This window comes from Zonotrichia leucophrys, chromosome 2, assembly GCF_028769735.1.
Source record: "Zonotrichia leucophrys gambelii isolate GWCS_2022_RI chromosome 2, RI_Zleu_2.0, whole genome shotgun sequence".
Lineage (NCBI taxonomy): Eukaryota > Metazoa > Chordata > Aves > Passeriformes > Passerellidae > Zonotrichia > Zonotrichia leucophrys.
In genome coordinates this window covers 59,623,266-59,842,215 of record NC_088171.1, presented here as the reverse complement: position 1 = coordinate 59,842,215, position 218,950 = coordinate 59,623,266, and the positions used below count along the sequence as shown (strand labels likewise).

Below are 218,950 nucleotides of genomic sequence, written 5' to 3'. Positions count from 1 at the left end.
CCAATATATCCGGCAGTGGTTCTTCTGCCCTGCCTGAATCAGGTGTACCTTCCTCCTCGAACGCGATTACATCCATAACTCCCGTTTCTGTGTCAAATGCTCCTAACAGTGCTTCGCAGCCCCAGAACGCTTCGACTCCACCTTCAATAGGACATGGAAGCCTCACCTCAGTATCCAGCCTGCCAAACCCACTTCTACCTCAGACTTCATCAAATAGCGTGATCTTCCCCAACCCGCTGGTTAGCATCGCAGCAACTGCTAACGCGCTCGATCCTTTGTCCGCCCTTATGAAGCACCGCAAAGGAAAGCCACCAAATGTGTCAGTGTTTGAACCCAAGTCAAGCTCCGAGGATCCCTTTTTTAAACATAAATGCCGATTTTGTGCCAAGGTCTTTGGAAGTGACAGTGCTTTACAGATTCACCTCCGCTCGCATACAGGCGAAAGACCTTTTAAGTGTAACATATGTGGAAATCGCTTTTCCACAAAGGGCAACCTGAAAGTTCATTTTCAGAGGCATAAAGAGAAATACCCTCATATTCAGATGAACCCTTATCCTGTTCCAGAATACCTCGACAATGTGCCCACTTGCTCTGGAATCCCGTATGGGATGTCGCTGCCCCCTGAGAAGCCGGTCACAACGTGGTTAGATAGTAAACCTGTTTTACCAACTGTCCCGACTTCCATCGGGCTCCAGCTGCCCCCCACTATTCCTGGTGTGAACAGTTACGGAGACTCTCCAAGTATCACTCCTATGAGCAGGTCACCCCAGAGGCCTTCTCCCGCCTCCAGTGAATGCACTTCTCTATCCCCCAGCCTCAACACTTCTGAGTCGGGTGTTCCAGCATCTGCTGAATCCCCGCAGCCCGTTCAGAGTGGCTCATCTCTGACCAAGGCAGAACCTGTCACTCTGCCGCCCACAAGCACACGGCTTGGGGACCTTTCTGCAGGTGGGCAAGTTTCTGCAGCTGCCACATCTTCAATTCCTACAGTGGTTACAGACAGCACTGTTGCAACAAGCCTCCCAAACCCTGTGCTTCCAGCAGTGTCTGATCAGTTTAAGGCAAAGTTTCCATTTGGTGGTCTGCTAGACTCTATGCAAACATCAGAAACCTCAAAACTACAACAGCTAGTGGAGAACATTGATAAGAAGATGACAGATCCGAATCAATGTGTCATTTGTCACCGTGTGCTTAGTTGTCAGAGCGCTCTCAAGATGCATTACAGAACACATACTGGAGAAAGACCATTTAAATGCAAAATTTGTGGACGTGCCTTTACTACAAAAGGCAATTTAAAAACACATTTTGGAGTTCATCGAGCAAAGCCACCACTTAGAGTACAGCACTCGTGTCCCATTTGTCAGAAGAAATTTACAAACGCGGTTGTTCTTCAGCAGCACATTCGTATGCATATGGGTGGGCAAATTCCGAACACGCCACTACCAGAGGGCTTCCAGGATGCCATGGACTCAGAGCTTTCCTATGACGAGAAGAATGTTGACACACTGAGCAACTTCGATGATGACATTGATGAAAATTCTATGGAAGAGGACCCGGAACTAAAGGACACGGCAAGTGATTCATCCAAACCCCTCATCTCTTACTCTGGGTCATGTCCTTCTTCACCACCTTCTGTGATCTCCAGTATTGCTGCTTTGGAGAATCAAATGAAAATGATTGATTCTGTCATGAACTGTCAGCAGCTGACCAGTTTAAAATCCATAGAAAATGGATCAGGGGAAAGTGACCATTTGAGCAATGACTCCTCATCAGCCGTTGGTGATCTTGAAAGCCAGAGTGCAGGCAGCCCTGCAATGTCAGAGTCTTCTTCCTCCATGCAAGCTTTGTCTCCTGTGAATAGCAATAGTGAAAGTTTCAGATCAAAGTCCCCCGGTCTCAGTAACCAGGAAGAGCCTCAAGAAATACAATTAAAGACAGAAAAGCCAGACAGTCCACCACCCACAACTGAAAATGGAGGCGCATTAGACCTGACATCCACCAACCCAGGAAGACCGGTCATCAAAGAGGAGGCTCCTTTTAGTCTGCTGTTCCTGAACAGAGAACGTGGTAAGTTTAAAAGTACTGTTTGTAATATCTGTGGCAAGCCTTTTGCTTGTAAGAGTGCATTGGAAATTCACTACCGCAGCCATACTAAAGAACGTCCATTTGTTTGTACAGTCTGCAGTCGTGGGTGTTCCACTATGGGTAATTTAAAACAGCACTTACTGACGCACAAATTAAAAGAGCTGCCTTCTCAGTTATTTGAACCCAACTTTACTCTAGGTCCCAGCCAAAGTACTCCTAGCCTGGTCACCAGTACAGCACCTACCATGATCAAAATGGAAGTGAATGGTCACAGCAAGCCGATCTCTTTGGGTGAGGTTCCCTCGCTTCCAGCTGGAATCCAGGTTCCTGCTGCACCACAGACAGTGATGAGTCCGGGGATCACCCCTATGCTGGCACCCCCCCCTCGCCGGACTCCCAAGCAGCACAACTGTCAGTCATGCGGGAAGACCTTCTCCTCAGCAAGTGCACTGCAGATACACGAGCGCACCCATACCGGTGAAAAACCGTTTGGTTGCACAATCTGTGGTAGAGCTTTTACCACAAAGGGGAATCTTAAGGTAAGAGGCCACATGAAACTGTAAAGGCTTGGGGAGGGGGGAAATAAAGAGCACTGCTCTTGAATTCAGCAAGTTTTAGTGCTAAGTGTTTATCCCAAAGACAGGTGAGAAGGGACCTTCAAGGAAATGCTTGCTGTACGGTGGTGGTCGTTAAACTTTCACTGTGTAGAAGATAAGGACTGGAAAGTGGCTGTGCAATGATGTGAACTTTAAAACTGGTTCCAACTGTACATGCAGGCATGTTGTAGTTCTGACTGATGTGATGGCACACCCAGTCAGCTGGTGGACATGTTCCGAGAGTTCTTATGGACCATCAATGCAAAATAATCTTGCTATGAACCAGGAACACAGGGCTTGCTCAGCTCCTTGGGTGCCTCCCCAATTTCTATTTTCTATTCCACTTTGCAGCTGTTGCAGAGCAGAAAGCTGTTTCTCACAGATTTACAATGGGTTACTACAGGACTGGTCGCTCCTATTCCTGTCGTTTGGTTAACCATCAGGACTCAGCCTGGGGAAGACATTTTAAATGCCCTTTTAAAAAATACTAGATTTAGCAAATTAATCAGTGCTTCTGTGATGAGATAAAACATGAAAACAGACAGGATGAAAAAAGGAAAAGGGGAAAACCACCCTTCTCCTGGTATGAGTAATGCCCTTGGTAATCTTCAGCATGTGAGGACTTCTAGCTTGCATGTGAAATTCTCTAACCCAAGAGAGTATGTACCCTTAAATCTTGCAGCGCTGTTTATTTTCACTGAGAAGAAGCAGATGCACATTGAAAAACAACAATGGACCTGAGTTTTCTTTGTGTGGGCTGACTGGAACTTAGAACTGTGTCCTTACTGAAATTATTTTTTTTTTCAATGTGAATTAAAGGGCATTTTTTTTAAATAGCAAGCACTACTCTAAGTAACAGCATTTCAGGCTAGACTCCTCACCAGAACATGCTAACTTGGGGGTGCTTCTCTTCCCTGTTCATTCTGCAGGTTCACATGGGGACTCATATGTGGAATAACGCCCCTGCACGCCGTGGCCGACGCCTCTCCGTGGAAAACCCCATGGCTTTGCTTGGTGGCGACGCTCTCAAGTTCTCCGAGATGTTCCAGAAGGATTTGGCAGCTCGGGCCATGAATGTTGACCCCAGTTTTTGGAACCAATATGCTGCAGCTATCACTAACGGACTTGCTATGAAGAACAATGAGATTTCTGTCATACAGAACGGAGGCATTCCTCAGCTCCCAGTAAGTCTAGGCGGAGGCGCCATCCCACCTCTAAGTAACCTTACCGGTGGCATGGACAAAGCTCGCACGGGCAGCAGCCCTCCCATTGTCAGTCTGGACAAAGCAAGTTCTGAGACGGGAGCCAGTCGTCCATTCACCAGATTTATTGAGGATAATAAAGAGATTGGCATAAATTAAAAGCATTCATTCCGAATAACTGTTGGACCTCTACTCGACACAACACTTGTCCTGTTCCATGTACAGCTTTTGAAGCTAAGCATTAGTTTCCTGACCTAAATGCATAGGTTCCCTTTAAAATTTTACCCATAGCAGAAATACATAACTTTTTGTGGCTGCTGAAAAGTTGTCTTGCAAGATCTGCATGGTACTTCTTTCAACAGTGAGTTTGACTGTTACTGAGGACTTTGAAACCTTTTAATTTAACAGAAAACAAGGAAACAAACCAGTTATGGGATAACTTCACTAGAAACAGAAAGAGGCTAGTCTACATTCACTTTGCTTCTTACAAAACTTACTATCACCTGAGAAAGGGGGGCTTCATTACAGCATTCTGTCACACTTATTTGCTGGTTTTTGTTCAAATTAGTTAGCAACTTGGACTATGTTTTTAGGAATCTTAATATTAAATAAGTGATTTAGTACCCCAATGCTGTGTATTATTACAGTATCCTTGTCTGTAGTATTTATAATGTTAAGATTATGCGGGTAACAGACAATATACTAGCCCCAAACTTAAATGAAGCTTTTGTACTGCAAAATACATCTGGCTATGTGATTTTTCTTTTTTCTTTTTCCTTTTGTCCTTTTTATTTTAAGCAAGTTTTGTTTTACTATGAAAAGTGGTTTCTTTCAATGCAGGCAAATTTGTGAAGTTTTATTGGGAAAGATAGCATGCTTTTCATGTGCAAGTACCTGTCAGTAACAAACCTTTTTTTATTTAAATATTTGTAGCTGCTATGTGGACAGTTGTTCTATTAAATGAAAAAAAAATGTAGTGTGGATTTTAGCTCAATGATTGGAAAACAAGTTACAGACAAACCTTAGCACCATAAATTATTCACAACATTATAAACAGTTGTGAGTAAATACTCCGTGTTATCCAAGCTGCACAATAAAAAGGTAATGTTTGTATAACGTGGTTGCAAACTCTTAATTTATACTATTGCACTTTTAGTATTTTGTATTAGGGAGGTTTGTCTATAATTTGAAACTGAACAAAGATGTCAACTATTTTATAAATAGTACTTTGACTTAAGGAGTAAGGAGGAGGACCCTGTTGCAGTTTCTTGTTTTGTTTTAAGCTCAAACAATGAGAGATCTCTATCAACTAAGCAGAAAATTGCAGAGAACTGTCAGATCCTTAGGAAATATGGGGACTGCTTTTTCTTAAATGGAAACGATTCATTTAACTTTTCTATAATGCCCACTTAAAAGCGTGACCACCCCTGACAGAATTCTGATACATTTATCTTAGGAGTGTGATATTAATACAAGTCTAAGATAGAGGAAGGAGAACATTATGTAGGTTTAATTTTCCTGTAATCTGTTCTGTCTCTTTCACACATAACCATAAGAAAGATGCTGACTGCCTAATAATAGTGGGAACAAAAGAAGAACTTTTGGGCAGCATGAGCAGTAGTAACACACAAATGCTCTGTATTTATTTCCAACTGTCTGATTATCTTTTCAGATTGCTCCAAAGCACAATGTACTCTGATTAATCGAATATAATTTTACGTTGATTGCATTGTTGGAATTACACTGAGTAAACAAAGGGATTGGTTCCACTCATAAGTTAAGCGGGGAATGCTGAGGAGACTGGGGCTTAATCAAAACTTGAACAGAAAATGTTTTGTGTACTACCTCATTTTTGTGCGTTACAAGCATGGTGGAGTTGACACTCTGAACTTCCGTCCAGCAGAATTGCTTGAGGGACATTATGGGTAGCTGGGAAACAGCGCAAGGAGTTTCATGCCCCTGAAGAACGAATCAGACAGTGAGGTCTTCTCAGTTAAGACTGAAAAATAGGACAATCTTTCTTATAAAACAGAAACTGTTACTGTAAGAGGATGGACAATTTCTGCCATCATGTAGTGGAGTGAAAAGAGCTTCAAACACTTATTAGCTGTTTGTTTCTATTAGAAATGAACAATGAACTCTACAGCTCCATTTTCTACAATGATGAGATAGAGATATATAGATATAAAGATATATCTATATCTGAGCAAAATTATATATCTGTAACACCTCTACAATATGATATAATTTTTTGCCACAGTGTGTGGGTGGTTAGGGGTGTTTCCAAGCATTAAAGAAAAAGAAAACTGAGGTGGCTTAATGTTGCTGTATTTCAGCAATTGAATGTTTTTATTTATCTGTGTAATTTTTGGTGTGACTTTTTTTTTGGTTAGTATTTGGTACCATGTAGTGTTATCTCTATTCCCTAAAGGATGTGTATAATTAAAAAAAAAAGCAGAAAAAAATAAAAAAGAAGGAAAAATAGAGAAGAAAAAATGAAAAAGGAAAAAGAGAAAAAATATGTATAATGTTGTAAATAAGATGGTTGATGATGGTACAGTAAGACTGACCCCATTTTGTATTCAGGGTTAGGCCATTCCTCTCTGCATGGTGAAGAGAGACACTATTTTTATACTGTGATACCATGTAGGGCGAGGAGCCTCCCTGGAACAGCTGGGAATTGTTACCTAGATCCAATATTTTTTATTATTAAATCTTGTTGGCTTGACACATCTACTGATTGAAATGGATGTCTTAGTCTAGGTTACTATTTTTGTCATATGGAATTGAATAAAATGCAGGATGTAATATTATTTCTGAATTGCGTTCCTTGATTACTCTAATAACAGAACAAGATATGAGACTGAGGTCACTTGTGGTAGATTGGTGTCAATGACTTCTAATCATTGCATCTGGAAATCAGAGTAAGGTCGACACCGTATATTCAAATGTTTTTCTAATTTATATTAATAGTCCAAAGGGATAGAATTATTAAAATATCTTTTCCAATGAAAATAAATTTTAAGAGCATTTATCCCAAGGTAGTAGAACTAAAAAAGACACCAAAAAGAAAATTTTGGAGCGGGGAAAACAGATTTTGGAACGACTACTGTTTCAAACTGACTGCTTTCTGAACACTTATCCTGTACTGTCTAATGAAAAAGCCTCCTTTTCAGGATGTTTAAACATCTGCCTAATATTCATGATACACCGCATGATAAAATTTGTGAACAAATTTATCAGGAGCAGTTCAAATTCTAAAATACAAAAAGGAAAAAAATTGACAGCTCGCATCCATTCATTCCAAATGACATAACCTATAGGTTTAAACCCATGGTTTTATTTTGTCTTTTTTTCCAATATCCTCAATTATCAAAGCATGTCTAACTTTAACAAAATTATTTTTTCATATTGATTTAAATAAAAGTATTTACATTCTTAAGGTTAGGCATGTGGTTACGTATCTCCTGCAAAAAAGCTGTATGTTTGAGTAAACTCCAAGCTGTTATATTCCGATGGTGAATGCCTGCTGCATTTAAAACCGACAAAAGATAAATAAAAGAGAAAAATCTGTATCAATCATTTTTCAGTGGCCTTGTTATGCAGATACTGTGTTTTATAAGACAAACCCAAAGAAGGTATGAGTTTCCTCAGGTTACTCAATAACAATGACAGATTTGTGCTTTTCTTCCTCCATGCACGTCCCTGAGTCTTGCTGAGAGAAAACATGATATGCAAAAGAGAAGAAAAGCAAAGGAGAGCTGATAGCTATGTTTCTGTTCAAAACACAAGAGGAAAATTACCTGCTTTCCCCTCCTCCCCCCCAAAAAAGGATGAAAGCAGAATGGTATCTATTTTTAAATATGTATGGGTTATTTTTTTTATCATACGAAGACATTAAATAATAAAATATGCTACACAGATTAAAATGGCCAAAGTCTGTTGAATTACAGATGTTTAAAAGGACAGCCATGTAGGAACTCTACATATGATCAGAAAAACTGCCTGTTATGATTTTTTAAAGGGCAGTGTTCCAGAAAGGCTTTCAAAGTTTTCACTTCCATTTTCCCATGAGTTATTAGACAGCATTTATGAAATTATTGAAATAACTTAATTTTTTACCCAAATCTTTTTATCTATCTATTCATTTTGTATCTATTAGCCGTCAATATATTACCTGCTCCTTTGCCTGTTTTTTCCTTTCTCTTTTGGTAAAAGCTTTGTTTTTCTAAAGCTGCATTTGTGCTGTTTTTCTGTTGCCTTTGATTTACTTCTCTGCATGTACTCTGTCATTTGGAAGATACTGTGGTTTATTTTTTCCCTTTTTCTCTAATTCTGCAGAGGTCAAAAGAGCTGCCTGTTTTTTACGTCTATGTGTAACACTAGCATAATGAGTGATGGAGTCTTCAGTGATGTGATCAGGTATGTGCATAGCTCACAGGATTTGCTGGCAAACATGCCACTCACACTCCCTCCTGCAGATGAAGGCATGAAGCTCGTTAGTGCTGCTGGTAGAGGGCAGCCACAGACGGGCAGGAGGATGGAAGTCCTGATCCTGACTCCACTCTGCCTGCTTTTACACCACTGAAACTCCACGGCCTTCAGTGGAAATGCTCCGGGTTTATTCTGGTGCTTGAGGGACTGCTTCCACTTTCAGATGTCTTGCTTTTCTTTATGCATCTTCAAAACAATGGCTAGCTATACAGTATTTTAAAGTATGTCTAAGCAAAAGCATTCCAGACTTTATTTTTAAAAAGAGGGAAAAGAGAATACATATATTTTAGTACATTCCACAGGATTATCCCAGTTTTAAAGGAGGTCCTGAAAGTTGAATCTAAAAATATATATGGCTGTGCCCCTTAATATATAACTTGATGCCATCATACAACAATTCACATAAATGAATATTCACATAAATGAGTAAAAGAAACTGTAATTTTTATGCATGTAAGTAAAAGAATGGGAGACTCTTGCTACAGCTCTGCTGCACAAGGTATGCATTCACAGGTAAATGCCTTCCCTTTGCAGATATGAAACATACCAGCAGACTTACGAAAAGAAAAATACATTTTTGTGCATGTCACAGGACCAACACATAGTACCTTATTTTTTCAAAGGGAGAATGTCTCAATCAATTGACAAAGTGACAAATATGAAAGCCAACAGATTTGGGCTGTGCCACTGACGTTTTTAAGGATGTGGGCAAGTTCTTAATTAGACTAATATTTTGCTGAAGAACAACATGCTTCTGGGGCCTCTGGGAATCAGGAACTCAGGCCTCTGGGAATCCCCTTGCAGCATCAGCTAGCACCTTGTAGTATTGGGATGAGTTGCCCCATCAGTAAGACGGGGTAACACTTTCATACCTACCTCACAGGGGTGTTGTGAGGAATAGTTTTATGTTTGTATAGTGTTTCAAAGATGGAAAATGCTTGGTATTATCACTGAGTTTAGAGACTTTACAGTACATGTACTATTATTTATTATTTGTACTCCAGTAGTACCTATGAGCTCCAGTCAGGACTGAGAGGCCTTATCCTAAATGTTGTACACTCACCTAGCTGGGACTGATACAAAATTTTACTCAGTAACGTTTTTCAAAGGAGATATTTCATTATCAAATGCCTATTTGATTACTATAGGGTTTAATTCAATTATTTAGGTATTTAAATTGATTATTGGTTTTAGGCTATGGCAGAGAATTATCTGGTATCACATTTTGTTTTGAGCTTATATTGATTTTCAGAAAAAGTGCACCAATTTTCTATGGATACTCTACAATCAAATCTTGCCATCAGTGGAATTCTACTGTACTTTTTGCTATTAAAGATAAATATTAAAAAACATGTGTGTGTATACATTATTATACACCAATATACAATATATATACCTTAAAACATGTATGTTTTAAATTTCTTTAGCTACTTAGATTAATTTCAAACTGTGTGTGGCATATTTTGCTCAAGAATTGCCCATTTCAGATGCAACTTAAACATCGTTAAATGGTGTTGGCTCTCAACAAAAGACATATTGTTGCTATCATATTTATGAAGGCTTGTAAGGAAAGTGTCTAAGTCTCAATGTATTAAAAAACCTTCAGTAAGTCATAGAAGTCTACTTAGATTATGTTGAAATAAACTACTACATCAGAATAAGATCACTGTATATAAATATGTTAAAATTAATAAATAATTCCAAAGGTAATGCTTGCTATCATTTGGATGTTGAACAGAAAGTAATTTGTTTCCCAGACTGGCAAACTATAGTTAATATGTTTTTACAGGTATCTGATTTACAAGACTGTGTTAAGCAGCCTCTTAACATCTGGTTATGTGCTAAATATATTGGCTCAATTAATTCTATTGATAGTCTTGGCTTTTTTATTGATTTGAAGGAAAGTTTTTGGTTCAGTTTTGATTGAATTGTCATCATCAGTGATGTTAGTCTCACTGATTTCACTCAGGCACATCATGGAGTAAACATAATAGCAAGAGTGGGTGAATCTAGTCTAAAGAATGGCTCTTTCTTTTCCTTCTGGGTATTACTGACATCTCTCCATCACCCCATCCCATGCTGGTCACCAGCAAACACACCATAGGTTGTCTTCCTTGTGTATTTATTAGCACTCACAGCTCAGTCTATTTTGTTGGACACTTGGCACTTGTTTCTGCTACGATGCACACTTCATATGGGACCCATAGATACACTAACATAAATATCATATTTAAGACATGGAGTGGAGTGAGTGAACACCTCTGCTGGAAGTTGCACATCATTACCTGTTGTGTGTGGCAAATAAAATGGGCACATAAAAGGATGTGGTCATCAGGAGGTTTCTGTCACTTTATACTCTCAATAATGTGCTTGAAATAGGAGTATTGGTTTGGATTTTGCTTTTTTAAACAATTGTTGTAAGAGCAGTTATAAGAAGATACCTTAAAAAGGTGAATATATATTTTCAGGTAGGAGTTTTGCAGGCAGAATTTGATTGGGACCTTCCTTTTTGCTGCCCATTTTCTATTAAATGACTCTTCCCAACATAATCTTCTAGATAACTTCACAGTCAGAATTTAGTCCTTCATCTAGGTTTTAGTGCCACTATCCCATTCCAAACAGGCTTACTAAAACCAAAGGGCTTTATACTAAGACATTAGCTAATACATCTAATGGGTAATAGAATCTACTTCCCTGTGCACTTTTGAAATTTTCTAAAAAAAAAATTCAGTTAGATCTTCAAAGAGTTTTTCATGTATCTTGTGTCATTGAATGTGATATCTATTCCAATATTTGGCAACAGTCTGGGCCACTCTGCAGTACTTTCCCTTAGACTGTGTTGCCCAGTTCTCCACAGTTTGCCGTAAGTAATGCAATGACACGTGCCAACCAGTATTAGTCATTAAATGGATTTTTTTTTCAATGTGTTATCATTGAAAGTAAGTTATTACAATAGCTGCAATTCCAGGCTCACAGAAGGCAGAGTAAATGAGCCTGGTAGTCTCTGCTGCCTGCATAATCCCTCTTCTCCAAGCCCTACTATCTTTTTGAAGTAGTTTGCCAGTGTTTCCTCTGTGATAATGTGTCTTCTGATTCTTTTCAACAAAGTAGTGCTATATTCATTTCTTTGGTGTCATTGTCTTTCTGTACATGACCATGTTCTTCACATGTTTTCTTTTAAGGTTGTGTTATATTTGCCCAGTACACGCATCTGTCCTTGTATCATGTTGAGATTAATTTCTTTTTTGATTTTGGGGCCAGGCCATATTGTCCCCACTTGTATCTCCACCTAATTCCAATTAATTGCTTTTGCTATGAGTAGAAGATACTGCATAATGAAGCAAAATTCATCACTGTGAAACTTTGAAGGATTTTTAAATGTTTGTCCAGCTGGTATTACTGCACACCCACATGTTGAACACTTGAGTTTATCAACTTCAGCTCTTGGGCCTGTAATACATACAACTAGTTCCACTCTTAGTTCCTTTGTGTCTGGAAACTCTTTCATGCTGACCCTAATTTTACATACTTTTTAAAATAGCAGGATACTACTTTTCCCAAAAAATTGTATCAAAACCCCAGTCATTTAGTGGCTAATGTTTTCTATGCAACAAACAAATTGCAACAAGGAGTAATCAAATTTTGCTGTTATTTCAATGGAACAACTCCCATATAATGCTGAGATGGAAGTAAAGCTCAGATAAAGGCTCAGTAAAGGCTACAATAAGAAGCCTTTACTTCACAAGTATCTTTATAAGTAGCTTTATCTGTATATCCCTACTGCTAAATTGAAGAAAAAGAGATCACAGACTGCATGATTAGCAACCAACATGGAGATCATGGCAATAGCAGTGTTAAGCACAAACACGGGCACAGTATCAGAATGAAACACAATAGAAAACACAAGAATGTAAGATACTAGCTTTTAACAATATACATCATAAGGAAACAGAACCATACATTTATGCAATTAACAATCATGAGCTTTATTTTTTTAACAAGGATTGACTTACCTGAAGTCAAGAGCATCTAAGGGAAGCCAAGCAGCACGTCCCTGGGTTCAGCTTCTTGTTAGACTCAGGAAACACTTTTTCAAGTTCAGTTGTTAAGGCTGGGGAGCTCCTGAAACCAGAAATGTCCTCTAGTTTATGTTAGTGTGTATGAATGTTTCAAGCAGATTTTCAGCTTACCCCTACTCCACAGTCTTAGAAAAAAGCTGAATATATTGTTACTTCTAAAGCTTACCATAGGGCTCCAAAAGAGGAATGAATATGGCCCTTAGCACATCCTGATAAGTGAAGCTATAAAAGGACTCATCTTTCTTCTGGGCACAGATATTTTAATTTCAACAGAATCACTCCTGATTTGCCCACTGGTATGGGCAAAATCAAAAGGCTGTAGTGACTGTGTCATCCCTTTTCAATCAGAGCAAGACACTTCTCTCTTTTCTTAAACCAAAAGTTTTTCCGTGCGCTCTTTGTGGTATAAATCACAGTACACTCTGGAACAAGCATGGGATAACCAAAGTATATTCTATACTTCTGTTCCTGCCCTAGAGGCCACCTGTCCTAGCAGAAGTTGCATCCATATAATTTCAAATTCTTTCACTCTCTTGGAAGAGGACAGTTACATCCAAAGGGAATATTGAGATTGGCCCTTGCCCCCCCAGGTCCCTCTTGGATATTGAATGGGAGTCTGTCTGCCCGCCAGTGTCAAAGCTTCCTGTGAATATATTGCAGTCTGGTAGGGCAATTCCTGGCTGCCTGCCCTGGTCCTGGTCAGCTCAAAGAGATCCTTAAAGCCTATGAGGACAAACATCTCTTCCCTGAGAAGCAAAACAAGCTTTAAGGTGGAGTCATCTTCTATTCTGCTTTTATTTAGCTGTACTTTGGAAGTAGCTGGAATGGCCTCTATCAAACCACTCTGTTCAGCATCTTTCTCCCTTGCCATGAGGGATTTGACTCATGGTATGTGATTTCATAGGTCACATCTCATGCTCGTGGGAAGCTGGGCTTCTTCCGCCAGCTGTAATGTGCAAAAAGCGAATCACTCCTTGCAGGTTTTCCGATTCAGTGAAGCTGCCAGAGCATCTTTTAGCACCTGTTTATTCATTATTTTATCTAGGCATATTATCTAGCCCACTCTTATTCCAGCATAAGGATGTTATTCATGGTTATTCAGGAATAACATTTCCTGAATACTTGTATAGACAGAGTAGTCCCTTAAGTAATGAGTTCAATTAGGCTAAGATACACTATGCAGCAATTCAATAACAAAAGTCCTGGGAGGTAGAGGGAGGAGAGGGCTTGCCAATTGCTTACACACAGTATGCTGGATGACAACTGAAGACTCCGTGCTGTGGCATATTTGGCACATGCTGGCCTTCAGTTATGCCTAGCAACTCCCATGGTTTGAGCAGTTCCTTACTAAGGTTTTAATCAAAGAAAAAAGTAGCATGGTGTGCAAATTAGTAAGACAACAGGCTCCATTTGAAATCTCTTTGGGGATGTTCACTCTTGCAGAATACCAGCATCCAAGAAAATCAATTTATCTTCCATTTTTTCCTTAAAAAATGTCAATAGACAGTTTATTTAGCAATTCACTACCCTGAGCACAGAGTATTGGATTCAGAACTGTAACATTAGAAAAACGCTCTCAAAACTCAAAATGCACAAAATTTGACAGATTTGAATTAGGAATTACAATGGATTCAGTATTTGGTCAGCATTTCTCATTTCCATTGTTAAAACATTTAAATATTTATTCTAAAAAGATCAGTTAGCTGCATTTTAAATGGGCTAAACATTCTACCATGTACTTGAAAAAACATACCTTCATTATATATTCTTTTGCGAGAATAATACATTGCAAAACTGCCTGATCTTCTTTAGCTCTGCTTGTAGTCTAGTGAGATTAGTCTTCCCAGTTTCCATTTCAAGCTCCTTTTGAGGAGCCTGCCCTGTAAAGTCTTGCTCATTTTTTGAGAAAATTCCTGCAACATTTAAAACCTACTTCAAGTCATTATGATGACTATTCAAATGAAAACAATACCCAGAACCTAGCAACACTACATGAAAATAATATAGAATTAAAGTATTCTTATGCCAATACCTCTGAGTCATCTGCTTTTCAAGCTGCTGGTTTTGTGATACCAGTGGGATTCTGTCTGCCAGAGCATTAAGCATTCTTCTCCAGCTTCTGAGGAGGTGACTGCCAGTCAAACCTCTTGACTGCTGCTGGGGCTAAGTCTTCAGAGGCTTGAAATATTGACAGAGATTTCTTAGCATTGATTTTTATGGATAATGTTAAAATGTAAAGTTTCAATCAAATGCTTTAAACGAATAACATTATTATAGTAGTCAAGCCACAGACGCAAAGGAAAACTTCGGGTAATTAAATAAGAGCCATAAGCAGATTTCAGCTGCTGAAGTCATGCCATAGCTTTAGAATCTGTGCTGAGGGGCCATCCATGGTCTACAAAGTTTAGAACTTCCCTGCTGGGTTAGGATTTTTGAGCCATACCTGATTGCTCATTGACCCAGCAAAAGCAAGACCCTAACAGGGTATTGGAAAACAGAAAAAAAGCCACTGTTTCTCCATGGCAAGACAGAGATTTGATTGCTCTCCTGAGCACTTAAAGTTGATGTACTATAGTTTTCATTATTAGAGCATTACAGTAGAGCTGAAACTCTGCCAGGGATTTCAATATGGATTTTTTGTGCTTTGTTTTTAACTCATCTATATGCCAGTTCATTAACTTGAGGTAAGCTTTTCTCAGCTTGTATTTGACTTCTACTATCATTACTCTTATAATTGGCTTCTGTCCATGCTATTTTGTACACTGACAAGTTGTACTGTTCTGTTCACAGGATGTATTACTCAATAACTAGTTGTAATGTAACTGAAAGCATTCAGAGAAATCACAAATACCCATCGCATTGCTGCTTTTATTTATTAATATGTCAGATACTGTACTCTAAATTCTTACCTTAGATTTGTCTCCATTTTTTTTCTTTCCATGTACACCTATAAGAAGGGCACAGCCACTAAAATGACCATGTACTTGGTAGCTGATTCTCTGTTCTAAAATCAAACCCTCACTAGCTTGTGCCTGAAGTCTGTATTTCTCCCAGAGTGGTATAACCACATTATATAGTCTCCATCAGTTATTTTGTGGTTTATATGTAGGAACAGGAACAACAGGTTTTTTCTTCTTAGAATGATTCAGAGATTTTAGTAACTTATTAAAACATTGCTACCACCATGACCAGAAATGGTTGGTTTGAGTTGCAGCAAAAGCTGAAGGCAATAACTGGCATAAAGTGATGCAGGAAGCCTTACTACAGCACAGAAATAACGAAGCAGGAGACAAGAAATTTGCTTGGGGGAAGGAGGGAGGGAGGGAGGGAGGAAGAGAGGAAGGAAGGAAGGAAGGAAGGAAGGAAGGAAGGAAGGAAGGAAGGAAGGAAGGAAGGAAGGAAGGAAGGAAGGAAGGAAGGAAGGAAGGAAGGAAGGAAGGAAGGAAGGAAGAAGGAAGGAAGGAAGGAAGGAAGGAAGGAAGGAAGGAAGGAAAGGAAGGAAGGAAGGAAGGAGAAGGAAGGAAGGAAGGAAGGAAGAAGGAAGGAAGAAGGAAGGAAGGAAGGAAGGAAGGAAGGAAGGAAGGAAGGAAGGAAGGAAGGAAGGAAGGAAGGAAGGAAGGAAGGAAGGAAGGAAGGAAGGAAGGTGAAGAGTGACAGAGCTAATTGAACTGTTGTGTGTTTAGGAAAAAATCTCTTTGTATACAATGTCTTCAAAGAATACAAGACAAAGGTAATACACAGTGCATCTATATTTTGTGCAAACTGCAGGCTTTTCATTAACAGTTTTATTTTGCTTATATGCTTTCAGATAAACCTTATCTATAATTTATTCCTTGTCTTCAGTATTTCGCACTCTGAAAATTAGTAATTTTTAACTATCAGCTCTGGTTTTGCATCAACATGAAACATTAAAGCTCTGATTGCTCCATTGGCTGCTATAAATGTTGTCCTATTGCAAGTTGCAGTAGTACAGTAACAAATTCCATATATCCAAGTCTGAATATAGAAAATGTATCTCAGCTAAATAAAGCTCTTATAGGATCATCACCAGCACTTCAGGACTCGTTGCCTGTGTTCTGATACCATAAAATTGGCCTTTCAGCCCTACTGGAGGCTCAACTGTTGCTGTTTATGGATGTGCTGTAATTTGGCTTTATTTTCCTTGAAGAAGCTGGGTTGACTTACTGAAGAAAATTTTTGAAACACGGTTGAACAGATTCAGGGCAGACCACTGGAGTCCAGCAGAGCCATTGCAGATCTGTCCAGTTTGTACCTTTCACAAGCCAAAAGGTTGAATGAAAGGCTTGGAAGCAGACAGCCACACTTGAGGGGTGATGGAAAAAATATCATAGGGGTGTGGGAAACTCAGCAGACTTTTCTGCTTCTCAATTAGTGAACCAGGATGATGGTCACACCTGAAATGCTGCTGTAGGCAGGGAATTGAACGTAACACAGATGATTTTGCCCTATCTATCTCCTCTAAGGGTATTTTTCTACTTAAAATTTGTCATTCAAATAAAAGCTTTTATTCAAATAAAAATTAGCTTCCCTGAGCTGGGGTAGGGAAGCAGAGGAAGCAGGTCTGCACCAAAGCTGCAGTTGAACCAGAGCCTCATGGCTTTGTATGTTCAACCTGGTGGCTTCCTTAGGCCACCACCAGCTCTAATAAATGTTCTCTTCCCTCATCCATTCAGCCAGCGTACAAACACAGCCAGAACCTTCTTCTGAACTGTTCTGCATTTCCAAGTATCTGCACATGTAGGGTGAGAAGATGATGGGCAAGGCTTGCATCTGTCCTGGAGAGCAGGGTGGTAAAGGAGATCTGAGGTAGTGAAGCAAATGGTAAGGGATATCTATCCCCATTAGCTGGCATGGCCCATGCTTGGACAAGAGGTGAAGGCATTTCTTCCAACACACAGCTCATTGCAGTTAACTGCCTCCAGGCTGATTTCTGACTTTCTGAAATTGTGTGAAACTAATCAGGAACTATCACTGATAGACAGCAAGGCTTTTCACTCCTATAGATCTTTTCCCCACGCAGAATGGACTGTAACTAAGCTTGTAGTTGCATTTGCTTTTATATGGCAGCAAACACAATTTAAAATAGTGATCACATACATAGCTGACAACGGGGAAGCGGGATGTTGGGAGAAGCTCATACATGTCACCTCTAAGTCTCCCTGGGTCTGGATTATTTTCTTTGGAGGCATGATTCACATTGCTGTTACTCCCTGCAGGATGAAGTAGTGGGAATTTTAAAAAGTTTGCAATTGGATTAAATGAAAATATTCATTCTGGACAGAAGGAATGGATTTACATTGATCAACCCTGTTCTTGCACATGTGCAATCATATTTTGTACCTGTATTCAAATCACAACGATAGATTTTTAAAAATGTATTTAAAGAAAGAGCAAATAACTGTTTAACTGCCCCATTTCTGAAGCACCTGTGTTCTCTACAATGATGGCCTATTTTTCCTATGCCACTAACATCTGAATTCACCTGTCTGGGTTTTGCTTTCTTCTGTATCCCTCGCTTATGCCACTTTCAGGATCTGCCTATCTAATGCAACTGAGCTCCTGAATATGTGCACATTTTCAAGTCTCCTCCCCCACACTTTTTTCCCCCTTCAGTTACTTCCACAGCTTGTGAGCCATTATAACTCCACTTCTGCTGGTTTAATTAAATTTACCTATGGAAAACAAAGACATGAGATCTGGCAGTCAGGGAGCTCAGGGACACAAGGTGGTCTGTTACTGAATAAAGTGATGCTTGAGAGGTGCTATTCTTTATGCATCATCATGATCATCAGATAAGGAAGAATCATATGACACATTGCAAGAATGCTTTGAGGAAAGTGAAATTCTAATCCTTTCCCAACATAATCATAATGATGTAAATGTATCTCTTTATGTGGTGTAAAATTGATTTTTCCTTCCTGTTAACAACTGTACAATTTCTGTTCTGCACACATTTTTCTTCAAAACTGCCTGGCTCCCTCTGAGTACACTGTTGTTCTTTCCCTCATCCCTTCCTTAAACTCATTCATTTTTTATTTATTTTATTTGCCATCCTGACCCTTGGTAAGGTTAAAATGATTATTCAGCAGTTGTGCACTGTTGAATTACCTGTCTTTTGTTCCACTGTCTATTTTGTTGTTAGTGTATTCCATAGACGCCTTTGACTCAATTATCGCTGATATTGTTAATCTCTGGGCTACTCCAGATGAATTCCCAAACTGTATAAAGATGACATTGGCCTATTCTATTCTTAAAAGACTAATTCTTTTGACAGAAATCCAGGAAACTTCAATCTGTGAATGAATAAGGTAAAAAGGACAGAGCAATGATGTGATACTTTTTATCACACTGACATTGTAACTTGATTCTATTATAACTCCTCTTAGGAATCTGATATCCTTGTCCAATAAAAAGTATGGCAGCCTTTATTTTATGTAACAAAAATCTAGCTTGTTCATGTACACTGCTGGACCTTAGCTGTCAGAATGTGGTCAAAGGAGTGCAAAAGCCTGTGCTCTGTTCTCAGAAATAACTTGTGTGCTTAGAAACATAAGGAGTCCCAGAGATGTCCCACGATACGAGGAAATTTTACTGATTTACTATCTTGATAGAGGAGGGGCAAACTATTGTGCTGCTGAGTTCTCACGGGAAGGCAGGAGTGCTGAAATAGGTGTCTCACAAAATCACTGGACTTTTGCAGGTCTAAAGCCTAAGGTTTGCTTTAGAGGCACAGTGAAAGGCCTCGACATACATTTGGACAAGGGTGCTTGGATCCAAAATGCCAAGAGCAGCACCCATTAGGACCTCAGAGGAGGTGATCACCCATAAGTATCACCTGCTTAAAGCACTGAATGCACTCTAATAATTTAACACTATAAAGCTAAAGCACATGAAAATTAGGTAAAAGAAGGATTTTTCCATTTAGTCTCCAATCTCCTTGTGGATTTAATACCATAATTTTAATGCTAATGAGAATGTTAATAGTTTAGGCCCTCCTCCACTTTTCTCCTGCTTTTCTGGCATTCTTCTCCTCAACCTCCCCTTAGATATGATTCTTGTCTATTCTGTGTTTACCTGCCACATCTCTCCCTAATCCCTGTCTGCCAATCCCCCTAAACTCGGACATTATATTCAAACTTCACACCTGCTTTGATTCTGGAGTATCCCATTCCCTTGGCTCCACTCACACTAGTCCGGGAGAAGTCAGTTCCTTAGACCAAGATCCATTCCAGTTGCAGAGCTTCCCACTGGATCTTCTGAGTGAACTGGTTATGCCTTTAGCCTGATTAGGTGGCTCGGACAGGACTTAGATACATGGCATGAGGAAGATTATTCAAAAAGGAGGATTAGACAGGTGACAGCTAAATTGGCAGGGAAGCTAATCCCATGCATGTGCAAGAGGGACAACTAGCTATCAAGGGACTTTTCCCTCCCTCATCTGGGTGGTGCTGGGATAGGACAGGTGGAGAGGTGGGAGCAAGGCAAGGTGGGCGTGTGGAAACAAATGGAGTTTAGGTGTAGCTCCAACACTTCTGAGTCCCACTGTGGGCCTTCACAGCGCTCCTAAATGGGAGTGAGCCTAACCATTGAGAGAAGGATACAGCTCCTGGACTAAGAGCCATCAGACAACTTTCAGGATTCAAAAAATAGATTGGTATGTAACATAGACATGTGCCCATATGACCTTACAAGATATTTTATGTCTGTACAGCTGCTCATCTGTCTGAAACAATTTTACTGGGCTACTATAAAATATTTTTTGTTTTTGTTTTTGTTTTCACTTTTGGGGTTTTTTTTGTTTGTTTCTTTGTTTATTTTAAAGACTTTTCACCTCTCTGTCTTTGACCATAGCCTCTATTTATTTAGTGTGAATTCTTTACCAGCTGTTCTGGCAGGGTGCTGATCAGTGAAGATTTTATTTGTCTAATACTCTTCATTTGTAGTTTTAGGAATTAACATGATTTAGTTCTCATAATTCAATCTTGATCTTAGTCCTCTTTTTCTCAAGTTATTTTTTCTTTTCAAAGGATGAAGTGTCTTTTGTTTTGCAATATTCTCTGCATTATTCAATTCTATTTACCTTCAAATATTCCTAAACTACCACACAAATTTTTTTTTGTTTGTTTTTTTTTTTGGTTTTTTTTTTGTCTTTGGCTATTAACTAACTTGCAAGTGGAGATGTCTCAGGTATCAGCTGCAGTAGCTGTGGTATTTTCTTTTTTTTTGGCAATTCTTTTTGCTTTTCATATAGCTGACCATTTTACATAAGCAGAGAAGAGCTAAGAAACCTGACATTTAACTCTAAATTTTTAGTTTATTCTCACTGAAACAATATGTGCAGTTTTAATTTACACATTTCCATATAAGAAGATTTCAGAAATCCAGAAAAAAATAATGTTTAAATAATTTCTATATATTTTTACTATTATTCATTTCAGGGCAAGTAATCTAATTCAGAGTATTTTAACATTTCAGCTGGCTTGAAATTAAGTTTCTCTTTCCAAACTCATTCCCCACATCAAAACTTCACCTTTAACTTGCAAGGCCTTGCACAGTTTGACTACATGCAGACTTGGTGAGATAACCAGTTGCACTGGGAATGCAATAATGAAGTGAGATATATTTATGCACTGTTTACAGCACTAAATGGTGCTATTTGCAGTTAAACTGGGGTTTTGAATTTTTAATACCTGGAAGAAGGATCAAAACCAAGATCTTCAGAGAGAGACAGAGATTTGTGATCCAGACACATGCTCATAAGTTGGCACTGAACTGCCTCAGCCAAAAGATCCATGACTAAAGTCCACTACAGTAACAGCATTACTTTTCATGCATTTGAGCGTAAAGATATAATTGCATCAAAAAGTATAATTGAGCTCAGTTACAAGAAAGCCAGCAAGGACTAGGACCCTATGTTAAGCAAGGTTGTCATCTCAGAACTCTGAGCTGCTTGGTTTACCCTATGAAAATGGCTCACTGTCTCTCTTTCAGCTTACTTGTGGCCTTACTTTTCTGTTGTCTTCAAGGGAAGTCAACAACTTGATAAATCATCAGAACTTTTCATATATCACCTTTTCTTGTGTCCCAATCAGGTTGAATTCTCTTTAAATTGTGACAGAACTGCAAACTGGAGTGAGATCCTTGCATAGAGATAGTTCTTAAAAAGTAAACATTATGGTTTCAAATTTAAAATATGTGCCAAATGAAGCACATTAGGTTGCAGTCCTTATGAGTCTCATTTACTTTGCCATTTTTTCTAAATTACAAGGTCTTTGCTCATTCAAGAAATAAATACATCTAATTATTGTGATGTGGAGAAAAGAGCTTCCATTTTTGAAGTTATCCTGACTGACAATAAAACAGCAGTTCTACACAGAGAAAATAGCCAAAAGCATTGTAATTATTCTGCTATTGCATTTTCTATGTGCTTGGTTTTGAACTGTAATTATTTACTTCGTTTTTAGACTTGCCTATATTTACCCATGGTCAGACTTTTCTGCTTTTGTTTGACTCACATTACATCTAAACATAACAGAAAATATAAACACAACTGTGCTTCAATTACTATTTTCCTTCTTCCCTAATCAGGCTTTTTTCGTCCTTATTTTTGTGGCTATTATTGGCTCTCCTTTACCTACTCTAGACTGTTTCAGTATTTCCTCTTTGTCTCCATGCAGCCCTGTCTCACTCTTTTTTTGCTGTGTCCACTTCCACATAACTGTGGGCTGCCAAACAGTCTTCCTTCACTTCCTCCTACTTTTGTCTTAGAGCCACTGAGCTGGCAAAATCACAGGAGCCCACCCATTGACTGCAGAGAGAAGCAGGTCAGCTCTCTCCACTCTCCATGCTTTGATCCTGTGTGAGAGGAAAGAAGGGAAAAAAGCTCCAATGAGTTCCTTCTTTGTGTGTCTTCTGTGTCCTGGGTCCTCTGTCTGCCTCAGTTTTGCAGCCTCCTTCAAGTATAGCTTTGTTTGGGTCATTGAGAGAGGAAAAATACTGTTTTCAATGTATTCACACATTTCAGTGAGACCATTAGTCTTGGAGTGGGATGTTTTGGGATTTTTCCCTGCTGTTTCTAAACCAGTATTTAAGTTATACAGTATGAGGGAAGTTAGAGACTTTATTACTACTCAAAAAGCTTAAGGCATTCCCATCCACATAGAAAAACATGAAACTTGCAGTTCTTCTATCAAAAGCCAGAGATGCATCTATGCTGGTGCTGAACAAGTCAGCCCAAGGGAGGAAAAGATTAATCAATAAATTGTTCAAAACTGACTGAACTCCACAGGGTACAGGATTGAAATTAAAAATATTTTCTGATCTCCATACTCTCTATACAGGAGATAAAGCAAGAAGGAAGAGCAGTTTTGAAAGATAATAAGGCTTTGGGGGAGAAAAAAATGAATGAACTAATACACTTAAGACACACATGAAGTGTTGGGGTAGTTGGTATGCCTGAAAATGCTTAGGGCATAGCTGAGGGCTTAGACCCAGAAGCATTTTTTATGAGCTGGCTGAAAGAGTTATTGAAACAAGCCAATTTAGCTGCCCCAGTTGTGCTGGCATCTGTCAGGAGCCTTCTTGCTAAATAAACTTCTCCCTTCCTGTGTACTGCGCCGGTGGGTTGTGTTATTGTTTTTGTAATAAAGAGGCTCCTTAAAACATCAAGAATTGCTTCTAATCTGAATTACCAAAGTTCTACTCTGGGAATAGATATCCAGATTACACTATGTTACTTTTGAAGAGGAGACAGATGTTCATGGCTGTGAAACAGATCTTTCAATATATTGGTTTTCTCCTTGTGCAGTTCACTACTCAGCCAGACTTTGGGTACAAGGCAAGAGACATATGGACAGATTTTAAATCCTGATGAAGCAAGTATGTTTACACAGGATCATGGAAAGTGAGATTTCTGTATTTTCAGGAATGCAGAAATTAATAAATAAAAAAGATCCTCTTAGAAAACTTCATGATGGAGCAGCAAAATGTGGAATTAAAACATCCTATAACACAGTGATTATATTTCTTCATGTGATAACTTTATTTAATTCCTAAGGTAAGGTTCAAAGGAAAAATGCATACCATCATTCAAGGATGAAAACAAGGAAAAAAATACATTCTCTGGAAATCACTTCTCATATCATCATGTTATGGCTGAATTTTAGTTACCTAAGACAGACTGCAACAAGCAAATTAAGAAGCAAGACCTCTTTAACCATGTATTCTAATAATAATTGCTGTGTGCAGTCTTTTTTTTTTCTTTTTTTTTTTTTTTTTAATTGGATATGCTTATGTGGACATGGAAATATATATGTAGTGACTACAGGCTTGACTACACAATTGACTACAGGCTTTTTACACATGAATATATTTATATTAGGGATATGCAAACCTTCTGAGGTACCTGCTAAAGGAATTAGCACAGGGACAAGGCCAGTCATCTTAACTCTTTTCTTTTTATTTCGTAGAGTGTCTCCTCAATCTTGTACTGCAGTTTAGTAATGAGGAGTAACTGACTGCTAGGATTTACACTGTAATGATATTATGATAATTGTATCATGTCACCTCTTATTCATCTGCCTCATAAACAGACCTAACCTCTTCCCATGTGGAATTATTTCCTGGCATCTGATCACTTGCCTGTAAGTCCTTCAAGTTTATTGTATTTTTGCCCAATTTTGTGAGAAGTGCTGACAGACAGTAAGCAGGATCAAAACTGAAGGGCAGCTATTAATTTGTAGGATCATATGATAAATGCCTTCTAGAAAGTATCTTCTATTCCATCTCTTAATACTTCCTAAAACACTGTGGTTTTGTTTGTGGTGGTTTTATGTTCATTTTTAACTTATGGCTGCATATTGAGCAGATGGCTTCATTTGAGCCCAGCACAAGGTTGTCAAGGTCTTTTTCCTGAATGTTTACAGTTAGTTTAGAAAAGCCCAAAACTTCCACTGAAGTCAATGGGGAAAAACTGCTGAGGAAGGCTCAGAGGCTGTCAGGATGTTACAATCTAACAATCTTCAGTATAATTTGGAAACATAAAAAGAAGGCAGATTCTTTTTCTGATATACAAACTTATTAAATGATAATGCTAATAGCTTTCTTTTGGTAAAACTGGATGTATGTGAAGTAGTTATCCATTTCTTGTAAGAGGGATGACGTAGTTAGAGAATTAAGCATTATAAATAGGTCACAAAATTGTTTCCTCACTCCACAGACCAGAATGATGTAGGACAAAACTTCCACAGCTGGATGTTTCAGCATTCTTCTGGAGGCACATGGAGCTATTGGTGTTCAGCATAACTGAGAATCACACTTTATTTCGGTGAGTCAGCATGGAATCAGGATCCATTTTAGTTATTTAGATTTTGAGCTGAATAACTTTTTGTTTTCCCCTGGGTATAATGGTAATTCTGCTAAGGGTAATGACTCTTTCACACAAACCAAGGAAAAATGACAGCAGTAGGAGCAGGATGGTGAATTGGGCTGTTCCTATTACTTGTCTCCTTCTCCAGAAAACCACACAGGGAAGATGTACAGCAGCACAGGACATATTTCATATTTTAAATCTAGAAGTACAGGGTGTAAACAGCTATAGGTTAGCTCAGCTTCAGTAGTGGGAAACAGGTACTAATTTGGTGCAAAAGCTGATGTTTGGCATCTCTGTGGTTCTTGGCTTAACTAGATGAACAAAGGCATCCACAATAGGGGACTTTACAATCCTGCCCTGAGTTAATAAATGACCAACAGTGTGTGAGGAGCTCTAGATATATGCATGTTTTTGGCATTTCTGGCCACATAGGTAGCTGAAACTCCTGTTAGAGGTCAGTAATATTTCAGTAGCTCATGCAGTTCTTATGGAAACTCCCTTTAGCATTTTAATAGTTCTCTATCAAACTCTATTTTTATTCTTGTATCCTGGTGTTTGGTCCCTACATTTCAGTGCATTTCTCAAGAACTATTTCTTTCTGTAATGCTTTTCCATGGCAATATAAATCTATTCAAAGTGGTAAGTGTAATCTGCATGAACCTAAATTTTTGTGAAATTTATATTGTCTATGCAGTTAAAATATTACTTTCATGGATTATTGCAGTTTTTGTTGTGCAGGTAAAAACTGAAGTTTTTTGTTGGAAATAATTTGGTATTGCAAAAAAGTCCTATTCTTTCTTTAGCTACCTTAGAAGTAATTTATGCAGATTGCTTAAATAACAACTACTTATATGCATTATATGCTAAAACACATCTTTTCTTTAAAGTCCATTAGGGAATTAGAGAAAACAATTTCAGTTACCGATTCTGTTCTATGAGTTGAATAATTTGATGGTTTTCTTCTTGCAAGCTTATATGTTCATAGATAACCATTCATCTCTAGTGTGGGTATTTTTTACTGGCAAAATGTTTCTTTTGCAATGGGAAATTTATTTAGGGAAAAATGGGGAATTCCATGTCCAGCTATCATATGTCAGTAAACACTTAAAGAAAAGAAAACATTTCTGTGAGGCTTTTAGTTTCTTATATTGACACGGCTAGATTGGGAGAATCTTATTATGGGTAAGAAAAAAACCCAATATGTCAATCTTTCAGATCAAAGAAATTCCATCAATAATTAAAACATATATGAACCAACAGTAGCTCAGTGACAAACTGCAGCTGCATGATACAGCTGGGTTCCAAATGATCAGATTATTGAGAAAGATTTTGTCTAGTTCCTGTGGTCGTCTCTTGAGTAAGAGTCTCACTCTTAGTAGTCTGTCCATTCCCTTAGACATAGTAGTGCTGTCTAAACTAAGAAGAACAAGAAGTGTCAATAAATGTTAAATAATGGATTGAAGTCATGATAACTTTTTTTTGAATGGTGGCACCTAAAGAAACCAGATGGAAAAATCTAATCTGGCAGTGGTCAGCCACAGAGATAGTGAACATGCTTGTTTTGATTCATATTTCTGGACAAGATGCCAAGAAGTGACATTTTACTGGGACATAAGAGGCTTGATCCTGTCTCCTGTACATATGTATTCTTGCCATCCGAGATTCCCTCAGATATCCCACCTGATGCCCCTGGCCCACCACTGCAGCTGGGTTAGGAGCTCTTCTAGTCCTATATCACGTTTGCTGGGTCCATGCAGAGGTCTTAGGCACTACTTCTCTGGTTTTAGGAAAGTGAACTGTACACAAGGTGATGGCTGGAGCATCTCTTTCCTCATCCAGTACTACATATAGATGAACTACGTGCAGGTTTTGGTATGGGTGCATTTTGCAGTGTGTTTTATGCAAAGGACTGAAGGTGAGATGTATCTGAGGAAAGTGCTGGATGAAAATAAACTAAACCACCACAGCTGGTTTTGCAGTGAAGAATTCAGAACTTTTGCTGCTTAGGAAGGTGGAAGTGGTGGGGGTTTTCATGGGGTTTTTAAAATTGTTTTAAAGAACTATTGGATAGCAATAGCTTAGACCATTACACAATAACAATGCTGCAACACACAAACATTGTTTTTAACAAGGGATCAAGGTATAAATTTTTAATTAGGGAAGACAAAGGTTAACAGTTTACAGTACTCCTATGTGTTCTTCATTTGGCTAGCCCCTTAGTTAATTATAAATCTAGGGAAAAAACAATATCCCCTCATACAAAGACCATACCATTATCACTAATTATTCACATATTTTATAATATCTACATTCAGGAGGAAATAGAGGACTAAACTGAAACACGGATTCAGTACAAACAAGTATTAGCTTTATTTAAAGAGACAATATTCTCCAAAGGCTAGGCTCAATCCTATTGACTACTTCCTGAGTTTCAGTCAAAATTCTCATGTCTCATGAATCTCAAGCTTTAGCTTCTAGTCAAGGTATTAATTAAGCCAGATTGACTTCAAATGTCTATTGAATACAAATTTCATCTGCCTCATGTAATGGCTTTGAAAGGACTGGTCCTGTGATCCTCTATCTTCATCCGTTCTTTGGACCTATGACTTGTTCAGAAAAGTGTACAAAACTTAGAAGGCACCAGTGAATGCTTGTGTAATGGTGTTGATTGGTGTCCCATTTGCCAGGACTCTGCTTCCTGACAACTCCTCCAGCACAGGTGCTTCCTGATCTATGCTGCTGATGGTCAGGCTGGGCAGGTGATTGCTGCTTGGCATTTTTGAACTCCTAATTCTGGGTATTCTTTTTTCTTTTTCTTCTTCTTTGGTGGTTTTTTTTTGTTTGTTTGGTTTTTTTTTTTTTGCCTCCAACAGTCTTGCTCTGTATCTAAATGTTTGCTATCTAATCATCTGATTTTTGGCCAGGACTTCAATGGTTCCTTGCTGACAATTTCCAAGGCTGCAGAAAGTTGCCAAGGGGGTCATTAGCACAAATCCATAAACATCTGCTGTGAGAGGGAGTTTTTTTGCCAAAGATAGTAAAATTGGGAAGGAAGTAAAGCTGTCCCAAAGAAGTCAAGGGAAGCAGCACTTCATCTGTAAATGAAATCAAGCTCTTTTGGGAACAAGGATTTATCCTTCTGTGCTCAGACTGATGGTTCAGCAGTCTGGTGCCTGAGCAATCTCCTGGAAACTGGAGCTGAAGTAGGAGGGAAGTGCTTCTGGAAGAAAAAAGATGGGAACTTAATATCCCTTCAGCAAGATGTTGAAGGAAGTACAAGGCCATACATACATACATACATACTTTACATACCAGTTAGGGTGCAGTCATTTATATATGTTGAGGTTTATACAGCTCATCTGCCCATTACATGCTGCCAAATGTCTGGTGATGATAGCACATAAATATTCTGGTAGAGTGAATTTGATATCCTTCCTTTTCCTCTTTCTCTCTTACCTGATAAATCTGTGTTAAATGTACACAGATGCTTGTGTCTAATCCATGAACTATGTGCTAGGGAAGGAAAGGATCAGACTGATTTCTAAGTGACTGGGATGTCATGCAACTGAGTACCAGATCAGTGCTCAAGTCAACTACCCCAGGTGAAAGACAAAACTTTTTATCCACCCATGTAGCACCCAGTGACTTACTGGGAAAGGAATGAATTTGGAGAAAATTCTCTGCAGGTTAAGAATATTCTGTTATAGACGAAGCACAAAACTAAAGATCATGGACATCTGAACATGTCTGATGCCCCTCAAATCCTACTCAGATCCTACTCACTGCCAGAAACACAAACACCACAGAGGACATGAGAGAGGATGAGATAAAAACATCTATGATGGACTGCTTTGCAGGCACACTGAACAATGGCCTCATTCAGTACATGTCGATGTAAATTCAAGCACAAACTAATGAGCAAATTAAGTGATGTGATCTAGGGGAAAGTTAGCTGACTACTAATTTTTTAAAAAACCTTTTTTCAGAAAACAGCATATTAAAATATTTATCTTTATGGATTACCATTGCTGCTGTTTCCTTTCTGTGTAAATAAGGATGATAGGAAAGCTAGAAAACAGCATCACCTATTTAAAAATATTTCCAATACTTACAGCTGGAATTCCCCATGAAAGATCACTATACTGAAATGTAGGATGGCCCAAATCAAACTTTCCACTCACCTCCAAGAGACATATCAAATAAGTCTTTTGGACTCCTGTGTAATTTTTTGCCAAAGATTGTATAGGATTATCTATGGATAATTCTATTATCTATAGGATATAATTATATAAGCAAAATTTTTTTTGATTCTATAATTATATGAAATACAGAATAATAAATAAGAATAATTGGTCCCTAAGAAATTATGAGAATATTATGGAATATTCTTTTAGCTAGTCTCTAATGAGAGATGGTCTCACTCTGTGGTGTAAAGACACTACTATCAGTTGTGCACAATTTTCCTGAACATTTAATCAAAGATTTACATCATGAAGAATTGTGAGGAGGTGGTATTCTTTTGTTTTCTCACTGCAAAAATATTTCTCTTGCTTCTAAAAATGAGTTTAGGGAAAACACATCACTTTGCCCATATTAACTGTGAGTAGGATTCTTTCACTAAGATGTCCTTATGCTCCCATGGCTGGGGACAGAGATTTGAGGCTTGATGTGGCATTGCAACATTTTCTTTTAGGGATGTTTCTTTTGTCATTATTGCACATTAACTGCCCAGATAAGCCCCCATTACATGTCTTTAGAAAACGTCCATCTTCATAGGCTCTCCACAGAGTTGTCAGGCTGGTTGCTGCCTTTGTGAAAGGGCGTGTTTACAGTGAATGTGCTCTAGTTTTTTTTACAGCTGTTCTGGCTGGGTCCTTTGGTACCAAAAATGAGATCAGGCACATACCCTCTTGCCCTTTTCATGCTCTTCTCATGTACAAAGGAATAAAATGCCTGAGTGGAATAAAAGGGAGAACAAACAAGTCATAGACTAGAAGGGTAAAGATGAAATAGGGTAAGGATCTAAAAGGTTGGACTGTCAGCCTTGGGGAAGACTGACTGAGAGAGTAGGGGAGTCTGGCATTCAGACTGAGGGCAGAAAGGATGCCTGAGACTCAATAACAAATTCAGAGGCAGGACAGAGGAGGGCATTACCCCCACATAACCTTGGAGACTCAAATTAGCATGTCAGAGGTGAAGGTTAGCATAGGAAGAAGAGGTGTGGAGAGTCTAATAGAGTTGCCTGACATTAGCTAAGGCAGGAGATTTAAGAAAAAATAGTCTGTGTTCAGTGTAACTAAATGGCCTCATAAATTGTATAGAGCTGCATTGAGACTGTGGGAATTTGGAAGTCAAACGATGATGCCATTTTTGTCTTGCTTTATTAGACTAATAGAGAAAGGCCGAGATTTTGGTTGGTTTGTTTGGTTTTTCCTTTGTGCAACTTTGAAAGGGAATTAATCCTTTTTTTTTTTCTCTGACAAGCATAAAAAGAATTCTGTTCCTCAAAGTGCAAGCATTTATGAGGACTCAGTGAAAGCAAGAGCCTGAAAAGCCTAGGAACACTTACAGTGCTTGCCTTGGAGCATGTGTTACACCCTGCATGATACTAACCACCTAGAGGACTGGTGTACCACAGCACATGCAGTGATACCCTGCAGTGTGGTCGCTTCTGATATTTATACAGCCTAGAAAACACAGAGACTCAAGGGAGAAATGATCTCACAATAGAAATACTTTCTGGTAGAATAAGGAGCAATGGCCTGAAACTAAGAGAGGAAACATTTAGACTTGCTATTAGAAAAATGTCCTTAATGGTGAGAGCAATTGGGCAGAAGAACAGATTACAATGAGAAGAGATCAAGGAACTGCTGCTATTTTAGATTACATTAGACTGAGAATAATACCAAAAGCCAACAATACCTGTGGAAGTTCACTTTAAGTGTTTCATACTTATAAAAGGTAGAACTTTTAAATAACAATATATAGTCCTTATGGATTCTTTTTCTTCTGATTGTTTTTCAAAGCAGTGGATACAATACATAATGATTGCAACTAAAGAAAATGGATTAGGAGAAAACCATGGGAAACTGAAAAAATGCCTGATGGGATTTTGAAATTTCTTCACCAGAATGAAGATACATACACTCATGGTATTTCTTGGTTACCACTTCTGGAAAACTTAGAACAATGCTGAGTATCATGAACTGAACTACCTGCAAGAGCTAAGCCAGGTAGTGACAGAAGGGATGTGCTCAGCTGTAGCCAAATCACGGGCAACCTCACTTTTCCACCAGGGTGAAGCTTTGCAGCTCTGAAACCTGACTGATCCGTCATGGTGGATGCCTGGAGGAGAGGTCATATGGGGGGAAAAAATACTACATGTGTTGTAGCACCCAAGAATGTGTTCAGCAACTTTGCCATTTGCGGAAGGTAGACCTCAAAAACCTTTGCAATGCTAATAGGTTTTCTTCTGTTTGTGTGCAGTTTATTGCCTCTTGTAAATGCCTTTGTGTTGAGTCAGAATCTCAGTCATGCACAGACTCTAAATTATGATGGTAGTAATAATAAAAAAACCTACATTGTTATTACAGTTTTGGCTTAATACTTGATCTAAGAGAACAAATTACATTTTTTGAAAAAAAGAGAGGCAAGCATAATAGCCAGTGCAAGATGTTGTAGAAATAAAATTATAACCTCATAATGTTGTTTTGTTTCTGATTTTTAATAGCAGGCAACATCTGGAATAAGTAAATGTTATCTAGTCTCATGAAGAATCGGAAAGGCTACATACCAAACCCTTTTATAATTGAAAATAATGAATGCCTGTGGAAATATTTTTGTGTTATGACAGAAAGGAAATTTTTATTGTTCTTAGCTACTCATTTTCACCATTGATATTAGAATTGAAACCATCTTAGCACAAAGTCTCTGAACCAGAATTAAATAATCACTGGCTGAGATAGCGAGATACCTGATTGAATGTAACACCTGATAATGGTATTGAGATGCTGAAAAGCCCCAGCAGATATTATGGCTCAAAGAGGACGTTCATAAAAATATGAATCTATATATCCTTTAGCAAAGTATTTGTATCTTTAGGCAGTAAATTAAATCAATTAATATCAATTAATATTCTCTACAAGAATTATGAGGTAAAAGTAATTGCAGAAGCTAATAAGCTGCAAAAGTACTTCTTGACCTCAGAATGTATTTTTCAAGACTAATGTTTCACTGCAGATGTGGTGATCCATAGTGTCTCATCTTTTTTTTACATGAAATATATGATGGCACTGGCACTTCAACTGTTAGTCACACCAAGCACAGGAGACTATCATTGAACATTCACTATCCATTGATTACCTGCCATACATTCTGTGGCATGAGCTGACTTATTTGTTTTTATAGTTTAAAAATATACTTAGGACATACATTTTAAAAAAGATTTTGTTATTGTTAAGACTTTATGCTTAACTACTCAAACACAAGTGTTATAAAAAACCCAGTGAGGATTTCAGCATCACCACACAAAAATAAACCTACTTGTGTCACGTAGTCTTGGAAGATTAATTGATAAAGAGGCAAAATTAGCTTATTCTTATCTAGGCTGTCCATATTTTTATTTTGAAGAGTAGGGGGTTTTCAATGGCATTTAAAAGATCTGCTCCATTACACTGTGGCTTTGCAATAAAAACTCAGTGTGGGACAGAGGAACAGCTGTGCTATCTCAGAAGCATCTTAGTGAATCTAAAATTGCCTCACACAATTTTTTTCCCTTTGTCAGAAACTTGGATAATGTGGCTGAAGTAAGTTTGAGTTTTCTTTTATTTTTTTAAAGCTCTTAGAAAAATACATAATCTCTTTCCTTTTATCTGTGGATGAACATTTCAAAATATGTATTTACGTATCTAATTCTCCATCAAAACAGTTATCTGTATGTTTTTGATAAACCTAGCTTAGAACCACAAACCATCATATTTTCCATGGTCCAGTAGGGGACTAAGGTAGTTTTTCCATTCGCAGGGGCAGAACTCAGCTAACAAGGAATCAAACCTTTCTTTCAGCTTCTCCCTTCTTGCATTTTCTTTGTAACTAGGAATCTGTATGCAAGACTGGTCTGTGAAAGAAGTAAAATACTTTGGTTTGTGGCCTTGCAAATAAAGCATATGAAGAAAATGGTCAATCAGCACCTTCTCTTTTGATTCCTACTTCATAAAGAAGCACCTTTACCCTTCAAAGACAACATCACAAATGTAGATAAAAGATGGGTGAGAATTCTCTCTGGCTCATTTACTGGAGCCAAATGCAGTTCTCAGAAGAAGCTGGTAAGGATCATATTTTCAAAGTAAATACATCCACAGAATGTGCCAAAGCACAGGGCAGGTTTTGGGGATAGATAAGAGGGCACAGATTAGGTAATATCTGCCTTAACTCTTGAATGTGAGTGACAGAAGTAGTTGAAATACTGGCAATGGTCCGTCAGTTACATGCACTGAATCCTATGGGCTCTGCTTAACCTACAGAATTCAAGGAGGGGTGTTTTGGCTACATATCTGAGAAGGGTGGAAGGGTGTAACCTTGTGCTCTATAGAGTTGTGTACAGCATAAAATTGAATTATGATAACATAAACCATAAGAACAAACAGTTCTAGCAAAATACTGAGTGTCTTCAGGATGGCAGGACTGCAACTCCAACAAGACGGGTACAGTCCACAGTGGTTTGTGAATGTTACATGGACTTAATCTAAAACAAGACATTTTTAAAATCTTTCCTTGCATAATGGATATGTCATTTTAAACAAGTTCATTCACAGGGAAAATTTAAGAGTAATATGAGCAAATGTCTGCTTATGTTATTATATTACTATATTATTAATATTATATATTAAAATTCAATAATAATATAAGCAAATATCTGTACACTGAAAATACATCTAAAAATAATAATAGTACAAAATTCAGCACTGCAAAGCTCTTTCTCGCCTTCTGGTACCCAGACACTGGAGAACCACTGATTGCCAGATCTGTGCAGAACATGATGAGACTGGTGCTTTGGGGCTACATCTCTTTGCTGAACTGCATTAAAAAGAGCAAGGGGGTTATTTTGGCCTTTTAGAGCAATTATTGTTTTTGTCATGCAGCTTTATAAGATTAATAAGATCTTATGTTCAAGATTAACACTTATAGAGAATATATGTGTGTCCATTATTACCATCATAACAAAAGGGTTTCTATAATATGCAGTTGAAAAACCTCTTTTTTGATTATTTGTGATATTTTTGCATTAGTTTTGAAAAACCCACTCTTGTAAAAATAAGAATTTAGTTTACAAAAGAAGATGTTTGCACATCATGGAAGAAATCTGCTTTAAACATCCTCAATCATTTTATTGGTGACAAGGAGAAGCCATATTCTTTGAGCAAATTAAATGCAAGAGGTGATGGCTGCTCAGAGCAGCCTAAATTTGCAAGAACAATAATCTTTGTCTTTAGTTTCTTAAATCCTTGAGGAAGACATCAGCACTGTCCTGAAAAAGACAATAATGCAATATGATTGGGTTCTTTCTACTTTTTCTTATTTATTTAATACAAAATCATCAGTTTATGGGAATCTGTTGTTAAGAGATGGGATTGCACGAATGAAAGCCTAGAATCCTTGGGTCCTCTCTCCCTTCTCAAGAGGGTGCAGCCCTGCAGGATTAGAATCTATGGATGGGGTCCCATTTGCCCTGAATGCACAGCCCACTTGCTCCAGAGCACGGTTTCAAGACTCCATGTCTTTTGGGCAAACAGTAGTGGAGCATTTCTAGTCTTGTGGCTGACTGGACAAGACAAATCATTTGAGTTTATCTCAGCTTTAATTATTTGTTGAGAGAAGGAACTATGGATAATTTTCCCTGTTTGCTACTTCTACTTCTTCAATGCAGTACAGAATAGGCATTACCTATGTCAATGTGCTCCATGAATCTGAGGCAGGAAAGAAATGAAAATACCATAATCATCCTTTTGGAAATGCAGGAAGATTTAGACAGAATAATTACTGAAGCTGGAATTTAGCCAGAATGCTGAGTCTGAACACATTTTCTGTTCCAAATACTACTGTGGATCCTTTCCTGACTGCATGTGGCCAGAATCTGATTTTTTGCATATGTTATAGCAAGCTGCCATCTCCTTTCATCCTCATCCCAAATTAAGAATGACATATTACATCCAAATCATAGATCTGCATTATCAACAGCTCATAGAACAGTCTTCAACATAATCAGTGTAAGTAATTTACCAGATAAAAGAATGTTAATAGCAAGTACAGTATAATTTATGTGGACACAAATTGTACCTATCTTTCAGAAGAAGAAAGGCACTGCTGTGTACAAAGAGTGGATCAAGAGCAAGGTCAAGTGTAAGCACTTCTGTTTAACATGCACAGCCTGAAAACAGCAGGAAGAGCTTTCAAAGACAGATGGAAATTATACCAATAAAGTTATTATAAATAATTGCTGTTTTTATGCTCCTAATGGGTTTGATATGAGAGGCAGTTATAAATGGAAGACCTATTGTTTAGAAGGCATTTGATGAAGACCTCGTTTCATCAAAAGGGTTGAAAGTTTACAACTTGTAATACTAGAGGGAAACGGTCATTTTAGTTAGCTAAGTTTCTTAGCTAGTGTGTGTAGATATATATGAACACTGGAACAGGAGATTTTGTTCACAGTTCTTGCATCTCAGTTATATGTGTCTTAAAAGCAAACACAAGCGAACCTTTGCCTTTGGATTTATGGACCATCTTTTCTTTCTTTAATTACCAGTGCCTAAAATGTACTAGGAATGGACTAGACTGTGAAAATTAAGTATTTTCTCGATGTGTACCAAGGCTTGGGGCTTGTTAGTTGCACAAAAGATCCCGTTTTGCCTATATTTTTTTTCTCTCTCCTCTTTATAACTCTGTTTAATAGGATTAAAGGAAAACACTCAGAACTGTCACACTGTATCTTCATAGTATCTAATAACAAAGCTTCCACTTCTCAGGGAACCTGCTCTTTACATCATAGGTGTTTCCCAAATGCACTCCTTCAGCAAAGGAAGAAACCTCAGGCTCTTCCCTCTCGTGGTAGAACATGGACTTTCTGAAGCACAGGAGAAAAAGCCACTTTACTAACTGGCTTTCAGAAGGTTGCTTAGGTGAGACACAGTTTGTAATTGATGCAATATGAGGAATGGTTATTACGAGTTGAAATTACACTCTGTATGGCATGGAGATCACCCCAAAAATGTGTTGGCTACCATTCTGAAAACCTTCATGCTTCAGAGATCAGCTATCCAATCTGGTAGATGGGAGTAGATTTCTGTCTAATGAAGATCCACATTTTTCAGCAAGGCAATTAACCTGGAATAAGCTGGCAGACAGACAACTTTCTGGACAAGATACTAGACTAGGACTGAGGTAAAAGTGAATTTTTCTTTGGATTTTCCATACCCTTTTTTATTTCATTACTGCTTAGTTCTGGTCCTATGTTTTTATGCTATGAAAAAAAGAATTCCATCTCCATCCCCAAATTTACTTGGGAAAAGTAGGGAATCAGTGAGGCCAGACATGCCACATTTGATAGTACCTTGTCAGCACATATCAGCACATTTGCTTCTGGGTATCTGCTAATTTTCACCCCATTTTCTTCACCTTCCTGAGTCAGCCCTGTGTCCAAAGACCTGTGTCTCAGGCTTGTGCTTTGGGAGCTTTGCACAGCTGATAACATAACTCATCTGGTCAATTCTCCTAAGTCTATCCAGATTTTTAGTCATGCTCTGACCAACAGTGAGGGCAAAGTGATTTTAACTGGTAGGTGAACAATGAGATATGTCAGCACTCAGCAGCATTTCTGATCCCAGAAACAATGTTGGTGATACAGGGACAATTTAGCTGATGTCTTTTTCTTGAATTACATGCCATGGAGGGTAACAAAGGCAGACTTTCCAAACTTCAGAGACAGAAGAGGAATCTCAGTCACAGTCTATGTCCATATGTCTATGGATATACACACACATATACACACACTCACATCTATACTGAACAAAGGTAACTGAATGAAAGTCAGATATCCACAAAGTTCCCTTGTACTTAGATTATGTTTTCCACTGCCCTCAGTTGTGTTCTCGCCTGAGCTCACTGCCAAAAACCTTTCATGCTGTACCCACGGCAAGGAAGCAAAGAAGACAGCAGAAAGGCTCCTTGCTGTAAAGACACAAGAGGTGACTGAGGAGAAATTGAATTTCAAATACTCACACGCACCCCATTCACCTCACAATGATTCTCTGGCTCTATGAAGCCTAAGGTTACAGGCCCATTCTAAACTCCACCTTTTATGTACCACTGCACCCACATTGTTCAAGTTTCAGAAAGGGCACAAGGATACATTTCTCCTCTCTATCAGTGATGCTTCCATCTCAGCAAAGTCTTCAAATAAGAATCCTGTAATGAAATCCATTCTTTCTTCTTAGAGACCATGTTGTACATTATTAGTACAAAGGGATATGCAGTGTAAAACATTCATTTCTATTTTCCAGAAGAAACATCTTTGATTTTAAAACAAAGTTACATTTAGTTTCTTGAAAATATCATTTAATATTTGCAGGGTAGCCTCTGTCTTTTTTTGTTTTTAACTGATCAACTTGCGTCTTTCCAGAAAGCAAACTGGATGCAACTTGAGACTACACATACATGCTAGAAGATCAATATTTAATAGTAATGTGTATAATAATCCATAAATTTCATAGAGAAAAAGGAATAGGCTTGTGATCTTGGCAGGACGGTATGACGCAGTCCTAATCCCAACTGAATCTGTTTGTGAGCAAATAGTTTTATTCTGTATCGCCATACTGCACCAGAGGTCTGTTAAATTATTTTCAAGCACCTCTCTCATTGCTTTCAAACTGATCACTCAGATCTTTCCTTGTTTTAAATGAAAAAAAAAAAAAAATAAAGCCACAAAAAAACCCCAATAGGATAGGGAAAAAAGAGCATATAATCCCTCCCAAAAAGTCTATTTTCAGCAACAGGAGAAAATATCCTGTCTTGTGACATTGATAGAATTCACAGAAGTGAGTATGGCTTTTCTTCTTTTTTAAACAGGAAATGTATGGGAGAAGAACAATTCCCTAGGATTCCCACTTTTCTGAAGAGCTTCTTTCTTTACTCTTACCTTGCTTTCCTCTTGTCAACAGCCTTCTAACTCAAAGGTGCAATGCACATCTCTCTCTCCCTCTTTCATTTCTTTTTAGCCTTCAAAAATGAATTAATTCAATTTCCCTGAACTCTATACAAGATGTGGACTCCTTTAGATTCCTTTCACAGAAAATTTACTTGGGGGTTAGAAAAATCTTTCTTTTTTTTCAGAAGACTGAAAAATGGCAAGCCACAGCTGACTGTCCTGGCATCCTTACAGTTGTACATACAATCTGCAAAAGAATTTAATGCTGCTCATTCCCTTAGCTGCTTGTTCCAATCAGGTTTTGTCTGTTGGGTTGTTGCACCTATAATTTTTGTTATATAATTATTTTCACTAACATCATGGGTTATGACTCCACACCTCTGTAATCCAAGAAATTAAATCCTGGCAACTTCAATCTAAGTGTATTTCAGACCTTAGGTATTATTTTTAAACAATGGACTAACAATTTATATAGTTACAGTCAATTTTTGTGGATAACCTATTTACTCTGCTATATGAAGTAAATATTTATTTTCAGCTTAAAGCCACTTCACAGCAATGTTATCTACTTTCAAAAACCACTGTGTTTGGCTACCAGTTCTCCCAGATTTAGATAAGTTAAAATCAGATAAGGATATTGGAAGTTGCAGGTAACTAACATTTGTAGAGTGATTGGTCTTTATCCTAGTACTTTGGAGACAAAAATTGATTTTCTTTATTCAGTATTATTGAGGGCAACCCTGGTTTCAGTTTGCTTTGTAGAAGGAAGCTGACCCTTCTTAGTTCTGAAAAGAAGCAATGAGGGGTTTTGTTTTGATTTATGGGAAATTCCCCGGGGAATGGAAGAAAATGTTTGCAAATTATAGTAGACAAAACCCACTGGAATTATTTGATGATTGTAATGGGAAGCAATCTCTCAGTGACAAATAATGAGTTGACTGGGTACAGATTGCTGCTCAGGGCAGTACTGGGGAAGAAGGTAGAGGAAGGATATGGCAGGGCCACACCTCAAATCCTGTGTCCAGTTCTGGGCCTCTCGCTGCAAGAAGGACATTGAAGTGCTGGAGCGTGTCCAGAGAAGGGCAATGGAGCTCAGAAAGGCTCTGGAGCACATCCTATAAGGAGTGCCTGGGGGAGCTGGGGGTGCTAAGCCTGGAGAAAAGGAGGCTCAGGGGAGACCTCCTCACTCTCTACAACTGCCTGGAAGGAGGCTGTAGTGAAGTGGGGCTTGGCCTCTTCTGCCATGTCTTATGTGAAAGGACAAGAGGAAATGTCCCTTAGTTGTGCCAGGGGAAGCTCAGATTAGATATCAGAAAAAAAAGGTTTCACTGAAAGTGTGTTTAGGTTCTGGAATAATTTGCCCAGGGAGGTGGTGGAGTCACTGTCTCTGGAAGTGCTCAAGAGCTGTCTGGATGTAGCACCTGGAAATATGAATTAGGAGTGACTATAGTGGTGTTGGGCTGACAGTCAGACTAGATGATCTTGAAGGTCTCTTCCAACCTTGATGACTCTCTGATTCTGTGAAAATAATGTTTCCTATATGGATAAGAGATACAAGAAAAATCTGTAAGGTTCAGTTTGCTGCTTGGAGTGAAATCAGTATACAAAGAGAAGATGTTTAGGTTTTAGCAGAAAACAGATCTGACCAGCTAAAATATCTGAGGAAAAACTCGTTAGTACCTGGTCTGAGGCAAATAAAATTTCTTTTTTTACTATTAGCCTGAGCTGATGGCTGAGAAAGACATAGGGAGATATCAGAGAAAGAGGAGATTTCAAGCAATTTCAGACTTTTGAAGGATACGCTTTACAAGGCACTAAGTATTTTTTCACTAAGCATCTGGGAACTTTTTCTTCATCTACTTCTGTAGAGCTCACAGAACAAAGACTCCTAACCCCATGTGAAGCTTTTGGTCACTATTGTATCACAAACTGCAAAAGGAAATCAGATCCCAGCAAGTCTGATACTAGCAATCACAACTGGATACTTGAGTTTACACTTGGGCCTTATTTGTCCTTCCATGACCTTTTCAGAAAGCTCTGAAACAACACAAAATTTGTAATTAACCCATGGGTGTATTTTCTTTCAGTTTCAAGAAGTAGTTAAAACAGTTATATTTACTTATTTGAAATATCAACAGCATGGAATTTGAAGAAATAAACCTACTGAGAAAACTCAAAAAGAAAAAAGGGTCCTTTGAAAGTACTGATGGTGTGCTTTGCTGTAATTTTGCACAGCAGATAATGGGAATATTTTATCGGATATTCTCTCATTTTAAGAGAAGATCTGAAGTTGGTAATACAGATCAAGACTTTTGAGTCCATAGGGCTTTTTATTCTCCAATTAGAAACAGAAATCTAGCACTGAACTTACATACAATAAGAGCATTAGAAAGAATACCTCAGAAGCTAACTAGAAATTCAAAGGCATGGGATTTGAAATGTATATTACAGCAATGTTTAAGTTAGAGTTTAACTTAACAGAAGAGATACTGAGCAAAATTACTAGATGGTTGTCAGTGACGGGTCATTGTGAAAATGCAGTAAAATAATGAACATTGTATCACAAGTTTCTCCTTTTGTTTATTCACAATAAACATTTAACATCTTAGGTGAAAGCATGACTGATATTTATATCAGAAATCACCACAGTTTATCTGTTTTTAAACCAATTTTATTTCTAGGATTTGCACTTTTCCTGCCTCAAGTGTTGCCAAGCAAATTGGAGAAAATGCCCTATCAGCCTGGCTTGTTACTGTCTAGAAGACGTATCTCTAGTAAAATCCAAAATACAGCATATACCTTATTTTTCTTATGTAATTAGAGAAGATATTGCTGGAATTTTATTCTGAATGTCTGACTTGGTGGAATACAGGTGAGGGTGACACAGGACTGAAGCCAATGCTGAGGGATGCATAGTTTGGTAAGGATGGACTACAAAAGGAGGAATAGAGATTTGGCAGTCTATAAATCCTGCAGGGCTGCAGAGTGTTGGAATTTACCTAAGAAAATACGTTGAAAGAAGGTGTGAAAGAAATGTAACAACTGGGAGTGCAATTAATTGACAAACACTTAATGTTGTGAATATTAAAAATAAAATGTGTAGAAATAGAATTTTCTTCCAGCTATGTAGACAATAATATTTTTTAATATGTGAGTAGCATTTTGTTTTCAGAATTTTCATAGTATAGTAATATTTTAAATTATTATTTTTACTTCTTTTTTCTGTTTTTAAACTCATTTACTTTGGCATATAAGTGAATTGCATGAGGCTTCATTGTCTGAAGAGGTCTTTTAAAACAAGGATCCTTTCAGAGAAAAGTGTCTCCCCTTTTGTTCTCTCCCAGAGCAAGATAATATTTTGTTACATCCTACAGTAATATATTGAAGATGCAAAGGCACAGCTATTAGCATTATTAAAACTGATAACTGCAACTGGTTTAGCTCCTGCTATTTAGTATATGCTTTGCTCCCTTTCTCTGACAGTGTAAGAATTTACTTGGTGTAGCATTGCCCTTAGCTCTTCCTATAAACAAAACTGTATTCTTTCTGTGTTGGTGTGCTTAGGTCTTGCTAGTGATTTTTTTTTTAAGCCACCAGGTGTTTTGGACCAATTTACACTTTGATGAAAATTTGAGCATAAATACCAGGCTGGTTCACCACTGATGAAAAAAGTTACACAATCTAAAGAGAAATACATGGATGTTTGAAGGATAAGGTGAAAAAATACCTAGTATATAAGTAATGTAAATTTTGTACCTGTAACATTACATGAGGCTTACTGAAATTTTTTCTTTTGTTTTATATCCAAGGATTTTTGTATCATTTCCACAGAGTTACTCCAGTATAAATGATTTTATAATTTGGCTTTGAGAAGGATAGCAAAGAATGAATTAGCTTCAAACTGCCTTTCATTTCCCCTGTTACCCTAGCCCAGACTGGATACATAATCAGGATTAGAAGGGAGGGAGCAGTTAACCTTGAACATTTACAGCAGAAGTAGAATGGCAACAGAAGTATAAATTATTATGAAATGCCCTCTGGGGATATCAGGCAGAACTCGTTACAGATAGGTTCTGCACCTGTAGCAGATACATGCAACAAATGCAAAACAGCTTCCATGCCAGCTCATTCCTAGTCAAACCAAGAGTTCCCAAGATCCATAAATCATAGGTTCTGGATCTCTGCCACTTCTTAGAAATGCAAAAGTTGTGCAAAAAAGAAGCACAGAAAGAATGATACAGAAAGCTTATTTCAGGGTGGTGCTATGTTTGCTTGTTATCACAAATGTATGATATCATGATATTTAAGTGACAAGCATTACTTAGCCAAGTATTGAAATAAATATTATAATATTAATATTGAAATTAATTCCTAAAATGAAACGATTTTTTTAATTAAAAAAAAAAAACATCTGCCTGAAACACCTGAATACCAAAATCTGGATCAAAAGCAAGTTTATTCTATGACCTTTAGTATTGCTAAATAAGAAAAGAAATATATTTTCAAAATGCAGGGACATTTTCTAAAGGCAACTTGAAAAGTTATCGCACATCATATGCCAAATTGTCAATTCTGCATGGTGAAAACTTTTATATAAATGTTTAGAATTTTCTTTAAAAAAAAAGACAAGATCACAGCAAAACCTAGAGGCAAAACTGAATAATAACACATGCCAAAAAAATCAAAGATCCTGCACTTAAGAGCTTCTACCATTTTATGAAAATAGTGATGCAAAAAGGCAATTGAGTGATCAAGAAGTTGAAATCATGATAGATTTCCAGCAACTGTCTTAACAAGTTTTAAACATATATTTGAAATAATCAAAACAGCATGTATTTAAAATTATTTTGTCACTCTCTTGGCCATTGGCATACTAAAAAACTAATTTTGCTCTTCTTAGAAGGCTTTCTGGTCAAACTCTTCTCTGTACACAGGCAATAGAGAAGTATTTCTTTCTTGAAACCTTAAAGTAATAATAAATAAAATAATGCTTTATGGGCTACATGAGACTCGGTAAGAAATGAAGACTCTGAAGGTATTTATGATCCCTAATGATTGTCTCATGTTGGGGCCTTTACAAGTCTGACAAGAATAAACCTTTCCTTACACATCCTCAATAACTTATTTGTCTCTGCATATGGAATTTACAAACACATGCACATAATTGACTAACATCAGAGATTAGTTACAGGCCAAACAACCTGCTAAATATCCAGAAATATAACCGAATAGCCAGAACCAAAGTTCTGCACAGACAAGATGATTAATCTTAGGCCACTAACTTGTGAATGAAGTGCTTTCTGTTCAGTTCAAAAATTGCTTTGCCATGGGCTAGAATCAATTAATAAACTGGAAGCAATAGCTTAAATTCTCCTGGCCTCAGTGATCTGCAGTAACTTACTTAGCCATGTGAGAATTCTGAATATATAGTTATTAATATTAATGCTTAACATTTTAAAGCTGTGAAATGTGCAGAACTGCAGTAACAACAGCCATTAAAGCACCTAGGACAGGCATAATTGTTACCCTGAAAGATTTGCAGGCTGTGTTTGCTTATTTCCAGCATGTACATCATGGCAGAGCAGGCAGGAGACAGGCAGTACCACACACACCCAATAAACTGCCATAAACATAAAATATATAAACATAAACACATAAATCGTGGATGCAACAGCAACGTACCCTTGAGCAGAGTCATCCAGCCACACCCTGGGCACTATTACTAACTGTGCAGCCAGCACCTACAAGAGGGAAGTGACCCTTCTCTTCTGTCTGGTACTTGTAGGACCTTATCTGGGTTATCATGTCCAGTTTTGGTCTTCTCATTATACTAGCTCATTGTCATTCTGAAGTGAGTCCATGAGAAAAGCTGACTAAGATGGCCAAGGGGCTGGAGAACATGATATGTTGAAAGCTCAGCCTGCACAGCTTAGAGTAGAAAAAGTTAAGAAGAAACTTTGTGGTTGAGTAAGACTACTTAATGGCACAATACCAAGAAGATGGTGTGACAGGGTTCTTGGATGAGGGGAGAGACGAGAATGTTGACTCCATGTTCAGAAGGCTTGATTTATTATTTTATGATATATATATATATATTAGATTAAAACTAACTAAAAAGAACAGAAGGAAAGGTTTCCTCAGAAGGCTAGCTAAGAATAGAATGGAATGTATAACAAAGGTTTGTGGCTTGGACAGAGAGTCTAAGTTATCTGGTCTGTGCTTGGCCATTAATTGTAAACATTCAAGATGGCCCAATCACAGACACACCTGATGCATTCTACAGCAGCAGATAACCATTGTTTACATCTTGTTTCTGAGGCCTCAGCTCCTCAGAAGGGAAAAAATCCTAAGAAAGGATTTTCAGTGAAAAGATGTCTGTGATAGATGGTGGCCAGACTTTTCTCAGAGATGAATGGTTTTGGCTGATCGTGTGTTTCCCAAGTTGGAACACGGGAAGTTTTGGGTACTTATTAGCAATTTGTTTATCACAAGATAAAGATTGTGACAGGTAGCCCAGAGAAGTTATGGAAACACTGTGCTGTCCTTGGAGGTGTTCAATACTCCACTGCACATGGCCATGAACAATCTGATATTAAATGTAAGGTCTTGGTCTAGGTGATGTCTAGACATCTCTTTCAATATAAATTACAATTCTGTGATTCTACGGGGGAACTGATTCTTATTCTAAGACCAAGAACATTATAAGGATTAACAGAGTTAGAAAGCTAAATAAATAACTTTCCCCTTTCTGGCATTTCCACATGTGACCCTTTGAATACCCTGCAAAGTCCTGTCACATGCCCAGCATATTTTTCCCCTTCTATTCCTATAGAAGCCTTGTGCTTTCTGTGCAACTGTTGTTCCCATCTCCTGGTTCAACTTCAAGAGTTCTGTCAGAATCCAGATAGTACACTTAAAGTCAAAATTCTGCTCAGAAATTTGCACTTGGAAAGCACTGCCAGTGCTCCGCAACCTTCACTCCAGCAGATAGGAGCATCCTTCATTGTAAACTGTGTGTTGTGGTGCCTCCACAATGACCATCTTCCCTTGGGTGAAGGTACAGCTCAGGGAACAGCAAAACTTCAGTCCGAAGTGCCTGGGTCATAGAAACAAACTTCATTTAGCAACAGGCATTGAGGAAAAAAAGAAAATAACTGTCTTTCTCCTGCTGTGGAAAGTCTTCTGTATTTGTAATGGTGCTAGGCCTTTTGCTCCCCCACAGCATCTAATTTCAGAGGAATACCAAGAGATAACATTCTACAGTAGGTCTATGAACACGCATATCTTCCAAACCAGCTTTTGCTGGTGATGACTTGTCTATCAACCCTGTGAGGTAACACAGACTGGTTCATTACCCCTGACATACAGAACGTCCACTTCCAGGTGGCAATACTTGTCTCCGTTTAATGGCAGGAAAGCATCACTGGCAGGCTTGGAACCTCAGAAGCTGAATAATCACGGAATCACAGAACAGCTCAGGTTGGAAGGGACCACAGTATCCAACCTCCCTGTCCAAGCAGGGCCGCCCAGGGCACAGCACTGCGTCCAGAGGGTGCTTCAGTATCTCCATCACGGGAGACTCCACAGCCTGTCTGAGCAACCGCACAGGAAAGAAGTTCTTCCTCGTGTTCAGGTGGAGCTTCCTGTGCACCAGCCGTGTCCTACAACCCAGCAGCAGGAGCAGAGCGCGGCTCTCGCCCGCCGTTCCCGCACTGCGACTCCCCGAGGGCTCGGCGCCCCCTGAGGGCTCGCGCGCCGCCCGCCCCGTGTTTACCTCGAGCCCCCGCCCTCCCCGCCCCTCACGTCACCGGCGTGGCCGTGACGTCAGAAGGGCCGGGGCGGCGCCCGGCTGGGCGGCGGGGGGCGCCCCCAAGATGGCGGACCAGATCCCGCTGCGCCCGGTGCCGCGCAGCGCCCAGCGCAGGGCGGCCTATTACAGCAGCGCCGCCGCGGCGCAGCGGCACAGCAGGTACGGGAGGCGCCGGCGCGGCGGCCGCTGCTCCCCGCTTCCCCTCTCCTTCCCCTGTCCCCAGCTGCGGGCGGGGCGGCGTGCGCCCCTCGCCCAGTCCCGCTGCCCGGCGGGATCCGGGACCGCCCGCCCGCTCCGCGGGGAGGGCGGGAAGGGGCGGCGGCCCCGCCGCGGATGGCGGAGGGGGGTGTTGGCAGTCGATGGCTCTCGCAGGCCTCCGCGGCGGTGGCCGCCTCTCCTGGGCCGCCGTTCCCGTGTCCCGGCGGCGGGGCCGGGGCCGGGACGGGCTGCGGTGGCGGCGGGAGGATGCTCAGGGCGCCCTCGGGCCGCTGCTCCCGACGCAAGCCCCGCGCCCGCGGGTGCGGCCTTCGCTCGCCCGGCCCCGCCGCCCGCAACTCCGCGCAAGTCGGGTCCCTTGGCAGGAGTTCGCCGAGGAGAGGGATGCTCGCGGCGTCCTTGGTAAATGTGCTGCGAGCTAGTTGTTGGGGCTAGCACGGACACCATTCCTGAGTGGCCAATAAAATGGTTTCAAATTCCTTCAAAGATACTCTATTGGGCTTAAACAATTTAGAGAAGACGGTTTAAAGATCTGCCATCAAATTGTTTCCAGGCAGAAATTGAGCGTTGCTTTGCTTCCCATTATTCTGAATAATTTCTAGGTATGCTCTTGTGAGCATGGAAAAACTCTGCTCCATAATTTTGGTGTCTCCATTGGATAGCACTCTTACAGTGGATTATGTGATTCTATTTACTAATTACATGTTTCTTTCCTGTTTTGGTTCTTGTAGAGCATTGTTTGTGGGTAGAAGGACTGGAGAGAGCAGTTGTAGGATCTGAAGCAAATGGACTTGCTAAGAACAGATAGTTGGTGCTCTTTTTCTAGTTCAAATACAGTGATAAATCTGTTTCATAATGAATAAAATGTGATAAATCTGTTTCATAATGAATTAAATGTATTTACTTCTTTGTCTGGATGCGATAACCAAAAAGAAGGTAGTTTAAAGCTGTGCAAAATAGGTTAGGCTTTCGTTATGTTGTCTTGATTCTTAAACTAGATAAAGGGTTTTTTTAATGAACATTCACAAATTTGTAGGACTGTCTGCCATAGTGTTAACCTTCCCCATCTCACTAATAGTTGAATGTCCGACAACTTGTTGTAGGTTTGTCCTCTGTCTTGAGGTAGGGCAGTGTCATCATCATTAACCCTTTGCCTTAGAGAATTGAATCAGAGAATGCTCTTACTGAAATTTGCTTATCAGTAGGTGTTTGGCTTGGGAATAAAGAGGAGGATTTGGTAGGCAAAAGTTTAGTCCAGACTATCAAAGGTACTGGGACTTCTGTAGGTTAACCAGGAGTGTTCTGGTGATGCCGTAGATGGGATGGCTTGAGTCCATAAGTCAGATGGTTACACAGTTAATTGAAGGTGTGTGTGCAGGTGTCATTGTGGTTCTTTAGACAAACTGTTTGATTGTGGCTCTTTATAAGCAGATTTGGCAAACTGTAGGAACTAGCAAGGAACTACCAACTCATTACAGATTTGCTTCTTGCCCTCTGTATTTGATCAACATTGCCCTCCAAAGATTGTGGATTATATTCCTTCCAGTTTAGATGACATCTTTCAGAGTTAGGGTCTTTTATAATCTGTGTATTTAACATATTGATCCTCCATAAAAGTGATTATCTGTGTTTTTAGTTACTTTTGTGCAGCTTCTTGTAGGTATATAAAAGCTTTAAAAATTGACAGGCTCATTTATTGTGTTTCTTCATATTTGATCGCTTGATTAATGAATTGCTTATCTGAGCTCTGAGAATCAGAATACTTACACCAGCCTCTTCATTCACTTTATTGGTTTTATTTTTCTTGATGTGGATTGAGTAAGTTGGTCATTCTCCTTCAAGAATACCTTACCTTGGATTTGTGAGAGCACCTCTGGAAGGTGTCCTATGGACCTGCAATAAAAACATGGCAATGCTTGTGTGGAGTCTACCACAGCTGTCTTGTGTAGAGTCAAAGGGGAAATAGAGCAGTGCAAATAGTGGAATTACAACTTGTAAGTCTTGTGGCTCTAAGCTTGTAATTGAACTACAGCTTCTATGTCTTTATGAATGATTCATCCTGCTTTTCTAATCTTTATCTTCAGCACAGACTCTGAAGAAGCCTTGCATTCCTGTGGAAACTGCAGCAAAGGTCCTGATGTCAGATACTTATGAGAGTGTTGAAGTGAAGTCACTGAGGTCTCTGATATGCAGAAACCTATCATGTGCATGTATGCTTGAGGATTTTGCCTAAAAGGGTGTAATAAATATCTCTGAAGATGTCTAGAAACAAACACCTATTAAAACATACTGGAGCTGGCATGTTGGGTTTAATCCAGTGCTGTTGTTTCTGGACCTTCAAGACTTTTTGACTTGGTGTGATTTATTTTTTCAGTGAAGAATTTACAGTATTTTGGAAGTCATACACACATCCTTAACTTTAGTGTGGTAGTGTTTTTAGCTCCAGTGCTGCTGTGCAACCTCAGTTAGTACAACTCAACAGTTGCCAACCCTTATTGGCCTTGCAGCTAATTTGTAGAATGTCTTCTTTTGCTTGAGCTAAGCAGTCTGTAGGACTCTGCCAGTGTTTGTGTAGCTCACTTTGCAGTGAGGACAAAGATTATCATACTCATTGTTTGTCACACTCACTGTTTGTCTGTAGTGCACGTTGTGCTTTTGGGATTTATTTAGACACACCGATAGTGCATATTTTAAAGCTGGAATACATTTTCCTATACATACCTAAAGAAACTCCAATAATATGCACACTTCTGTATAAAATTGTAGCCAGCTAAGAATCATTAAATGTCCTGCAATGTACTTTTATATATAAATAAACATGAGAAGATTATGTATTTTTATATATTCATACTTTATGTGTTAAGGCCTGTTAAAATATATTAAAATACATATTAAATATTACCTATGGTTCAATGAACACATGCATCTTGTTCTGCTTTTATTTCTGATGTTTAAGCACAACTTATTACTTTTGCAGTAGAAATTCAGTTTTTACATTTTCTCTCATCTTTCTCTACCTCAGATGGACGGAGAACTATTCATGTGTTGCTATCAACAATCAGGGAAATCTGTCTTGGAGGAAAAAGTTGTTCACCTTAAAATGAATTTGAAAAATCCTTGCTATTGTTTAGTATATTCAATTTGCGTAGTTGAAAAAGGCTTGGGGGAAAAAACTGATTGGTTCAGCACTTGTTTCAGCACCTTGTCCTTCAGCTTGAAGGTTGTTATCTACAGGAAAATAATTGCTGCCTTTTGTTTACATGGTGAGGGAGAGAGAGGAGCAGAGAACATTCAGGTTCACCTTAAATGTGCAGTGAGGCTTATTCTCATCTGTTTGACTTGTGTTTGTCATCATCAACCACAGAGTAATCAACTGCTGACCACAGGAAGGAAGTTGACTGTGCTGTCATGTGAGGTGGGTGGCAGGAAAAGAGGCCTGGTGGAATTTTGAAGCTGATAAGGAGCTAAACAGTAGTCAACTATCATTTATCCATAAACAATATACCTGGTTTATTCAGGTGTTCTATGCTTGCTGCTGTCAGTGCATGATCGTATTTGGCCTACTGAGCTGAGGCAAGAGGTATTGGGACTCCTGGGCTGGTACCAGACCATCACATCCTTCCAGCTCTCCCTTATGTGACATAAATTCACTTGCACTCCAGATATTCATAAAAGAAATCTGTCCTTGTTCATGATGTGGGCCACAGTAGTGTATTTATGGATACACAGCTGGATATATTAAGTGGTTGTTGTAGGGCAAGTTGTAGAACAGGTCAACTGCTTTTGCTTGTCTCTGCAGTTTGCCACTGATGGACCAAGTCTGTTTTGAGGCAACTGACTATTCTGCTATTTGGGAATTCTTTTATGTCATTAGCAAATTAGAAGCTTGCACACGAAGGAAAAATGAACCAAGTAATAGGATAATGTGTCTTTTGTGCAGGTAAATGTAGAATACTTGTTGCTTAACAATTTGTGAACTGTAGCTTATTTAATGTGAAGTACATATAACAGAAAAAAATGAAATCTGTTCCTGACAAAAGGGAATGGAAGTCTGCAGAACTTGAAATTCAATGAAAATTCACGATTCCCTGATACTTACAAATTTCAAAACTTCATTTTTTGTAGTACACAAAAAATAAGATTATTTAATGTAGTAATACTGTTCTAGTGCTTTTGATTTGAATGAAAGCAGTTCCCAGCAATCTTGTAGTCCTTATGGTTATGATTTCTCAGAATGTTTGGCTAGGTTCCACATTGAACCACCAAAAAAGAGATAAAAATGTCAATAGATATTAGTCAAGGCAGGTACTGTAATGCTGTGGAATTTTTAATTTCTGACAGTCTGATATGAACGCGGTTAAAATACCTTTATTTTCCTGCTGCCTTTCAGTTGTTTGTTAGAATTGTGTCCTAATTCTAAATGGCAACGTGGTTTTCGCAGTCTAGATGTTATTCTTTGTAGTCCAGTAGATTTTGATATTTCATGTATAATAACTAAGAATAATGTCTCCAAATCACAAAAAATATTATTTGGTAAGACCATGTAACAATCAGAGCTTTTAGGACCTAACATCTCCTGTAGAATGCTGTTCCCAGAAAGCTCATGACTTATATTGCTATAAGTGCAGGTCTGGAAATCCTTTCAAAATGTCCATAATTGTTCAAACCTCCCAAGTATTAATACATATTAGTGGAGTTTACCCATTGAATGGGCTATATGCAGTGATATTTGGTACTTTGTACAGTTTTGTGAAATGCTGCTAGTTTCTATGAATCTCCTTCCCTGGGTATTTCTGAATGTTTAGAGCAAAAGTTCTTACAGTATCTGGCCAGAGTTATACAGGTTTCAATTTCATCTTCTCCCCAAAACACCTGTTAATTGAATGGCTCTACATATTTTATCCTGAAAATGAACTTGAAAATGATGGATGAGGCTGAATGGCTGACAATATTGGCATTAATTTGAATTTTAATATAGTTTCTGTGATAAAAAATTCCAAAGATGAAACTGAATTTACTTTTGAACATCTGTGTTTTAAAACTGCTTTTGCAAACTTCTTCCAACATCTGTTGTTTGACCAGAAGCAGTAACTTGTTAAATGCAGAAACTATAAATATCTATGGTTTTGCTGGAGTTTTTTATTTGGTTTGTTTTGGTGTTTGTTTGTTTGGTTTTGGTTTTGGGGGTTTTTTTGTAGAAATAGCATTGTTAATGCTATTCATTCTGCTACTCTGGACATGATCAATGAAACTCCTGGAAGTTAAGCAGCTGTGGGAGTGTGTGGGAGTGGGTCCTGCTTATTAATTCTCCATATGTGTACTGGCACGCCTGCACTTCCTTGTGGATAAAACTCCTAACTCATCCTGGTTCCTGTGGTGTTTCCTTTACTCTGTGACAAGCAAACAGAAATGGCAGCAAAATGGATGCACCATTACAGATGATTCTTCTGTCTCTGTAGGACAGAAATCTTTGCTGGAGGTAGCAACTCAAAGTGAGATGTATCAGTAGTTACTGTGACGCCAAAAGCTGCAAATGTTGCAGGTTGCTCTGATATTTGCTAGAAACATCATGAACCTTGAACAGCTAAATATGTTATTCCTGGGAAATGTTTCAGGCTGCAGGTGCTGATATGTAGATGTTTTAGTGTATTGGGAATGAGAACACATTAAATTACACAGCTGTATGTTATGCTGATGTATTTGAATATATATGTTCATTACAATACACCTCTGTCTTCTGTTTCAGCATAAGGAGGAAAGGATCAAATGCTGTACAAAGAAGTCTCTCTAGAATAGTCCTTAGGAGAGTTGTCTGCACTTTCATGCATTCTTGCAAAGTGGATCAATCATGTATGTCCTTTGTTCTTTTCCAGGAGAACTCTTACCCCTCCCTTTTTTATAGACTTGACCTGAAATTCAAAGTGTTTGTCTCTTTTTCATTTAAAAAAAATTCAACATTGATGTACTGTCTTGCAGGACATACTGCTCTTTGTTTATTAGCCTTTCCTAGATTGTGATTTTGGACAGAGGTTCATCCCTGTTATTTTTAACTATGTCACTCAGTGACTTTTAGACTTAGTCTTAGATCTCATCTCTGAATTCTGATTCTTCCAACAAGGTTGTTTGTGTGGCAGCTTTGTACTTGGGATGCTGTATTTGTGTAACAGTGGTTGAGTTGGGTCTGTTTTCAAGATCTCAAGTTATGGAGAAACTAATTCTCTAGTTTTTAGAAAAAAGCAGTAGTTCATGTATTCCCATTCCTGGACTTTTTTGGTTTTTTTTTTTTTTGGAGGGTTTTTTTGTTTGTTTGTTTGGATTTTTTAGTGTGGGTTTTTTTTTTTTTCCTTCTGCTAAAAACTGTGTTTATAGGTTAATCATGCTGGTTGGAACTGACACCTTATTTAGGATAGCTGCAGGTTCTGAAACTTCTGCCTGGAACAAAGGTCCAAGGAGTTTGATATATAAGTCTTGAAAAATAGTCTTGCCGTATGTGAATATTTTCAGACCTTTTATGCAGTGTGTGTTGTCATTGCTAGGTTCTGGGGCTTTTACTTTTCAAAGCAAAGTTTAATGATTTAATGATGCAGGTAACCATATGGCATGCATATCAAGTTGTTGATGTTAGCAACTGTAAAATAATTTTACGAACAATAAGATTTTCATTGGCACCATACTTGAGAAGCAGTTTGTCATATTTTATCTGCAGACACAAATTAAGATGACGTACAAACCTTAGGTGATTTTGGTAAAAAAGTGATTTTTAATTCAGTTCTTTAATTTGATATTATGTAAACTGTGCATTTGGAAAATGTTGTCTTTATGTTTTTCTGTTCACTAGTAATGGTCTTTCATACCAAGATAGGTTTACAGAAGGTCATAATTTTTGGCACAGTTATTCTTACAGTAACTATCCTGATCTGAAGTGTTTGAATCATTGGGCAGAAAAAAAGTTGGAGAACTTCAAATAACTATTGTAGGTGTTACTATTGTTTGCAGAAGCACAAGTGACTGCATGTTAAGCTATTATTTTTGATGCCTTCCTGATTTGTACCTATAGTATCTAAATACAGTGATTTGTATTGCTTGGGCAGGCATTTGGATTGCTAAGAAGAGGGAGGGAAAACAATTGATTGGGCTACAATGTCAATAACAATACCCAGTGACAGTGATAAAATGGCCCTGTTGTTCTGATCAATGACATACCCTACTAATTAAAAAAGGGTTCTGCTGAATGTAGATGATGTTTCCTGAGGTCCTACTGTGTACTTAGGTATTTCTGGTATCTATTTGTTAAATACAAGAGACTCACTCATCTTGTCATGGGTTGAAAAAGATCTTGTGTTAAGGTATGCATAGCGCTTTGTAAGGTGAGCAAGGGGTAATAAGGATGGGTGGCTTTTATCATGGAGGCTCCATTACATGTCTTCTCAATTTGCTTCTTCTCTATCTTGTTCTAGTAAGAAAGTGTGATGTAGGAGAAAGAGAAGGCAAATAGCATTCAGAATATTTGATTTTTCTCTGGTGGAACCTGTTGTTTTAGTATCTGTTTTAAAAGCTACTGATGAAAGGGAGCTGCTGTGGTAATAAGTTTCTATTATGCTTGTAGACCTTTATCTGAACAGATGTAAGGGAGTTTCCCTTAGTTCTGCAAGGCTGAAGATACCAGCTTTTTGTTTGTTTGGAGTTTTTTGTTTGTTTAGCTTGTTTTTTTTGTTTGTTTGGTTTTGTGGTGGGGGTTTTTTGTTGTTGTTTCTGGGTTGGTTGGTTGTTGCTGTTTAATTTTATTATAGTAGTAGTAGTTCAACAATGCTGCCTTGTGGTTTTCCGTATTATCTCTCTGTATCATTTGGGGCAGGGAGGCAATGATTCATTTGGACTTATTGCAGAGTTTGGTCTTACTCATCTCAGTGACACAGTGATAAACTTGCCTGCATGCAGTAGAAGTACTTTTTCCTTATATTTTGTTGTTCAGTGGATAAACATGCACTATGGCAAGAATATTGTACTGTTTTTAAAAGAGCCTCGATGTAAATGTTCTGCTGTAGAAATATCCAGCATCCTTAAAAGCTGTTAGTATTAACTGTGGTTACTCCATAAAAATTTGTAATAGCAGTATTTTGTGTGTCTGATTCTTTTTTTTCAGGTCAGGACCTGTGTTCAGACACTTCCCAAGAAACACTGATTAGGGTGTTATACTTGCATTAGAGGCACAGCTGAAGCTGAATATAAACAACAGCAAGTTCTGATCAATTGTAAAAACTTTAGAAATACCTTTTCTGTGTTTTTTGGGAAGAGGTTGAAGAAAAATCTTTAAATTTCATGTATTTAGCTGTAGAAGATTTTTCCATTTTCAACTCCTCTTTTAATCTAGGAACAGCATGATTGCTTCGTAGATTAACAGAATTTACTGCTATGTGAAGCATAGAGGTGTTTGAAATTAGAGGAAAAATGTAATTTTTAATTCTTAGAAATGCAGGGTAATATTTGAGGGAAGTAATTATTTGTAACTTGATTTTTCTTGGGTAAGTTTGTAGCAAAGCAATTTGTTTTATGGATACAGTGGTTATTTGTTTAAGAAGAGTTACACAAAACTACATTGTTTAGTTATAAACATGGTTATGAATGAATGTGCCTTGCTAAATAAAATCTATGCAGCTGCAGTTTCCTGGGAATTTTTTCTTCATTAGAGGATGTGATCTGGACAGTTTTGTCAGTGATACAGGCAGTCTACAGCAGTTGTTGATTTGGTGGTTCATCCTTTAAGAAACAATTTTGCCCTTCATATGGAAATGCCTGTCACTTTCTTAATTTTTTTCTACTGATGCTTCTCTACAATTTGGCAGATTCCTCCTTTATCCTCAGACTGGGAAAGTGTTCACATAGGTTGGAGGTAGAGCAGGATAGGGTATGAGTGGGACAGATTGCACAGGTCACTCTGTCCTGTGCCCATGATGGGAAGCAGAGGGAGTCCTGTGGCAGCCACTCAGCCAAACCACCAGCTCTCAGCAGGATGTAACATGGTCACAGCATTGGGTGGCAGCAGCTCAGCTAGTGTTTCTCAGCTTTTTTGCTCAAGACTTTCTGCTGCAGCCTCTCTTCCATGATACTCTGCATCCCACAGCCATCTCCTGGTTCCAATTCATGCATAGACTCATGACCATGCATTCCTTTTTCCTCCCTCACTAGGTTTGAGAAATACTGCTTTAAAGCATCAGCTTTGTTTTCCTTCTTGTGGATGATCATCTATAGCAAAACTGATAGGTGATGAGGAACAAATATTTATGCAGGATCTGACACAGTGCTTATATTCCTGCCTGGGTCTTTTGATCAAGCAGATAAAACAACCCTCTTCATAAATACTGCTTCTGCATTTGTTGAGTGAGTAAAACCAGAAGAGCATGCAGTCACAATTGCCCTGTGTCTTGCACCTTCCTGCTGCACCCTTGGATATTGCTCCTTTAGAGTAATGGGAAGCTAGAAAAAAAAGGCAGAAAACATAGAAATAATTATGGACCTGAATAGGTAACCAAGGTAGATTTAAATAACTTAAAATGTCTTTCATTACCCGTTATGGTACCTATGAAACTCTGCATCTGCATCTCCTCTGGCAAACAGCCCTTAAAGTGGAATGACGTCAGTACATGTGACTTGAGGCATCATTTTCACAGTAGATATTTATATCAAAATTTCACTTAAAAGTATTTATTGTACATGACTTTGTTTATCTGTTCAATGAGATTCCTAATAGTAGTCAGATTTTGTGGAAAGTTGTTTAATATTAATGTTCCTTTTTTCTTAGGAAACTGTATTTTGTCAAGATAGTTTTCTTCATACCTGATTTAGTAGCAGTCGTGCTGAGAGTTTTGATGTCTCCACTCTGGCTTCTTTATTCATGTTGCTTTCAGTGCTTCCCTGTTTTAATACAAGTTTCTAGGATTATACTTAATTGATTTGTCACTCAAGGAAAATCAGCACTTCAAGCAATTAAGTGCAGCAAAATACTAGATAACAAAGACACAAAGATTTTTGTTCTCATCCTAGTTATGAAAAATCCATTATTCATTATCTTACTGTTTTTAAATACTGAAGTACAATTTTCCAACACAATAGCAAAATTGCTTTTGAAACAGAATAAATTGCTTGCCAGTTCGCAGGCTGTATTTTGAAGTCAGGCTTACCAAACACGATGATGCTTATGCTCATTATCTTCACTACTTGGTGAAGCTCCATATTTGAAAGTGCAAATGTGGATACCAATTGTAGGAAAAAAAAACAACCCTTGCCTTGTCTTTAATATAATGGTAAACAAATATTAAAGAAATTATGATTAGAAGATCAATGTATTCCGCAAATATTACCACATTAACAAAATAGATTTTAACATTAGGCATATCTATGAATTTTTCTCCATCAAATCTCTCCCATGATTCTCTTGCATTAATGTGTTTGTTCATGAAAGATTTTACTCTGTTTACTGTGTTACTGTTGTTTATAAGAGATACTATTTTCCAAATCAGACACTTGTTAACTTTGTAGGAAGTAAAAGGGATGTGTTACTTTGTGATATCTTGTACTCTCAATTTCAGCTGTCAGACTGTGATCACACTGGGTGGTGTTAAAATACATCATTAATTAGTTGTCCGAGAGCAATACACAATGCTACATAAAGCTCTCTATTAAAACCATGATAATGTAATTTACAAATTTAATTAGAAAAGATTGTAAAAGCATTGGACAGGAGTATGTTTAAACACAGGCCTGTCTTATTGGAAGTCTAAGAATAAAGTAATGTCTTGTGTTTTTACTACGCAATGGTTTTATTACCAAGTGTTGATCTAGTCTGAGAGAAATCAATGTAATTTGGTATAATATGGATCTTAACCTGTAATAACTGCTGTGTTTTGTGAAGAGATTATTTTGTATAATGTTTTTTCTTAATGTCCATTAATAATAATAATAAGATAAAATATATTTCTAGATTGTCATACTAAACTAAATAACAGATAAAGATTTTTGCAAACATCATTGTGAAGACCAAGTTTTCTCATGTTTGTTTTAAACTTTTTTTTTTTACGTGCATGCTTTTAACAATAATTTGGAAAGCATTTTCCATGCTGTATTATCACATAACTTTCTGGAAACTCCTGACTTTTAATATTAGCACAGTTTATTTTATTGTGAAACTTTGGTTAGGTTTTCTGCAGTGTGGCAGTGCTTTTACACCATTTTAAACATTGATGAAGATTTCTTGTCATAAAGCCTAATGTACTAAAGGCTCCAATACTCACTTGACTTGCAATGGTGTACAGGAGATGTTTGTTTATTATTACTCCTAGTTATGCAGTATTTTCTAATGTGGTCTGAACACATCCCTTAATGGTGTTCCATGCCAAGTGATTCCAAGGCAGTGCAGAAATCTGGGCATCACCTGCCAAAGAAAAGAGGGAGTGTCTAACTAAAGACTTGTTACACAGTAGTGGGTTTAGGGCTTTTTATTCCCTTTCCCTATTAGAGTTTACTTCTTAACTGTATTGATACCAATTTATTGTATAGCCAGTGTAAAGTGTGTGGTGTACCTTTCCAATAGAAATCTAATATTCAGTCTCTTGCTTCCCTCCCTCCCTTTCCTGGCATCCAAAAAAGTTAGGAACTGCTTTAATATATATTCTTGTATACAATAAGGCTCAACATAGAAAATCTAAGAGGAATAGAAATGGTTTCAGGTTTTTGTATTAAATATATAGTGAGTTGAAAAAATGTAAGCCTTCTAATGCTTACCCCTTGTGTTTGTAATTTTGCTTTTTTTAAAAAAAATACTGTATTTGACTGAATACTGTTCAGGGTGTTGCTCTGCCAGCAGAACTCCCTCCTGCTTAAGCATGGCCACCTACAGCTGCTTGCTCAGGATCACGTCCAGACAGGTTTTAAATGTCTCAAAGGGTGGAGATGCCACAATCTTCCTGGACAGCTCATGCCTATGCTCAGTCATCCTCAAGTTAAAAGTGTTTCCTGATGTTGAGGTGGCACCTTCTGTGTTTCAGTTTGAGCCCATTACCTCTAGTCCTGTGACTGGGCACCACTGAAGACAGCCTGGCTCATTCATCTTTGCAACCTCCCTTCAGGTTCATAGACATTAATAAGATCCTGCTTGTACCTTGTCTTCTCCAGGCTGAGCAGTCCCACCTATCTCATTCTTTCCTTGTAGGAGAGATACTTCAGTCCCTTCATCATCCTCATGGCCCTTCATTGGACTCTATTCAGCATGGCCATGTCTCTCTTGCACTGGACACACTGCTCCAGGTGTGGCCTCCCAGTGCTGAGGGAGGGGAAGAATCTCCTCCCTTGACGTGCTGGCAGCACTTTGCCTGATGCAGCCCAGTACCTGTCTTTGCAGCGAAGGCACAGCGCTGCTGTCCGCCAGGATCCCCAAATTCTTTGCTGCCAGGCTACTTCCCTGGAGTGGCCCCCAACATGTAGTGATGAGTGAGGTTGTTCAGGTGAAGAACTTAGTAATTCTTCTTGCTGAGCTTCCTGAGGTTCTAATCAATCTGTTTCTCCAGCCACTCAAATTTGCACTGGACAGTGGCATGTTCATCTGGCCTGTTGTCATTCCTTCCAGTTTTGTGTCATCTGCAAACTTGCTGAGGAAATATTTTTCCCCATCTTCCACATCATCAATGAAGATGTTAAACAAGACTAAGCCAGTATGGATCTCTGGGGTACACTGACCTAGTATACTGACGTCCAGCTAGACTTTGTGCCACTGACCACCCTCTGAACCTGGCCATTACAACAGAATTCAGTTCATCTCACTGTTTGCTCATCCAGCTACTGCAGCAGCGGCTTGCCTACAGAGTTTTATAGGAGACAGTGTCTAAGACCTTACTGAAGTCCAAGCAGACACTATCCACTGCTCTTCCCTCATCTACCAGGTCGGCTATTCAATCTTAGTAGTTTATCAGGTTGGTCAAGTAGGACATCCCTTTGGTGAAGCCATGCTTGACTACTTCTCATAATTTTCTTGTCCTTTTTTGGAAAAGATTTCTAAAGATGAACCACTCTTCCAGGGACTGTGATGAGACTGAAAGCTAAGGGCAGGTTCCCTGGGTCCTCCTTCTTGGAAAGGAGGAAAGCCATTTGATTTCCTCAAATCTTTATTCACTTACCCAATTGCCGTGATTTATCCAAGATTATTGGAAGTGACTTTGCAATGACATCTGACAGGTTCCTCAGCACTTGTGGATGCATCCTGTCAGGGCCCAAAAGCTTTTTTATATTTTTACATGCAAATATATATATAATAGAATATTACCAATATATAATACATATTTTATTACCTATTATAATTACTTTATTATATATGCAATATTACACTATATGAAATATATATATATATATATATATATATATATATATATATATATATATATATATTTATATAAATAAGTATTTGGTTTGCTTAAGTGTTTCCTCACTCATCTTCCTTGCTTTAGGCTTTTTTCCTGTTCTCTGAGACCTGGGACTCCTGAAAGTCAGTGTTGCTAATCAAGACTGAAGCAAAGGCATCCAGCACCTCAGCCTTTTCCATGTCCTGTGTAACTATATCCCCTGTGTTATTCAATGAGACCCCATTTTCCCTTGTCTTCCTTATCTCGCCTATGTACTTAAAACTTCTTGTCTCTGACTTCCCTGGCTGGATTCAATTACATTTGGCTGTAGCTGTCCTAGCTTTGTCCTTGGAAGCTTGGACAATGTTTTTGTATTTCCCCAGGTTACCTGTCTTTTTTCTACCCTCTGTGCACTTCTGTTTTGTGCCCGAGTTTGAACAGCTCCTTGTTTGTCCAGTCAGAGCCATCCCATTGGATGGGAATCTCTTGAATTTGGAGTAGGTGATCCTTGAGTACTAGCCAGCTTTTTTGGGTCCCTCTTCTCCCCAAGACCTTATTCCATGGGACTCTTTCAAGCACTTCTTGAAGTGGCTGAATCCATTCTGAATTCCAGGGTTATGAGCTGCTTGCTACCTTCCCCCCTGCTCTCAGGGCCTTGAACTTCACCATCTTATGGTTACTGCAGTCAAGGCTGTGTTGACCTTCCCATCCCCAGTGAGCTCCTCCTTGCTTGGTGAGTATGAGGTTTAGCAGAGCATCTTGTGTCATGGGCTTCCTCCAGAGTAATTAGAGGAGGAAGCTGTTATCAAAGTGCTGCAGGTCCCTCCAGGATTGCCTATGTCCTTTTGTGTTGCTCCTCCAGCAGATACCAGGGTGGCAGAGGTTCACCAGGAAGACCAGGGCTTGAGAATGTGAAGCTGCATCTTTCTGTGTGCATTTCCTGTTCAGGTGGTCTCTAGAAGACACCTACTAAAATGTTGTCTTTACCTGTTCTGTCTTTGTTCTTAATCCAGAAGCTCTCAGTTGCCTCCTCATCCATCCCTAGGCAGAGCATCATGCGCTCCATCTGCTCAGTCACATACAGGGAATGAATTTCTAGTTTTGTTAATTACTATTTTTAAATGGTTTGGGATTAGCTTGCTGGGGAGAAAATGAGACAGTCCCAGGATTCACCTTGTAAGAGATGACTTTAAATGCAGTTTCATAAAAATTAAACTTCCTAATTCTGAGTAACAGTGCATCTTCTTTCAATCATCCTCCCTAAGGTATAAAAGTATGAAAGGAGTAAGTTAGTCAGTTTACATGCACTTAGAGGAATTTTCTTATTGAATATTCCAGTGTTTTGCCTTAGCTTAAAAAGCATTCCACATGTGTAAAATTGAGATAATGGATAATAGTTTCTGGGAAGGAGAGGACTATTGTTAGTCCAATGTTTACATGGGTCTGATGCCTTAAGTTTTACCTGCCATATGTTCCAGATTCTGTGCTGCATTAGTATATAACTCTGAATTTCATATAAAGTGTTAGCAAGTTCTCTTCACAGTTTAGTTAGACAAAAGAATCCTTTTCCAGCCCAAGAAGCAAGGATGCCACTGCAGCTGAAGGCACAAAAAGTGTAAACAACAGCGAATTGAGGAGCGTGGGAGGATGGGACTTCATAACCTGAAGCTGTAACTGGGCAATTAACCCCAGTATGTAAATGGGCCAAAACTTCTAAAAGTGTGAGAACATGTGACCTGTCATCAATGGGTGTAGCCTTGGCTAGGCTCTTGTACTGCCCAAGGTGTACCCTTTGAAGGCCTTTTTAATAAATACCTCCTTTATTCATTTAACACTGCCTAGCCTCTGTTCTAGGTAGCTTCTCAAGGCATCAGGTCCCACAGGCAAATCTTCTTGGCTCACTGAATGTTTTTGTGTAGAATTGTAAGAATTAAACTATAATGTTTTCATAATTAAAACCAAGATACTGATGAGTGGTGTAGAAAGTGAGGCTCAAAGGCCTGCACACACAAGAAAATACGTCAGGAAAGCAGGTTGAAAAAGCACAGTGGAAATATAAAGTCGGTACTTCGGTCAAAACTCAGTCACTTGTGCCTGCTATAAGCTTTGCAAAGTGACTTCTACCTAACAAAATCTTACAAAGAATCCTTTGAAAAGTAGGAAGTTGCAATTTTGTATGCACATATTATATAAAAATTAAGAATTTCCCTAGAATTATTATACTATGATTGACAATGATTGCAGGCTTTCTGCTGTATTACAAAATTTTTACTAAAATCTTAATAATGTGTTAACAAAAATGCAGGAGATACTTAGATGAAAATATCTCCCTAATGAAATTCCATAAGGCAAAAAATTAACTTGGTTAGTTTAGGAAATTCTCAGTAAGAAAAAGTGATGTACTCACTATTTATGTAGTGCTTTTATCTCATTTTGCCAGGTACCAAGCAGAAGATGAGTCCTCTCATTTGGATGAAATGCCACTTATGATGTCAGAAGAAGGCTTTGAAAATGATGAGAGTGATTACCATACTTTACCAAGAGCCAGAATTTCTCAGAGAAGAAGAGGCTTAGAATGGTTTATCTGTGGCGGCTGGAAGTTCCTTTGCACTAGGTTTGTCATACACTACCTCTTCTAATTAAAGTTTAAAAAAAATTAAATAAATGCTAACTTTGTATTGTGTGATATGCGCAGAGTACAGAACACAGAATAATATGCTTGTCGTGGATATTTTATTTATTTATTTGCCTGCATTTTTCTTACTATGACACTGCCAGCTGTTAAAAGCAATTCTGAAGGGCTGATGCTGTTTGTTGTGCTTCTGTCTGCCTTGCTGCCTTGCAAGAGGGATCATGAGCTAAATTTGTATTAATCTGAGGTCCATAATTTAGCATGTAATCCTGTTTCTCACTTCACTCAAAGCTACATTAGGGTAGAGGGGTTAAATTTTTTACTTTTTCAGATATTAGTGCATTAAGTTTACAATATATATAAATTTATTGATGTTACTGTAAGGAAAAAGCAAATTCATCAACTAATGATTAGTCAACCCTTCAACTTTAATGGTTAAAATATAAATTTAACTGATGGTCTTGGAGTGAGTTACAACTGGAATTAGCTCTTGTGATTTGGTTCTTTCTTAAAAACTTTCTGTGCCAAACTCTACTGTATGCAAATACCTTGGAATATTAATTTTCCAACGAATTTTTAACAAAACTTCTAAGTAGTGAAACTGCTGTTAGGATTATTAAGGATCTTCCTTTTTCTCTAATTTGGAGTGATAAAATCTGACAATGAGTAAAGTGAAGTGAGTGAAGCATTTTTAGTGAATTTAAAATGCAAATGCTTTCTTTGGCATATGTTTTTAAAACAGATTTAGATAGAAGTCTTCACAGCTGATTTTCATGGTGCATTAAGAGGCCTGTTGTTTTACCTAAGAAAAGTTGTGTTTGTACACCTTCAGTTTTTAAAAATAATTGTTAGAAAGCTTTAAAAAACATGATCTGTGTTGATTCCTGTTTTATATAATGATTTAACAAAACCTCATGGTTTATTAATTTTATTATAGATGTTAAGTGTTTGGAAGGTAGAAGGAATGAAGGTAGAAAAGTTTACAGAAGTAGTGTTTGTATATTTTAATGGGTTTTGGAAGCAGTGTTTCTGGTACAGGCCTACATTTTAGCTGTTAAAAAACATTTATAAGTATTTAAAGAAGTTAATCTTTTGGACATGTCTTAAAGTTTAGATACCTTTCAAACAATATACTTTTATGTGAGTTCAGTTCTGTCAGTATTAGTGATTATTAGTTACTGTGGTTATATTGCTGTAAGTTTGATGAAGACAGGTGAATCAGTAAAGACTGCACCCTGGCATGGAATTTACAGTGTTTGGATAGAGACAGGCAATTGCAAGGTGAGTTTATATTGGAATTAATTAAAAATTGTAAGAGAATGTCACAAGAAATGGTCATTAGTGCTGAAGATTGCAAAATGTCATGTTCCTGCTTGCTTTTTAAAATTGAGAGGTACATCTTAGCTTTCAAGCCTAGAAACATTCAAACCTGTTCTTTAAATTACTTGAGTCATATTTATGATGGATTTTTGATAAGAAAAAGAGAAAGGAAATTGCACTATGGATTCTTTTTTCTGGTTTGTTTTTTTGGGGGTTTTTTTGTTTTGTTTTTTCCTGTGCTCTATACATACTTTGCTGCTAATATAGGTGTGTGAAAAGGAAAGTCTTCACTAAGAAAGAAGCTTTAGGGGAGTATGACTTCTGCTTTGCTGATTTCCTCAACTAAATTTGGACACAGTAAAGAGTCCATTTGGTCTTGCATTTATACTTGCAGGCACACACTAGTGTTCTCTAAAATAGAGTATCATAGCAGATAATTTTCCTTTTTCATGGAAAAAATAATGAAAAAATGAGCATCAGATTCTAGCAGAAGATTGAAATTTCAGTTGGATATTAGGAGACAGAGGATACTCCCATAGGAAAACTGCAGATGCCTGCTTAGATGAAGTAGGGAAAAAGATGTGGAAGGGAGGTGAATCCTGTGGTATCTTACCTACTGGTCCAGTTAGGATGGATAGAAACCTCCTCTTGGGTGAGAATTTCTGAGTGTGTAAATACCTGTCATTATAGCAGGGAGATTTCATCTGGGCAGAGAGCATTGTTGAGGCTTTGTAATTGATAAAAATCAGGGATGTGCAGTTGGTGTAAGTTACTCTTTCTAATGGTTTCTCATTATAATAGCACTTTGCAAATTTTTACTGGGGCCCACAAAATAGTTGAGTTTTTGAAATGCCAATTTGCAGTTCATAAAATTACCTAGAATCATACAAAAAATCATGCAGGAAACTTGGAGGCTACTGTGTTGTCACACGTGCAGTATTTACTTACTCTGTGTAGTAGAATTAGTTACAGTGTTTTTATGTGGTCTGAAGTGTTGGTTTGAGATACAATTGTGTGTCCATGCCTTCACTCTTGAAATGGAGAAGATCATGTTAGGAAACAATTTTTGTGTGTGTTAGTGTATTCATGTTAAAGGAACAAATGAAACTTTTTTCCAGAAGACAAACAGGGTTATTTTAAGTGTAATGTATGATTAAAGCAGTCTGACACCTGTTTGGTTAAACAGAATTTAAATTTTCACCCTATTTTTATGGAAATCAGTACTTCATACCTGCATCTGGGTGAGGGTGAAATCTCTGCTTCAACATCTAGAATTTCTTTTTATGCTTTAAATGAAATTGTAAATTTTTCAAAGCTGTGTCACAAAGACGAACACAATAAAAGACTAGGCATTATTCTGGAGCCAAGCTCAGGGGGCCCCTGATTTCTTTTGGATTCTCAGCGAGTCTTGTGTTTGTGTCCAAAATCACTTTACATGTTGCAAACAAACAAAAACCCCCATACTCAGTAGGGGTTTTGGTCTGTCTTGCATTGTGAGGATTAATCTCATTTTTGTGAGAGGAAGTTTTCCATCTCTTACTTTGCAGCTTTAGAATTTTATGTTCTATAGATTTTTGTTGCTATATCACAAACTGTTACTCTTTTAGTCTAAAAAGTTCCACCTGCTTTGCAGAAGCAAATATGGAAGGTTTGACAAAGTTCTGTGTACTTGAAAAAATTTTTTATACAGCTTTTAACTTCAGTTAAAAGCTGTATAAACTACAGTTTAGACAATGGACTTGTTGGTCAGATCTGAATGGTGTGAACTTTATTTGCAAATCATCAGCTCTTTAAAGAGTTTTTCCATTTGCAAGAAAAACATCATAATTAAATAAAATGTTGTCTTTGATTTTGAACAAACTGAAGAATTAATTCAACCGATATAACTTTTAACTTCAGAAACTGCTTATTTCTTGCTTTCATAGCACAGTTAAAAGAAAAACTTTGTGATATAGCAGCTGTTTTGTGGTTGTAATCATTTCCCCTTTAACTTACAAATTCTCTTCAAGCTTGTGAAATTATAATGCACATAGATCAATACTCTGGAGTTCTTTGGGCTGGATTGATTTCTTTCTCATGAGATTTACATTCCACTTGTTATCAAAAAACACTTTGTCCCTATGAAAATGGTGCCATTGAATGGCATTTCCATATGAAGTGAAGGGGATATCAAATGCTCGGATTAATTTGGGCTCTAAGATGGCCTGTACGCTTTCAATTAATCTGCAACGCATTTGTTATGCAGAAGCATGGGAAAATGCTGATCTTTTGAGAATGACATGACCACTGTGTTGCTTTTGGCCTGATTACTGAAGCTACCTGTTGAGTACAATAATTACAGTATGTTTTCTTTGCAGAACTAGTTTCTGCTACTTAAAACCTAATAAGGAAAAGCTGACCCTTGCAGACAATGTAGAGCTTTTATATTATCTTTCCATTCTGATGAAAATGCTGTTTTGTGAAAGATACTGGCAGTTAAGCTTGTAGGATAAAAGTAATGAAAAGAGAGAGAAAAAAAAAGCCTTTATTATTAGAGCTGCAGAGTCAGTTGAGACTTTTACTTTAGCTTTTGACTTGTAGAGGTACGCTCTATTTATGAAAAAGTTAAGGGTTCTTATTTAACAATTACTTCAGGTTTTGGTTTGTTGGTAGTGAGTTTTTTGGTTGGTGGGGTTTTGTTGCTATTTTTAGTTTTAATATGGTATTGGTTATTAAATGAAGACAGTGGTTGTTGTTCCTCCACATTAAAATAATACATTAGAAAGCAGGTTAGTAAAATTCTATTTTGTAGATATGCCTTGAAGTTCTTTTATAAATTTGGTTATTTTTCATACATATAGTCTGTTATGTTGATACAGACAACACAGCTTGCAACTAGCTTGAGGAAAAGACTTTCTGTGCATATGTTGAATTTTCTAGGCAAGGCCATTTGAAATATGGATTTAAATGTGTAAATAAAGATGCACTTTATATTTTTTTATTGCTGAATCCCTAGCATTATATGTGGTTTTACATAAGAGTTCAGAAAAATCTGAAGTGTGTGTTGATCATGCTGCATGTTATGTTATGTTTCTAGGCTATTTGAAGCTCCGGGAATGCTACTCTCGTTTATCATACAAATTTACTGGGTACAGAAAGCCCTTGAAAGGGTCTGTACCCTTGCTCAAAAAAATGGTCTGTATTGGAGAATGTTAATTCAAGAACATATTAGAAATGTGCTGAATGGTGATAATCTGAGTTACAAAAATTTTGGGTAGACTTCATAGGTGTTAAATTTTTTAAATTAATATAAATTGATTAGGATTTCTGAGGCCAGCATGTCCACCTTGTATTCTTTCTGTGATAAAGCAGTAATTGCTGCTGAGACTGTAAATAGCAGAATCTAACTTATTTCTATGGTAGTAAAGCTCATCTGAACCATGACAATATTGATTTAGGCATAACCTGTAATATTTTCATCGTCTGTGACTTCTCACATCTGAAAACTTGACTGTTAGCTCTGTGTCAGTCAAACCTTTTATCAAAGGTATTGCAGTTGTTTCCCAGTCAGATGTGACTCTTGTGTTTGTACTTTTTGGCATTTGCTAAACTGTTGGTCATGATGGTGTCTGTTGGTCCGTAACAAAATAAGTAGTTTCAAGGAGGGGAGACTCTGTGGCAAGGAAGGCAGCGTAATTATGTTGTTTTAGGTGAATGTTTAATTTTAGCAGTAGAGAAGTCCTTAGTGTCTGAGGAAATGATTCTACAAAAGAGACTGTGCCTAATCAAATATTCCATCTGTTTGCAGTTCAAATTCAAAAACTGATTGAACAATGCTGGATTTCAAAGATTGTCAGGGAATTTCTGTCTACAGGACTGTAGGCAGATCTGTGATGCTAGCTCACTTTCTTCAGAAAAAAAGTTGCTTTCCTTGAAACTTTTTTCCTATAGATCTGTCCTTACACTTCTCACTATATAACTAACCTGTGTCTTCTGTCTCCACATCCCTGCCCTGGAAAATAACAAGTTTAAAGCTTTAATGCCATGAGCAGTTTTATCAAGTTGACACTGAGTGAAAGCATTCTGCCTTCTGCTGCAAACATATCACCTGCATTGTTTCAACTATTTTTACAGTTTTTTAGATTTTTAAAGATTGGGGATGGATATAACTGAAAATAATCCTCTTTTATTCTGCATTAGTTTACAGCTGGATTGATTTGCAGGCCTAGATTTCCCATGCAGTTACATGAATATTTGTGCCAGCACAAGAGAAGGAGCAAGAATCCACACCTTTGTTTTGGGGGGGAGGGAGGTAGTGGACATTTTGGCAGCAGTAGGATCTGTTCACAGCCATTAAGCTGATTGTGGAATCATGAAAAGGAAAGACTGCTATTTATTTTGCTTTGAGGACAAGTTTAAGTAATAATATTTCTCATTTGTATGTTACTAAATAACAGGGCTAAATTTTGAAAGTTGAATTAACACTGTTACAATTTTTGTGATAGAATAATTCTTTGTCACTATTTTAAAGTGACTGGGAGAAGCTGATGAAAGGACATTTAATTTTTGTAGCAAAAATAAAATGCATGTTTATGTCTATCCCATAGTGGGAGTTTTGGGGAGAAAATCTTAAGAATCCAGGAGAAAATCTTAAGAGTCCAGCATTTAAAATTGAAGTATTTTAAAGGTCAGCTTGTGAGTATTGATGTAGTGGTATTTACATAGCAAAGTTATTGATGCTATGAATAACTTTGCTATTGGCATATCCTTTAATTTTCCTTAAAAAGAATCAAAAACTTCGAATTGCATTCTTTGGCACAATTAATTTGTAATAAGCATGGGATTCTGTAGACTACACACAAGAACACTTTAAAAGGCATTGTGGCAACATAAGCTGTCAGCCATCTTTCCCTGCAGTATTTGTGTGTTTCATGATTCTGTAATTTTGAATAAATACTATAGGAAGGGACCTTAGGAGGTTTCCAGCTGATTCCTTGCCTGTACAGAATGAATTTTATCTACCACTGATGTTTGATCTAGCCACATCTTAGAGATCTGCAGAAATTCCATCCTCCTTAAGTGTGTCCTCCACCCCTCTCGTTAAAAGAGTTTACTCAATATCTGTCCATGTTGTGCCCACTCTGCTTATTGATTTGCTAACAGTTGAGGCTCTGTCATTAGTAAATGGTGGTGCGCCTAGAGAATAATGGTCCCTTTCCTCTTTGCAGCAGGTTCTTACATACTTGAAACTGTATTAGGTCCACACTCAGCCTTCTGTGAACAGCTCTGTTTCGTTGGTGTGTCTAATAGTCAGCTGTCCCTGCTTTCTAGACCTGTAATTGTTTTCTTGCTCTTGTGTGTGGTCTCTGTTTTCCCAGTAGGCCTGTTGAAATTTGGTATTCAGAATGGTCCTGTAAGCCAACTGAGATCCTGCTAGCACAACTGAGAGAAAGGAATACATTCATTACTTGCTACAAACATTCTTGTCCACACTGAACAGATTTGCACGTGTATAACATTCTCATGCAGTAACTGAGCTACCACCTGGTTTTGGAGCATTTCCTGGTTCTGTGTTTGTGTAGTTGGCTATTTCTCTGTAAATTGTGTTGCACTTGTACCTGTTCAACTGCATTCTGTTCTTCCAGATAGTTTTTTAGTTTTTTTAATCTGTCAAGACAGCCTTGAACTCTGATCTGCTCTTTGCATCTAGCCCTCTCTCTTCTAGTTTTTTTGTGGTCTGAGAAATGAAATATTCAACAGTCAATTACCCAGTAAGTTCTAAATAAAGCTTTAGAGATCTTCACTGAAATTACTTTGGTTTTATGTAAGCTACTCTGCAATTATGATTTTTCCAACTGCATCAGTTCCAAGAATATGTTCCTTTACTTTTCTTATGCTAAATCTCTTGGGAGTTAAATTTTATTAGAGACATAGAATCATAGAATGATGTCAGTTGAAAGGAACCTTTAAAGATCATCTAATCCAGTCTCCCTGGCATGGGCATCTCCCACTGGATGAGGGTGCTCAAGGCCCCAGGAGTCCATGCACTCAAGCAGTAGTGCAATTGCTTCTTAGAGTGAAATCAGTTCAATTTTAGAGATTGTTCTTGACATGTCATTGTTGGTTGTGACTTCTGTTTTCTTACAGGTGTGTACAAATACAAATGAGTAAGTTGACTATAAGAATGAATCCAGTAAACAGTGCTGAGGTGATTGGATTTTAAATTCCTCTTTTGTTCTCAGCCAAATTCTTCCTGTTGGTGTGAATAAAATTTGTAAGAATTTCCTAACATTTGTTTTCTTTTTGCTGCATCAAAAATATTGCCAGTATGTTCAAAAACCTCACTAGAAATTGTTTCTCATGTCAACATCACTAGCTGATGTAGCCGAAATCTGCTGTTATCAGCTCAGTCAACTGCAGTAGGTGAAGAGCACAGAAGGCCTGTCTGCTCAGTATTCCTGATTCACTTGCCTAAAACAGACTCTCAGCATGACTGAGGCACCTCCTCACTGTATTAACAAGTAAATACAGATAAATTCTCCTTTAATATATGAGACCGTACATCAAGAATATGCGATGTACAGCAAACCTGCTTTTCTTTGCAAATGGTCTCTGGATAGTCTTTCTGCCTCTGTAGATAGCACTAGCAAGTACTTAAGCTTATTGCATTATGTGAGTTGAGTCACTTCCATGTTTGTTCCTTGTTTTACGACTGTTAGTAAATATTCTGTTGAGCCTCAGAGGCATCATTCCATTTGCCAGCTTCTGTTCCTCCTTCCCACCATTCCTGTATCCTTGTCCAAAATGCAATTGTTTAAATGTCGCTGTGAGCATTTCTCTATCTCACTGCTCATGGTTTAAACTTCTTCACTCTATTTGTAAACTGGTTAGGCAAGGATGCTGTTCCTTTCTTCTGTGAACTGAAGTTCCTCCATTGCAGATCATTGTGCAATCTGCATTTATGTAGTGGGCTTGTTTTGAATGGTTTTCTGGTTTTGTTTGTTGGGTTTGGTTAGGATTTTTTTGTTTGTATTTTTTTTTTTTTTAATATTTGATAGTATGGCATTAGCAGTGGTATGGAGGAAACTGAAGATTTGCAAATTATGTGGTAATTGTATCCAAAGCTGCTGAAATCTTTTGAATTGTATGAAACAGAAGCCTTATTTCCTGTTCAATCATTAGCATAATCTGAATGTTGGTAATCCAAGATAAAGAGTTTAGCCAAAGGACTAAAAGGCATGATGCAGAATCTTATTAACTAGAATTTTTTGAACCTGTATCAGGGTATTGTGTAGTGAAACTTCTCATTAGTGTATTGGGATTTTCTGCAAAGAATGTGTGTTTATATATGTGTATGTCTGGGTGAGTTCAGTACTCTGAAATGCCCTAAATATTAGAAACTAACATCATGCTTGCTTATATAGATGTGGCAAACATTTTTTTATCCTGTTTTTCTTAGGTATGTGCCTTCAGGAGCTCCAGGTTTAGAAATTGAGATCTTGTATAGTACATTTTTAGTTTTAAAATAAACAATTGTCTTTCTTTTCAGTTGTTCTGATTGGCTCATAAACATTTGTCGAAGAAAGAAAGACCTGAAGGCTCGCACAGTGTGGCTTGGGTGTCCTGAAAAGTGTGAAGAAAAATACCCCAAAAATGCTATAAAAAATCAAAAGTACAACATCTTTACCTTTATACCTGGGGTAAGGCCACTAAACATTTTCTGATGTTGTACTGACTCTATGTTCTGTAGTGTTTTTTGACTATTCCACAAAAAGATAATTTTATTTGCCCAAGTTCTTCTTTTTCTTTCTGTATTTGTCTGAATGATTTCAATGAAAGTTAACATTTGAGAGCAAGGTTGCATTTTTGTTAAATTGTTTGGTTTTTGAAGGGATATGTTCTTAATTACAGTTTCAGTGGTTGGAATTCGGTGAAGCTTTTGAAATTTGAGATGAGTTTCTTTGCACTTCTATTCAGCATTAGAAATTTGTAATCCTTTTTAAAAAAGAAACAGTTCTGCATGCAAAGGATTGACTTCAATTGAGAAGTAAATGGCTGAAAATTTCAATTTATTCCCATGGATCTTTTCTCATACTCCTTGCCATTGAAAGTATAATAAATAATGAATTCCAAAATGGACAGGTCTTAAAGGACAAAAACAACTAACATCTTCTATTTGTATTGCAAATAGGGCTAATTTAATACTTTTCAGAGTTGCATGTGTTATTGCAGTCTTTTTGTGGGTATTTTTGACTTTGAGTGCAGTTCTTCAGCAAATACTTTTGTTGTGGAATGAAAATTTGTTTTGTCACTTTTTTCCTACAAAGCCATATTGTGCTTTAATATCAGTTTTTGGCTTGTACTATATACCATGTATATGAAGATAAAAGAGACATTACAATTTTGTCTAGTTTTTAAAAAAGTGTTGTTATAATGAAATGTAGCAACAGAGAAACAATTTTTGAAACTTAAGCAGTTACATCTAAAAATGTTTTCTAGTGTGATATGATAAATTTTAGTATTACACTTTTAGTCATATTTTTACAAATACCATCCAAGAGTCCTGTGTCCCATAGCAAAAATTGTGTTTGAACACATTGAATTCTTTGTCTTAAATTTTTTATTTAAGTGATCATGCTGATTTATAAGAGTATTGATTCTATTCTTCTGGCCTCTTTAGTCCAAAGACTGGCAGGTGTTTGGTAATGCATTTCCTTATTAAAACAACAAAAAAATTAATGGCCTTGTAATTAAGACTGATCTCCTGTCAGAAAAATAAAATGTCACTTATCACATGTGGATAAAATATTCTCATAATTATTGGACAAAGTAAATGTTTTCTTCCATAGTTTAAATTATTAAATACACTGAAATTGGTTAAGCCACATATGCTTTCCTAAAGGTCACAAAATTCATTAAGCATATAGTAAGCCATTGATTATTGCAACTCGAAATGTGCAGTGTGGATTACAAGTTGTGAACCAGATTCACATTCCTTATAGACGTAGTTTGCAATTCCTTATTATGAGAGAGAATGTTTCTTCTTTTCTTTTAGAAATCTTCGTTTTATCCAATAGGTCAAGTCAGATTTTTAATTTGTTGCTAGTATTTGAAAACAATAGTTACTTCAAAATGAAGTGAGATCCTAAATGTAAGACCCAATAGTTGGTGAAACTGAAATGTTTTCAAATTTTAATTTTAGATATAAAGTAAGAATTTTCATTTATTAAAGTATTGTGTAGCTATCTTTTTTTTATGCTGCTTTACTGGAAGTAAATTGTAGGGAACATCGCTGTGTTGGTTCCAAATCCATAAATATTGACTCCAGTGGTCGTCTCTGGTTGAAATTTTCATCATGTGAAATTTTGTATTCTTTTCTATGGTTTTTTAAACATTGAGGCTGGCAATGGGTAATATTCAATGATTTCATACCTAAATACAAACTTAAAATAATGCTTAGATTAACAGAATTTTCCTTGCTGGCTAAAAGAGCTGTGACATTTCCAAAATATCACCTAATTTCTGAACATGACATGAAATACGTGCTTCTTCTCCCTTTATACCAGTCTGTTCAATTTCTGTTTACAGTTTCACATACATCATGATGCAGCTGCTTAGGAATTTTGCATGAGTTTCCATAAAACATATCTTCTGTGATGGCTGGGTTTTGAAGATACCTCTCCTGAACTTCAAGGCAGTAGTTTCATTAGTTTTATGTAGTTGGAGACTTTTCAATTTGCTTAACTGGACTGAAGTGCTTAGCTTTGTATTGAATGAACTGTCAGTGGTCTGCCAGGATTCAAAAGATTTGTAGGAAGCTGTTTTTTAACTTCCACCTTCTCCTACAAGATCTGCGCCTCCTGAAGTACTGTCAGGACTTTTCTTTGAGTGTATCAAGTTTTTGTAAATAGTTAAACACACTAGCAGAAATGAGTATATGAACTTCATCAGGATCAATATAAGGCACAGGTTCAGCCTGAAATACTTTCATTTTGGAAGAAGGCTCTGACCTTTCTGACAACTTTTGATTTCAATTTTTTATCTTTACAATTTTATTGGTAAGTCTGAAATAGCATTCCGTGCTCTGAAAAAAATTGTTATGTTTGGAGGCTGTTAAGGTAGTCTCTAGCTGAACTGGCAGCTGTGAGGTACCAGTACTGCATTGTCCCTGCCAGAATGACACTTTGAACTTTCCTGAATATTTTTTCCTAGCACCAAGGGTTTTACATAATTAAGTGCTAATGTTGGACTGGTAAGAGGAATAAATACGAGTCAAATAACTTTAATTTTTATGCAGAAGTCATTGTAATATTAACTGAATTTTAAGATTAGAAGATGGAGACATCTCTGAATGTGGCTTTTTGATCTGTTTTGAAAGTTCTGTCTTTTAGATAATTGGTTGTTTGTTTTCTTAAGTGTTCCAAGCTCAGTAGCTGCTTCTCTTAATGCTGCTGGAGGTGCCATATTACCCTGGCTTACGGAGGAAATATGTGAAGACTTTGAAAATTCTATACAATGAGTAATGTTCTTAGCATTGTAATTACAACCAAAGCAATCTTGAGAATGTGTGCTTGCTGAAGTGGTGCTTTTAATTTACCAAAGGAATCTCTGCATCTGACATTGCTTTGGAGTATGAGAACAATGTGTTCTGTGATAAGTCTACTGTGGCTTCACTTAAAAGTTGGATAATTAGCTCTGAGTTTAAACCAAATCTTTGATTTAGTAGTAAGTATATCTTAATACCTATATTTAAATCTTTCCACAGCGATCTTGATACATAGTCCGGTTTTCAAAATATCTCAAATTTAGTAAATTGGTTTTTTAGAGTGAAAAGAGGCAATACTATCAATGGATTTTTATCAACAGAAATAGCAGTATAAAAATAGCAGTGTAATATTAAATTAATGTAGTAGTGTGTGATGATATATAATATATTGTGCTATATAAGTATGGTAATAATGCCGTCTATAACAGTATGACATTCAATGCTTTTATGCCTCCTATCATGAAAAAGTATACTTTATGTATATTATGAATGGAAATTTTAAGACATTTATCTACTTTCTTTTTCATTTTAGGTTTTATATGAACAGTTCAAGTTTTTCTTGAATCTCTATTTTCTCATCGTGTCCTGCTCACAGTTTGTACCAGCACTGAAAATAGGCTACCTGTACACGTACTGGGCTCCTCTGGTAAACAGAAAAATATTATTAACTAGAAATTTGGGGGTTTTAATGTCAATGAAAGGTTCATGTCTATGTACATTGCATAAACCTGCAGCTGGTAAACTGCAGTGGTCAAAGAACATAACAGAAGTAAAATGCTTATTTGAAAGCTGTTGTTTGACAGCCTTCCCTTCCATTTGCCTGCTATGCCTCTGCCCCACAGGCGAGGTCATTTTTATTAACCAGCTAGTGTCAGTGTGTAATGCTCCATTCTGCCTGCTGACTTGAGAGTTTAACAAAACCAGCCAGCAAAAAAATCTCCAGCTACTAAAGAAACTTACAGGGTAACATAGGTGATTTGTATTTTAAATATCTTTCCATTTATTGTAATTTGGTGACTATTCTGTGTTTTCAGACAAGGTCAGAATTGTAAGCATAATTTTTTTGCATTCCTTCTGTATCAGTTTTGATCACAACCTTTTCTCACAAAAATTGAGATCAAATATTTTAAGCCATGGGTAAATCAGGAGGAAATTGTGCCTTGAAAATAAGTTATTACTTAAACATACTTCTCCTAATTGATCATCCTGCCAGTTGCACTGGCTTTCTTTTGATATGTCTTTTATTATTGAGGTCTCTGCAGTATTTTCTTGGGAAACTGTTCAAACCACTTGCTTCTGACTCAGATTTCCTATGGTTTGCAAACTGAATTCTCTTCAGAGGAGGCCCTTTTGGTAGTCTGCCAGCTGTATTGCCATGATTTGGAATTATTTTCTTATTTGTAATCAGATGATTACCTTTTCTTTCATCTTCTTCCCAGTCCCTTCACGCTAGGTTTAAAGGCAGGAAGAGCTAATGCCTAATGTTTTAAACTTTTTTTTTAATTGGTATTTTTCAGTAGCATTTATTCTCAGTAGTATTCAAGAGGAACTGTGACATGCTGACTGCTTGAGTAAAGGTCGTTCTTAACGAGTCAATAGAGTAAATATTCTGGATTGATTTCATTGTTTTAATTGTTGTAACATGTGTCCTTCTAACTATGGATAAATGGAGAGACCATCCTGGATGTTCTTCCCACCTCTCTTCCCAGAATTTTGCTTCTTCTGCAACAAAAAAACACTTTTAAGACAGAAAGCTTGTTCAAAAGTGGGATTTTAAATGGATATTTACAAATCTTTGTCACTGACACAGTAAGAAAAGACAGAAGTCAGCCTTGTCTGGAAGTTGCTCTGTTCACCATGCTGTGCTGTCTGGAGCACTATACATTTGTGGGATAGTAAGGAAAAAAACCCCGTAAACCCTTAGCATCTCAGCTTATTTCTATCCTGCTCAAAGAAGGTGTATTTTGTGAACACCAGTGCCCTGTTCTGTATAAATGTTTGTCTTAGTCAAAGGTATTTTGAATTATGCATTCCAGTTTTCACATATAGCTTGAAAATACTAGTACCTAGTATGGGTTTTTTTGCTGAACTCACTTGTTTCTACTTTAATAACTTTTCCGCCAATAATCAACCTCCAGGTAAAAGGCAACAATTGAATGTTGAACAAAGCTAAGCATCTATGAGGAAAATAGAAAACATTTAATTCTGATCCACTGGTCTGCTTTTGCTGCTTAACAGATAAGTTTAGGTTTTTTTGAAGGGTGGGTAACTACTGATAAATCTTCAGTAATAATCAGAGAAATAGCTATGACTTGTATTTTCTCTTAAAATTTTAAAGGAAATTGTTTGCCCTGATACATAAATCCAAATGACTAGAAGCTGATTATTGCTAGAACTGTTTTGGGGGATTTTTGATGGTGTGTGTGGATTTTGTGGATTGCTTTGTTTAGGATTTTTTTTTGCCTTTCGTTTACTTCAACAGATTTTTACAACACAGATACAGTTATATCAAGCCCCAAAGTTCTTAAAACAAGACTATTTTGGTAATTTGTTTTCAACTGCTTTAGGGAATGGACTTCTCATTTCCACTCCAGCATACAAAAGGTTTTAAAGCATACAGGTTTGATCGTAGGCAGTACATGAAAGATACTTACCTGCTTACAGTTAAAGAAAGATGACAGGTTCCCTTGTTAAACTGGCTTCACAATTTCAGCTCTCCTTTGAAGGAATATCGGCGCCCTTTGAGCAAATGAGTAGAAAGACAAATGTCTTTCTTAAATTGCTCCTCATAGTCATGGTCAGCTGTACTCAGCTGCTCAGCAAGAGGCTGCTAAAAGAAATTCTTGCAAGTAGCACCTTGCATTCTTTGTCTTGAGTGCTGTCTAGTAGCAATGTGTGTGCAAATGAGAAATATGTTTCAAAGTGCTTTAGGAGTGCCCTTTTTTATGCAGCTGAAATATTTTGTTCTATGTAGTTCCACTATAATTGTAGCCAATGTAAACTTGAACAAATAAGTAGTGCTTAACTATAAGGTCACAGCTGGATAAGCCTTGGCACTTGGGTCTGGAACTGCAAAACATTGATAAAATCTGTAGTCAACACTTTTAGGAATACTCTACACCTTCACTCCTTTCATATTTCTGGGATATTGGGGGAAGTTTGGCAAACCGTGGACTTGTGCAAGAGAAGTCTAATGGCATAAATTTTCTTCTATAAAGTAGCGGTGGCTGTCTGAAGCTAGATAGATAATGTAGAATCTTATTTGTTGCTGGATTTGAATTTTGTGTCCACCTTATTCATAATAATGAAAGGTCCTTTTACTGGTAAAAATTTTCTTTCTCTTTCATTGATGGTGAAAAACACAAGTGCTGGGTCTAAGCCAGAAGATCTGATCTGAGGAGGTTTAGATAGGTAGAGAGAAAATGTATGTGCTTATCCCTGAATTGTTGTGTTTTTTAGCTTACCACCCTTTCTAGCCAGAGATCATCACAGCTGAGTGAAGCACCTCTGTGCACTTCCAGTAGAAGCTGCAGCAGCATTGTCTGTGAAAGGAGCAGCCAAAGCATTTAAACACTTAGTTTTTCAGAACAAATCCCCTTTTCCTTTGTCCACATTTGTAATGTGTTGCTAAATAGCAACATTTAAATGTAAAATTATAGAACTGGCCATCCATTTATCTTTTTCTGTGTATTAGGAAAAAGGCAATTTTTCAGCATTAGAATTGGAGGCTTTTTAAATGTTTTTGGTAAAGCCTCAAAGTTTGTGGATGATAAGGAAATAAACTTATTGAAACTATAAAGGCTGTCTTTAAGTAATCCAAAGCATCTTCCTTTTTTTGTATTTCAAAATGCTGTTTAAATTATGTGTATTTGAACAGATAATTACTCTAATTATATTTGTACAATGTGCAAGTATGATTTTGTTTTTCCTGGACTAAACCAAGATACTATTGAATATAACTTATTGAATAAAATACTCAAATCCAAATCAAAAAAAAAAAAGTAAATGTTCTAAACACATGTTCTTACTCTGTGTAGTGTTGCTACTTGTCTATTTCTATTCTTGCACTGAGAATTCTGAACTGCATAATTGTATCTTTAATAGGGATTTGTTTTGACGGTCACAGTGGTACGGGAAGCTGTTGATGAATTTCGACGTTACAAGAGAGACAAAGAAATGAACTCACAGTTGTACAGCAAGCTGACAGTACGAGGTTAGCAACACCATTTTATAAATCCTTAAAATATTTCATCTTTTTATTATAGATACATTTGCAGGTTTTCAGTTCAAAGAAATAACTGATAATTTCAAGCTGTAATGCTCAGTATGAAACTTATATTCAACTAAATAAAGTGATTTTCCTTAGACAAATATGATTGTTAAATTTGGTCTGTTTAGGAATTTTAATAAATATTTGGTTGTTTGTCAAAGAAAGGTGTATATATATAAGTGTATATATTTTTTAAAAATTCTGCTGTTTAGTACCCTGACTTCAAAGTGCAGTTTACCTCTGAAATTGATGGTGAACAGTAATTCAACAACATTGTCAACTATGTATCAAGCATATATAGGAAATAAGGGAGTAGTGAATAATGAAACTAATTAAAATACCCTGGAGGTTTTCAAATTTGGTGGATATATTTGTGCCTGAGAAAAGGAAGGCGTATTGAGAGTCAGCTTCGATATTAAAAATATTAATTTGAATTTTTGCATGTAATTTGAAATGTTTGATTATGCAATGTGGAGCAGTCAGTTTTCTTTAACGAAAGGAGAAATCAGTTATGACTTCTTTTGCAATCAACACTTTTAGTAGGTTTTCATGAAGACTTTTAAGGAAGTGAAGCACTTCAGGTGTGAAATGACAATTATATTTTGTAGGATATTGTAAATTTTAGACATGAGCAGAAGAGAGAATTGTGCATTGCTCTTTACTTTTATGTGCTTATCTAACTTTTTACTGTTAGATTCAGAACAGAGTGACGCATAGAAAGGTGCCAAAAAATATTATCAAATCCAAATAATAACTTTACATTATGACCTCCCTATTACCATCAAAAGGTCTTTTTTCTTTGTTAATGATTTTCCTTGGCATAAAAATTGTAAAAGGGGGAAGTTAAGGGAATTTGAGGTTGCACCTCAAACAGTTAGAGTATTTGGCGGACATTGTGCCAAATGGAAACTCTTTACTTCTTCCTAACATACATTTCAGTGCACTCTTTAGTATATCTTGGTGAATATTTTCTGAAAGTCAATGGGAAGAGTAGCATCACCAGGTCTGGGAATCTTGATTAGGAACTAAACTCTTGGACTAGCTCCGGATAATATTCTCTCCAGAAAATAAATGGATGAAAAGCTTGTAATGTAACACAAGTATGTTCTGTATGTTCCCATTTTTTGATTAATTGGAAGGTAAACAAACAGTCAACAGTCTCGTTAGTGATGGCATAACCTACCAGCTGAGAGGCATTCATGCTGCTCCCTTGCCATGTGTATTCTTGCATTGTTTTCTGGAGTTTCCATCCTGAAGGGAACAACTGTAGGGAATAGTCTCATGTTCTTTCTTTCCATGTCAGTCTGAGATAGTGCTATCAACATTTAGAGGTACAGCTGTTCAAATTTGGCATATGGGACAATTGGCATAGCTATAATTTGTTTAACACAAGGGTTTCGCTGCTGGCATCCAGATCTTTTTTACAGTCATTAATACAGTCTGCTAGGAAGTGAACTCTTAATGGCTTTTGTTTCAAAGTTGTAATTTAAACTGCTAGTTGGCCTATTCATTTTTTAGATCTATTATGGTAGGCCACTGAAAACTCACCTTCAAACAGATAGTACATTCCTACCCTATTCAGCACCAGTGTCAGTAATCTGAAATTCTTAATTCAGGAAACATATGCACATTTTATAGTTACCTTTGTGATTTACATGTTAAGACTGACATTTTCGCTTTTAAGAGCAAATTTTGGTACCTTTCGTCCTTCTCTTTTTTAAACATATGTTAGACATTTAAGCAGCATTTAAGTAGAAGTTTTGGAATTGCAATTTCCTCTTTCCCTACTCATGAAATATTTTGTGAGGGTATATGTATTTGAAAAACCGTTAATTTTGTGGGTTCTAGAAATAAGAAAGTTGTCAATGAAAATTGGGTTTGGTCACCATAAAGATGTAGAAGTAGTATACAGTAGTGTATAGGTAAAGCCCAGCAGTTATATCAGGAACTGACACATAGAGAGAAGGGACTTATTTAAAAGAGGCTTTAAAAATGCCCCTTAAAAAGAAAAAAGGGATATCAGCTTTTAACCTACAAGAGTGTTTGTCATTTTGACTTTCAGACTTTGGTGTCAATGCCATCATGAATTCATACTTGAATGTTGTTCTATTTTGTGTTTTTTGAAGACTGGTCTTCTACAGAAGTAAAGATTCAAAAACTCTGCTTACAATGAACTCTGAATCCTGTGTTGACAATTATGTGTGATCATTGAATTAACAGTCTTTTGAGCAATAACTAATTTTAAGAGTGAAAGCATACTGGAGTCACCACTCAGAATTGTACTACATATTGCTACAAACCCATGTATAAAATCATAAGTAGTGATAAATTTCACTTTTTTTCCTAATATAGGGTTCTTTCATAATGAGGTATTCTAAAAAGGAGAGATGTAATTTTGATACAAAAAAATGGGATTTCATCCCATCATAATATTAGACCAAAATTCTTTACATGTTTAAAAAAGATGTAGGTTTATCTTATTTATCTGTGTAAATTAATAAAATCAAGTACTATGCTTCCATAGACTATTTTTAAAAGTAACTTTCAATATAATTACCTAATTTTTTCATATTGACAGTATTCTTCAAGTGGAAAAATTTAGTTAGGCCTACTATACTAAAGTACAGGCTAATGGTTTGGAGAAAGAAGGCTTTGTTTCTTGTGAATGAACAAACTTGATACTGATTTAATTAAAAGCCTGAAAACCGATGCCACTCTTAAGAGTCACTTTTCAGAGTGGAACTGCACTTCATACTGCTCTAGCATTTTTTTTCTAATGATTTTATGACTTGTGCTAGTTTTACAATCTTCTATTTGAAATATTTATTTTTTTCCATCTTAAAGTGAGAGAAACTGACATAGAGATGTCAAGCAGGTTGCCCCTGCTCAAACTAGACAGTAGAAAAAGTTAAAATTAACAAGGCTCAGTGTTCAGTTTTGGTTGATAAAAATGAAAATTTAATGAAAATAATGTCTAGCTAGTTGTTTTCCAAATTATGTGTTTACTAAAGGAAAATAAACGTATTTGTTGCAATAGAAGTTATTGGGATCCAAGTTGTGATTAATTACTTCCATAAAAATATTGTGGGTTGGCTGATTTGTATAAACTAATTTTTTTTTATACAGTGCTGCAGAAAATTAAAATTGGAGAGTCTGTGACTATCTATCAGGCTTAACTTTCCATTGGAGTCTTCCTTAGTCTTGGGGAATCCTAAACATGTAAAACACGTGAATGCTGTCTTATGACTTGCATGTTGCTAGTGTAACAACTACCAACTTTTGAGGTTAAGAGTATTCATACTAGTAACTGTTGAAGACTTAGAATTTCTTTCTACTAATTCAAAATCTTGAAGATGTATTTATTGTAATCAGCTTTTTTAAATAATTATGAGCTGTTCAGAGCAGGAAATCAAGGGGGAATGGGGCATCTCCTTTAAGTGTTACTTATTTGTAGTTGGACAGGTTAACATCCATAGGCTAATTCTGATTCATGAGATATCCAGTGATATGCAGTTCCCTATTTGACATGTAACATGGAAAAGCTCACTATGTTACATGGTCACCCCTTGTTGAATTTGCAGTGTGTAACTTTGCACTTTGTGAGCTGGTGAACCTGCTAACCGTAAAGTTTGAATTGTTTCTATTTTTTGAACCCTTCATGGCAAGTGATGAAATATGCAAATCAGTAAATGCATTGAAGATTTAAGTTAGCAAGTCAATTAAGTGTACCTGTCTCGTGTCTGTCATGTGATTCTTTTCCTTTGTTTACTTGATGCTTGATTATTGTATTGAATATATTACGTTGTTCAGTGTATGAACAATTCTGCTGTCCTAATCTTATCAAGATGTTTGCTGCAAAATCTGCTTTGCTGCATATGAAAGTCTGCAGATCCTTAATAGACAGTTTTCAGTCAGCATTCAATTTTAAGTTGGAAAGAGGAATTTCTGTTTCAGAGCAGTTCACCTGCATATCTTTTTCTAGAGTAGAAAACTGCAATGAGAAAAAATTTAAACCTAGGCATGCAGGTTTGGGAGGTCTTCTGTTTTTCTTACCTGAAGGACAATTATACTTTTGACACAGGCTTATATACAGTATACAGTAGTGTATAGGCTTTACCTATACACTACTGTACACTACTTTATTCTCTTGTGCACTTACGCATGCCCAGTTAAGTGCCTATAAAAGACTGCTATTCTGAAGCAGAATCATCTCAAGTTTATAAACAGGGCATTATCTATTTCATTAGCCTGTTAAAAGCCAATTGGATAATAAAATTGTAAAGCAATTTTAACTCTTCTTTTCTCCCTTTCCATTCTTGAAGTTAGCAGTTCTGAACCTTTGCTAGTGAGGTTTGTCTGTGCAGTGTTACTGAAGTTTCCAATAAAAAAAAAATCAAGAAGAAAATAACTTACTATAATAGTCACAATTACAAGTAGCAGAAGAGTCCTGCATCTGTCATTTTATCTCATAATGTTTAACATGTTGCAGAACTCTCACTTTGCAACCTGCAAAGCAAAAGAAAAATTGAATGTCAGGAGAGAAAAGTTCAATGAAATCATTCCATACAGGATTCAGGTGTGAAAGCTTAGGTCTTGGCTGTATCCTTAAAAGCTATTAAGGAATGTAATGGTGTTGAAAACATACATTTAAAATTGTGTGAAATTAGGAAAATATCAATAACCACTAATTATTATACAAGAGGAAAAAGTATGAAAGCTAGTATGTTTCTTTTGGAGACCCAAAGTGATATCAATTTTTTTTTTGTTAGAATTTCAGCTCTTCAAGAACAGGTTGTGTCTCTGCTTTGAAAAGCCAATTCATTAAGAAACTACACTATATCCGAATCTAGAGGTACAACATTTTAGGTCATTATTGCTTGTAACATTTCAGACCTACTGATGATTTTATTCCTGATACTCAGATCATTTGCAACAGACAAGTTTTAAAAAAATTACATAAATTTTGTCTGATTAGAGAATCAGTGCTATCAACAGAAACAGAATTTGAAATTTTAATGTAAGAGAGAATTTTAAACAGAGCCAGAAGAGAGCAAAAATCAAGGGGACTATTATTCCACTTTTTTGCAGCATTGAGGAGGTTGGATAAGGAAGAATTTTACCCAAGAGTAGACAGGACACATAGGAGACAAGCTAGGAAGCTTTTTTGTAGAGTTTTACAATTGGTGGTTAAAGACTAACCTTACTTCACTATATAAGATGGAGTTTGAAAGAACAACCTGCAAACAACACTTGCTCTGAAAGATCAGTATCCTCTTCTTGGACTCAATGGTACTTTTCCTCTGCTGCCTGCCTGCTGTGTTGTCCTCCAACTTCCTGCTATGTTATGTGTACTCTAATTATGCTGCCAGTTCAGGCTAATAGATATCAGGAAGAGCTTTCAAAGGACTACACTGCCATCAGTCAAAAGAGTTTTGTATGTATGGGTTAGAGACAGGCGCCATTACTAACTCCACAAACAGTACTTCAGACAGTATTAAAGGTACCACAGGTAAGGTGTAATAGCAACTTTAAAAGAATTTGAAAATGCTGTTTTCAGAAGTGTCTGTTCTTTCAAGAGTGGCAGTCAGGTGATGGAGACACTTTTTAATAAAATGAAGCATTGTTTATACCCACATTTTGTTTACTTCATTTCCTATTTTTTTGCGTGAAGTACTTGTTAGCACATATGAGATATTTATTAGTTTTTCAAATCATTGCAGTTCATTTAAACTGGCTTTATCTTGGGAGTAAAATGACTTACTACAGACACATTTCAGTGTTCCTATTCTGCATAATTTTATACATCGCTTTAGGCGAAAGCCTTGCGCCTTGGTGGACTATAAAGTCTGGATGCGCAGCCACTTCTGACAGCTTTGGACTTTTTATTGGTAATTACACAGATGGTGAAGTGTGTTTTGCTATGGAGATGTTTTTAGAGAAAAAATAGTTTGCAAAAATAATTTATGCAGTGAATAACATTGTGTCTTTTTTTTCCTAAATGCATCTTCACTAAGATGTAGTGTTGCATTATTTTAATGTTCTCTGAAACGATATCTAATGAGTCTCATTTTTGCTAGCATGAAAGAAAGCTTTATGTTGACTTTCCAGAATTTTAAGTTACTTTTTTAATTACTGCCACATTTTGTAATTTTAATATATCCTGCCATTCAAATTTATTGTAGAATTGTCCTGTATGTATGAAAGGCCTTCTCCTTATGTGCGAGGATGTACAGGATGATCCAACAAGACATGTTAGTGTCTAATGAAGACAGCATTCTCTATTATACTAAGCCACCTAGAAAACAGTCTGATGAGGAAACTTTTCAATTAATTAACAGAAATTCCTGGAGTTGCTAGATGACGTACAAACACAGGTGCAGTGTGTGTTCTTCTTGGTGTACTTGGCACCAAACATCTTTGCTTTATATCTGCCCTACATCATGTTGCACATGAACATTCTACCTTCTCTTGGTTTTCAGGCTTAATGTCTTTTGATCTTTACTGTAGGTGCAGTTATGGCCTGACTGTGGAAAATCTGATTGTTTAAGCTGATAAAATTGCCAGTAGTTACATTTGGTTAGTACCTCTAAATAGTTTTACTCATCCATGACTGTATAGGTAGTGTAGATCTGAGACTTGACGTAGCTCATACTAGAATTTTTGTGGCTGTTACTGCTATAATCCAGTGATTGACTGATAAATTTATGAAAATTGTTAGCAGAAAAATGGAAAACAATATAGGTAATGCTATTCTTTTGATAAACCAGCAAATTTAGAAAGCAAAGTAATGTTACAATGTTTCCTCTGGTGTATTCTATTCACTTCTGGTCAAAACTTCCAAATTTTAAAGGAGAATTCTCAGGTTTGTGCAGGTAAGCAGGTGAAATATGTTGATTTTATGTCAGACTGTTCTTTTAGTGGTTGAGCTTTAGTTACTTTAAATTTAAAAAAAAATTTGAAGCACTGACACTAATTTAATATCCATAGGTGTCTTGAAATTCTTGTAGAGAATTGCTGATGTTCTTGCTACAGCTTTTTATACTTTCAGCAGTCTTCTCTTACTTCCTCTCACCTCACAAATTTATCTGTTGAACATAACATTTGTCTTATATTTGAGAGCAGAGGACAGAAAGTGCTTATGGCAAGTGAAAAATTGAACTAGTGTAAAAGGTCTCTATCAGTAGCAAAGTCTGGCTCTCAGAAGTAACTTTGCAGACGGGCCAAAGAAAAATTGTGATTTTTCCTGACATTGCACATTTTTGAAGTGCTATTTTAATGGAAAATGTATTAAATATTAGCTGTATGTTGCAGGAATACATGGATTATTGACTGAATTAGACATAAAACAGTTGCTGCTTTTGCATGAAATTTTAAAGAGCAAGTACTCAAAATAATTACTCATAATGTGAATCTTACTGCCTTTTACTAAATGTAAATATAAGTATAAGGAATTGTGGTCTTTCTTTACTGAGAGTTGTAATGAGAAGGGTCTCATGGATTTGCATCCTACCCTAGTTTTCTTTGCTATACTTAGTATAAATGAGATGTGACTGTACATTGACAAATCTGGTACTCATAGTATTTTTGACTGAACTTCAAACTTTTTGCTGCTCATTCTGTGCTTTTGTGTGTCTTCTCTTCTGATTCATTCCACTTGTCATTTAGAACTCTAACACCTTGCCATGTTTTGACATGCTTTCCATCTTATGCCTGCTGCTTGGAATCGTGGTAGTATTTCTGTTGAGGGAAGATCATACTTACAGGGGCTCAGGAGGCTATTCAAATATGTGTGTGTGTTTATATCCTCAGGGGATTTTGGGTTTTGGTTTGTTTTTAACTTAGGGAAGCCACTTTATTTTGGAGTTGTAGACCTGGGACTAGAACTCCTGAATTCTAATAACTCAATATCAATATTCAATATATATTCAATATTTAAGATTAATAATACCATCTTTTGGGCAATAGCTTAACAACTCTGTCTCAGTTTTTCAGTCCATCAAATAAGAATGTTAAAACTTAAGAGTCTTACTAATAATAATACCCTACAGAATGTATGGAAATTAAACAGGAAAATGTATTGTATATATTTTTGAGTGAGTTGTTCATGGCAGTTACTGAATGGGCAGCTTTAGAGAATGAAAAACTTCTATTTCAGCTTTTGATATTTTACTTTTCTAGAATTAAATCTTTAGTCATTTCTTTGACTTCAGAGAGTTTTAAGTCTTTTCTGCTATAATTGCCAACATTATCAGACAGTGCCAACAATTACATCAGGAACTTTAGTGGTCAAGCAAAGGTACCTGTTGGTAACTGTGCTGTGAAAAACAACTCATATGTGCAAGACTGCTCCATGACTATAAACCTAACAATTCTTCTCAGACACAGAAGTTCTGCCTAGTAGATGTGAAAACTTTTTTTTCCAATTTTGCAACTCTATTACAGATACTGTAGATCAGACTTGAGCATCTGCCATAAGTATTTTTCCTCTAATACTTCTACAGTGGCTAACTGGTTACAAAAGTGGAATTTTTTAAACCACTGGGTTATTTATTCAAATAGATGAAATGTATTTATCAATGTATTCAGCAGAGATCTGTTTTGTATCAATTAGTAGCATCTATAAATAACACTTGCATTCTGGGATTTATATTCTTGTTATTCTTTATTAATGTTGATTACATTTCTTCTTTTTTTTTTTAAGGTAAAGTGCAAGTTAAGAGTTCAGACATACAAGTTGGAGACCTCATCATAGTGGAAAAGGTTGATACTTTTAAAATATATTTTAGAGACTAAAGATTATTAACATGCTAATTATCTTCTGAAGAAAAGTGTATCAAGGTACTTATCTGTGAAGTCCTAACTAGCTAGTATTTTAGTTCAAGTCCTATTTTAGAATCTCCAAGGAAGTCTATTATAGAATTAATTATATTTTAATTGAATTTATATATTTATATGTTATGATTAGTTACATGGTTAAATCAATCTTGTGAAGGGAATGCAACTACCAGATTAAATTCCCTGAAATGTGCTCTGCTTAATGTTTTAAGATGTCTCCTTACTTACCTTCCTTCTGATGTTGAATCGGTGTTTCCCTGTCTGAAACTTTCAAGGATCATCTTTATTTATACGTGTGTGTGTGTGTATATTTATATATTTGTGTAATTTTAATATAATATGTATCTAACTATATATAATTAAGTAATAAGAAAGTTTATATGTTTTTTAATGGACAGAAAGCTTTCCAGTTTGTTTGCAGATGGTGAGTGAAAGCTGTGAATTCTTCCTTCATCTAATTACAACATTATAAACGTTATAATAAAGATTGTTGCTTATTTCAGTTGCCTTTCTGGGCTACTAAGGAATTATTGTGATCTTAGAAGTCAGCTTAAATTTGTTTTCAGAGGTAACTATTTTTGCTTAAAATGATTCTGTAAAAGTGACTCACTTTCTGGGTGCCTGCAACTAATTCCCATCACACTTTGTATCAGAGAGCTGATTCATTGAGATACTGGAAGGAGGCACCTCAAGTTGAAGCTTGTATCTACTTCTGCTTGCTTTGGAAAACTTCTGTTTCCTTCCTTTCTATTTCTTATAGTTCAAAGAAAAAAACAATACACCCAGATCTCATTTGGCTTGCTGCTCTCAGCTTAAAATAGATATATTTTCATGTATTTTTTACCATTTCTTGCCTTTTTCCTGTTCTTTTTTGTCTGCTCTGTGTACCTTATATCTTTTTGGGCCCTTCTGAGCAGCAAGTACTGGGCTGTACAAGAAAGGCACTGGTATGTCTGGCCTTCACATCTGTTTTGCTTTATACCTTGTTACTTCAAAGTGCAGGTGGAATTGGCTTGCACGTGCTTGCTTCTGCCTATTCCAGAACTTCTAGGAGACTGAGATATTTGCTTTGATTTTATTAGGAAAGTTTTTTTCCCTTCTTGAACCCTAAACCTGGAATTAATTATTATAGAGTGCAGGGAAGACTCTGATGGCTACTTAGATAATCTGCCTTTCCTGAAATTCACTGTGATCCATCTGTCTGTGGGATTATAGTAGAATTTGGAAAACTGGAGTTACTTTGGGGATCATTCTGTCATGCATGAAGTTGCTATTTTAGCAGTATTTGCAGTAGCTTAGATCTTGTATGTTGTGAGTACCTGAAGTTTCTAATGAAAAAAGTAATGTTTAAGGATTTAGAGAAATAATGATTAATGGGCTTTTTGAGGAAGATTTGAGTCAGGTATTGTCAGTAAGATGCATATAATGGTTTGAATGTAGTATTTCAGCTTCAAGCTCCCCACTGCCCCAGCAGAGCTGTCTTTTTTCCTTTTGACCTAGCTGGGGGTGCTTTCAGGCTAATGAAATTAAATGTTTTCTGGTTCTGTTGAGGAGTGTATTTTGTTGGAGCAAGCAGTTTTCAATTTCAGAGTATGACTCTTAAGCCAGAGAACCAGTCAGGAGTGAAATGTTCAATTGCTCACTCTAATGGCAGAGAAACAAGTTAACATCGTATTTGACTGGTAGATGCATCAACAGCATCTGCAGTGAAATTAATGACTCACTTGAGCTGAAGATCCATATGTTAACTAGTGACTGCATCACAAATACTAACAACTTAGGTGAAAGACTCTTCTAGATTTAAACTTTTAATATCCTGTGATCATCTTTTTTTTTAATAGTCCTAATTAATTTCAAAGTATTTCTTAAGCGACTGTAATATGCTTAAAATAGTTTACGGTAATAAATCTATTGTTCCAATTGAAAATTTCATATTGCACTATTAGTAGGCAGGGTGAAGCCTGAACAGATAAAAACATTGCCTAATTTTAAAAGCTCAAAGACATTCATATCTGTTAGTTGAACAATGCCTTGAGCAGTCATGCTACTTCTGGATATTCTCCTTGGCTTGTGTTAATATACACATTTTAGTTTCCAGTGGAAGCACAGATGTGCATAGTGTTCCTGAATAAGATAAATGAAAGGATGAGTTGTTGAGTTCAGATATTGTTATTTAGACACTCTACCTTATTGACTGGAATACATTTTGGAGATGTGAGGAGGCCATAAAACTCAACAACATGTTTAATTAATAACTACAGATTTATGAGACAACATTTAACAATAACAATACATAATAGTGATTTAAAGCATGAGAAGAGCTTTTTCTTCAAACCTTGAGAGCTTTTCTTGGAGTGGTAAAGGTACACAATTTTTACTTTAATCTTGTGTGCAAAGTGAAATTAGTCCAGTATTTGCCAAGGATTGCAGCTAATGCTAACATGCAGTATTTCACAGCATGCAGATCCAGGAAGACAACTGGTGGGAAGTGCCTGTTCTATTTATAACTCAGAGCAAGTGGGAGTATTTTAGTTAATGATAGAAGTACATGGTCCATTGCATGCACAATTGAGGAGAATTGGAAGACTGACTAAGGAACAGGAAAAGTTTATGTAAATAACAATTTCTTGATAATAACATGAGAAAAACATAAAATTAATTTGAAAGCTATGAGAAGAATATTTTTAAGTGAATATTGTAGTCTGTGTTGCAAAGTATCAATGTCTTTATGGGTTTCTTGTTTACCAGTCTGGCTGGTATTCCTGGTTGGCATAGTTACTTATGGGAACCCTAGACCTGGGGAAGCACTTGCCTTGTATTGACCATTGGCTGGCTGTAGTTAGATCTCTAGGACTGAATCTAGAAGTCTGTAAACACTGAGATAAATGGAGCCTTCCTTCTCTGGATCTCTAATTCTGCCCAGATTCAAGAAAAACAATGTATTCAGTAATTTTAATTACTTATATATTCCAATTTCAGTATATTTTAATAAGCATTTCTGGTATAATCTCCACGGTAATTGAGATTATGTAGTTTTTTCATGGGTTTCTGAATGCTTGAAGTTGTATCTGTTGTCATTTTAACTTGTTCTACTTTGATAAATATGACATGAGAGGGCTAACGTGATTGACATACTGCTGCTGTTTGACTGTGACAATGTTCAACAGAATTTAATTTTCTCCATAATGAGATGTTAAAGATTTTTGTAGCATACTTGCCATCTGTTTCTATGTAGTCACACTTTTATAGTGACTAGGTATGTATCTGCAGGGCTATCTTTGCTCTCCAGAGTCTGCAATAATAGTGACAATGTTTTTGGTGCCTAGTAGTCCTGTAGTGTCTTTCTGCCCACTTCCAAATTATGAAAAATCTGATATTAAAACAGGATGTCAATTTAAAATACTTTAAAGACTAGTCAGTCTCTAGCCTTCCCTACATGGTAGGATACATTCAGGTACATTTATGCAGAAAAGGTTTCATTATTTTACAGGAAAGAAAAATGAGCAAGAGCGAACACAAAAGAAGGCAAAATCAATATCTAGTTTTTGTATTAAAATGAGAAATATTCACATGACTAATTTGATCACAGTCTATAACTTTCTTATTGGGGGCAGAGGGGGAGGAGTTGCTGATCACCCTCTGGTGATCAGCATCAGGACACAAGGAAATGGAATCAAAACGGTATGCAGTGACAGTACAAGGAGTGATGGCTTCAAATTAAAAAAGGGTGGATACAGATTAGATAGTAGCCAGAAATTCTTCACTGTGATGGTGATGAGACACTGAAACAGACTGCTCAGAGAAGCTGTGTATTCCCTGTCCCTAGAAGTGTTAAAGGTCAGGCTGGATGGGGCTTTGAGCAACCTGGTCTGGTGAAAGGTGTTCCTGCCCATGGCAGAGGGTTGGAACAAGATGATATTTAAGGTCCCTTCCAACCCAAACCATTCTATGATTCTGTGAATGAAGCTGTGTTAGGGAAAGTTCTGGGAAAAGGCTAGTCACTGGAACAGGATTCCCAGAGAAGTGATCGTGGCACCAAACCTGTTTGAGTTCAAAGACTGTCTGGATACTGCTCTTAGTCAAATGACTCAGTCATAGATAGTCCTTAAAGCAACAGGGAGTTTGACTCTGTGATCCTTATGGGTCCCTTCCAACTTCAGATGTGCTATGATTCTGCCCAGTTTTGTCAGGCATAAAGTGTCTGAATATTGGATACTCTGTGCCAAGTTAATGTTTCATTCAGTCAATGTGAAATGAAATGTGTCCTCAGCAGAAATTGGTAGTGACTTGTAGGTGCCTCCTTTGTATTACCAGAACTTCTATTTAATTCAGTATTAGATCATTTGACAGTTATTTTTGCAAAATTTTTGGGCATTAGTGAAGTGTTTTAGTTTGTTTACAAGTAACTGGAAGTTTGTAGGCATGAAGTCAGTAACCTGAAACTCATGTAATGAATTTATGTCAGAGCTGGCAGGGGAGCTGCAAAAATGTATAGCTAATCTATATTAAGACTGGATATCTGTTTAATTGTTATTGTCATTTAAGGACAGAATTATTTAATTTTGAAGTTGCCTTTTCCTTTTCCTCTTTTTTCTTTCTAAGAGGTGCAAAATAATATAGTTTAAGGTTAATATTTTTTCTGCTTTTTTTTCCAAATTTGAACAAGATATCCCTACTTGAATCTGGGCTCACGGTGGATAATAAATTTCACTACAACCTTAATTATTAGCTCTTATAAGACAAGATTCAAAGAAATGCTGTACTAGTTACAGACGAACAGCCTCTTCAAGGTGAATAGTGTTGGATTACAAGCAAGTGAACTTCGTAAAAGCATAAAGAGTTAAAAGGGATATGATGCAGATTAGGAAATACTAATGGATGAAAATGCGTCATTTTAAGTTATGCAGATGGCTTTTTGCAACCCATGTAGAATTTTCAGGTAGACTAAAAAATGCATATATGTTTTCATGTTTTCCAATTTCCTCATTTTTCAAGCATCATCTTTGCTTATGATAGTAGCCCTCTCTGTAGCCCTTTATGGCCCCTCTTTATGGAACTTCCCATAGAGAATACAGTTACAATTGCTTCCAATTGAGTTGTTGAGAGTATGTTACAAGGAGTGGTGTGAAGTACTGGTGTCCCAGAAATTCAGAGAGTTTGCATCATGATATTTTGGAAGCTAAGCCCATATAACACATAGTCTGGCAGTTGACTCTGGCAGATCTCTTCAGATTACACTTTTCCAAATGGCACTGTTGTGGTGGCTTGCTGATTTTGGGAAGGTTTCTGTGGATTAATGGAAAACCTTTTTTTTTTCCTTTCCAGTCCTGTGTCTTGCAAAGTTTGGTATGATGGTTATTTTTGCTTTCTTTGGTGTTTCTTTCCTGAACCCTGTGTTGGCCATGTGTAACTGGTGCTGGTAGATGCCTTGGGAACAAGTGGAAAGGGAGCTGAGGGTTTGGGTAGTCATGTAGCAGATACCATGTGTGTGGGAGGCTGGTATTGTGCATCTTGTTTAACCTGCAAAAGCTTAGAAAGCCTTTCTGTGAGGAACAAATAATTGAAAACTTGATACAGACAATTCTGTGCTGGAAGGGGAAATGACATAACAGGTACATCTGACTGTGCATGTGATTCTGTGTCTTAGTGAGGAAGAAATTTTGTTCATTTTACATATGTGGAATAGGAAAATGCTGTTTCCTAATTTGCTATTTCCCCTGTGTGTGTTTGTGTGTATTGGAAGAGAGAAGAATGCTCGGTATACATAACATTTGCAACTTGAGTGCCAAGACAGATATTTTAAATTTACCTTCTTTTTTTTTTTATTATGTATGCTAACTGAAGTCAGAGTTTTGCTCAGTGAAACTATGTTTTAAAATATTTTGATTACATATTTATATACTTGAAGTACTGTTTTCAGTTAAGAAAATGTTAATCTGTTCTTCAGGTATTTATGATTCACTTATAAAGAACATCTGAAAGGATTAGCTGTTGTTTGCTTATGGTATAATTTTTTGAAAATATTGATTTCTGAATTGCAAATGCTGAATGTAAAGTACTGCGAGAAATCCTATTTTAATTGAGTTTCAATCCAAGTGTGACCTTTTGGTGATAGATCTTACTGGACTTTTGATTGGAATTCACTTTTTTCGTACTTAGAAAAAATATACCTTTTTTCTTTCTTCTTCTCTCAGAATCAACGAATCCCATCTGACATGGTGTTTCTGAGAACCTCGGAAAAAACGGGTATGTTTTCACAATTCACATTGGTTACATGATAATGTAACCACAATTCTTATTGATTACATGGTTGGTGGTTTTGGTAGAATTTTAGATTGTACATTGTGGCCAATTTGAAATGGTGAAATAGATTGATGGAGCTCTTCCTTCATTAGGTTAATGGGAGAGAGTCCATATGTGACAAACATGTTATGCTTGGACTATAAACCAGAGGTAATCTTACTGCCAACATGAGACTTCTGTAGATATGTTTCTCTACATGAGTGCTTTTATGAGCTGTTTTAACAAAAGCTTTAAATATGAAAAATGCTAAAAATATTTAGCAAATAGATTTATAAGACTGCATTTGATTAGCATGATTTGTCATTATTTTCACTTTTTGACATGATTTACAACTGATCATTGTCTTGCAACATACCTTTAAATGTCATCTGATTGTGTTTCTGTTACTAAATTTGCAAGAACTCGAATCTGAACCTCCTAATATATGTTTAAAATAACCATTTTTGGAAAAATTTATTACAATGATCTGAACTCCCGAAATAACTTTTTTGGGTTCTTTTACTTCAAAATAATACTGCCTTTTTAGTCAGTCAAAAAAAAAAAAGCTAAAAACCCAGGAATTTTCTTGCATGAGAGAAAGAAAAGTGCTGCTTGTTAGCTCCATTTCTCTTCACATGGTGATAGGGGACTACTCTTAATCTTTGAGAAACAAATATTTCCTTTATAGGAACCCTATAAATTATAGCTGTTTTGTAAACTTTAGAAATTACTACTGGATGCCCCTGTGTATAACTCAAATGAGTTTTCCTCCTTTATATTACCATTTCTCTTCAGATCCTGAAGAACTGTCTGGTATTTGTCAGACAGCACTAAATTTCACAAAGCTAATAGCTGTGATATTGGTAAGCTCCATATTAGTGGCACATAGTATTTCACTGTGGCACTGAAGTTCTATCATATATTTCAGATAAAAGCCTAAATTTGTAGAGATCTTTTGAAAGAGAAGACAAAAATACTTCTGATAGCCTACGGAACTCCAGGAGAGCTATATATTTGCTAAAAGAATAAATTTCTGTGTAGTTACTGTGTCTTGTTGATGCTGATTACATGCAGTGGACATCTATAACTGGCCTGGAGTGACAAAGTCTTCTAGTGGTCTTATATAAGCTCCAATTTTGTTAACCATCCTCTGGTTCAGGATACAGGGATTTTATTTTTATTCCCTCCCAGAACCCCAGTCTATTAAAATGCCTAATTTTCTGTTTACAAGCATCAGGTTAACCAGTTTAATTGGTGCTGCACTTCTTTAAAAACAAAAAAAAGAAAGCAAAACCACGCAAAAATAATTTCCTAAACTTCAAGCATATGGCAGTAATTGGTTTTTGACTAAAGAGTGAACACTTACATCTGTAATTGTTTCTTCCTGATGTTGCAGTTTTGACTGATTTATGCTTTAATTTATAGTTGAAACTTGTAAGTACTCTGTGAAATAGTTTTTGCATGGTTTTATCTATATGTAATTTTATCTCCTGTGTAATAAAGCAGTTTAACTATAGCTTCTTACTATAAATCTCTAAAGAGTAATGAACTCTTTAGAGAGTTTGAACTAATCTCAAAATCCAAACCTCCCTGTAAGCTTCTTTTGGGGTAAAGTACAATTTCCCAGCTTCAATATTTACATTACATATTAATGCAGTCTGCAGCACTGCAGTATCCTATATCATCACTCAAAAGAAGAAGCAATTTGAGTTATAAATAGACAGCTTACAAAGTTCATCCAGAGACTTATCCCCCCCCATTGCATTTTTACAGTTTTCTAGGATATTTTTAACTGTGCATAGCAGAAGCTGCATTCTGGGGTATCAAGCTTATTTTGATAAAACTAATTTCTTATTAGGTATATTTTTCCTTTATCAAATGCATTGTCTTTTAAGTAGAATGATCTCTTCAAAGATCGGCTATAATAACTCGATGTCAATTGTCTGCCTGTATCTAATTTCTAAGTTTCCTATGTTTATTAATCAGACTTTACAGAAGTTATAATCCAAAGGCTCATATCGGTGGCACTTTCTTTGGTATTCATGTGGCAGTCTGTAACATTCGTATTCCTTTCCTTCATGGATGGAGGCAGCTAGATGGCTGTTCGTGTTTTCAGTCAGGATTACTTCCCAGGGGGATGGAGCAGGTGGAAATCATTCCTCACATGTGAATTCTTTGCTGCTGTCTGGCTCCCTGCATAACAGAGGTTTCCAAAAAATTTTCATTGACTTCCAAAATAAAGAGAAACAATTTATAAAAATTAGGCATGAAAAGCTTGTGGAGCAATATGTTGGAGTTGTATGTATTTGAAAAGGTAGGAGGGGATTATCTATGGCTTATTCATTATATATGGCAGGGGATTATTCATTATATATGGCAGAAGTGACAAGCAATTTGGATGATTTGTCCCATTTATCAGCCTTCCACCAAATAAAAGGAAATGTTCATGCTGAGCTGGCTGCACAAGATGGTTTAAAGGTTATTTTCATTTTCTGTATAAGCAGGCAGCATGCCAGAATCAACTGACTACCTTAGAGTAAAGCTGTTATGCAAGTGTAGGCAAGATCTCTGTTACACCAACACAAAACTCCCTTGCTGAAATTAAACTACATCTTAAGTGGCCCTTAACAAAACTTTCAGGATAATTTTTAATTTGTTTGGCATGTTCTCTGCATTTCATTTGTCTATATGCCATCTCAAGCAAAAATCAAAGGCTAGACAGGGCATTCCAGAGATCATCATATACCTTTATATTTGTCCCCAGAAACTGCCAGCTGAAGCGTGTGTTAATAACTTCATTATGGGAGCGAGCATCAGATACTGTGTGTGTAAAGCACAAGAAAAATTTCAAAGATAAACTCTTTTCTTCTGTGAGCTACAATCCTTACACTCTTCATTGGCTGTGCCTTGGTGCAGTGTCTGGCTTCTGATCCAGCTCAGGTATCCCTATGGTAACATGTGCTCTGAGCATGGGACTGGTCCTGCCAGAAAATCTGGTGCATGTGACTGTAAGACTCAGTGTTTCTGGAATTTGTGCTCTTTCTACTTTCAAATGTGAAATTTTGAGAGGAACACAAACTTTATAGGGTGACTACAAAGTGTCAAAAAAGAATTAATTAAGCTTATTTTTTTTCCAGACAAGCTTTTTATTTACATGCCTCTTATAATTCCAGATTCTTATTATTCATGGTGAAAAGCTGACAAATGTAGTGGCAAGTTCTGAGCTAAGCAAAGGTTGATTTTAGCTATCAAATTTTGCTAGGTCCTGGAACAGATAACTGTTGGGAGTTACCAGCTTGGCTTTTCTTTTATTCATATGGCTCTTTCATTCTCTCTTGTTTCACAAAAACTCAGGGAACTTCCTAGTTTTGAGTCCACTGTGCTGCCATACTAGGTTGAAATTGGCCAGAAGTCAAAAGTTGCTGGTAGAAAAATGGCATGGCAGAATAGCATTGTACATGGAGTTACAGCTGAAGGAACTAATTGTGTACATCTGCAGCTGGAATAGCCAAGGAGTAAAAAGTTTTAAGTCTTGTGATATGCTCCATGGACACTAGGACTGCAGAAGATTGTTTCTGTATTACTGCTAACTACTTAGGCCTATGACAGACTAAGCACAGTGCTGGAAGGGTAGAGACTTTCCTTAGTTACTTTTTACAGGAGTAGAATTGCTTAATCTTAGTCAAACTCCTCCTTGTCACAGATAGTGCTTTGTGATGATATGAAAAGTAGAGCTGCATTTTCTCTTTAGCCTTTTCTGGTGAAACTGAATTTCCAAAGGGTGAACAGGAAGTGGTTTTCCTGGTCTGCTTCAGCTTTCCTGCCCATAGTCTTCTTTCCTAGCACAAGTCTTCTGCATAGAGTTAAATTTTTTGGTAGACATTTGATTTCATGTAGAGTAACAGCCACTACTTCTGGAAAAGTAGTATTTTTTTTTCAAGAGCGAGAGTACTGCATTAAAATATTTCTCTTTTAACAAACTTGTAAAAGTTCATAAAAAAGATGTATATGTAGATGTCTGGTAAAATAAAGTCACAAATCGGTTTTCGTTTTGTTTTGTTGTTTTTTTTTTTTTTGATCATAGAGGTGATACTCTGGAGAGAGCAACTCCCAGTGGCTGATCAGTTCCACTGCTGTCGTGCATACTCTCATGCAAACGTTTTTATCACAAACCAGTTTTGGACTGTTTGTCCTTAAATCCAGTACATAATAACTTAGTGATGTGGACATTGCAAAACACTGTCCTCACTAGAACTGTGCAATGCAAGCAGTAGGGAAATGGAAAATCATTTAAAAATTTTTACAGTCCTTTGTGAAGAACATTTAACTCTTTCCAAAGTAATGCAAGTTGCACAGTTGCTGCATGCAGGATTTTTCAGGCCACTCTTACATTGTTCTGGTGCTTGCTCGTCAGCCCATTTCTCCAGCTTGTCAAGGTCCCCATGGACATTTCCCATTACATAGATCAGTGTTTTGTATTCCACTTATGAAATTATTTAAAAATGGTATTTTTGCTCAGGCATAAAATACTAGTTGCAAGCATCTTTGTACTTTTTAGAATTGTAGCAAAAAGAGTCATCTCCCTTGCATTAAAATTTGTAGTTAAGTTTTCAAGATTCTTTACTTGTAATTACTTTAACAACAATGGTATAAGGAAAATGGGGAATAAAAGAGGAAAATAATTTTTATTTTGAGGCTTTGTAGCAATTCATTTCTGTAGCAATATAACTCTCAGATGCGATTTTTATTTAAAATGCAAACCATTTAACTGGCATAAACTCTGCAATGCAAGTACAGGCTTAAATAATCATTCATGCAAGTTGATTTTCTGTTGGAAGGAGCTGTGAGTTAACCAGTAAAGGCATACACCAGAGTCTACCATCTCAAACAATGTCTGCTCATTAAAGACATTTTTTTGAAAATGATGAGTTCTTAAGCATTTCTATACAAAAAGAGAGCATTGTGCTCCCAGCTACGTTTTACTTATCTAAAATACCTAGTTTTGTAGGTCTTAAAAAGCAAATATTAGTAGAACATTTATATCAAAGAATGAAACTCCAAACTCACTGCAAGGAAAAATATAATAAAGGTGATGCTATTACTGTCTATTTATTCTGGACAGTTAGGAGTAAGTGTTCTGCAAATAACTTGATTGTCTCAGTCCTCACCTGGCCTGGAACTTCAGATATTTGAAAATCAAACCAGAGGAGAAAATGTCAGTTTGGAATTCTGTTGAGCAGCTGATGTCACTTTTTATTTCTTCATAAAACCAGCTACTGCAGAATAATAAGGCTGAAGGAGTTGCATTTGTCACACATTCTGGAATTTTCTATTATGTTTAGAAAACAAGTGTTGTAAAACCTACCTGTCTGGAAACTAAAATGCTTTGAAAATCTATTGCTATAGAGAATGATAAATGACTAGAGTTAAGTTTTGCACATACGGCTAGATAAAAGTTTATCTTCAGGGCATGAGTAGCTGCCAACAATCTGTCCAAACTACTTTAATCTGTTTCTCTATTTCAGTTCCAATTCTGTTTTTAGCATTTGATTTAACTCAGGCTTGAAATGTTTTGGTATCTGCTTTAAGCCACTGTGTACTGGTGATTTGATGTGATCAGCTACTTGTTTAAAATGTAGTCAGATAGTATGAATGTTATGTAGTGGAAGGAGGTGGTCTTGGCAAATGTTAGGCTCCAAATAATATTCTACTCTTCTATTAGAACTGTAAAATTACACAGTAAAATATTATCAGAAGACATAGATATACAATCCGCTATTATTTTATTTTTTCTGCATACTTGTCTGACTACTACAATCCATGTGTTTCATTAGCTTTGCAGCAAAATAAGTGTTAGCCAAGAAATATTCTAATTTTTTTTTCTGTATTTAAAAAATACAGAAAAAAATGACTAGTAAGGAGACTGTGTGTTGTGTTAGGCATAAATGAACCTCTTCCTATTTGCCAGTGAGAATGCATTTTCCCAGAAATTTGAGGGGATTTGGTTGCTTGGCTTGAGTAGCAGTCTGAATGTCCCGAAATCCCAAACAATTCACCATTTTTGGGAAACAATGTAGAGAAACTGAAGGTGAGATCATCGAAGCAGATCTCAGAAGCAGATCTCAGAAGCAGGGCAAATCAGGCAAAAAAATATGTGTATATTAAGTGCTGATAGACTTGTTGATATGTTGTCAAAGGCTTTGAAAGTAGAAAAACTAAAATTACTCTTGCAAAAGTAGGTTTAAAGAATTCCTTGTATGGAAGTTTATAACATGTTGTCTCTAAAGTATCTGTAAAGTCCAGTGTTAAATCTTCATAGCTGAGTCTCTTGTTTCTTTCCAGTTACCAAACAGTAAAGGAAAATTTGCTTTTCCCTGCTAAATTTTAACTAAAAATTTATCCTCATGTTTTTCACATGCCTGTTGTACCCTGATGGTTCTGTCAACTCCTTTGACTTGTACTTTTCTGTGTTTAAGTTTTATGAGATACCAAGGCTTTTATTACTACTCCTCCTAATTTAGTTAGACTGTCCTTCAAGTTGATTATTATTGCTCCTAAAATCTTGGAAGCAAAACATGTTCTCAGTGGATACTGGTATATTTGGCCATATTCTTTTCCCAACCTCCTCTGTGAGCTCTGCTTTCATCAAAAGAGGAAATGCACCTTAAGTCTTCCACAAGCACTCTTCTATGAGATGTATATGTACTTTTTCGTGTTACTGGTCTTTAGAAATACATAAGTGCATTAGGAACATTGATGGGGACAGTGAGTTCTGCTGTGCTTCCAGAGCTCTCAAATCATGGAGCTGTTTAGCTGGTATTTATATTTTATCTGAAAAGTGAGAATTTTTTCAGTGTTCTAAGCATTGTCTATGGCAGACTTTTTGATGTAGTCATTACTCTGAAGATGTAAATAATGCACACCATCTTTTATCTGTATCAGTGGCTTTCTGCAAAAAGAGATTGCTAGTATGCATCAGATGAATAATGGAGGAAAGTGGTGCGTCAAATCCTCTTAAAAGGAAAAAGTAATGTTTTTTAGTATCCTTCTGTATATCCAAATAATATAAATCAATAAGCCAGAATTGGAGAATGTGAATATGAATTTAGACTTTTTAAACTTGGAGCATTGTTTGCTATATCTGAAAATTCCATAATGTTTTAATAGAGATAAAAATTCCTGAAGCGTAGTGAATCAATACCACAATTCAAAAAAGATGCAATGTGATCAAGCTTGGATTAAAAAACGTCCAAGTTCTTGTCAATAAGGAGCTGTGATGAGTTTAGGGGTATCATATTGACTGTGTATTAATACATGGTATCCTATAAGACCATCAGCTGATTGTTTAGAATGTAAATGAAACTGTTAATGGATCCAGTGACTGATGGCTTAAATTCCAATTAATCAATTGCTTCATCGGTTTCTTAATCAGATCAAATATCTCAAGTACACACAGTTCTTCTCTGATCTTAAGAGAAATTAATGCTTTTAAACTAATTTAATCAGTCTTTCATAAATGTGTATCCTCTGGAATGGTGATGTAGCTTAAACGTTTAGGATGTTTCAGGTGTCTTGCGGTTTTGTTCCTCCTAAGATGCCACCATAATTGAAAGCTGTTCATTAGAATAGTAAATGAAACTCTGTACTCCAATATGTCATCTTGGTGCTGCTATTCACCTTGTCATCAGTTTAAAATTTTCATGTACGTGGTCACTTAAGTAATATAAATGATTTAAAAATTAAGTTGTTTGTAAATGATCTGGTGTTCAGTGTGCAAAGTCAAAGTCTGTTTTCTTTTGCTGAGTACATTCTAGTAACCCATCTCTTTCAATGTTTTCCACTTAAAGCTGGGAGGCTGGTAATATTGCCAGAAAATATAAAGCTGTTTATGGCACTGCAGTTCCACATGCCCTGTTTCCCACTGACCCATCAATTAATTCATCAACACTTGACACAAGCTCTTCACTCTGACACTTATACCGGTTGATCTTAATTTGATTGCCGTTAAAACCTTCCTTTCCTGACAACTGTTGTCAATTATACAAAATAAAATCAAGTATTCATAAGTAGGCTGTAATAGGATATAGGCAGACAGATTTAATAATTCAGTTTTGCTGTGGCTTGAAAGGCATTAGTTGTAGCTGTTGTTCTCATTTGTAAAAAATTCATTGGATACAGCTCTGGAGAGAGAAGGCAGACATAATTTTATTTAGATAGATTGGACAGAGAAGAACCCAGACATGTAGTGATGGTTTAGCATTATCTCTGATTAATAATAACTGACAGGAATTCTTATCAGTTACATATTATAGAAAGTAAATGTAATTTACTTTTATGATTTTTTACTAATAAAGGTACATTATAGGGTTGCTTTTTGACAATATCTGTAATGGAGTGTGGAATTCAACCCTGCATTTATGCAGAAAAAACAATACCTTTTCAAGACTGGGGTGCCTTGCTTTTATTATGCTTGTAAAATATGCATATTCCTGTACATTTGCTGTATACAACTAAATTATAGTTGCTTCCCTCTGATGCATCTTCCTTACTCTATAACATTAAAATGTGTGCTATGGCATATTTGAATTATACCTATAAGTTTACTTTAGTGCTTATTGGCAAGTCGACTTTTTAAGCTTGCCGATAATTGGCAAAAAAATTGCAAGCAGAAATCTATTAACTTTAATGTTTTTTGAGAAAAAATTAAATACAGTTTTTAGAACTTCTGTGTTGATTAACTTCTTATACATTATTCTTTACTATGTACACTGATGTTTGTAACAAATACCATAGATGGGTTGACTGGTAAGGCCCTGTGGATTTCCATGTACTTGTGAAATCTAAAAATAGAAATATAAAAAAAAATAATTTCACTCCAAATGCTGATTTAATAGATGTAGTCAAAGACAAGATCTGCTCTAAATTATTGCTCAAAGCAAGAGCAGAAATAGTGAAGGATCAAAGTGTGCAACTCTTTTATGATGTGTCATTTACTTTGTTGCTTTTTAATGCTAGTCAGAATAAGTTATTCCTTAGCAGGGTTTTTTTTTCCTGAATTGAGAATCCTCTTGTGTCTCATCTCATGACTTAGAACTGCTTTCTCAGACCCTTCCTGCAGGCCAGGAGTCAGGAAATGAAAATTAAGTTTGGATACTGGACAAGTTGGATAGCTTAGTTATGTCAAGAAAGCTGTCTTAATTTTTCATGTTGCTATTTGTCCAGAAACATGTCCAGTCCTGGAAAGCAAGCATTAGCATATTTTATCTTTAGGTATTAGCATATTTTCCAACCTTCTCTTTGTAAAAGCAAAGCTAGTAGACTTCATTATCAAGAAGGAAGTAAGGAGGAAACTCGGTCTTTTCATTCTGCCACTCTACCTAAACTTTTTGCTTGCCATTTTCAGAGTCTGATTTGCTCATAATTTCCATCAGTTGATGAATTCATTTTGAGATATTTAGATTCAATTATGCAATCTAGGATTATTCAAGAGTATTAGTGCCTAATAAAAAACATTAGGTCATATTTTCATACCTGGTAGGATATTCTGTGTCTGTCTGGCTATCTAAAGGCACTATTAGACTACTAAGAAAAGTATACAACAGAACAGTCTTTGCCTAAAGCCATATGTGAAATTAAAATGTCTATGATATGCAGGAATATATGTAATCTAACACAGGAGAGGCTACAAATAGCACACAGTTTTGATTCTGCGGCAGACTAAATCAACTTCTTTAGGGCAGTTGAGATTTCCTTTCCCCACATATTTAAAATATTAAATCTCAATATTATTAGGATAACGTGAATTTTTTTTCATTACAGCTTTCCATTAAAATTAAGGGATGCAGTTCTACAAAGAATAAATTATTTTCATTTTGTGAAGTAATTGCTTTTAGTCTGTCAATTTTGGGTTTCTTGTGTTAAGTACAAGTTCTATAAAAGCTACTTGTTTAACAGGCTGAATATTAAGGTAATTGTTCTGAGGAGAAATTATCCATCTTTTTGCTTAACAGAAATATCATTTCCAAATCAAATAAAACAGAAACAAATAATTTAATTAACAGCCAGCAAATTTTCTTTTCTGACTGACTTTCTAAATAAACTCTGGAAGCTAAAAATCATTAAAGAAAATATGTAACATCCCAAGTAATAGCTTGTTTTCAGAAGCTTAATTTAAAAGCTGTATTTAATATTCTGAAGTATGTATATAAAAATAAAATGAAAATGTTTGATATTATTAAAAGTTCATATACATTACTATAGTTTCAGGAATTTAAAAACATCCACATATAAGGAAATTAATACATAAGCTATGATTACCAAGTTTGGCAGTATAAAAAAATTAGATTAGGCTACCTGGTGATGATGCATAGTATTAATTAAGAGAAAGGATATGATATAAATATGTTTTACTTGATTAAGGAGATTCCCTTTCTGATTTTGGGGAAGAATTTTTTTCCTTTTTTTTTTTTTTTTTTTCTCTCCTGCACATTTTTTTTAAGGTGAAAATATTCCCAGCTTTTTCAAAGGATGACCTGTATTTAGTTGGAGAATTTTTGGTCAGGGCCTTTTTCTTCAGGATTCCTAGAGGCAGGTAGGCGACTGCTGCATGTGCACTTGTACACCATTCCCAAAAGCATTAGACATGTACACGTCCTTCAGGTATTATCTGATTGAAGCCCTAAGTCCATCACACTAAGTAGAATTCTTCCTGCTTACTCTGTATTAACAATACAGAGTTTGTTTGACAAATCTAGGCCAGGCATGTCATGGCTCTAGATTAGTGCCATCATAGATAAGCTTTTTTATCTCTATTTCAAAACACTGTAAAAGCTACTGAAGTAAGCATTATTTTTCTTCAGTATTCTACTAACACACTAAATACCTTTAAAAATATATTTTTATCCATGATATATCAAAAAACATAAATAAGAAGACTTAATAATTATCAATGTATCCTTATAATGTGAAGTTACGTAGTTATTTCAAGTTCTTAAAATCATTTAATCCTTTGTATTGATGTGCAGTTTTTCCTTGGAAAAGTAACCTTAGGATAAATTCTGGACAGAACTCAAATAATTGAGCTTTTCCTAAACCACCAAACAGAATTGTGAAACCAAAACAGAATGGTAGTTCCAAGACTTCCCTAAGCATTCAACTTTCAAAGTTTCAGCTGAAAAGGTTTCAAAAATCAATTTAGTTGCTGCTTGGGCAGCACTTTGCATGCAGTCATCTATGTTGATTTCTGCCTGTCTTCAACTGATTAGGCTCAATGAATATTACATACTTGTAAATTAGTTTAAATGTGCTCATAAAGTTTGTACCACTTTTGATTAATGCTTAATCTATATAGGTCCCGTGTAATTTGCTTGAATTAATCTTAAATTCTAATTCAGATAATGCCAAAATTTTCACTTGAATGATGGAAATAAGTCAGATGTTCACAATGTACAACTTTGTCTACTAATTTTGAAGAACTTTATAGTTGGGGGAAATGAGCAGCTGAGTGCTTCACTGTATAAGGTAGAAGTTTTAATTTTGTGCATTCTTCTTTATATGTAGCCTTATAAAAATTTCTCGCGTTCGGTGCGTAATTAAATTTTTCTTTTTTAGTTTTTTCTTTTTGTAAACAGCTACTTTTGATTGGTAAATACTTAAAATACTTAATGGCATTTCCTTAAATGCCTCATTTTTAAAAGCAGCACAAACTTCAAAAAATTCTTGTGTGCTGTAAAATAATAGTCAGGTTCAAGAGTTATTTCTGTATTCAGAAGGAATAGCAACTCCTGACATGTATAGATTATTTGGGGATTTTTTTATTTTTCTGGCAAGTCATATTCGGGTTAGCAATGTAAGAGACTTTTCACACTGTCCTAAAGTACGTAACACAATTTTTACAACTTTTTGTATAAGCTTTTTGATTTTAATTTTGTTATTGAGGGAGGAGGGTGCAATGCTTCCAAGCATTTTAAAATGGAAAAATAAAAATACTTTTTTTTTTCGAAAGACTTTGATTTTTAGAAATTTTATGTACTGCTGACTCAAATACCTCTCAAAGGTAAAGTACATTTGACTTCCACACAATACACAGTGGAGAATATTTAGTTTTACAAATTTAAAGGTTTTTGGTAGGGGTGAAGAGTTCTTTTTTTATACTTTCCAATTACATATTTAATCTTCCATGTTTATAGCTTAGTTAAGCCGGATTAACTTAGAGAGTAGTTAAATTTACTTAGTCACATCTACTGCAATATTTGAGGTGGAGGGGAGGATTGTATTGTTTCGGTTTTGCTTTTGTGATCACAGTTGAAAGCTGACTTGGCAGAAAGCAGTCCTTTTTTCTGGATAAAAGGGAAACAGGCTATGAGATAAGTTATTGATGAAATTAACTGCTGAAGTAAAGAGGAAATGCAGCTGGCCGATACATGTCATAGTGTGAGCTCTATTAAATGAATATATGTGCAGTCAACCATTCACAGCAGCCACACTGGTCTTGAACTGCATTGATCTATAGTATAATTCTAAATGAAATTGATGTGAGAGAGCAACCATTGACAGCAAGGGTAAAGAGAACCATGAAATGTCTTGTACAGGAAAGGTATGATGGAGAGCAGGCTCATCTATGCCATGGACAGAAAATGCAGTGATACCGTGGTGTTTCTAGGTACGTCACGCTTCATTATAACGCAGTGGATGTTGCTGACTCTTCAAAAAGTGCTTTATAGTATTTTATTCTAAGAAGAAAATTCATAAAGAATTCTATTAAGAATTTAAAACCAGTTTTTCAAGAACTTCAGACACAGCTTTGCAGCTTGCATCTCTGAGCTTTGGGTGAAATTTAGCTGTGATAATGCTTTCTGAGAGCTGTCTATATTAAAATTTAAAGATTTGTTTATTTACAATGCCCTTAATATAAATAGAACTGTTACAGGAAAGCTTGTAAGATTCTTTGAAGTCTTTTGTGCAAGAACACTACCTTTTAGTCAGGTACAATTTCAGGTGGCTTTCTCTCAAGCATGTCTTTTCAGGCACCCATTCATCAAACTGCTTAATTTGCAGACTTTGATGGATAAAACATTGAGTTCTATTAGACTTTACTTACACCAGAGTCCACTTGTCCTATAAAATAATCTGTCAATTTGTGTTCACTGGTAGGTACCCTTTCTTGGCATACTGCCTTGACACATTCTGGCAGACCTTCTTCTTGTCTATAATGAGATTCAAATCTGGACAAACTCCTTTGCAGTGTTTCCTTCTACTTAATTGCTACCATATCACTTCTGGGGGTAAAATTACTTTGTTAGTTTGTATTGGATTGGTTGAAATACAGACAGAAATATGTGTGTGTTTATATAAATGTCTGTTTGTTAAAATTTATTAAAAACTTTTAAAATCTATTATTTGCACACCCATAGCACCCAGTAACAATAGTGTATACATTTGTTTAGCTGTAGTATAAAGGAAATTATAATTACTATTTCAGAAATATTTACAGCTTCTCTAGTGTAGCAATTGTGAAGAGCGTTGCTAAAGTTTTACCACCTTTTTAAAAGGCTTCAAGCTTAATAGAACGGCAGTTAATTTTGTATTTTTAATACATTCGCAGTGTTTGCGTGTGGTCTTTTTTGAATCTTACATTAGTAATGCATGTAATACTCCAGACTTGATGATATCCATCAAACTATGTATGGGGGTAAGGGTAGGCTCCGCAGTGGTCTCAGTTTTCTGTTCCTTCAATCCTGGTCTTTGGTCTGTACAGCACACTGATTCTCTTTGGTGTATTTATATCAGTGTGTATCTTGAGTTTCCCTCATATCTTGAGTACTTTGCATGTGTTGACAGGTTTCTTTAGTCTTGGACCACCAATAGTTGCAGATGATTCAAAAATACTTTTAAGTATCATACATTCAGATCCACGTTGTTTTGAATGCTGTCCATTTTAAGGACTTGTTTAATTTTTTTTTTTCAGAGAAGGCAGGAGACAATAAGCACTGAAAGTTTGTGATGTCATACCAGCATGGAGAAAAAAATTACAGTATTCTGTAGTGTTGGAATTGTACAAGTGACAGAATTACATAAAGAAATGAAATTAAATCTTTTTCAACTCAAGTTGAAGTTGTATCTTTTGATGATAATATTTGAAAACCTGCTCAGAAACTTTGAAGAAATCTGTCATCAGTTTTTAAAGGATTCTCATATCCATCACAAAAAATGATGCTCAGTGCCCATGACAGAATATTGTTTCCATTCCTGTAAAATGTGGCCTGAATGTGGGTAAAATTAGACATATTGCTAAATTTATTAGAAAAAATGGTGCAATTGTGTGATATCTAAAGCATCCCTGGAAGAGAGCACACAGACACTCCAAAATACAAATCTTTTATATCTTGCACATTTATTTTTAAATGATTGTAAATTGTGGTTTTTTTCACTCTTTTACATGTTTTTAACCCAAACTGAATTTTTGAAATGGAAATAATAGTTTGATGTCTCTTTGTAAATTCAAGGTTCATGTTTCATTCGAACTGACCAGCTGGATGGGGAAACAGACTGGAAACTGAAGGTTGCTGTCAGTTGCACACAAAGATTGCCAGCTTTGGGGGTAAGCATTCTGTTTGCTTTTAAGTTATCTTCTGTGTATGCATCTATATCTGTTATCCAGAAGATTATTACAGTTAATGTAGGTGATGAAAACTACTACAGAACTAAGGTTCTGTTACCAGAACCTTAGTTTTTACAATTAATAAGGCACAAATATTCCTGGTTTTGCAATGAAAAGAAACTGGGTCAGAACTGGATTTTTATCTTTCACCCTAGTGGTTCCCATTGTTGTCCATGCAGAGATTCACACTCTCCAGAAGCAAGTCACAGTTACAGTGTTTTCTACCAAGTACAAATTATTCTTGTCTCAGAAACCATTGCTTTAATCACTTACTTGTGAGCTTGGAAAACATAGTCTGCTTCTGGAAGATGAAGTGCTTTTTGTTGTCACCATTCTTTCTGATGCAACTAAGTACAATGTGCCAGTTCTTGCAAGCAGAGCTCTCTAAGAGTGGCCTAAATGTGGGTATTTTTTGAGTACATTCATTTGTTGTGTCACGAGTAGTTCTACAGTCACGAAAAGGAGGCCAAGTGTGTGTCTCTGTGTGTGTGTGTATATATACACATCCAAAATAGATGCATACCTACAAAAGCAAATGTAAAATTGTATAAACATCTCCTGTACAAGAAGCTCAATTGTTTCCTTTGTACTGGGAAAGCTTTCTGTTATACTGGCGTGTTGGCTTGGTATTAGGAGACCTCCTTTGAAAACATACTCAAGTGACAAGCTCGTGGAAATTTACCTCTACAGAATTTCTGGTGTTTTTACACTAAATCTTTTAAGTGTTTTATTAAAGGCAAATACACCTTAAGAAGACTGTTTATATTCCATCTCAATGGCAAAAGTGTTAGATTATCTGCTGGATCTTAACAGGACTTCTGCAGTTACACTTCCCGAAATAGAGTTGCTGCCACAGTGTCATACTAGCAAAAAGGAGAGGTTTTCTCCTGTGTTCATATTTTCTGACTACTACCTTCAAAAGTGACAGAAGGAAGAAGTAGTTACATTGCACTTTAATGCACTTTAAATGCACTTTTAGAGGATTTGAGAACAAGGTTTGGAACCAAAGGTTGGTCATGCCAGACTGAGATGCCAACTGAGGCTTCAAGTCATGAGTTCTGGTGCCAGAACAGACTTTAACAAATATTCTGTAACCTGCAGTTGAATTTAGTGTTTGGAATAGTGCTTCTGCTGTCATTTTTAATATTTAATCAAGGCCTTCTCTTGTTTTCTCATTAAAATAAAGTTATATCCAAATTAGGGACACATGTAATGTGTTTGACTAAAATACAGGCAACTTTCTATCTTGCTTTGATTTTTTTTTTTAATTTAGTAGTACTTCTCCAACAGTTACTCCTGTATTAAACTTAGGTGTTATGTTTTGTCTTTTTTTTTTGGAAACATCACTGACTGCAGTTGCAAATACTCTGCAAAGCACTGCCTCAGTGTTTTATTTGTTGATTATAATTTTGATATTCTCAGCTTAGAGGTCTTGGTCTACCGAGGCTGATGAAATCTGGAGTAAGTTACACTGCAGAGGCTTCTCTGTGTTATTGTTTGGAAAAGAAAAAAAAACCTTTTGCATTAACTTTGCTTTTTCCCCTAAAAAATTCAAATACATGTTTAAATTTCTTCCCTTCTTGTTAGGAAGAAAGCATGGAATTACCTTTCTAGCTTTCATGTTAGGAGGAACATGAAATTTTTGTATTGTAACTTTTATATTATGTTCTTTGTTTAAAAAAAATTATCAATAGACTTGATAAATAAAGCATTAGGCATCTATGATGATAATGCAAAATTATGGCTAAATCTGTGCAGTATGGAGTTTGGAGAACTAAATAAACTTTTCTAGACTAGTAAATCAGAAGTGATTGAAGTTGGGATGTCTGCATTTGAATGGTGGGACATGCAGCCTCATCTTCCTACAGACACGAAGGTTCACTTCAGGGATGTTTGTTTTGGGTGTGAAGGGGAGGGAAGGCAAGTCATTGCCAAGACATTACTTGTTCATCTGGGAAAAAATATAGTGGGGTCAACTGTACAATAAAGGAACCATTTCTTCCTTAGCTGTTTCCACTTAGGGCTGTTAACCTCCATCTAACTGTTCTGGGCTTCTTGCAAGATCTTTATACTCTCTCTCTTGAGCTGTAGGTGACCTGAGTCATATTGTAAGTGTGGTTAATCAGGAGCTGCCCACTTAACGCACCTCTCCTGGCTACCAGCAGCATGTGAAAGCCACCAAGCAGTTGATGTGTCCCTGCCCTTTCTCACACCACTCAGTTATTTGTGCTTAACAAGTGCTATACAAGGCTTTGTCTGCATAAGCTGACATTTCATCCTGAAGTGACTGACCCTGGGTGTAATACTTCCTGCCAACTAAACTGAAACACTTCCAAATTATTCTACTATGGGGTATGGACAAACCACTTACACCTGGTGGTTCTTCATTAAGCTCATTTTAAATGGCTGCTCCCAGCAAGACTTAGATGTTTGCCGTTCTCATGTCTATGTCTGCTTTGCTCCTAAGCCCCATCTGTCTGTGACTTGCTTTGGTGGAGTGGTAGGCTAATGAACCCAAATGTAAATGGTTTTTAAGGGATTCTCATATCCGTCACAAAAAATGATGCTCAGTGCTCATGATAGAATATTATTTCCATTCCTGTAGAAAAGCACATTAATAATTAGATTTCTGCAAAGATGTTTTTACCTTTACTCAAAAACAGTGATATGCAGGAGTGTCAGCCATGTAAAGAAACTCTGTGGAATAGACAACTTCAGAGATTGGTGTGGAGGTCTAAGCAAGCTATGAATACCAAACTAACAAAAAATAGCATTATGAAACTGTTTTACTGTCAGCTTATTTTTGGGCTTTATAATATAGTCATAAGCTATATTTGTATGTGGGCCGTACAGGAAGTCAATGTAGTCCCCAGAATTATTTTGTTACAGTTACACAGGGGGCTCCCTTCCTGTAGGGAACGCCAGGCGGATGGCGCAGTGACCCGTACAGCTGCCATGTCCGGCAGTGCAGCCGATGCGTGCTTGCACCCGGGGCTCCCGAGCGCCCCTGCCGGCTCCCGGCTCGCTGCGGCAGCTCCCCAGGCCGGCACAGCCCTCGGTGTGCCCCGAGGCTAAAAACCCCTATGGCCGTGTGATGGACCCGCGCCCGGCGGCTTCTCCCAGGCAGAGCCCCTGCCCAGGGCAGCGGGCTTCAGTCGCGGCGGCTCTGCCCTCTCTGCCCCTGGGCTGACGTTTCGGGCCGTTACTGGATGGATCACATTATTCCAGCCCGCCTCTGCCCACAGTGGCTTCCAGAGACGCACCACACGTCACTGCCACAGTGGCTTTGTTGCATTCTTATTGTTATTATCATATTTCTAGAGTCCCATACTGTTGTTATTATATTTCTAAAGTCCATACCTTCTAGCTGGTTTTCTACCATGCAGCTCTACTTCACAGGGGCTCCTGTCTGCAGAACAGTTCCTCGTGGCTTCACCGGAGCTCCTCCAGGGCTCTCAGCCCACCCCTTTTATGCCAGTTATCTTTACAAGCCACAGCTGCTGCCCAACTAAGGACTTCACACCAGTAGCTCATTTAGAATAGCTAGGACCCACTTATCTAATACATAGGACCCTTACTACAATTCCCCCTTTTTCTATTACTAACAGATATATTCAAATACAATATAGATATTCAAGTACAATACACGCATTTCCTTACAATACACGTTTTATCCCGAGATCCAAAGGCCTCATACAACACACAGCTTCTTGCTCAAAGGCCATATTTCTCGCAGCTCCTGTCTGCCACAGCTCCTTGATTCAATAGCTACGTTCTTCTGCAGCTCTTGGCCACCTTTCTCACAGTCCTGGCTCTAACACTCCGGGGTCACCAGTTGTTGTTATCTTGTTGTATTTCATATTTCTAGAGTCCCATACTATTGTTATTATATTTCTAAAGTCCATACCTTCTAGCTGGTTTTCTACCATGTAGCTCTTGTCTGCAGCACAGTTCCTCATGGCTTCACAAAAACTCCTCAAGGGCTCTTAGCCTACCCCCCCCTCCCCCCTCCCCCCCTTTTATCCCAGCTACCTTCACAAGCCACAGCTGCTGCCAACTAAGTCCAACTTAGGAGGGACTTCGCATCTGCAGCTCATTTAGAATAGCTGGGACCCACTTATCCAATACATAGGACTCTCACTACATGGCTTCTCCACATCTTTGTGATGTACTTCAAATCTGAGACTTACAGTTCATGCTTCTGTATTGAAATATGTTTTTAATAATTAAAAAATACAATTTATGCAAGTTGAACATAAAGTAGACTATGAATAATTAGCTGTAGTGTTGGATAGAATAAACTCTCCATATTTATCACTCATTTTGAATTCTTTAGTTGTAAAAACATAGTCATTAAGGTTGGACAAGACCTCTAAGACTGCTGAATCCAGTGAACAGCTCCACTGTGTGCACCACTAAAGTGTATACCCTAGTGGCGCATCCACATGCCTTTTGAACACTTCCAGGGATGGTGATTCCCCCACTTCCCTGGACAACATGTTCTGATGCCTGACACCCTTTCTGAGAAGAAGTTTTGTCTAAGATCTAATCTAAACCTCCCCTGGAGCAACTTGGGGCCATTTCCTCTGCTCCTGTCACTTGTTACCTGGGAGAAGAATCCGACCCCCACCTCGCTACAACCTCCTTTCAGGTAGGAGAGTATCTTGTGTTGGCATGAGCTGTCAGCCGTGTCACCAGAGCAGCACTGTAATCCTACCCACTGTGGCACCCAGAACAAACAAACCTGCAGACCTTCAGAGCTTTTCTTAAAGAACAGATGATACCACCAAGATGATCGGTACAGATTTTGTTGTCTTTCTAAAGCACTTAATGTGATCAGAGAATTAAAATTTCAGCAAGTCCCTTAATGATGGCTGAGCAGCAAATATGGTAACACCTGGATTAGGTTTCTTGCAGTTTCATAGTTATAGGTGGGACAGTTCTGGCAATACACAAGTTCTGAGGCATTCTTCTCTAACTTGTGTGATCAGCTGTATTTATTAACAGCAGTGAGGTCACTGTAATTTTCAATAAATGGTGACTTGCTGATTTATATCAGAAGATCCATACGGCAGTAAACAATACCATTTACATTTAATTAGTTTTATTGAACCAAAGGCAATTTTATTTGCAATGAACTACATGTTATGATTAAGAATGTATTTTAATGATCTTTAAGTAAGGTGAACAAATGTTGCCCTTGACCTAATAGAGGAGATTTTTCTATGTTATTGATAACCGTGGCAATTTTTAAATTGTGAAATGCAAAACAGAGCATTTTCATTATTATACCATCACAAAGTCATTTTCTGACTTGTGGTGTAGAAGAATGAAATGCATTCTTCACAATTATTATTTTTAAGTATGAGGTAATTAAATGCATATAAATTTTTAAGAAAAACTCATCTACTCATATAAGAATATTTTTTACTTGAGATTCAAGTCTTTCATATAGTTTTTTAAATCTAGAACTGTTACAATCCCCACCCAAATGCGGTTTTTTGTCTTGAGTAAGAAAATAAATGAGATCATTTGACCTTATTTCATCCTTAAAGTGATGTAATTTTAGGTATAGAATACTGTTTCTATTGAAGGTATCAGTAAAATTATTTGGCTTCAGTGAATCAGCAGTTCAATGTATTAGTATGAAAATAAAAGTCTTTACTGAAGCTGAGTTTCACAAATCCCCCATTAGTTAAATCATTAATAAAAAGTAGTTGCCTTTTCTAAAAATAATAGAATCAAATCCTTTGTTTAAGGTAATTTCCTTTCCCCTTGCTTTTGTATAAGGGAAAGCAATGACATAACTGAATAGGGTAATTTTTTGTTGCCTAGTGAGCGGAAATTATATTTACATATAGTGTTGCTTACAAATCATGATGTCTCCTTGTTAAAATCACCCTCACCATTTCTTTCAAGACATTGAGAGGAGAAATGCAGAGCTTTCATACTGGAAAAGCAGCACTTGGTGAAAAAATATCTTTATATTACAGTAACCTTTCCTGGTTGCTGAAGGGAGTCCATAGGAAATTTGTCTTCTGTAACTGTATCATTCTTCAAGTTTTTGGTTTTTTTTACCTCGTATTATAAAACTACCATATTTTATTGGCCTGAGAATGGTGTCCAGTTAGACTACAGAACACTTGGCTACAGCAAATAAGAATCTTTAACTCTTTTCTTTACCCTAATAATGAAAAAAATACTTCAGAAATCTACTGAGCTCAAGTAATATGCTTTTATGTCTTTCTGCTACTCATGAATTAAATGCCAATTTAATTAATGAGTAGCAGAAAGATTTCACTCAGAACATAGGTTTTTTTAATTTGCAAAAAAACCCCCATGCCCTTCTGGAACACTATGCCAGTTCTAGCTTGTAGCATTTTAGAGTAATGCCAATAATGTGCAGATCTCAGTTTTTCACAAAGGTAAGTAAGTTTGTTTCACAGTTAAAATTCAAAAAAGAAAAAAATGGAAAACACAAATTTAGGTGTTAAATGAGAAATAGAAAAGGGGAACTAAAACATAAAAAGACACCAAAGGAATGTAGATAGGTAGACTGAATCTTTTACATTTGAGATGAAACAAAGGAGAAGATCACAGTAGAAAAAAATAGATTAGAACCAAGGAAAATATATTACTGTACAAATGCCAATTCCCTTTAAAAAGGTGCATATTTCTACTTTCTTTTATTTTAATTTTGCTTCCCACTAAGGCGTTCTTTGAAAAGAGAGAAGTTGACGCATTTCACTAGCAGTTTTTATTGTGTATATGAGCATGTGTGTGGTATTGGTTTTCTTCTGTTATCCACTACTGAGAGACTCTTTATTTTTCTTTGCATAATAAAGCACATAATAGCTTAGATTAGCTAAATTGTAGGTGATAACAGATTGGAGAGAAGTGAATGATGAAGATATAGGACACCACATGTGTATTAGTTTCATATGAATTATTTCTCGTGAACTTGTTGAAAGTAGGTAGGAAGAACAAGGGTGCAGTGAATGAACTTTGTGTGATAGACTTCAATAAATGTCTAGTAGTTTAAGATAAAGGTAAGTTGTGAGATTCAGTGTTCAGATTTCATTCATGTTTTGAAAAGCATATGAAATATAAAGTTTTTTGGAAGCTGTGAGAGATTTCTTGTCTGCAGAATATAAATACAATTTATTATTCATAGAGCTACACATTTTTAAAATAAAGTCAAACATATTTCATAAATTTACACTGGATTTTAAGAAAGCATTCCTTTTGATAATGAAAAGCAAAAATATAGTGATATTCATCAGTCTAGCCATTGTATCAGAGATAATAAAGGATATAAATATGTTGGGTTTTAAGACATTAACACAGATAGACAATTGCAATTTTAGTTAATTTTTTTACTGTTCAAATTGTGAAACATTCTTACATTGAAAATTTTGGGGAAAAAAATAATGGCCTACTTTTAAAAGTAGCATTTGTGCCAAGGTGTGGTTTATATGTCCTCGAAAGAGGCTGTAAAATAAATTCTCCTTTGGAAGGCAGCACAACCTAGCTAACATGAACAGGGTATTGTACCCATGTAATTTAGTCCCCAGAGATGGTGTTTGATTAGCCTTTTGCAAGATTCATCTGGTAGTAAGGGATGGAGCTAACCCAAATAATTAGGTGCTACATAGAGTGGGAAGGTGTACGATCTTCCATTTGATCAGAGATTGCAATTCTTAGATTTACTTGGAGTTGGTATCAAGCATCTGCTCCTCTCCAGAGTCGAAATTGGATTGTTGTGTATTCATGCATAAATGGTCAACTCCTTTTGAAATCCCTTTGCTGCTGTTGGTTCTTATCACCTAAAAAGCACCAAAAATTTGCTTTTGTGATTGAAAAATTCCTTTCTATCACAGTTTTAGTCTGTAGTATATTTGCTGTGGAAGGTGCATGTTTTAGAGCAATTATTTGATGAAATAATTGTTTCAGAATTTTAAGGTGAACTTCCCTGGGCCTCTAGGGACAACTCTTAAGATCTAACAATCATCAGATTTATTAGGGTTTTTTTTCTTTTGTTTATAGTATACTGCCATTAGTTTATATAGGCTGTTACTGTACTATCTTAGGTGTTTCCTATTCTTCCCAGTTTTAGGGTAGGAACATTTGTGGATTATTTGCTGTCATGAGTAGTGGTACCACAATATATTAGACCAAATTTTATCAGACTAGTTTTGATGTATCCCTGAGTTTAAAGATTTGAGTAATCCTGTTGATGTAGTCAGGCTTTCCTGAAGCTGGTAGGGTTTTCTTGTGGGGTTTTCACTGGAGTGCTGGAGCATTCAAGAGAACTCAAATCCATTTCATTGTTGCCCGTTGTACTCAGTTGGCTTTGTCTTTGCTGGAAAAGTATTTTTTTTCCTGTTTCATTAAAAAACCCAACCAACAAATAAATCAACTGTCCTCCCTCTCCCACTTTATTTTGAGGACAAATATCTGGAAAATATTGTAAGATTACACTATTATTAATTAAAATGGGGATGTTAAAAGAAATTAGATAAAATATCTAACTCATAAATGTAAAACAGTTTAGTTTTTGAACTATAAACACATTAAGGATATCAACTTGAAAGTGATTCCTTTATAGCAAGATGTACTGGAAAAAACCCCCATGTTTCTTAGTTGGGTAAAAGTTGTGTGAGCTTAGTTTGGGGTGGGTTGGTGAGGGTCATAAACTGGAATCTTTACCAGGTCTTCAAAATAAATTATTATATTTAAGTAATAGCAAATACATTATTCTGTTTTACAGGATCTCTTTTCAATCAATGCTTATGTTTATGCTCAGAAGCCACAGCTGGATATCCACAGTTTTGAGGGTACTTTCACGCGGGTAAGTAGTCCATGTAGATAAATTTTCTACTTTCCTCTTTAATACCTTAGTCCTACATGTAGTGTCAACTTTGTACCAGATCTTTCCTTGACTTTACAGCAGTATTTTTTCCTATGTTCCTGCCATGGCAATACTTCATATAAAAAATATCCCATTAAACATGTATGGCAGAAAATGAATGCATAAAGATTACCTGAAAAAATCTGAATTGGAGAGTTGAATATTTGTTGATTGACATCACTTTGATCTTTTTATGTGAAACTCTTTGTGAACAGTATATTGTTTCCAGGCATCTGATGTATTGTTCATATATGCCAAAAACTGACAAGTTGAATAATAGCAGTAGCCTGAGACAATGTATATGCTAGTTTATGTGCAATAAAAGTGTGCCTTGTTTAACAGCATTTCTGCTGTACTTCTAAAGTTCAGTTTTCTCAAAATGTAAAAAAAGCTAAAAGCTACTTATGGGGGCTTTGTATTTAATCTCTTTTCCACAGATAATTATATTCAAAACTAATTATGAAAATAACAATGCAATAATATCTATGTCTTGTTTCTGTTGTTTTTAAAAGGTGGCCTGCTAAATTTGACCTTATAAAGCAGTGTCCTAATAGGTCGTAATTCTTTTTTTATTTTCATAGATTTCCAGTTTTGTAGCAGTATGTTAGCAGATATAGTGATTATTCTGTTTGTTTCAGCCAAACTCAGTGGTGTTAGACTCATTCCTCTTGATGGTTTGTTTCTAGAATAATTTGAGAGAATTAACTGCTGCGGAGGTAAAGAGAAGGGTTTTTTCCCCGTGACTCAAACTGGTAATAGGTTTTGTTTTGTAATTGGAATTCCAGTTCACAATTGTAAATACACTGATGAATGAGATATTGCAATTGCTGTCTCTCAAAGACCAGTTTATACTGGGTTCCATAGTCCATGCTGCCTACAAAGTAAATGTCATTTGTTCACACCTTCTATAGCAGTAAGCAACAGTGTTTACTTAAACCTTGTATTGACCAATTGTCCAAATGAAATTTCTATTAACAGCTGTAAATTCATATTATTCTTCTCAGTGGCTAAGTGTGTGATTTCCTACATATGGAACTCTTTGGAATCTTTTTAACAACTCTGGTATAAGTAATTGAGACATTGGGAAATCATCACAGTAATTTGTGTTGTGGGTTCTGTTTGTATACGTCATAACACTGTATGATTCAAATATCCCAGTGGGTGTAAATACCTGTGGTGCATTTTATGGTTTCAGGATTGCATATATGGTTTTTTTGGGTACTTCAGTAGCAAGGGTAGTTTAAACTGAACTTGTGTGTTCAGTTTAAAGCATGTGAGGGCATTGCCCTCAAATTTGGTTCATAGTGAATCACACTAGAGATTTTTCAAAGGTTGGTTTTTGTTAGTGGTGTATCTTCTGCATTGTGAAATGCTGTTTTAGGACACTTGTTTACTGATTTATCTTTCTGCTTTTGCTGTGAGCCCTTGCTTCTTACAATAAATCAGTTCTTGCATCTAATTTCTATTTTATGTTAAAGGAAAAAAAATTGGTGTGCTTAGTGATGCTAATGCGTACATTTTTTCTACTTAAGCATTGATGTTCAAAGAATTCTTGCAAGGTTAGGTTGACAGGGTAATAGCACATTGATTTTTTTTTTTCTTTTTCCCCCCATTATGGAGACAGAGTACTAACAATGTAAAAGACAAACTTAGATAATTTCAAAAAGTATGTGTCCATAAAACAAACCAGAAACTTGGGAGCACAGTGCTGGAGTTTCTATGAGCAAGCAAGGTCTAAGTACAAATGTATCCACAAAAACCCTATGAGCTGACAGAAGATATATTTTGCAGAACACCTGCATAATCATGTCAGGAGACATAAAAGCTTTGCTTTACTCTAGTGATATTTGCTAGCTTCACATGAAGTTGTTTTCCATTGTTCTCCATAAATTTTGGTGTGGTTTTCCATTGTTCACCACAGATTTTGGATATGCAGTCAGTGCATGAAAGTGAGTGTGTGTCCTTGCATGATCATGTCTGGCCCTTGAATAATGGCATAAATTAATTCCTCTCCTCCTTTCACATTTACTAGACAGCCTATCAAAAAACAATAGATAAGCTAAATTAGTGTTTTGTGGAAATTTATGAGATAGTTTTATTTGTTCTAAGGGCATCATCCATGTCTTTGCTGAGCTTATTTTTAAATAGTGGTGTACAGAACAAGGATGTAAACAGATATAACTACTAGAGTTGCTCTTCTCTCTGATGCTCCTCTGTAGGCTTGATAAATGAGGGAGCAATTTTATCAATGCTGAAAATCTGTAAAAAGACAATAAACGGTACCATATTTCTTAACCCAACTTTTACCAGTTAGAGCCTAAAGAGTATTCTAGAGCATTACATCAGTGTGTATTGGCATAGCCAGTATTATTTAACCTTTGCTTACTTCTGTATGGGATCATGGAGAGTCTCTTGCTTTTAACTTTAGCTATTTTTTGTTTAAATTTGGGGGTTTCTTTCACTATTCTCTTGAGAATATTTTCCTTTTATTTCTTCTATATTGCAGCTCAGTTCTGTCCCCATATTCTCTTTATTTACTTTGGAACTATATCTTAATATTTTTAGATTCTAATAGCAATCTTAGAAGGCAAAAGACATTGAGTTTGGTTCAACTACTTCAATAATCTTTTTCTTTCAAATGGTACAGAACTATATTGTATAATATATATAATTTTTAACAATATTGCATCTTGTTTGATGCTTAAAATAAACCTAAACTGATGTAAAACCTGGTGCATGTAGCTTTATTAATTTACTAGTAGAATCTCTGGCCTGACGCTAATTATACAGACTTTTTCTTGGATATGCCTTGCATTTTAGTAGAGAGAACATTAAGTCACTTTTTTCATTCATGTTTGGTAAAGAATTACCTGTTTGAAAGCAATGGTTGTGTTCACTTCAATCTGGCTTGCTTTTATGTTGCCACTGAAGAGAATGGCATTATGTTTTGGAAATCCTTGGGATTCCCCTTCCTTTATGCCAGCAGTAACAACTATACAGACAACTTGACTAGGGAGCTAATGTGTATGGAACCTAATCTGACCCTGTCCAAAACACATACCAGTAAAAGGAACATAGCCAGAAAAATTAACTGTGGGGTTGGATTGGAGAAGGAATCTCTTTCAGTGATTCAAGTAAATTAATGTGTATTCCACTTTCCTACAAAATTGATGGGGGTTGGTGTACTGTATCCTGTCATGCAGGAACTGAGATAGAAAAGGTCAAATAGAAGTGGTACACTGGTTTACTCAAGGATTGGGGATTTCATCTCAAAGACCTCACTTGTTATTTACAAAAATTTCTAAAAAATGAGAGCTTTGAAATTTTTTAATGACTCCTTGAAATTTGTCATGATCTTTGGTCAGCTGTATTGTGAATTCATGAAAGGACTTCATGAAATTATTAATGAAAGGACTGAAAATGGGTTGTATTCAATTTTTATTTCACTGATCATCTTTCCTTTCTCACTGCACATGCATGAGCTGCAGACTAATTTCTGCAAAGAAACTATAGACAATTTAAACCTCTATGATCAATGCTGCTCACAGATTAAAAAACTGAGCCTGAATATGAAGCTTGAATATAATACTGAATTCCACTATTCTGGTAATGAACTTAATTCAGAACCCAAAGACCAAGAAACATAGAGCTGCCAAATGAAATTCAACCCAGCAGACCTTAAGTGGAAACTTTGTCAGCTGGACAAAGAAGCCCTTGTATGTCAAATTTCTGCTGTGAGAGAGAGTGATGGATTTCATTTAACCCAAAACATACATTGTTCTGTTAGTGTCAGAAAATTTGCAGAAATATCTCTAACACAGGTGTGGTCTCACTCAGGAATTGCAGTTCTTGTCCTTCCCTGCTTCATCTATCCCTGCTCTCTCTCTAGAAGTACAAATAAAAATAGTGTGAAAGAGCTAAACCCTTAAATGCACCTTATATTTTTCATTTGAGTAACTTAGAACAAAAGAAAAATAAGGGTAAGTCATCATCTGATTGGGCATGGAAGGTGTGATATTTTGGAAATGGAATGAACTGAAGAAAGCTGAAAATTTTAGGTGAGGGCATAATGACATGAAGGTATCATAATGAAATAAGCAGAAGATAAGGGATTGGCAGACTCTTCTGTGGATGAGCATGAGTGGAAAGAGAGAGAGCTCATTTGATGTTTTCCTATTTTGAATCACCTAAAACAAGGTATTTCACTAAATCTTGTAGCAGTGTTAGACATTGAACAAGTGACTTTTTCCTAACCCTGTTGTCAGCTCTCTACAATAATTGCAGGGCTTTTGATTTCTTCTTGTAATATGGAAGAGTTTCACAACTCAGTCTTACAATCTGCTAACTGAAAAATAAGGGAAAACAAAGGATTTACCTAGCTTAGTATCCTGTTCTTGACAACAGTCAGAAGCAGAGTGCTGGAAAGCAGAATACAGCTAGAGTAAGGACACAGTAGTTCCTCCTCAAAAGAGCCACCTTTTTCTTAACACAAGATGTGGAAAATTTCCTGAGTTAGAGCTGTTTTCTGTAAGTAACTTGCAATGAATTTTCCTTCTCTAAACTTACCCAGTTCACCCTTGAACGTGTGTAACCTTTTAATATTGAAATTGGAGGAAGTTATGCAGACTAAGTACATATTTAAGAATGATAGCCTGTTTTTCAATTTTGTTGACTTTATTTATGACTTCTTTCTTCTTTTGTAAAAATAAGCAGTATCTATCGTCCCTTTTTAGGTGCTTGTTTCATAGATGTCTGTCATATTCTCCATTAGAAGCCAGGTTTATTTAGTCGTATCTAGTGTGGTAGACATGTTGACCTTCCTTATTGCTCTGTTTGAACATTATCCAGTTCTTTTTGCTTTCTGTTTGGAATAAACACAAGAAATAATCACAGAAGCCAAATAATTTGAGAACAATTGTAAATCAAACCAGGTATCTAAGCATTAAGATGTAGGAGTATAACAAATAATTCTTGCAGTATTAATTCCTAAGGTGAGAATCAAATAATTCTCCTTCTTTCTTAATTTAAGCCTAATCTTATAGAGCATTAATGATTTTTCACAGAATATTCTGAATTGTAAGGGACCCACAACAATCATCAAGTCTAAATCTTAGTGAGTGACTCATAATGGGGATTGAAACCATAAACTTGGCATAATTAGCACCCTGCCCTAACCAACTGTGCTAATCCCAAGATTGTCAGAATACAAGTCTTGATTCAAAATTGGTGGTTTTCTTCTTAGGGCTAATTCCATATCCTCCCTCTCTTCCCCTCTGTTTTTGACAGAATGGTTCACCATGCCTTTTAAACAACAATTTTTCCTCGCTTAGGAGAGTAAGAACTATAGTTTCCTTGCTATATTGGGATCTCTTGATCTATGCACAAAAAGTTATGTGTTTAATTGGAGATTTTTCTTTTTTTATAAACAGAAATTCTTGTGCAGCTCTTCCTGTGCTAGGTAATTGTTTCAAAATAGAGATGAAAAATGGGCATAGGTTTTGATTATTGACAATATATATATTGCATACTTTGATAAATAAGTCATCTCCCCTTTCTTGCAAAATATTTAGCTACAATCTGTAATTTGATCAAATACACTTGATTATCCTACCTCCTAAAGTTGTAAACAGCACATTTCACAGCTGCTAATGAGCAACAAATCTGTACATGCTCCAAATTGATTATGAGAGATTGTCTGTTTACAATCTTCAGATCATTATTGCTTGGGAGGAGAAAGGGGAGGAAAAAAAGGGGATGTTTAAAGTAATCAGGGAAGCAGCTTTCTATTGGAAGTATTTTCCCAAGGAGTATATATTTTGTAAGCATGTGGTAAGATAATACAAGCCTGTGTTTCATTTTAAAAGTTGCAATATTTTTCCCTGAAGTTTGTATGATGTTGATGAGGTGCAAAATGATGATCACCATAGCTTACTGTAAGAATTATACATTATTTAAATACAGAACAGGGTGTAAATTTTTGGGAGTTAGTGTTCGTAACTCACCTTAACTGCATGTTGTAACATAGTGTTCTGCAGTTTGATACATCTGAAGAAAAGAATATGTTACTTTTAAAATACTTTTGACTAGTTCTTTTAGAATGATTGGGTAGAAGTAATATGAACTTCAAACCTTATTTCTCTTTTTAGACAGTGTTTTGTATCTGTGTATGTGCAATGAAAGCTATTATGCAGTGATTGATACAAAGATGCATGCATCCTGTCAGTATTTCATACATCCCGTCAGTTATTCAGATGGTATAACATGGTACTTAACTTCTTGTAATGGCGATTCACTTATTAGCTGTTCTTATTTTTAACAGGAAGACAGTGATCCTGCAGTTCATGAAAGCCTAAGCATAGAAAATACGTTATGGGCAAGCACTGTTGTTGCTTCGGGTAAGTGCTGCAATACAAAGCTGCTAATGTATCTAAATACTTCCAAGGAAATGCATCCTTATTTTTCAAAAGTCATTAATATTTCACATTGTAAAATACTTTTATCTTCCAGGCTATTAAACTGTTGCTTTTCCGCCTTCCCGTTGGTTTTATCATGCTGCTCTAAATATTTTCATACATTTTTAATCCTCCTTAATAGCTTTAGGGGTTTCTTAACTTCCATTTTGGTCTTTCAGTATTACAGTCCCTTGTAGCCCACTGACATCACTGTCCTTTTTGATTTAATTAAATAAGTTGTAAGGTGCTGTGTTCAATCATAGTGGATGCTTTTCCGTGCTGAAAAACAAGGGTAGTTTTGTGTTTTTTAGGAGCTTTTCTTCTATGTATACTCTGTGATTAGTATCTTCTATTAGGCGAAGTCTTAATCAGAAATAGTAGATAAGTTTTGAAGTTAGGTAATTTTAAAATATTGGGATCTAAATATTATTACTGTTTCATGTATGTCCTAGATATTATAAATGAGTACACATTAATACCACAGAGCATAGATGCTCTATTCAGACTTTAAGCCATTGTAACTTCTTGGTTTTTAGAGCAGAATTTTTTTTTTTTTCATTTTTGCTCTATGTAAGAAAAGTCAGAAGGGCAGTGGTTATTCTTCTGCATGACAACTGAGAATAAGAAACTGAGAGAGCATGATTTCTGAAGAGAGCTATGATTTAAGATGGCGATTTGGAACAATTGGAAACAGCCAAGAAATGGGAAGGAACCAAAGAAATTTCCAGCTAAATTGTAAAGTTAGTCCCTACTATGAAGAGATCACGTCAGTGAGGGGCCTGCTGGAAGGATGTGGGGAAGAGATGAATTCTGACGAGGTAGAAAAGAAGTCTGTGACTGAGCACTCCCTTCCCAAGTGTTGAAAAGACAGTCATGATCTTTGATTCTTAGTGTTGTTTGGTTTGATTGCTCTGGAAAATTATTGCTGGAAAATTACCACTCTAAAACTGTGGTCAAATGGATGATGCCTAAAGCTGTCCTCAGGTTTTTAACTTTGGATAAAAAGATGCTTCTCATGAATTATAAATTTCAATACTGTATAAACTTGGTTTGAGTTTCCTTTTCCTCAAATCTATGTGTGGAAGAAAACTAAAAACAAAGACTATGCATTTGCAAACTCTTTAATTCTGAGTCAGTATATTTGAATTTTAATTGAAAGCTGTTCATGTTTTCATTTCCATGGTAGATGATTTTGTTTAGAAGTGTAGCTATTGACTGATTGCTCTTGATCTGCTATCTAAATTTGGTACCTATATTAATGGAAACAGTTCTCCCTAAAATTTATACCTTAGCATAAGTTTGAGTTTTTTATTTCTGAGGGGTCTTGTGAAAGTTTAATTATTTATGAAGGACTTTAGCTCATTATTAATTATGACAGTGGAAAAACATAGGAAAAGATAATTCTCTTGTTGGGACATAGTTTTAATAGTGGAATAAGACTTTAAGGCAGACTAAGGGTAAACTCACTGAACAATACAAGGTAAAGAATATTGAATGTCTCTTCAAGACTGCAATGCCTTCTGAAGGGAAAAATAATGTGATCATGAAATTAAAAATTGTGCTGTGGTGTGCATACAGAAGTTACCTTGAATTTAGGTACCAGACAAAAATAATTTCCTTCAGTAACTGATTTTGTGACATTAATTATATCTAACCTCTGGCATATCATTCATTTCACTTACCTAATTTCATGTATTAACTGCAATTTGATACCATGGTTATGTGCTTCTCTCATGTAAGTACTCATTGTCCTATAGGCCAAAAATCCAGATCTTAAGCATTACTCAGGAACTGTGTGGATGTAATTTTAGCATTTGATAGGATTAGCCCTTCAGCAAAAACTAGGAAATTATTTCCTTCAGTCTGTTGCTTATAAGACATTTACAAGATCTTAGAGGTGCACTGTGCATATAGTCATGAGGAAGACCATAAGGTAAAGCATCTAGCAAATTGTTAAAATTAAGATGCTCTAGATCTGGTTGATAACTGATGCATCATTCAGTTGTTTCCACTTCACTTCCAAGTTGAATGTACAAAACTAAGTTAGAACACTTGATGCTGAGCTAATTAAATTTATCTGGGTTTTTTTTTTTAAGAGTAGATTTAATAATTGAATTTCAAAGATTTGTGACAACTGAAAATCTTAATAAAAATGCTGGTCACTGTCTGACTGCACTATAAACATACATAAGCTGACTTGCTTAAACCTGCCATGGAAGGATATCAAAGGTGAACTCTGCCTACACAAGTTTGCAGGTGCCTCTGCATTCTCTCCCCTGGTATAATCAGTCACAGCCTTTAATTATATCTGAAAAATCTAGTGGAAGAATATGCTTGTGCACAGCTTCTATACATAAGTGACACTAAGATTTCATTAAAACAGAAGAATAAACAGCTTGTAGTATTTGAAAGTGTGCCATTTTTCTACTCTGTAGACAGCTCCTTCACCCACACTTATATCTGATTTCAGTGTTGTCACTGTCTAGGTTCACAGTTCTGTTACACACATTTTTCACTGCAAAAGTCTATGACATCTGTATGCAAACCTAATAATTCTATTACTATTCCACTTTGGTTCAAGAAAGGATTTGAGGCCTGAGTCCAGACAGTGGAGGGTAGAGTTCTGCCCTGCGATGTTTCCTGTGTATCTCTTCATTTGTCCTAAGACTCTTCAGTATGACAGTCTTTAATACTGTCTGGCTTGAAAGGCTGCTCCCTCCAGTGCTCTCTAAGCAGCCTGGACAGCATCTGTTACTAAGCCAAGCAAATGTGTGACTCATTGGGACCCTGTTAGGCCCTTTCCAACCCCTTGTAAGTTGCTACAAAGTGTTCTGGGTCAACCTAGCACTATTATCTTGACATATTACTGACTGATGGTGTCAGTCTCGGGAGCAGAGAGAGCTACATCACTGACATCCAGGAAAGGAATATGTACCTGAGTTGCAGACACAAAGCCTTATTTAATTTTTAAAATGGTTTTGTACAGGACAGTTTTTGGGTTAGGGGCTCTCCTCCAGTGATTAATAGATGCTGAATTTCCTGATAGTACTCTTTGACATATTAGAAAAACCACATTGCATCAGGTAGGATAGCCCACTATCTCCAGGATAGATGCCATTGCTATTTGTCAAGGTGATACAGAGGGTCAAGGTTAGGCTGGCAAAAGTGTTTGGGGAATTATGTGGGGAATACCTCAGAAAATTTGAGCTCTGGTTGCTGATGCCATGACAATTCTAGAAGAGAGAGACCACAAATCAATTATTTCACAGATCAGTAACAGTAAATTTAAGTGTATAACGGTTTCAAGAAATCTTATCAACTGCATCTTGAACGCAGATTACCAAAGCTCATGAGAATATCAGAATACTACAATAATGGATTCTACAGAGAAAAAAAAGCACCTATTGCTAGAACAGTAGAAGTGACAAGAAAAGTATTTGCTATAATTTAAGACTTTTTTGTTTTCTTCATGAATTTTGGGAACTAAAAAATTGATTCAACAGAATTGTGTAATTCCAAACAACTCAAGAATAAACTATTCCATGTCATTTTTTATATCAAAATATAATGTTCAGAAAAGTGAGGTTACTCAAATTTGTACATTTGGAAGGCATTTACTTTCCCTGGATTTAGTTTGTCTCTTTACCCCTTAAAAGAATAATAACCTAAATGGGAGGGGGGAAGGGAAAACCATTTTACTGCACCAAATATATACCCAGTTTCAAAACTGATAGTTTAGATATCTAAATGGAGATTCCTACTGATACCAAATTTGCAGGGCTTTTTGCCCTTTGCTGTAAAGCTCTGATAGATATCTGGTGATCATCTGTATGATGCTTATCCTAACCCTAAAAAAGACAAAGATTAATGTGCCTGGATCACACTGGAAGCCTCTGGCAGGGATGGAAATCAAAAGCCTTTTTCTCAAGTCCAAAGCATGCAGTCGTCCTTTAGTTATTCTTTAATAAGTGAGATAGGAAAAAATATTCTGACTTATCCACTTCCAAGTCGTGTTCTAGCAGGTTTTTTAAAAGTAACAGTAAGGCACAGAGTCTCTGTCATTCTTAATATTTGTATTATCACTGTGGAATTAATAACAGTGCCTAAAGGAAAGGAAATTTTGGTTAGTGAAAACTTGCAAAACTACTGTCACTGGAGAAACACTTCTAAATATAAGCAAGTAACTTAAACCACTAAGTTTTCTTCAATTAAATTACTTATCTTTCAGATGCTTTGTGCTTGTGGCATCAATGACTGTGGTGTTTGTGCTTATTGAAAACTTCAGTAGATTTCATTTCAGAAAGGGAGAGAGGACAGTTAGCAGTTAAATTTTAAAAAGCCTCAGAAGGTCCACTACAGTATGGACTTTAGCTTTTTGTTCTCCACTTGTGGTAATGATTAGTGTGGTTCAAATGCTGAACAAGATAATGCAGCTTTCTGAGAAACCTGCTGAGATACCTATTAAGAGAAGATTTGTATTAATGAAATTGCATCATCATTTTGGCAGATGTCAGTCTTGTGAAGTCACTTTAGATAAAATCAGAACAATTTATATAAATGCACAGCTGTCAAAAGCAGTATTTTCTGCCAACTCCTACCTATGACTTTAATTAATTTGAGCACACCCTGGTTTTTCTATGGTTCATACAGTGAAGATGTATGCTTGGGAGATAGCAAAATTGGTGTCATCACACATGGGATTCAGAGTATGCCTGGCTATCACAAGTCTGCTTCTCTTTTTTTTCTAGGCCCACATTTGTTCTAGTGCTAACTTCTCTCCCCAGCATTAAGCACTTCACCCACAGCTATCAGGGATTGCCCAGTGTAGGAGAGCCAGTTTGCAGAGGCCCCTTACGCAATAATACGGGAGTCGGTGCTTTCAGTAAGCTGAGGCCTGTGGTACAGCTGTGCTTCCAGAAATCCCAGGTTGAATTCAGTTCGTTATTGGATACCAGAACCGTACCTGCTGCAACCACTGTGGGACAGCAATGAAACTACAAATAAAGTTCCCTGCACCAATGTGCTTCAGATTTAAGGAGCACTTAGTTATCGCTGATACTGTGCTGATGGCAGAAAGTTTAAAATCTAAGATCAATGACTAGTTATAAGCAGCAGCCTAGTCAAATCTACCAAATTCTGCTCTAAGTTCAGTCATCAAGATGGAATTTATCTGACTTTCACCTTTGAAACCAACTTTTCAAGGAACAAAATATGAGACAAGTAGGACAGTTTGTTTTTCTGAGCTGCAGCAGCCAGGCAAAGCTTTGTAGAAATGAGCCATCTGGAATGTGGAGTCCTCCCAGCTTCTACTGAACTAGATACCTGTGAAGGCAGAGGTTGCTAGAGTGTGCAGGAGGAGATTCCCTACAGCATATTGTCCAATATGTTCTGACTATTGGACACAGGTCAGCTCAGCATCACTCCAAAATAAAGTGCCCCAAAGGGATATGTGGCCATTGCTTGGAGGCAGTAGAAAGGGCTTAGAAATAATGGATTAGTGACTATTGGAGGAATTCTGGGGTGGCCTGGGCATTGATCAGTGGGCATGAGCAATGGTACTATGCATCACTTGTTTCACTTGGGTCTTTGTTTTCTTTTTGGGGGGGTGGGATTTGGTGTTTGGTTGGTTAGTTTTTGTTTTTGGGGGTTTTTCCTCTTTATTTCAATATTTATAATTTTATCACAGGTATTTCTACTATTGTTGTTATGTTTACTTCGTTTCAATCATTAAACCATTCTTATCTCGATCCGTGAGTTGTGATGAGATTTTTTTGGTTTTGTTGGTTTGTTTTCTTTTCAATTTTTTTTTCCTTATCCTCCTCACCATCCTTGTCGTTGGTGCTCTGGGGAGGAAGTGAGTGAACAGCTGCATAAAACTTACTTGCCTGGGGTTAAACCAGGATACATTCTTATTTTTGAGTAAATGCAGACATCTTTAATGCAAACATCTCTCACTATCATTATTTTTGTCTTTGGGAGTTTCTTCAATTTTTTACAACCCGTTACACTACAAGAGTAGTGATAGCAGATCTTATATGGAGTTCTAATTGTCAAAGACAAATTAGGTTAACGTCAGACAAATATGTAATACTTCTACTTTTTTAAAAGGTTTTCTGAGTATGCAGTTTTTGAATAGTTATGTTTATTATTTCTTCATATCATAGTGACCCCCAAAAAAATCACGTTATTGGTTGTACTGCCATAAAACCATTTCAGGTTACCTGATGAAGTAATAGAAATAAGGGGAGTTTTTTATGCTAGAAAGTATTATATAACATATTAGTAATAGAATTAATTTTTTTAATGTAAAAATTTATTAGTGATGCTGAAGCCAGATTTTCCTATACCATGCTGCAAAAATTGGCTAAAAATAATAAAAAAATTAAAGTGTCTATAAGCTAATGAAGATAATATTTCTGTATAACACACTATCAAAGTAATTAATTGGCTGAACCAGATTTTACTTCATTATAGATGGCAGAGGTAGCAGGCAATTGATGTGTGATGTGTTCAGCACCACTTTACTCATTTTTTATTCACTCTGCAGTTATTTATGCTGTCCTAACTTCTGAAAACAGCTGGAGGAAATTTTAAGTTCAAATACAAGTTTCTAACCAGCTCCATTGGAAGTATTGTTTCCATAAAAAAGAAGGAAAATATGTTGTCATCTTTACAGATGTTTATTGCGGAAGTTAATATAATTCTTTGTTTTACGTTCTGAAAATCAGCACTCACAGTGTTATGCAGAAATGTTGGGGTTTTTTCAGGCAATTGATTTATTTAAGGAACTAAATTAATGCAAGTTTTAATTTGGGAACATCTTCTCTCATTTACCTGACACCTCTGGGGTTTTGTTTGTTTTTCAGGAACTGTAATTGGTGTTGTTATTTACACAGGAAAGGAAACACGAAGTGTAATGAACACATCCAATCCAAAAAATAAGGTAAGTTAGTCTTACTCTGGAATTACCAGATTCTGTTCTCAGAAAACTTAAAAAGAGATGTACCTAAACCCAAAAATCTAAAAGCTTTTGCTGTGGTATGTTTCATGTGTGCTGCTGCCTTGAATTTTGGTACAGTCTGCCACAGTCTCCTGAAAGTAAAATTATTTTTCCTTTAGCTAGGAGTGTTACAGGTGGTAATGTGGGCATTTGCCTTTGAAGTATCAGTGTTCCTCTTCAGACCTTTATAATACTGTCTCACAGCTAAATATTAATTTTCACTTCTCCCAGATTATTTTACTGTACAGTATTTGGCTAAAGGTAGACAGTAGTTTTAAGGAGTGTTTTAAGTTTATAACAGAATACTAAAGTTTATTCAGGCTACCAGTGGTGGTAGAACAAGATGTTCCAGTCACTACCCAGAGGACTCTTTCAGGCATTTTTGCAAGCAATTAAAACATTTTCAAGAGATTTTTCTGTCAAGAAGATACCAGAGGTTTCAGTGCTTCCCTCTGTACAAGATTCTTTGAGGTCTAAACAAAGCAAATAGCTCTTCACTTAATCAGTAATGTTTCTAATGTAAGTTGGGGAGCACTCTCAATTTGAAAGAAATAGAACTTCAGCTGTGGGCTGTACCTTACAGCCCTGTGTTTAGTAAGAAGATAATTATATTAAGAAAGAAAAAAATTATTGCAAGAGGTTTAGAAAAAAAATCATCAGTGACAGGTTACCATTTTCACGCCATTCATAATAAGTTGCTCTGAGTAGGAACATCAAGAGTGAAATGATAATACAAATTGCTTGAAGCAGTTATTGCAGTCCCCTGAGTGTATTGATTTGTGTTTCTAATAAAGAGATGCTTTTAAATGTCTCATTGACAGAGACAGGTGATATGTACCATTATGAGGATTAAGATGGCCTTTTATTATTTTAATCTTTGTAACATGCTTTTTAAAATAATAGAGTAAAATGGAACCAGAATCTTTGTGGTGTATGGTTATTTTCTCTTCTACCTGATACAAAGATGAGCCCTTTAGTAATAGAATCTTTCTCTCAAGAATTCTGAACTACTTCTCCCTAATAAATGATTTGCACATGTGTTTAAAATGAAATTATTTAATGTAGCAAACTGATAGGGAAGTATGCATCAGTGTAGCATGCATTACCTAAATTCAACACATTCTGGGGATGTATTAGGCTTTTAGTAAATGTTAAATTTTTTGTATGTGACTATTTCAACAATAATATTGGCGTGGAGATTTTGTCACTGTGAACTGAACAACCATGTTTAAAGACGTAACCAACAGTTAACATGGCCAGTAAGGATGAATTTGGGAACTGAAAACAGGAAAACTCTTAGAACTCTCACAGCTGAGTAAGTGATAAAATGGAGTACTGCATTGTAAAAAATAGTTTGTCCTCGTTTTTAAGATGTAGTTTTACTGTACCTTTATTTGCAGTCTGCATCTTATTTTCTCTTCATCTTCTGCCATGGGATGAGATTGGTTTGCATACCTCTGTATGATGAGACACTTGCTATCTGTAGGTAATATTTTGTGCTAGCTAACCATGTGGAAGGTAGACAAACAGTACTCAGTTCATTCCTCCTCTGTGTATTCAGGGATCGTCCTGTGTTTTCTCAGGCTTGAAAATAATGGTTACATGTTAGCTGGGGTATGTAGCATTAGGACCCAAAAGGAGGGCAGAGGGAGTCTAAAATAATCTTTGAGAGTAGAAGATGTATTACATTTAAGAGATTAAAGATTTGAACATTTAAGAAAGAAGTTAGCATACAACTTGCTGAAACAAAATTAAAATTAAATTGATCAGTTTTGCTATTGTTGCAAACTTGAGAGGAAATAAGTCTGTAGCCTGTTCTGCTTTAGGAAAGCATTGTTTGAAATACTGTTCGAAACCAGTTTTAAATGGCACATTGTCTCTCTCTGCTGCTCTTTGAAGAAAATAAAAATAACATTTTAGAGATTTTCCTGTACAATGTGTTGATACACTCTTGTTGGGAACATAGTTCAGTAATGCTGGTGTCTTCTTTCTCTGGGGGAAAGCAAACACTGAGATCATTGATTCCCAAATTACTCTGTCAAACTGAAACTCATATGTCCAGAAATAAGCAAGAAATTCATGGGCCTGACTCTTTTATCAGTACTCTCTTAATTGAAATACAAATAGGTGCTACAGCTGTATTTTTTGCTGGAGAATAATATTACTGCTGTACTTCATATTATAAATTTGTTTTTTCTAATGATAGATTTTTAATTTGCCTTCTTAACACTAGATGCTTTTTGAATGAACCAATATTAAAATTTAAATATGCAGACATGCTCTATAAATGCTCAGCAAAAGACTAAAACTGAAATAAGTTTCGGAAAACTTGGATATGAAAAATTGTGAAATTTATGTACCTGTTCAAGCATGGGATTTATCTGTATGTTAAACTTAGAAGGATTTATTGTGTTTGCTGAAGTATTTAGTCATTCAAGCAACAATTTTCTTAACTTAAAGTCAACGCTTACTTGTTTTATTACAATTGTAAAAATTGTTTCATTGCCTAAGGATGCAAACACAGTCTGAAAAACACAAAGATAGAGAGTGTAGAATTTTCTTAATGGATCAATTCAATATGTTTTTAATTCCAACAATATAAAGAAAAATTATTTCTGGCAAGGTTTAATTTCAGTCTAAAATGATATATGTTCTGCGCTTCAGATAAATGTGGAAGTAGTAACATCAACATTATAGTGTAATGACTGTCTGCATTTTACCTCATTGGCAGTCACATCAGCTTACTCAGGAATGCAGTTCCAGTCTTTAAAGGAAAAAAAAAAAATCAGATTGAATTGTGCTCCTCACAATGCTGTAATCAGTAATCAATCCTATTTGGATAGATATTCTTAAACCTTGGCTTTCTGGATGAAGTTGGACTTGTCAATGCTAAAGGTCATTTATAGGTGTTAATTAACCAAGAGGGAAATTAACAAACTAAGGTTATTTATTTATTTTGTCTGGCATTTTGCAGTGCTCTCATTCTTCTTTAAAGTGCAGAACAGTTTTTTGTTATCTTAATTCAGAGTTGCCTTTGCAGCTTTAGTCTTCATAGAAAACAAGACTGTTGGTGCTACCCTTCTGCAAATGTGACTTGTTTCCATCAATAGAAACAGATTTTGGGGGTGAAGTTAAAAAACCACAGTATCCTTGGCAGGAGATGGAAATGTATTTTGTGTACTAAGATTGAAACGTTAAAATTTCTTGAAGTTTGCAATATATATACACCCAGAATGTACACAGTAATGCATCAAAATTAGTAGAAATTATCTTAAATGGAACTACTGAGAAACCAGTAGCCTCTCTAAAGGAGCTACAGCATGTAATCTGCCTAGTGTGCTTCAGATTAGTATAAAAATAGTTTTAATGTTGCTAATCCTTAAAAGCAGCATTCAAAACACTTTTTCTTCCCCCTTATTTTATGGAATTTTACATCTGCTGTTAAATTTTAACATCAGAAGTAAAACTTCATAGTAACCATTCAGTGTTCATCAAAATAGTAATATTGTTTTTACCCTAATTCTTAACTAGCCTGAAAGCTAACTACTCTTGTGGTTCCTGCTTTTGTTGCTTGTTTGCTGTTTTGATTTGGTTTTTTTAACATACGAAAATCTCAAAAGGGTGGTTGGGTTTTTTTTCTTTTTGTGTGTATATGTTCCCCTTGGTTATTTGAAAATGGCCTTGCTATTCTGGTAAACTGAGGCAAAATCACCTTACTACTCTCTCTCTCTCTCTCAGTCTCTCATTCTTTCTCTCCTCCCAAACATCTCTTTCTGGTTTTTTGTGACCAAATTTACTTCTCTGTGTTTAAAAGGCTTTTATCTATGCTCATTCTCCATTTTTAATGAGGATGATTTTTGAAAAATATTTGCTAAAAAAAAGAATATCCTCCCTCCAATTCTTTATTTGGAGTGAAATGGAGTGGCTTCATGTGGTAGATTCATGTTGTCCCAGAAACTCATGCCACTTCAGCATAGCTATTTCAATATTCAAAATAAATGCTTCTTCTGCCTTGACACATTTTTTTGAACAGCAATAAATTTGGTTGTCCAGCATCTTGTTAGTGGCATTAGTAAGCCATTCTTGTCTCTTCTACCCCAAAGGCTGACATTTCTAAGTCCTATTTGCATTTCTGTTCTGGGCTTCATAAGGGCATTCACTTTATCCTGCTGCTACATTGTTGAGCGAGAGCCCAGTAATTTCACTTGCGTATTTTTTTTACTAAATTGAGAATTTCATGTTCATAGTCTGTCTTAGAAGAATGACTTTCTCTGGCTGTATGTCTGAAGGGTCAGGGTTAGAGTAGAACAGTGAAAACTGTTACATGGCTCTTCATGGCAAATGTTAGGGATTTATAAGAAAAATGTTTATGCAGCACTTTGTATTGGAGTATAGTCTGCTGTAGTTAATCCTCCTAAAAACTTCTCTTTGTATTGGATAAAACTGAGAAAGCTGTCACCTACAGGTAATATGTAGTGACATGCTTAGTTTGTCCCCTGACACAGAGCTTCTGTCCAAGGAAGTGATTAACTACCAGCTTCCCATGAAGTATGAGACTCCTTTTCTTGGTGTACGGGATAATTTGTGGGATCAGGCCACAGGGAAATGCATATCATGTGGTGTTGTTGATGCTTTTCTCTCCATGTGCTTTCATCTCTGAGCAAAGGAAGGAGAGTAGCACCTTGAAGAGCCTGGTGTCCCTCAGCAAGAGGGATGGAACTGTGTTGGGTAAGGAGGAAGACAAAAGGTACTTTTCTTTAAAAGTTTGGAAAGAAAGGGCTAAATGGCAGAGAAGGCACCTTTATTGTTCCAAAATTAGAATGTAGGAATGTTAATGCTTGGAAGCAGTCAGCAGTGTTTTAGCAAACCGAAGACAAAATTTGTGTGTCCTTTACTCTGAGACAGAGAGAACATCTACCTACTATAATTATCTTTAACACCATTAACTGAAATAGCAAGAGTGTCAAGTGGGAATTTCAATCCTTAGATGACTAGTATGGAAAAAGCATGATTCCACATAAAGGAGCTGAGGTTTTAAATTTTCTTTGATATTTAGAAAACTGGAAGAATGCTAGTTTTATACCATGATTTTAAGACAATAAGAAAACAATAAGACTGGAAGACTTGATTGACTTCCATGAGTGTATATGTGGATAAAAATAATTTCATGCAGTCTGTTGAGTCGGGGTGTTTTGTACACTCATGAATCTTATTTACAGCATGCTGCTTCTTTTCAGAGACTTGGTGGGGCACTTTTTATCCCCATTAGCAATGCTTTTTGAGTAATGGTGTATATATTTTTGTTCTCTTCTTATTTACATTGTTCTCCTCTAAAGAAATAAAATGGTAATACTACAAATGGGAAACTGAGGCATGAGAGATAAAGGAGGTGGGGTGGGGGAAAGCAGAAGAGCCACAAAAGAAGCAGGAGCTGAGAGTGGTCAGTTTAAGGTCTTCAACTTCATTTCTCATCCAACCTAGCTGAATGTTTTTTACAGTACTCTTAGGTTTCAAAATCCACTAATTTTGGGTTTGTGTATATATGATATATATATGTTTGTATGTACGTGATGCCTGTAGCCTTAAAGCTGATCCTCATGTCTTTTCTTTGGCATCTTAAAATAATTAGATCATCACTTGCTTATCTACTTCGCTGTTTTATCCCTAAGCTAGAGAAGTTGTTCCATGATGTGGCCTGCTATCAATTCACAAGTTAAAGTTGCAGAATAACCTATGCCCTAATTTCTTATTTGTTCTGGAACCAACAACTAAACATATCATGCAATTGCTATACCTAGGCACATGGTAGGTCTTTTCTGGCTGCTTGAAAGTTGTGTGGCGCACTGTGTTGCTGTGTGCTGCCTGAGGCACTCAGCCTGAGTGCTGCTCAAGGACCAGGCTGAGGAGCTTGGCTGTCCTGTGTTAGGGTGCTGCTGCTTGGGACATGGATGTTGAATCACTGTCCTTTTTCAGCTGGTGCCACTTTTTGTTTACAGAGTTTAGTTCTAAATAACTCATTGGTATACAACAATATACAGAACAAGTGAGGGAATGGCCCTTCAGTAATGGGAGAGAATTCTCACTGTACTCTGGGTATACTCCTGAGTTTACTGTGTACTTTAGAGTTCATGCCAAACTCTAGCACCGATTTTGCAAAGCCATGTAATTTATTCACAGCTGTAAAATTCCTACAGTGTTAAATTTATTCCCTATTGCAAATCTGTAGAAGGATAAAAATTGATATATGCCAGAATGTTGATGGCAAGACACAAACCATGTCTAACTTGGAGTCCTAAATTCTGGAGATTCTCATCAAGAATGTTACTTGATGTTCTGTGATATCTCTCTTCCCATTTTGGAGACTCCCATGAAAAAGTTGCTTGGGTTTTGTTACCTTAGTGTTTTTAGAACATATGTAGGTTACAATTTGTCTCGGTAGTTCAATGTCATTTTACACTGATGTTTAAGGAAGGATCAGTGGTGGAATACACCATTTCTAAAGTAATCTATAAATCTATTAAAATAGATTAACCTCACAAAATAGTCAGAACAATTCTTAAAAAGGATCAAGTTATGGAATAGCAACAGCATGCTATTTAGCTTATTCACCAGAAATTACATGTATTTTACCTGGAACAATCTAAGCTAAAATTAATGATTTATGGTAAAATAAAGAAATAATTTTAAATGTTGTCATTCTGCAGGAGACAGTGCAAAAGGGAGATTCCCTGCACATTTGGGTTACTGGAGTATCCCAGTAAGCTCTCAAAGAAGCAGACTCTGATGGCTGTTTTCTCTCAGCTGCTGCCTCCACTGCTGCTCATCAGCTGAAGGAGTTTGCGTTTACCTTTGCATTGCTCCTTATGGCTTTGTTGCCATTCAGAATTTAATCATGCCCTTGGCAAAATGCAGCTGCTGGGAGATGAGGGTAGGGGCAAAGGGCACGGCCTCTCAGAGGGTTCTTGGAACCTCATCCCATGGCTTAGTACTGCACCATTTTCAGAAGGCTCTGCCTGCAAGGCCTTGCTGGCTGTGAGCAAGCCAAAGTGGTGGCAACTAAAATACTGATGCTGTGGAAGGAGGCTGCTATGCAGCCTACATTAGGGTTTTGTTCTGTGCACTTGGTGTTTGTTAATAAGAACAATTGTACCACAGTCAGCACTTTTTTGTTGTTGTTTTTTTCTTTATTGTGTGTATTTTATAGGAAATCTGAAACCTTATTTTTGAAATTATTTTTTCCTTAGTTAAGATGCATGCAAACACATTTCTTTGATATATAGTTCCAAAAACTTGATGCTGCAACTGTGTAGAAAGTCAGGTGTGCCTGAGGTCCTTATGAACTCTAGTTGTTATTAGGAAAAGCCTATATAATGTCTTTTGCATAATTTTCATTATTTCTGCAATTATTTTCATATTTTTCTGAATAAGCTTAATTTTTTCTAATATGGAAAGGAACTCTATAAGAAATGATAGAGATATTGGTTTTAGTGATGGGTAAGTTGAAAGTATATTGATTATTATTTTTTACAATTATTATGAAAGAGGGATGTCCCAAATGTCAGAAACTAAGATGTTTAAGACCTGCAGAGCATTCTTAGAATAGATGCTCATCCAATTTTCAAAACTTCTATTTGGATGCTTACAAGCATTAATTATTATTTACTCTTATTATTGGATAGCCTTCTCTTTGTGTGGAGCAAGTATAAAAAAGCATCTTTTGAGGTTTTTATGTGACTCAGTAATTCATGCAACTGAAGTCTCATGTATTTCTCTAATTAGTGGAGGCTCAGAAACCATCATGATTCACATGACCTGAAATCTTAGTTTACAGAGATGAATATCTAGAGGGAAAGTTCTCTCCATATCAGAACATAGTATTTGTTTTGGTGTAGGCTGAACATAGTGATCATAACTAGAATAATTTACTGAGTTGTGTTTGATGCTTGAAGTAACAAGCTTGTCATAATCTTAATAGTCTTTGCCCTTCTTTTTTACCTCAGTTCAGAGAGCAATCCTGTGGATACACTGAGCATTAAAATCAGCATTCCAACTTGTACCAGATGAAAATAATGTGGTTTAGATTGTGGATTAGTTTGTAAATAGTGGATTGCTCTTCATATTCTTAAAGCTTATTTCCTTCCCATCATATCTTTTGGAATGTATCCCAAAATACTGTTTATACAAAACAGCGTTCAGTTTCATTTCTCTTATGATTTGGAGACATTGTGGAATCTTTTCTTAATCTCGTAGTCTCCAAGGAATCCACTCAAATATTTTCTTTTGTAAAAGCAAAGATAGATGACTTGTGACTCAACTCAAGAAAGAAAATAAGATTCTTACTGATGCCTACTGGGTTTGAGGGATAGGCTTTTTTTGGGGGGTTTTTTTTGTTTGTTTTGCTTATCACATAGAGCTCTTCTTCTAGTCTAAGTTTGACAGCGCTTGGACAGTTGTTTATTTTGGGTTTTTTGAAAGAACTGTTGAAAAACTTTTTGATTCAGTTAGTTGTGATTCCCTACTATATGTATGGTCTCTGGAAGATATTCAGCCAGCACCAGTGCTTTGTATTCAATATATCTTTCTTCTGACTACCTTCCCCCTTGCCTTGTTCTGCTTCCCCACCCTATTACTCTGGTCTAATACTTTTACTAGGTCCACCTACTTCCCTCCCTCCCTCCCTCCCTCCCTTCCTCTCTCCCTTCCTCTCTTCTTCTCTTCCTCTCTCTCTCTCTCTCTCTCTCTCTTTCTTTCTCTCTCTTTCATCTCCCTCCCTCTCTTTCCTTCTTTCTTCTCTTTGCACGTCTTACACATGCTCATTTTTTTTCTCTGACAAAGTAGTACATTTGTGAAGAAGAAAGTTTAAGGCTTTGATCAGATGAAAATATCAAATAATCTGTCACAATTTTTTTACCTTGAAAAACGCTGTCTTGGTTAGTGTGCACTCATATTGTGATGATAAAAGATGATGATCCTGGTTCACCTCTTCAGCTCTTACCTGCATCTTTCCATGGGTTCCTTCCTCCTTAGTCTATCCAGCCCTGCCACCTTCCTTTTAAAGCTACTTTTATCACAACTTATGTGTCTTTCATCTGCTCTGCTATCAAGTTGTTGGCTCCAACTTGTGAATGCATTGTTGATTTTTTAACAGTTTTATGCACAAGAAGAAATTCCCCCATAAGCAGCTGAGTAGCCATTTCATTGACCTTATCTATACATATTTTGAAATTCCCAAAGGTTCTCTGGCTCAATGTCCACATCTTATTCTCACTTTTGGGGTTTTGTTTCAGCTATTACTTGTATCATTAGGTGCCATTACTTGTATCAAGTATCATTATTTGATCCTTTATGCTCAAATCAATTTATCTTTCCATGGCTTGTTGAGGTAGTTCATGCAGTACCTGGTGCAGCACTGTGCTTCGTCTAAGGGGATCTCACTCTTGATTTGCAGCTAAAAAAATCAAAGCAAATTTGTGTGTATTTATAAATTTGGAGGTTGTAGGAATTAATTTTTGCAAATGAGATACACCTAATTGTGTTTGAGCTGTGAAACAGTACATTTGAGGGCACAGCAGAAGTGTGGAGGGGCGTCCATTTAAGTGTTGTATTCCACGTATGAATATTCCCCTGGCCTTTTTTTCCTCTTGCATTGAAGCATGTATTCAGCCAGTATCTTATTCATGCACTGAAGAAGAAGCGTGTTTATGTTTCCCCTCCTTTGGGACACAGGTTTGAATTGTTTAGCAGATACATTAGCTGATGTTCCTACTAGTTCTGTAATGACTCTCCCCATTGTGAGGCTAAGATATGCTCTGTGTGCACTGTTTTATTTTTAAATGTATTTAATTCTGTAAACACTAGGTGAGCTTTTAATGCCTTGCATAATATTTTATATTCTATTTTGACCTTCCAGTTTTCTTTGAGAACCTGAATAATTTATTTCTAAGTACTGAAGTGTTTTATAGTTGTACTGCACAACAGTTTCCTTGTGGAAGGTCTGCTAGCTTCCAATGACCCTTAGCTACCATCTGGTACAAATTCAAAGTGCTTCTGTCATCTGCTGCTAATTGCTGTCACCTGCATATTGCAGTCACTGAGCAACTTGGAGTGCAGTAAAGCAGGAGGCATACTGCTTTGTATAGCTGCAATCTATCCATAATACCCATGATTTCTTTATTAATATTAATTTAATGATAAAAGAAGTATATGCCTCATGAAATGGTATGAATTAATATAAATGACGTTTCATGTTTATTTTAGTAACTTTCAGGGTTTAATCTGACATTCAAAAATGCATGTAGATTTGTATTATAAATATATTTATTATTTCAGTATTCTTCAGCCTGTTTATTCAGCTGAGATTGTTCAAACTGAATCTTACAGAAGAGTTCTTTAATCTTTTTTGTAAGCTGATAAGCTTTAGTCAGGGCACTAGCCTACAGCACCATATTATATTAATGTATTTTACTTGTAATTTAGAGAACAAGAAGAATATCCTGATCTGAAGGCTAAACTGTCCCCTGTGGCACTTGCACAGCTGATAATCGTGAACTAGAAAGATGTGTATATCAAATAGTTTACAAAATGAAGCCAGCTGTGTTTCCCTACATACTGTGGCTTCCTGACATGCATCATTAAACCTTATTAGCTACTTCCTTTTACAAAGATTCTTGTAGTCTTGAACATTGCATATTAACATTTTCTGCCCCTCCAACTGGAAATTATTTGCTTTATTGTAGAGTGTCAACATGCTCTAGTTTCTGATATGTGTTCTAATTGGTACTTTGGAGTATAATCATAGTGAAATACCACTCAGTACATTTCTTTATTTGGAAAATTAATACAGACCTTTTCACTTCATCTGTCAATCTGTGCAACTTTTCACACAATTCCCAACTGTTGGGATTGCTTGCAAACCATTAAGTATGAAGTGGTTCATAAAATGTCTTGAAGAATATAAACACAAAAAGAAGGAGTTGACTTTTATGGTAAGATTTTTTTGTTGTTGTTGCTTGCTTAATAGAAATAAAGCTATTTCAGCTGATAAATTTAATGATGTAAAAATTCTAGAAAATGTAGTGATATTATAAAGTTAATTTTTGTTTTTCAGATGAGGCTTTGTTTAATAAAACCACCATCCTGCACATATGCACACATACACACCACTTGATTGCTGAATTCTGATAATGGAATTTAGCTCTTAAACCTTAGGAAAGCAGAATTTTTGAAATATTAATCTCTCTGTGGGTAAAAACAGATTTGGAATTAAGTACCAAAATCATAATATGTGTTATGTATATACATTTGTACATATTTACAGCTCTTTTCTATATCTGACCAGAAAGGTAATTAAATACTTCTGATCTTTATGGACAACATTTTGGAAAATATTATTCCAGAACCTTATTTGTTTGTATGATCTCAAGAATAATTTCAAAGAAACATGTTCTGTTAATTGTCTTGAAACATATTTTGTATTTATGTTAGGACAGGAGGCACTCATAACACAGACATTATATAGATTATGAATAACATATAACTGTGTAAAGAAAAAAAATTAAGAACCATCCTAAAAACATTTTTGTTGATATTCCTCATCTAAAAACTTTGCTAGTTGTTTCAGAAGGACAGTTATATTTGTAAACACATCAGTGCATTTAAATTGAGCCAGAAATTTTAGAGCTCAGGTCATAATTTCTTCTACTTATTTGATTCTGAAAATTGATGTCTTTACATAATATTAGTAAGAAGTCGCACATCAAATCTTATCTAGAATTCTTCACTAAGAAAATCTGTTTTTTATGTGCCTTAAATGGTTGTGGACATTTGCTCTGGATTTATTTTGGTATTTCTACTCAGACTTGAAGAAGGGTCACTCCCTTTTCTTGGACATTTTTCTATATATTCTGACATTTAATTAATCTTTTAGAGACTATTGCTGATTTCCCACTGTATGGAGCATTTCTTAAGCTTCTATTCAATTTTGAAGTAAAAATAACACCAAGCTTTTCTTTCAATATCTATCTCAGGCTTTTTGAAACATTTCTTCTCAGTTTGCAGGCTAACAGGATTTTATAGTCAGGAAAAGCTGGGAGCAGAGACAAAAGTTCAATGCAGTCAAAATGCTCTTTCTCAGTTCCTTTCTCACACGTTTTTCCATTTATTCTTGAATATTATTATATGTAAATTACATTTTATTCCTTATGAATAGGATTCAGATTTAAATGCTTTGAAACAAACTATGAGATGCTTTGTGTTGTGTGGCTGTTCATTTTTTTAACCTGATTTCCTGTACAAGAATACCTGGATGGTTTTCTTTGTATCTGGACCAGTGCTGAGACAGGTTAAATGATGGACGTGGAGTATACACATCAGAGGAGTAGGGAGGTTGTAGAAATGCTCCACCAATTACTGAATCACTGCATACTGCCCATTTTAATTCTCCATTCAAGAATTTTTATTTATTCTTTTGCATTTATTGGCTAATCCATTTCTGAAAGTTTCCTCAGTCACTTTAATAATCTGTGTGTTGTATCTACGGTATTACTGTAATGTATTACTTCATTTACATTTCCATGAAGAAAGGTTGCAGCTCTGCTTTCCATCTACTTTGGGGCATAAGCACCAACTTAATATATATCAGTGTTTCTCATTGAAGTTTTTTTCCAACTTTCATTAACTTTTACGTATGTAATTACAGACATACATTTACCTAGAAAGAAATTTTAAAAATGAACCTTTGAATTTACCCTCTAGTAAGATGGAAGGAAAACATATCCTTTCAACTGTTTTTAAGTTTACTTTCATTTTGAGATAAAATGAAATGGTGACATTTTAAAATAAGCTTAGACTTTCTGGGTTCTTAGCTTCATTTATTTAATTATATTCTTAATGTAAAAATTGACATGTGTTTTGATAACCTTAGCTCTGACCTCTCTTACCCCAGCCCTGTGTGAGATTAAACTCATTACAAAATGTAATAATCTCTGCTAATAGCTTAATCGAGATAGTCTATGAGGAGATGAGTTACTAACACTTCTTTTGAATGTGGAGTAAAGAAATGTTGGATTTCTGTAAGCATCCATTTTCCAGTATTCAATTTCAAAGATGTCTTTGAAAAAGCTGTAAGGTTCTCATACCGTTTATGAAATATTATTACACATACTGTATTATATGTAAAACCCACAAATGCAATTGCTGCTATGAAAATACTACATTTGTGCAGTTTTCTATTGGAAAAAGTTATTTAGACCAGTCAGCCACAGGTCTGAGAGTACACTTCAGGCACAGGTCTGAAGTGAAGGTATATTACTATTTCCAACAGTTATGCAAATGAAGGCTGTTGTCAATTTGTTCGGGCCCTTTTGTAATTCTTTTTTCTTGAAGGAAGTAGTACCTGTTACTGAGCTATTTTTTTTTACATAGATCTCAAATTTTTGCATTTATTTATTTATATGCAAATTTTACACAATAAAAGTTTTGGAACCAGTTTTCTCTGCACTAATTTTGCGGTTATTTTAGTACAGCTAATTATCTTAATCTGTGGGAGAGTAAATAATGTTTTTTAACCTATTCAGATTTGAAAAAATGCCATCTCCATTGAGGGTATTGTAATAATAGTGTGTAATGTGTAAAGCTGCTTATTCTGTATTCTGACCCTTGAAAGACCCGATTACATGACAGCATCCGTAGAAAAGTCTTGAGTTGAAGCTGGTGATGGCTGAGCTTAAAGAAGGTATAACAAGCGCATGTGAAAGGTACATATGAAATATGAATCTGAAGATAATGTTGCAGTGTAAAATCAAGCACCTTTAAATCCTGCTCTTCCCCCACCCCTGGGAATTCCATGTCTTAGCAATATTGATCAGATATAAGGAGGGTTGCGAGTGCTTAGAAACTGAATTTTTTTCTGTGCTGTGTACCTAATTTTTTTTTTTAATTGAAAAAAATCCTGATGAATTAGAGTTTCCCTGTGTGAATGTTTTTGGTTGAAGTTTCCAGTATGACTAGTTATCTTAGACAGCAATTATTCTAAATTGATGGGTGGTCTTGAGAAAATGTTTTCAACTGGTAGCTTTTAATAGGAGGAGAGTATGTAATACAGCACAGTCCCTGTATGAATACTGGAATTCAGGGGGCTGTTAACCTTTTCGATTTCTTAACGTGCTCTGTACACATTTTAATCATTTGTGTTTGTGACAAATACATAGCAAAGTCGGAGAACATATGGTCGCACAGCATCTGACTGCTGCTGCCTTAAGGTGCCAGACTGTGGCTGTGTAAAGGTGTATGAAGAGAAGCGTCTCGCTGGGGAGGAAGCAGAACCGTGTGAGCGCACACTGTTCAAAGGTGTCAAAGCCGAGCCCTTCGCTCCGAAGTGTCCAAGCCGAGCCCCTCACTCAAAGCCGAGCCCTTCTCTCCGAAGTGTCCAAGCCGAGCCCCTCACTCAAAGCCGAGCCCTTCTCTCCGAAGTGTCCAAGCCGAGCCCTTCGCTCCGAGCGGCGCTCGCCGAGCGCGGCCGTGGCTCCGCGCGGCACAGGCGGGTGCGGGCGCCCTCTGCTGACCAAAGCGCGCATGGCAGCGCTGCCCGCCGCAGCCTCCCCTTCCGCCTTCGGGCGAACGGGAGCCAAAGCCAAACATCCACGGCTTGGCTTCCCTGCTCCACGTAAAGACTTGTTCTAAGAAAAATCAGCGGATTGAAGAATATTTAGAGACAATACTGTAGCTTACCAAGCCAAAAAAGTGTTAAGGAAAGCCAGATTTATGGTCAGAAGGATATTAGGAATGAGTCATGTTCAATTTCTCTCATTGGGATCATTTGAAACAGTATTTTTTACTACAAAAAGAGTAAATCGTTGGCATTAAGGTAAACTAGGATACAATTGAAAAAGAAGACACTCTTAGGAAGGTTATGGAGTCTGTGACTAGCATTTGACAAAACGAGGGCCTTACTTCAAACAACTGAGCCCTACCAAAGTGCAGTTGTGGAAATAGCTCACTTACAGTTTTTATTGCAGTAGACAACTAGAGAGAGCTAAGCACCTCTAAAATCCTGGAGAGGACTCTCAAGCTTCAATTTGAGTATCCAGACTCAGATGATGTTGAGTCTGGAAAAGGCAATAATATAAAATGGACGAATAAATGAGGCAATGAGGCAGTGAGAGAAAGAATGGTGTGAGTCCTCTTTTTTTTATTTATTTTAGAATTATAGATATTTCTATTTACAAAAGGAAATTATGCATCCAAAGTGATTAGTTTATTTCAAAGCACATAAATATTAATTTATGAATAGAGTGTTAAAGTAAAGTCAGGCAAGTCAGGGTAATTGCAAAACATAATAATAGTATTCTGCTTTTAAGAGCAGTTAAACCTCTGGTTTTAAATATGCATCCAAACACTACAAAAGTGTACTTGAGCTTCTGTTTCATTGGGCAATGAACTGTATTTCTTCTTGGGTTCTAAAATTTCTGCTGTTTTCAACATCTGTGCATTGGAGACAGACTGATTTATGTAAGAGTACAGAGAAGTAATTTGTTTCTTTGGGGATACAATTAACACTAAATATCTAAAATTATTTGTTGCAATCAGTGTAGAAATTACATAATTCAGTTCCATAAAACTGCAGTATTAACATGATACCAAATATTTCACTTTGCACAAAGGTTCAGTTGCATGAAGGATGAATATTTTTTTGCCAAAGGTAAGACAGAAAATTTGTCTGGAATCAAATGAACTATTTTCTGGTAATTACTTCTGCACAAGTCAAATGGAGTAGACTAAATAATTAAAGTTTATTTCATTTTTATGAACTTAAGTAGACCAGTCCTCCCCCTGCATTATTGCTCAATTCTAAAATTAATCAAACTTGTAAAAGTTTTTTAGTGCTTCAGAAAATCTTCTCAAGGTTTCATTGTTGCTCTTGCAGCTAAACCAGTGATGAGACTGTTTGAAAATTGATATCAGAAAAAGCAGGGATAGGTGACTTTTTTTACTAAATGGTCACTTTATGTTTTTTTTTTTTATGAATTTTTGCCTTTCCCACCTTTGAATCTACTGATTGAAAGAATGAGGAAGATATTGATTAAACAGAGTACCATACTGTATGCAAGATTTGGTAGGCTTGAGGTTAATCAGGTCAGGTTTGTAGAGAAACATATTTGAGCAGGCTATTGCATGAGTAGAGGGAATGAAGGCAAGATGCTTCCTAAACCTGAATTTACTTGTTTTGATTCATAGTTATATTATCTTAATGTAGTTACTGGGATTGCTGAGCAGCCAAGTCTTTGAATCATAGGAGACTTGAGAAAGAAGAAACATTTGCAGATTCCAAAGTTGCTCTTTGTGGTTTTAGTGTCAAAGATTAAGGTAGTTAGATAAGGATGTGTCACTTTATTTAGCCTTTAAACACAGATTAGTAATCTGTTATTTCCAGGGACTATGGGGAGGGTTTAACAGATTATTGAAGAAGGTCTTGGAGGTTTGGATAAATGCAGCTGACTGTACAGTAAAATATATATATTTTTTTATAAATGATGGAATGCTACTAATAATTTTTGTTAGGCAAACCTTGTTTTTGTTACCCTGAAGCTGAAAGATGTATTATTTGAATTTTAGTCTTTTGAAGTATTTACTCTAACATACCTTTTACCTCTAAGTGTATGCTACAACTAATGGAAACATATATAATATACTAGTATTCAAGGCTTAATAAATTAATTTCAGAGCATGTATTAAGAATAGGAAAGAAAATTTTTGTGTTTACAGTGCAAATTAAAACCCAAGTCCCTCTCAAACATGCATACCATGAAATTTCATTGTAGTCAATGTAGTGTTTGGCAGTGCAGAACCAGGCTGATTACTGAAATATAATTACCTTTGCGGAGGAATTTGGTTGCAGGGGGAAGTCTGTCCTAAGACTGTGCCTTAATACTTCAGTAGTATTAAAGTAGGACATTTAAAGGCTATTCGTGAGCAATTATTTCTAATGCACTTTAAACTGTAATTGAATAAAAAATGGCTGCACTAGACTATTTTGAGAAATCTTTGCCATTTTATAACATTTAATTATCAAATTTTGCATATCAGTGTTCTAGCATTTTAAAAGTTCCCATTTTCAAAGTAATACACATTTTATAGTGCTGAAATAATTGTTCTGTTGCTACAATAATAGCTTCAGAAGATAACCTTTCCTAAAAGTTAAACATCTAGGGCAGGAACAACAATATTGTTGTTCAGATTGTATTTCAGTAACCAGAAAAGTTCTTGTTGTTTTCAGCTTTTTAATTAAATTAAGATTTTTCTCATAAGATAATGAATTATACCTTGTGGCCCAGAATGTAAAGTGTAGACTTTGAATCATTGCCTCATTCAAATATGAAGTATTTTAAAAATTTGTCTTTTTTTACCACACAAGTAGACAATTGATGGTATAAGCCATTACTTTATTGAAAACCATTAGCTGTTTAAAACTCTGTGCATAAATTAAAGAGGAGCTAAATGGATTTGTGGCTGTTGCCATTAGTAGCATTTTAAATTATACAGGCAATTATTGTGCTCATTTTCATTATCCTAGAACAGCTCTTTTCCAAAACTATTGTGGTTTTCTTAGACATTATGTACAAATTTTCCCTTGGTGATTAAAATTTCCAGTGGTGTGTTTAATTTTGTTAAGTTGTTTCAAATAGAACAAATATTATGACAAGTAGAAGAAAATTTGTTTTACTAATATGGGAAATAGCAATAAACGTGGAAAATTACTGCAATTCTTAATTCATCTATTTCTAATATTTTCATAGTTATTCTAGTTACTATTTTCCAAAGAAAAGAAGTAACATTTGTAAGATGGCATATTTTACAAATGCTTTGGTAAAATCACAGTCTAGTTAAAATGAAGTCTATCCACTTTTCCAATATTCAGATGAATTTTAGAGAATATTAGTGATTTTCTACATGAAATTTATCTGGATAGTTCAACAGTGTTTCATTAGTTGACTGCAGATATTGTTTAAGTAGAAAGGCACACAATTAAACTAACTAAGTATCTTTTAGTACATTGGAGTAACTAGTTTTTGAGAAATGGAGAATGCATTTCTATTAAAACTTACTTTCTTTGTGTGCCTTCTTAAGTAGAATTTTGCAATTGCCTTCACTTACTATAATAAAGAAAAACATTGACATTTACTATGGCCAATAGTATGATCTGTATTTAAAAGAATGGCATTATTAGTGGCAAATCAAGTGTTCTTGAACAAAAGATTTATAGTGTCAAAGTTTTTCAGCATCGACTTTTTTATTGTCATAATTCCTCTCCAAACATGGTTTTTTTGGGTCCCAAACTTAAATTCACATCTGTCTTCATCAATTAGAAAGGTATTGATGCTTTGAGTTAGCTACATATCAGTACGCAGTGGACTAAATTTAATGTTTCTGTCCTAAAAGTGGCATTCTTTCCAAAGAAGCTCTTTATTCATTTCTCTTCTGGAGTGGGGTTTTTTATGGGGGGTGGAGAGGGGAGAGATAGGCTTTCACTACCATGATGCAGGGGAAAAAAAAGTGTGAGGTAGTAGTTATGCATATTGCAAGACAGTGATTCTTTATTTTATTACAAAAAAAGACCAACTCTAGAAGGCCAGATTAAATCATTCCTTTCACTTTTTAATGGGATTTGGATGAATAGAGTAAAATATGCACTTTGCATTCATTGATAGCATCTTTAGGTTGAGGTAATTGAGTCTTTTTTCCCTGACTGAATGAATAATGACTTCATCTGATCCTCAGCGAGGCCTGAAACTTAGGCTGCCTTTGTCAACGCAAAAAGATCTGGGCTTTGAAACATGCTCTACTTCCCTGGCTTCATTTTTCTTCATTTTAATCCAAAAACCTATTTTTCTCAATAATTCAAGCATAAACTATGTAGTAGTTGAAGCAGCGGAAATTGCAAGATATTTGTCCTCGTTGTGCTGCTTTTTAAATGCAGCTGATAAATCAGCCACTGTGGTCTTCAGCTGCCTGCTTCTCTAGGGAAGGGACAGCCCATGTGTAAGCAAGATTGCTGGAATTTTTAAGAACTATATTTAAAGTGCTTCTTTTTCAGCCTGTTTGTTATCTAAGGAAGTGTTATGTTTTACTGCTCTTACTGGCAAGACTTGGAGATAAAAGGGGCATCTGTGATGGGGCCTAGGAAACTCTTCCTGACACAATTTTCCCACATATTTTACTGACTACTAGGCCATCCCAAAAAGTGGAGTAAAAATACCTTAGCTTACATCATACATTATTGAAATGGTGAGAGTCTTAGTTACATAGCTTAAATATATTTCTTTCATGAGAAACAGTGGGTGAAGGATAGCTTCTCCTAATGTTGTACTTAAAATGTTTCTAAATCAAATACCTTTCTATTCATGTGCAGTTGAAACCCTGTTTCACTATATTGGTTTGAAAATGGATATTCCACTTGATTGTTGTTTTTATTATTATATTGGATAAGTGAAAGCTTTATACAATTAAAAATCGTTTCTGTGGCATTGGTTCAGATTTACAGAGTGGGATGAGAGCACAGAGACTAGTTGCAGTGCACTTGTCACATGAATAAGAAGTCACAGGCTCTGTCCCATGTGCCTGTTGGTTCTTGAATCTAAAGGTATTTGATCTTCTAGCAGTCAATGGGTAATACCCTGTGCCAGTATTTTTGCTGAAGCATGACAGAAGAAAATTTCCCCTGCTCATTTGTTCATCTGTGATTATCTTTTCTCCTTGCCCTTCTGTGTTCCTGTCCTAGAACAAGGAATGGAGAAGGGATGTGTCAGATTTGAAGGTATTCAAAAGACTTGGCTGGGACAGTTCATATTGGTTCTAGGAATTGTTATTGACACAAAACCAGGGAACATCTTTTGTGTGCAAGCATAGGAATAACAATCAATGCAATTATCAAAGTTCAGTTAATAGTTGCAAGTGCATGGATTTTTAATAGGTAGGAATAACCAAAGCAAATAATGCTAATCGTTTGCATTGCAGAAGCATAAATTAAGAAAAACTCCTGACTAACTCAATTTCTTTTTCTTCCTCCAGGTTGGCTTGCTGGACCTGGAGCTGAATCAACTGACCAAAGCCCTGTTTTTGGCTTTAGTTGCACTTTCAGTTGTTATGGTCACTTTGCAAGGATTTGTAGGCCCGTGGTATCGCAACCTTTTCCGGTTCCTCCTCCTGTTTTCCTATATCATCCCAATCAGGTAGGTAGAAGAATGAAAGCAAAATACAGTTGCTTAAATTTACTGTATGTGGCTTTCTTGAAATTTATACTTGCTTCTCATTGCAAAGGAAATTGATCTTATCAGGAAGCTGAAGGAGAAGGTGCCAGCAAATCTGCTGATTCTTGAAGGATCACTGTACAGAAAACAATACTGTTGTATTTTTTCTGTATAATGTTCATCTTGCTGGAGTAATCAGGATATCTAATCCTTTGCTAGCATAAATGTATTAATAAGGATACAAGGTATATGAGAAGATGGTTTCAGGAAGCATGCAGATGAATGAACTGCTAGACACGTTATGGAATTTTATTTTTAATGCCTTAAATACTAAAAATGTTCCATTTATCTGGTTAAAATATAGACATTTTACCCCAATAATGATTAATTTAAATTGGATGGCTGAATAATGTAAGTGCTCTTTTACAATGAGAGAAGTTTTAATGTGTAACCAAGTAGAGACTTGCCCTGAATTAATTAATTCATTAAGCATGAGTACTGTATATTCAAATTGCAGATAAACTGGAACACGAAATAATATCCATGTGTGTAATCAAGTCTTCTGTGGACACAGAAGTGAGAACAGTGCCCCTGAACTGAATTATTTTCTTTGCATGGGTATTGCCTTTGCAAAATGGACATACTGTTTCCTGTTAAAATACCCAGTGTTTAGATTAAGGTAATTGTTAGTTTTAGATCCTCTTTAGAACTGTTCAGTTTGAGATACATCATTCAGTAAGCCCAGTGATCAGCCAGAGTTATCAGCATCTAAACTGTAGCTAGATTTAAGACCTGTCCCCTCAGGCATGCACACAATATTTAAGTTCACATAGTAAAGAAAAGAAAAATAGCAGGAGGATTTCATTAGGCCTTTTAATCTAAGTTTACATTACTTACACGTTACTGTGATCACATTTTTAAAGTACATGTCTGTGTGAAGGAAATTGTATCATATTTGACCAATGGGATGCTCAGGAAGCCTCTGTTTTAACATTTTATAACTTAGGACTTTATTTTTAGAGTACTTTTGTGTTGCAAGAGAAACTGATTCTGTGGAAAGTTGAAGGAGAAGGTTCTGGCAAATCTGCTGGAACCACAATTTTGGAATATCTTTCTAAACATTGTCACTGTCATAACTCCTTTACTGCTTGAATGATGCTGTTCAATCATATTGCCCCCAACCCCACCCCATACACACACAGTTACTGAGTATTAAGCAATTTATCCATGTGAAGAGGCAAAAAGGCCTCCATTCAAATGGTTAAGTCTATGTTTTACCACACATGTACTTTAAAACTTCCAGGGGAGGAGAAAAAAGGGGATAATTTCTAACTAAAGGACAACTTTTAATCATTTTAATGTCTTTGTTACTGGATGCAAGAAGATTAAGGCCATATAGGTGTTGTAAGTAAATTTTATTCTATATTGAAAGTTCAACATATGCCATTAAAAAAACATTTTCACTGAGCAGCTCATTTTCAATGTAAGAGTTCTATAGTGGACTTGTGGAATAGCTTTTTTCCAAAAATAACTTCTAGTATGCATCTAATCCAATTTAAAATTGCTTGTGAGAGACAATATAAAAACCAAAAGTATTAGAGAATAAGGTTGGTTTAGTTCATCAGACAGGAATTTATCACAGAATGCTTTCCTCCCTAGAGATTTATCTGTTTCTCTACCAAATCTTATTCAACCCGAATCTTCATAAATACAGGGTTGCTTCCCACACTGTCAGCAAGAAGAACAACTCAATCATGCTGGTGTTCAGACTTGACTACACTTCCCTTCCTCTCTTCTGTATGTTAAGCATGAGAATGACTTAATTTCTAGGCTGTGTTTTGAGTGTAAACTCTCAAAGACGAAAATTACGAAGCCAATGACATCCAAGCACCAGATGTTGTACCCTCCCATTATTTTTAAAATAGCTATGTGGGGGAAATAATTAACTTAAAGATTTAAATGAAATGTCAGAGATTAGGATTCACTGGTAGAGGCAAAGCATATCTGGACTGAGGCAAACATGAAATGTGTTGCTTGATAGTTTTAGAGAATTCAGGAAGTTTCTAATTGTGGAACTTTTTTGCAGTTCTGTTTGGCTTTTGGTTTGCAGAGCAAGGGAACTTCCAGGTATGCAATAAAAACAGATTTTGGCTTGACATGTTTGGTGAAGATCATCAGGAAGATGATGATACAGTTAATAGAGGTTAATTGATCACTGTGCAGCCTCTCCTGTCATTAATAGGCAGAGGAACTTTTCAGATGCTTCAGAAAGAAGCTGGTTCCTTGTATTTCAGCTGCATCCTAAATACTCGTCTAGATCAGTGTTGCTTCACTGTGCAGGGTATTACTGTGGGGTATATAAGACTACAGAAGTATGAACATAAAAGAACTGTAAAAAAAACCCCAACAGCACTGCAAAATAAAAACCACCCCTATAAGCAACACTTACCACCCCTCACCTTCAAAAAATCAGCTTCCAACATTGCACACATTCTGTGGTGTACAAGGAATCAAGAAAAATGGAGAAAAAGTAGTAATAAACAGATATCAAAAGCTCAGTCCATCTCTAAACTGTTTGTAAGTTAGAATCATTATGCACAAAATGGCTTTGAACAGCCCCACACCTCCAGAAATCTACTGCCCTAAAAAGTCAAGCTATTTTAATTTCTTAAGATTTATCAGGGAAAGAGGATATAAAGCAAGTCCTTGGCAGACTGTTCAAAACAAAGTAAATCTCACTATGATTATCTTCATCCATTAGCTGAGTTTTTCCATGTTCTCTAGCATTTTTAGGCATTTTTCTAGCTTATTCTAGCCAACTGGACTGTATCACCTGGTGTGGTTGTCACATGGCAAGCCAGTGTGTGTGTCCTCAAGTATGTCCATGCTGCTGCTGTTTGTGATACCAGTGTGGAAGTTCTTAAGTCTGTGATGTCACCTTTACTTTTTTAGTAAGGTGCTTTTGTTGAACAACTTGTATTTTTTGGATTGTCTGTTTTCTGAATTACATGGGTCAGAGGGCAATAACAGTCATGCTAATGAAAAGCCAGCAGCCTGGGTGGGGGAAGATTTTTGAATTACAAGTGCAAGAGAATATAAGAGGTTTTGATCAGTATGGGGTGCAAGATACCAGCTGCTACTGAGATGAAAATTCTGATGTTTGTGTATATGGGTGTAGGAAAGATGTTAAGGCTGTTAGAGAGCCTTGTCACAAAATGACTCTGTTCTTTTCCCTGGCCTTGAGTACTAACATGTCTTTATCAGCTCATCTGAGCTATCATAGCAAATGGTTCAAAAAGCCCAGGCCAAAGAAAAGACTTAGTGATGGCACTGCCCCACAAACTGGATCCCTTCCATCACCAGCAGACTTTGTTAATTCATTGTCCAGTCTTCTTTGCCACCTTGAAAGACAAAGTGAGTTGCACTATGTGTTGAGGTCTTCTGTATGTTTGGGTTTTGTTTAAAAAAATAAACAAGTAACTAAATAATGTAGCCAGGGAAGTTTTTCAAGATAATTAGCCAGTGTTTGGTGAAATTGCTGCTTCACGTACAGACGTGTGAGTCGTGTAGCTGTATGTGCTTCTGCTTAGCTATTAGGAACTGTAGAGGATTTACCATAAAATGATAAGATATTGACTTGGGATCTGTTAAAAATGTGTATCACCCAAGCTCTATATTTAGTAGCAGTTTACAGCTGGATTGACAGGGGCTTAATCAGCCATCATTTTAGAAGGATCCTTTAGTTTTTATGTGAACAAAAGCTGAAATGTCTCTTGTCCTCTGCTTTGTACACCCTGAGGCTCCTTGTCACGGAGCTGTTCTGCCAAAAGAAGCTGTCCCAAATGACTGGAAGGAACTGCCTTGCACTTAAGTAGTAAAGTTTTGGGGCACTACGTGGTTCCCAGCTGGGTTTTTTTCAGGATCTTTAAGAGAAGCACTTAAATCAAATCCTTCAAATTATGTCAGTCTCTTCTCAAGGGCAGTGAGGAAAACACTGCTAGGTGTCTAATATCTGAAATTCATTAATAGCCTCTCAAATCCCAGATCATACAGATATGAATTTCTGTGTTTTCTTGAGATGCAGGGAACTCACACCTCTGCAGGCTAATAGCCACAAGCAACTATGCTGCTTTCAATCATGCTGTAGTTTCTGCTTTATTGGAGATTATCTGTATAATCTGTAAGAGTATCAGTACATGAAGTGTCACACAGAGAGACAGAATATATTTTAGATATATGATGCAAAGGTTTCAGTGTGGAAGAGCTAAAGAGCTGCTTCTGAAGTGGCTTAAGCAAGTGGTTTAATACACATTTAGTGTATTGTGCTTTACCATATAATGATATATAATGCAATCTCTATAGAGACTGAAAACATTATGAGATGCTTCATGACATTTTACCAATTAATTTTGCAGCGGAAGTTAAGATGTGTCTCTCTTGTGCTAGGACTGTCTTACACTGTCCAGTGTGGTGCTGTACTACTGCCTGAGCTAGATTTTTGCTTCTCTTAAAATGTCTGATATTCATGCTACACAGAAAAACACAGAATCAAAGTTATTTAGATTAGAGGAGACTTAAAAGATCATCAAATCCAACTATTAACCCAGCACTGCCAAGTCCACCACTAAAACATTTCCTTAAGTGCTAGTCCGATCTATGGGTCTTTTAAAATACCTCCAGGGATCTAGACTCTACCACTTCCCTAGGCAGCTAGTTCTAATGCTTGGCAACAGTTCTGGTGAGGAAATTTTTCCTGATACCCAATGTAGAGTTCCCCTGGTGTGACTTGACGCTGTCTCCTTTTGAGACTGACCCCCTCCTGGCTACACCCTCTTCCAGGCAGTTGTAGAGAGTGGTAAGGTCACCCCTGAGCCTCCTTTGCTCCAGGCTAAACACCCCCAGCTCCCTCAGCTGCTCCTCATAGGACTTGTGCTCCAGACCCTTCCCCAGCTTTGTTGCCCTTCTCTGGACACGCTCCAGCCCCTCAATGTGCTGCATTCTTGTAGTGAGGGGCTCAAAACTGAGCACAAGATTCAAGGTGTGGCCTGGCCAGTGCTGAGTACAGTGGGACAATCACTGCCCTGCTCCAGCTGGCCACACTACTGCTGATACAGGCCAGTGCCATTGGTCTTCTTGGCCACCTAGGCACTGCTGGCTCAGGTTCAACAGCTGCCAACCAGCACCCCCAGGTCCTTTTCTGCTCTTTTCTGCTGGGCAGCTTTCCAGGCAGTCTGTCTCCAGCCTGTGGAGCTGCCTGGGCTTGTTGTGACCCAAGGGCAGGACCTGGCAGCTGGCCTTGCTGACCCTCATACAGTGGCCTCTGCCCATTGACACAGCCTGTCCAAACCCCTCTGTAGGTCCTTCCTTCCTTCCTTCCTTCCTGCCTTCCTGCCTTCCTGCCTTCCTTCCTGCCTTCCTGCCTCCCTCCCTCCCTCCCGTGGATCAACACTCCCACCCAGCCTGGTGTCCTCCACAAACTTACTCAGGAGGAGCTAGATCCCCTTGTCCAGATCATTATTACAGATATTTAAAAAACAGGACTGGCCACAATACTGAGCACAATCAGTCTAAAAAAGAAGTCATTTTTAAAGTGATCTATTGTAGTAAATCTTTCTCCTTTCAAATCTTGCAACATTGCCTATTTGTTTCTAGGTTATTTTTCTGGTTTTACAGCAAGTAATACAAGAATTTGTGTAGAATATACCAAAAAAACCCCCCAAGTTTTAAATATTATTTGTATTGGACCTCCAATATCAATATTGTCACGTTGGTATAAGAGGCCTAATGAAGGATGGCATCTGAGCTGGTAAATGTGATCATAACAAAGAAACATTTTTCATAGGAAGTGATCACTGTCGCTCTCATCTGCACATGCTACATCTCTTAGGCAAAGGTGCTTGTTCAACATGTGGGTTGTTTTTTTTTTTTTTTTTTTTTTGCATTCTTCTGTGTTTTAAGCCTGTAAAAAATTCACAGATAAATTTTTTCATTCATTATTCCCTAGATTTCTGAAGTTCTGTCTATGTTACAACATGTAATTATCTGTATCTGGGTTGCATTTGGCCCTTGAAAAACTGCATGTACCACAGTCACTATAGCAGTACAGAGTTGATACACTTTTTTTGCCTCAAATATTTAATCGTGTGTGTGGGGTTGAGTTCTCTTTTAAAGTTGCATTCACTCTCAGTGTTTCATGCAAAATGCTATGTGTACCTTCCTTAATTTTCTTTTATATGCTCACATAATAGGCAAAACTTAGAAAAATTAGTGAAAGAGAAGTAGTAAGACCAGTTATGAAGCAAACAGGAACTGAGTTCTGAGGCTCTTCTTGGGAGTGCCAAACAGATAGCAAAAAAAGCTAAATAAAAAAATATGTAGTGGACAAAACAGAAAGGAATATTATATTCCATTTTCCTTGTCAAATAAAATATGAGAGATGGGGAAATGAAAGGATGACCTATAGGTTGTTTTTTATTTGCTTAGATCTTTATATGATATTGTGCTTAAATTAAGTAACTTCTGTTTTGTTCTATTTTTTTCTGTTTAATGACAGGTAATACCAGTTACTAGGCTCCAAAAAATCAATTTCTGTGAAGATTTAACTTTCCAGGCATATTGAATTGAAAATATTTTTGGTTGTTTTTTGACCAAAAATATTTTAAAAACTATTCAATTTTTTTCCTACATTTTGAATAATGCATATATCAGTTATAGCTTATGGCTGTTTCAAGAAAGCAGGGATATGTTAAGAAGGTTAGGGGATGTAGCCATAGGGGATTTGCTACAGTTTTGGATAATAATGGGACCCAAATATCTGTTTCATTTTCACAGAGAAGGAAGTCCTGAAAATAAGACTACATCTCAAATACTTCACCTTTTTTAAAAAGTAGATACCACTTTGGGTAGTCGTATTGTACCTGGAGTTCTGGCAGTGTGCTGGTGTTTTGGTTACAAAATTCTTACATATACAGAAAGCTCAGGAAGTTAGGAGAAAAACCTACCATCTAACTTTTAGTCAAATTCATACTTGAATTTTATTGACGCAATATCACTTTGTTCACAAAATTGTCCTTGCTACCTTCATTAGGTCTTGATTGCTTTTCACTGAGTCATGAATGGTAGCATGTTACTGGAGTTTCTAAATGTATTTGTCAAACTTTCTCAGTGAAGGCCTTTGCTTATTGGCAAATTTGTTCTTTTGACAAAAAAAAAACCCAAATCAGACAGCTTTAGAAGGGGACCTTGCATCATTACAATTCGTAAAAAAAAAAAAGAAATTTAGAAATCCTGTAAATAGGAATGTTTAATCTAAAATATTGGTCTTGTTTTTAAGGGAATAAGAGCAGAGCTGTTCATTTTTAACATGTAGTTAAAAGCAGTGTGGATTCTGAAATGTTGTCCTGAGGCTGAACTGAAGAGAAACCCTGGCTCTTAATGGAATAAATCCCCAAGCTGGATAAAAATTGCCTTAGGATTGCCTGCTTTAGGTTAACTAGTGCTGAGGTGGAGAGACCAGAAACATATTTCTGTGCTTGCTAAATATGCTCATTCTCTGCAACAGCCTTCAAATTCCTGTATTAACATACTCTGCCTAAATATTGCATGTTAATTGGTTTGCTAAAAATTAGTGTTACTAATGCAACAGTTGCTAATGCTACGTTGGATGCTGTTCTGTGTGTTTTCATGAATACCTGATGTGTTTGAAGTTTGTTAATTTGGATTAAATTGAGAAGGATTTGAAAAATGGTGAATTTAAAATGTTTTGCTTATATAATGAGGTTTCCTAATGTCCGCAAAGAATATATGAGAAATTACAGCTAATATTATCAGGCACTGAAAGTAGCTTTATGTTGAGTAAGCTTAGTGTCTCCTTGTTTTATTATGTAAAAATTGTTGGACTTTTCAGTGAAGTATTTTTATCCATTCCTGTGAAGCTCTGTTGGAGAGGTTTCTAGTTTCAAAAGCAAACTCACTATTAATAGGCCATCAGCATTTTTAGTATTGCATCAGTTTCCATAATGTGCTAAGCAACAGCTACAATGATTTCAAATATAAAGATTTCCTCTAAGACAAAAAGCATTAAGTGAAAGAAGTCAGAAAAGGATACAGTGTGCAAATTTTAGAATTAATACTAAAAAAAAAATCTATGGCACTCATTTTTATTCCCATTTAATTCTTTATTTATCTTAACAATTCAAGCATATACCCAATATCTTTCTGTGTGCCAGAAGGCTGTCTTGGACTGTCCTAGTCATTGGGGAGACATTATTTCTCTATAGACCAGGAGTGCCAGCTATTGGGTCCATCATCAAAAAGGGGGTACATTCTGTTCTACTTAGCAGTGCATGCTGGAAAGCTAGAGTAATTCCTAAAATGCCATAATACTTTGAAATATGGCTTTCTCCTGGCTGCTCAACAAGAGAAGCTTGAGTCTTGTTTTCTTTTCTTTTTTCCTTACCTTTAAATTATATTGAAGTATATTGTAGTTAAATGCATGGAGTGTTTAGAACATCAAAACCAGGTGATAAACGTGCTTATAAAAAGTGCAAGTAAAGATGCCTGCTGCACTTCAGCTTTGGGAGCCTTTTCTAATTTTATCTTACCAAAGCACAGTTTTTCTATCTGAGCAGCTGCAGATCTCCATTGGACATCTCTGTGTGTGCCATGTACCTGAGACTGAAGTGCTTAAATAGAGTGTTCATCTCGGAATTTCTGTCTTGGTAGATAGCCTAAATGCCTCTTTGAAGTGGGGTGGTGAGCAGCTTTCATCATTCAGTTAATCCACTTGCTCGTGGCTAGAGCAAATGTCCATCTGTTTTTAAATTAACTAAGTGTGCTCGGGTATCTCTTGTCAAGTTAGACGGCATCCTTTGTACTTGACTGGCTAACTAGCAGGTTTGCATCCCCAAGAGGAGTAAAGCTTTTGCTGTTCCTTTGGTTTCAATGTGAGGTGTGTTACTTTGGTCTTTATATTCACTCTGAAAGTTAACAGACAAGCATAATAAGAATGCAGTTTGCACAGTACTGGCTCTGGAATGAGTTCTTACTCATTCTTACCCTCTTACAGGGTAGAACTGTAGTTAACCACGTGAGGCAAGTTCCTTCCAGTATTTTTCTCGCTACACTGTAGCATTTTCAGTAAAAAGAATCTGTAGAGTCCTCCTTCTGTTGTCTGTCCTTTTGTTGTATGTATTTGCATGTCTGAAGACAGATGAAATTAGGGAAAATATTGCAGGATTAATTTGGGCATATCACCACAGAGAAGGATAATTTTCAGATGATGATGATTATGGTAGGAAAATAAGATGTAGTTAAAGCATAAAATACCATCCTAAATAGTAAATCTTGTGTTTAAAACGTATGTTTCTTTTCTGTGGCAACATGTTTTGTCTTCTGCTGTACAAATTCAGGAGGTAGGGGATGTGGAATAAACTTTTTTTCAGCGTGTGTCAAAATTTCAGATGCTCTCACAATTCTAATTAAATGCATCTCTTCTTTATGGGATAGTGCAGATTGTGACTCACTGTTCCCTCCACTGTTACCTCAGGTAATCTGCAATCTGTTGCTGTGATTCCAAGAGGAAGGATGAAAATTCCTGGTAGCTGCTCTTTTTGTTATGCAGTTAAGTCAGGATGGTGTCAGGATTGTTACAAAAATGTCTGAAGTACATTAGCAGTATTTTGCCCTTGATAGGTACCTTTGAACAGTTCTAAGAATTACATTACTATAAACCTGTTGCTTAACTTGGGACTCTTGTAATAGCAACTTAGCTACAAAAAGTTTGCAGAATCACAGAATTGGAGGAACTCATAATAATCATCGAGTCCAACTCCTGGCCCTGCACAGGAGCATCCTCAAGAGTCACACCGTGTGCCTGAGAGCATTGTCCAAACACACCTTGAATTCTGTCAGGCTTGGTGCTGTGACAGCTTCCTTGGGGAGCCTGTGCCAGTGCCCAACCATCCTTTGGGTGAAGCGACTTTTTCTAACATTCAATATATTTCTAATATTTAAACATCCCCTTACACAAATCGGGCCATTCCCTCAGATCCTTTCATCACAGAGAAGAGATCAGCATTTGCCCCTCCTCTTCCCCTTAGAAGCAAGTTATAGACTATGATGAGGTCTCCCCTCAGTCTCCCCTTCTTCAGGCTGAACAGACTAAGTGACCTCAGTAGTTCATGTAGCTACTGTCCTACCTGTCTTTTCAGTATTTCTGTTAGAGCAGAGTCAAGAGAAACCAACATATGCCTTTTTTTAGTCACTGCTCCTCTGACATGGCAACAGAAACATGGTGAATAGCCAGAGGAAAGTAGCATTTTTAATAGTTTAGAACAAGGTGGATAGAATTTTGTGTTGGAACATTTTATTATGGGTAAGATTAATGTGATTAAATGAGTGAAGACTTTTTTATTGTAACATAGGAATACAAGGTCCATCTTAGTTCTTATGTGATGAAGACATGGAAATATTAAAAAATTAATGCACAGAGTGAACTGGAAAAACATACTTTTGATTTTGGACTTCTATGTCTAATCAGTAAAACTTGCTGCAAATTGCATATTTTCTGTTAGTGAGCAGCCCAAAGATTACTTCATGCCAACGTGGTATCACGAGGGTGCATTTTGCTGCTTTGCATTTTTCTCCTTTTACAATGGACCCTCTCTAGCTACAATTTGGAAAGGACAAAAATATAATTGATTTTTTTGGGAAAGAGCAATTGACAAATATAGTTCTACTATCCTAAAGAAATACTGTTGTTGGTTGTTTTTTATAAAACAAAAAAATCCCACAAGTGACTTGAAAAGGTACAAAAATGTTTGTAATTTCACATCATAAAGAGAACCTAGATGGTGTTTCTGTTTTTTTTAGTAGATAAAAACTTGAATCTGTTCTTGCTGAATCTGTTTTTGCTATACGTTATCCCTCTGTATAAGAGTAGTAATGTAATTATGTCAAGAGTCTTCACAAAGTGCTGGAATCTGTCTCATGCAGAATGCATGATACTGCATTTGTTGGTATAGCCATATCTTCTAAAAGTCTCAGATGAAGCCTGTGTGTGATATGTACTCTACAAACACATTAAAAAAGCATTCTTCCAAAATTTTCATGCACATAGGTTTAAGATCTTTCTTTTTTCAGATATACAAAAAAGAGCTTTTGTTGTTATTTTTATGGTTATCATTTTCATTTTGCCTAATATTCACACTGATTATGGTATAAATTTCCTTTGCAGTTTACGTGTCAACTTGGACATGGGTAAGGCAGCCTATGGGTGGATGATTATGAAAGATGACAATATTCCTGGAACAGTTGTTCGAACTAGCACCATACCAGAAGAGTTGGGACGATTAGTTTATTTACTAACGGATAAAACAGGTATATCAGGTTACCATTCTGAAATCTGATAACTTTTATAAAATTTCTAAATGTAATTCTATGAATATGCTAAGGTAAGAGTAGATTTAGACTACTGATTTTTGTTTCTCAGTAAAATTTTACATATTTGCTTGAGTTCTTTTACAAGTACCTATAGGCTTGGGTAGGTCAATAATTAGATGTCAAAGTCAATATTTGGTAGTACTCTGATTTATTCCAGTGGGAACAGCTCTTCTATAGCAAGAGGATACTGTACAGCATGAGTAAGAGTACCATATGTCTTCCTCGGAAAAGACTTTGGAATAGCACTCAGGATGCTGGTTTATTTTGCACTTCATTACTACTGCAATATTGTATGATAATAAGTAAGATAAGTAAACAAGTCACAAGATCAGCCTCCAAAACGATATCTGTTGGCCCAGTGAAGTTACTTACTCTTTATGTTGCCAAGACCAGTTCTAGAGCTGCTGAATGATTTCAGCTTCATAACTGCAACCTGTGACTGTACCTCATCTGGTGTACTGGTACCCCCAACCCTTACCAAGATCAGAAGGTAAGTACTGAGAGTGTGAAGGAGTAATAACTTGTGTTACACTTTCTTGTTTCTTTCTGAGATTGAATAAATAATTTCTGATAGGTATATGGGTATTTTTAAAGAAGCTTTACTTCTGAACAGAGAAAGTTGTTTCTGGAGAAACTTGAAGAATGCTTTGACTGGTTTTAAGTAAAATATAGTTCAAAATCATGAAAAGCTGCTGGAGAAGGCAGGGTTTGCCTCTGTTATACTGCTCCAAAAGCATAATATATAGTTTATATCTCCATCTCTTTTAAATAGTTCTCTATTCCCTCCCATGCTAACACTTCCATTACTGCATATTCGAAATGAACGGTAAATATAATAAATCGTCACTTTCTCAAAACACGCTTTCCTTTTTTCTTCTATAGGCACATATGTTATCCTATATACATCTGAATGTTCTTCTATTTTGTAAAAGGAAAGTACATTGCTAATTATAGTGTGGCAATTCTTCAGACCAAGTGAATGATTGTTATACAAGTCTTATTTCAGTTACCTAATGATTTGTATAGTATTTGCAACTGTTTATTGATTTTAATTGCACCCTTCATCATGATAATTTATGTAACTTTGAGTGCTGTCACATTGAAGACTTGAAGTATGTAATTTACAGCATGTTTGGAAAAAGTGTGTTCAAAAATAATTTATTTTCAAAACAATGCAGTAAAGTTAAATTGCAAAGTAAATTCTAAAGTTAGTTACAAACCACTACTTTCTAACCAAAACCAATGTAGACTTTTAAACTTTGCTGGTTGAGATTCCAGATTGTTGGTGTTCAACCTCAAAGGCTTTTCAGAGGACTGAGGTCTGCTGAGCTCTGGTGGAAGAATCTGTACAATAATGATGTAAAAATGAAAGTGAAGGCCATACTCTAGGGCAATAGTTTCAAAGTGTTTTGAAAAGGAGCAGTCAGCAGTCTCACCCTATGTGTTTTTACCTGACTGTCAGCTGAAAGCTCATGGAAGTGAAAATAAGCCAGGAGTCCTGGAGACGTCACCAGCTTCTCACCACTGACTGCCTGGCAGAGATGGGAAACACTGCTCTGTTTTAATAATCTTAAGTGCCCTGCAAATTCTAAACTGTTCTTCATTTTGGGCAAACACATCGACAATGTACTTTTTACCCAAGTATATTGGTAGCTGCTTCCAGTTTCCTTTCCTGAATACATTTGTTTTCATTATGCATTTTATGATAAATGTGAAAAATACTGTGAGATAATGAACAAAGTCTGTACTCTTAATCCATGATTGACATTGCATGATTATACAGTTTTTAAGAGCTGGTCTTGGCACTTTCTCATTTGAATTTTCATTTCTAGTCATATAAACTAGTTGATTCTGTTGTTCTGCCCACTTAAGGCCTGGCTGTCAGAGGATAAAGAAGGGAGTCAGTTTTGCAGCCATCTGCCCAAGTGGGTGCTACCAAAAAGCAACGCTAAAAGGCTGATTTAGTTAAATGTAAACAGGCAAAGTTTCTCTCAGTACTGAAAAGGAAAGGAAATCCAGAGAACTGTCTGCAAAAGTCTTATATTGTGGCCCAAGCTTCACTGGAAATGATTGAGAATTAGTTGTTGAGTCTAAGGAGCATTGCATTACTAACATAATTGCAAGGTAGTCCTTTGTATGATTGTAAATTGGGTTTGTGCTTCATCAATAAGCTTTTTGACAAGAAGCGTCCATCACAGTGGCTCTCTCATTTGCCACAGTATAATAGAAAATGAAGTATCCCAATAATTGCATTATAGTTTCCTTATTGTGGGACAAGAAAGCAATGTGGTATAATTAGGTTTGATTGGAGTGCATGTTTCCGGTAAGATCTGAAATTAATGATGTTGCTATAGTGACACATCTGCGGCCACCAGTGCGTGAAACATAAAGTAATTCATTCGACAAGAGAAGACATCTGTTAACTGCAAGGATGCAGAGCATATTGACACTGACCAGAAATACTAGACGTTATGTGATAAATGAACAAATGATGCTGAAACAGGAGGACAGATAATTTGTACTTAATCTGCTGGGAGAACTTTAATCTTCTCACTGGTTGCATTTGACAATGCCATTGTTTAAAGAACAATGCTGCAGAGAACTCATAAATTTTAAAACTTAACTCAGGGTGCAGCCTATTAAAGCAATACATTAATTCCTTTGTTAGGGAGTTTTTATCTTCATGTAGAACAAAGCCATTACTAAAAGCACCCAGTAAAGCAACAAGTTTTTTAGGACTCACATTTTAATTATAGCATCCATTACCCATATTGCCACATTGTTTGGACTTGAATCACATATAACTTTGACAGAAAGGCATCATCCATTATGATGGTGGGTAGCAGTTTGCATGAGCATGGTTTCTCATGGTCTCCAGGGTACAGAAAATTTCCAATGGTGAAAAAAAAAGATGTTTGCCAATATTTAATAAGAGTTTTTGTTTCTTTGGATGTGGTTTAGAAATCCACCTGCTATTCATAACCACCAATGTGTTCAGCTAAAACAAACATCTAGTCTTCCAAGTGTAGTTATTTACTAATGAATGTACTTGTATTTGAGTTCTGTAATTAACATTTTAGTGGTATTTTTGACCAAATGAGATACTTAACAGATATAATCATTGAACAGATGCATAGAGGAATGGGATTCTTGAATTTTTTGGAAAATCTGTGTTTTAGAGGTTGGTGTATATGGGCTTTTGTTAAATGTGCCTAATGTAATGTACTATTAGAATGTTACTCGTCAGTGTAAGCAACTAGAGAGGAGTAATTAAAAAAATTGATGGAATAACATCTCCTTCCTTCACTTAGATGGATCTATATTTATGCTCTGCCTCTTGAGATTTTTAGTACCACTAGATTTGCAGGGTGAGTAGAGCAGACTAGAAATGAAATGTTTTGATTGAGACATCATACTGGAAGATTCTAGACTAAGGAATCCTTACTTTTTGTCTTCTGTTGGACTCCCATTCACTGAAAATACCCAGCGAGCATGGTGTTGCTCTTACACTGCTGAATGCACAGGTATTGTGCTTGTGGGAGGCAGAAGGCACAGAGGAAATAGGTACTGCTCTTCACAGCATGGTTTAGGAGTGGGACTCCCTAACTCAGTGCCCCTAAGTTACCTGTTACCTCCACTGTGACCCTCTGCCCAGGAAAGATGAGGTTTAGCTCAGCTCTCTTGGTCTTTGTCCTCATTCTGAATGGGTTGTACTGGGACTTCCTTGGTTTGAGGTTTTGTGTAGGTTGTGTTTATGGCATACTCACAAATGGAGCAGCTGAATGAGCAGACATATGCTATGTATGCTTACCATGAGTTTTTTTCTTCTTCTTCTTCTATTATATGCCAGATTTTATTTTTTCCAGGGTTCATTGAAAAAAATATGTATCTCCAGATTGTTGTCAACAGTCTAATTATTAGACTGATTAGGCCTGATCTCCCTTAAAGTTTGCATAGAAATGTGCACATTTACACTGACTTTTTATCTGTTTAAGCAAATAGCTTAAACAGCATGCTCAAATTATATGAAAAGTTACTCATCTCTTAATTTCTCACAAAGTTACTAATTTTTCTGCTGCACAAATTTTCTTGCTTTTTCTTGTTTTGGACTTTTTAGATTGCTGGTATTGGTCCAAATTGCTGGCTAGTAATACAGGATCAGAATGATCTGCATCTGCTTCTCAAAAAACAGCAACAAAAAAATCTCTGCTGCTCTGTGAATCACATCTGTTGCCACCCAAGGAATGATGCCTTCAGGACTTTTTCCTTAGAAATTAATTTCCTCTTTGCCTGCTTTACTCTGTGTTTAATGATACAATTGTAGGAAAGAAGGGACAAAAAAAAGCTCTTGCCTTCAATAAGGAACACACTAAATTTTTCTCCAGCAATTCTACACTAACTTTTTTGTCAGGCTATTTTCCTTGTGTGATACCTGCATTCCAGAGCTAAGTTCAGGAAAGTATAACAGTAGTAGTAGATGGTACGTTGACTAATGTGCTTTTTGGAAGCTTTTCTAAAGTAAGCTTTTTTAAATCTAACAACTCTTCGTATTAGCAAAGTCCTGAAAGTGTGGAATTGATAACTATTTAAAAATATTATTAAAAATAGAAAGTTCCTCCACTGTTCTATAGTACTTACCACCTTGAGCAGACTGAAAAAGTTCAGTTTTGTATTGTTTTTGTTGTTCAAAAAGTGGGCTGTATTAGAAAATCTGCCTCTAGATATTTGAAGAGTTTGCATCTAGGGGCATAAAATACAAGACATGTTGTTCTGTCACAGAGTATTAGTCATCAACTAAAACTAATTAGTCTTCGACTAAAATTTAAGACAGAACTGCTGCTGAAGTTATAACATGACTGGTTGGCACCATGTAATGTATGGAACAAGTTGTTGGGAATGGTTCTGTCCCATTTTGGCATTTCATTAATTAGAAGAATTTAGAAGTGAATCTTAATTTGCACACGTGATGAAACATTATTTCCATGTGAAAGGCTGAAAAAGGTGTATTTTGTTAAGGTGGGGGTTTTTTCAGAATTTTTTGAGAATATTTTCATAACTTCAGCTGCCCCTTTTTGTCTAACAACACATCAGGTTTATTATGGCTGTTCTTGAAAGTCTTACTCTAGTCTTGAGAAGCATAAGCAAACTGGAATTGTTGCTTCTTTTCTTTATTTTTGTTTTTGGTTAGTTGTCATAGATATTTCCTACTAACATAGCTGATAAAAAGGATTGTATTAGAGATGTGTAAGATGCAAGTATTGAATCAGGATTTCCAGCGTGTTTATTTCCGTGTCTTTGTTGATTGTTTTTCCTCACCTGTTTTTCCTTCTTCCCTGGCTCCTGTTGATTGCAAGATAGGAAAATTCATACTTTTCTATGCAGAAGCTTTTCTTCTCTGCTTGCTGAGAGAGAGGGGGTGGAACACAGAAATTTTCCAGCCATCTACCTTTCCCTCACCAAGCATGATATGGCGTTGGACTGATTTAGTGGTGTCAGAAGAAATAATCTTTCCATATAATAATCATAGGGCTAATTTTGTCTCCTGCTCAGTTTTCCTGAGCAGCAATTACAGAAATAGTGGGAAGCAGGTTTGACAGTTGCCTGTTGTCTCACCTTTTGACTAGCATTTAGTTTCACAACTCCTAGAGAGAGATTTTTTAATTCAAAGGCTTGGCACAGTCAAGGACAGTGAGAACGCCTGGAAGGTTAGGAAGGTGATAAAGATTGGCTTGAGAATTTCTTGCACTGAGTGTTTTTGCACAGTGTATGGGTTTTGGTTTTGCTTTCTTTTAGAAATGGAGATTTTAGTTTCTCGTATTTATTGGTGGAAATTTTCATGTTTCTCATGTGCAAACTGGAGATTTAATTTTTCTAGTCTTGAATTAAAGTACAAAATGTAATGAATTTTAATAAAAAGTCTCAATAAAAGCACAGCTTCTAAAAGTAGAAAAAGTGGATTTATGTGATTACTGTGAAACAAAATTTCATTTTCCCATTTTCCATGTATGAAAGTAACCAAAAATTTCCAATTTGCTAATTATAGAGAACTGGAACTTTGTCTTCCTCGGCTGTTTTCCAGCCTTGGGAATGTTCAGCTTCTCATGTAAATTTTTAATAATATTATGCATATTTTGTAGAGAATTTATGCATTTCACATAAACCTTATTTTAATTATTTTTAAAAATTCAAATAATTATAGAAAGAAAAATCCTCAGCAACATGTAAGGAAAAGCAAATGGGAAATGTAGTTTTTAATGGTAAAGGGAGAATTTGGAACAAAAATCTTGCACTGGTAAAACAGAAAGGGTTTGATAGTGCAGTGTGGTGGTACAACAATGGAGATGAAGTGTCACTGTACAGGTATCACCAGGAAGTGGGAGTGGTAGATATTTCACATGCATCTGGGAAAGACATGAGACTTTTACAGCCCTAATGAATCTTTGAAGATCTCTGATAGTTCTAGCCCTGGTAAGAGCATAAACTGGATGCTGACTGGCCAGATTGTTGTTTTGCAGACAACTATGGCATACCTCATCCTTTTAGTCTTTTCTTCTCCTGTTGCTTAGCATGTAGCTTGGCATATAGCATGTAGTTTGGCATACTAGGATAAAGATGTGAAATAAAAATAGTTAAGCTAAATAAAATAATTATGAAGTATTTTATTCTGCAGTATTTATTTCCAGAGAATTTTCTTATACTCCATTTTAAAAATATTGTAGAAGCTTCAAGAATGTCTACTCTGGTACTATGTTTGGTTTATTTTTTTATGACCAGACTTATGCATTTTAATCACACAAACCTGTCTGGTTAAATATAGGAATAGCTTTATACTATTATTATACTTGCTCTGCCTGAGTAGCCATAGGGAAAAATTTTAGGAAGAGCCATAATCAAAATAATCTTTTGTGAGCTGACCATGGAAAGCTAGGCAGTAGTGACCCCTTTCTGCCTCACATACCCCATCAGGCAAGGCTGACACCCCCACCCCTCAATTAGAGATTTTCCAAACCAGAGGATGTGACTGGTTGGCAGAGGTGGGTGCAGTGTCAGTCTGCCTGACACTCTGTAGTTTCTTGCAAATGTGAAGTGAGCACAGAAAACACTGGTTTTGTTAATTCTGCCTTATTCTGCTTGGAGGCTCAATCTGTCAAATTTGGAAGTGATATTAGGTCTTAATGACTTAATCTAGATAACACTGACACTGAATGTGTCCAGTTGTCAGAATGTCTCCCTTGGTACATGAAGTGTAGAAAATTTGTAAAATTTGTATTAATTTTTGGCATTTCCAGTAGGGTGTTTTTCCTTTAGATTTTCTGATACATGGTGCAAACTCTTGCAGTGGCTTTTGAGAGTTAGCTCTATCTACATACTGCAAATTCAATTTTTTGTATAGAAAGAAAGGTTTTGTCTCTTCAAGTTTGTATGTTTAGTTATTGGCAAAATCAGCTTGCAGGTGGAACCAGTGATTTCTTCCAGAATGACTAACCCTGATCTTTCTCCACAAACGTTCCTTTAATTAAGTAAATTGATCCTAACTTGTGATTCATTCCTGCTTTCCAAAGGAAAAATTTTTTTGTGGGGGGAAGGGAGAGGAGGTGTCTGTGGCCATCTCGTAGTATTTTTCACTGCTTTGTGATACACTTCTCCTTTATTACAGGAACACTTACACAGAATGAGATGATATTTAAGCGCCTCCACCTAGGTACTGTTTCCTATGGAACAGACACAATGGATGAAATACAGAGTCATATTATAAACTCTTATTCACAGGTATTTCATAAATCATTTACATTTCATATGGAGGGTGTAATGACATTGAAGCATTGTTGTTAATAATTATGTCTACAATTTGAAATGCTATGAAAGTTGTTATGTCTAGGTATCTCTTAAGAAATATGATGGAAGGGAAAAATATGAGTACGTAGATCTCTCCTGATTCCAAAGTTCCTCATAATGCCCACTTAAAGAGATTTACTTTTCTGTTCTTCACTAGCAGAAATCTGTGTTAACCTGTCTGTGCAGTACAGTCTTTCTCCTGCCAAATCATCTAAGAGTAAGCTATTCATTACTGTGACTACAAATTATAAGGAAGTGTCCAGAACAACACTGGACACTGAACAGTAATTATATCTTTAAAGATACTCATCAAGAATATACATCAAAAAGCCACATTAATTGGTATAGCCAAATGGTATAACAGTAGTGGTCGAAATAAAACTTTCACAGTTGTATTTAAAAATTCTTTTTTAAAAAAATTAAAATGATTTCAAACAGCATAAAACTGGGAGGGAGAAAGGGTGAGAAAATGGAAAACTCCATATTGCTTGGGATCAAATTGTTCCTGTGATGTATAAGAGTGCTTGGTCTGGAAAATGTACTAGAGGATTGTGACTGAGTGGGATTCTGCAAGCATTACTTAGATTTCCCATGTATGTAAACTGTTTGGGTGCTTGCTGCAAACCTTCCTAAATACCTGATCCTACTCCGAGATTAGGATGAACTTTGTGCTTTATTTTTTATTTCTATTCTTTGAAACAAAAAAAAATAAGAGAATTTACAGAAGAGACAACAAATGAAAAGTTTACTGGCATTTCTGTGATGTTTACAGTATGATAATAAAAATTTATATAATTTTTTCCCCTGTAGTTAACGTGAATAAACAAACATGATTTCCTGACCCAGTGTCCTGGTTGATGGCAAATTTGGGAGGAAACCTCTGAATGGGGTCTTTCTAGAAAGCAAATTCAAACAGCCCCTCCCCAACCACTGGTCCAGGAAAGATTTCCTTGGAGAAGAGTGGAAAAAACTGTTTATTTAACAAGCCAAGTGTGCACAAGTATAAAAAAAATGAATAATACTAAACAATAAAATCTCTTGCTGTTCTGAAGAGATGGCAAATTCAGAAAGTCTTTTTGTAATTCCAAGAGTCCTCTGTGGGTGTTTCTTGGCTCACTGTCTCTCAGTCCCTCTGGCACTGGAAAATGCCACGTCCCAGGCCCTGGTGGGCCATAGGTGTGAGAACCCGGTGTTTTTCTGGGTTTTCAGTCCAAAGCAGTTCCCAGAAAAAGAAAAGCCACAGTCTAGAGAACTTCTTTGCCTCAGCTAGCTAAAAACTAACTAAAAGCAAAGGAGAGCTCTGTCCTGCTGTCTCTGTTGCAGACAACACAGTCTGTGAGAAGGAATGAGAGGAGCAAGTGCAGTTTCTGATAACAAACTGAGCCGCTTCTCCCTCCCTTCGTTCTCAGAACCAGTCTTAAAGCTGCAGAACTTAATATACAGCATACGCAGAACAGACAACTGGGGATGCAAGCATCATAAAGTCACACTAGGACACCCAGTTAAGTTTGCAGACTGACTTCCTTGTCTGTGTCCTCATTTTCTCTCTTAGAAGAACTGTAGGATCAACAATTGATTGGAATATCTAGCTGTGCTGTGTTGTAAATATGATTCCCTTCTTATTTGCTTAAAATAAGAATAAAAGTTTAATTTAACGCCACACTGGACCCAGTTAATACTTTGTAGCTTTTGGGAGGAGAGACAAGAGGGAAGACGGTGATGAAGTGTCTTCCCTCACTGTTACATTTTAAGTTCACAACCTAATTTCTTAATTATTTTCTGTCTATACAATTCAACAAATCCTCTTCTTGAATTCTTTTCCTTGGATAAATCTATTTCAGCTTAATTTTAGTAGGTATAGCCATGGATAGTAAGTGAGATACAATAATCATGCCTTGGAAATGGGAAATGGAGCTCTTTCATCTAAAGATCAGCTGTCCAGATTTGGTTCAGAATGTGTTAACTGAAATTACCTGCTACTCACTAAGTTTATAAAAACCACCTCAACCTGGCTTTCTAATAATGTGCCATTTGGGTCTTCACAGTAACAGGTGTAGCAATATATGATATTAGCTGACAGTCTTGAGCTGGCACACCTTGGTCTGAGTGAGTTTGACAGCTAAGCACCAAGCATGCTCACAAATACCAGTTTTATATTTTGGAGTTGAATATGCTGTCTGAAAAGAATTGGATTCCTGGAACAATTCCTGGAATTCTTAGTACTGAAAGCTTTTACTAATTTACTATAAAATTTAATGAGTGGCAACCATGGTTACGAGTTTTTAGTAACTGTAGCATACTTAAAATAAGAAATGTGAGGGAAACTTCTCAATTCTGGGAAAAATATTTCAAAATGTAGGTTTGCTATTAGTAGATGATGAAAAGAACTTTCTTGGAACGTCCTTTTTTTCAGCTTTATATAACACTACTCTGTGTTTAAATAATGCTTTATAAATAATGCTTTAATTGTGCTTATGTTAGTAGCAACTCATTAAAACAGAACAGTGGTGGAGTCTCAGTAACAAACCAAGCAACTACTAAACAATTGTTTCAATCTGAAAAAGTATGGTGAGGTTTTTTAATTTAATCTATGATAATAGAAGCTGCCGGTTAGCTAGGCAGTGGTTCTTGTGTGACATTGATTTTATCCCTTGTTTGTGTTCTGTTTTATTATTACAGTGGACCTACCAGACTATTGTCATCTTAATGTAACACACAAATCTATTATAACCTGATTATATTTCCCCACTGGAAGCATTTTGTGATAGAGGGCATAATCTTTAATGGAATTTGTGTGAAATTAAATTATACAAGCATCAATAAACATAACATAATTCAGAAGGAGTAAATCAGCTTAATTTATTTGTGACTGTAATGGCATCAGTGTTAGCAGAATGCAAATGCAGAGGTTTAAAGCAGTAGCTGAAAAGCAGTGCCAGATGAGCAGAAAGTTAAACCCTTTATTAGACAACACTGTAATTTGATGGGCAGAATGTTCACGGTTCAGCAGATTGCAGTCAGGAGGAAAAAAGCGTGGATTCTGAAAAGGTTTTCTGAGTTCCATTGGAGTGAACGGAAGGGCCCTGTGGTGGTACTGCTGATATATTTAATATGCTGACTTTTAAATAAAAAAAACCAAAAGCCAACCAGCAAAAACCAATAACCCCCCCCCCACCTAAAAACCCAACTTATTTTAACTAATCATGAACACATAGTACTTTTGAGAGGAAGATTAGCTCTGTCATGTGCTCGAGCATTTGTGAAAGGTGACTTAAAACAGTGGTAGTTTATTGGTTATGCAACAGTAATAGAGTCTTCAAGTATGTGTCAAACTGTTATTTTGCATGATATTTTACTAGATTATTGCATTCTTGTAAGGACAAAAAACATTTCAGCTGCAGCAAAAGAGTAAAACTGCATTAGTTCACAAATAATACAGAAATTGTGTAAGTTATAAATAAAATCAGCAATATTTGTATTTTAATTATTCCTAATATTTATACTTGACAATGTTCCTGCTTTTGTTCTTCTGATCTCCACTTCTTCTGGTCTCTCCTGATTACCACAAATGTGGTCATCTTTTAAAACACAGAGATTTAGTGTTGTTGTTTTTTTTTTAAATGGGGTTCTTTTCAGTTTAATGACACAGGTGAAGAAGAACAACAAAATATCAAATTTTGAAATTTTGTCTCAGTGTTTCTGAACTCATCCACTTGGTGGCTGGTTTAAATACTTTTTCTTAAAAGGAAAAGAAAAAATAATTCACTGGATGCAATAGACATGAAAGGACGATTGTGACAGATCATTGAAAAATGTAAAATCTGAAGTGAGGTAGCAGGGGTTTCTGCAGAATCTGATCAGCCTATTCAGCCCTTTTCCAACTTACTTGTTTTTATTTCATGTTTTTCAATAGTCTCCAGGCTCTGTTACTGAAATTTGACTACAAATGCAAGGTGATGAGCCCATAGTTATGTATAATTTCTTTAAAAAAGGAGATGAAGCTTTTTATATCTCACAAGCTGAATGTGTTAACCATAGGTTATATAAAAATAAATGGATGCTTACTAGCCTTATCATTTATCAGCCTTTGTAAAAGGAACAGTCAGATATAGATGGATAAGTATTCAAGTTTGGTTTCCAGTTTTGAACTTTGGTTCACTATTCATTGTGTTGGCTCTTAAAGGTCCACTCTCAGAACAGTGGGAACAGTACAAGCTCCACACCATCCAGGAAGCCTCAATCATCAGCGCCCAAAGTGCGCAAGAGCGTCAGCAGCCGGATCCACGAGGCGGTGAAGGCCATCGCGCTCTGCCACAACGTCACCCCCGTGTACGAGTCCCGGGCCGGCGTGTCTGCAGAGACTGAGTATGCAGAAGTGGATCAGGACTTCAGCGATGAAAATCGAACTTACCAGGCTTCCAGCCCGGATGAGGTTGGTGTGCAAGGCTGAAAATAGTTATTTATAACTCCTAAAGAATGGGGGAAACTAAGTAAAAAAGAGAAATGCTGTGAAAAAAATGTGTTTTGAGCAGGGGTTTCTTTAAACCCCTATAGTACGTTACTATAAGACACAAAATAACACGACACACACGCACTGCTGTTTTCAAAGTAAAAAGGAGAACTTTTAATTTCTAACTTTAACATTTATAGATTTCTAAAAGTGACAGCAGATTAGAAGGCAAAAGTGCTGCCTCTCCAAATATACTAAACAAACTAACAGTCTATCAAATTTCTCTTCTTCTATAAAAGAATACAAAACAATATGTTATTTACAAAAAGTGTGTGAAAAAGTTCACTACAGGAATGTAAACATCAAAAAGTTTAAAAAATCTTTAAAAATCAAAACAACATTAGTAGTAATCTGTTTTTATATTTTCTAGTTTAGGAAAGATCTACTGGTTCTGACGCCTTGCTGTATAAAAGTGTTTTCAGTTTTTGACTTAAAGACCTATGAAGTCAGTTCTTTGGGGTCAATATTGTATTGAGGATTGCAATTAAAGGTTTATAATTTTTTATTATTATTCTCAAAACATTAATCCATGTGTGAATCAAAGTATGCTCCTAAATGGAATATGAAGCTGTTCTGAATGATGGACAACCTGGTACATTAGTTAGAGATGCTACCAGATACTGGAATGTACGGATTCCTAACAGGAAAAAGCAACAAATTAACAAAACCCTCAGAAAGAAACAAACAAAAAAACCCTATCAAACCTTGAATACGTCTGTAGAAAAGTTTTTGAGCTTCAAACTCTAGGCAGCTTCATAATCTTTAGGGTTCTTTCAAAGTTGCATCAAGTGTAGCAGAAATTTAAAATACCATTTCAATAAAAACATGCCTTTGAGTTTTATTGAAATCCAGATTTAAAAAACTCCCAGTGCTTTCATTGGATTTGTGTTATTGTTCTGAATAATCCTATTTTGGTCCCTAAATTGATTGCCTAAAATTCAATCTAAAAAGATACTAGAAACGAGAAGCAAAGCTCATGTTGCAAGATACTGGAAAGAGTTTACTTTATAATAATGTGTATAGTTGATATAGTAAAATGGAGAAATAGACTATTTTGAGGTTGGTTTGAAAGTGAACAGGTTGAGAAGAATCTTTCTTTTAAAGAATTTCTAGCATTTTCTGAAGGTACTGTTTTTGTTGTAACCCCAGTAGCTTAGTCATAAATAAAATAAGGTTTTTGTAAGATATGAAGAAGGAATTACGTGTCTGAAGGCCTGAATATTTCTCTAGCTGTGCAAGTTGATCTCATACAAGTTAATGTTTCTTTCACAAACTTCATCCTGCTACATAGTGTATTATTCAAGTATACATTTGGTTTTCATGTCTATTATGTCACCATATGTAATGCTAACAAAACTTAAGCAGTTCATACTGCAGGCTATCATTGCTAAAAGAAACAAGTCTGTAACAAGGGTTTTTAGGAATGCAAGAAATAAAATTAAATCTCTCTTTATGTAGTAACAAGATAGCAGACATTACATACCTTTCAGATGCCATAAACACAGTTAATAGTGTCAAAGGATTGTAGAATATAAAGTGGCTGGTTCTCCATGACTAAAAAATGGCAGTCAGAACAGTTTTAAAAATAATTTATTCTTAAATAAATTAAATCTTTATTCTTAAATAAAGAAGTAGAACTTGAGATGCTGATCTTTGGCTAAAATCAGTAATCTATAATACAGTGTTATACAGTATGAGCTGATCCACATTATGAATTGAGAATCCTGGAAGGGTGTGGGATCTCAGCACAGCAGGCCTGATGTGCTGAGACACCAAGACAACCTTTGGGGGGCTCGGAGGTCCTGGAACGTGGCCAGAAGTGTCTAGTGGTTGGACTTTGACCCAGCACAGGAAACATCATCTGTATGAGGATGGGAGAATCACAGGGGATAAATGGTGAAGAGATAGATTAGTTATGGTGTGAAACACAGGGTTTAGAATTTCGGTACAGGGGGGTGTTAGGGAGACAAAATGGAGGAATTGGAGCGTGTCCTGTCCTTCTTCTTCTTCTTCTTGTCTTCCGTCTTCTGTGGTGGTGGTGGCACTTTGGGATTGGTTTTTACTAAAGGTACACTTGTCAATAAGGGTGAAAGGTATTGGGGGGAAAAGGTAAATATCTTATACGTAGCTTTGGGTATAAAGATAACTGACCGCCCTGAGGGCACGCAGTGTGCTCATGGCTGACGTGCTGTGCGGACCTCTGTCGGGCCGAGAGAAGATACTGTAGATAAAAAATTAATAAACGCTGAAGGCCGAAAAAACCTGAAGACTCCTTTCGTTCTTTGGAGAGCGGGCTGCCCCCAAGGCTATCCCGAGCCTTTCTAGGCCATCAAAACAGCCGACAACGGGACAGAAGGGCATTTGTTTATGCCAGAAGGGTGTTTGTTTATGATATATATTTGTATAATGTTTGACTTGTATTATACACAAGTGAACAAATTTTCATCTGCACATGCATTCATATTTACTTAATGTTTCAGTTTAATGAGTCTGTGAGGTACTACTGAGCATAATGAATGACTGCATGAGCAAGGATCTGACTAGGAAGATATGATGACAGCTATAAATTAAGTAAATATTCTGCTTTAATAGCCAAAGGTATTACTAAATCAGGTGAAGAGATGTGCATTTGAGAGAGACTATGTGAGTTTTTTCTCCCGCTTGCTCCTCTCTCCCTGTGGGCTTTTGTGTATTTGTTCAGTTGTTTGAAAGCTGAAAATGCTACCATGAAGAGCAATTCTCCTCCCATATTTACTAAAGAAAGCAGCTGTAAGACTCAAGAATTATACAAGCGGTGCCCTGGTAAGACAGTAGGGAATTTGACCTTGGAAAGATGAAAGGAAGGAAAGGAAAGTTGATAAAGTGCTAATATAATAGATCTGGGACTCAGGGTGGAAAAGGAGGTAGAAGAAGAAATCAACAACAAAGAAACTTCATGCTGCAAGGGAGATAATGCACAGATACTGTTTTAATAATGATTTTTTTATCATTTCAACTCATACATTAAAACTATATGGCAGTGAGATGAAATGTTTCCTTTCTAAAACAGGCTTAAATTTCATTTTTGTTTCTCAAAGATAATGCTTGAAACACTAGTAAAATTATCATATTGAACAAATATGCTTTTATGTAATGAGAAATTGATGTTAAATGGAGTCTTGTAAAAAGATTAAGCTACAAAAAGCATGTAAACAGCATAAAAATTGCAGCATGACAGAAAAAAGCCTAAGAGTTGAAAGACTACCAGGTCTTTATCATAATTTTTTTAAGACTTCTATTGATGCAATGTTTGCAAATCACTGGAGCCTAAGGAAAATAATGTAAATGGTTCATTATTTAGCTTATTGAACTTTCCTGCAGTTAGGTTGACGGATGATGCCAATGTTTCCCAATCACCAAAGTACCATTTTAAAAGCATTTTTTATTGAATAAAGTGCTTTGAATATTGCACCCTGGAGCTTTATTTAGGGAAATGGTTCAATTGATGTTTTCTGTTTAACCTCAGCACTGACCTATCACAACATACTTGGTTAATAAGCAACATTATCATTTAATAGACTTAACTGGTTTTATGCATTGTACTTTCTCCACATTGCAACTCTGTTCCCTTAGATTTTGTTTATGGATCTGGCTTGATTGCAGTCTTTTGGAACAAGATGTTATTTGCATAGTTGTGTGTTGCATTATATAATATTGCATGATCACACCATAGGATGTAAAGAGCAGAGAACAGTATGTAAGTATAAACTATTCTTCCATGTCGGAAGGTATAAGAAACAGCTCAGCAATATGCTGACCACGCTGCACACTTAATTAATTGACTTGAGGAACTCTTTTGAAATTTCTCACATCTGTGCATATATGCATGCATCCATATACAGATATAATATGACCATAACAAAGTATGCACATTTAGAAGTAGGTACATTCATCATAAAAGATGTATTTATTCATTGTTAGAGTAACCTGAGATAAGTAACTGATTTTGTATTCATAATGCAAATCCTACTTATGCCTGGCTCTTTGTTTCTTATGATAAGTGATCAATATTTCATTTTCTCTGAAAGAGTGGAAAGTTTCATTTGTCTGTCACTTGTCCTCTACAGCTGTAGCATAGCAAACAATAAACATTCACTGAGAACCCACTGGATGGAAAAAAAAAAAAAACTAAAAGGAAAAAAAGCCATACCAAAACTCAGCTTCGACTTTGCCATCATAGGTGTGGGTTCAGCTCATCTGTAGAAAGCCAGCTACCTTAATGTAATGAACAATCATGAAAGGATATAAGCTAAGTAGGCAAAGTGATAGAGTTCAAAGGTCAGAGACCCAAGCAATTCAGGGCATGCAATGAACAGGAGCCTTTGAAGACCTTTGCTCCCCTTAGTCAGAAAAGGTTGATCAGTCATGATTTTTAATGACTGCTTACTCTCATAAACCAGCCATTTATTGGTTATGCTTTGTCCTGCACTGTTATAGTCTCAAGCATTTCTAATTCCAGGATCTTGAATATTTAAATACTACCTTGAAGTGTGGTCAGTTATTTAATTCCAGCGTTTCTGTCCAGAGACAACAGAGTTGCTAAAATTAATTACAAGGATACAAAGCCAATCATTTAAAAACAGACAGGGAAATTATATGCCCTTAGTGAAGCAGCTTTTGTGTTTACAAAAGTGAAGCTGTAATGTATGAGACATGTTGTATTGTTTAATTCATTTTATTGTGTGTGCTTATTGAAGCAAGACTAATTGTGTTGTTTTGTCAATGTATTGTGAAAAGCAAATCACTCAGTAGCATAAAACCATCACTTGCGTGACCTTCGAGACCCACAAAGAATAACTACTCCATAGCTTGTCTTGAATATCGATTGGTAGTTTTTTCACATGATCAAGCTGTATTTTTAAGTTAATAATTTTCTTTTAATTATGAAGGTTTTTTTATGAAAAGTGATGGACTGCAAATGTTAGTTTGCATAAAATGGTTGTTTATAAATATAAACAAACCAAACCACTGATTGGAAACAGATATGAGATGTTGAACAGTCCCAATGGAAATGGTTGGAAACACTCAGGCAGTGGGGAAAGGATAGCTCACTGCTTCTTTTCTGTTTCCAAAGCAATAGCCTTAACTTAAAAATACCCCACTTACAATGTCTGTACAACTTATACGACAGTTTGATTTTGAAAGCAGTTCCTATTGTCTGAAGTGATGCTCTTAAACACTGAAAGGAATACAAGTGGGTTACATGAGAATTCTTCTAAGCAGCAAAACTGGCTAACAAAATTCCCATGTCTAGTCCTTCTTTTTTGCCCTGCAAATTGCTCCCTCATATATGCTAAAAACATTGAAGACTTTATTAATGCAGATTCTTTTTTGGTTAAAGTGACCAGGTTCACAGCAGGGCTCCAGGAAAGATATGAGTACAGCTATGGTGCAACTCCTAAACTGGTCCCTGTGAGGTGGAGAGCTGCCAACTGCAGCCACGAGGCAGTGGGACTTTTTCTTAAACTACTGTTAGCTCAAAAAAGAATATTGTACATTGAAAGTGACAATTATTTGTTCATAAACTGTTTTGAGCAACAAGTACTGTAAATGTTGAGCAGTTCAATATTTCTGCTAGGGAGCAGAAATGATAGCCTGGGCCATAAGGAAAGAAAAGCAGTATGATAGCCAGGCTGCTGGAGGTTGTGACCTTAGTGATGAGGTGTACACCCCACAGGATCCAAGTATGGTGAACAGAGCATGTCCTGTGATGGAAACCTGCAGTCAAGATTATTATTGTACAGGTCAACCCTAACCCAGTGCAAAAGCTATGTGTGGTTTGATTTGGTTCCATAAAAGAACATTTCTAAAAAAAATGGGATGATAATATCCCCAAAACATGGACATGAATGGTGCTTTTGAAATTTCACCTCTTTGTGCCCTTCTGGAAATGCACTCATTCCTCAGGTGACTGAGTTAGACACACTCCTACTGAGAGAAGCTGCTTCTGACTCTTGAGCTGCTACTGCTCTAGGTGATGTTGTGGGTTGCACAGTTACTGCTTAATTTGGGAGAGTTTCCTTATGAAATCTCTGAATTTGAGTGGAAATCTGTGCCCTGGTAATTGAAGAGTTTGCTGTTTGGATCTGTGAACTATAGAAGCTCAGAATGTTGGGTGGCCTTTAGTGGGGAGACTGCTGACAGAAGCAGCCATGGTTCAAGAGTGGGCATGTGGTAAATGGAAGCATCTGAAAGATTTAGGGTAAGAGCACTAGGTGGTATTTCTCACTGGTTTGCATCAGATCTGTTGCATTTCTGTTTCACAATGCAATTATTTGCTCCTTTCTTTTCCAATTGTTCCTTTGGACAATTGCATCTTTGACATTGTCATGTGAGAGGTGAATGATCATCTTTTACACTTGGGGTTGCTACTGAGGAGGAAGAAAATTAGCAAGTTAGCAACCACAAATCTCTTTGCCTCCATATGCATTACCTGCCCTAGGAACATCACACAGTTAGTGGGTTCACTGCATACCTGTGTCTCAGTAATGGGAAGACCATTTACCCACCAACATCCTTATGTCTCCCAGGCAGCCAGTTTCCCTAGAAGGGAAGCTTTGTGATAAGCCAGAGAAGATCCATAAAACATTCAAATAAGTCCCTAATCTGGACTCAGGAAACTTGACACATTTCATCTGTTTGTGTGTCAGCAAATTAACAATTATCTGCAAATAAATATTAACATTGCAATGGAATATTTTAGAACAAAGTGGTAGCATCACCATTAAAGCCTTTTATGCTTGTCCAACCTTTAATTGCTTTATCTGCCTTCATCCAATATGTCGAGCTCTGTAGAAGCCGCAGCTGCTGCATTTTCCTGGTATTCTAGGAGTTCTTGATTTAGGCACACTAGATTGCAAGACCATTTTAATGTAAAGGTTCCGAAATGTATTGAAGAGAAGAGAATGTGTTTGTAGAGGGGCAACCTCAAGAAGAGAGACTAGCCTAAGACTCTTTTCTCTGAACTCTCTATAGCCAGCCTTTTAGTATATGTGTATTTGTTAGGATTTACAATGTAGATGTTAATTTGTGAAATACTTGTTGAGAAAAAAATTTCTGCATTCCAAAAGCTTCATGTATTTCAATGGTAAGATCTGGCTGTATTGTTTTGGGTGCTGCTCTGATTCATTCTGAGTGATGGGAGTCAAACCCGTCTTTCTCTCAAGTTTTTCAGTGTCCTTGTAGGCATCTGTTTGACTCTTGAGCCTTATTGACTGTTTCTTGTATGGTATTTGCCCTGATCAATTTAAAAGAAAAAATAAATATGCAGTTGTGTATAGGCCAGGTATAAGAATACAAAATGACTGTGCTGCAAAATGCTAATTTAAATGGTATGTGAAGCCAAGCATAAATATAATAAACAGATCTGAGTCACCAAATATAGAACACTTTAGTCCTAGCTGCAAAGGGACACAAATAAGATGATAGGGTTTTAGTAGAAAGATGCAATTTACAGGTCAGAATGTAATAGTAACCCTTCACTGTGAAAATTGAAAATTAACCTTGGAAGTACTGGATCATTTACAGCTTATAAGCTACTTCTGGTAAAGAAGAAAAGTTTGTAAAAAGGCTTCCTGCAGTTTTCAAGAATTTAAAATGATCCTTTTCAAAGTGTGCTCTATTCTCTTCAGTTACTGCATCTCACTGTATTTTCATCTGGTGATGCCTACACAAATGGCATTACTAGGGTTTTTACAGGTTCATACAGGATTTTGTTCCAATTTTAAATTTTCTTAGAAGCTGAGGTGTTTTATTCGCTTTGTGTGAAATTCTTAGTGACCATCATGTCCATTTAACTTACCTAGGGAATTTTCTACTTGCATGTTTTTTATCAGAATGCTTGATGTTTATTTTTTTCATCTTGCCTGAGATTAATAGCAGAGCCTATTAATCCATAAAAATCCAGGATCCATAAAAATCATGTGAACTTCATTATAGTTAACTTTCCAGTGATTTAAAAATCTGGTTTCCAGTAAAGATTAACCTTTGGAAAACTAAAAGCTGATTGAGGAGAAGTTTTCTTTAATCAGAAAAAAAACATGAGATATGGAATGTGTCTTGTATACAAAACAGTAAAATCAGTAAAACAGTTTTCCTAAAATATTCGTTTTTTGAAGGAATAAATCAGATGGTGGTGGTGATAGATATTTAAAGTATAATACAGAAAAGTGTTGAAGCTAGATGTCATGCACTTCAAAGCAGCAAAATTTTGGAAAAGGGACTTTCCCATGTGATTTTGTGGGATGCAGTATTGTAAGGTTGATTTCCATCTAATTTGATGTCAGAAGTCATATTACTGTTGAAACAAAGTATTGATATTATGCAAGTAAGTAAAGTAAACTAAAAATAAGGTCCTTTGCTTTCCTATTTATTACCAATTAAATTGTCTCATCTTGCATGTAACTCTAGATTTAACAAAATATTTTATATTGAAATTCTCCCAAAGAGTTTTACGTACATAATGGTCTTGTTGATATAGAAATCATCATCTCATTTTGCAAAATTTCTACTTGATTTCCTTAATTTATTCTTGAATACGTGTGGGTATTTATTAGAATAGTTATTTCTAAACAATATATTGAGAGTACCTCATATTCAGCAATAAGCTGAAGAAGGTTTTATATTCTTCATAAAAAAATTTTGTAAGCTCTTCAAGGGACACACATAATTTGATGTGTTAATATTTTATACTCAGTCTGCTGCTGTTCCCTTGTTTTTTTCCCTAGATTCTTGGAAGAGTTTATACTTTCACCCTAGCAACAGTTCTTTGGTTTTAACTTATGTAACAGTGTCGCAGACCTTTCACATTTTAATAATTTAAATATGTCTCTTTTTTCTTTCTTTTTTTTTTCCTTTGTTCTTTAGGTAGCTCTGGTGCAGTGGACAGAGAGTGTGGGTCTCACTCTGGTTAACAGGGATCTGACCTCAATGCAGCTGAAGACCCCTGGTGGGCACATCCTCACATATTATATCCTGCAGATCTTCCCCTTCACTTCTGAGAGCAAGCGCATGGGCATCATAGTTAGGGTAATTTGGGGCATTTTCTGGGCGTTTGGTTTGATTTTTTTAAAAATGCTGGCAGATCAGACTGATTCACTCCTTCTGCAACAGACAATGCCACAGGAATTCATTGATTGCATTTGCCTGTGTGTGGATTCACTGACTATGCAATGAGTGTTGCATCATTAAAATGTGTAACAAGTATATACACTAAGTTATTTGTAAATTTTTAATTACCAGGTATTTCAAACATACAGAGCTTTCTGTTTTGGGTTGGTATTTGCCACCCAAGAAACAAAATACAAGTTGGAGGGGATAACATTGATATTTTAAAATTTAGTTTAGGGGTGCTGAGAATCTCTTATGCTTGTGGACTTCAGTTAGAACTGATCCTCTTACATGGAAATAGCAGACATGTATCTCAGTGGAATCAGAGATAACACTGGAAATAGTAACATCAAGTAATACAACCTACCCACTTCTTGACAAGGTACTTTGTCTTTTATAAATGGGAACCTATTGAGTGCTTCAGAAGGCAATTAAGTTATTGGTAGGTAATTGTTTTGACTTTATAAACAGATATTCCTCTCCCACCCCCCCACCCCTTCCCATTTCTTTTGTAAAATTTTAGGATGAATCTTCAGGAGAAATTACATTTTACATGAAGGGTGCAGATGTTGCCATGTCCACTATTGTACAGTACAATGATTGGTTAGAAGAAGAGGTAAGAAAGAAAATCAACATTTACAAAAATTATTATTTTATAAAAATTTAAAATCTCAAATATATCAGATGGTATTGGGATGTTGAAAGGACAATCTGAGGCAATGCAGTAATGGATTTTGAACTTCAGTTATGGATATCCTGAATGGGTTTTAAGGGATTATAACTATTTCCAATTCTTGAGTAACATACAAGAAAAGTGAAGCTGGTAGTAGTAGCAGGACACGTTCCTACTTAAAACAAGGAAAGTTGTTTTTCATTGACTGACCTTTCACATAAAACCTAATTACTGCTGAGAAGTATTCTGCCATAAATCTTTTTATCCCTTGTTTGATCAAAATCTGCAGTGAGGTATGATTATGAATTATAGACTTTGACAAGCATTGTGTCCAAAATATTTTCTTTTTACCACATTTATTAAACTTCAAATAAAATAGTTAGTGACTAAATTTCAAACCTGATTAATATTTTTCAGTATGTGTTCTAGTAGGTACCAGCAATCATCTTATTTTTGACCCTACATACAGCCAATATGTTAATACAATGATTACACCATGTATGTTCATAATGGTATTGGCAATATGAATCAATATCTGCTGCAGGGCAGTTTGATTTATTCAGGGACATGAATAAATTAAACTCCCTCAAGACCTAGCAAAATGTCATAAAAATTACTTTTGGCGATAATGATGCACAATTAATTGTAAGATACTTGTTTAATTTATTTAGCTTTATGAGGTCAAATCAATAAGTGTTTGCACTGGAGAGCCCTGTTTTTCATTAAGACATGCTATTCCATGGCTATTTTTAATGTGTAGATGCTTTTCTGATAAGGGATACATTCAGTGAAAAAAGAAATTGAATTCTGTTATGTGCCTCAAAGGTAGTTTTAATTTATTTTAAAGCTTCAACCTAAAAGATATTTTCTTTAAGCTAGGAGAGGAGATCTAATTGACTTACTGATATCAAACCACTTCATTTGGGACACCTGGAGTATAATTGCTTTTCATCCTGTTTGTGGCTTCTCCAGAGTATTTTAAGAGTCTAAAGACACGCCAAAGCTACAGATACACCCTGTTAGCATACAGTAGAAATCATGAACACAGATTTGAATATTTGCATGACTGTTCTGTGCTTTGGTTCATTTAGTGTGGTAATATGGCACGAGAAGGACTGCGCACACTGGTTGTTGCCAAAAAATCACTTACTGAAGAACAGTATCAAGATTTTGAGGTATGAAAGGACAGAGTGATCTTCTGCTTACGATCATGTTTAATTACTTCAAGGAGAACATTCCTCTATTTTATTGTTTAAGATTGCAGAAAAAGATTATTCATATTTAAAAAACAGATAATTGAGATATTGTCCACAATCTGTTAAAGGCTTTGTCATTCATTAATGACGGTTCTGCAGTCATATTTGCAGGGTCCTATTTGCTTTATTATTGGATTGGACAGTGTTTTCCCAGAAGCTAATGTAATGTTACTTTTGTAGGTTCAACATGACCTAAAAAACCTACTTGTTCTCAAAGATAAGGCCTGTCCTCCTTTGAAGCTGTGATGCCTAGTTCTTAATAGTTCTTCAGGAGGCATTCTCTTTAGGTGCATTGTCAGAAGAGCCCTGTATAACAGTGGATGTAAAGTAAAATTGCTTCTTTAGCCTTGTTCTTCATTAAAGATATATAAAGACAAACATTTAGCCTAATGGATCCATGCTATCACTTGAGTGGTAGACTGAATGTATACTTTATGAGTCGTAGCAAACTCTAAGTGGTTTTGTGTTTGTGCAAACAGAGTCGATATAACCAAGCAAAGCTAAGCATACATGACAGAAACCTGAAGGTTGCTGCTGTTGTAGAGAGTTTGGAGCGAGAAATGGAATTACTGTGTCTCACTGGAGTAGAAGATCAGCTGCAAGCAGATGTTAGACCAACTCTAGAGATGCTAAGGAATGCTGGAATAAAGGTACTTAACACATATTGCTGACATAACAGGTTATCATTTATTAACTTTTTAAATCAAGACGTAACTTATATTTGTCCGTATTTAGTTTCTTTCAAAGTAAGAAATGTGTCAAGTCCCCAGCACATTCTGGGCATGAACTAGCAGAAACAAACAAGACACTGTGTGCAAAGTTCCCTTGCCTACAAGGTTTCATCAGTCTCAAACTTACTTCTGTAGGAAAACTACCAATGGATAGATGAATGTGTGTCTCAGTCATTTATCCCCAGGCTGTCTACAGTAAACTGTCCTTGCTGTCACTGACTGAGTTTGGCACAAGATTTGTGTGACAACAATGTTTTCGGGTTTGGTGCTCGTAAGAAGTTTCAGCAGAGATCAAAACGTGAATTATTTGAACTAGAATTCAGAACTGCCCTTGGAGTTTGTTCAGTTCATGTTAAAGGGATGACATGAAAAGCCATGCAGAAGAGTTGGTTTGCTAGACTCCTATCAATTGCACATATATATGCACGTAATGCATATACAATTTATTTGAGGGAGGGTTTCAAGTAAATATATGAACAGTATCTGAGGGGAGGGGGCAAGATTATAAACATTTTGCTTTAAGCAGTGTCAAACTCTACTCCAAATAGTTGTAATGACTTTGCATTGGTTAAACTGAGTCGGACACAGTGGGATATTTTGCATATGCTGCTTGTGCTGGACTTCAGCCCCTCCGTTATCTGCTGGAAGGGCAGCTCAGGAGGTCAAAGCAAACCAGGAGAATTTTGGGATGCGATGACAATTTCCTTACACTGGTGACCAAGTCATCTTCCTAACTAGTCATCATACTAACAAACCTTCTTGGTGTTAAGGGGCTGAGAGAGCTGTCACACGATGGGAACATAACAACTTTATCCCTTAATCTTTACTGCCTCCTCAGTTCTGCGTGGTCAGTGGGCAGGATCTTTTCAGAATGTTGGGACTGTAGCTTATGCTCCAAGATTTGCTGTCTCATGGCTTGGCTGCTGCTTCCTGAGATTATCACCAGGGTCAGAGATTGGTTGTGTTGCATCATTTTGCTGACAAATGTAATCTGTATGCTCACTTTTCTGATCAAGGTCATGTCAGGACCATAGGGAAAGGATTTTATGTTTCCCAGAGCTTTACTTTGTCTTCATATACATAGGGACATTGGCCCTTGTGAGAATGGAGCTGCAAAAAGTAAAGACATTTCTTTTCTGCTTTGCATATTATTGTAGTAAAAACTGTTAGTTAATTTTACTTTAAAATGCACAAGTCAGTATATTTTCTTGGATAACTTAATCCAAAAAGGTGCCAGAGAAAAGTTGGAGAGAGATGTCACTTAGATTTGGAGAACAGACAATTCGCTAATGTCCAAAGAAATAAACTCTTACATTTTTTTGCAGATATGGATGTTGACAGGAGACAAACTGGAGACAGCAACTTGCATTGCAAAAAGTTCTCACTTAGTGTCTAGAAATCAAGATATTCATATTTTCAGACCTGTAAGTATAGTTCAAACTTTTTTTGTTGGTTCATCAAAGGATGGCTAACAGTAGCGTTGCTGTATTCAATTAGTAGCTGGCTGGCTGTTGGAAGTTGTTGGGTTATTGTACTGAGTGTCACTGTAATGGTCCAGAGGGTAGTACTTAGGTCATTATTCAAGGCAGTAAAATGACAAAGCATTTAAGGGTGTTGTTTTCTAGACTTGGCGATGTGCTGTAGAAATATTTGTAGCTGTGTGTGGGTGAGCCAGATTCAACAGACATTTTACACCCTTCATAAGAGACATAGCAAGATACCTCTAAATAGTGATGGAGGGGTCTGGGTGAGGTGAGGTACTGAGCCACTAAGAAACAGTCCATGGATTTAGGCTGTCTGAATGTCATTCTTGCTTGTTTTAGCATTTTCATTGATAGAACTCTTTAGACTCAAGCAGAATTAATCCTGAATGAAACTGTGAACATCCCTCTGTAAACAGAGATCAAATTAGTATGAGAAATTTTTTTCATGTCATTATATATATGTGCATTTTACCAACAGACTATTTAAGTAATTGTTAGAAAAGTAAACTGAATCTTCTTCTATATATTTTATATGTGTGCTATTCACTTGACTGAAGCCAAACAAAAATAGATTTTCCAGACATTGATTGATGCTGTGTGATCAGACATAATGCATCTGTTTGTTCTAAATGAACCACTTGCACCTACAGAAATAATTATATGAATATAATTTACATGTAAATGCATTTTCTTCTGAAGCATCAGAATGGCAAATTAGGCCCTGCAGACTACTATTTGCAATTAAATTATTAATGCTTCTGATAAAACTTCAGATCAATTTTTGTTGACCTTTCCACATTGTAACACCACAAATTAAGTCTTCCTGAACAAAATGTATTTAGTTGAGTCAGATTTTTATTTTCGTTACCTTGACTGGTAATAAGAGATCAGCATAAAGCCGTGTTAACTTAGAATACAGTTTTAAATTAGTTAGAAAACACATTTATACAGAATTCCTTCTGTGGCTATACTTGTTGCAAAGAAATAACTACTGAATTAATGTAAGAAAATATCAAGCACTATAACACTTCTACTGTAGTTATAAATTAGAACGATAAAACCTTTTGCTACTCTCTTTCCAAAAAGCTGTGTTTCGTTTTTAAAAAAACTGTTTATTCATAGAAGTCTCAGCTTCTATAGTTTGTAATTCTGGAGGTATTTACAAATTAAAAAAAAAAAAGCGTTCTCTTAGGTTGAAATGTAGAACAGAGAGGAAAATCACTGCTCATCAGTGTGCACAAGTGCTGACATCTCTTCATCTCTGCAATGCAGAAAGAATGTACTAGGCCAACACAGGCTGGTCTTCCTAACAGCTGCCAGACAAGGAGGTTTCTCTTTTCATGCTTAATTGTGGAAAAGAAGGAAAAAGATTCTGAATTGGGGCATGTGTATGAGTTTTTCTCTGCAGTTTTTAATGTAACTCAAATTTTATGGGTAGTAGAACCCATCTGGAGAGAGAAAGGTTCTTTGAACTGCAATGGCTGGGTAGTTGTGGGTCAAGGACAAAACTTCACATTCAATGTAATTAAGATTCATATATCTTAAAAGTTTTTTAATCAATGTGATCTGTTGACAGAGACAAAATTAAAAGTGTAATCAGACCTTTTATTTTATTCTGTGCTTGGTAGTTTGTCTAGCATGGTAGCTCTAAAATACATTGATATTTATGGGGAAAAAAATTAAAAATAAACAAACAAAAAACCCACCAAAAAACACACAAAAAACCCCCCCACCACCACACCCAAATCTGCCAGTCTCCTCAAAATCTGATTATAATTTCAATTTTGTGTATTCTGTTTATAGTTCAAAACTTTCTAAAATGCATTTAGTAACATTTGACTGTTTTTTGCACTTCACAGCTGGGCTTTTCTGAAACAATTATGTAAATTTTTAAAATCTATGATGTAATTCTTTCATGTTATGCCACTTGATCTTGTCTTCAGAGTCATGCAAGATCCAAAAGGATTAGTACTAATGAGCATCTTTATGTCCCTTTGAAATCTGTGCCTGGTTTTCCTTCCTGAAACTGAAGGAACAATTAATAGGGACACTTTATGTTATTCTAAGAGCATATTTTGCTGGTTAATAAACAAAACAATTAAGGTTTGCTTGGGAAAGTTTTCTGTTTTTCTCTAGACATGCCAGGATGAAAAGACTCAGGCCAGCTCAAAATTCAGATATTTTAATGTCATTAATTCAGCACTATTTTAGCCCTAGCAAACTTTGGTGAGGAACCACTTAAGCCGACTACATAGATTTTACTTGTTTGAGGATTACTCTGTCAATTCATAAGGCTTGAGGCTTATAGTAAAATTCCATGGGTATTAGACTTGCAATGGGATAAAACCCTTGAACCAAGGCTTCTGGGTATGAGTTCTCAAAACTTGATTTGTTTAGGCAGGGGTTTTTTTAAGAATATAACAAAATCATTTAACTGAGTGGTTTTTATTGAAGGTTGTCACTCGAGGAGAGGCTCACTTAGAACTAAATGCTTTTAGGAGGAAGCATGACTGTGCCTTGGTGATATCTGGGGACTCACTTGAGGTAAAAACTTGGTTTTGGTCAAATTATTTATATGCTTATGGTCAGAAAGTAATGTATCAGCACCTTCATGCTCTTTTTTCAAGTATTTCCCCATACTTTTAAGTAGTCCTTAGAGAAACTTTTGCTTATCACTGTGTGTGAATTAGATGATATATGTTGTAAATGTTACTGGGTTTCTAGTCTTCTGTACAGTAATAGGAATGGAATTTGTATACAGCATGCTTTAGTACTGTCTGTTCTCTTAACCTCAAAGCACTTTGCTGCTCAATCTCTTTGATTTAAAAAATAATAAAGCCACAGTCAGGAGAATCTTTCTTTTTTTTCCTTCCAGTTAGATGTTGTACATGGAAAACACAATAAAAAATCTTTATACTGTGTTTTTGAGTTGGGCTACATGTAGTAATATTTAATTGTAAATAAATCCAAGCATTTTTTTTTTCCCCCTCAGGTTTGTCTGAAGTATTATGAGCATGAATTTGTGGAGCTGGCTTGTCAGTGTCCTGCTGTGGTGTGCTGCCGATGCTCTCCCACGCAGAAAGCCCACATTGTGAAACTGTTACAGCACCACACCGGGAAACGCACATGTGCAATAGGTAACTGGGCACAATCCTCCTAGGAAAATCTGTAAAAATGTAAACAGCAGGTGGCACCACAGAGAAATAGCTGAAACAAAACCAGAGAGACCTCTTTACCAACCTTTACCAGCAGCCAGGTATTGCATAGTTATGGCAAAAATGCTATCCCGTGAGAAAGATGTGGTTATCTTCTCTATTCTGCAGGAAAGTCTTGATTACTGAAGTAATTAATCATAAGTCATAGATTATTTGTAAGAATTTAAAGGCATGTAAGAGGTTTCTCAATTACTGTAAGGCCAGGAGAATAAAACCTCTGAAGAACTGAATATTGCAGTGACATTTTCCAGGTGATGGAGGAAATGATGTCAGCATGATCCAAGCAGCAGACTGTGGAATTGGAATTGAAGGCAAGGTAATGTTAACAGTTTCATTATGAAATGTGTGTCACATAGAAGCCTAGTAGAATGTGATTAGATGCTTTATTCTTAAACAATAGTGAATTGATCATTTCCAATTAAAGTATTCTGCAAGATTATAAGAATGCTTAGTCTTTAGTGTTTTTGCTTGTATGTCTTCTGCTTTATCTTTTTAAAAGCAGGAAGAATTATAGTTGTTTCTGTGCAGCATTTACCTGTAAGAAGCAAGAGAAGCAATTAAACTTATTTGTTACAGCACACTGCATCTTAGAATATGCACAAAAAATTGTCGTGTCTCATTGTAGGGTTGATTCTCAAAGAAGGAACAAACTTGTCTTTTAAAATTAATTATTGCTTAGGATTTTGAAACTTGATACACATCTTTTACACTGGGATTCATATTTGAAATATTTTTCTTTTTTTCTAGGAGGGAAAACAAGCTTCTCTAGCAGCTGACTTTTCTATCACACAGTTTAAACACATAGGTAGGCTGCTGATGGTACATGGCCGAAACAGTTACAAACGATCAGCAGCACTTGGTCAATTTGTCATGCACCGAGGCCTTATTATTTCAACTATGCAGGTATTTAATACTTTGTTTTCTGAATAGTTAAATCCCTATGTCTGTCTTTGAAATGTCACAAATGTCAGTATTGTTATTTTTTCTATATTGTATCATTTTGTACGTAGAATTATATTAAATAAATAATTATCTGCTTTTTCAAGGCTGTATTTTCATCAGTCTTCTACTTTGCATCTGTTCCCTTGTACCAAGGATTCCTAATGGTAGGGTAAGTCAAAGCAACAGTAACAATTCCTGGTAATAAATACAGCAAACTAACTGGTTAAATAACACTGTGGGCTTGGTGTCATCCATGTTTTCCATGCATTTATCATGGGTACACTACCAAAACCTGGGATGAGTGCACCAAGTCACACTGGGTTGGTTATGCACTATATGATGGGGGAAGTCTCATTATCAGTTCTCTGGAGAGAGGGATCTGCATAGCCTTAGAAGAAGATACTGTAGAACCTGTGCACATACAGGGTGAAAACAATAAAGAAAATCTCCCAGACCAGCTTCAGCTGGTACAAATCTCAGTGAGGATCACAGGGTTTTGTGTTTAAAATGGAGCTGAAGCTACCGTGATATTTCCTCTGAGAGAACACTATCCACGTTTGCCACATAGATTTCCATTAATGTGAATATGTGCAGCATTGAGAGCACCCTGGTCGTGTTGCAGCAGCTGGTTTACTGATATGGTTCCCCAAGTTACATAGCTGAGAGCTGTGCATATGTTTGTGTTTGTCCCTGTTCTCTGTCCCTGTGACCTAACAGCTTCTTTTTATTGTCCTTGTAAGTAATAACAACTGAAATCAAGAGTAACTTAAACCTTAGTCAAACCATGGTCTGATTACACCAGACTTTGCAGAGGCAAGCAGCAGACCTCTTTAAAAGGTTTGCAGAAGTTGTGCTAAGTTCCAAGGAAGTACATGTGAAAGTGTGTATATGGCATGTGTACAATAAAATCCAAAGCCACTCAGAGAGCTGTTAAGACTCTTATTCATCCACCTACCTTCTCCATGTTGTCCAGAATATAGTGCCCTTTTTTAATTCCGTTTTCATGCATCCATCTATAAATGAATTTAAATGTCAGGTCATTGGACTGGTTGACCAAAGTGCAAGTGCACAGGGAGTATGGTAACAGGTGATAGGCTTGGGTAATAGAATAAAGAAATGTATTTATCGGTTTTGACTGTATAAGACTGTAACTTCTCACAACTGACAGCTCTCAGAACCGCAAGAGCAGGTTGCATGTGAAAGCTGTGTTGGTAAGCTGCCTAAGTACTGGGAAAAAGAATCAGTTTCATTTCACTTACATAAAAAGAATAATTGAACTCAAGTTAAAATTATGTCATACGAAAATGTTAATGTGTGTTCTTCCTTTCTCTTAGGTATGCAACCATATATACTATGTTTCCAGTCTTCTCTCTAGTATTGGATCAAGATGTGAAGCCAGAAATGGCATTGCTATATCCAGAACTTTATAAGGATCTCACAAAGGTATGAATGTTCTCAGTGCTCAGCTACAAACAAATGCTAAAATCTCCAGTGTGCGAAACTGGGAATTGTTGCAATCATTTTCATAAGGTATTCCAAGCAAGACAGATTGCACAACTATTGCCAACTTCTGTACTATTAAAATAATCCACAGTACTAAACATTTCAATCATTTTTATTAATACATTTCTCTAGTCACCAGTGGCTGTACTGAAATAATTCAAACCTTTATCAAATGTTGATAAAGCAACTTTCACTCTGGCCCCAAAATCTCTCATGTGGAGTTATTTATGTTTACATTTTCACATCTTACTTTTCTGTTTTAATTGGTCAATGAATTTATAGATTTATTTTTTCTTAACGTGCAGAAATTACTGCTGATGTCTCCAAAAACGCTCTTCTTTTAAATAACAGATATTTATAACTGATATATCTGAACTCAGTCATCCATGGATACTGCTTTCTTTGGGTTTGCATGTACTTGCAAACAATCAAAGTTTGTAATTTTGTTACCCACAAGAGTGACATAAATCTCAAGATTCTGTTTTAATAAGCTGTTTGAAAAGCACTTCTTCTCCATCCTTAGCTGCCAGATAGGAAAGTTATGATCCACGACAGAACCAGACAATCTTTTTTAGGGATAGTAAACTCTTCAAAGATTTCTAAAAGTTCAGAAGCAGACTCCAGTTAAAGACTCCAGTTCAAAATTTTCTGAGTCTTTGTCGTTTTAATTGCCCTAAATTAGCTATTACCTATGTTAATCTGGGATCATCTTTTTTCCTCTTTTGGAGATCTTGGTTCTTTCTCTGCTTGAGAATCTTTGAATTTTTTGATATTTCAGTCCTTTATCAAACTCCAAAAAGCATGGCCTTCACCTGCTAAACAGAGTCACAAGCTTGCCTGTGGAACACTGTTCACTGAACTTGGAACTTGTTGCAGTAAAGAAGAACTGCTGATTCTTGCCTGTTCTAGATTGATCTTTTTTTGTGGCAAAATGGCTGCTTTGTTTTATCCCTTAAAATGTGTATCTTTTCAACTCTTCAGTTCTAACATATTTCATCAGTACCCTCACAGAATGCAAGAGTCATATCACATGTACAGCATATATTCTTTGCTTTTTGCAAATGCTTCAGTCTCTACCATTCACAATCAAAATATTTAAAATTTATTTGGTAATAGTTACTTGCTGAAAATTTGCAGTAGTCATGAATTTATTCTGTGAAAGCAAATGGGCAGTTTATCCAACGTTTAGAAGTTACTAGTAAATAACTGCAGATTTGCTTAAGGTTTTGGTCAATAGGTACAATGCTGTAGTTGTTTTGAAGACTACATTTTACAAATAAAAAATAAATGAATTTTTCTGTATTTATCATTCTGAAAACCAGCCAGAGCATTGCAAGCTAAAATATCTCTTCTGTTTAAGGCCTTAACTTTTTACTCCTAAATTTAGACTTCATGCAATTTCTACATAAGCTTGAAATGAAGAATCATAAAAACAAGTAGAAGCTTTGTAGCCTTTATCACTTCAAATACTGCATATTTTACTTGTAAAATGTTTCTCTGGCAATGAACTATTAAAAATATATGAGCTGAGTAGATTTATTTTTTTAAGTTGTGTTTAACTGTCCTCTCACATGTTTCTCTTAGGGGAGATCTTTGTCATTTAAGACCTTCCTCATCTGGGTTTTAATCAGTATTTACCAAGGTAGGAGAGAGTCCTGATTTTGCTGAACTGAGAAATTTTTGTCTGCTATTAGCAATATTGTTTTTCAGTTGCAGGTTGAATTCCCAAAGCTTAGCATTTCATCAGTAGTTATATATATTGCTTTCTGTTTATCTCGTAAATCGATATTCCTGTAGTGTGCCAGGCCTATTCAAAACACAGCATGATTGGTATTTTTATTGGTGCATGTCACCTAAAAAAGGACATGTTTTTAATTAAATGCTAATCCAGAAAAAATTTAATGAGTGCTTATCACATTGCATGTATTTACACAGTAGTTTTCTTTCATTGAATGACAGAAGTACCGTTGAAGAAATCTGAATTATGTAATCAGTTGAAAGTAATTACACTTTCAACAATATCTCATTTATTTGCAGCACTTGACAAAATGAGGTTAATTAACAGTTCATCAGATATATTGCACTAAAAGGTGTTTAATTTTCTAATAGTTTTATTTCTGTATGGCTTTACTTTGGTTGGCTTATTTCACATGTACAAAGTACAGTAAATATCCTTCTTTTAGAAAGACCAGTGTTTTAAAAATTACTGGACAAACTTTCATAATGAGCAATCATATGTTGGGTGTGCAGTTGTAAAAGCTGGTACAGTGAAATTTCACTGCAGGGTGTTTGCCAACCCTGTGTGCCTCTGCACCCCACAGGTGGAATTCTGATGTACGGAGCCCTGCTGCTTTTTGAATCCGAGTTTGTTCACGTCGTTGCCATTTCCTTCACTGCCCTGATCTTGACTGAGCTCTTGATGGTTGCACTGACCATACGAACGTGGCACTGGTTAATGGTGGTGGCTGAATTCCTCAGTCTTGGCTGCTATGTGGCCTCTCTTGCATTCCTAAATGAATACTTTGGTGAGTAAAAGTTCTTTAGCAAAGAACTGTTTTGTATCTTTAATAATGTTTTTCTCTTCCCTCTTTTTCAATGAAGAATAGGTGATGTTTTAAAATGCAGCTTTCTTTATAAGAAATATAATTGAGTCCAAATTAGGCCTAATTAGTGTTGGGTTAAAATATTCTCTTACCCTTTTCTCCTAGAATTCAACAATCTTTATCCTGTTAGTATGGTTTATCTAGATTATAAACTTTAGTCAAAACACTCCTGCCTTTTCCATCCTTGGTCTGATATTGACAGTCAAAACTGTATAGTTTAAATTAGCTTTGAGATTTGCACTATTGAAAATAGATATAGTTTGTTAAAAATCAGGATCTTCTGCTGAATTGGTGCATTATTTTGCACACCAGGCCAAGTGGGCCTCATTAGATCTAACTCACAAGGCTAAAATTGCTGAAGTATTGTTAGGAAGTGATGCAGCAGCCTAGAAGGAAAGACCTCATATAGGAGCCATTGCTTCATAATTATAGTAACCTTGTATTAAGCTTGCTCTGCTTTAAGTTTTGGCATGCCATACTGTGCCTTAAGGTACTGATTGTTTACAGTTCACAAGATGAAAGAACACATTCCAACTGCAAGTCTTACCAATCAAGAATCTCAGCATCAAAATAATACCTATTTCTTCTTGGATCAACTTATCCTTTAGTAAAAATAAAATATCTAGGTGTGATTTTACAAATGTAGCTTACAGAAATATATGTAACAGCTTTAATTATATCTCATGAGGAGCTGAGAATCCAGCTTCTTCTCTGACTTTTAGGATCTGATGAGTATTGAGCTGCCCTTCTTCACTTGTCATTTCACATAGCAGAATTGAGCATTACACGGCAGTTTCTAGAAGTCTTACAATTCTGCCTTCACTCTGTCAGTTCCCAGGTGGTCAGTGCTAGGGTAGTGTGTGTGCATTATATAATTATTTATATAATTATTTATTTAATCAGTAAATGCTTCACTGCCTGTCCCAGGTGTTCTAGTACTTCCAAGATTTCTCAGGAGTGAAGAAACAGCTCTGCTGGGCTTGGTACTTACTTTGCACATAATTTCAGGTTTGCCAGAGCACCCTTTTTTTTCCCTCTGACACTGATGCACAGACACAGTAATAGAGATTATTGGGTTGATTTTTGAATCTCCACAGTCAAATTACAAATTAAAGGAACAAACAAGATCAGATATAGGTACTTGCACTTGAGTCCAGACTTCCAGGAACTTCATAAAGCAGAACTTGCAGCTTCACCTTTGAAAGTCTGTAGTATTGGTGACAGCCAGTCCTTCCATCCTTTCTGGTGGTGTTCTGTGAAAAACATTTTTAGATGATGTTCACAAAGGTGTAGAAACCACAGGAACTTTGTTTCTTGCAGACTTTTCCGTAAAGGGGAGTGTTTTCCTTTCTGTGCTTGTGGATTTGCTGGGCAAGCCCAAGCGAGTCCATAAACAGTTGCATGGCTTCTTGCAACCCAGGGGCTTAACTTCACTATTTTTGTTTTTGAGAGTACTGAAAAGGCTGCAGTTTCATGAGATTTTGTAAAGATGTATTTTATGTGTGTTATTCACCACTTATCTGAGAAAATGCCTTTCTTTTAGTCTCACTTCTGCTTAATGCTTTGTTCTTATTTAATCTGTCCCATTATAACTGGGGGGAGGGAGCGTTTTTGTGTATGTGATGCAGCATAATGTGATGGTTTGCAGTTCAAGATATAGAACAACTTCCATGGATCAGGAAAAATGGTCCAGACCAAGAGTGCTTGACTTCACTTGCAAATAAACTTATTTCAGTGACGTTTATATCCTTATGCTTATAAGGATCATCTCCTTCCAGAGAAATTATATGATGACATGGCACTCAAATTAGAAAGGCAAAAATACCAAAGGCAAAACAGATACTGCTCTAGAGCTCTGACTCATGAAAGCAAACCAGTTTTTATGTTTCTGAGTTAATTACACACAGTGGCCTTTTTAGGGTGTCTATGATAGGTTACATGGGCTTTCAGTATGTCTAAGCAGGCTTAGGCTAAAACTGCATAACAAGTTTATACATTGAAATTTAATATACTAAGTATTTTAATAAGCAGAGTTGGAGCAGGAAACAATTTCTTTATTGCATTTTATGAAGTGAATTTTCATTCACATGATCAAGTTGTTTGTACAGTAAATTTTACCTTGAAGTGAAATGTAAGAAAAGTGCCAATCTATTTACAACCTTAAAACATGACCAAATATAAAATCTCTATGTTTTCAAAGTGTTTTGATTTAATTGCTGCTTAAAATAATCTGACTGACATGTGAAAGGCAATACTAATCCAGTTAATGCTACTAACATATTTTTCATCTCCTCTTTGTGTAGCTAACCTGTTGGAGTTTGTTGTTGTTTTGGGGTTTTTGTGCATAACTTTTGTATTTTCTATAAATCTATCCTTTCACTTTCCCTCTTTGTGAAACAGGTATAGGCAGAGTGTCTTTTGGAGCTTTCTTAGGTAGGTGAAGTTTAACTTTTCTTGAAGTTTTGGGTTGGCTTTCTTTTTTTACCTTTAATGATTCAGTCAAGAGTAGAGAATTTCTTAATATATGCATTTGTAAATAATAGGTAAAAATTAAAGAAAAAAATTCTTGGGGTTCCCTGAGTTCTAGGATCTTTTCGTGATTTTTAAGTATGATCTAATTATCACAAATAGGGTCCAAAAATTCATTAGCAAGCATATTGTGTCAGCATTATTGTTAATTTTTTGTCAAAAACGATTCTATTTTCCTTGTGGTAGGTTTTGGGTTCTAATTTAATCTCTATGATTTTAAGAATCATTCAGCATAGATGTTAGAAAAATAATACAGAATAAAAGATCCAAATTGGTTGGGGACTTATAGCAGGTAAAAATCATTCCTACTAATAGAAAAATAAGCTGAATTAACTTTTTATTATGAGAGAGTTGTGCTTTTAAACTGAGATTCTGCTTCCCCTAAAAGTTACTTCAGCTGAAAAACAGTGTGAGGACCATAAAGGAACTCTGAAGTTCCTCTCCAAAAAATTAATTTACAAAAGCAAAAGCCTGAAGTTAACTTTATGTTGCTTTATTGCCCTTTTTTTAAGAATTGGACAATAGCATAAGCAAACAATTATGAGACTTGTATTGACTTTGCACTGTGGAAGTTCCAGTTTTCATGTTAGTGGCTCCCATTATTTATTTTCCCTTTTTGTTTCTGCAGATGTTGCCTTTATCACAACTGTGACCTTCCTGTGGAAAGTGTCAGCAATCACTGTTGTAAGCTGTCTTCCACTTTACATTCTCAAGTACTTGAAGCGCAAGTTCTCTCCTCCAAGTTACTCCAAGCTTACCTCGTAAAAGTGATTATATTCCCTATGGTTTTTCACTCACACCAGTCTGCAGATTGCATATTCACTGTGCTTTAGCGTCTGTGGATTCATGTTGGACTAAAGAAACTTTAAAAAAAATGAAAATTCAAAAGGGATAATGTGAATAGAGCACAAAAAGAGGAGGAAACATCTGAGAGATACAATAACACAGAAGTACACTAACAGCTATCAGAGACAAACTAAATTATCTTTGTGTTGATTTTCTTTTTTTCTTTCAGTTGTTATGATTATAAAATAAAACCAAATTACCTTTGATTTGACAATGATTCTGAATGGTTTAATTGCTACTGTGAAGGATCTTTTGCTACTATAAAGGATTTTTTCCAACTATGTTTATCTTCTGCAAGTTAAATTGAAACTTTTGTTATTTATTACATAAATTTCCATCTTTAATTATTGTATGACTTCCTAATTCAAGCCCTTTCTTTTAATGTTTATATATGGAAAAGTTTATTCATCCATACTTACTCTAACAAACCTAATACCTGTAAATGCCTGTGTCTGTATTAGCAGCTATTATTCCTCATCAGACATTGACTAATATGCACTATTTGAATTATGTACTGATGTCTGCATAGCACAGTATTATTTTAGGAGCTGTTGTCCTATTCTGTACTCTCCATTTCTGGCACCAGTAAATTACAGATGTGTGATGTTGACACCAGTTCTTTAAATGCACATTACAGCCAGGTTGCACAAAAGCTGTTTAAAAATTAAATTATAAATTCTGTACATAACTCCACAGCACTTATTGATCTGTACAGATATCAAAACATGGCTGCTCAGTAAATATGTTTTAAAGTTCTTATTCATTTTGTATTTGTAAAACTGCAAATAGTGTCAAAGTACATTTCTATATATGAGAAGTCCAGTAAACCTTGTATTAGCTACTATGTCTAAATTGCCTTGTAATCTGTTTACTTAGGTTACTCAGGTAAAAGAAAATAAGAGGAACACATGAACATCATGGTAGGAAAATCTTTCATCTTCCAAGTTGTAAATGTTATGTTTTTACGACTTAGTTTGGGTACAAACTTGCCAAAAAAAAAAATCAAAATATTTTTGCTTGTAAGCTGTCAGAGTTGAGTGTCTTGGCTGAGTTATGACACTTTATCACACTGAAGATTTGTTCCAGAAACTCAAATACTCTGATGCAATCTGAAGGGTCCAAATCTTGCACACTGTACTGGCAAGTAGGATAAATTAATTTTCTATTATGATACAACTTTGCTTTCTCATGAAGTACATATAATGAATTTGACATAGTCTGTTAATCAGAGGAAAGGAACAACATAACTATTCATACTTTCTTTATTAAATATTTACATGTGTGTTTTTGAAACGCAGTTAATATGGATGTCATTTTTATGTTTGACTGTATGCCTTTACATCATAATTCCTTGTTTAGTCTCTTTTCCCTTATGCCATTATTACTTTGGATGAGTAATATTTAAGTGATAATTATAACTACTTCCTGGGAGAGCAGAGGAAATGGCTACAGAGCTATTTGGATTCCACCCCATTCCATTAATTTCTGTTTTCAAAGTTTTTCTAACTAGCTGTTTATCTGCTTTTTTAATTTTCATTCCTCATTATAAAAGCAATAAAGCCTAATTTCTACCAAATATTAGTGGTATATGTATTAAATAAACTACTGAGGTAGTTTCCTTTAATTACCCATCATCACAAACTAGTTTGCCCTGTCCCTCTGTGAACTCGCTTCTGTAAATCCCCACAAGATGTCACTGTTCTTGCACTGTTCTTGCAGGAGCCTTTCTGCATTCCGTGTGGTTTTGCCAAGATGCTCCTGATTTACGTTTTTAGCTTAGTTCTGTGGTATTTTTGTTACTGATTCACTTTAGTTTTTTCTTTTCCCCAATAAGTGGTGATTACTTTCAAACAAATAAGAAAGTCACTGTGTGCAGTTCTGAAATGATGATGGCGTTTTCTTCAGACCTTTTTGTCTTACACATTGTGGGCTCACAACCATATGCATAAGATTTGGGAGATAAGCACAAGAGTTGGTTGTCTTTCATCTATACATCACATCTGTAAAAACAGGCAGAAAATGGGGGAAAAACCCCAGAAATAGAACTAACAGCATGAAAGCGATAGTGTTACTGCAGTACATCTGTATGAGACACAATTGTACCCATGGGTAAAGAACTGCTCAGTTAGAACCTCAGTGTAGGTATTTTAACTGCCAGGATTAAAACCCTTAAGGGTAGTGTGATAGCAAATGTATGGTTCTGCACACAGCTATAAGCCTTTCAAAAGGGGAGTCACTTCTCTAAAGTGCCTTCTTCCTTAGTATTTCCAATAAACAGCAAAGGTCCAGTTTCAGCTCACACTTTGTTTTAAGGCTTGTGGAAGCCTGACTCAAGTCACTTACCTTGCTTTTGAGGTTCAGCTTACATAAAGAGATTTAGGCCTTGGCTCTGCAAGTTACACCCAGAAGGACATTAGATTTTCTTGGTATTAAATAAATGTTTACTTTTGAGAGCTCCTGTGTTAGATATGTATTTCTGAAATGGTAATCACGTCTCTCTGAAAACATATTTGGAAAACAATTTCAGAACTGGGACAGAATGGAGGAAGAAGCAAGGTGTGACCAGGAAATACATCTTCACCAAAGTAACTTACATAACAATACATGGACCATGTTTAATAAACACATGAGCTGAACACCTAGACTTCCAATGTAGTTTGATGAAAGAAGAGAGGGAAAGATCTTGCAAAAAAGAAGAGTATTGGTAATTATATTGGGTTTTTCTGATGCTATTCAAAAATCCTATGTTCATGTAACTGCTGGAAAACATTTTACTACCTAAGATATTAGTTTGCAAATGGAAGATAAATTAAATCCTTGTATCCTTAACATTAAATCTGTAGCACTCGTCCATGAGTGCGATTGTTTACACCAATGTTTTTACGTTCAAACTGAGCTTGCTGACTCATGCAATCAGAATTCAGCTGTGTAGTATCTCTTGTTTTCTTCCTAAACCTTCAATGTGGTCGTCAAAAATGTGCCATTGCTTTTATATATACGCTGGAAGTGCTTGTTATCTTGATGAGCAGCTTCCACTCGAGCAAGCCTTTATTACAAGTGTCCTACCCTCCATCTGCAAGAGTGTGAGCTGAAGCTTTTCTTCAGTCTCCATTTAAAGTGTGTCTGAAAGAGGGAGCTTTGCAGTTGGGAACCTTTTTGGACTGGACAGCATTTCTGTAGGTATTTAAGCAAGAATTTTGATAGCCTGTTATGCAGTCAAACAGTGATGCTGTTCGTCATGAGGCTCAGACAGACAAAGCTTCTGTAGGTGAAGAGGAGGTGGTTTCCCCACATACTGCTCTTGCAGGGTGCACTGGAGGGTTCCTTCATCACTGGAGGCTGGGGCTGTTCCAGCCTGATCCACCTGGGGTTGCATATTGGCCTCATCCCTGCTGGTGAGCGAGGCCTGGCTCACTGTGCAAACAACAGTAGGGACTTCCTCAGGGCTTTGGAGGTGGGCTCTTAACAGAGATACCCCTCTGCCTGCTTCCACAGAGCTGCATATTCCTGAGTTTTACACTGGCAAAACAATATGAAAGAGGCTTGCATCTGTTTCACACTTGCATCCTTTCACATGCTCAGAGCTTTTAATGTGGCTCCAAAACTCCTGCAGGGCAAAGGAATTAATTGCAGATTATGTGGGCTCTGGATGGACAGCTCTCCTTAAAAAATGACAGCCACAGAAGGAGATTAAGCTGTCCTGCTCTTGCCACTGATGCAGTAACTGTTCTTGTAGGTCCTGCTTACACTGACATCCATTTCAATTTTACCTTCCATGGAGTTTCTCCTTATTTTTGCTGGCCAGAAAAGAAAAAAAAAAAATTGGGTCAGCAGTCTCTTATAATACTTAATTAAATAACCTCTCTGTATCTAGGCTGTTATTATTATAACTCAATTGAAAGTTGAAGGCAATCAAAAAAGCCCTTCAATATGTTAGCCCCCTGTTGGGAGGAAAATCAGTACAGTGAACAAAGATAACACGGATCGAACATTGTATGTAAATAAACAGGAGGCGCGATGCCTTTAACACTGTGTTAAAAAGCGTAGGAATTTCTTTTGTAAACAAAACACACTTAAAGCGAGATACTTCCCAACAAGTATTAACTACCCAACAGATGAACTCAGCAGGGTTTACAGCTGTTATTGCAAGTGAAAATTTGCTCAGCCAATTGCCAACAAAATCCCCCTCAAACAGGCAATTGCACTGAAAGACCTATTCACTACTTCATCGACCAAAACCATAGTTTTGATCAAAATATTTTACAGCAGAGGTGGTGAAAACTGGATGCCATCAACAGAATAATGAGAGTGCACTCTGCAGTGGAGTTGACAAATTCTGCTTTATTCTTCCATCCCTGACCAGGTTTTAGCGGAGGTTTCTGCAGCTGAGGTTTCTCCTGATCATAACCTCCTCCTCTCCTCTAGCATGCTTTCAAAGTGAGATGGTAATCAGCAATATTAAACTTCTAAATTGTTCAAAAAAAGCAGGCTTGAGTAATTGTGGCTTTGGAATTTAGCCTTTATGCATTACTAAGCTATGGAAAGATCATCATCTGCTCTAAGGAGATACTGTGTACTATAGCTGTGATGCATGATAGGTATTTATGTGCCTGGCTTTATTCTTCTGGCAGTAAACTATCTTTATTTCCTCTGCTTTTGACAAAAATGCTAAGAATAAAAAGAGCTTTGGTTATAATCATGTAGCTTTAAGCAAGCAATACACAAAATAGACCATTGTAATTCTTATTTGTAGAGCTGCTTTCCATTGTTTCTCTATAATATACACATCTAGTTTTTTCCATGGGCCCTCTGTGTTTTGCTCTAAGTTCTAACCATGCATTTGATTTTGCAAAGTAAACACACGTTGTGTGGAAGCAAATTATAGATAACTACTTCAAAAGTCTGTTGAAAATGAATTCCTGACTGGAAGGCTGGGGGATGTTAATGGATGAGCAGACCTGTAAGGAGTGAGTGTATGTACATATGTTTTGTATTTATTGCAATTATCTATTGCCTATTTGAAGGAGAGATCTGGGAATTCTCAGTCAAGATGCTCCCCTGGGGAAAAGCTCTATGCTGCATGTGCTCGGTAGAGGAAGATGAGCTGTTGTTTCCCCTGTGTGTAATTGCTGGTTGCTGCCTCCTCTTGCTATTGAATTCCAAATTCATCTGCAGGAGCACAGCTACATAGGCACTTCCTCCCACAGCTTCTGCTTCCCAGAGCACCTTCTCCCTTCATTAGGGTACTGACTCTTCCATGACAGTCACTTGAATACGTCTGTTGGTTATCTTGATCCAGCTGAATGGGGTTTATCCCAGCTCTAGAAGGTAATTTTCTGTGGGAGTGCCATGAGCCGAACAGGTGACACAGATGTGGTCTCATATATACTTACACTTATCCAAATGCAACTAAAGAAATTGTAGACAATCTGTGATTGAAAATAAATAAATGCAACAAACCTGAGCACATACAATTTTATCAAATTCTAGGAAGGAGGTGAAGGGAAACAAAAGCTAATGGCTTTGAAACTTTTACCCTGTGGCTGTAGTAGTTTTGCCTTGCTTATAGTTGCCTTTCAATTTCTTGCATAATCTTCTTCACATGAGAAAATGGTAAAATATTTCAAATTGCTAAATTATTAACCTGATTTTTTAAAAATAACCTAGTTGGAGGCCTTCACATTACCTTCCTACCTGTGCATGGCTAGTTTTAATTCTGGTAGGTCCTTTTACATCATTTTTGGTATTATAATACATGGAAGGTTGAAAGTTGAAAGCAACATGTGAGGATAACCATACATTTGCTCGAAAATTGGATGTTATAGTGAAGGATGCCAATATTGAAAATGTAAGAAAATGTTTTAATTTATAATTATTGTATGTATGAAATAAGAGGTGGATGGAAGAAGTCTGCTGCTGACAGCAACTTAGGTTTTAGATGCCCTTAACTTGTGCAGACTTCAGGGAAAAAAAAAAAACCAAACAAGAAACCCACATAGCAAATCTTATTTGAAAAAAAAAAAAATTTAAGAAATTAAGCCTTTTAAGATGATTGTGAGACTCAGACCTGAATGTCTGGAACTACTGAGAGAAATCATGTTTTTAACAACCCATCTTGGCAACAGCTGCCTGAAAGAAACGATTCCAGTCAAAATCCCTTGCATTTCTGCCTAGCTTGGGTATCAGTCTGGCCCTGCTTGCATTAGAAGAGGTTTGATTTCTCCTGACCAGGAATGACCAGGATGGGCTGTCACAATGCACTTGCATTGTCATGTTACCCTGGTAAGGGCAGCCACAGCAAGGTCCCTCTGTGCTTTGGTTCAGCTGTGCCCACTGGAATGTTGGGGCACGGGTGGAAGAAGTCCCCAGCCTGGGCAGTTCTGCAGCTGCTGAAACAATTGACTTCTGTGTAAACTGGTTTGTAGTGCTGGAAGGGAAGCAGGGAGGAGAAAAATAAGCTCTCTTTGTATAACCTGAAGCAGATTTGGGGGGAGTGGGAAAAGCCAAGCTGCAGTCACATAACCATGCTGCCAGCTTGCCATCTGTCCAAAAGCAATTACTTGGAGATGGCAGGTGAGGAGGGAGAGCAAGGTTATAGCTCAGCTGTAACACAGAGCCAGCCACAGTCACTGATCTGGTACGTGGCAGCAAAGGAGTCTTTCTTGTTGACATGCAGGTAACTCACTCTGCCAGCTCAGACATATCATCACTGTGAGTGATGGAGTTCACTGCTGGAGAAGCAGGGAAAGGCTTCTTACAGCAAAGCCTGCCCTAGAGGCAGCTACCTCAGGGCATGGCAGCAGAGATGTCCAAAAGTGCACAACTTTACATGTTCTGGTCAAACACTGGAAATGCCTTTGGAGGCAGAAGGCTGAGGAAGAAAATGGTGGAAACTTCGTTTTGCCTGAGGCCCAAGAAAAACAAACCCTCACCCCTACCCCTGTTCTACGCTGGTCAGTGCAATGGAACCTCCAGACTGTGCCCTGCTGCAGGATCCATGCAACCCTTTGCAGCTTCCACCTCCCAGCCCTCCGGAGAAAAATCTGAAGGCTGCTTGCAGCTATCTTGCAGGAGCCCTGAGCCAAGTCCGGGGGTCTGTCTGTCTGGCCCTGTGCCACCCAGTGCTGGGTGGGCAGGCACAGCCAGCCCCTCAGCACAGCGTGCTGCTTGCGCCTTGCACTCTCGATAGGAATCACTTGGCATCACCCTGGGGACATCAGGAGATCTCCCTCGGTCTTCCTGCAAATCATCTTGGTTTTTGTGTTTTGATAATTTGATTGGGCATGTCTTTGCCCTAGCTATTCATCAGCACCTTCCATTCCTGCTTGTGGTGTTCTCCTCTGAGTAACCTGGGTGTCTGGGCCTCTGAAATTGCAGCCTGCTGATCTTGTAGCTGTTGACTCAAGCACCGACACATCTGCATGTGGGTCAGGGCTGGTGACTACAGTCAAGACTTCATTTATTTGTGTTGTATTTATTTTTAAAGATGGGACACAAATTCCATGAGAGAGACTCATTTGGTGATCATGTGAAGAGAATGACCAGGCAGCTGCATGTGGCTGAGCTGCTTTCTGGCAAGCTGAATTCAGTATATGCCAGTATATACTGGCAGTAAGGGAGGAATTTTGGAAGGAAGACACCAGATAGAGCCCTCCAGCAACTCAAGGAAAACATTAAAAACAACAAAGGCTTCTCTATAGTCTTTCTTTTACCTGCCAGTCCTGTTTGAGTCGCAGACATCTCACAGCTCTTCTTCTTTGTGTCCCTCCTGTCTTGGTTTGATACTTTTCCCAGGCATAAAAAATGTGGGAACTTTATCTTTTCTTAAGAGAGAAAAAATGGGAGCTGCTTGCAAGTCTGAAATACAGCAGTAAATCAGTTTCATGTTACACAAATTTCAATGAGAATATCAAAACCTGAGGCAATAACTAAGAATTTGAGATGTGAGGAGAGTCAAGGGGGAAAGCTAATAATTTCCATTGTTTTGCCCAGGCAACAATTTCTATTCTCGGTCTATTCCACCAGAAGTGACTGGTGATTTTAAATGATACTATTTTTCAGATGTTTGTTTTGTAAGTAGGACCCTGGTTTCCAAAAAAAAAAAAAAAACACAAAAAAAACCCCCCAAAAACTAAATATTCACTGTACAAGCCTTCAGTCTCTTGATTAATCTTAAGCTGGGCAACCAAAATGATCAGCAGGAAGGGAATAAAGCATAGTACATGAGCAGCAAATAGATAATGGTCTTGGTATCACATTACAGAGCTGAGAAGGATGCTGTAGATAATGATACAGGTTATTCAGAGAGAGAGAAAGATACCCTTTACTCATTAAGAGACTGACAAGGGAAGAAATATTGCTGCCATAGAATGTACTGAAGTGAGAAAATACAACGAGTAATAGTGAGAGTGAGGTGATAGGGCTAGGATTAGTCTGTAAGGAGAAAGGTCCTAGGAAGTCCCTGACATGACTTGGGAGGAAAGAAATATTACCTTTTTCTTGGAAGGAGGCAGAATTTTCATCAAGGTGGTAAATCTATTGATTTAAAATCTCTGACATGGTGGGGGGCTCAACAGTGTCATTTACACATGGCATGAAGGAAGGACTTCTTCACTTTTAACCTGAGATTGATCATCCTTCTTGTTTGAGACACATCACCTTAGGGACCGCTTCACTTGGATTCAATTTTTTTTTACATGAAAATAAAGTGTGAATTTTTGCTATATTCATACATGGTCACTCTAGAAGTTACCTGGTTAACTTTGGTGTAATTCCATACCCATCACTCAATTTTCTTCTCATCCTCCAGATTACTGCAATCTCACACAAACATGCGCACCTCTGAGTACAGGAAACACCTGCAGGGGCTCCTGTCCTGCTCGCAGCTCTGCCTCGCTGCCGCGTCTGGCAGGTTTGAGCCGGTGCCCTGCTGCTCTGCCCCTTGCCTTGCCCAGAGCTCCCGGAGAGCAGCTCTTTGTTGTAGCGGTGTTCCAGCCCGCCAACTGCTCCAACTCCTGCTCGTCCCATCCATGGAAAGCACGGCCAGCACTGTCAGAAGTGATTAGTGTGGAACTTAAGCGACAGAACTGCGGCTTCTTAGCGCAGCGCAATGACCAAAAGAGCTGTACACTCATTCCAGGGAGGCGGCGCTGGGGGAGAATGTCTGTACAAGCTCTCCAGGCCAAGCCAGTTTCACAGCCACCAGCCCCTTTCACCCAGTGGGAAGCAGTACCTGCGTCGTTTCCCTTGCCGTTCAGCATCCCTGCTTTCCAAAGGTGGGCTCGGCTCCAGTTTGAATGATCGATTATTTTTATTTATTTTTTTTAGTAGATAATCGTCACCATCAATAAACATGGGGGGGTTTGCTTTAGTTTATTTCCAAGGCAAGTTTCTTGTGAAACTTTCTAGTGTTTTTATACAAGCCAGAAGAGGGCGATGCAAGCCAATAAATAAGTAAAATTCCACATTCATGGTCGTCACAACCAAGGAAAAAAAGATCCTTCTTTCTAGGCACACGGTGCTCGTTTTCTAAAACTGTTTCCACAGTACGGGGGGGGGGGGGGGGGGGGGGGGGGGTGGGGAAGTTTCTTGATCGGTAAAAATTTTAAATTTTTAAATCCTTAAATGTTTCAGATGAGCCAAAAATCCATTATGTAAAGGGCTTCTTTCCAGTTCAGTTCTATTAAACACCATCACCACAAATGCTGCCACTGAGGATGCTGTCTCAGTGACAGGCTAATTTATTTACCAATGGGGGTGTTGAACGGTGAAGGTATTTCTGCCAGCAATCCATCCAGGCTAGCTTCAAACCAAAGTCTTGGGTATTCAGAGCCCTCGCCCTCTGAGGCAAACTTGTGGTTTTTATTGAACTTTTAATTGGGTGAAGGGAGGAGAAAAAGCCCTTAACACCCCACAAAGGGTGGTGTCTGGATGGTGGAGGCAGCTGGGACAGAATTTGTGTCAGGGCCCTCATTAACCACTTTTTGTCAGATTTGCTGACCACTAGTGCCAAGCATCAGAAGCAACATGATCCCATGCTCCTAGCAGGGACATGGATGCTAGCAGGACATGCTCCTAGCAGGACAGGGTGTTTCATCCCAGCAAGACATTCCCCTCCTCAGCACTTCTGAATCAACAAACTCCACAGGGCTGCTCTGCCAGACTCAGCACTGTGGTGTGGTCTCTGAACTGAACCAGCACTCTGGTAGCCCTTCCCCTGCCTTCTCCTGCTTCACTTCAGACCTTCACAACAACATTCCTGAAAGACTCTCATCACTAAAATGTGAGCCCATGCTTTGGCCCCTCCACAGTTATCCCAAACAGATAACTCTCCCTGCCTTTGGCCTCCTCTGATCTGCCACTGATACCAACTTAAATGCTGTTCATCCAAGCCAATCCCAGGACGTAAGAAGTCTTGCACTGGACTTTGTGCCCAGGCAGTGGATATCCTTCAAACACCTCTGCCAGAATAAGTTTTTCCCTGAGGTCACCAAGTCTAGCTAGCCATGAACTCTGAACAGAGGGGCTGCTCCTGCGTGTGTATGTGCCCATGCACGCACAGTTTCTGAGGTCTCAGTGACAGGAGCTCCCAGGTCTGTGCATTGAGGGGGCTCTGCAGCCCAGCGACCAGTGAAGGAGCTTCTGTGAGAGAGGCTATGGTGGATGAGAATAGACTTTCTTTGTCCTGCTAGGGGTTGCTGGCCGCTTCTGTGAAATTGGTCTGCAGCCACTTCTTGGAGTGCAGCCAGAGAAACTTGGAGCCAAATCCCAGACTTACAGACTTGACAGCTTTGACTCATGTAACTTGAGAAACACCACGAGACTTGCATTGTGGCACAGCTCTTATGGACTGCTCCGGGCATCAGTGCTGGGCAGCAAGCAGGGAGCAGCCCTTGAGCAGTAAACACGAGTGGCTTCCACCTCAAAGACTCACCTCTGGTGACAGATTCCTCAGCTGAAGTCCCAAAGGCAATTTCTGTGAAACAAGTCCATGAAACAATCCCTTGAAACAATTTCGGCTCCAGTCTTTAGTCTGTCTTTTCACACCTGCCTTCCCCAGAATCAGCCTGGTGGATAGACCCAGCTCTGGGAGGACTCTGCCATTGCTCTGCCTCATAGCTTACCAAGGGTTTTCCTGTCTGCACAGCTCTGTCCATGCAGTTCCCTCTTGCACCATGTGCACAACTGTGGGCAGTCTCCTTCTCATACACCACAGTTAAGAGGTTTCTTTAATTTCATAGTTTACTCAGTGTGCTAAAAAAGCAATCTGAAATTTAATTGGACTCTGAGAAGGAAGATCGTAATGAAAGTCTTGGAAGAAAAGGCAAAGAGATTAATTTGTACCATCTTCATGGTTTTCTGTAACTGTTCCAGGCCTGCATTTGATGTATCTGCATTAACTCGATGTGGAAGAGTCTGTGGATGAGACCTGAGGCACAGTGCAGATACAGAGCCTGGTGATGGGAGCTTGTGGCATTTCATAACACCCGTGGTTTCACTGTTGCACCAGAGCACCATTTAGAGCACAAGAATCATGAGGTGCTTTTTGGCATTTTCCTCAGCAACGAGGAAAAGGATTCTCTGCCTTTGCAGAGGGGAGAGTCTCATATTTGGACTGCTGGGGCTGTGTTCATCCTGAAAAACTTTTCCATGGCTTTTGGAAGGTCCTGCTCTACAGTGCATGCCAAGCAACTGCAATGACTTAACACATTTAATTTTCAGAGATTCAGCTGAGGGATCTCAGAAGTTTAACCTTGCTAATGTTTGCAAATGTGTCTTCTTCTAGCTGCTAGTGAATTTGCACTCTCACATACAGCAACAGATGCAAAAGAAGAGATGGGGCTCTTCCTGGGACTTTTTGGTTCTGCATACTCATTTAGAAATCAATTGAATGCATTTTAATTGCCTATTTTTCTCCTTGGTTTTCTCTTTACAGCTACACACAGCAAAAAATAATAAGGTAGAGTCTAGCCAGGCAGACTGCTAATGAGGAGGCTTGACTCAAGAAGATTTTAATTTTCAGCATTTGCTCTTCAAGATAGCTACTTCAGCATGCAGGGATGTCACAAAACAGGAATGCTTCTAATGGAACAAAGTCTTTGAGCTTGTACATCCTTTCCGTACACAAACAACCAAACCTATCCTTGACCAAACTACAGAAGTCTGCCAATTCCTTTTAGCTTGCTGGCCCCCTCAGTCAAACCACCCCAGTAAAGAAAACTCTAATTGTGCATGGACTGAGGTGTGAAAAGAATGAGGGAGACAAAATGCAAGCTGTGAAAACGGTGTATGTTAAAAGCCCAATTTCTTGCTAGGCTTTCAAGATCCCTCTGGCAAAGAGAAGCTTCTGTCTCTGCCAACCTGACTGAAGCACTTCTCAGAAATTCCCCATCCATGGGGCATTTCTGTGAGAAACCAGAATTAGCTGAGGTCTGTGGCATCCCTGGACAGCCAGAGCAGGCAGGATAGAACAAAGTCATGCTGGGTTTTGGGATCAAAGTCACCCTACCACCAAGGTGCCCCTGATTCCCTGGTCACTCAGTCATGACCTTGGCACCACTAAATGCTGTATCTGAACCTTGCCATTGCTGCTGAAGTAGTACATTGCAGCTGGGGACATCTGTGTCACCAACCCCGTTATAACCCCTTAGCAGCATACAGTTCTTATAATTTCATCTTTTAGGTTGAAAAGTTCCAAGTTTCATCCCTGTCCAAGTCAAGACCCCTGTCTTTGGAAAGGCTGGGCTGCTCAAAGTGTGGTGAAAATAAGAGCAGAGGAGAGTATATTTCTTTACACTGTAATTCATTATTACTTTACAGCAAATGTAAAGGATGCTTCTCAATAGGGCACAGCCACAAGTGAGGGAATAAAACCTTGGCACCACATTTCATAACCTGGAAAATATTTAATTTCTCCCTAAATACCTCTCATCCCCTAAGTTATCCTATCAGGCTGCAAGTAGAAGGGGAAGGGGGAGCAGGGACTGGTGTATGCAAGCATCTGGCACAAAGGGCCATAGTCAAAATTGCTGCTAGAGTAGTCCAAATCCTATTCATAAAGTTTGTGAAGGTGAGCCCAGAAAAGTTTAAAGCAATGATTTTGTGTTTGCTAGAGTTTAACAAGGTTACTGACTCTGCCTCAGAAAATGAGGTCAGTAAAATGTATACAAGTATTGGAGTATCAATATTAGGAGGATAAACTTGGGTTAGGGCAGAGTGAAGTGCAATAAATAGCTCTGTGCACCAGAAGAGAGCTTACAGGGCAGATCTCCTGGGGCTCGGAGCCGGGACTTGCTCTGTTTAAGAGTTTTGCACAAATGAGCCCGAGGCTGGCGTGATGTGCCGGTGTCCAGATGCGGATGACATCATGATAGGAGGGGAGGCTGCTGATAAATTTCAGGAACGCACTAGACTACAGGAGGATTTGGAGACACTGGGGGGAACAGACTAATACAAAGGAATTCAATATTACACAATGGAAGGTTATTCATTTAGGGAGAACCAATAGCACATTTAAATGCAGGTTTAATGAACTAGAGCAGGAGGAAACTAATGAAGGCAAAGACTGCTGGTGCTGAGAAGCAGTAGGAATAGCAGCAGTCTGACAAGAAAATAATAGTGCAGCTGAGATATTGGAAAAGAGGGCTCATGCTGCTGCCAGGGAATCCAGGACTTCACATCGGGTCATTCATTCCATGTGGCAGTGAGGGTGCTCCCAGCAGTGAACTTGAAGCATGAAAGAGGCTGGTCCCCAGTTACAGAGAGAAAGGCTACAAAGGGCCCCTCACTGCTGGCTCTGCTCTGTGCACAGGGACATGGAGCCTTGGATCTAAAACAAGATGCTTCCATATGCATGGAAGTGAAGGTGGCTAAGTACATGTTTGGACTCACAGGGCATTTGGTCGTGACCACAGCTCAGGACATGCTGCCATTGGAGTAAATCAGCTCAGTCTAGGTCTCCTCTGGCTGTGGAGGGAAATGCACTCAGGGACCAAGCACTGGCAGAGGGTAGAGTATGAGAAGAAATTACAGAGCCTGTCACTAAAAGCAGAATTTCCAGGAGCTGTAGAGCTTATGGGCTAGGCAAGAGTGAAGGAGTCCCTTCTGCACTGGAAGGGCATGTGCAGCCTTTCCTGACTCCTGACCATCCAAACTCAAGCACTGGCTCCTGGACCGATGAGTGAAGCAACACTTCTGCACATGCAGACACCCCAGGCTTTGTGTCCATCTTGCTGGGTCACTGCTTCCATTAAGCCTGCAGCAGCAATTCCGCTCCTTCAGAAGAAACATGGACATCTGGGGAAAAAAATGCTTTGCACTGCCTGAAAATGAAGGTGTGATCCTGTGCCTCAGAGGATGGATGAGGTGAAAGCCGCCATCCCCACAGTGTGCAGGAACTGATCCCTACCACGGGTCCCAGTCTGCCACAGACATCGTAAATCTGATGGAGAGGGGAGAGGGATCTGCTCTGCTGCCAGCTTTAGTCCCTGTGTACCCAATGAGCCTTTCCCTCATTAAGTACTTCTGAATGAGGCAAAAAATGTGTTACACCCCCTGTACCAGCAACTAGGAAATTCTGAAACTTTAAATATTTCCAGAGCTAAAATATGATGCCTGGTACAAAACCTTGTCACTTTTTCTTTGCAAGTCTGGCAATACTGCACAAGCACAACTAGAGGATTAGATATGCTCTTATTTTTTAACCACCCTGCATTGCACATTCCATCAGCAGGGTCCAGGAAGAAATGCAGAGCATTGGTATTTTCATTGTTGATGGCTGTTTTGCCGTGTGAAGAGAGTTCCTGAATGGCCACCCCAGGGTCACGCAACAGAGATGGAATTCAGCCAACTGCTGGCACCCACCTCAGCGGGGACAGCTGTGGGGAGGATGCTGCGCATCGACCCCAGCCAGCAGCAAGGGTTCTGCCCTGTACCTGCCCACAATCTGGGTTTCTGCAAGGGGCAAACTCCAAAGGAAACAAAGGGGCACTGATGCAGCACGTATCATTATGAAATGATTTCTCTGAACTAATGTCTCAGTTTAATCCAGTCACGGCTTTCTGTATATGGGTCTGGTGCGGCTGTCTGATGTCTATCTTGATTTTAAAAAGTCGGTGTCTGAACAGATGACTGTAGCTCCATAAAGGTTTAAGGTCCTTTGCCTGCAGTCACTGGCTGCATTCCTAAGCTGTCGTTTAAAAAGAGTCCACTAAATCAAAAGCCAGGTAAATCAACAGAGCACTCAACATCGTAATGAGACCGGTTATAAGGTAAATTACAACATTATTCAAGCACACAAAATTCCTCCTCTGGCATTTGTCCTGCTAAGTGCAATGCACCTTAAAAGTGGTGAACTGATTTCTGGCAGCCTGAGAAAGAGCCTGTGTCAGGGGGATGGGAGGCTGAGTCCAGCCTCTGCCTTTGCACCAGCTTCCAGCTCTGGGCAGCAGCCGGCCACTGCTCAGGTGTGCTCCCTGCCTTGTTTGAAAGGTTTATGGATGGGTTTTCAAAATGGTGCTGTACCAGCCATAAACACTGGCCATGTGCTGTCTCTGTTTCCAGCAAATCTTGTTATAATTTTCAAAGCAGGAGACTAGAAAGACTTTAATTAGGTCCTTGGTTAGGGAGGCTTGAGACTTATAAATATTTTGTTACAATGAATGAAATACTGAACAGATGCTAATGCTTTTGAAGCTGCCAAGACCCAAAAGATGGGCATGCAGACCCTAAGGAGATGGCCACTATTATGAATGTTAGATATAAAAGGCTGTAAGGATACAAAGGCAAGAAGCCCAAAACAGGACAAAAATTCCATGCAGAGCACGGGTGGCTTTTTCTGATACATATTTTCATATTTTGGATTATGGGATTCTGCGCACTTATTGTAAGAAAATGTTTGATATTGGCAAACACTCGAAAGAGGGGTTCCCCCCTCCCCCATCCTGCTTTCAAAACACTTCTGTGTAGACAAAGCTGAAAGTTTTCCTTTTACAGGACATGGCCTGAAGAAAAAAAATGCCCCAAGTCTTGCAAGCAGCTCAGGGTGCCAGTCAGGCACAGCCTGTTGTGCAGTGCTACTGACCTAAACCCTCTGGTGGGGCAAGAACGAAGGAGTTTTGGTTGAATTAGAGGTTCCCGGATAAGTACTGTGGCTACTGTGCGCAAAGGTTCATGCAAACCATGCCTCCCAGACTACTGAGGCCCTACAAAAAGGTGAGGAAAGAAATATGGCGGAGGAAAGGCACAGACTCACACAACTTCACATTATATGAAACTAATCCAGTGAACACGAATCAGACTCTGGTGATTAAAACATCCTGTATAAATACGCTGGAGTATTTTGTTTAAGGATAACACTACATTCAAGAGCTGAGAACAGGGGGCAGATTTAGTGTTTTGCTTGCAAAGATGAGCAGAAGGGGTAAATTGTAGTCAAAAAGTGCCCACTTGAAGCCTGCATCGTTTGGCTCCTTCCTGGAGAAAAGGAGTGGTGTTTGTGGCTGGGAGGAAGCAAGTGTCAGATGGCCAAGCTGCACAGGGAATGCCAGCATGGCTCTGGGACCCAGCAGTGAGGGGCTCAGCCCAGCAATCACCAGCGGTGGGAATTCCTGCGATTCTGGGCACTGCTCTGCATGTCTGGGAGAGGAGAGAGAGGGGAGGCTCCTTCTCTACTCCCACCCTCCCTCCTTCTCTAATGCACCGATTTTTTTTCTTCTTCTGATTTCTCCAGGGCAATGATTGCTGTCAGGGCAGTGGAAAATAGGTGGGAACCCAAAAATGCTGGGTCCCAAGGCTGAGGTTCTGTGGCCTGCTCGGTCCCCTTTCTTACCAAACTCTTATCCCAGTCCAGCTGCTTTCCCTTGGGACAGCTGCAGTACACCAAGTGCACTGTCTCCCACAAGCACTGCCTTGACGTGCAGTCGCACGGACGAGTCTCTCAGCCTGACCCAGGCCACACAAGGCACTGCGTGCTGTCTCAGCCACGGAGGAAAGAAAGGTAGAGCAGGGCAGTTCATTAACCCAATTACTGGTTAAGTCCAGCAAGTATTTTGTTTTCAAGCACAGCTGCCTCTGTGGAGGGGAAGGGAAGCAGCAGCTCACCCCGTCCTTGCAGTGGGACATCCGGATGGAGACAGACTGCCCAGGGAGCCCATACAACTCCATGGCAGATGTGGGTGGTAAAAAGAGAGGGCCCAGCGGAAGTATTCCTGTGGAAAGCCAGAGAAAGCTGGTTGCATGGCAGTGACAAGGGGGAGACACATCCTGGCACAGCACTGGTGCCAAGGGAGGATTTCTAGCTGGGATGCATGCCTGAACAGCCCTGTGTGGAGCAGAGCCTGCTGAGGTCCCACCAGCTCTGCTGGGATTTACCCATGAGGGATTAGGACTGGTCAGTGAGGGACTAGATTTGGACAGTGGGAGCCTTATGTCTGGTCATAGTGCCTGAACTGGCATGCAGTGAATACCCACAAAGGGAAGAGAAGGGTGATGGGGAGGGAGGCAGCAGTAGCAGACACATCTCCTGGTTGTCCCACATGTGGGCTGTGATGGTCAGCATGTCATGCAGGGACCCAGGGAGCTGCTTCGAATGAAGCTAGATGAGACCTGCTTCTTGCATCTTCCCTGGGAGGCGAAGAAGCTCTACATAATCATCAGCCCTGTCTCAAAAGCCACGGGGGAGGCTGATACTGGTCCCTGCTAACCCAGCACCAGAGGTCACTAAAAAGTACTCCGAATGCTTTCGTAACTTGTTTCCCCCTCATTTTTTAAGCTTGTGTTTTCTTCTGTTGAAAGAAGACGTCCTAAAGATCAAAATAATGAAGGCCAATGTGGCCGAAGCTCTTACAGGCAGGATTTAGGGAGGAAATGTAGGGAAGCAAAGCAAAGAGGGCCAGCCGCTGTGCGAGCCTCAGGACCAGTCTTGCGGCAGCACAGGACGAGAGACCTGGCATCGGGGATGCGGCCTTTAGAAGCGCCGGGGTGCGTTTGCTACAATGATCCACTGAAACAACAGCCGTCTAAAAATAAGGTTGTTTTCTGTACTAAGCTCCTTTTAACTTCGTTAGTCATCACCGAGTCCCAAAATAAGCTCCGTGTAACAGTCTCTCCTAGTAGCGGCTGTAAACAAACTCGGGGAGGCGGGAAGGAGGCGCAGGGCCGAGGGAACCGGAGGCGGGGCGGCCCCGGGGCGGCCCCGCGGGGCTGCGGGGGCGGCGGGGCCGGGAGCGGCGGCCGGGCCGGGGCACGAGTCGGGGGGCGGCAGCGGGCCCGCGCTGCGCCGCCGCTGCCGGCTGCCCGCGCCGGCTGGCGGGGCCTTGGAGCGGCGCCACGGTGGTCCGGGCAACGGCATTAAACAGGAGGAAACAGACGGGGGATTCCGTCATTTCGGCGGGGAGCGGGGCGGGGGGGCGGGGGACGGCAGGAAAGGAGAGTCCCGCCGAGAGCAGCGCGGCTCTCGCCCGCCCCCGCCCCAGCCTCCCGGGAGGCAGCCGGGATCTTCCCTCCTCCTCCCCCCGCGCCGGGCAGCCCCGGCAGCCACCCCGGTGGGCGCGGGCCCGGGCACCGCGGGCCCCCGAGCGCCGCCCCGTCGGGGGCACGGGGGAGGCGCCCTCAGCGCCGCCCCGCCCCGCGGCGCCCCCTAGCGGCGCCCCCTGGCGGCGTCCCGCGTGGGCCACGTCCGGGTGGCGCGCGCCGCGTGCCTGAGGGGAGGCTGGGAAAGGCCGCCGGGGGCTGAGGGCTTCCCCCCTCTGTTCTCCCGTTCGGTTTTCCTTGAAAGAAAAGCATCGCCCTCTTGGATCAGGTTTTGGGGTTTCCCCACCCGACGGAAAGGCGAGGTCGGTGGAGGGTGCTGCGCTCCCCGCCGGGCGCGCTCCTTGCTGGGCACCGTCTTCCGCCGCTCTTCAGTGGAGGAGCCCGCCCCGAAGAAGCAGCCGCGGGCTCCCGTTCCCCAGAAGCAGACAAGATTTCTTTTATACTGGGTTTATTTCCAACTACACATGGGTGTCAAGGACTAGATTTATGATTTTTTTTTTCTTCACACACCAGATATATGCTCAAAACCACACCAACTGGCCCGCATGTCCCATTCCAAAAGTTTGATTCCCTCCTGCCAGCTGTGGGCGCAGAGGGAGGCCGGAGAGAGAGCGGGGGATGAGGGGGAGCAGGGCTGGGAGCGAGGGCGGCGCGGCCCCTCTCAGCAGCTCCCGTCCGGGAGGCTCCTGCCTCGGCCGGGGTATCACGGCCGCGTCGGGGGCCGGGACGGGGCATCCCGGAGATGGGAGGTGGGAGGAGGAGTCGCAGTGGGATGGAAATCTCTTCTTCTCCCTGCCACGAAGTGATGAGACACAACTGTGTTGCCGAGATATTTACAGAATAATAATAAATAATAATAATAAATCTGGAGCGACTGAAACCGAGTCCGCGGGTCTGTTAGTAATTTAGCAGAATGGGATTTTCCTTTCTCTCGCCTGCCAGTTGATGCTCTTTTCCAAATTTCCACAGCGGGGGAAGCCTGCGATTTTTTTACATAATGATTTCAGCATGCGAGGCTGCCTCGCCTTTTTTTTCTTTCTTTTTATTTTTTTTTTTTTTTTTCCCCTCTCCCTGCCTGCCTCTTTCGCTCCCCGGTCTACCTTCTTTCCCC

At 37.2% G+C, this 218,950-nt stretch overlaps 2 protein-coding genes across 4 annotated transcripts in view; both read left to right on the top strand.

The window, feature by feature from the left end:
• Positions 1–9,728, top strand: part of SALL3 (spalt like transcription factor 3) — a 27,000-nt gene extending 17,272 nt beyond the window's left edge. For both annotated transcript variants that reach the window (XM_064705161.1, XM_064705160.1), the window contains exons 2-4: positions 1–2,067; positions 2,284–2,624; positions 3,611–9,728. The exon at positions 1–2,067 is cut by the window's left edge. In XM_064705161.1, coding sequence (XP_064561231.1) covers positions 1–2,067; positions 2,284–2,624; positions 3,611–4,042 — 2,840 coding nt within the window. In that variant the 3' untranslated portion in view covers positions 4,043–9,728. The remainder of the gene's footprint in view (positions 2,068–2,283; positions 2,625–3,610) is intronic.
• Positions 9,729–45,710: 35,982 nt separating this feature from the next.
• Positions 45,711–200,317, top strand: ATP9B (ATPase phospholipid transporting 9B (putative)). Of its 2 annotated transcripts, XM_064705157.1 has the most exons (30): positions 45,870–46,017; positions 61,903–62,076; positions 70,943–71,093; positions 74,472–74,585; positions 78,044–78,152; positions 86,911–86,969; positions 93,239–93,290; positions 107,831–107,925; positions 116,756–116,836; positions 123,216–123,291; positions 130,215–130,291; positions 150,413–150,573; positions 161,828–161,970; positions 169,691–169,803; positions 174,053–174,301; positions 183,284–183,445; positions 184,050–184,142; positions 185,291–185,374; positions 185,935–186,105; positions 187,512–187,610; positions 190,125–190,214; positions 190,663–190,807; positions 191,137–191,201; positions 191,633–191,788; positions 191,932–191,996; positions 193,162–193,270; positions 194,915–194,972; positions 195,652–195,855; positions 198,334–198,366; positions 199,091–200,317. In XM_064705157.1, exons 1-30 carry the CDS (start codon positions 45,923–45,925, stop codon positions 199,225–199,227), a joined length of 3,420 nt encoding a protein of 1,139 aa, XP_064561227.1. In that variant the 5' UTR covers positions 45,870–45,922; the 3' UTR covers positions 199,228–200,317. The 2 variants fall into 2 exon arrangements, with proteins under 2 accessions (XP_064561229.1, XP_064561227.1); XM_064705159.1 differs by lacking the exon at positions 198,334–198,366 and having other exon boundaries at positions 45,711–46,017.
• Positions 200,318–218,950: the final 18,633 nt, after the last annotated feature.

Coding starts and splice junctions, on each gene's coding strand:
- ATP9B (XM_064705157.1), top strand. CDS start 45,923: ATGGCGGACCAGATCCCGCTGCGCCCGGTGCCGCGCAGCGCCCAGCGC. Junction 46,018..61,902: donor GCGGCGCAGCGGCACAGCAG/GTACGGGAGGCG, acceptor TCATTTTGCCAG/GTACCAAGCAGAAGATGAGT. Junction 186,106..187,511: donor TAAGGAATGCTGGAATAAAG/GTACTTAACACA, acceptor ATTTTTTTGCAG/ATATGGATGTTGACAGGAGA.